This window comes from Xyrauchen texanus, chromosome 35, assembly GCF_025860055.1.
Source record: "Xyrauchen texanus isolate HMW12.3.18 chromosome 35, RBS_HiC_50CHRs, whole genome shotgun sequence".
Classification (NCBI taxonomy): domain Eukaryota; kingdom Metazoa; phylum Chordata; class Actinopteri; order Cypriniformes; family Catostomidae; genus Xyrauchen; species Xyrauchen texanus.
The window spans coordinates 29,071,105-29,314,897 of NC_068310.1; the positions used below are offsets into that span (position 1 = coordinate 29,071,105).

General features: G+C 37.4%; 11 protein-coding genes and 1 pseudogene across 19 annotated transcripts in view; 4 read left to right on the plus strand and 8 right to left on the minus strand.

Annotated features, from left to right (window-relative positions):
• Positions 1-3,361, minus strand: part of LOC127628936 (LETM1 domain-containing protein 1-like) — a 6,921-nt gene extending 3,560 nt beyond the window's left edge. The window contains exons 1-8 of the mRNA XM_052105919.1: positions 3,223-3,361; positions 2,075-2,229; positions 1,649-1,764; positions 1,453-1,535; positions 1,130-1,316; positions 884-985; positions 94-246; positions 1-6 (exon numbers count right to left, since the gene is read on the minus strand). The exon at positions 1-6 is cut by the window's left edge and continues 91 nt beyond it. Coding sequence (XP_051961879.1) covers positions 1-6; positions 94-246; positions 884-985; positions 1,130-1,316; positions 1,453-1,535; positions 1,649-1,764; positions 2,075-2,229; positions 3,223-3,341 — 921 coding nt within the window. The 5' untranslated portion in view covers positions 3,342-3,361. The remainder of the gene's footprint in view (positions 7-93; positions 247-883; positions 986-1,129; positions 1,317-1,452; positions 1,536-1,648; positions 1,765-2,074; positions 2,230-3,222) is intronic.
• An 834-nt stretch (positions 3,362-4,195) lies between these two features.
• On the plus strand, positions 4,196-9,576 carry LOC127629244 (gametocyte-specific factor 1-like). Its single transcript, XM_052106389.1, has 8 exons — positions 4,196-4,229; positions 4,533-4,626; positions 4,763-4,881; positions 6,515-6,641; positions 7,189-7,269; positions 7,478-7,538; positions 9,166-9,242; positions 9,421-9,576. The coding sequence occupies exons 2-7, from the start codon at positions 4,542-4,544 to the stop codon at positions 9,236-9,238; spliced, it is 546 nt and encodes a 181-aa protein (XP_051962349.1). The 5' UTR covers positions 4,196-4,229; positions 4,533-4,541; the 3' UTR covers positions 9,239-9,242; positions 9,421-9,576.
• Positions 9,577-24,284: 14,708 nt separating this feature from the next.
• LOC127629243 (protein reprimo A-like) lies at positions 24,285-25,296 on the minus strand. Its single transcript, XM_052106388.1, has one exon. It carries the CDS (start codon positions 25,055-25,057, stop codon positions 24,746-24,748), a length of 312 nt encoding a protein of 103 aa, XP_051962348.1. The 5' UTR covers positions 25,058-25,296; the 3' UTR covers positions 24,285-24,745.
• An 11,451-nt stretch (positions 25,297-36,747) lies between these two features.
• Positions 36,748-42,956, minus strand: LOC127628737 (nuclear receptor subfamily 4 group A member 1-like). The gene is made up of 7 exons (XM_052105581.1): positions 42,851-42,956; positions 40,186-40,982; positions 39,905-40,034; positions 39,484-39,641; positions 39,112-39,314; positions 38,765-38,943; positions 36,748-38,656 (listed from the first exon to the last, which is right to left on the minus strand). Exons 2-7 carry the CDS (start codon positions 40,978-40,980, stop codon positions 38,400-38,402), a joined length of 1,722 nt encoding a protein of 573 aa, XP_051961541.1. The 5' UTR covers positions 40,981-40,982; positions 42,851-42,956; the 3' UTR covers positions 36,748-38,399.
• A 29,758-nt stretch (positions 42,957-72,714) lies between these two features.
• On the minus strand, positions 72,715-94,139 carry LOC127628811 (general receptor for phosphoinositides 1-associated scaffold protein-like). Of its 2 annotated transcripts, none has more exons than XM_052105719.1 (8): positions 93,831-94,139; positions 88,715-88,767; positions 86,747-86,801; positions 81,112-81,214; positions 77,764-77,857; positions 77,094-77,160; positions 75,828-75,894; positions 72,715-74,440 (listed from the first exon to the last, which is right to left on the minus strand). In XM_052105719.1, the coding sequence occupies exons 1-8, from the start codon at positions 94,041-94,043 to the stop codon at positions 73,920-73,922; spliced, it is 1,173 nt and encodes a 390-aa protein (XP_051961679.1). In that variant the 5' UTR covers positions 94,044-94,139; the 3' UTR covers positions 72,715-73,919. The 2 variants fall into 2 exon arrangements, with proteins under 2 accessions (XP_051961679.1, XP_051961678.1); XM_052105718.1 differs by having other exon boundaries at positions 88,715-88,770.
• Positions 94,140-95,216: 1,077 nt separating this feature from the next.
• LOC127628961 (diacylglycerol kinase alpha-like) lies at positions 95,217-150,246 on the minus strand. 2 transcript variants are annotated; one of them, XM_052105959.1, is made up of 24 exons: positions 149,914-150,246; positions 129,290-129,388; positions 125,227-125,303; positions 123,284-123,413; positions 121,684-121,758; positions 120,980-121,029; positions 120,726-120,800; positions 120,210-120,326; positions 111,059-111,176; positions 110,637-110,725; positions 109,709-109,828; positions 109,141-109,239; positions 107,536-107,622; positions 107,202-107,275; positions 107,025-107,099; positions 104,853-104,938; positions 104,624-104,713; positions 104,120-104,280; positions 103,931-103,995; positions 102,912-103,002; positions 102,351-102,528; positions 101,933-102,050; positions 96,823-96,883; positions 95,217-96,436 (listed from the first exon to the last, which is right to left on the minus strand). In XM_052105959.1, the coding sequence occupies exons 2-24, from the start codon at positions 129,366-129,368 to the stop codon at positions 96,356-96,358; spliced, it is 2,196 nt and encodes a 731-aa protein (XP_051961919.1). In that variant the 5' UTR covers positions 129,369-129,388; positions 149,914-150,246; the 3' UTR covers positions 95,217-96,355. The 2 variants fall into 2 exon arrangements, with proteins under 2 accessions (XP_051961919.1, XP_051961918.1); XM_052105958.1 differs by lacking the exons at positions 129,290-129,388; positions 149,914-150,246 and adding an exon at positions 129,095-129,270.
• Positions 150,247-153,764: 3,518 nt separating this feature from the next.
• Positions 153,765-175,419, minus strand: LOC127628508 (E3 ubiquitin-protein ligase NRDP1). Its single transcript, XM_052105295.1, has 7 exons — positions 175,273-175,419; positions 165,565-165,663; positions 164,209-164,324; positions 157,844-158,115; positions 157,563-157,698; positions 157,299-157,402; positions 153,765-156,348 (listed from the first exon to the last, which is right to left on the minus strand). Exons 3-7 carry the CDS (start codon positions 164,296-164,298, stop codon positions 155,994-155,996), a joined length of 957 nt encoding a protein of 318 aa, XP_051961255.1. The 5' UTR covers positions 164,299-164,324; positions 165,565-165,663; positions 175,273-175,419; the 3' UTR covers positions 153,765-155,993.
• Positions 175,360-184,787, plus strand: slc39a5 (solute carrier family 39 member 5). Of its 2 annotated transcripts, none has more exons than XM_052105294.1 (12): positions 175,360-175,449; positions 177,994-178,171; positions 178,579-178,796; positions 179,565-179,694; positions 180,167-180,344; positions 180,441-180,610; positions 181,020-181,139; positions 182,251-182,308; positions 182,401-182,553; positions 182,778-182,858; positions 183,069-183,259; positions 183,429-184,787. In XM_052105294.1, the coding sequence occupies exons 2-12, from the start codon at positions 177,995-177,997 to the stop codon at positions 183,576-183,578; spliced, it is 1,626 nt and encodes a 541-aa protein (XP_051961254.1). In that variant the 5' UTR covers positions 175,360-175,449; position 177,994; the 3' UTR covers positions 183,579-184,787. The 2 variants fall into 2 exon arrangements, with proteins under 2 accessions (XP_051961254.1, XP_051961253.1); XM_052105293.1 differs by lacking the exon at positions 175,360-175,449 and adding an exon at positions 177,240-177,513.
• An 85-nt stretch (positions 184,788-184,872) lies between these two features.
• LOC127628504 (serine/threonine-protein phosphatase 6 regulatory ankyrin repeat subunit C) lies at positions 184,873-218,026 on the minus strand. Of its 2 annotated transcripts, none has more exons than XM_052105291.1 (28): positions 217,890-218,026; positions 217,139-217,222; positions 216,867-216,945; positions 215,794-215,864; positions 215,468-215,668; positions 214,382-214,469; positions 213,716-213,858; positions 212,215-212,427; positions 212,037-212,115; positions 210,669-210,783; positions 210,399-210,481; positions 209,850-209,967; positions 207,453-207,521; positions 207,187-207,327; positions 207,027-207,089; positions 204,277-204,388; positions 204,096-204,167; positions 203,485-203,686; positions 203,314-203,401; positions 202,248-202,365; positions 201,946-202,165; positions 201,769-201,856; positions 201,444-201,530; positions 201,052-201,197; positions 198,137-198,219; positions 197,953-198,035; positions 197,320-197,411; positions 184,873-194,485 (listed from the first exon to the last, which is right to left on the minus strand). In XM_052105291.1, exons 1-28 carry the CDS (start codon positions 217,914-217,916, stop codon positions 194,235-194,237), a joined length of 3,216 nt encoding a protein of 1,071 aa, XP_051961251.1. In that variant the 5' UTR covers positions 217,917-218,026; the 3' UTR covers positions 184,873-194,234. The 2 variants fall into 2 exon arrangements, with proteins under 2 accessions (XP_051961251.1, XP_051961252.1); XM_052105292.1 differs by lacking the exon at positions 184,873-194,485 and adding an exon at positions 197,005-197,237.
• Positions 218,027-219,507: 1,481 nt separating this feature from the next.
• Positions 219,508-224,440, plus strand: LOC127628894 (transcription initiation factor TFIID subunit 8-like). Its single transcript, XM_052105849.1, has 8 exons — positions 219,508-219,684; positions 220,079-220,238; positions 221,806-221,904; positions 222,049-222,111; positions 222,453-222,577; positions 223,115-223,262; positions 223,423-223,565; positions 223,695-224,440. Exons 1-8 carry the CDS (start codon positions 219,637-219,639, stop codon positions 223,833-223,835), a joined length of 927 nt encoding a protein of 308 aa, XP_051961809.1. The 5' UTR covers positions 219,508-219,636; the 3' UTR covers positions 223,836-224,440.
• A 3,064-nt stretch (positions 224,441-227,504) lies between these two features.
• LOC127629141 (protein pitchfork-like) lies at positions 227,505-231,353 on the minus strand. Of its 5 annotated transcripts, XM_052106225.1 has the most exons (6): positions 231,070-231,353; positions 230,781-230,949; positions 230,307-230,373; positions 230,052-230,185; positions 227,755-227,872; positions 227,505-227,668 (listed from the first exon to the last, which is right to left on the minus strand). In XM_052106225.1, the coding sequence occupies exons 1-6, from the start codon at positions 231,113-231,115 to the stop codon at positions 227,603-227,605; spliced, it is 600 nt and encodes a 199-aa protein (XP_051962185.1). In that variant the 5' UTR covers positions 231,116-231,353; the 3' UTR covers positions 227,505-227,602. The 5 variants fall into 5 exon arrangements, with proteins under 5 accessions (XP_051962185.1, XP_051962184.1, XP_051962182.1 ...); XM_052106224.1 differs by having other exon boundaries at positions 227,505-227,872; positions 230,781-230,917; XM_052106222.1 differs by having other exon boundaries at positions 227,505-227,872.
• An 8,907-nt stretch (positions 231,354-240,260) lies between these two features.
• On the plus strand, positions 240,261-243,416 carry LOC127628578 (L-rhamnose-binding lectin CSL1-like; annotated as a pseudogene).
• Positions 243,417-243,793: the final 377 nt, after the last annotated feature.

Sequence of the window (243,793 nt, forward strand, 5' to 3'; positions counted from 1 at the left end):
ACATAACTAGAAGACATATTACATATACAGTATGTGATATAAAACACAGAGGGTAATTGGCAAAAAAAGGGTGCTCTGTGAGTAACCACTGACCTCTCTGAGCTCTGCATCATTTAACTGGTGCAAGCCCAATCGAACAATGGCACGGTCAAGCTGCATGAGTTCTAAGGCGTGGCCATTCAAGCGTCGACCAACCCAGAAGGCTGGAAGGTGGGGCGTCAGGAAGAGCAACGGACAGAGTTGTCTCTGAAAACGAAAAATAATAAAACATAGATTGAGCTTCAAACTTTGAAAATGTAAAAGGAATAGTTCATCCAAAAATTCTGTCATTATTTACTCACCCTGCAGTGACAACAAAAACACAAAACAATGGAACACAAAAGGGGAAATGTATCACATGAGTCATTGCAAGACTTCTGAAGTCCTACAGCCGCTTTTTGTGAGGAACAGACCGAAATTGAGTTGCATGGACAACTTTTATGACACTTTTGTCCTCTTTGGATTTTGACAGCTGTGGTCACTATGTTCTGTTAATGTATGGAAAACAGGAGCATACACATTCTTTATAATTTCTCCTTTTGTATTCCACCGTGAAAATAGCATACATAAAATGTATAAAAAATAATAATATAAAGAAATAAAAATAAATGATAAATAAATAATAAAGACCATACATGTTTGGAGCAACATAAGGGTGAGTAGATAATTAAAGAATTTACCTTTAGGGTGAACTATTCCTGAAAAGTATAGTTAATAATTATGCAACTTGCTGGCCACTTGTACAAGTGCAACATAAAAACAAACTACAAATAAGAACATTAAAATCTGTACAATCTGTTATAGATATAAAGAATAGCAACAGAGCGGACAAATGGGAGCTCACCGTCTGGTCTGCATACATTCTCCTGATACCGAAGGGAGGTCCAGAGAACAACGTTCTCACTGCATGGACATCAGACACCACAGGATGAACACCACTTCGAACCTGCAGACACACATATACCTTGTCTTCATATGAGAGAACTGGCTAAAACATTGTGGCTTGGGCCTGGACACCGTCAAGCAAAGGTTATTCCACACATACATAACACTATAACAAATGTTGATGGTAAATTTGAGCGCAGACTACCTTACTGCAGAGCTCTGTAAGGCGGCTTTTAAGTCGGCTGTCTTGGACAGAAGTTGCTGTCCTCTCCAGTCCTTTGACTATAGCCCAGTGGTGTTGTGCCCTTTGAGTATGATATACTCCCTGAAATTCGACCAGCTGCTGTGGGGTCCAGAAATGCCGGATAAGGAGTTGGCGAGGATAGAGGAACCTGGTGACAGAGGAAGGTGAACTTACATTTCAAAGTTTAAAAAACAAAGAGGTACTGTACACTTCATTATAGTGCAAAAGGAACATGCTGTATAATCAGCAGAGGAACTTAGCAGTGGAAGACATTGAATACTCACATTAGGATAAAGACTAAATAGTTAGCAAAAGGAGGTACTGATATGATGACCAAGGGAATAGCTTTGATCATGTCCCTGCGGAACTGAAAGCCACACACATTGATTATAATGATTTACAACTTTTGCTACAGCAATCTAACATGTCTCATAAACGTATACCATCGGTTTGTCAGTTTTCCTAGAGAATGCAACCCACCTGCCTGAGTTTCTCCATCTCACGATAAGGCAACATCTGGTGGTCAATATTGTTGATGATCATTCGGGTCTTGATTCTTCTCACTTCTTGAGCATCTTGAAACAGGAGCCGAAAACCTTCATATAAAAATATCACATCAAAATCAGATAACATTTGCCCGAGGGATAGTTCACACAGAAATAAAATTGTCATCATGCTGTTCAAAACTAGTTTGAATTTCTTTCTCTCATGCAAAAGAAATTAGGCAGAATGTTAGCCTCAGTCACTTTTCACTTTCATTGTATGGAAAAACAATGCAATAAAAGTGAATGGTGAATGACACTAACAAACTGCCTAGCATCTCCTCTTGCATTCCACAAAATAATCTCTTTGCTTTAATGTTAAATAAACTTGAAACACTTTTTAAAACATATTCTTCATGCTCACCTCTCATTAAGGTGTGATAGAGAACATAAAAGCGAGGAAAGCGCCGCTGCAGCATTCGCTCATATTTCTCATTGACCCACTTGAGTCTGGACATGATGCTTCGACCAATCCCATGCCTTGCTTGTGAAGGTGAGTAGTGTCTAACAAACCACAAACTAATAGATAGATAGAGAGAGAGAGAGAGAGAGAGAGAGAGAGAGAGAGAGAGAGAGAGAGAGAGAGAGAGAGAGAGAGAGAAAGCATGTAAAATATGTATATGGCAAATAGAATAAGCATAAATAAAAATGTCAAGGTAGGGTAGTAATATTTCACCCAAAAATGTATTCTCTCATTGTTTACTCACCCTCATGCCATCCCAGATGTGAATGACTTTTAGAAGAATATCTCAGCTCTGTTGGTCTATACAATGCAAGTTAATGGGAACCAAAACTTTGAAGCTCCAAAAAGTGTATTAAAGCAGCATAAAAGTCATATTTTTATTATAAATTCCCCTCCCTGCCCTCTTGCGGCTATATGCACGAAGAATGTGAATTGCCACAAAGAACACAAAAAAAAAAAAAAAACACACAAAGATTGTGAAAGCGAAAGTGGAGAATGATAGTAAAAAACGTCATATTAATAAAGTAAAAAGATTAAAGATAAAAAGAGTAATACGATTTTTATCTGTTTTTCACCCACACCAATAATATTGCTTCAGAAGATGTGGATTAAAACACTGGAGTCATATGGATTACTTTTATGATGCCTTTACGTGATTTTTGGAGCTTCAAAGTTTTGGTACCAAGTCACTTTCATTGTGTGGACCAACAGAGCTGAGATATTCTTCTAGAAATCTTTATTTGTGTTAAGCAGAGGAAAAAAAGTCATCCACATCTGGGATGGCATGAGGGTGAGGAAATCATGAGAGCATTTTAATTTTTGGGTGAACTATACCTTTAAGTCCGATGCAAATTAAATCATATGTTATAATGCCAAAAACTATAAATAATATAATTTCATGCAGAATAACCAGAAGCTCAGTTATAAAACATAGACATTAGTCGATTATAATAACAACATGTCATCTTGGCTTTAGGACTATGGTATGAAGACAACTACAGCCACCGCCTATAACATCATCGCTCATTTGAGACTTTTATATATAGTACCTTAATTGTGTGGACGCCAATCTAGGTGTGCAGAGACCTACACTGACCCCGACAGGTCGTATTCCATACAGTACGACCACTGAAGCCCCGCGGCATATCCTTCTACAGGACAGCGCCATCTTGAACTGAACAATTGACAGTTCCACGTGGGCGTGTCTTCTGAAAAGGGAATGCGGGCACTGCGATGTGATTGGCTGCTCTAACAACTGCACATATTGTAGCCAATGCGCACCACATTTGCCAGAATACCGTAACATTCGAGTATTTATGTAAAACAGTAGGCCTACTTCTGTTTACTAGGTGTGGAAAATGTACAGCATATACTGTATACGGCTTACTATTGAAAAACACTGCATGAAACATAGCATTATGTGAAGATAAATGTTCCAAACAACAGTAGTATGCTACATTCATCACGCTCCATGACTAATTCGGCAAGAGGCAGCAGCGTCGAGTTTTTTTTTTTGTATCTAAAATGAATTTAAGTCAAATAACACTTCAAATATTAAGATATACTTCTGGAATCAATTCTGATTCATTCGTCACAACGGAAAAGGAAAATCAGATTGAGTGCATTGCATTTATGGAATACTTTGGAATAATTTACTTTGCTGTATACTGCTCATTTTTAGAAATGTAGTAGGTCAACCAGGTATTCTTTGTGTTCAGTAAAGATGCATAGTTTGGACATCTTTGCATACTCATAGAAAACTCATACATTTTTCATTCCATTTATATTTGTCAACAGATTTCCTGAAGCTAAGGTCACGCTGGTAAAGCCAAATGCATAAATGCGAAATGTCTATTTGCGTTATTTTGTGTTTAGTTATTTTTTTATATACTGCCTAAATATGAAAATATAGTGTTTACTACAGACATACAATTATGGTGATGATGCGCTATGCAAACCAAATCATCATTGCTTAAAGTGCATCACGTGATGAGCTCAATTGATTGCGTCCAAGGTGGAGGGAGCACGCGCCACACCTCGTGACTTCAAAAGAGTTGTAAGTATTGTTCTGGAGTTTATGCGAAACAGAACGGCGTAGAATTCGATAAAACTGGCAGGATCGTGTTGTGATGTTTTTAAGTCTCATGTGTTTTTAATCGAATTAGAACGCCTTTTGGCTCTGGTATACCCTTCTTTTTAGTGATCTGAACGTCTTGCACAGCACGAGTCGCTTTCCTACTGTTTAAAAATATTGCATTTATATAGTTTTTAATTTGGGGATATTTTATTTAGGGTGACATTTTTTACCTCATAGTCAGCAAAGCACGCACAACCACGCAAACAATCTTTACCGCTACAGGAGGGAGCTATGTCTACCTTTAGATTCGGGAGTAGTGTCGGCCCTTCTGGGGTCAACTCTGAAGATCCAGAGCACAACTGGAAGGAAGCACCAGGTAACGAGATGCCCTAATAGTAAAACAACTCTTGGGAGTTTTAAACTTAATCTGGTAGCACTAATGTAATATCAAATTTGGGCATGAATCAGATAAGCTTAATGTGTTGATGTGCCTCTTGTTTCTGTTCCCCCAGCAAATGCAGAAAACTCGGATGATGACTGTGACCCCAACAAGCTTGTGCAGTGCCCCTATGACAAAAATCACCAGATCAGGGCCTCTCGTTTCCCTTTTCATGTTCTCAAGTGCAGGAAGGTAGGCTAAAACTTGATTCATTTGTTAGATCGCATATTACTCTGAAATGATGAAAAATAACAGTATGAATCTTTAAAAAGGGATTAAAACTTATATAAAATAACAAGCCATCATAAGACAAAGACTCTGGGCATATCAGTAACTCTTTAAAAGCTGTTTTATTTTACATGGGGAGGGTCCCCACATGTGGGCTGCCATGTTAGAATCACATGACCAGTCAAATATTTCTCCTTTAAAATAATATTCTGGCGTCAATACAAGTTAACCCCAATTGACTGCATTTGTGGAGTTATGTTGATCACCAAAAATTGATTTTGACTCGTCCCTCGTTTTCTTAAAAAAAAAAAAAAAAAAGCTAAAATTGAGTTACATAAGTGCCTTCACAATGGAAATAAATGTGGTCAGTTTTTTGAGGGTTGAAAGGTAGATATTTAAAGCTTATAATTTTAAAAGAGTACTTGCATTAATTCCTCTGTTAAAGCTTATGTATTATTTGAGTTGCAAAGTTGTTTAAATTGTAGCTTTAGGGTTTTTGACACTGTCAGTTGGCTATAACTTTACACAGAAAAGGTTTGTATTTTTTAGCTTGTATTGAACTCAGAATATTCCTTTTAAGACCCGGTACCTTCAGAAATTCTGGTATCGTAAATTATTTTTTGTTTGAGTACCGACTTGGTACCGGGATACCAGTATTTTTGACAACACTACATTGGCATATATTCCTAGCGGGTAATGTGACGTTTAAAGTATTACTTTTGTAAATAAACATGGCTCTATAGTGCTGAGACTTCAGAGTCGCGTGTTTTGACCGTGCCTCGCCTGAATGGGTTGATGACTTGAAGCGATGGTCCGAGGTTAGTTGCGTTCATTGTCTTTGTGTTATGACGGCCAAACATTGTGCAAGTTGAGCCTGAAATTTTTACTTCAAATAACACATTGTGGTGGTCTCAGTCTGGATCACACAATTTGGTAGTTTTTACATTGTTTCTTGAGAACAGAATGCAGGCAATTAAAACCATGGCACTGCTCAGGAAGACTGTGGATACGTCGATCAGACGCGAACAATAAGTGTCTGCATACTGGACGCATGATGCAAATTTTGCCATCAAATTGCTTGAGCCCTGAATGCATGCAACATGTTTGTATTTTTTCTAACCAGGTGTACTCCGAACATGTAGAATGAGCATGCATCTGGAGTTAAGTGCACTGATTAGTGGGTCCACAATGTGACAGCATTCATAATTGGACCACTGCGGTCCCGAATAAGCACTAGGAGACATAATTGCTGCTAAACGTTTGCAGATGACGGTAGAAACCACAGCAGTGGTTGTGCACGTCAAGAGTATAGCTCTAGTCTGAAGGAATATAAAGTCATCTTTATTGGTCTAAACTCCTGAAGAGAAATGGTCTCATTGCATGTATGCACCAATTTCTACAATGGCATCAGTAACCGAAAACTATTGCATTTAATTTATGCTGCATCCAGGCCCCTAGGTGTCAGTGTAAGTCCAAGTCGACATGAACAATAACCCTTCAGTTTTAGTCATGTTTATGGATGAAGGTCAGTGTGGCACAAGCTTTCCTTAGAATTGGTGTTATGAGAACATGATCTGTTCACCCCCATCTGTTTTAGAACCACCCCAAACTTGCCAATGAACTGAAGACCTGCCCTTTCAATGCCAGGCACTTGTTTCCAAAGCACGAGTTGTCACATCACATAGCAAACTGTGAGGACAAGAGGTCACTGACTGCTGAAGATGGTTAGTGTTGCTAATGATCAGCTTTTCCATGTTTGTTTGTTTTTATAATGTGCTTTTTCTGCATACAGTGAAGCCAAAATGCAAGTCTGAATTATACAATGCAAGTCAATGGGGTTCAAAGTGTTCAAGCATGTATCGCTTCAGAAGGGATGGATTAAATCACTTGATTCATATAGATTATCTTTGTTGCCGTCATGTCCTTTTTGAAGCTTGAAGTTTTGAACACCATTGACGTCTATTGTATAGAGAAATGCACTTCTACAAAATATCATTGCTTATGCTCTGTGGAAGAAAGACACACGAGTGTTAGAGATCATAAGGGTTAGTCATTTTAAAAGAATTATCATATCTGGGTAAGTGACTCCTTTTGCAGTATTTCACTAGATGTACTGTGTGTGTGTGTGTGTCACTAGAATGATTACTTGTGGAAAAAAATCAATGTAACTTCATTGAACATTGACTTAATATTTCTGTTGCAGTCATGGGTAAAAAAAAATCACAATAATGCATGGCCTCTCATTGTTTAACGCTTGTTTTTTTTTTTCAGGAAATATAGAGGTGTTAAAGAAGTTCCAGGTGCCTGTAAATACCTGGACAAACCCTTCACCCAATGAGGACTGGGAAACAGGTATGTGACCTAATGAATGTTAGCTGTGCTTTTCTGAATGTATTGTCTTATGGTAGGCCTCTACTGTCATTCAGTTTGCCTCCATGCCTTTGTCACTTTTTAATCTTATTTATGGTTTGTAACCTTTTTTTTTTTTTTCATTCTGCATGATTGATTATATTAAATAAATCCCTTCTTGCATGTTTTCTTTTTGGCCATTTGATTGCAGAGTCTGATGATGCTGCTGTGTTTGTTTGGGGTCAATCCAACAATCAGCTTGCCCAAAACAAGTGAGTGTGTGTGTGTGTGTGTTATCGTGTTTCTCAAGTGGTGGGTCACAGGTATATTCGGACTGGGTTGCGGACAGCAGGGAAAGAGCAATGTCATGGTTCTCCCATTGAAGATATTTTGGCGGCCGCCCAAATTATAGCCTATTTAGGACTGCCGAAGCTGATTGCGAGATTATCATTAAATCTGCAAAGGCTTGTCATCTGCACATTCGCACGAGTGTAACGAGCTCGCGATCATGTTCTGCACTTCTCTCTGGCGCGCGTGTGCAACAACCGGGCTTCCCTAGATATTGCGCAGACCTCAACTGATGAGACCAATTTTAATTCTTGTGACTTTTGTAGCATTACGGAGGAAGTAAAGTCAAACCTCTCAAACTGTAGGCAGCCTTGACATGCCTAACAGCACTGAGGAGGAAAAGAGCAACACTGTGCTATGTGGTAAAAAAGAAACACAAATCATTATACATCACCTTTACAAAATTGTTTCAGGATTTTACTTAAGTAAAAGTAACATAGTTTCATATGACAATCTAAATGTAGAATCTATTAGACCTCATTTTATATCAAGTGGCAGTTGCAGTTAAAGTTTCAAGATGGCACTGTGCTTGGCTAGTACTTATTTTTCATAAATATAATAATTTGTTATTCTTACTATTATTCAAGACTAGCTACACAGACTTAACCGTGTTAATGAGGAGCCTTTCCTCTTGAGTAATATGTATGTTCTGTTTGAATTATGGTTGAAATTAGGAAACGAACTGAATAATAATGGCCTCATGTATGTAAATATGCTCTTCAATTTATAAACCGGGGAAGAGAGAACTTCCTGTTGCTTTTGTTGTTGACGTCAACAACAAAAGTCACTTGATGCATGTCCTTGTACTTGACAATCATGAACAAACTATGCAACATAAAGGAAATGCGACACAGTATACATTAAATACAGGTTACGTTTTTACTATGGTGGGTTGCCACTTGATTTCCAATGTAAAATCTGTCCTGAAGCAAAACCAGTTGAGAACCACTGAGTTAAAGGTACAGACAGGAGCAGTCTATACCTACAGTATATGTTCATTGTTAATAATCATTACTTTAAAAATAACATCAGCTGTGTGAGCTTTTAATTTAACATGCTATGCTAACATGTAAACTTGCATGCTTTAGTTATGTAACATGTTATAATTACATTAAGTTTTTTTTTTTTTTATCATGTTTATATTTGGTTTATTATAATTCTGTTAGTTTAATTATTTTCAAAAGGGAGAATTTTTTTTTTCCTTCCATTGAACACACGCTTTATTATAATTGAACTTTTATTTAATAATGAATATATATATCTCCATCCTTCAGTTTACACTGCTTTTAAGTGTCATTGTAACTGATAATCATAAGTGTTATACCGTGAAACCTTGATATTTTCCGAGACTGTTATTGTACCGTGAAAATATCATACCGTTGCAACCCTATGGTGTACTATGCCTGCAACTCCATGCATGACATTGATTTTGACCTACAACCTTTGAATAAATAGGGCTTTAGTGAAGCAGAATAGGGCTTTTATTCAAGAGCAAAAAAGGTTTGAATCATGATTTCACTTGTCAACAACTTGTGCTAATTTTTCTGTTAGGCCAGAGCCATCTACCACTGTCAGTTTATCCGATGGATTGCGGGCACCTCGAACTCTTCCATGGAAACTCTAACAAGGTACGATTAGCTTTTTGAACACTTTTCTCTCTTGCCAGATATCAAGCCTACCTGGAGATGGCAGCAGCACTCCTAGCTAACTTGATGTCCTCTTGAAAATGTTACTGGCATTTCTATGTTGTGTGTCTTTAAACCGAATTGTCAGTTTCTCCAATTATTTTCCCCTCTTTTTGTAAAGGATGTGTCATCACAGGACAAACGCCACAAGACAAGCTCTTGCGTTTTTTTTATATTTTGAACCCTGTGTGACTTCTAGCCCATCTTGTTTCAAATGTACCTGATTTTAAAGTTGTTTTTAATTTTGCAGTGCCTTCAGATTTTTGTAGTGTATTGCCCTTGTCTGTTTTCAAAAGCTTATTTTAATGTGTCTTTAAACGAATATGTTGCATATGCAAAGGTGCCATTTATTGAACTCCAGGATTAGTTACTTCTACCATCAGTATTATGCTTTTTGGGCCGCATGCTTAATCTATTGCATTTTGTGAAAACGATGACCTTAATCCTCTCCTGTACTGATTCAATAAAAGGTTCCTTCATTTGGCCCTTTGTCTGTGGTGTTTGTCTAACATGCAGTATTTTTCCAGTTACATTCACAAAGTGTTTCTTTAAAATGAAGCCTTTTCCTTAGAAATGTCCTGAGGGGGTGGGTGTGTGTGTGTGTGTGTGTGTGTGTGTGTGTGTGTGTGTGTGTGTGTGTGTGTGTGTGTGTGTGCACATGTGCTATCATTTGTACCTATTTTTCATGTAACCCCCCACCCCATTTACAAAGGCATTTTCTTTTGGTTGGGAAGAAATGTGACATGTTCTTGAGGGATTCACCCTCTACTTTTTTCTTTTTATTTTAACCCATTAATGTTTGGTACTTCCTTCCACCCCCTTAACCCCATCCCTTTTTGGGGGTGATGCCCACTCTTAATATTCCTCAACCTTTCTCTTCTGAAGTTTAAATGTATTATTATTAAAAAAATAATAATGGCGCAACCATAAATATTGACTAATCTATAGAATTTTACGGTCACAGAATATATACACTGTGACCACTTGATTAGGTACACCTGCCAAGTCATGTGACTTATCTAATCAGCCAATTGTGTGGTAGCAGTGCATAAAGTCATGCAGATATGGGTCAGGTGCTTCAGTTAAATGTTCACAACCATTAGGATGTAGAAAATGTTTATCTCCGTGATTACGACTGTGGCATGATTGTTATTAAATTATGTAAATTGGGTGTCTATTTAGACTCTTAATTGCCTGTGGAAATACGTAAGTGCTTTATGTTGTGAAGCTCAGTGTATTTGACAGCCAGTTGTGTCATAAAAGTTCAGTTAATTAATCCTTTTCTATATTTGTTGCATGATTTTTTTTATGCACCTGTAAAAAATGTTGCATAGTGAAAAATGTCTTCAAAAAACATGACAAATGTTTTATCACTAAATGTCATACAAAGTCCAGTAAACAAAACTAAATCTATATTCGGTGTGACCACCTTTTCCTTTAAAACAGCACCAATTCTCCTAGATACACCTGGACTCATTTTTTCTTGGTTGTTGGCTGATAGGATGTTCCAAGCTTCTTGGAGAATTCGTCACAGTTCTTCTGTCTATTTAGGTGGTTTCAATTGCTTCTGTCCCTTTATGAAATCTCAGACTGACACAATGATCAGTGGGGGGCACTGTGGGGACCTTTTACAACTGTTGCAGGGCACCCTGTTCTTCTATTCTAATCTTTATTTGCAAAAGTAATGTTTGAGAGTCTAACATTTATATTTCCTATTGACGCACTAAAGCTGAAGATATAAATAACTACCTTAAGACAAATGCTTTTGTGAAACGTCTTGTGAGCCTAAAACCTTTGCACAGTACTGTATGTGCTGGGTCGCTAAAGACCTGAGGTATGTAATGGTTAGTTAACCACCCAAAAAAAACTTAATTTACCCTCATGCATCTCAGATGTGTGATTTGCTTGCTTCAGCAGAACACAAATATTTTTAGAAGAATATCTCAGCTCTGTAGGGCCATTTAATTAAAGTCAGTGAATGGTGGCCAGCACTTAAAAGCTACAAAAGTAGCTTTTAAAGAAGTACAGACAATCAGAGTGAAAGTAATCCACTCATATCCAGTATTTAATGTCTTCTGAAGTGGTGCAATCACTTTGGATGAGGAACTAATCTATATTTACGTCCTTTTCAATATAATTATTTACTTCTGTTCACTCTCCAACGCACATCTATGAAAGGACCCAGTTCAAGCTGCCTCTCACGTGAGGTGACCCTGTTGGCATATTAACGCGAGAACTGACGCGATACAACCGGAAGTGCAGTTCACAAGCTTAATTGGTTTGGCTTTCATTTGAACATGCCAAGGCACTTGTGTTGTGCGAGATCTGATCTGATTCCCGTCTTGTGCATTGGAGAGTAACTGGGAGTAAACCATTATAGTGAAAAGGTCTTAAATATTTATGTTTCTCACACAAAGTGACTGTATTGCTTCAGAAGACATTCTTTTAAACATTAGTCGAATAATTACTTTTTCAATGATTTTGTGCATTTTTTGTTTAAAGTGCAGAGCACCATCCACTTGCATTATATGGACCTACAGAGCTATAATATTCTTCTCTTTGTGTTCTGCTGAAGAAAGTCATTCGCATCTGGGATGGGGTTGACTGTATTGATGAGAATTTTCATTTTTGTGAACTATCCCTTTAAGGGTTAAATGAGTGGCTGTGGAAATATATTGTTTTTTAACATAAGATTTATGATGTCCTTGCACAGTGTGACTGAAGCATTTAATTAGTTTGTGAATTTATTTTTTTCCCCATGACTGTGGATGGGCTAGTGTAACCCCATGTCAATATGAATCCAGCATGAGTTGGAATGGCAGGGCCACAGGTCTGCCCCTCTCTGCCTCATCTCCCATTCCTCATTTAACCCAAACAGACAGCTGGCCACACCAGCGCTCCCCTACAAGCTGCACTGACAACACAAATGACAGGGGCTCTGTGTGTGTGCGCTGGTGTTTTTGTCTGCAGGGATGATTGCCTGCCCCCTCTGGCATCTCTGAAACTGTGTGACTGTTCAACACAGCTGTGTGTAGCTTTTCCTTGAGTGCCTTGTTGCTCCAAGGAGCAGTTTACAATCTCGGTTTCATGTTAAACTTTGCACATTGGCATGTGAGCGTAAATTAGGTACAATGTAATTTAGGAATCCAGTGGAATGTATTAGAATTAGGTGGGAATTCTGTTTCCTTGTATTGTTGACATTGACACTGCTATTTCAAGCAGTGTAGTCCATTTTTCACTTTTTGTGTTTTAATTGTTTTTATGATACAGAAATAGGCTACAAGCTCAAAACAAAGTAGGCCAAATAGTAGGCAATTTAACTAGTTGGTTACATGACAAAATAAATACTGTAGATACAATGCCATTTCATAAATGCACATATACTTCTGACTTGAAATCTATCAAACTATATTGCATAATTTGTATTCAGATTGAAATGTAATTTTTTTTTGCTGTTTTTTTTAATTGAGAGACAGCATGGAATATTAATACCATTACAATTTGTCACACCTCATGACTTAAGTTCCAGTCTCTGGGAAATTGGTTAAATACTTATAAAAAAACAAAATCTATACAAGTACCCTCTCCAATTCATATGCTTTTCTATCTAACTAAAAAAAACATTTCCCTATATTTTGCATTGAGATTGTTTTCATGAAATGGCAATCAAAAAAATAAAAATGGGCTATTATGCCTTATGTTCAAACCAAATTAAAGTGTGTGTATATAGTTAAATTTATATAATGCATCCAGTATATCAATTCATAAATACTCATGTACTTTGAATACTCTCGCTTGCAAGTATGCATACTGAAGTGTATCTCTAGCTATGTTACATCATTTTGATGCATTCGCATGCCTAACATATCCATGCATACATTTAAAAAAATGTTTTATCTAATTCTTAAAGAATTGTAAGCAGTTTGAGTTCACACTGCCAGTGATTGCTGCTGCAGCTAAAAGCGACATGTTCTCGTTCATTTTCAATGAGCGCTGCTGAATTTTCTGGTGACACGAGCAACAGCTTTGGCAAGTGACACAAAGTTGAGAAGTTTCACCTAATGTAAATGCAGAATGATTTCTTGCAGCAACTACCAATAGGAGTGAAGAAAGTGTTTAAAGCTGGTTTAAAAAAATAAATAAAAAAAAATGGCCAGGTACAGCACACAGACCTACTGTACATACACAAAATTCCTTGTCCGTTTATATAAAATGCAACCTAAAATCTTGAGACTGTAGATTAGATTAAGTTTATTTTTCACCCGATTTGTATAATCTTTTATAATACATTGTTTTATGAATTTCTACAGGAGTCATGCCATATGTAAATATCTAAATGCTGGATCAGACAGCAGGTTTTCTCCCAGCTCATTAATGTAATATAGAATATTGCCCCCTTTCCCAATTCTTTAATCTTAAGCCATTACTAAACTAGATCTGATCTGAGAGGTAAATCCTAGATTACACACAAGACATGGTGCAACGTAACTGCCAGTAAAGGCCCCTGACCTGCTACTGGTTTTCTCCTGTACAACAGATGCTGCAATTACACAACATCATACTGGTAATCTCTCACACTCCCGTTTGCTCAGCGTTTTGTGCTTCGACACAAGCATGCCACAATTAATTATTAGCATGTGCCTTGCATCAATGACAGCAGAATAAGACAGTAGTGTTGAGCAGAGAGAAAATGGGTCACTCGAACCCTTTAGCTATTCTGTAAGAAAAATCATTCTTCTGGATTTTGATAGGAACTTAAATATCATATAACTGGATAGATGGGAACAAATCATTTTCAGCAGAAAATAGTATTAATATTGTATGAATGTAGTTATTTGCCCTTTCACTTGAATGTTATAGACTATTCATGAGGTGCAAATATATTTTTCCCCAGATAGCAATTCTCTAGGTGCTCTAGCCCCTGTCCTTTCACATAAGGTGGCCTTCAAATGGCACCCAAAATTAAGCTTGCACACCCAAACAAAACCCATTTTTATGCTTTATAATAGTATTTAGGGGTGTTAATGTGTCAACGTTATGCTGGAACATTGATGCTTCGATTACGGAATTGAATAATCAATTGTAATGACTATAATAATAATAATACCCAATGTGTTACAGAGGCTGTCTAAGATTACAAGCGCACTCTCGCAACAGATGCTAGGTGCATGACAGAGGAAACAAATGCACACTTTAAAATAGTTTTGTTCGGATTTCTGCCTCATCTACATACAGTATGCACAATATTAGATAATTGTTATTTTTTCAGTGTAATAGTGGAATATTTGGAGAGTACACTTAGAAAAGTAGGCAATACTGTACTACGCCTTGACTCCCCATCATTATTTGTCCTAAACGTGTTACACAACATTGCGTTTTCAATACTGCAAGCCTGCTTGGTTTAAACATCAGATATTTAAATAATTATGAATACAAAATGTAATCGAATTTTGACTTAAGTATAAACAGGCCTACCTACTAAATTATTACAGCAAAAAAAGAAATATAGTCTGTGCACACGCACCACTTAGTCTGATGGGGATTCTATTCCACCCCTCAACACCCCACATTTTTAAGTGACTGTCCCTCAAAAAGGTTTAGAGCCCCTGCCCCTCAAAATATCTATGCATTTCCCTGTCTGGGATGTCCAATATGACTACACACCTATCAGCCACAACATTAAAACCACCTGCCTAATATTGTGTAGGTCCCCTTCGTGCTACAAAAACAGCACCAACCAGCATCTCAGAATAGCATTCTGGGATATTTTTCTCACATTATTGTACAGAGTGGTTATTTGAGTTTCCATACACTTTGTCAGTTCGAACCAGTCTGGCCGTTCTCTGTTAATCGCTCTCATCAACAAGGCATTTCTGTCCACAGAACTGCTGCTTACTGGATGTTTTTTGTTTTTGGCACCATTCTGAGTAAATTCTAGAGACAGTTGTGTGTGTGTGTGTGTGTGTGTGTGTGTGTGTGAATATCCCAGGAGATCAGCAGTTACACAAATACTCAAACCAGCCCATCTTGCACCAACAATCATCCATGCAATTATCTAATCAGCCAATCGTGTGGCTGCAGTGCATAAAATCATGCAATTACAGGTCAGCAGCTTCAGTTAATGTTCACATCATCCATCAGAATAGGGACAATATTTGATCTCAATGTTTTGGACCGTGGCATGCTTGTTGGTGCCAGACAGGCTGGTTTGAGTATATCTGTAACTGCTGATCTCCTGGGATTTTCATGCACAACATACTCTATAATTTACTCATTGTGAGTAAAAATTGTGGACCTCCACAAGTCTGTTTTCCTTAGGAGCAATTTCCAAATGCCTGAAGGTACCACATCCATCTGTACAAACAATGGTACACAAGTATAAACACCATGGGACCACGCAGCCATCATACCGCTCAGGAAGGAGACAGTTCTGTCTCCGAGAGGTGAACCCACTGGGAACAAGATGAAAGAAAGAAATAATTATCTTCTATTATTCTGACATTTCACGTTCTTAAAATATAGTGATCCTAGCTGACCTAAGAAAGGGAATGTTTTCTATGATTAAATATCAGGAATTGTGTATGTAAACTTATGACTTCAACTGTAATTGAATGTATGCTGAGATAAAGGACGGTCCCGCTAGGCTTTGAGAATGCTAATTATTTTGGACACCACAGCGAACCAGGATGTGATGTTATGAGCAATGGCTTCTGGTTTTAAATAATAATAAATCACAAATAGGATGGACTGTTGATCTAACATGTTAATAATATGAAAAATATAAAGCTGAAAAATTAACACCATTAATAATGCCTCCGATTTATACGTAAATTCTGCAATAATGTTCCAACCATACATGCACATCATGTAATTCGACAAGAAATGTAAATGATTGACAGAAAAAAAAAAAACATTTTACAGTATTTTTACATTTAACAGAAAAAACACTACATTAAAGTAATGAGCATGTATTCTAGTGAGAATAATGGGAATTACACATAAAAAAAGGTATTAAAAAAAAAAGCTTAACAAAAAGGATTACTGTTATGAGAATTTGGGATGGAGAATGTAATTGAATTGAGAATGAAATTAATGTCACAGTTGAAAATAAATATCAGGCTTCAGAGATAAAATAGGGCACTCACAATTTGCTTGGGCTCCTTGAACACAGACAGTACAATCAGTGGAAAAGGAGGCTTTATAAAGGTGCATTATTTGCATGCTAATGCAGTACAATAATTGTAGCACTGATAGTTAAGTTGAGATCCCAGAGCTGTCTGGGTCACTGTATAAGTAAGCACGGTATAAAAGGGATACTCGGCAGGAATCGGCACACTGTGGTTTGAGATGGCATACTTGAAAATGTTCAGTGAGACATTTATGACAGAAACCCATTGGAAGCACAGTCATGCAGAGAAAGAGAGAGAGAGAGAAAAGGAGTGGGTGGACATCAAACATGAATTTGATTACATCACTGTTTTCTCGAGCCACAGAGAAATTGGCCAGGCAGTTAAACATTCATAATTCTGTATATAATATTTATATAATATAATAATTGTTATGCTTTATTATCTTATTTCATTTAGACTTTTATTTAGGTGTTGTTTTTTTTTACCTTTAAATGACTAATTAAGAAAAATAAGAACATTTTATGTTACCTTCACTTCAGTGAAAATGTTGATTTCTCAAGTTCAGTCATGAGGTATGTATGAAAATGAGTTATGCATTGGGGGAAGATTGCTGTCATATGCTGGAAAAACTAACATAATAATGACATGAAATGACAATTATAACCAGTAGATGGCTGCAGTGATCCCACAGTGGAAAATGTGAATCCTCTCAGCCATGGATGTGTGAGAGTCTCACCCCTTCATTTCTGTGTGTGTGTGTGTGTGTGTGTGTGTGTGTGTGTGTTTGCTGCATTGTGGCTGATTTATTGATTTTATTTGTTGCAATGATTTTACAAATGCAATGAAAAATGCACTGTGTTGTAGTCTCACTTATTCATTTCATAATTCAAAATATGCAGCCTGTAACTCAAACTGTCAATTCTTATCAACATCTGGTTATGTAATATTTGGTGTGCTGTACTAACACTAGAGCTTTACAGTGCTGTGGCTGGGCTTAAAATGCCTTTTGCTGTCAATCATATTAAGAACATTGTACTGAACAAAAAGGAAGGGATGGGGGAAAAACAGTCTGTCACTTCCTGTTCCTCACACACCACTGGAATGATGGGATGCTCCGTCCTGACTGTGATGGAAAGGTATTGTAGCTGTTACTCTCAAATGCAGAGCTAATGTCTTTGGCCCATGGGCAAAAAGGAGGGCATCAGAGCATGTGCAAATTTGCATTTGTGCATGTGAAACAGAGACAGACATTTGGAGAGAGAGAGAGAGATAGAACAATAGCAAATGTGATATCTCAACTGACTGCAAGTCACAAATAACTGAATTACAAGGATTCACTTAAAAAGATGAGAAAGTCTGGCCACGTCCACTGGCTGGACAGTGGGGTGCCTGATGTCAGTTATTGATGCATCTCTTGGTGTATGACAAATACTGTACTGAAGCGCAATTTGATTAAAGTCTATTTAAAGATCTTTAAATCTGTATTGTTTTACTATAATGCTTTCTGTGATGATGGATGTCTCTTTCAGACATCAGTTGGTTCAATCTTTTAGTCCTTATTAATGAAACATATGCAATACTTATACACTAATACCACTTGCCATGCATCACTTTTGTCATGCTGCTCAATGAAAATTAACCAGACAGCTAGATATTTTCTTTTGATACCCAAGGCACAAGCTGCCATTGGGAGCAACTTGGGTTTCAGTGTCTTGCCCAAGGATACTTCGGCATGTGGAGTTGTGTGGGCCGGGATTCGAACCACCAACCCTGCGGTTGGCAGCCGACCTGCTCTACCACCTGAGCCTGAGGTTGTCATTCCAAATGTGTTCATTCATATTCAAATGTTCACCAGTCTTAGTAAATCATTTCTTTATGGATCTCGCTTTATGCACTGTGACATAGTCATGCTGGAACAGAAGAGGACCCATTCTACTTTAAATATTTGTCTAAGGAGATTGCATGGTTGGATGCTTGATTTTATGCAGCTGTCATTAATGGGTGTAGCTGAAATAGACAAACATGTTAATTAGAAAGGGGTGATCTTATGCTTTTGCCATATTGCCACAGTGCATATACTTGGATGCGTATTTTCCTAAACTGAGATATTGTGGCATGATTAGTCGCTTTTGTTTTTCTTCTTTTTTGTTGCACAATTGCTATTAGTAGAGGTCTAAGCACCAAAGGTTAAAAGCACTTTGGAATTACAAGCCAATAAACTATTTGGAAGTGGCCCACATTCACTTATCGGCCTATATCTAAACACAAAGTCCAAACTAAACTAAATTTTGTACATTTCAAAACATTTTGAGAATGCATATCAAATGTTTGTATATCTGTCATAACTCTCAAACTGTTTTATCAAGTTGGAATGCATTGTCTTTGGTTCTTGTGCTAACATATCCTTAAAATAGCAATTGGACAAATCAACAAAAAAGGCCACCAGCAAAGAAATTTCAGCAGTTAACTTAATTAATGAATGGTTGATCTTAATGAAATTTCACATATACATAAATGGTGTCTAGATGAGCCTGTGTACCACATTTTGTGAGAATCAGTCATATGGTGTCATTGCAATAAGCTAATACGTTTTTGCTAAGAACTCCAAAAATGTAGGACTAGTATAACATTTCTTTTTACTCTGAATCTTTCTGTGCCCCCAAAACATTGATCAAATTGATTTCCTATTCCGCAAATTTCTTACCACTTTGATTGTACTGAAAAACCTTTTTGAACCTGTCCTAGGCTGTTTGTCTGTATGTATCATCTGCTTTTAAGAAAAAGTTATCAAGAGAAATTTGATTAACTGTTTATAAGACATGAGCCAATAAGATTTTGGTTGTGGCCCGTAATGACCAAATGGACTGTATCGTGTAAGCACAACATGGACAACACAACATTCTCAGAGCACACACTACATTTCATGAATTTCCTATACTAGAGAGAACTATAACTTTTAAAAAATATATATTTTTGCAATTGTTATCAAAGAAGCTGAAAGTTTACACCAAAAGCAACCGTTTCCATATTCCACAAGACCTATTCTTACAATTTTGGCTATTTTGGTCATGTTCTCTTTACATGTGCTTTGATTATTTTGTGCATAGTAAAATGGAATTGATTTGTGTATTGCCATGAACTGCATAGACCCGAAAATGTGTACAATTATTAACATGGCATGGCAGAGTAGAAGTGTGTTTTATCAGCCTACGACATGGATCTAAATATTGTATTAGTATTAATTTTACCAAGTGATTTATATTGGATACATTGCCTTTGATGTCAACAACAAAAGATATGGGAAGCATTTTCACCTCACTTAAAAAGTATGTTGGTTTGATGTATTTTATTATTTGCATTTAGTTTTTACCAGAAGATCTGCGACAATTTTTTAGGAAACGCCCACCAATTTAGAACCACTGTTCTAGAATGTTCAACTAAATGATCATTTCAGTATGTTGTGTTGAGTGTCGGGCAGGGAGTAACTGAGAAAGTGAGATGGTGTGATAAAAGGGAGTTTTTTTATTCCTGGAATCCCAGTTAGTCTCCAGAGAAGCTTTTTTTGGGCCATGTCCCCTATGGCTTCTTAACAGACCATTGATTTTGTATAACATCTGTCAACAATGAATAAAAATACTTATTACTTGTGGGAGTTGAAGCTGTCAGATACAGTTTTAAAAGAAGAGATTTCATAGATGGTGAAAGGCTTTGGATTCACCTCAGTAGTTTAGGGCCTACTGGTCTCCCAGCTGACTAGCATCCAAAACCCTTCTAAAACCAGCAAATGGACCAGCCTTACCATGCTGGGAGAGCAATTTAGACCAGTAAGCCAACTTAGAGTTAAGCTTCTTTTTTTTGCAGGAGGGTTAATGTTGTTTAGGATCATTTTAAGGGTCCTAAATACAATAATTTCCACTTCTTTGAATTTTGGACTTGGGTTCTTGGCTGTGCTGAATTTCCCATTATATCTCTGCAGGTTGCATAACAGTTGAAGATGGTAACATCTTACCTAGTTACTTTTTCCTTTTTTTTTCTATCATGCTAACATTTATTTTAAAGACCTACGTTTTTGTTTCTTTTTTCTTTTTTTACTCTGACATTTCCCCTGTTCTATAGCCTTTCTCTAGCTCTGTCAGTTCGTAATGCCACGTCACGTCTCAGGACCATACCGCTGTCTGACAGCCACTTCCACCGGGAGTGACCTTTTCTTCCGTTCTTTTCATCTATGCTACCACTCTCTTCCCCCCCCCTCTATCTTTAAAGAAGGTCTGAAGAAATCTAAAGCAATCACAGCATCAATCATTCAGTGCATATCTGGAGAAAATGCATGAGAACAAGTCTCTTTTTAGCCCCATCGTCATGTTTTTTTCTTGCAGAAAAATAAGATATGCATCTTCAAATTCACAAACTGAAATGTTTTTTTATTTTTCATTGTGCTACTGTGAAATAATAAGCAACAAAAACATGTATATCAAGATGTTCAAAAGTCGGAGAGCACTAGTGAAAAGTATTTCTCTTTCACATTTTTCTAATTTAATACACTTTAAACATTATTTTAGATATTTTTGTATTTCAGAATTTCTTGATATATATAACAGCATACACTTTAGCTGGCATGGACTCCACAAGTTGATGATCCATGTTATCCCAGCGTGATCTGAGGAAGTCCTGAAGAACGTCTTGTGATTTAACGGACGCAAGGAAATAAACGTTTTTGTACTAGGGAGTTAACATGGTCAGTCACAAATTTGTTTATATTTGATTAGTGACCTATAGTGCAAATTTTTGAATATTTCTTCTACATTTGTCATAACTTTTCTTTTAAAAAAAATGACAAATCATGTTTGTACAAAAATATTTTCAGGTTTAAATTAAAATAAAAATCCCAAATTGTCAGTGTGGTCTTTAACATTTGGACTCCACTGTGTGTTAATCCATCCAATAGCCTGTTTCTTTAATAAACATTGGAATACATTTTGATCACGTTGTTTATATTTGAAACCAGGATCTAAATGGTATCACAGTGTCACAATCTTGCTGAGATAATAGAGAGGCTCAGGACCAAAGCACAGAGTAAAAATGAAGGAATTTATTTAATCCCAAAAAACAAACTCAAACTCCCACAAGGGGAAAAAAAAACAATAAACATAAACGAAAAACACAAAGGAAATAATCCAGGCTGGAACAGGGGAAACTGGAGACAGGACTGACCGGACCGGTTAGGGATGGGGGAATAAACCGACTGACAAACTTGATAAATCAACACACGCGACCGACTAGAACAAACACAAGACAAACTGACACTGGACAGCAAACACGAGGATACTAAAACATTGAGAGAAATCAACAGGTTAACAAGACAGGGCAGATGTGACTAATAAACAAATTATGGGCAAACAAGAAGGTGGGGTATGACGTAAGACAGAGAGGCACGTGGCGATACAGAAACAGAACAAAGCCACGTGCTCTCACAAGACAACGAAACACCCGAATGGCATGGGCGCACATTGCTAAGGCAATAAGGCAATATACGCCCATGCCAACTGACAAACAAGGCGAGAGAATATGTAGCACTGCCAAACAAAACGATGCCACGCATTCTCATACTAAATGAAGCCTGAGTGTACATCTCGAGGCAAATGCCTCGTGATGCATGCAAAAGGCGACAAAAACAAGACAGGACACCTGTGCGAGAGTTCGGCCACATACACACCCGAAGCCTCAGAACAAAGTGACTGAATCAGCACAACATGAAGACAGCTCGTGTCCCGGGCGCACAGCGCAACGCGCACCAGTGTTTGCGAGAGACAGAAAAACTATTGACGAGAGTGGATGCTGCCAAGATGACATATGCGTGATGCACCAACGTCAATAACAGACAAACATAAAGCACGAGTGTCCGGATCCCGACAGACCGAAATTGAACCAGACAGGCCCGTGACACACAGGGCATTATAAGTGCATGACTTGCAAACTGAAAAGTGAGCCAAAAGCACAGAGATGCATAGAAACAACACTCAGTTACATGTGTCTGGGTGGGGTCTTATGAGCTGAATGCTCTGGATTGGGGTTAGTGATATAGCATTCAGCCTTAATCTCTAATTTGGATAAGGGTTTCTTGCCCTCCATTGCATATATTTCAGCACCATCTGTTTTAAAGCACTGATTATAGTAAAGTCTTTGGCACGTTTTCACGCGTCACATGTATTACACTGAATAGTCATCCATGTAATTCGATGCCATGCTTTATGGAGCAGTATGTGTACGAGTACAGAAAACAAGGTAATATCCAACAGATTTTGTGGAATTATGCAACAAGACGGTTATGTTATTCTCAGGTTACAGATTAACTACACCGATATGAAATACTGTTTATGTTTATGCAAACATTAATAAGCCTGCTATTTCAGAGTTATTCTTTGTTAATATAATGTCTTTTTAAATACTGTCTTTAAATAAACTATTTAAAAAAATAAATAGATATGTTTCCTTTTTATTTATTTATTTTTTCTCCCCAATTTGGAATGCCCAATTCCAAATTCCCGCTCTAAGTCCTGGTGGTGTATTGACTCAATCTCAGTTGCCTCCGTGTCTGAGACCATCAATCCGCACATCTTATCACGTGGCTTGTTGAGCATGTTACCACGGAGACGTAGCGTGTGTTGAGGGTTCATGCTATTATCCGCGGGGCGTCCACGTACATCTCACCACGAAAGCGAACCGCATTATAGCGACCATGAGGAGGTTACGCCATGTGACTCTACCCTCCCTAGCAACCAAGCTAATTTGGTTGCTTAGGAGACCTGGCTGGAGTCACTCAGCACGCCCTGGATTCAAACATGTGACACCAGGGGTAGTAGACAGCATAAATACTCGTTGAGTTACCCAGTCCCCCAAAATAAATACAATTAAAAGACACCTGTAATGAAGGTTAATGAGTCCGCACAATTTCAAGTTTTGGACCACGCACTTAAGCCGCTTTTTGATTGAAAACAAAAATACATGCAATTGTTGCAGTTAAAGTGTTAATATAAACCTTACAGTTTATAAAGGGTTTAAAGGATTTATTTATAAAGATAGAATCAGTCTTAATATACGATATAACAAGAAATGTACCTGTATGCATAATTTGGAGAGAAAAAAAACGAAACAAAAAACAGCCAGATTGAATTATGCCGTATTTCACAATGCTGAGAAGTTTTTGAGCTCACCGCTGGTTATGAAGTACAATTGAAAAAGCACAACTGGCCAAAATGTTTTAAAATCTTGGTTAGGTTTTCCTTTTACCTAGGAAGCCATATTATATATATTTTCATCATGTTGATGAAACCTTATGAGATGTTTTTAATTGCCACTAAAGCTGGTTTATGTGAGTGATCTGCACCTAAGGTGTAATGCATATATGCAAGATATTAGAAAAAGGAAAATATGAAATGTGATTCTAACCTGTATTACCCAACTCACTGTTTTGTCTTTTCACTTTCATATTTCATTTGTAAATAAAAAAAAAATTTAAAAATCAATTTACATTCTACTACAGTATTGCTCTGCTGAAGAGACTTTCTGTTTAGACCTTTGCGACATAGTACGGAGATTGATTAAATAATCATACCATTGTGTAATTGTTTATTCTCTTTTGTGTAAATGGGTACATTATGTTCATACTCTTATATGTATTGATAGACAGAAGAATTCCAGCTCTAATTGCAGGCTGGATTGTTTTATATTCATTCTTAGCCTAAGGTAGAATGAATGTTCTATTTGGAAATTTTTTAAAAAAGAAAGAAAACTCAGGATGAAATAAACTTTTAATTTCTTTTTAATCCATTTGCATGCAAGTTTACACAATGACCTTTCTAAAAACCATAAAATAATCAAATGGAATCACAAGATGCAAATTATACAACAAAGGAACCCATTTCAGTTCAGCCACTTCAGATACAAATTTAACCAAAATATACAATAAAATACAAATAAATTAAATTATTGACATTCTTCACAATTTCAAATTGCTCATGTCCATCTATTGTTTCAAGATGGATAAATACATTTATCTTATCTTTCTTCAGATTTCAGTGGCCTTTTTGAAGAAAGTCTTTCCCACAATTCTGAAAACTGTGGAAAGGGAAGACACAAGACATTTAACAGACTTGAAGCGGTCTAGAAACCACCCATTGTCTGCAACAGGACAACAGCATAGGTCAAAAGTATAAAAATGCCATCAGTTAGCAAGGACATCAAACCAACAGGCTCCGTCTGCTTCTGCTTTTCAAGTCACTTTAGTGAGATTTATGGAACACTCGGTGTCTGTTCCACTCACGCAGCAATCATGATAATTTCCGCATCTTTTGAAGGTCTGCGGTCCTCTACCAGCAGGTTTATCAAACTCTCGGACTTTATCAGCAGATTGCAGCCGAGGAAAAAGATTCCGAAAATGACAGTCAGTGAGAGCACACAGAGAACCGCTATTTGTACCAAACGCATGATGAACTGGTCGCGGTCCTCCAGCAGCGGCGCACCGAAGCCGTCGCTCGTGATCACCGAGAAGTTGCAGCATCCTCTCACGCTTTCCAATGGATGCTTGGCCGTAGAGATGGTCCGGTTCAGTAATACGTGTGAGACATTCATTTCGATTTTGTTTCAAATGCTTACTAGTTTTATTATCTGAAACTTCCAAATGGTCATGGGTTTGCCAATGTCACTTGTGCGCTACTAAACGGTTTAAAGTTCCTGTTAAGAGCCATAAAAAGTCTTTAAAGTGTAGGTACATGCATCGGTTTAGAGTACATCATTCAAGCACATCTCCTGCAGTAGTGGTGTCTGGGAAAGCGCACTCCGGTATTTGTGTGCGCCATTGAGCGCGCGATCAAAAGGACCTGCACGCGCGCACACTCTTCAATCTATACTCAGACCAGTGAATATATGGCCTAATATACAGCAGTCTAATCACTCATGTGATGAATATTTGAGGTGATTGGATTGTGTTGGGGAGGTTGACGTGGGCTAATATGGGCTAGGCTACTACCAGACAAAAGTTTGGACAGATTTGGCAATTGATCTAAAGGGTTATGCCTAAATACTTGCAATTGGTTTTGAAGGCCGATAGACAATAACTTCTTAAATCGTGTCTACATAAATGTCTTTACACAACTAATATTTTAAATTGATAAGTTGGACCGGATAGCGAAGCAAACACAACCAATAAGTGCCCAGCATACATTTCTCAACTAACTCTGTAATAAAACATACATTTTTTTTTTTTTTTAAATGGCCAAAGTGTGCAAAGCTGTAATTGCGGCTACTTTGAAGAAGCCCAAATATGAGATGGTTTATTTTTTTTACATTTTGAAGCATAGGAGAAGATGGGTAAGAAAAATATGCATTTAATTTTAAATTGCAACATGTATAGGCTACGTTTAGCATGTACAGGATGAATAGACATAATAGACACACAATTAGATCAATTGACTTCAATTAACTTCAAAACTTTTCGGATGGAATTCATCTCACAAATGTTGATATTCAGATGAAATATCAAGATTAAGAGGATCACAGCCATTAAAAGAAGGTGTTGAGATTAGATTGAGTGCCATCTATGGTCTAGAGAAAACGTCTTTACACAAAATCACATGAAGACATGAGAAACCCATGTATATTAGCCTACGGAAGCTCTGTACCGCAAGGTGGAAAAAAAATAACGGCGAAATATAAATAGTCTCAGTTCCTTATTTAAGTCTTAATTTAAAAAAAAAAAAATTCTCTCTTCAAATTTTTTTTTCTCTCTTCAAATTTAGTTTTTCTCTCTTCAAAAAAAAAAATACAAGGTTGTTTTACCAACCTTGGCCACCAGGTGCCACTATCAGTAAACATGTAATCTTATGCTTTTAATGCATAACTGTTGCTATATAGTAAACACGTATTTAGAAAGACCAACAATTTTAAACAAAAAATAACTGTTGTTACACGACAATGAATGCCATATCAAACATATTTTCAAACAAAATAGCAAAAAACATTTTGAAGAGAAAAAAAATTTTTTTTTGAAGAGAGAGAATTTTCTTTTTGGAAGAACCTTTTTTTCACCGTTATTTTTTTTTTCCACCTTGCGGTTCAGAGCTTCCGTAGTATATGTATTTAAACGAACAATGCAACCGTCCATCTCAAAGTTCCCATCCAAAAGAAAGAAAAGACACCCGACAACTGTGAATGACTCTGGACTAAAGAAAAATCAGCAAGAAATCAACAAGAAAAATCTTGTTGTAGAGACAGTCCTAGCAACCAAAGGAGGACAGATTGCAGAAAGAGATCTGCACTTCTTGAGTTATTCCGGGTTTAATACAAGTTAAGCTCAACAGACAGCATTTGTGGCATAATGTTGATTACCACAAAACATTATTTCGACTCATCCCTCCTTTCTTTAAAAAACTAAAAACTAAAGGAACTGGAAGTGAATGGGGCCAATTTTTTGAGGTTTTAAAGGCAATATTATAAAACATTATAATTTACAAAAATACTATTATTGTATATGTACGTCACTATGCTTCATCCAAGCTAATACATGACTGTGTAACTTTGTGTAGATGTATGGTGTATAACTGCCTTTGAACGTTAGATGGCAGTATTGCCTTGACCAGTGGAATGTGCTGTTTGCGTTTGTGCTGAGAAAGCGTGTTCATAAATCAAATGCAAACCATAAGATGGCCAATGACATCCATTACTCATCATCTTACAGAACAAAATATAAAAATCAATAAAAAGCTGGTCAATGATGACAATATAGCTACCATATGTAAGAAAAAATAAACAGTATTCAAAGATGTTTTATATAGTTCTTAACCACCTTGCAGCTTACTTTTCAGTGCTTTGATATTACCAACAAAGTGAAACCCCCTCATTTATCTTAAAAACATATCCATACCATAGCAAAACAATGGTGATGAGATATTTTAAGACCTTTCTAAAGTCAGCGAGCATCACAATGATAGCACATTAAACAGAGGCAACTTACACTGTTTGTGATGCATGTTACATTAGACGTTTTTAAACATGAGCTACTTAATGGCAAGATATTTCCCTTTATTCACCACGAACATAGCTGCATAGCATTAGCCGTTGCTGACTTCTGCCCTTAAATGTGTGCTTTGCTAATGTTAGCTATACACTTTCTCAACCCTGAGAGACTGACTATAATATAATGTGCGCCCAAAAAATATCGATATGCCATTTTTGTATTAAATTGCACATTATAATGCATTTACAAATGGTATTAGCATATGCATTTACTTATTGATTTTTTCCTTGCTATTTTGCATGGACAGCCCAGTGACATAAACTTACATAGACTAGCTGAAAAATGATAAAGTTGAGACTTGTAGTCTCAGTTCACCTAGAATCCAGGTTTTTGATAATAGAGAAAGAAGAGAAGTAGAGAGCCAAGGCTATTTTGCTAAGGAGAAACTTTAGGTGAATACTTGTTGTCCGTTATCCTTAGCGAGAAATATAAAAAATATAAGTGTACCTGTTCTCTTCACAGTACAATATGTCTTAAAATAACATTTTAAGGTAGTTCTGGCCCTGGATACTGATTGGTCAATAGCCAAAAATTCTCCTGTTTGTATTAGAGCACCACTAGATGAGAGTTATTCTTACTTGGGACTATATCTTTTAGTGGAAAGATGGCAGTTAATGATTTTAATTTATAAAAAAGTGTGTAATTGTAGTATATTGTAACAAAGACCTTTGCTCTGGGCCCATTTCCTATTTAAAAATACTGTTTAGAATTTGTTGTGGGGCCCCCTGGAACTGTGGGCCCCTAGAATCATTACCAACTTTCACCCCACTAGCTACGCCCCTGCAAAAGGGGTTCTATTTCCCACACTTTTCCGTCTCAAAATCACACTTCAGTGGACACACTCAAATAAGGCTTTTCAGCACAACACATATATCACACTCTGGAACACTCTGCTCCGTGCAGCTTTCTCCCCCTCACTGGCGTCTGGATTGCTCTTAAAAGCCCATCTTCACTCTCACAGCAATGACAAACAGCTGTTAGAGACCATCATTGCCAGGTGATGATTCTTACCATTCTCATCTCCTGATCTCACTCGCCATTCACAAACTGTCACTCAACCACGCCCCCACCACCACACACACACACACACACACATATATATATATATATATATATATATATATATATATATATATATACACACAGTTATATTCTCTATATACTGTTTATGTGTATATATAATATTCACAATACAGCACAGCATCTCATACTTTGTTTAAACACTGCATTTTTGCAAAATATTATGAATATTATGCACCTCCAACATATTGCTTCCTAGAGTGCATATTTAAATACCCCAAGAGGAAGGGCTACTTCTAATGTTTATACTGTACATGTATGTTTGAAACAGAGTATGACAGCTTCTTGACCTTATCTAAATGTTTCTCCTGACCTTTGAATCAACCTTTTGATCTCAAGGCTTATGCTTAAATATGTGGAATTAGACATATATAAAATATCTAAATATTACTCTAAATATAAGTATAAAATGTGGCTATGTATAAATGTCTTTACAAAACTACAATTCTAGTTAGCTAGATAGTCAGTCAGGTGGTTAGTTAGTGGATGAGTGGACCAGATCATTAACTACAAAATACAGTACAATGCAGGGAGCCCACATGTTAGCAACTTGTTTCCGTTTTACTATGGTGCAGGATTTTCCTCGGGTATTGATGAGAGAGACGGTGTCGCTTACAGTTGCAAAGTGGTGTGATAATTCCTGAGGGGCCCTACTTGGTCAATGCGTGCTCCGTCACATCTAAGTACCGTTATTGATTTCATGTGATGAGAAGGTATTTTAAACTCAAGGCTAATGCTAGGACTGGCAATCCTCATTTACGACACCCTTCTGTCAGCCTATATATAATTCCTCTGAGGAACAATGTGTACACTGAAAGGAATCTACGCCTGAAGTGTGTGGGTGAGTCTGTGAGAGAGAGAGTTAGAATGTGTTCACATGTTTGTGTTTATGTGTAAGATATAAATATAAAGTCATACACTAATGATTATTAAACAAACAATTATTATATTTGATTTCTCATATTGTCATTGCTGCACCACTTGCAAATTCAATCACTCCGTACTATATTTCATTGGTCGGATGGACAGCTAGTCCCGCCCCAAACTCATGCCATTGGTTGAGCCTGATGTTGTTTTAGACTGGTCAGGTATTTCTGCCTTTACACATTTTAGTGGAATCAAATAACAGATAGCTGAGGGGCTGTTCACACCTAATGCATTTTTGCATCCGTTTTCACAATTTTGATTTGCTATTCTATGTAAAAATGCTAGATTGACAGATTTGACCACTGCGCCAGGGCCGTTTCTGAGCATATGGGGGCCCTAAGCAAAATCTTTCTTGGAGGTCCCCTGTTGCCCATGGAACCCATGGATCCCGACTTGTTTGTGCGCTTCATGATGACGAAAAACTCTTTGAGCGTGCATGTCCCTGTGACATCTAGCTACAAGTCTCTCTTCTTGCACTTACATTCTCCCTTCCCTCTCAGGCCACTAGGGGGCCCCGTATAACTGTCAAATTGAGCCATAACAGCTGCCTTCTTTTAGTATATTTAAAAAAGAAAAATTTAAATAAAAAAACAACCTTGCTTTGCAGGCCCCCCAGTGGCCACTTATAACTACAAATGGCCCTGGCTACACCACACCTTGCTGTTTTTTCAGAACGTTTTTAAAAAACACTCTCGAGAAATCTGCTTTCTGTTCCTTTTGTCCATTAAACATTTTAACCAGGATATGAAAAACTTATTTAGTATCCAAAAAAAAATGACACATTTGATCTATCACACAACTTTTCATTATTTAGTCACATTCTGGATATAAATTACAAACATCGCCAGTTAACACGTTATTTCTTATAATCTGGAATTACTACTGAAAGTGCTTTTTCACTAGTTTTTTTTTATATCATTAATTAGGTTTGAAATAGTAGAAATGTTAATTCTTGATACAAAAAATACATAATTAATCGCAGAAATACATATTCTTGATACTATAAATGGAATTTCAACTAGTGAATTTTTTTTATTCATATAAAAAATTTCAACATGTAGAATTTCTCAATGATGTCATCGACTCCTATTCGAAATGCAATTACAGATATCTGTAATTAATATCTTAAATAAAATTCCACATGTCATAAATACATTTCACATGTCAGCAATACACTTCTTACTAGTAAAAAATATAATTTGTTAATATCAATAATTACATTGTTTGTTACGAGTGTAAATGAACTGAATTACAGTGAAAAAATAATGTATTTTTCTGTAAATGTATTTCAACATGTTAGATATGGTATTTCAGATATCTGGAAATTAATTTGAGATGTAAATAAACTGGAGGGTAAAAAGGTCAAAAGGTTTTCTCACTGGTTACAATCACATTACAGATATATCCAATTTTGAAAGCTATGATGGGCATTTCTGCAAATAATCACATTATTTCTGATTTCAAGAATATGTACTAGTGCAAACCTACTTACTGATAATAATAATTAACACTTTCCTTAGTAGTAATTCCATTTCAGATATCAGTAATTAACATGTTAGTAAAAGTTGAATTGTTGATATCTATAAGTCATATTCTGCACATGAATAAAAGTCAATTCCATTCAAATTCCATTCGGCTTGCTAATACTTCACCTTTATGTGGAAACAATGTAATTTAGGTCTATAACTGCTCTACAAGATAGGACAGTTGGTGTTGACGCTTTACTCATTCATTTGCATTTTGTGAAAGATTAAACCTGCTCAGCCAGTTTCATAGAATTTCTGAGACAAGATCCTGCTTATTGTGGTTGACAAAACATGTGAATAATGTGAAATGCCATGTTAATACAAAAAGAGAAATTTAACATTAAGCTTATTTGTAACATCTGTGTACTAACAATGCAGTTGCTCTGTGAACAGGCCTCACTGAACACACTGAAGCCTTCCCTGCGGGTCATGTCGCTCTAAGAGGGGGTGCCTACGTGATCAGCCGCATACAGTATATGAGTGTTATATTTTTTCAGTTTATTTTGCACATGTATTAAATGGGTCATATCATGTTGAATCGAATGTTCCTTGATCTTTTGAGATAAAAGAGTTTGATATACTTAGACCATTTTTAGAAATAAGGCCACATTCACACTGATACTTTTTTGCTTGAAAACGTATTGATTTTGCCGCAATGACCTTCCTCTCGTCCACACTAGAACAGTATTTTCCTCCACGAAAACAACCTTAACTTTCCAAACATGCTTTGGAAAACGATGGCATTATGTGAGACTGAAAATTAAAACAGATTATTCTGGACGTGGCCTATGCTGCTAAAACGACTCAATTTCCTTGAATGTTAGCATTCTCCCTGTCTGAGTTTTCAATTTTGGGTGAACTATCCCTTTCATTTTGAAGCATACAGTACATGCATTGATCTAACTTTATGTATTATCTTTCCTGTCTTACTCTTAATTCTGTCTCACTCTCCTCACTCTCATTTAAAGTACTAAAAAGCCATATTAACATGACACGTTTTCACACTGCAGCATGACATATCACATGATGCCCAATCTGGATTGGTTTAGCATGTTCAGCCTGTGTCATGAGTTCAGTGAGCACAGTACATTTTCCATTTGCTTTAATGTTGCGTTCACTATCGATCTTATGGTGACTGCACCTGTTTGTTGCATGGCAATGCATCAACAACACTCTGTCAACTCATTCACTGAAACATGGGTGCTAGGTTTATAAAAATAGCCTTGCTGTCTGTCTGTGAGTGAGAAAATGTTGCAAGCAGAATCACCTACAAAGACAGAATAAAAGCTACTGGAAATGTAAAGCAGATACAGGATTTAAAAGAATAGTTCACCCAAAAATTATAATTCTGGGTCACTGACTCACTCTAATACCGTCTCAAACTCTTTTGGGACAAACTATCTCTTTAACTACTCTGATAATAGATGCATTATGCTGAATTGCTATTTCTACACTGCAAAAAAATATATATATATATATATATATATATATATATATAATTTGTTTCATCATTGTTTTTGTCTTGTTTTCCAGTTAAAATCAGCCGCTGAAACAAGATCAATTTGCATGACAAATAGATTTGTGAAAGATCATATACAGTAACTTAATAAGGTATAATATACTGTAGCCTATAGTAGGATTATAAATCTTACCCCATTTGCAAATTTGTACTAGTTTTAGGCATAAACTTTTACCTATGCTTAAAATAAGACAAATTAATTTGCCAAGTGAGTATGAAAATATATTTTCTATTAAAGAACATGTCTTAATTGGAAATGTTGCCTTAATCTTCATGGATAGATGTTGACACTGCTCTCTCTCTCTCTCTCTCTCTCTCTCTCTCTCTCTCTATATATATAAATATAAATATACTCTCAACAACATAACCGAAGTTTTGATGAACTACTCCAGCATCCCCTGTTGTGTGATTAGTCTTTCATCCGGCTGTTTTAGAGCCTTGAGTCTGATCATTCTGTGCCTCCCTGTTCTTGGGCTGTGTGGCAGAACTCTGAACAACCTTTGGCTGCTTTTCCAAAACTTGCTGCTCTCAAAGGAAACTTAAGCCTCCCTGTCAGCCTTGTTTTATATCCCAGCACTCCCGTGTTCTCAAGCCTGCCAGTGACCAGTGCTCAGTTTGAGGTTTATATAATAACTTTAACCTTTTGAAGCAAATCCTGTTTGAATTTCCATTATGGTAATGCCTCTTCAACATCTTGTTTTAATGTTGCAACGAAAATCTGGACATGTAGGACATGGAAACTGTAGATATTTATGTATGATGTCCCCAGCCTGGCCCACATAACTGCTGTAATTGGAGTGATAGTGACTTTATCCAATTACTTCTTGAGGATGACTTGTGGCATGTTTTATTAGAGAGCTGCCATGTCCTTAAGATGTTCTGATAAGGTTTCCATACCAGACAATTTTATAACTAATATCCAGTCTGTCTTTCTGTGCATCCATCCATAATATTTTATTTAGTGTAATCTATCTAATAAATATCTGTCTGTCTGTCTATCTATCTATCTATCTATGTCCCTTATCGATGTCTCTTATCTCTGTCCATCTATATGTCTATCTTTGTATGATGTCCCCAGCCTGGCCCACATAACTGCTGTAATTGGAGTGATAGTGACTTTATCCAATTACTTCTTGAGGATGAGCTGTGGCATGTTGTATTAGAGAGCTGCCATGTCCTTCAGATGTTCAGATAAGGTTTCCATACAATTTTATAACTAATATCCAGTCTGCTGGCTCAGCATTTGGCTTTCCAGAAAATAAACAATTAGTATCTTTTTATTGTATAATAATTCTAAGTATTAATAATGCATCCAACCATCCATTCATCCATCTGTCTGTCTTTCTGTGCATCCATCCATAATATTTTATTTAGTGCAATCTATCTAATAAATATCTGTCTGTCTGTCTGTCTGTCTGTCTGTCTGTCTGTCTGTCTGTCTGTCTGTCTGTCAGTCAGTCAGTCAGTCAGTCAGTCAGTCAGTCAGTCAGTCTGTCTGTCTGTCTGTCTGTCTGTCTGTCTATCTAGTCTAGTCTGTCTGTCTGTCTGTCTGTCAGTCAGTCTGTCTGTCTGTCTGTCTGTCTGTCTGTCTATCTATCTGTCTATTCCTCCATGCTGTTTTATTAAATGTAATTTATCCAAATAATAGTGTAATTTATTTCAGGTCATCAGTTTGAATAAACTTATTTAATAATAACAACAACAACACACAAACAAAATTAAATTAAATGTTGCCAAATGCTGAAGTTTTTCCTTCCCTCATTTCTCATTGTCAAATTGACAAAAGAGCAGATCAGGTTACATAGCCACAAAGTAATGAGCGAAATTGTTTTACCAATGGGGTTTCCTCTTTCTTCTCAATGCCCATACGAGTAGTTCACAAAAGCTGTGTGTAATGTGTTCATTTAAATTGTAACAATTTATAAAGACATATAGAAGTGTCAATGAGAAAGCAACCTGTAACTGCAAACTATTCAAATGATTATATTGCAAAACGTTGCACCACTAAATCTTTTGTTTCTTGGAATATCCTTTTTTATAATGACATACTTTGACACTTACTGTAAGCCACTTTCAAGCCAATTTCATTGCCACCACCCAGATATCATGTAAAATTTCGAATGACCAAGGATATTGCATTACATATCACCCCAGGGTCACTGATGTCGAGGATCCTTTCAGTCCTGGCCACAAAATCCATCTGTTTGTCTGGGGAGCAGGCGAAAAGTATCACACAAAGTCCTTGGCACTATCTCTGTCTACTCAGATGAACTTTTCCTTGCCGATACTATTGGCCACAGAGCTTGGCAGGCACATGATGGGTCAGTGCAAATTACAGTGGTCCAAAATTAGGCCACAGAATTCTGTGTTCTCTACAGGGAAGGAGGGGATATGTGACACCCAGCAGCCCTTGTGGTGTGTAGCATGACTGGGTCAGCCATCAGAGAGGTTCAGTGTTTGAAGCTACTGCACAAAATTATTCATAAATACATCATATGAACAAAGGCGGTCCCCGTGTTCTAAAGAATCTAGCGTGGTATATCTTTGCAGAGGCAGTTTTGGCTTTAGGGACAGTCACATGATGTGATGTGATGAAATCTGATGAGAGGAGTTTTAATCCCTAAACTATAGGCTGCTGTGCAGGCCCCTTTGAGACAAACTGGCTGATACTCTACTGAAAGTTTTATAATTATGACTCAGAAATGACATTATTAAGCCATTTGTGAAAGAATGCAAATTAAGTATTGTCAATCATTTTCGGTAGAAAGTGGAAATATATTCAAAGCTAGATTTTTTTTTAGAAGAAAATGTGAGTAGTTCTTGCCCGTGAAAAACTTGACGCCACAAAGCTAGTTTTGTGGGTGGTTGCTAAGGTGTTTAGAGTGTTTTTTAACATGCTGCTATGCACTTGCTAAGGTGCTCTGGGTGGTTGTAATAGTGTTCAAAAGAACTTACCCAGAAGTCTTTATGATAATCGGGTCTCTAGATTGGTTTTAAGCCCCTCCTTCATTGTAAATCAATGGGATTTTTTTCAGAATTTTTTTTTCTCAACTAAGACACATGTCTATAGAACAAACATTGTAGGATGAGCATTTAAGTCAAAGTCTAATTCAGGTAAATTGGGACAATTTTTTAAAATTCATTTCATAGTCTTAAATTGCGGCTATAACTTGAATTCAACCTACATTAGCAACAGGGTTCCCACACTTTTTGACCAAGGAAATTCCATGATTTTTCATGATCTTTCCAGGCGTTTGTTGATACTGGATAGAGGTTTATAAAAATGTTGATTCAGACAAATAACCAATACTTGTGAGCTGTTTTGACCCATCATTGACTCAAAAGATCGATTCTCTCACGAATCGGACATCGTTACATTCTTTCGAGCACATTTTCAACAAACAGTTTTTCTTTGCAAACATGCACTAGAGAGACGTCTTTGATCGTAGACTCACTGTTTTTTCCAACATCTTGTGCAGGAGTGCTGTGTTGTTTAGAAGACATCAGGTTACTATAACAAAAATAGCAAATTTTATTTTTTTGTGTGTACTGACGAATAGTACCTTTTAGAGTAGAGGAACATTTGCATGATTTTTTCACTACTTTTGAGATTTTATCAATTTCCATGACTTTTCTAGGCCTGGAAATTACAATTTTTAAATTTCCTGATATTTACATGTTTTCCATGACCATGGGAACACTATAGAAACCTGCAGTAATGAGTGCGCTATAAACCAATATCATGATGAGTACCTTCAGATGTAGCTAGTTTAAAAAGAATAACCGCTCTAAACAAAGTTTGAGATGCACGTCAAATGAGTGACCTCAAAACTTTCAGGTTTGAATCATTCACATGATACAGATTCACCAACTCAATGTCCAAATCTGTCTAATATAAGCTGCCACAGCTCATCACAGTTAAGTAATCAAATTAAGTCATGACTACCGGTACTCAGATTACAACTGTTATGTAAGTGATCTGAAACCCTATATCGCAAAGAGCCATACATATTTGTAATTCATATCTGCTTTCTAATTTTGAGATTTTTTTTTAGTTTTTTTGCAGTGCTTAATATTTTGTCGATATGTAAGAAAAATGGAAGAATACTGGCAATAATTACAATTTTAACCATATTTTATAGCAGAAAACCAATCTGATCACATGATCACAAATGCTAACGTATGACAATTACGAGTATTTCCTAATGAATGAAAGCACCAAACATGATTTCTCATCAAAATATATTTTATAATGAGAGCTGCACAAACTCAATAAAAGATAAGCAATATCTTTAATTTTATATCATAAAAATCAGAATGCCCAAACTTGATTTTGTCATTGTGAGAAAAAGTTACAGTACGCAGAAGCTCTAGCCATATCTATACATTCATAAAATACATACATACAAATATAATTACTCTAAGGTTTGACCGGTACACTAAACTTCAGTAAGTCAGGCTTCAGTAACAATACTCAAGGTATTTTCACGTAAGTGGCTGTACGTGGTACAGGTACAGTAGCTGCACTGGATCTCTTGTGACCTTTCAAATATATTCATGAAAAATACTTAAAAAACTACTGAACTCAATGGTAAAGATGCTGACTACCTCTCCTGGAGTTCACTAGTTCGAATCCCAGGCCATGCTGAGTGACTCCAGCTGGGTCTCCTAAGCAACCAAATTGTCCCGGTTGCTAGGGAGGGTAGAGTCACACAGGGTAACCTCCTCGTGATTGCTATAATGTGGTTCGCTCTCAGTGGGGCGTGTGGCGAGTTGTTCGTGGATGCTGCGGTGGATGGTGTGAAGCCTCCACACACGCTATATCTCCACTCAACAAGCCACGTGATAAAATGCATGGGTTGACGGTCTCAGACGCCAAGGAAGCTGAGATTTGTCCTCCACAACCCGGCTTGAGGCGAGTCACTACGCCACCACAAGGACTTAGAGCACATTGGGAATTGGGCTTTCCAAATTTTGAGAAAAATGGGAAACAAAATACTCTCCCCTCCCTCCCCCCTCCCAAAATACACTTATATGCTAAAGTCTCTCGATCTGTATTGTCACCTACACAGGTCTGAAACATTAGCCATACCACAACAGTCTACCACATTCCTCGATTGCACTCAGTGCTTTTCAGTTTTTATTGTAAAGCCTATGGTTTAGACATTTCTGAGCATGTTTAAGGAGATAATGTTCTGGCACTTGCAAGAATTGTTTGGCTTTGACTTAATAATTTGTAATGTGTAATTTCTATGCAGGTTTCCTCAACAATTCCCATCTCTGGTGAAATTGGCCAACCAATGGCTTACATATAGATGTCTATTATTATGTGGAGAAAGTATTCTGGCATAGAAGAATTTGACACATTTCAGCTTCAAGCATCGAAGTAAATACAGTTTCTATTTTTCCGTTTCTGTTTTGGTCCATCGACTTTCTAACCTCTCATAAACCACAGGTAATGTTTTATGGGAAATTGGATGTTAAGTTAGATACTTGGATGCTTTTCAATTTGGAATATGACCTCTGATAATAGGTCATAGAGGTAATACTGATTGTATGGAAATATCTGCATGACTTTCTTTCATTTAGAAGCCACATACATTTTGCACCACTGACCTAAAATTCTACTAAGTGTCTTAATGATTTCACTGTTGAAGATTCTGTAATGTAGGTTCCAAATGCGGGTGTAAATAGAATGTCATCTTTCTCTGAATCCATTGCATGATAGCAGAGAAAAATCAAGCGATACAGTCCTTAAAGCTCCCCAAACATCAAACTGCTCATATCCAGCTTTTTCACCAGTTTAAGTCACTTAGGTTGTCCACATATATATTCTCATAGGCCCATTCAGAATGGCAATGTGTCCATGAAGATTTTATCCACAATGGGTGGAGGTGGGACCAAGTCTTCCAGTTTAAGGTAGAAGATTCGCTGGAGACCCTGAGTGCACAGTGTTCTCAGCTCAGGAAGCTTGCCAAGCAGTCGGGACAGGTAGTTGGGCCGGGTGGCTTCAGGGGCACTTGTGGAGACCTGTTCTCTGAGACATGTGATCAGGCGTGTTTGGAGGTCCTCAACCCGTTTGGGCTCTTTTAGGCCATGTCGATCTGTAGGTCACAGTCAGGGTTAGAGACTTCATTTTTAGGGTTCTTGCGAAGGGTAAAATGTCCTATTTTTACATCCTATGTACAAAAGATAAAAAGACAGTCATTTACCTGTGATTATAACCAGTGTGGCAAGGCAGCAGAAAGACGAAACATCCAAGTTCAAGCGATGTAAACTTTGAGAGAACTCCATGATTGAGTCAATCCAGTCGCCAAAGCTTCGTACGCACTGTGTCCGGTGGAGAACCACGCCATTACAGAAGATAATTTTTTCGATCTCAGGGTTTGACCTCGAGTAAATAGAAAGAGATAAATAAAGTTATTTTCCACCAAAGAACTACTTATTTTAAAGAACTACATACAATAGCAATAAGTTCTTAAAGGGATAGTTCAGCCAGAAAATAAAACAACCCTAGGTACTGTACAATTTACTGTCAATAAAATGAAATTCACTGTACCTGTAGGCTAGCCGAAGTATGAAGAGCTCAACAAATGCTGACTCCAGAAGAAGCTCTTGGTCCTCCTTACAGAAGTCACTGAATCCAGGGATGTTTCCAGCCCACTTTCTGATTACATCCATTGATCCTGTTAGCAGGTCATAAAACTGCTGTATGTCGTTGGCATCCTCCTTCTCAGACAATCCAGATACTGTTTCCTGATACTAAACAATGACCAAAAAACAAAACCCAATACATTAATTACCTTTATAAGTGCACAGAAGTATAATATACAGTATGTATATATATTATTTGTCGTATATATTGAACATTACATAGTTAAAATTTAAAAAGGCAAATTTAAACAGTCAGATTGTTGTGTTCTGTCATCACCTTTGAGTAGTCTAGATTTCCACTAGCAGGGTTTGAGTCAATATGGGCAGTGACGAGAGAGGCGATAATGTTTACAGGGGAGTAGACAGAGTCTTGGACAACTTTTGGCTTGGATGGCAGACGACCTCTTCTACCTTTCAGGTTGTCTGTTCTCACAACTATACAAATGTACAATATATACACTTATTAAAAATGCCTTGAGTATTTGGGCTTTTTAATACAGCACAATGGAAATTATAATGAATTGGAAACAGTAATGTCATAAAAATTGATAATAATAGCAATTATAAAACTGAAATTACAACAATGTTATGTTCCATTATCGTATAGATAATATGTAATTTGCTTATATTTTAAATAGACAGATAGAAAGAAACAGAAATCTGTCCATTAATTGTATGTTGGAGGTATTTGTTCTCACCTTCTTTTACCATTCCTACAGCTAGGCACTTTTGGAAGCGGCAGAACTGGCATCTGTTTCGTCGCCTTTTGTCCACTGGGCAGTCTTTGTTGGCAAGGCACACATACTTGGCATTTTTCTGTACTGTACGCTAAAATCAAAAAGGACCTTTCAGTTGAATCTAGACAAGCAAGTCTAATACCCCAGTACCAAATACTGAGATTAATGAGCATAACATTATTTGTTATTATATATTATATTATACGATAATATGCTTGTTATACTAATATGTCCTGTCTCACCTTGAAAAAGCCCTTGCATCCTTCACAGGTGCGCACCCCATAATGCTGACAGGAAGCGTTGTCTCCACACACTGCACAGCATCCCTCATTTCCAGTGGGACTTCTAACTTTAGGGGATAGGTGTCCATCCATCAGTGCTGACCCATCCCGACTGCTCTGCTCCAGGTCAAGCGGACTGAAGGAAAGAGGAGAACCGTGCTGCGGGGTATGAGAGAATGGGTCCTGATCTGGGAGCTGAGGCTGCAGCTGGCCCAAAGGGGAAAGCTTGTCGGCTGTGACATGCCCAAAAGTGAAGTAAGAGGGAGTCTGAGCCAGAGGTGTTGTCTCGGAAGCCCAGCATCCATCATCTGGGGAGCAGGGACCATAGGTGCTGTCCCAGGCCGACATGGGTTGGAACCCAGGGGTGGAGGGTGATGGAGCAGAGGCTGGACTTCCAAAGCAGTTTGACCCACCCGAGGAGGAAAATGTCTCATCCATGTAACTCAAAGCGAATGTGCCTGGGTAGCAGCCGTAAACATGGAGGTCATCCAGCTTGAATGAGGAGTCCTGTCCTGAGTTGACACCTGCAAAGTTAGACGCAGCACCTGTGGCAATCTGGCAGGTGTAGGTGTCAAACTCGCCCACGTAGCCTCCTACTAGAGAGGTAATGCTGGGTAGGGAGGGCGTAGAGAGCTGGTCCCGCTGGTCAGTTACATCCATGGCCAACCTGGAGGTGAAGTCAGGATTCAGAAACTCTGAGCTGAAGAGGGAGCTCTCATAGGTCTGGACTCCATGTTGACTTTGAACACAGGCCATTGCTGTGGATCAGAACCACAACATCTAATTTTCAATACTGTGATTATTGCCACAGAAACGTCTCAGACAAAAACAAGGTTGCACGTGCCCCCCTCAGAAATTTGGGCCTTATGGATTTTGAACGCTTCCAAAAATAATATCTATCTTTGATAATAAAGTTGAATGAATATTGTAGGTTAAAAAGCACTGTATCAGAAATCAGTCATTCACATTCACTAAATTTGGTCAGTCCAACTGAGTTGCTAGACTAACATGTCATTCAAACATGTACAAATACATTATATCTTCTCACCCTTAGCACAAGTGAGCCAGTACTGTCATTAATGCCCCCAATAAAAATTATGTGCAGGACACCCCTGTCTTCACTGCACCATCAAATAAATTGAGAGCTGAAAACCGTGTCCTGACCTCCCTAGACTGAACCCAAGATCGTAGTTACAGGACAAGGAATCTTTATTGGTACTTAGAGCCAGTTCTCTGAAGTCCCTTGAGATTTCTGAGAAAGCTTGGAGAGCTGTCTGGCTGGAAAGCGCAGCCATGTTTATTAAGTTACCGCATCCAGAGTGACTGAACAACGTTATGCAAACAGGACACGTGGGTTGGCCTTACTGAGAGGGTGTGTGTGTTTGTGTGGGCGGCAACACATGCGAGACTGAGTGGTATTTGTGGAACTTTTTAGATGAATCTGAATTTCCCCAACAAATATAGACAATGATTATTTGACTGCTATCTTCAGAATGTTCCATAACTGATAAGCTAAGTGAGGAAGAGGACTGCTTTGTAGAAAGACAGATTTGAATATACTGTAAACAGTAAGGACAATTGCATTCAAGTCACACTAAGCGCAAATCATTACTCTCCACATTAATAATCTAATTTCCACTACACTTATTTTTTTAGACTGGCAATGGAAATATTTGGAAAACATGAAAATGTCAGTTCTGCCACCGTAATTTGACTTGAGCTCACTTTGCAAATCGGAAAGGTAATTATGGTCGAACAGTTTGACAGACTGTCTTGACCTTGCTCCAGGAGCAAGGTGAGAACACAGCACCACCTGATTATCATCTGACCCCTGAACTCAAACCCACATGCAAGAGTCACCCTGCATATACAGTATAAACACACTGAATAAATGCACATTAACTGACTAATCTCAATTAACTGGTATTATTCAATTCATTAATATTAATTTAATATGACTGAACCAACCTGAGTACATTAGCTTACACCAGCGAAAGACATTTTAATTATAATTTCAGATAGAATTTGTCCCTTAAAATAACACTGGACAGTCTAAATTTTTATAACGCAGTCGAAGCATTTGCAATTCGTTTTAGAGTTATATCCATGTATAGTGCAATAGCATATATAAACTGAAATAACTATAATAAAATAAGTCCAGTCAGGTTTAAAGGGATGAAGTGTGCAAATACATTCTCGCCTGCTAGTACACAAGCACCTGTTGCAGCGTGACACCGCGCGTGCGGTTGCGCATCAGTTAAAAAGACACTGTAGCTTTAAGATTATTTCATTTTGTAGTTTTAAATAGCTTATGTTTAAGTTTGCTTATGTTTAAGTTATGTTTAAATAGCAAATGTTATATTTAAATAAGCCTACAAAGCATAGTTCCTAAAGCGTGTTGGAAGCGCACTTTGTTGTTTCGGAAAACCTCGCACGCTCCATAAAATGAATACATAACATACTAAATAGACCTCAACCGCATATGTTTTATTTTATCAATATAAAAGCCTATTTTGAAATAATACAAACACAGTTGCTGATCGTGTAGTGTTTTAAATGCGCATCAATTAGTGCATTAGAAACAGAACTGCAATAACAACATTTGAAAAGAAAAATAATGACTTACCTGATTATAAATTGCGGTGCGGGACTTGTAAGCGTCCGTATTCCAAGTGATTGATAACCATGTATAACGTCCCCGGCCACGACTAGACGGCTTTCTCAGATTTTTGTCAGCAAGCAGATATATACCGAGTACTTTATTGTGCCGTTACGTCAGAGGTTGCATCCTCTCGAGGCGTTCCGCTGGCAAATATGGCCATGCAGGGGCGGAGATCCTCGGCAAATCTTTCCGGATGCCGACCAATCAGAGCGCTCGAAGTCAAAAGACATGACGCACGCACGGGATTCCATTGACGCAAACAATCCGCACGTTTATTGTTCTAAATATAGCAGCGATCTGCAGCGCAACTCGTTGTATTTAGTTAAAAATAGTGGTGAAAGACACAAATAACTAGCACATAAGCCAAGTTGAGCAACATAATGAGTAAAACACACACGCACATAACTTTTATGAGTTTAAAACAGCAATAGGCCAAATGAAAACAAGCGTTCTACTTCAGTCTAGAATAGCATTTAACTGTTAAACATGTTAATTTTACCATATACAAATACAATTTTAAGCATGAAATGTTTAGGGTTAGGTGAGTTAGTATTATGTTAATATTACTGCATGAACTAACAATGAACAATTGTATTTTCAAAATAATAATAATAACATCAACCAAGATTAATAAATGCTGTAGAAAAATATTGTTCTTTGTAAGTTCTTGATACCTAATGCATTTTCATATAGTAACAAATAGAACCTTATTGCAATTTAGGCTATTGCATAATACATTTTCTTCACCTAGAAAACCACAAAGAACCCTACATGAGAGGGTAGGGCTACACCTGCATAACCTGAACGTGTCAAAACTTGAGATTGTCTGAGAAAAAAATTTAATACGTAAGTTAACGGGCACATTACTACAATGCAGGGTGTGTGAAGGATTAGTAATGCCAGTAAACGCCATATGTGCCATGATGTGAGTTTCATGCTTAAAATGTTTCCTTTTCACTGGGCACCAAAATCACAATACAGTTATAAATTGATGTCCCTAATAATATTAATTGATGTGTCAGAAACATTGATTACACTTTCTTCTGCAAATATAATCAGTCATTGATAAACCCATATTTTACTACTATTCAAAATAGTTGTGGGGATGCGTCCCCCTCGATGTCTATAGAGGTTATTTACAATTCATTTCTACAGATGTCCCCATCCAAGAGGTCAACAGTCTGATCTTCTGCATGCCATCCTCCATTCCATTCTCAACTTGCTAAAATAATCGATATGACAAACAACATTGATCAAATTAAGCTTTAATTGTTGTCCATTCTCTGAGTTAGACACACTTGAGTAAGTCTTGACACAATGTAAAAACAACTTGTGAAAACAAAATGAATTTTCAACTCGTAAACGATATGATCTTAATAGATGTTGCCACCATTTGAGTACAACGATTCAATGGCCTCCCATGCATTTCTGAAGGTGAGAAACTACTGGCACTATTAAAGGCATGTCCTCATCCAGACATGCTGTGCTTACTGAGTGGACTGGGTCTGTTAGGTGATGATAGAGAGTATCCCTATAATTATTTCTCACATAATACTTGCACCCCAAAAATGTGACAGTTTCCCTGTCATAATCTGTTACCTCTAGCTACATACTAAGTATTCCCTTACAATACCTGTTTGCATGACGGAAAGTCTTGCAGGATAGACAGTGCTAGTGGCCAAGTAGCATGCAAGGCAAGCCGTTGGCACACTATCCAACTTAACTATTTAAAAACAAGGATTGCAGGATGTGTAGGAAGAGAAGGCAAACAAGGACTGGGTGTCTAGTAAGTTGTCTCTGGTGATGGAACACAGATTTAATTATAAAATATTTGTTTTGCAACATATAGGACCTGTGCTTGACCTATACCAGTATACCAGTTCTTAGCTGGCATATTGTGGAGCATGTGAGGCATGCTACAAGCAATGCCTTAAAGTCACATAATATTAAAAGGAAAAGATAACCCAAAAATGAAAATTCTCTCATTATTCACTCACCCTCAAGCCATCTCAGATGTAAATGACTTAAATATTGATCTGTTTCGCACCCACACCTATCATGTCACTTCTGAAGATACTGAGTCTTATGGATAACTTTTATGCTGCTTTTATGTGCTTTTTTGGAGCGCCAAAATGTTGGTATCCATTTAATTGCATTGTGAGGACATACAGAGGTGAAACATTCTTTCAAAATGTAGTTTGTGTTCAGCAGAAGAAGAAAAAATTCACACACATATAGGATGGCTTGAGGGTGAGAAAATAAGAATTTCATTTTTTGGGTGAACTATCCCTTTAAAAGCATCTGCCAAGTGCATAAATGAAAATGCATTATGAGTGTAACTGTTTGTGATTTCTCCTATAAGAGAATATAGGACTAGGAGTTCAGATACCTCACAGAATATTAAAGAAGCATGATAAGAAACTCCTATTTTAGTTTATTCTCAGTTAAATACAGGATGCACCGTAAAGTGCCCATTACAAAGATGCCAACTTCTCTTGTCTTCCCTTTCTTTCCATCTTTTTAGCTAAAACACACTTAAACGAGCCTTCTTAAAATGGGGGTTCCTGACATTCGCGGAGTTATTTTCTCGTAGTCTGTATACCCGGAATTGGCTTTACCGCTTATTTCCGCCGTAATCACGAGCTGTCATCTGTTTTCGCTTTCTCGTGATCAAAGACTTTTGTTCAAGTGCCCGTCATAACTCAAGTGAGCCGCGGACTCTCCTGCGTTGTTCCACCTGTGATGCGCTGCCAGGACCGGGAGCCACACCACCAAACTCACAGAATAGCGCTTCCTCTTTTGGCCGTGCGGTTGGAGAAAAGAAAGGATGTCTTTCTCTCTGACTGCGACCAAAAAGAGGAAGCTGAAGCAATGGCGTCACAAAGGCTTCTGGCTGACGTAGCAGGAATCCCTCCCGCGCGCGCAGCCATGTGGGGAAGCCCAGCCGAATACAACATAAGGTCTCAAGCGACTGTCGTTGATAAATGACGTGACAGTTTCCATTACTGCATCCCCTTACATCGTTATCATAAGCCGGATCATGAGCTTAAATACTTTTAAAATAAACCTTTTACGAACAGGTGATAAGGGAAAAGAGCACCAAGGGACATTTTTAACTGTAGGCCGATTATCATACATCTGCTCGGTTGTTGACATACACGGGGTGAGCTGAACTTGCTTGTGAAGAGGGGTGGGAGAGGAAAAAGTCGGCGAGGAAGTGGTGAAAAAAGAGGGGGGAAACATTGCTGCAACGCGTTTAGCGATCAGGTCGGAAAGGTGTGTTTTGACGAGAAAAAAATATGAACCCATTTCAAATCGGCAAATGAGGAAACAGAGCTCGCAGCCTGGTATGTGTTTAAGGAGGCGTTTACCGTTCTTGCGATATGAAAGTAGACACAAAATGCAGGTCTTTTAAAAGTTAGCATTTTTTAAATGTAGCCTAATGTACGCAGATTTTTATTTTTTTAAATGACAAACAGAAAATGTCCCTATTCCCTGAAAGATATTATTAAAATAGGACTCATGGCCGTAGACAGCTATGAGGTAATCTAGTTCCGGACCTCGGTAATTTTTTCGAATCAAAAATAAATTTTGATGCTATAACTGAATAAATAATATAAAATAAGCGGCTGATAACTCCTTTGAGTGTCTGCATGCATGTATAATTTAGTTTGGACAGTTGGCTGGATTCTTTAGTGTCTGCAAATACTACAAGAGTGTGATGAAATGGCGCTACCTGAAGCAACGCATTTGCGGGGCAGAGCAGAGTAAAAGCGGGCCGGTCTCACTAATCTGACGAACCTGCTCTGCGCATGCGTGCTGTACCGAGATTAACACAGTGCGAGTCGCCTGCGACCCATTTGATTTTAACACAGAATTCTCTGTTATAAACCCATCTGATAGGGGCCTATGAGTCACTTAAAGGCTCTGTGCTGAAGCTAGTTGAAACAAGATTAAACAGCCCGTCATATTAAACTACAGCGACGAGGTTAACAGGAAAACATTGTTCCATTCACAACGGTAATTACAGGCTTTTCATAACACAAATAAGCACCCTTATAGAAATATACTGTTGTTACATTAACTGTAGTACTATAGTATTTAGCCAGAAATAGTGTATACATTTGTAATATTATTGTTAATATTATTAGCCTACAAAAATATGAAATATTGTATATTAGGGCAATACAATTTTATGGAGGATGTTTTTATTATTTCTACATGTGTTTAGGACATTGTTTTTCATTACAAATTCCATAGATTATTTATTTATTTATTTAAAAAAATTTATTACATACATCTAACCATGGTGATCTTTTTTTTTTTTTTACCTGTGATTAACATTATTTTACTAATACCACAGTTAAACTCTGAATACTATGCACAAACAATGGTAAATTGTCATAAAGGCAACTACAAAGCAGAAATGAACAAAAAGCCTTAAAGCCTGGACACTCTTGAATTAAGTATGAAGTTATGACTTTTTCTCCTTTGTAAATATCTTTAGTTCTAATGAACTTAAATTGAAAAAGGTGAATTAAAGGTAGCTACATTCAGTAACTCTTTGTTAGTGGTGTGGATGCAGCATCATTCAAAATCAATAGTTTTCAGTTACAGATGCCATTGTAGAAATTCACTATTCACAATCAACCATGATTAATTCAATCCAGGAGTGAAAGTGTCCAATAACATGACTGTTACGGAGATTAAGCGAATAGTATTTGGTTGGTCATGTGATTCTAAAATGTCAGCCTCCATGAAGGCGCCCCTGCCCCATGTAGAATAAAACAGCTTTTATAAGGTTACTGATATGACTACAGTCCTCATCTCATGTGAGTGCTCATGATTGTAGACATATGTTTCAAAATTATAATTCATTTCTTCAGGAGTAAAACTTTATTAAAGTTGGAAACAATTACTGAGTGCACCTTTAAATAATTAAGAGTCTGGCATAATATTCATATGTTAACATAGGCCTAGATAAAGTAGTTGTTTATTAACTTTTGCTGTTTTTCTGTAGTTAATATGAGTACATTTTGCTGCCCAACTCAAAATCAATGCTTTATTTTCAAATGTGCATTTCTATGTGACAAAAATTCTGTTTTAATATCGTTAACTGTATTTGCGATAAAACATTTATTTCAGTATTATTATTGGTTTCTGTCCTTTAATTTTTGTATTTTATTTGGATGTATATGTTGCGTTTGTAGGTGTAATTTTGATAAAAGTGTTGACACCTCACCGTGCACCTCACTAATTTTCAAACCCTGGTTACGGCCCTTAAATAAATAGGTGCAATGAAATATTACACCTGTCTCTGTAAAAATTCCAAGTGCGATCAAGACAATAATATGATACCTCTATTATATATATATATATAGAGGTAGAATATATATATATATATATATATATATATATATATATATATATATATATATATATATATATATATATATATATATATATAGCACATTAAAAAAGTGAGAAAGTGAGCAGTGTTTGGCTGTTGATGTGATCTCAATATGGTAGTCAAAATGAGGTGGGAATGTAGTCCACATATGCTGCACTAGCCTAAATAAAGTACATTGTTTAGTCCAATTAAAGATGAAAAAATAACAAAGAAAAACGTAGGATCCCATTGTTGTCAGATTGTATTGGTAATTTGCAATATGTTAATGAAATGTAATTGTGGCAAACAGTTTTGGACATTTCGGTCTCAGGAGATTTAAGCCGATTGGAGCTGACTTGAAAGATTAGAAAATAGCTGCCTGAGGCCATTAGTAAGATGGCTACTACTGAGTGAGCCATCTTACTCCAAAAAAGGACTTTGTCTATTACCTATAAGTGAAATATGGTTGATGTAGTGTTCTGTAGTCCACATTATATGCATCTACTTTTTAAGGCTTCTGCTAGGGACCCTTGTTTCTCACTACAGTGTCTGCCAGTCACAGAGTTATAGCATAGGGAGAAGGCCATAGGCTCATGTTACCATTTCTCGTGACCATGTATGCATTATAGAACATTATGCACTGGTCATTTAAAACGTAAACCACATACACACACCTGTTGCTGAATCAAAGTGATTTACATACAGCTCATGGTTTCAGGGTTGCTCAACAGTGTTATTGCAATCTGAAATGCAGCGTGACTTTTAAATCAAACCAAGTGCATATCATGCCTACTGCATGGCCATTTTGATGTCTGTTGTCTTAAATTAAGCTGTAGCCATGTATAGTGATTATGTAATGATATGCACATGGGCTAAGTTAACTTGAGGTTAATTGGCTGCATCTTGATCTTGACCTTGAGATGATATTATTGATTGTGAGCATAAACACCAAAAGGCTTAGCCACTGCCTGACAGCTGCGTTGTACCTCCGAGCTGTAGCTATCAAATTTAAGTTACCAAGTTGTTTGCTTTCATTTTGTTTCAACCTTATGCAAGGACATATTGACATTTGACTGTAACCCAGGATCAACAATATTTTTTTCCCCTGCTGGTTCCATCGAACCAGTAATTTAGATTTGTAATTATCCTGTGGATATTTTGCCCCCAGCACAAAAATATACTACATTTTCTTTAAGATTAATTACTGTGTTAATTAGAAATATATTTGAGATTTTTCGTCAAACCCCAAATTTAAAAAAAAGGTGTAAAGCGTATTAATTAATACAGTATTATGAAATGATATATATATATTTTGAACACAAAAAAGTATTTATATGAAATAATTTAAGGTTTTTAATTTGCAATAATAGCTGAAAATGATGCTGCTGCAATTAAACTTCATAAAAGTTATAAATACATCTGCTGAAAAAAAAATTGCATAACATTTTTTATGTATAGTTTTCAACCCATTCAAACTGATGCTTCCGAGAATATCACAAATCACTCTTACAATATCATCAAAACCTTATAGTCAGCTAGATAACTTTATAATTAGCAGAAATCTCAACAACAATGTTCTGTGTATAACAGAAAACCAACTATGCATGCATGTCTAATTCCACATATATGATCTACAACCTTAAAGGGATAGTTCACACAAAAAGGTTAATTCTCTCATCACTTACTCACCCTCATGCCATCCCAGATGTGTTTACAAACAAAGATTTTTAGAAGAATATCCTAGCTCTGTAGGTCTATATAATGCAACTGTTGTAGCTGCAAAAATCACATAATGGAAACATAGAAGTTATCTATAATACTGCAGTGGTTAAATCCATATCTCCCGTAGCAATATAATAGGTGTGGGTGAAAAACAGATCAAAAGTCCTTTTTTACTCAGTAAATCTTCACTTTCACTTTAACATCAGAAAATCACATGTGGTGCCTGTTTAGTTTCACTTTCACATCTGAAAGTGAAAGTTAAAGTGGAGATTTACAGTAAAAAATTACTTTTTTAATCTGTTTCTCACCCACACCTATTATAGCTTCTGAATATATTGATTTGAACACTGGAGTCATATGGATTACTTTTATGTTTCCTTTATGTGGTTTTTGGAGCTACAAAGGTCTGATCACCATTCACTTGTATTGTATGGACCTACAGAGCTGAGATATATTTCTAAAAATCATTGTTTTTGTTCTACTGAAGAAGAAAAAAATCATATATATCTGGGATGGCATGAGGGTGAGTAAATGTTAAGAGAATTTACATTTTTGGGTGAACTATTCCTTTAAGTAGTGACAATGCACATGGGCATGTGACAGTTCTGTCAACTGGCCTGAAACTCTCTCACACCGGTCCCAGACCGTCCATATTGTGGAGGTATGGTTGATGTTAAAAACATTCGTGTATACAACAAGCCTTTTTTCTAAATAAACAACCTGTGTTTATATTATATTGTGTTGTGATGATTGGTTAAAAATGAATCACTCTGTGGATAGACCGGACCACTGAGGATCATCATTTCGGAATCCCAAAGCCCAGGGGCGTCGGACTGGGGGGGTAAAGGGTACCGAGTACCCAGGGCCCGAGGCAGGGGGGGCCCCTTAGAAGTCAGTTTTCTATACATACATATTTGGTACGGGGGCCCAGCAAGATGGTTTGTACCCAGGGCCCAAAATTTGGTGCTACGCCCCTGCCAAAGCCACTAGTGCAATACTTTCTAGAGTTCAGGCATTCCTCCAGTAGTCTTAAGTCACCATTCACCTTATCCAGTTCCAATCCTGGAACTCCAGTAAATAGATAAGAGGACACATTTTAAAATAGACTACATAATTTACTGCACTGAGTGTGTTAAGAGACCACAAGATACATTCTTTTAGCTCTATAGTCCACTGTGAATTCCTGTTTTGTCTGAGGACACTATCTGAGGTACATGGCGTACCAAGATGACATAAGAGGCACAGAGAAGTTCGGGCAGGTTGAAGATGGAAACAATGTCTTGAAATTGTTTTAGAGTTTAAAGGGATAGTTAATAAATGTTTGTTAAAATGTACTCTATTATTCTTCCAACCCTGTATGACTGACTTTCTTCCATGGAACACACAAGCAGATCTTAGGCAGAATGTTAGCCTCTGTCACATTCACTTTTATTGTATTGACAAAGATGTAATGAAAGAAAAGGTGACTGAGGCAAATGTTTCCATCATGTGCTATTGGAATTATCGTAAATACGAGTTTCACACTTGGAAGATGCACATGAACGACCCCTCAAGTCGTAATTATGAAATAAACTTTCAACATGGCGGAGGAGAGAACAGTTTCTGTAGTGAATGACAGTTTTGTTCATTTTTCTAAATACATCTAATTGTTAGTGCTTGCCGTTTCGGTCATATTCGTTTATGTACATTAGCAATCATTCTATGCATGTTGTGCATTTTTGCGGTGGGGCATTCTGCCCGCCAGGGGCCGGAAGACTGCCTCCGATCCGCCCCGGGGAGGCATGGCTGTCGTCCATGAGAGGGTGGAGGAGTGGCCAAGGACCAAGCTGCGGCATATCGGAGAACCGGCGAGTAAGTGTTTTTTTTTCCGTTCTCTCTCCTCTCTCTCTCATTGCGCTCCGAGTTGGCCTTTTCCCTCTCTTTAATTTGGCACAATCGCTGGTACGTCATGCCAGGGGTTCCCCGGCCTGAGAAAATGAGCGAGGAATGTGGCAGGGCGGAGGAAGGGTCGGGTCAAGATGTTACACTATCAGGCCCGGCCCCTAATCAGGCTAATTAGCCCTCAAGAGGGATAAATGCCGACCGAAGATGGCAATGCGACACAGAGAGAGAGAGATTTATGGACAGCTGTCCGGCACCTTTGTGTGCTTGTCTTTATGTTTAAGTTGCTTATTAAAATATGATTTATATTGTCAAGCCGGTTCTCACCTCCTCCTTTCCATTAATCCCTTTACAACTTTATTTAAAATATAAAAGCTTTTATATTCATTTAAATTGAAAGCTTAATATCATTTTATATTATTACAAATTAACAGGCTACAATTGAATAATAAAAAAGTCAGCTCTCTGAATACTGTATGCAACAACTGACATGCAGTTCAAGACGTATTTGGTCTTTTTTTTTAAAGATGTATTTTGTGTACAATTGAACTTTATGTGAAATACTGTACATTAATCTCTAGTCAATGAATGAAGAGGGTTTTCTGAGGCATTCATCTTTCACGATCTTATGGTGTGATTCATATTTGAAAATCAATAACTATTAGCAGGTATTATATTAATCCATCTTACTAGCTGTTTTATAAATAGTTTAATATTATATTGTTTATATTTTCATAGATATTTGATATTTTATGGCTAAACTAGATAAATGAAAAACAATAATAGTGTATTTAAATAAAAAAAAAAAAAGATTCCATTTGCCGAAAATCTATATTTAATTTATTTTTCATTAAAGAGTCGATTTTGTGGATTTCTAAGATTTTTTCCTGTAAAGTGTGCTTTAAGAGACACAGGGGAGTGACTTCATTACATTAGAGATGTCACTTTACTCACAGCTGATGGTTAAATATCTGTTAGTGATCTGTTACCAGAACATAACCTGCCAAGGAACGGGTTAGCCATGTAGCTATGTGATAGCTATGAACCCCGGTAAAAACCCAGGGTTGACGCAAACTAAACTGAAACTTACCTGGCTAGCCACCGAAACTGGCTTCATGGTACAGGCCTCTGCAAAGGACTGTTCCAAAAACAGTCAGACAGTCCCGCCCCCAACTCATGCCATTGGTTGAGTAACATTGTTGGGGCAGGTCTCAGTGGGTCACTCAAAACAAACACGGGAATTTTTATAGTGCCACAGAGTTAACTGTTAACAGTTTTCGAGAAAATTAACCTATGAATGGCTGTCTATCCATTTTAAGCTGGGATAAAATAAAGTAAAACTACACCAAAAAAGTTACATATCAGTTTTAAATATTGATCTGTTTCTCACCCACACCAATCATATTGCTTCAGAAGATATAGATTAAACCACTGGAGTTTTATGGACTATTTTTATGCTGGCTTTATGTGATTTTTGGAGCTTCAAAGTTCTGGCCTCCATTCACTTGTATTGTACGGACCTACAGAGCTGAAATATTCATCTAAAAAAGAAATTCATACACATCAGGGATGGTGTGAGTGATTTCACTGATCTGTATGATTGGTCTGTAACCACATACATGGATATAATAAAAATGGTGTGTGGAAAATAAATGTTCTGCAGTCTGAGTGAGTTTAATTCGTACATCAATAGTTAATTCATTTTATGAATGTAATGATGCAGTTTTCATTGATGCAAAATCATAAAAGAATTCATCATATCTCCCCAGCAATCACATGGTATATACTAATTATTGCAAGACCACTAATAAGTTCCAGTGTCATGGTGTACTGTTTATCATGGTTATCTAATGTTTTGAACATCCATAATCCTAACCACATACAGCCTTTAAGGCTGAGTGAGTGAGTGAGCATGTCGGGGCACCTTTCTCCCATCACGATCTTGCGAGCTCTGTTAGTGGGCAGGGTGGCACAATTTGGGGCACCTTTCTCCCATCGCAATTTTGCGAGCTCTGTGTGTGTGCGGCCTGGCAGGTACCCTATCGTGCTGCCCCAGAGAGCATTGCTGCCCTAGGCGCCTGCCTATATCACCTATGCCAGGGACCGCTTCTGGGACAAGAAAACAGATTCAGAATCAGAATGAGCTTTATACCAAGTTTGCTTACACATACAAGGATTTGTCTTGTTACAGGAGCTTCCAGTGCACAAACAACACAACAATATGACAAAAAAATAAAAAGAGTAAAAATAAGAGGTGAGAAGTACATATAGAAATACACAATAAGACTAATATATATATATATATACAGAGAACATCATCAGCTCTTGTATGAAGATGGGGGCCAGTTGGTTTGCACAGGATTTTAGACAAGTGGGTGAAACACTGTTTGGTCCCTGTGCTTCCTTGTCTTTTATATCCGGAGGACACGGCACCCCTCCTCTTCACAGACCTTAAGTGAAGATTGAGTAGCCAGAGGAGGGGAGTTGCTGGAGGTGTTGATGTTTGTGTGAAGTGAAGGTCAGTGCAGGTGTGGGGTGTGAGACTGGGCCTTTCAATACAGTAAAACACATTCAAGTCGTCAGCCAGTTACTGGTTCCCTACAGTGTTGGGGGATGGTGTCTTCAAGTTAGTAAAGTCTTTCAGGCCTCTCCACACTGATGCAGGATCGTTAGCTGTATTTATTTTTCAGCTTACCAGAATAGCTTCTTTTAGCCACTCCATCTGATTCTGTGTTCCTGGCCTGATAGTGCAAGATTTTATCCACATTTCTATAAGCATCCTCTTTGGCCTGATGAAGCTGCCTGATTTTGCCGTTAATCATGGTTTGTCATTGTTGTATGTTAAATAAGTCTGAAGTAGGAATGCACATATCCTCACAGAAACTGATTTATGATGCCACAGTATCTGTGGGCTTATCCAGATTGGTGTCTGCAGCCTCAAATACACTCTAATGAGTGCAGTCAAAGCAGGCTTGCAGTTGATAAAGAGCGCTTCCAAATTAGGACAGCGCATCTTCTTTAACGTTGTTACATCTGTACACAAACTTTCATTGATGTAAATGCATGTTTCACTCTCGTTTTCCCCTTGTTAAATTAGAATGAAATCGTAGTTTTACTAACAAAATGACTAATCTGTGATCATATTTTCAAAACATGGCCAGACGTGCAGTCCACCAATAACGTTAGAGCGACAGCAGTAGGAACGCCCACAAGCGACTTTAACAGTACAGAGACTAGCGACATCAAGTGATAAAGTCGCTGCATGTGTGTATGGGGCTTCAGTTAGCCCCTGTTGGTAGATATTGTAATTACATATCTGTACCCAAAATATATATTTCTCCTCTAACAGGTATTTAAAAGTAGCAGTGTATTCTTACTGGAAATTATATCTTGAAGTGGTCCTACATTTTTCCTCATGCCTTTGAGGTCAAATATCAGGGTAGTCTCTAGAAGGGCTTTGGATGGTTCTTGAGGTGCCTTCATCCAATCAGCATTGTCAAGACAACATTCTCTTGAGGCTCAAGAGTGATTAGTCACATAGCATTTACAGCTCAGGTAAATTACATAGAAAAACCTATAGATCTCTTCAGGTATTACAGACTTTGATCTTACCCTGAAATGTCACATTTAGCTATTTTGGGACCATTGTAGAACTCACATGACCTCTCCTGGTGAATTGTGGTATAACCCCATTAAAGGAATGTTCGAGGTTCAACACAAGTGAAGCTCAATCGACAACATTTTTGGCATAATGTTGATTACAACAAAAATTAATTTCGTCAAGTCCCTCCATTTCTTAAAAAAAAGCAAATATCTGGGTAACAGTGAGGCAATTACAATGGTAGTGAATGGGCCGTTTTTTTAAGGTTTAAAGCATAAATGTGAAGCTTTTAATTTGATAAAATGCACTTACATGAATTATACTGTTAAAACGTATGTTTATTTGAGCTGTAAAGTTTTTAAATAGTAATTTTTACAGTCATTTTTGGGATTTAGGGTTTGCTGACATTACATTTACATTTATTAATTTATCAGACGCTTATATCCAAAGCAACTTACAAAAGAGGAATACATTGTAAGTGAATCATCTTAAGGAGACAGTGGTACAAAAAGTGCAGTATTACAAAGTTTCATTGCATAATTTCATCGTCATGGCAACAAAGTTGTAAAATTGGCTATAACTTTACACAGAAAAGGTTAGTAAGTGATTTTATCATACTAAAATCAAGTTAATACATATATTGTTTATGTCTTGTGGTGAGAATTTTAATGTTCAAAAATTGGCCCCATTCATTACCACTGTAGTGAGTGCCTCACTGTAACCTACATTTTCCCTTTTTATTTTTTTTAAAAAGCCACAACATTATGCCACAAATACTGTCAATTGAGCTTAACTTGTATTTAGCCCAGAATATTCCTTCAGTATCCCTTTTCGGACCAGACCAACAATGTAGAATTATATGATGTGATATGTCATTTATGATCAAGTAAAGGACACCTTATGCATTAAAGCCCAAACTCTATACTGATTCACATACAGCTCTCAAATGAGAGGGATCTGTTTCCAAAGCCTTTGACACTTGATTAGTGTGGACATTTAGCACATGGATTAGAAGCACTGGTGTGAATTCATAACCCATATGATTTTTTCTTCTGTGGATCGATCATCTATCTATCTATCTATCTATCTATCTATCTATCTATCTATCTATCTATCTATCTATCTATCTATCTATCTATCTATCTGTCTGTCTGTCTGTCTGTCTGTCTGTCTGTCTGTCTGTCTGTCTGTCTGTCTATCTGTCTGTCTGTCTGTCAGTCTATGGCCAATATTTTACACAAGGCTTCATGGCTTCTGTACACTTGGATTGCTGCTATAGAGTTAAGAGCTTGGCTCTTGTTTGAGTGGCATGCGACTGACTAAATTCCCCATAAACATAATTTTTTTTCCTATTTAGAGCTTCTGCTGAGGGCAGCACAGGGTCAAGTGTTGGAGTTGTGTGAAGCTGTGGGAGAAGAATTTACCAGTCCTCAAGTTACATCACAAGTGGTGCTAATACAGGGCTAGAGGTTCTTCAGCTAGGGTCTGAGTGGAAAGATAGAGTTGCAAAATGTACAAGCACTATAAACAGAACCTTATTCAACATCCCATAGAATTTAACTGTGTAAAATGCACCCCTAAATTAACTTTAACACACACATACATGCACGCACGCACGCACACACACACAAACACACACACACAGCAATTTTACATGGCTTTAGACACATTTGAGTGCAATGTGTACATTTTCCATTGTTTTCTGCCATGATTTGCCTTTAATCTTTGAAATTAAATCCTTTACAATCAGTACCTCCTTTGAATTAATATCATGGACCGTTTTGACAAAATTTTTGGCCAATTCAATTAATTTGCGAATCAGGAATCTAAACATCGGGTTGTAAACAGCCGATAGAAATATGGGACAAAAATGATTGCTGAAACATTCTCATTGGGAAAAAAAATTTCTCAGGTGAGCAGTGTTTACGTATATTATGCACAGCTGTACAGCTGCAAGCTCCAATGCACTTTTGGGTTTCTGCTTAGAGGGATAGTTCACCCAAAACTTCTCTCATATCAAATCATTTACTCACCCTCATGCCATTCTAAGTGTGTATGACTTTCTTTCTTCTGCTGAACACAAACAAAGATTTTTAGAAGAGTATTTCAGCTCTGTAGGTCTTCACAATTCAAGTGAATGTATACCAAAATTTGAAGCTCTAAAGAGCTAATAAAGTCAGCATAAAAGTAATTCATACAACTCCAGTGTTTAATTCTATATCTTTTTAAGTGATGAGATGTGGGTGAGAAACAGATCCATATTTAAGTCCTTTTTAATATAAGTTCTCCTCCCTGCCCAGTCGGTGGCGATAGCATGAAGAATGTGAATTGCCAAAAACAAAAGAAGAAGAATGTGAACGTGAAAGTGGAGATTGATAGTAAAAAATCGCTTATTTTAATCACTTGTTTCTCACCCGCACTTATTATATCGCTTCTGAAGATATGGATTTAATTACTGGAGTTGTATGGATTACTTTTATGCTGCCTTTAAGCTTCAAAATTTGGTACCCATTCACTTGCATGAATGGATCTACAGAGCTGAGATATTCTTCTAGAAATCTTTGTTTGTGTTCTGCAGAAGAAATAAAGCCATACACTTGGGATGGTATGATGGTTAAAACTATTCATTTAAAGGAATAGTTCAAACAAAAATGAAAATTCTGTCACCATTTAGGCCTACTCACCCTTATGCCATCCCAGACATGTATGACTTTCTTTCATCTGGTGAATTCAAGTTAAGATTTTTAGAAATATTTCTCAACTCTTTTGGTCCATACCATGCTAGTGAATGGGTGTCAAACTTTTGAAGCTCCAAAAATCACATAAGTCAGCATAAAAGTAAGCCATAAGAGTCAGGTGGTTGAATCAATGTCTTCAGAAGAGATATGATAGGTGTAGGTGAGAAACAGATCAATATTGAAATCCTTTTTACTATAAAGTATCCTCCCTGCTTGGTCAATCTCCATTTTAACTTCCACTTTAACATTCTTTTTGTGTTTTTGGTAATTCACATTCTTCATGCATATCACCACCTACTGGGCAGGGACAAGAATTTCAAGCACTTCAGTTTGGATCTGTTTCTCACCCACACCTATCATATCACTTCAGAAGATATGGATTAAAACACTAGAGTCTAATGGGTTACTTTTATGATGCCTTTATTTGCTTTTTGGAGTGTCAACATTTTGTCTCCCATTCACTTGCATTGTATGAACCTCATAATTTGTATTCTGCAGAAGAAAGAAAGCCTGGGATGACATTAGGGATGACAAGTAGATGATGAGAGAATTTAAATATTTGGGTGAACTATCCCTTTAAATTCTCCTTTTGAATTCCACAAATGTAAGACAGTCCTACTGGTTTGGAAAAACACCTGTGAGTAAACTTCTCAAGAAGGTTGACAGCCCCTGACAAGTGCTTTAGCTCAATAATAGATTTCATCCACAGGAGGGCAGTCCCTGATCATGTGTATGTTGTTCCTACCAAAAATGTATAGCTCTGATTTTATACTGTATGTTCTTAGTTTTTTATTACTGTTTCTTAGTATAGCCTATAACATTAAGTCCTTGTTGCCGAGACAATTGCAACTATGTAATTTGTTTTAACTACAATGGTATGGTAATATTTTGACTACTAGGGCATTAATATGACAAATTAAATCTCTGTGATATCCCAATGATTTCTCATAGACAGCAACAAGAATAAATGGAGAGCAAATGCTGACATTTGCTTAAATCTCCTATTTCTCAGATTTTTGTCATGAGAATAAACCCTGGAGATCTCACATGTGTCTGCTCTAGAGTTTCAGAATAGATCTCAGTGCAGGTCTCAAACTGTGCTCAGATATGCCAAGATACCAAATCTTTTAATCAAAAAATTCTTCCAAGACCAAATGATCTGAGCCATGCTATCCATAGTTTATATAACTTTATACTGTAGTTGGCTATTTCAACAAGTTTCAATTGTCTATTTATTTCTCCTAATTTTAGGTGAAAAATCTGAGACAAAGTTGAAACATTTCTTAAAACTCCAGTCCCCCTAGCTATGAAAAAACAACCTCTATGATGGATTTACGAATAAGATACTATTTCACACTTCTGGAATAATTTTACAGTAAGTTTAGTTGTTACTGTAGTGTAGGACACTGGGTGTCACTATTGACTTCCAAATTAGGGAAGGCAGTAAAGGGTGGTTGTGCACGTTGTTTGCATTCCCAGAGCAGAACAGGAAAACTGTCAGGAAGTTGTGCTGAGGCTCAAGCTGAGGGTTCTGTCAGGAAAAGGAGAGGTGGCAAGTGAGGGACACTGCCTTGGTCAACACCTCCACCATGCCATCTAATTTAGCTCCAAACCTGGAACTGATGCAATCGATGACTCGTTCATGTTGAACCAAACAGCCATTTTAATTCCTCTTTGTTGTCGTTTTTCATCGTCAAACCCTCTCTTATTCCTGCTTCAAGGTTCAGCTCATTTACACCACACCAGTAATACTGTTTAAAATTTTCCTTGTTCAAGAACATTTTCCTTGTTCAATATTCAGATATATACAAATACACAAGTAGTTTGAGAGTGTAAGCAGACCGACTTGATGGCATCATTCACAGTCCGTCATGGGAGTGGGTGATCGCTGCAGAACTCTTTTGGCACTTTACATCGATCCCGATTTCCTCGATGTTTCACTGAAAATTCCACTATGAAACACGATTTAAAATGTAAATAACGTGGACTAGTTGCTTCAAAAGAAGCATTTGCCATTGATTTACAAAAGGAACTCACAGTAGGTCTGTATATAAAGGTTTTCAAGTTATCATTAAAAATCAGTTTGTTTATTTAAAGCTTATTAGATCATTAGGTAATGTTCATTCACTTTAAAGGACCCCTGGTTGAACACCTTCATCCTAGCCATTTGACAGCTTTTAACACAAAAATATATTTTTAACCCTACTCTGAGATAAATTGAAAACCATGCGTGACATCAGACCCCAAGTAATCAAGATATCAAATGATTTGAAAGTGAACATCATGTAACTTTTGTTCCGAGGTAACTAACCGCTGCTGTCAGTGGTGACAGACTGCTCCATGTCTCAATGAGGTTGGTTGCAGAGATCATGGGGATCTTTGAAGAAACGGAAAAACTTGTGGCAGCCAGTCAGAAACCAAACCACATAACTTCCTCTTACTCCATAGAACCCAACGCCTACGCTATGACAGCATGGCGGCTACCACTTACATCCATCCATCTGTCGCTTTCACTGTCGTCATTGGCGCTTTTTAAATATATCGTTGTCATTAGTGCTTTTCATATCTCACACACTGACTAATATGTCATCAATATGTCACCAATGGTGAGAGTGGGGATTTCACCTTTCAGTATAAATGAATTCAGATTTGATAAGGATCTTTCCCTAATTTCTGTGATACTAGTAAAGATTTATTTGATGTCTTGTATGGCTTAAGGATCTGCTCTTGCTCTTTGTATACAGTAAATACATTGTCCTCAAATGTTATATAATTGGCTATAGTGTGCATATTTGTCTGTTTTCAAGCCATGTATGACACACTGACATACGGAAACCACTAAATGCCCCGAGATGCCAGGGGTGGGGGCTGGGTGCACCTATGGGGGCCCCCCTTATGGCATTATGAGCTAACAAAATTCAGATTTGATTTCTCTTGTTTGGTAGTATGTATGTGTAACCTCTGCTAGGTCAACTGCTTTCCTGTAATGCAACCACAAAACATCCTATCAAGTCTGTTGTATTTTTGATTGGCTGATTGAAGCATCTGTTCAGTAAGATAAAGCTGCAGCGATAGTTCAGTAAGAGAGAAAGAGTAGTGTGATTAGAGGCAGATGTCGCTGATCAGGATGACATACTTCAACTGGAATTTACACTACATTGTATCTCTATGCTCCATCCATGCAGTTCTCTTCCCCTTGGTCTTGGAACACAAGGATGGATTGGTTTCTTGGAAAACCCTGATGAGTCAACATCCCAGACCTCCCCTGATGACACTCACACTTGGACCAGCATTACAGGATGGACCTGCAGGGAACACACACAAACACACTTAATAACATTCAGTTAGCGAAACCTGGCTGGACAATTTGTTCCACTCGTGCTCTGTTGTTTTTGGACAGTAGTAGTAACAACAAAGGCAAAAAAGTTTCCTGTAGTCGCTGATACAATTCTAAAACTATAGACTGTAATGGAAGGCTACGCTAATCTAAGTAACCTCTTAGATTAGTGTTACAATGTGCTTTTAGCAAGGATGCTTTCTTTTGTTGAGGAGATGGAAAGCTTTTACTATTGCTGCATGCTTTCATTTCTTTTAATAACTAAGAGACTTTACTATTCCTTTATACACGTTTGCATGCAGACACACTTCCTCTCATCTCCATAATATAATATAATATATCTTTGATCTCTTGGAAATAAACAAAGGACAGGAGGATGATACAGAATCACCAAAATAACCACAGATTATGTACAAGGTCTTGCAGTGTGTGAATCAGTCAATGACTTTCAGTGGGATTCACTCTTCTTTATAGGGATTGTTCACACCAAAATTAAAATTCTCTCATCATATACTCACCCTCATGCCATCCCAGATGTATATGACTTTCTTTCTTCTGTAGAACACAAATTAAGATTTTTAGAAGAATAGTTCAGCTCTTTAGGTCCATACAATGCAAGTGAATGGGTGGGTGGTGGGGGTGAATGGATACCATGACACCCGGGAATGAGAGGTTTGGCGACCTTGGTGTGCGCACATGTTAAGTTTGTACATTTGAACAGAGATGATTTCACCTATAAAGAACTAAATTCTGCCAAAAAATGACCAAAAAAATTACTTAAACAGCAATTGCGAGTGGGGTGGCCAGGCTTCGCTCCATGGTATAACACATGAAATGAATGCTAGACAATGTTCAAGATAATGAAAAAATTATATCAAATGCCATTTGTGATGAAATCACATCAATACTGAATTGTGTCAATATATTTATAATATACTGTCTATTTTATGATGTCGGTGAATCGTGACTCGTCTCTTTGTACATTACGTCATTGTTTTAGCTGATGTTTTTTCCGTATTACATTGTATTATAATAAAATTCAACTGGGCTCAAAAAAGTGAGTGAACTTTTTGCACATTCTGTTCATTCAAAAAAATTATAATAATCATAATAATATTGCTTTTTATTACTGTATTGAATTGGTGCATCTAAATGAAAATGATTAAATAAAGGTTTTCCTCATGTTAATTTAGTGAAAAACCATGAATGCCTTTAAAGGACTAGTTCACCCAAAAATTATAATTCTCTCATTATTTACTCACTCTTATGATATCCCAGGTGTGTATGACTTTCTTTCATCACCAGAACACATTTGAAGAAAAACAGAAACTACCTTAGCTCAGTAGGTCCTTAAAATGCAAGCGGATGTTGATTCGACATTTGAAGCTCCAAAAATCACAGACAGCCAGCATAAACTTCATCCATATGACACCAGCGGTTAAATGAATGTTTTCTAATGTGATATGATCGATTTTGGTGTGATAAAAGATAAATATTTAAGAACGTTTTACTATAATTCAACGCTTACAGAACGCTTCACGAGAGGGTAGAATTTAAGCGGTCTCTCGTGTGACGTAATCGCATTGTCATGTTACGCATGTAATCTCACGTTCTCCTCTTGGTTGGGACATCGAGGTTAAGCACACAAACGCACCATGTTGAGTAAAGTAACAGATACAAATATAGATATAAACCAAAACCAATGAAGCTTCTTTACAGCGTTCCTCCTACTGCGCTCCTCTTCCGGCTGTGAAGCTCATGCGTCAGTTCTCGCGTGTTTCAAGTGCTGACGCGATTATGTCACACATGCAATAACTGATGATGGGAAGCGATGATTTAGAGTAAGAAAAGTACTTACATATTTATATTTTTCTCACCAAAAGCAATCGTGTTGCTTTAGAAGACATTCATTTAACCACTGAATTTGTTTCAATGACGTTTATGCTGACTATCTGTGATTTGTGGAGCTTCAAAAGTCAAATCAACATCCACTTGCATTTTAAGGATCTACTGAGCGAATATATATTTATATATATTCAAGGCTTCATTAGAGAAGTCAGATCCCCTTTCTCACCTTCTAAAGTTTGTCCTCGGTGTGATACATTGAAATTAATATAACAACAGCACTATTTGCAATGATCAGCAGTTCACAATTTGACCTTGGGCTTCAGATAGTGCAGCAAAACTGTTACAGGATGTAATTTTGTGCATTTAATGAGGGAATATAGTTATTTAATGCTGAATGTATCAGTGCTGGTTATGGCAAATTGCACATTTCTACAACAACGCTTCCTGCAGTTTCTTTTGAGACAATCTAAAAAAAAAACTTGAGAAATGACATTTTTCATTGGTTTAACCCAAGTATTGTCACATAAATTTGTCACATAATTGGACAGATAATTATTATGCAACTATTGGTCAGATAGGTTTCCTGTCTTAAAGGCTGTCATTGAAATAGACTTAGAAATTACATTGGTAATCAGTAAAATCATTAACAGAACCAAACAAACATTAGTGACAGGATGACAGGAAAAGGATGCTTATGGAGGGCATATGGCGTCCACTTGACAACTGACATCTGTGCTGATACCTGCTATCAGATAGGTTCTGTCAGTTAATCAGCGATCATAAAACCAATGAAAATAAGGAACTAACTCTGAGGCTGAAATACAGGATGGAGCACAATTCAAATTTTAGAAACAGCCTTCATATCTTGGTTTTAGGTCTTTGAGTGTTTAGCTGCACAAACAGACACACAGGGGTAAAGGGATACTTCACCTCAAAAAATAAATAAATAAATAAATAAAATCTGTCATAATTTACTCATCCTCATGTTATTTCAAACCTGTATGATTTCTTCTGTGGAACACAAAAGGAAATGCTAAGCAGAATGGTAGCCTCAGTCACCATTCACTTTCATTATATGAAAAAACAAAATTATACATAACAGATGCAATGAAAGTGAATTGTGACAGATGCTAACATTATGCATAACCTTTCCACGGATTAAAAAATATCACTTCAGCTTTAATGCTATAATTTAAGTGTTGCTCATGTTTGAGTCTTGCTCAAGTACAGCTGTCCATTCAACGCTTCCTCTTAATCTCTGTTATCAGCAGAAGCGTAAGTGTCTGACCAACTGTATTACACCACACAGAGTGACAGACTGCTGTCTGAGAGCTGGAGGGTGGGAGCAATGTTCACTAACAGACAATAACGCAGCTGTTATACCCTGGGACATAACATGTCTAACTTTTCTTTTATCAACAAGATTTTAGATCAAACGGATTGAAATGTGTAAGAGAAAGTGTTTATTTCAATTGTTGTGACTGGTCACCATATCTGTCATGTTTTTTACCATTTTATCTCCTTTTGCCCTCACTAGTTCATTTTAAATTGCCATGTGTTTTACAAGTGATTCTGTAAAAGCAGAGTAGTATGAAGTACCCAATCATCATACTGAAGGAAAGGTCAAGAGACCTTTAATGGAAATTGACTCAATTGACTTATAAACAGTTAATATTACACAGTTCTCAAGGAAGAGTTGAACAAATCAATTCAAATTTACCGATTCAAATTTACGTGAACATCCCTTTTTTAAGATTCTGAAGGAGAGACACTACACCAGTCCCTGGTTCCCCTCGTGACTGTGATTCAAATTTGTGAATCGATTGACTCAGAGAGTCACTTTTTGAACCGATTTGACTGATTCAAAAGAATCAAAAGAAAGACATGTTTTGGAGTTAAAGTAACAGAAATATTTATGCTTGAGTAAAGTAGAAATATTCAAAAACTGTACAGTAACAAAGTATTTGTTCTACTCTGTCATACACTTCCACTTAAAACTACCACTAGAAGAATATAGTAATGCCATTTTAAATTAGTACTATCGTACAAACAGCATGCACAATAATTTGTGTTTAAAATAGCCAGTTTTAGATTTGCAATGCACGACATGTGAACTTCCCAAACAATTTTCATTATAATTGTTAGTGTGAGTGAAGTGACTATAACAGCAGCTGTCGATAGTTTTTTGAATATAGCTTGCCAATGGATGAGAATTAATTGCAATTTTCCAATATTACATGAGAAGCCACATTAGCCTTTACAACATAGATGGTATATTTTCTATGAGCATAAAAAACAAAGTGGCATAGATGTTTTGAATATGTCAACTTGATATGAGGCCATTATTTACTCACCTGCTATGCCAGGCAAAGTCATATTAAGCCCTGTAGACAGAAGGAATATTGTCTCGACAGCGCAATATGCTGAAAGTACTACACTCAGTGTGTATATGGAAAGAGTGAGGCGCTGTAGACGTTGGGTAGCATTTAGAAAAGTGCTTTGTTTTGTTTTAGAGCCCTGAAGCATGGCAGAGGACCTCAACTCTATATGCAGGTTAATGGGATTAATGCATTTTACAGATGTATACATTCCCACTTTTACAAACTGATAATGTAGTGTTAGCAATGCACCATTTGCACTCACTTTTTCATTCACCAGTTATTCACTTGACACTGTCTGGGTTTCTCAGTTTTGTTACGAGTTTGTAGAGCTCAAAGAATATCTGTATTTTAGAAAGATACTATTCACCTTCATTAAATTCTAAATGCAAGATCTCAAGAACTCAACAAGACATCTTTGATTGGTTAACTGAAAAAAGAATATTACAATGCTGCATTCCTCTTACATACTATAAAATCATTAAAGGGAATTTTTCAAGAGGATTGGAAATCGCCTTTATTCTTCAATTTCATTTATCTAGAAACATTATGCAAATAACTTCCTGTGAATCCCCTTCACACAGGACAGATAAGACAAACACCTTTCTTACTATGGAAAGTACAGTTGGCACGTACAGTCTATTTTAACTAGGTAACACAGCATTGTGATGCGTTTCCTGCACAATCTCTCTGCCACATCCTGTGACTTGTGACTTGTGTATCTAAACTCACTCACACACATATACAGCATACACATGCACTGTGTGACAGCATACGAAGATGCCACATATATTATTTTAACTTCCTTTGCAACATACAACATAAAACTGCACTCATGGATCGTTCGGTAACACTTTACTATAAGATTGGATTCATTAACATTAGTCAATTACATTAGGTAACATGAACAATGACCTTTCTCAGCACTCATTAATCTTGGTTAATGGTAGTTTTAACATATGCTAATACATTTTTAGAATTAAAAGTTGTATATGTTAACATTCATTAATGCATTATGAACCAACGCAAACTAACAATGAACAATCACATTTTATATCAATTAGCATTAGCTAAGAATAATAAATGCTGTTAAAAACGTATTTTATTGTGCCTAATATATTGACTAATGTTAAAAAATAGAACATTATTATAAGTGTTACCAAATATTCGTACATTATTGTATATATTTATTTTAAATATAGGTTAAATAAAGAATGAAACGATCAAAAACAATCTATACTATATACTAGATCTTTTCATTTTATGAAATAAAAGTTAGTGGTACTCGTCTGTGCAAACCTCGCCGCTACAGTGCAGGAGTGTTTTGAATGGTTGCTTGGGCATTGCTATGTGGTTGTTAATTCTAAATGGATTTTAGCAGGTTGCTATAAGTTTGCTGAGGTGTTCTGAGTGGTTGCCATGGCAAAGTGTAGCTATACGATTGCTTAGTTTTCTAAGTGGATTTTTTTGCATGTTGCTCTGCATTTTCTGGGGTGTTTTTAGCAGGGCTCGAGTTGAGTGGGATGCAAGGGAATGCAATCCCTCTTGTAAAACCACCATCTCCCCCTTACCATCCCCTTTATATAAACTGTGTCATGTATTACTTAGAACTGTTCATGCAAGAAAAATATTGAATTATCTACATTTGATAAATTACAGACTTTCTTTAACTTTTTATTGAGGACTAGACAATCAGAATTAGATTTTGACACGTTTGACTTTGCCAGATTTCAGGGTTGGGGAGTAACAGAATACATGTAACGGGATTACGTATTTAAAATACAAAATATAAGTAACTGTTAGTACTTTAGCGATGATGGGTTGACTTGTCCTTGTTAGTATTCACATGAAACTTATGCCACTGAAGGTAATGCAATTTTTCAAATGTTTTGCGGACTTTCAAAAATGGCCAAGAAAACAATTAGAGGAAATATTTAGTCTCTCTTCAAAAAGAAGAGGACAGAAGTTAAGATATTGCTATGATAATTTTCAGGATTTCACCCATGTGTCACCTAAAACGCTTTTGTGTGTAGAACAACTTTTTACAACACTGTTTAAGCATCCTTTAACAGCTCAAACTTCTGTTATTAATTCTCGGTTACTGGAGCAGAAACAATGCGTGTGTGACTGAGGGAACGATCTAGAACAAACCTGTTTCATGATCATAATGAGGATCATTTTCACAAAATGCATCATAAAACACTATCTCAGAGGGTAACAGGTGCATGCATATTATGGCCATGTGTAAAAAATACATACAAATGCAATTCACACTAAACATTTACTTGATGCACCTTTTTTAAGATGAGCATATTTTCAATTTCTGAGTTTGAAGTAATATTGACATTTTTCTGGGGATTAAAATAAATATGTCATGTGGTGTCCAAAAAAAAGAAAAAAAAAAAAAAAGGTCAAAGTCTCATTAAAAGTTGAAATTCCCGAGGGAAAAAACGTTGGCATGACTACTGCAGAATAATCTTTTGTTTCAATTTCTTAAAGAAAAAAAAAAAGCAGTGAAACAATTGTTTTAAAATATGATTCATTTAAAACACTTTTATCCACCAAATCAAAGTCATGTGGTGTAACCAACACATATTTGTGTTTATGTTGACCATACAAACTATAAAACAGAGAGGACCCCTTGAGACCCTCAAGACTGAGCATGAAGTAAAAAAAATTAAAAAAATAAAAATTAATTTTAAAAGGCACATTTTGTTCAGGTCATGTGGTGTAACCCTGAGAAAAACTGTTTTCAAGGTGCAAAGAAAAAAAAAAGTTTGACAACACCATCCCCCTTGAATTTTTACAAATCGGCCACTGCTTGTTAGTTGCCAGGGCATAGCTATGCAGTTGCTAAGGCATTCTAAGTGGACTTAAAGGAATATTCTAACAGCATTTGTGGCATAATGTTGATTACCACAAAAACATTTTTGGAATCATCCCTCCTTTTCTTTAAAAAAAAAGAAGCAAAAATCAAGGTCACAGTGATGCACTTACAATGAAAGTGCACATGGCCAAATTTTGGAAGGTTTAAAGGCAGAAATGTGAAGCTTATAATAAAAAAAAAAACCACTTACGTTAATTCTTCAGTTATACCGTATGTATTTGAGCTGTAAAGTTGTTTAAATCGTCATTTTCACAGTCACTTTAGGGTTTATTGACACTGAATCGTCATGGCAACGAAGTGGTAAAATTGGGTATAGCAGAAAAGGATAATAAGCAATTATATCATGCTAAAATCATGTTAACATGCATATTGTTTACGTCTTGTGGCTGTACTTTTGAAACAGCTTTTTAGTCACATCTCAAAGACTGCAAGATCATGTAGATTTACACTCTACAATATCAGGAAGATAAGACCCTTCCTATCTGAACATGCCACACAACTTCTTGTTCAGTCACTTGTCATAACTAGACTGGACTACTGTAACACTCACATTGCAGGCCTCCCTGCATGTGCTATTAGACCCCTGCAAATAATCCAGAATGCAGCAGCACGTCTGGTCTTTAATGAACCAAAGAGAGCACATGTTACACCACTCTTTGTCTCTCTTCACTGGCTTCCAGTTGATGTACTTATCAAGTTCAAGGCTCTAGTGCTGGCATACAGAACAGTCACTGGGTCTGCTCCAGCATACCTAAAATCCTTTCTGCAGAGCTACATGCCCACTAGAAGCCTTGTTGTACCAACACAAAGAGGCACCAAAAGACTTTCCCGGACTTTCGGCTTCATCATACCACGTTGGTGGAATGACCTTACCAACTCCATCCGTGAAGCTGACTCACTTTCTGGGCCACATACTTGACTTAGTTCTGGCCCAGTATACACCTGGGTCCTCTGGCCCTGATCTGACCCACATATAGACAACAAACAGTTTAATTGTTTTAGTTTAATTTATTTTTGTTGAAGTTCATGAGTTCAAAACAGTTTAAAGGCCTAGTTCACCCCAAAATGAAAATTCTCTCATCATTTACTCACCTTCATGCCATCCCAGATGTGTATGACTTTCTTCTGCTGAACACAAACAATGATTTTTAGAAGAATATCTCAGCTCTATAGGTCCATACAATGCAAGTGAATGGTGATCAGGCCATTGTAGCTCCAAAAATCACATAAAGGAAACATAGAAGTAATCCAAAAGTCTCCAGAGTTTAAATCCATGTCTTTAGAAGCAATATAATAGGTATGGGTGAGAAACAGAACAATATTTAAGTCCTTTTTTACTCTAAGTATCCACTTTAACTTTCACTTTCAGATATAAAAGTAAACAGGCTTCACGTGTGATTTTCAGATGTGAAAGTTAAAGTGTAGATTTATTGTAAAAAGAAAAGGTGTTCACCGTCGGCTTTGAGTGTGTTGACAGTGCTGCACTTTGTGCCGGAATTTGTGCAAATGTGCTTGCTATCTGGGTTGTTATGCAATTGCTGGTGTGTTCTAAGTGGTTGCTAGGGCATAGCTCTGCTGCTGCTAAGGTGTTCCAAGTAAATTTTTCCATGTTGCAAAGCATTTGCTGAAGTGTTCTGAGTGGATGCCAGGGCGTATCTATGCAGTCGTTAAGGCATTCCAAGTGGATTTGTCCATGTTACTATGCATTTGCTTGGGCGTGGTTGCCAGGGCATAGCTATGAAGTTGCTAAGGCATTCTACATGCACTTTAACATGTTGCTATGTGTTTGCTGGGATGTTCCAGTGGTTCCCAGGACATAGCTATGTGGTTGCTAAGGGGTTCTAAGTTGATTTTAGCATCACCTGGACAGGAGAGGTGTCCAAGCCACACCAGCTGACCACTGGTGCTTGGACCCCCCTCTTCTCGATCCACACTACATCACTTGGACCGATCCTTAAGGCACATGGTTTTTCATACCACTGCTATGCAGATGACACGCAGCTATACCCGTAATTCCAGCCTGACGACCCCACCATCTCAGCTCATTTCTCTGCCTGCCTCTCTCAAATCTCGGCCTGAATGATGGACTGGTACCTTCAGCTCAACCTTGTCAAGACTGAACTCCTCGTGATCCCAGCCAACCTGTCTTGTTGACCACAACCTCTCTATTAATTTTGGTTCAACTACACTAATGCCAACCAGGACAGCCTGGAACATGAGAGCTGTGGTGGATGACCAACTTAACTTCAGTGCAAACATCTCATCAACCGCCCAGTCTTTACAACATCAAGACCTTTTCTGTCTGATTATGCTACAAAGCTCTTGGTCATTTCAAGACCGGACTACTGTAATGTTCTGATGGCCAGCTTCACAGCTAGCAAGATTAAGCCACTGCAAATAGTTCAGAATGCAGCAGCACATCTGGTCTTCAGTCAGCCAAAGAGGGCCTTCTTCACACCACTCTTGATTTCACTTCACTGGCTACCAGTAGCTGTCTGCATCAAATTCAAGGCTTTGACTCTGGCCTTCAGGACAGCCACTGGAACAGCACCCTTTTATGTCAATTCACTCCTCCAGGTCTACGTCCCAACTCACACTATGCGGCCATTGAACGAGCAGCAGCTGGTGGTCCTATCACCAAGAGGCACACATCATTACTTTCTCTGTTCCTCTGTGGTTGAATGACATTCAAATCTCCACACGATCTGCTGATACAATCTCAACATCAAAATCCAGCAGAAAACCCATTTGTTCTGTGAGCACTTAACCAATTCACACTAAATGCACTTAATATTTAACAATAAAAAAATGCTATCATCTATACTACTTCAGACACTTTGAGAAATTGGCAGAGCGATACTGAGGATATTGTTTACTTTTGCATGACAATTTGCTTATGTTCCTAATTTGTAAGTCACTCAAATCAAGCCCACCCCCAAGTCACCCCCTGTGATGTTCTGGTCCCTCTGTATAGCTCAGGTCCTTCCTTCAGTGTAAGTCTATGGACTTTTTTTCTCAAGGAAAAAAATCTCCAGTCAGATCCCTTAGGAAAGTAATAGAACACCTCTTAACAACAAGCTTCAAATTTTTAGGTATCGTTTATGTCCTTAGCACAAATGGTGCAGAAGTATAAAACCAAAAAAGCATTAGGGGTTTAGAACAAACCCCTATTAGCAATGTTTGAGCTACTAAGAACAACTAATAAGATAAATATGCATATGAACAAACGATAGTGTTTCCTTCTCTGCCAAGCTCCCATCTCTTCAACTGTGCTAATCACCTCATAGCCCACTGTCAGCCCATTGTTCTATCAAACCATTAAAAGGCCCATTCATGACTTTACTTTGGGTCTCCTAATTATGCATTCATACTTTATACGATCCTGAATTGAAATGGCTTTAGCATTTAAAATCTGTTTAAAAACCCAATTACATCTTCAGCTTAAATCTGACCACATACCCATCTTTGTCAATCAAGAGACAGGTGCAAAACAATAGCTAATCAAGACAGAGAGAGCAAAGCAGTACAGACACCAGTGGATTTCCAAAGAGGCTCTGACGTAACGGGCACCAACTGAAAAGGCAGACAAAAGGGAAATGACGTAAAGAGTCGGAAATAAAAGAGAAGGGGGAGTATTGTTTGACCTGAAAGGTCAGGCGCTACACAGAGGTCATGATGCTGTTTGGGTCTGGTCAGTGCGCCATGGGGGAATGTGTTTGTGCATGCGGGCAGAGGGCAAGGCTTCAGCTCTAACCTAAATGAAGAGAATCGAGGGTTGGGGGCTTGGAATCCTGGGGGTGTAAAAACAATGTAAAAACAAATGATCCAAGCATTACCTACAATGAATTCAATCGAAAACATTGAAGGTTTCTCATTCTCAGGAATGTAACAAACTCCTTCATACTACAAAACACCCACCCACCAACAGGAAGATGTTGTTTTTGAACAATGTTATGAAAGCACATCAGGGTGTAGCCTTTTGAGCAGTCTGTATAATAAGTGCGAAGAAAAATATTTTTGAAAGAAATCAAAATATTTATTTGCACAATAAGAGCACTTATGCTTCAATGTCAGGGAATTTAGTGTGAGGTGCCCTTCTGTACAGGCAACCTGAACGGCAGTAGTATAAAATTCAACAAAGAACAAAAACAAATGAGGAAAAACAAATAACATCCTTTTATTTTCAGTCTATATTTCCAAAAATAGAAAAGTAACTTATGCAGACATGCCAAATAGGCACTCATTAAATATCCTTCGGGACCAAATTATTTACTAATTTCACATATAAACGATCAAATAAAAAAATCCTTCATTTTGTACATCTTAACAAATAATGGAAAAATAAAAAACAGTACTTCACAAAAACAGAGAAAACAAATTAAATAAATAATTTAAACATGACTAAACACATTTACAAACATTAACTTGTTTTATGCAAACAGTGCACAAGGAAATACATTTGTTAGACAATGTTAACAAATGTTTGTGGAATGAAGATATTAAGACACATTGATTGTTGTTTTTTTTGTCCCCAGTGGCATTAAAGACAATTTGTTTGTCAATAATGGTTATATTATTTATAATATTTTAAACAATCTCTCATTATTTTAGACAAACTTGAAGCGTATACATAATATAAAATAATATTATACCAAATATTTCAGGACATCTTTTGATTGTGTGTTTTGTATTTGTATTTCAAAAGCAAGAACTTAAAATTCCAACCAAACTGAACGTTAGAACTGAATGACACAAGAAAACTTCAAAGCCATAGACACTTTTTTCAACATTTCTCCAAGCCAATTTCTAGAATTGAACACTCCTGCAAATTAACATTGATTCCAAGATGGACATGATCTAATCTGGGTTGAATGGGGAAAAAATGTAATAAAAATACAAAACACTACATTATTGACTTTAAACCGATTCATCTTGGGAGTATCACTTTGATATCACTGGATTCTTTCACAAAAAACTAAAACCCAGAAAAACACTATTATTGACTTAACGCCTGATTCATCTTTTGCAGAGTATTACTTTGATGTCACTGGATTCTTTTACAAAAACAAACTAACAAAAAAAAGAAAACAAACACTATTGTTGATTTAAAGCCTGATTTATCTTATGCGAGTCTCGCTTTGATGTCACTGGATTCTTTGGTTTATCTAGGCCTCCAATTTTGGTCTTAAATTTGTATGGTTTTGGATACATTTCTAGTCATTGGGTAAATGAGTCTCTGAATCTCCGTTCTCTCAGAGCTTGCTTTCCTCTTCCTCCAGGGGTCGATTTAGTCCAGGAATGTACTTCAACAGTTTTCGTCTAAAGCTCATCTGTTTGGGTTTACTTTGCAGTGTGCTAAATCCACCAGACTGCTGCTTCTCTCCGTTCGGCATTGAAGACGACGATGTCGCGGGGCCCCTCAGATAGCTGCGCGTACTGGAACTACGAGTCAGCGTGGTCTTAGCTGAAGCAAAAAGCTCACTGGCGGGACGGATGAGCTGTTGATGACCACCTTGACTCTTCTCTTGATCTGCTTCTAGCTCATCATTGCTGGCACTGTTGCTGCCGTTGTTGATGCGGTCACCCTGGAAGATGCAGGTCTGATAGAACGGGTCGTCTTCAGTCGTGGCGGCACTCAGATGGCTGATGCTGCTGCTTGTGCTGCCTGTGCCGCATAATGCACGCAGGGCCGCAGGACTCGGAGCGCCCAGACTGCCATACACACCGGCAGACTCCAGAGACTCGTACACTGCCACGTCACTCATGACGATGCCTGAAATAGAGAAAAGAACAGTGCCATTTAAATGAAGCAAAAACCTCTGAAATGTTTTAAAGAATATTATTTGGTTTATAAGTCCTTTATTAGGTACATTGAGTGTTTAAACACTTAACAAGAATTTTCTTTCCATTGTTGACGTATGTCCAATTGAAACAATGTTGGGGCAGGATATATGGTGCGTTCACTTAAAGGGATAGTTCACCCAAATATTTTAATTTTCTCATCATTTACTCACTTTTATGCCATCCCAGATGTGTGACTTTTTCCATCAGCTGAACCAAATTATTTTTTAGAAGAATTTGTCAGCTCTTTTGGTCCATACACTGCAAGTGAATGGGTGCCAAAGTTTTGAAGCTCCAAAAATCACATAAGGCAGCATAAAAGTAATCCACAAGATAATGATTTAACCACTGGAGTCTTCAGAAGCGATATGATAGGTGTGGGTGAGAAACACTTTTACATTCTTCTTCTTGTTTTTGGTGAGCTGACATTTTTTTCTTAAAATCGTAATTTGTGTTCTGCAGAAGAAAGTAAGTCATACACATCTGGGATGGCATGAGGGCCAGTAAATGAGAATTAAAAAGATTTTGCTGAACTTCCCCTTTAAAATGGTAATAAAATAGCATATATAGTATTAGACAGAAATGTTTGACTGTTGAGGCTGCTGCCATGTTGGCTCTTTACGTTACGACTGTCAAGTCAGCGCTTTCATAGAATTTCAAGTGTACAGTTTATAATTATGGTTTTATGAATGTGAACAGTTTTTACAAGTCAGAATCTTGTAATTACGGTAATTCCGACATGATGAATGCACAGATAACAAAAGGCCTGTTTTTTTACTTTCGTTTTACGTCACAGCCGTGAACCATGATTTGCTATTGCTAGTTATATTAAGGGGAGGAATATTCTCATTCTAGAGAGCATTTGATTGAACAAGGACCGTGAGTGCAACATGAGTCGTCAATTTTTGCATCTTTTTCCTGGAAGCAAAAGACTGTAAATTGAAAATTTCTTTTTAAACTTTGTTAACTTTTTGCTAACAGACATGGTCAAAAGGCCACAAAACTCCAATGTTGATTTCATGGGTTCATACAGGGTATTTAAAAGTATTTAATCTTGTGTTTGTAAGCTTAGGTTTTACTTTGAACTTTAAGCAAACCATCATCTGCTTCTAAACATGTTTCTCATTGCTCTCTTTTTATCACACTCTGTGTACAGTCTGTAACAACCCTCAACACACAGGAAGTGCTTTATTTGATACAGAAAGTGCTCAACGGTCAGGCTGCACATTTCATTTTCAACCTTTTAAACATTATTAAAAAACCTCATTGCGCATAGTGTAAATACTCACATGCCCCATAAAAGCAAACGACAGACTTACCATGTACAAGTCTCTGCTCTTGCACCATTAGAGATCTGTATTCATCCCATTTCTCATGAAGGGTTTGCTGAGGAAGGGAGAGAAATATACAAAAATATTATTTTTAAGTGTCAATCAGCTGGTGTTTTCACACTACTTTTTCCATTATCACACAGAACAGGGAAGTGTGCGGTCAAAGTAGTCAGACTCAACTCAGTTGAGTAAAAGGCTCAAAGCAAAGAGATCGACAATAATTCAAAAGAGAGAGAGAAAACAGAGAGAGAGAGAGAGAGAGAGAGAGAGAGAGAGACTGGTGGGTTTATTTCCGTTAGAATTTTTGACAGTTGGAGTTTGAATTGAACGAGCATTCCATTGGCCCATTTGAATATTCTGTTAATGTAATGATTGCCCGCTGTGTGAAAACTATAAATCCGATCAATTAGAAGACATAGCACACTATTCCAGTCTGTGCAAAGTTTGCTGGCTGTAGCTTGAAAGCTCTAGGAGGAGTTAGTGTTAGAAATGTTGTACTTGGTTTAGGGATTTTGAAAAAACCCTAACAAAGTTTGTAGAATATCAATATGTAATAAAGTTTAGATTTTTCAATTAAGCACTGCTGATTTACCCTCTGTACTTGCATAGTTAAATCATCAGCTCATTTAATATTTAAAACATTTATGAAGAGAGTGGTGCACGACTTGCATACAACGCCAAATTCAAAAGAGCGGACTGTCAAATGAGCATGAGCAAATTTGGATAACATGTACCCTAAATAAATGCATGCGCAATCATTAAAGGAATCTTTTTAGCAAGTGTTAAAAACCACAGCAGTGACTATCAAAAATGATACCGTTTTTCAAAGTTTAATTTAAAATAGACATCGGTCATGCACAAGCTGATGATGCATGTGCTTTGGCAATCATCACAAACCTGACTTCTCATTTTGCTGTCGCTCTAAAAGCAAGAATGACTTCAGGAATGTAAAAATGGGTCTTCTTTGACTGCGCTACATTAGCTGTATTGTGGTATATAAGAGATAAAGACTGGACTGCCATTGCAACAGGTGTGGAGAGAGAGAGAGAGAGAGAGAGAGAGAGAGATAGAGAGAGAGGAAACAGGTGTGGTCAGTGCTACAGTTCAGTGCTAGACTGGGGCAGATGGGTTAAATCTTGTCTTACATTACAACACTAGTAAACATCGCTATATACGAGACACTGTGCTGCTTGATGCGCATGTCAGTGTGTGTGTGTGTGTGTGTGTGTGTGTGTGTGATTTGCATACACTTACTTTTAGATACTGGAGTCGGGCTTCCAATTCCGCTTTTCTTATAGAGTCATTATACACAGTTTCTAACCTAGACACGAGAGCAAACACAGTGTTGCATGACAAAGTCACTTCCTACATTGTGTAGTATTATTGCACATCTTTAACAATTCAAACTACTCTACCAAGAGCATCAAAAGTGACAAACCTACAACAATTAAAAAAAAGCACTGTTTAAAACGTCAGACTTCAGACCACAAACATCTGAATTTGAGCTTGGTGGTGGTAAAACAAAACTCTCCTCACCCCCAGATGTATACGATTTCATGTGCAGCGTTAGTGATGTGGATAAGGGAACCTTTTTTTTTTTTTTGGACCATTGTAAACGCTCATTTACTAAATAAGCCCATGCTATGAAAGTGGAAATAATTGTGTTAAATGCTGTGGAGAGTGAAGGCATGAACTGCACGCCATTCATGTGGTTCACATTCAATTGTCTCCACACTTTATAAAATAGAGTTTAATTTAGGCAGGTCTTTTATCTTCTAATAAAACAGGAATTAAGGGGAAGGAGAGAGTGTGGTTCCAGTAAAGTAATAGCTGATCTAATTCTCTATGCTTTTTTAAAAAGATCAGAAAAGTCATTTTTATTTACCCAAGAAGGCTGCTTTGGGGATATGCGATGTCCACTTACTTAATATTGTTGCCTGATGATTTAATGAGTTCAACGAATTGTTTATGGCGAAACCCTTCCACTGGAGTGTCGTTTACACTGGAAATTGTGTCCCCTACAAAAGAAGTGCATCAAATTAAGAACAGATCACACATGGGGGGCTGGGTAGCTCATTGAGTACTGACACTGACTACCACCATTTAAACCTGAAAACAAACAGTCTTAAGACTTGCCTGTGTTATCAGTGGGGAAAAAAATGTCATGATGTAAAATGAAGAATAAATCATTCTAGATTCAGCAATATTTCTTGGTCAGTAATCAAATAACAGCTGAAAATCATTTGGAATAGTTTATCTACAATTCAAAAAAATTGTCTCCATTATGGGAATTTATATATATATATATATATATATATAAAACATATGTATATGTGGGTGTTATACAACATATCAGTATGTTTTGTTTTTCTATTGACAGTGTCTTTGACATGCAATGCCATATTTTTAGTTTTCCAGATTAACACTTGGTGGAAATTGAATGTGCAGAATCTGCATTCTTTTCAGCTAGCTCTTAGAGAACAAACAATTCTGCATCCAATACCCTGTTGCCCTGTCCTGGGATCAGTTGGTCCTCAACATAACAATTACCATTCATAGAAAAACTGAGGTCAGATCAGTAGTAAAAAGGAACTCCTACTCGGAGCTACTTTGCGTGTCTGCTGGTTTCACTGCATACATTCCTTGCATGCTTTGCACTATTGTCTTTGTTGGCCGGTCTCTCAAAGACAAGAAAACCCATAACTCTCTGAGGTGAAAAGGAATTGTTGCATTACATATTGATGAGTGTACAGTCTAACCCCCGCCCCTGCAAATGTGCTTCCAATACTCTTTGGTAAACAGAATCCTCCAAGTGTGTGTGTATATGTGTGTATATACATATACATATACATATATATATATATATATATATACACATACACACATACATACATACACACACACACACACACACACACACTCACCTAAAGGATTATTAGGAACACCATACTAATACTGTGTTTGACCCCCTTTCGCCTTCAGAACTGCCTTAATTCTACGTGGCATTGATTCAACAAGGTGCTGAAAGCATTCTTTAGAAATGTTGGCCCATATTGATAGGAGAGCATCTTGCAGTTGATGGAGATTTGTGGGATGCACATCCAGGGCACGAAGCTCCCGTTCCACCACATCCCAAAGATGCTCTATTGGGTTGAGATCTGGTGACTGTGGGGGCCATTTTAGTACAGTGAACTCATTGTCATGTTCAAGAAACCAATTTGAAATGATTTGAGCTTTGTGACATGGTGCATTATCCTGCTGGAAGTAGCCATCAGAGGATGGGTACATGGTGGCCATAAAGGGATGGACATGGTCAGAAACAATGCTCAGGTAGGCCGTGGCATTTAAACGATGCCCAATTGGCACTAAGGGGCCTAAAGTGTGCCAAGAAAACATCCCCCACACCATTACACCACCACCACCAGCCTGCACAGTGGTAACAAGGCATGATGGATCCATGTTCTCATTCTGTTTACGCCAAATTCTGACTCTACCATCTGAATGTCTCAACAGAAATCGAGATTCATCAGACCAGGCAACATTTTTCCAGTCTTCAACTGTCCAATTTTGGTGAGCTCTTGTAAATTGTAGCCTCTTTTTCCTATTTGTAGTGGAGATGAGTGGTACCCAGTGGGGTCTTCTGCTGTTGTAGCCCATCCGCCTCAAGGTTGTGCGTGTTGTGGCTTCACAAATGCTTTGCTGCATACCTCGGTTGTAACGAGTGGTTATTTCAGGCAAAGTTGCTCTTCTATCAGCTTGAATCAGTCGGCCCATTCTCCTCTGACCTCTAGCATCAACAAGGCATTTTCAGCCCACAGGACTGCCGCATACTGGATGTTTTTTCCTTTTCACACCATTCTTTGTAAACCCTAGAAATGGTTGTGCGTGAAAATCCCAGTAACTGAGCAGATTGTGAAATACTCAGACCGGCCCGTCTGGCACCAACAACCATGCCACGCTCAAAATTGCTTAAATCACCTTTCTTTCCCATTCTGACATTCAGTTTGGAGTTCAGGAGATTGTCTTGACCAGCACCACACCCCTAAATGCATTGAAGCAACTGCCATGTGATTGGTTGATTAGATAATTGCATTAATGAGAAATTGAACAGGTGTTCCTAATAATCCTTTAGGTGAGTGTGTGTGTATATATATATATATATATATATATATATGTATGTATAACACACACGTGTGTGTGTGTGTGTGTGTATATATAATATGTTCTATTGTTATAGATATGTTGTATAACACACACATGTGTGTATGTGTATATAATATGTTCTATTGTTATAGATATGTTGTATAACACACACGTGTGTGTATGTGTATATAATATGTTCTATTGTTATAGATATGTTGTATAACACACACGTGTATATCGGAGCCCCGAGTGACCTGTGCAAAAAAAAAATCTAAGAGACTTTCGGCGTGCTTGCGCTGAGAAACTTTCAGCGTCTTGTGCCATGAGAAACCATCAGCGTGCGTACGAGAAACTTCGAGCTAAGAGAAAGTCTCTTAGATTTTTTTTTTTGCACAGGTCACTTCGGGGGCTCCGTATGTATGTGTGTATAATATGTTCTATTATTATAGATATGTTTTATAACACACGTGTGTGTATGTGTATATAATATGTTCTATTGTAATAGATATGTTGTATAACACACACGTGTGTGTGTGTGTGTGTAATATATATATATATATATATATATATATAAAAAGAGAAAAAGTTTGAGGAAAAAAACAAAACAAAAAACAGTATGTTTTACAGTAAGAGTGAAATCGTATCTACAGTGTTCCTGGGTTGAAAAACAGGTAGGCACACGGTCATATTTGCTCTTCCTTAAACAAGAGGTTGCCACTCAACTGTTCTGGTGTTGACAGATAAGATATCCAAATGAGAATGACAGTTGGTCTCCTGAAATATTACTCCCGTGAAGGCAACATATTTTACAACAAAACAGGATATTCAAGAGGTGGATGAAGGAATTTGATCTGCTCAGTTCCTGTTGCTCAAATGGTAGGTCAAGTGTTGTGACCAAAAGGACAAGCGTTCGATTCCCAGGAAACACACAGATAAAATGTACACATTGAATTCACTGTACACCGCTTTGGATAAAAGCATCTGACAAATGCATAAATGTAAATGCAAACATATTCGCTGTGTGACCTTAAGGACCACTCTAAATATTTTTGCCTCCATGTCAAATGCCAATTTAGAGTAGGACTGAAAAAAGCGAACATAACTGTGGTGTTAATGTGAGCACACTTACCAACTTTTAGGCCTGCGAGCTGGGCAGGACTGTCTTTGTGGACTTTGCAAACAAAGGTGCACATCTCCACTGAGTTCTCACTCTGGTTATGCAGCCCGTATGTCTGTAGATACAAAAGCAGATGGTAAACAGGGCTGTCTCGTGCAGAGAGTAAAGATATTTTTAGATATGCAATCAGAATCAAACAAAATTAGTCACACAAACAAAGGTGTCTTTTTGCCATCTCTCACAGAAAGCTGAGGCTTATTGTTCAACAGAGCATTGCTAAATCAGGTTTGATAGTGTTTCTACAGTGGCCGGTGTACTGTGCGGTCTTGACGCTACAATGTGCTCAATGACATGAATGTTGACATGCTCCGTTCACAAAGACTGACTGACAGACCAAATGGCTTGAAAGAAGCCAAACATGATCGATAGCTCCAGGTGGTTTGGTCACATGCAAAACTTCCTTGATCAACAAGCCAAAACGAAACTGGGCCATTTGGAACTCCGGGGTTTTGTTGTTATTGAACTGTCTACAAGGTTCACTTGACCAAAAAAATGTAATTAAAATAATCTCTGGAAAAAGGCTACTAAAACAATATAATACATGAGGAAGAGGGGAGAAGGAAAAAAAAAAAGGAAAAAAAAATATGGGAGAGTGGGCATTAATTTATTCAGTTGGAATTGATTGGATAGTGAAAAGTGATTTCTATATGACAGGTGACTGGAGGGAGGGCAAAATAAGAGGGTTTGTTGACATCAACTGAAAAGGAAAGTTATGATAGAGCTGGAGCAAGTAATTACAATTTGATGACAGATAACAAAAACAAACTTTCTTTTTTTATTTATTTTTATTAAATAGTGCACCGTTGAGTAGTTCACAATAAGACTAGAGACCTGGATTAAGAAAATAAATAAAGACTCCTTTAGATCATTTGATGGTAATTTTCCTGTGTTGACGATGTATTCCCGATTGAAACAGGAATTTTGGATTATATAAGTCAATAAGCCTTTAGTTGGATGAATCATAATTTGCTATTTGCACATTGGTTGCAGTTAATATTAGTGTGAGGGAAATTGCCATTTTAGAGAGCATTCGAATGGTCCACACTGTGTAATTAAAGTCATCAATATGCCATTTTTGGTCAGTTTTCCCAAAAGAGAGTGACTGTAGATTTTAAATGTGTATATCTGCTAAAGGTTCATTTTATACATTTTTATAAATATAATAGATGGCTAGTAGATGGCTTCAAAAGTTAATACACATGGACTAAAAGCCACAAGACTCCAATTCTGACATTCGTCACTTTATGCGTATTAAATATGCTCCTCATCTGCTGCGTAACATTTGTGTGACTAAAGCCTTGTTTCACGAGTAAGTGAACCACCACGGAACACGGAACCATCAATGATCTGCTCCAATCTAATGTCTGGGGCACACACATAAACTAGGCTTTCCTTGATATCGCGGTGCACACGACAAAACTGATGCAACCCATTTGAATTCTAGTCAGAACTGTCTAGTTTAGAGCACTATGGAGGAAGTCAAACCTTGCAAACAGCTAGACAGCCCCAACATGTTAACAGCACTGCAGAGCAACATGAAGTTATGCAGCAAAATAAAGGGTTTTTCAAAAGTAGTAGTTAACTTTTCAAAATGTGTTTAAGAGATTATTTTTAATAAAATATTAAAAAGTATTTTTATAATGCCTATTTTTTTTTTTTTTTTTTAAATTATGCACTACATTGACCTAATATATGGCATTGCACTGTAAATATAAGGGCAAGTACATGAAGGGCTTTGAAGTCTGGACCTCCAAAACGTATGGACAAATTATGGACAAAGTTTTATTCCCAGTTAATATATGGGTTGCTACTTGAGGTCCAATAGAAAATCTGGGTCCTGAAGCAAAACCAGTTAAGAACCACTGCTGTACTGTTTAGCCACTCTGCGATAAAATGCCTCAAGTCTACTGCAAATGACTTGCAGTCTGATATCCATGTGAACTGTGTGAATGAGTTTGAGCGGTGTTGTCTCATAGTAGTGTGAGATATTTCAGAGCAAATACTCAAGCCCGAGAAAGTGATGCACCACCACAGAGCAAGAGAAAGAAGTAAAACAAAGCAGTAAAAAGGACTCCATCAGATTATCAGTGACACTTAAATATGGAAAACACAGGCTTTAGTTTCCGGCTTTAGTTTCCGCCTTAATTGTGATCAGTAGCTCATGTTGCGTCGGACACATTGTACAAAGATCAACTGATATACTGGAGCCTTTATTCTATGGGAAATCATTTGGTAGGGTTGTTTGCATTTTGGTGCCTATGGTATCAGTGGTACTTTGATTCAGCAACATGTGCATATTCAAATAAGCATCACTACTCTTTGCGTAGTTTACTGATGTGCATTGGAGCATAAACAATGTTTGCTGGCACTCAATGTTTTATCACCATGGAGATTCGCTATGGCATGTTGCTCTCAGACTCATGATGTTCAAACACTTTCACAATGAATTAAATTATCTTTGGTGTGAGATATGCGTAGGAATGCCTTATCACGACAGCACTGAGGATGACAGATGCTGATACTTGTTTCCTGTACTGAAACTCAAAACTATTGTTGAGGTTAACAGCCGTGTCAGCTGAGGACACCCCTAAACCTCAGTCTGTCATACAGAAAGGTGAATTTGACTCAACTCAAGCTGACATTCTTCACTGGGACAGTCGCAAGAAAACACATCATTCTGCACATACATAATGGAATTTTTTTAGGTTTTTCGAAATCTCTATGAGGGATTACGAAGAAGGCATCCCCTATTAGAGATATGAAAAACTCAACCTGGTTGGATAGAATTACATTACAACACATATATTTTTGCTAAATTAATTTTATGCGGTTTTGGTATGAATCATAGGAGTTTCCTGGTGAAATGAACACTAGAGGCTCTACAACAACAATAGCTTTTATTCACTTTCACACAATCACATGTAAAATGCTAGATTATTAGTTCATTAGACACTTTTTACCATGTTCCTCTCACAATGCTAAATTATATATTTATTTATGAAAAAAAAAAAACGCTTAATATAGTGCATTACTTGTAAGGAGATACATTTTAAGGTTTGCAGTACATAACACACTACATTTACAAGCTTGTTCGTACGCAAAAAAATTATGCAGTAGCTCAAATGATAGAGTGTTGCTCTTGTGATGGAAGGAACCGGGGTACAAGTCCTGAAGTACTCGCAATTGACAAGTGACTCAAAATTAGGGCTGCAACTAACGATTATTTTGCTAATTATCTTTGATTATTTCTACGATTAATAAAGCGGATAAATAAAAATGTTATTTTCTGTATTTTCTTAGAAGTTAGAAACCGATATCCATGAAAACTGCACAATTATTTGCATTAAAACAGAAATTGTGGTATGATGTTGGACAGTGTCAAAATGATTGTGTTCCCCTTCTCAATTGCGATCGGTTTGATTGACACAGGTGCACGTGTTCCCATGGTCATTAGAGTTTAACCGAGACACGCTTGTTGAAAGAACAAACAGTTTTGTGAAATATGTGGCCGATTTTGAATTCATAACATGTTTACATTATACAACATAGAAAATAGCAGCAAAATGTAAGGGATGTGCTGGAGACAATTTTGTTTTTCAAACAAGTTTCATAATGCAACACATTTTTCACTTGGCTGTGAAGTGACGTCACTGATGGAGCTTCTTCGTGCTTACCACAAATATCCAACTTATTTATATGAAATTCATTGTCGATTATGGATAATTACCAATTTGATCGATTAGTTGTTGCAGCCCTAGTCGAAAGTGTCAGAACTACCACGAATTAACATGGTTGATTCAGCAATTCTGTTTTTCATTTCACATTTGCTTTTTATGACACTTTCAGTTAGGTTTAGGATTAAGGTAGGGAGGTTGGTTTTGTTGACTTAAATACGCAGATTATTTTTTTACAATTTATTTACTTTTTTTCCTCCAATGTTCTCTGTAATTTGGAATGTGCAATTCGTCGTGGCGGAGGACGAATCTCAGTTGCCTCCGCCTCTGAGACAGTCAATCCACGCATCTTATCACGTGACTTATTGAGTGCATTACCACGGAGATGTAGTGCGTGTGGAGGCTTCATGCTATTTATGCGTGGATGCCACGGAGACTCACCACACACCCCACTGAGAGCGAGAACCACATTATAGCGACCACGAGGAGGTTACCACATGCGACCCTACCCTACAGCATATAAACGTATAAGAAGCAGCATATAAGATATTTAGACTTGTTTTTAGAGAATAGATCTTGAATATAAGTATATATTACTGCACTCGCAGAAGTATAATCAAGTGAAAAAATACACTTCTATACAAAATAAACATATTTTAAGATAAATTCTCTTAAAGCAAGTCTAAATATAATAACTTATATAATATATGTTGCTTCAAGTAAATGTATCTTGTTTTAAGTTGTTTTAAGACAAAAACACTTGATAACAATAGGATTTTTTGGAGTGAATTTCTTTACGGAATTAAACTTAAAAGTATTTTTTAATTCAGTGAATGTCTTTGAAGTATTTTTTGTTGTTGTCCTCTTTATTGTTAGTAAGCATGTTTAATACAAATTTTAAGTTGGGCACAAGCTGAACAATCAGTTAAGAGCTAATGATTAATTGTTGCATTAAACACTAAAACAATCGTTCAATAATCCTCATATTCCTGCAATTTTTTGTTTTACTTTTCAGACATTTTAACCATTTCAAACGTGTTTTAAAATGTTTGGAATCATCTGCTTCCTTCCTCTTCCCATGCAGTTAAAACATTTACATTAAGTAACTAGCACCTGAGGAGATGCAAAGAAAATACATATTTACATAGCGGCCAGCCAGCCATATCCTCTCTGCCAGGGGACTCTGAAAACATTTTTGACTAAAGCACGCTATCACATAAATTAATTTCTGGATGTGTTGCCTCTCTTATGACAGAAACTTGATATCATATCCTGTACTAGAGGACAAGGCAGGAAAGGAGGGGTCCCCATCCTGAATTCAAACTCTTATACATTACTAAATATAAACTAGCTATCTGGTACATTCATAACGAATGACACACTGCTGTGAAGTGGGTTGAATAACTATTAATGTTTGTAATCAGTTCCACGTTCAGGAACCAGGCTTTGATGAGAGCATTGTGAAGGACAAACAGACAAAAAAAATAAAATAAAAAAAAAATAAAAGATTTGTGTTTCTGCCAAAACTACTGAGGGATCTGAAAAGACATGCTGAAACCGTGCCCACTTGTGTGGAGGCCTTCACAATGGATACACTTTTGCTAATAGTTATTTTAACCAGTTTCTGTTCAAACAAGGTCAAATAAACACAGGTGCCATCACTATACAGTGAGACCTTCTACATAGTCTTGTTAATAAAGAAACAATTAACAATGAAAAGATCCTTCAGCCAAGGTCTTTGCTTTTATTTAATCCTAGACAGCCCACACGCATCTACATGCTAAATCCCTTTTATTAACTTTTGCATCAGTCATTCATCACTTTTTTTAGACATAAGTCCACATTCATCACCTTTCATCAATTGAAATAAAACAGGCCCATGTATGGTGACTGAGTTTTTGAATTCCTCTTACCTGGATCTCAAAGCCAAAAGCCTCTTCCTCTTTTTTCTCCAGAATCACGATTTTCCTGAAAGGAAAATTCAGGGAAAAATTCTTCTGTTAATATGAACAGGAGAAAGGACTGAAATGGTCTTATTAAATCGAGGGACTGAGCTCTTGATTAATGGTGATGGTTTAAGTGAATATGATGATGAAAGAACACATTTCACAGGAAACACGTAATCCACCAATGATATTGCATTATTTTAGAGATCCGTCTGCATGGCGTAAACAGAAACGTGTTTGCAAAAGAAGGTTTATAAAAAAATTAAAAAAAAATACAAATAAAAAAAACACATTTCTCATGACTGTTTTGACAAACTCTGACAGAAAAAAAATATTTGGTTCTCAGTAGCAGCGCTGGCCGATATATTGATTATTCATTATATAGTAGCGATAATTTTGATGGCAATAAAAAAAAACTTAAGCAACATAGTAAATGTCTAAAATGTCTGATTTTAATGTGTTCTTTGTTTGGCCAAAATATAATAATATATGTAGGTAAATATTACAGATTTTTACTGTATTTTACTTATTATATTAAACATTCTGAATCAATTTGACAGCAACGGCATTTTAAAACAGTCACGTCACAACTTGTATTATTGTGTACGAGACGGTGAAATCTTAAGATATTGTATGACTTGGATCGGACCAACCAATCAATAAACAGAATTTTAAATTGATATATTACATGTATCAAATTTCAACTAACCTCCTATCCAACACTTTCTTATAAGATAGGAAACGTCTGAGAACAAATCTGATTACCATACTTATTTATTTATGACTGATGTCAATAACCTGTACGCTTCCCTCGATCCAAACACAATGTTTTCTTTCTTCTGTGAAACACCAAAGTTTATTTCCAATTAAAATCATGGTTAGGGTTTGGGTAAGGGGTTAAGGCCCAGGTATACTTCGTTTTTGCATGACCTTGTTGCCTTTGCGAGTATACTCTTCTAACGAACACGTTTGATGCATGCCCACTACAACTTCTTTGTTACACTCTTTTAGTAGAATCAATGGCCGGTGCACGCACAGACAATGACCGCATCTGCGAGTCAAGAAAATCTGGCTGGCACGTGGTCCGGACTGGATTATGATGAAATTGACATCACGCATAATGTGTGCGGAGAGCTCCACAACGCTGATGTGCGAAGTATACTTTGGGCTTTAGACTGGATAGTTAGGTTTTGGGTTTCTGGTCAAACTAATAACATCGTTGGTAGGTTTGATTATTTTTTCTATGGGAGAATAAGTAGTCCATTTCGGTGCAAGCCAACTCATTTCAACTTTCAGCCCCCCCCCCACCAAGTTCAATAACAAGTGCCTGAAGACATGAACTTCTGCCATATAGATGCAATTTAAACTATTAGTGCAATACCTTCACATGACTTCTGGTAAGAGGGCTAATATCAGACATGTCTAGTCATGTCTAGACAGTTAAGCAATGAGCCAATCTCTGGATTCAGACATGTCAGTCATTAATATAACCCTAACATGACAAGTGCCCTGTGTTTCCAAAAGCACTCATGCATCATTAGGCTGTCATGAATTATGGATAAGTACATACTAAATTATAACAATAGATGCATATTGTGAAGAAAAACCATACCTGACCATCTGTCCAATCCAAAACACACACTTTTCATTCATTGATTCATTCAACCCATCTTCAATCTTTTAGTCTTCTGAAAAGAGGCCTAAAGCAATCATTGTAAAGACTATAGATATATGTTGATAACTATACTGAATGAGGGCTTGTTCCAGGGTGTTCATTTTTATTCCATGACACCTGGCAGAAAGGTGTGAATGACTATCATCTGACGTTTTCTTAACAGTTGCAATAAACAGTGTATTTTAAGAAAATAACCATGACGCATTCACCAACCAATCAAATATGAGTGGGCAGAAGAAAAAATATAGTAGCAATCTTACCTTTGCAGTTCTGGTGACTGAGTGAGGGGCTTCCATTTCTGCAGCCCTCCGTTCTGCTTAGAGAGAGAGAGAGAAGATGGACATATTAGAATCTGTATCAGAATTGAGGTTTGAAATATATGCCCTGGTTTTGTACTTGGAATGCCCCCAGATAAACAGGTTAAATAGAATGCATGAATGCGTATGCTGGTAAACAGATCAGATATCACCACAGACATAACCTGAAATGCATGTCTGTCAGCTCTCATGTCACATTACAGTTTTTGTCATTTACATAAGTCTACATTTTATTTGTTTGTGAGCTCCATAGGAGCTGAACCGATGACCTTTACCAACTGAGCTGCAGGAACCTCATTAGTTCTCAAAGTTTTTCTGTTTCATCCTTGAATTGCCTAAATCTGCATACTTTTAAGTTTCTGGCTATGAAATTATTGCATCTCCAGACAACTGATACACTTATCGGTTTGTGTCTCAAAGATGCGGGCAGCTCTGCACAGGTTACGCTCTCTTGATCGAACACAACTCCTGTCATGTGCTAAAAATAACTGCAGTGATGTAGGCCGATAAGTTTGAAAACTCAACTCAAACTGCACAACAGACATAAGAATTCATTCATTTTATGCCTGTTCTGACAGACACCCATTCACCCAGGCTCTACCTCAAAGCATTAACAACTTCTGCTCCCCACAAAGCGCACTTTGTTTCCGAATCCTCCTAAGCTAGTAAAACATTGCCTTTTTTTATTTTCTTACACTTTGCGAATTGTCGCGGGGTCCCTCAATGACTTCATTTATTTCCAACCAACTAAGAGGGTCCCTTAGGGGCAGTTGGATTGGGCGCCAAAGCTCTTAGCAGCACAATACCCTGTTGTGGGCCAGCGTTCACACGGAGTGTAGGAGTTTCCATACAGAGAGCCGTTCATAAGCCTGCCCTGCTCTACAATCCAAAAGCATGTAGTGTAGTACTCTGCTCTGAGCAAGCTTTGTTTATGCCTAATTTCTGTATGTAAAAACAACAATTATATGCTATTGGCTTGTTTCTATGTGTCAAGCAGGAAAGATGGAAAATGCTGCATTTGGAGGAGGTAGGATGGAACTTTCCTGGACCTTAAATGGTCCATTCATACAAAAACACTGTTGTATAAGCCATTAACTGATAAAGCAGCAAGGCACCAAGTAAGCTGCCTTAGTTTTCGGATGCAGCCTATATTTTCGTCTTGTTCATTGCCATATGCAATTTAAACGCTTAGCACCACACGTTTCTTCCTTACAATGACTTATTAGGAGGGCATACCCACTTAAGCGGTCACAGAAACAAAAGTTTGGCACATATGAACTAGTGATAGACCGATATATACTGTAGACCAGGGCTAAAATTTCCAAAAAGCATTGTAAGATATGAGAATGCTGGATATGATCTCAGACCATCTCAGGATGCAACTACATAGGAACTGCAGATCAATTGTCATAATTTAGCACAACCTCAGAAATGGTTCTTGAACAAGATGATTCTCTTCAGTGCTTGTCTACTCTTTAGCCTATATTTGAATGATACAAAATTAGCATTATGATAATAATAATAGCCTGGTGTTATATGCTTTATTCTAAAATAATATTATTGAAATATATATATATATATATAAAATCTAAGCAGTTGGTAAAATTGCCATTTACCACTACTGTGGCTGGTGGGCAAAAAAGTAAATTTCATTTATCAGAATTGATTTTTTTTTTTTACTTATTAAAAAACCCATTTGGGTTAGCCACTAATATAAACACAATTCTGGTTTTAGATTTTTACATAATACTACTTTAGAAACGTGTAAAACAAATAACATACTTAAATGAAAGTCAGTAACTGTAATTGGATTAGCCTACTAGAATTAAAAATGTAAGGAGTTTCATTACTTTACTACAAATTAAGTATTTACTTTGTAATCAGGTTACACCCAAATCTGTTCACTACAATGACCAAACAAGCATATTCAATTCTGCCACCAATTCAAACATTTAATTTTATTCATCCAAAATAAATTAATCAGCAACACTGCCTTAAGATCACCAACACATCCTTAATCAAATATGTTTGATGTAGTTTTGGTTGCATCACCAGGCAGCTACCCAGTTCTGCAAAGAGGAAGATCATATCAGACCTATTTAAACTTCAAGAGCCTGGAACAAACTAATTTGACCCCAGGTCACTACAATGACCAAACAAGCTTCTTCAATTCTGCAGTAAATTCAGTTCCACAGAGAACTGCCATTTTCAGGCTCAATTTCTGAGTAAAAAAAAAGAAGACATTTCTATTGACTGCTCGTCATGAAAATGGGCCCCACCTAGAGGTCTGCAACCCGACCCGGGCCTGACGGGACCAGAGAACCCGATGAGCCAGGTTTGGGTACATTTTTCAAGTAGGACTTCTGGTTTCGTGCATGCGCTCTCACTCACAGACAAATGCAAATGAACGAGTTAGGTGGTGTTCACACAGAATGTATTTTTGTGAGCATCTGTTGTGTTTTCCCATTGTTTAAACACATGCTGGATGAATCGCGTCTCGCTTTTTCTTCAGCGTCTCGTATAGGACCGGCACATTTTAAACGCAGAACATAAAATTGTCAAAACCTCATGTTGAAACACCTGCTTCATTCTTTATGCTGCATCTAGATTGTTTTTAGCACAGTTGTTACAAAGATTCAACAATCTGAACAAGTTCAGGCTGCATAGAAGGGACTTTTGCATTGTTTCATATTATTGCAGATAGTGCTGCACCAAGTGAAGTTTCAGACAAGAAATTACCCACATAACTGTTTAAATGTTTATTTAAAAAATTAAAATTAAAACAAAGTTGGCCATAAAATTTACAAATATTTATATATGTACAAGTAATTATAAATGTACCTCTTAAAAACTAGAACTTTGCCTATTTTGCTCATATTTTCACATCCGTAGTGTTTTAATTCCTTCCCAAGATTATTCTTGAGAAAAAGTGAAAAGTCCTATGCTTTGACAAGTGTGGTTTTTGCTATCCTTTAAAAAAAAAGTAAGCCTTAAAGACTCAGCCACAAAGTAATATTTTTCATTATTTATTTTTTACATTTTTATCAGCAATGAACATTTTTTAGCAAGCCACACTTCAACTTCCTGCGGTATTAATAAATTATGCAAATGACTATGTACTGCTCATTGCTTTACTGTTTGCAGATTGTATTTATTATGCCGTTATTGTATTTGTTGTAACTCGCAGTTATTTGTCATTTTGTGATTATTCAGAGCTCATCTAATACTTAATATGTTGTCTTTGGTTGTCACCATTGTGATTTGTAAGTCAAATAAGGAGGTCTATGCGAGGTAAGGAATTCATGCACACGTACGGAATGCGCCATGATGTGTAAATAATTCCAAAATAAAAGTAATTACAATTTTTCAAAATAAAAGCCATTGTGTTGACTTTACCTTAGTGTTTTATTGAATACTCCCTCTTTAATGGGGTCCGCACGAAGCACGTTGGAGTCCAGAGCGGACATCTATATAGCCTGTAGAACGGGTCGTACTTGCAGCAAAATTACCCAGCGGCCCACTGGGAAAATGCCCGGAGCTCCCGACGGCCAGTTCGCCCCTACCCTGAACCTTTGGTCAGGCTCCATAAAATGCCCCCACAGGAGCAGGGACAGATATAACCTGCTTTACAGTGTCTCAAGAGAGTTAGGGGGGTCAAACCTGTGTGTGGGTGGTCCAAGACCGGTAAACACTTTACACCATGAATGACCATGAAACACACTTCATTGTGTGTGAACTCTAGAGTCAGACACAATCAAGGCTCACATCTTTATGGGCAAAGCCCTGGAGAGGGCTTTTGCTAAACTACTTTTGCTAAAGCTGTGTACAGTGTAGAGTTGTCCAGCAGATGAATGACTCCCTTTGGATTTGGAGGAAAGAATGACTTTACATCATAACATAAGTAACCTAATGTGTATAGTGATGACTAAAACTCATGCAGAAGTGAAAAACTGAAGTCAGACCTCAAGTTTCGCATGACTGCTCACACGTATACATGTTAATGAGGTTTATCAGAGGAAGAGCCACGTGCTGCGCGTCACACATGCTAAATGCCAGGCAGGTGTGAACCAGCGCAGGTGAAAACATTCCTTGTATTCCAAGTAAAGTGTGACAACTGCTTGCAAGCCATTCTGTCCAATCGGACCACACAATAAGATGGTTTAGGAAGTCTCTTGACTACCTAATTGAGTCCAACTAGTCCACTGATTGTATATAAAGTGACTTGGTGAGGAACTCCACTTATCAGCCTCGAGTGGTGCACGCGCACAGCTGCTGTTTTTAATTAAAGCAAACGTATCACAGCACTGTTGTTGAAGTGCTTTAAAGAATATTCAATACAAGTTAAGCTCAATCGACTGCATTGATGGCATAATGTTGATCACCACAAATGTATTTCTATTCGTGCCTCATTTTCTTTAAACAATGCATAAATCTGGGTTCCAGTGAGCACTTACAATGGAAGCAAATGAGACCAAGCAGAATATGTTAAAATACAACAGCAATATAAGACATAAACAATATGAGTTCACATCATTTTTGTGTGATAAAAATCGCTCAAAAACAGTTTCTGTCTAAAGATAAATTCAATTTACAACAGTGTTGCCATGGCAACGCATTGCTGTAAACCCTAAAACCGCAAATATAAAGCCTACAAATACGTTAAACAAACGTTACAGCTCATAAATCCTCAAGTTTTAACAGAGGAATTATTGTAAGTGCCTTTATAACATTATAAACGTCATATTTCTGCTTTTACGCCCACCAAATATTGGGCCCCGTTCACTTCCATAGGAAATACCTCAGTAACCTTGATATTAAAATGTGTTCAACTGTAGAGAGCAGATTTAAAAGACAGCAAACGACATTTCCAAGTGTTATTGAACTGACAATAGGGAGTAAATGATGACATATGGGTTCAGTGTTAACAAAATAAACGGCTTAAACTGCAGCTATACTTAATAAGCATCTGCTCTCCATACATTTGAAGGTATGCAACATGCGCGTTTATTAATGTGGACGCTTTCGTCAACGTTTCTTGAACAAAAATTAAGACTCCAACCTTCTTAAAGTTCCTCGGTAAGGTCCCTCCAGAGTAAGCGAGGGTTTTATAATTGTAAACCTCAGACTTTGAGGGTCCACGATCCACAGTCCCACAGCTGTCCGATTTGGAGGACAGAAAGTAGATATCTCCACTGTCATGACACAAGGATCCGCTGTCCGGTTCGTTTGAGTTCAGCTTCATTACACGTCGTCGGAAAGTCATATTTTTCATAGTTCGGTATCGCTAAATAAAACGAGAGTCACGCTGGAAGGAATAACAACGATTGCGTTTGGGAGAAAAGCCTTACTCCCTCAGTTCAAGCAACATCAACGAAGTGTTCAGAAAGACGCGCTTAAGTGAAGGAAATACTTCAGTCCCTCAATGGGGGCGGGACCAAACAATTGGGCTGATACGATTGGACGCGATACACAAAAAAGGTGTTTTTGGGCGCGATCATACATTAGAATTATTTTGCAAACTCAAGTAGTGGTACTATTTACTTACATGTTCATTTAAAGCATTTAGCAGATAGCGAGTGACTGAAATGTTGCTTTAGCTTCACGGTTTTGACTGCAATGGCCTTGAGTCCTGAGTCTATTAAAGGGATAGTTCACCCAAAAATGAAAATTGTCACCCTCAAGTAATCCCGGACGTGTACGACCTTCCTCCTTCTGCAGAATACAATCAAAGATTTAAAAGAATATCTCAGCTCTGTAGGTCCATACAATGAAAATGAATTGTGGCCAGAACTTTTAAGCTCAAAAAAAAGCACATAAATGCAGCCTTAAAATAACCCATGCTACTCCAGTGGCTAAATCTATATCTTCAGAAGAAATGTGATAGGTGTGGGTGAGAAACAGATAAATATTAAGTCCCTTTTTATTATAAATCTCCACTTCCACTTCCACGTTCATCTTCTTTAGTTTTTTTGGTGATTCGCATTATTTGTACATATTGCTACCTATGAGACAGGGCTGGCCAAAGGTTGAGATTTATTGTGACCTTGTTGACTAGCATTGTGAGGACCTAAAGCGCTGAAATATTCTTCTATAAATCTTTATTTGTGTTCTGCAGAAATAAGAAATTCATACACACAACTGGGGTGGCATAAAAATATTTGAAAACGAGTGAAAATAGAATGAGCAAAGGTTAGCTGTTTTAATAAATTACTTTAAGTACTTTTAGCCTAATGAAAATTTTAGGTCATATGCAAACGTATTAATATAGTTCAATGAACGTACAATAACACAACGAGACAATAAAAGCCACTTAAACTAATTTAATCCATATTGCTACATGAACACGACTGATCTGCTGGTGCAAAATTATTTCAATCTAATGGCGCCCCCTAGTGCTTGTATGCGGTACACATCAAAACAAAGACACGAGGTGATTCAGTAAACATTGACATGTTTATTCAGACAAATTCACAAAATTAAAAGATCCTTTACATTCTCAGGAGCGGCGTAAATTAAAAAGCCTGCCAGAGTGCCGTAGATGCTATTTACAAGCAAACTTAATAAATGATAGAAAGAGATGTGCCAATGTGTTTTATGATTTTGTTCATTTAATTATCAGAAATGGAGCAATAGCATACTAAATACAATAGAATGGCATTTCTATAAACTACAACTATCATACTTTGTCAATATCTGAAATGGTGCAAAATCAGTTCCAAAAAGTCAGTCACCGAACTGACTCAATACATTCTGGATATAATAAAAAAAAAAAGAATGAGTTAAAATTATACTGTTGATTTTGTTTCAATATATAATCTAAACATTTCACAGGCTACTTCAGGTGTAAACAATTTAACAGCAATTAAATTAGATGTGTCGAAAAGCTCTTCGGAATTTGGATTCCTAACGCTATTCGTTATTCAGGCAAAGAGCACATTGGCACCTTGTTTGGCTTGGTTTAATCTGGATTAAACATACATAATGATCAGTAACTGCAGTGGCCACAGAAGATTTACAATAAAGCCAGAAAACATCTGAATTAGATACAAACAAAGCAGTGTTCTGCTGTGTTCGCTCAGATCAGTTTAGATCACCTACAGCATACTACAAAGTTGCTGAGCAAATTCTACATCAAACCTAAGCAACACAACCCATACAATGGACACTTTGGAGCGATGCAGATTTTTTAATGCATATCTACATAACCTTAAAACATATAACCATCATATTCACTTGGAATAAACTGTGAACATACTAATATCACATCAAAAATGTATGTAAAAATTGCACAACCTACTGTTTAAGACAAATATATTTCTTTCAAGAAAACACATTTAATGCACAGTTGATGTTAATGTGGGCTAGTGAAGAGATTTGTTTAAATAAAAACACAAACTAATGTAAGGACAATCCCCTAATCGTTTAAAAAAACAAGACAAAACAAAACTGAAACCTTATTCAGCATTCCCTACAGAAATACAAACTGGCTGCAAACAGGCGTTGGCTTCAGTGTCCGTGTTAATGTGCACAAAGTTTTGAAGCAAACCGGATAATTCATAGCATTGGTCAGGCAATCGGAAAACTCTATTTCAGGTTGAAAAAGCCAGAGGATTTCACTGGAGGGCCCACTAGCATACTGGCTTGGTTCTTATGTGTGATGTGAATCTAAGGAAAAAGAATGAAAAATGGATAAAACAAGATTATGAAGTTAAATCTTTATTCAAATCTCACTTTATGCTGACATTTCTTCTATTTACCTTATGCTCAAAAAAACATTTTAGCCTATATTAAAGATTTACACATTTAAATTGCATAAATGTAATGGTGTAATTTAACAAATCTGAATTAATAAATGTTTTTTTATGTTAAAGATTACTCAATTATTCAATTTGATAAATCTAAAATGCATAAATCTTAAAAAAACAATTATTAGAGTGTAGGAGAATTGATCAGAAGGCAGTTTTGTGTGTACAACTGAAAACTAAATAGTCAAAAGGATGATTTATGGTTAATGTTTAAAGTGGATATTTTTGAAAGTGGTGTACACTTACGGTACAAGGTGGCTGCATCCACGGCTCTCCATCAATCTGCATGGGGAGCGGCTTTTTTGTCCTACAAACCAATGTGCATTTTTAAATACCAACAATTAGCAATTATTTATTTTAATGTTTTTTTTGTTTGTTTGCTTTTTTAGTCTTATTGGGAATTATTTATTGCTGCATATTATTTCCAATTTCTAAAATTTCCTCCAACCACCTGGCTTCATTCTGATATGCCACACCCACTTTCCTCAGTTTTTCCTCTAGTGGAATATCCTGTTACACTGAAATATGTCACATTACTAAAGTAAAATACTGTAGGTTGTGAATGGTGTTTCACATTGCTTTTGAAGGATGCCCAGAGCTGAATGTTGCTCTTGATAGAATCAGAATAACTTTTATTTGCCAGTACTTGTGAGATACCAGAATGTACCTTGGTCCCATTTGACAGTTACCCAAAATGCAACAATGAATACAGTTACAAATCTGTGTTTAGATCCAACATGTCTTTTAGACATGAGTACCCAGCTTGCGTTTCTCTTGTGCTGATTTATCTGACCAGGCTGCTTCAAAGGAATAGTTCAATCCAAAATGAAAACTTTCTCATCATTCACTCATCCTCATGCCATCCCAGACTGTCTGACTTTTTCTTCTGCTGAACACAAATTAAGATTTTTAGAGGAATATTTCAGCTTTGTTGGTCCATACAATGCAAGTCAACAGGGTCCAAGGGGCTCAATAAAGCACATAAAGGCAGCATTAAAGTAGTCAATATGACTCCAGTGTTTAAATTCATATCTTCAGAAGCAATCTGATAGGTGTGGGTAAGAAACAGATCAAAAGTCCTTTTATCATATAAATTGTCCTCCCTGCCCTGTAAGGGGTGATATGCATAAAGAATGTGAATTGCCAAAAACAAAAGAGGAAGAACATCTTAGGAGAGAAGAGTGCTGAGGACAGTACAAAAAGGACTTAAATATTGATCTATTTATCACCCATACCTATCATTTTGCTTCTGATAATGTAAGGTATAATTCATGGCTAGGTGTGCATTAAACCATTTTAATGCACGATGTGGAGGCGAAGAGACTCTGTGAAGTCCATTCAAATAGTATAACACACACCTTGCCGTGGATTGTCCCACTTATACAATTAGTCACAGCTGTCATAGATATTTACAGTGCAAATTTGGACTGGAAGAACAATAATGGTTAACTTCCATCCAGAGGTGGGGACAAGTCACACATGGTCAAGTCCAAGCAAGTCTCAAGTCTTAACCATCAAGTCTCGAGTCAAGTCTCAAGTCGCAGTTCAGATAAATCAAGCAAGTCAAGTCAAGGGTTCACCCTAAGCAAGTCAAGTCAAGTCCTGATAAGTTTCAAGTAAAGTCAAGTCACACTACTAAAATAAATAGAGGTAAATTTTTTCGATACATATTTATTTTTGCACAGAAAAGATGAACTTGTATACATATATTATGTATCTTATTTATTATACATTTGCTACATATTAATCATATGCATATCTGTGCTACATTAATATCTGAAAATAAAATAAAATTGTGTTGTTTACACAAAACATTCAGACATTAACATTACCTGTAAACATTAAAACAAATTTATTTTCGTATGCACAAACATTCTTTAAATTTTTAAAAATTATGTAATTTAAGGAAAATCAATTTGCAAAACCACATTTATCAATCAAATCAAATCAAATCACTTTATTGTCACACTACCATGTACACAAGTGCAACAGTAGGTGAAATTCTTGTGTGCAGTTCCGAGCAACATAGCAGTCATGACAGTGACGAGACATATACCAATTACAATAAACAACATACTTACACAAAACAATTTACATATCAAATGTACACATACTTACACAACACAATAATGATATACAATGTACAGTAAACAATACACACAATATACAATACACAATATACAATAAGTGGGAGTATGTGAAATATATATATATATATATATATATATATATATATATATATATATATATATATATGAAGTAGTATATTGAGGAGAATATGTTGACAGTCCAGTGTGAAATTATAGATGAATAAAGTGCAGTGCTAATTATTGATCGTGATAGATCAAGTGTTCAACAGTCTGACTGCTTGGGGAAAGAAGCTGTCATGTAGTTGGCTGGTGTGGGTCCTTTATGTGACCAAGTGTAAATGGAATCGTTTTGATAAATCAGAATCAGCTATCCGATCTGAGAAAACGCATGAAGTGGCCAGGTGTAACGTTAAACATAGGGTTGCCAACCACGACAGTTTTCTGTAGCCTTGTGCGAACTTATTCAATATAATTAGACTTCTAGAATGTTCTTTCAAGTGCAAAAAAAAATATTTTTTTAATTTAGTAGTTTTTCTTATCATAGCCAACAAATGTCTTCGGAAACTCCTTTTCCTCGATTTAATGAAGCCTATATGTAAAACGCATTTGCAGCTGCACAGCCGTGTATATATGCTGCATATATCTATGCCGTCTGGCTCGCTCATAGGATGTGCTGCGGCAACTGCACAGCCAATGGCGCGAGCGCGGGTCAGAGCCCGCCCAGGGGGCGCCAAGTCCCTGAATTTTGCATTAAAGCAGGTCTTCGTTCATTCATAGTCTGTCTGACATATATATTAGAATAGAAGCTATGTGTCTCTCAATTCATTGCACTGAATTGATACTAAAAAATACGGAACAAAGTGCGTTCCGTATCAGTTCAATACGGAACAAGACTTTATATTATACTATATATTATAAGTATTATACGGAACGGTTGGCAACCCTAGTTAAACAGCCCCTTAGAAATGTTTAGGTGCGTGCTAGTGATCACATCGGCGCCTCCATGTTAGCCTGTCATGCAGCAACGTTATGTGCAATGCTTTATAGTTTCCACACGCAGTCCACAAACTTGAAAATGCGCACATTTAATACATACATTATAACCTACATGTAATATTGAGCTGCCCGCTCATTTTAAGATGCCAATCAACATTAAAAAATTCAGGCTACGCCACTGTTATAATCAAATTCCCCAATAAGTTACATCTATTTACGAGACGTAACAGTATAATGATAATGCCATGGTCACATTTCTAATAAGAAAAAACATAATATGCCATCAAGGCCAAATTATGACAAACAGAAAAGATTAATTAATTACATTAGTAATCGTTATAACGTAGATCTTAGTGAAACTGACTATAAAGAGATTACTTTCTTACCTTTCCTTGTGGTTCTTCTTGATATGTCGAACGAAATTTGACGTTGTGGTTGTCGTGTCGGATGTTCGTGCCTTGCATATTTTGCAACTGGCAAATCTTTTTTTATAGGCACAGGCACGGTCCAGTTCAAAGTCTGTATAGCCAAACGAGACAATTTGTGGAGCTCGACTACTGTCTGCCATGTTTGGCGCGGTTTGAATTGAGCAGCGTTAAAGGCACAGATGCCAATAGTGATGCTGACGTCACAATATATATATTTTTTAATTAATTGTATTGCTGTTTGTTTATTATAAGTTCAAGTCATTGTCGAGTCTTCCACTTCAAGTCAAGTCAAGTCTCAAGTAACTTGTTCTCAAGTCAAAGTCAAGTCAAGTCATTTTCGTACTTTAATCAAGCAAGTCACAAGTCCTGAAAATTGTGACTCGAGTCAGACTCGAGTCAAGTCACGTGACTCGAGTCCCCCACCTCTGCTTCCATCTACAGATCATTAGATCTAGAGTTCTGCCCATTCTAAATCAGACGCAGAGATAAAGTAGTGCGATAATATCACATTTGTTTTAATTAATTAAATAAAAAGCTGTACGAATAATAATAGCCACATAATGTAGAAGGGTCTCCATTCTGAGCTTCATTTAGCGTGTGATCACGGGGCGCCCTCTAGTGGGTATATGCGCACATGTTGAGCAGAGCAGCAATATTAATGATTTTTATCATATTACAATCCAAATCGTCGTACCTCGTCTTGCAGGACAGTGAAAGACGCATTCAATATGTCCCGCTAACCTTTCCCCCCCGCTCTGTGCAAAACAGCTGAATGTCAACCCACATTTTCCTTACAAGCACTTTGGATGAGTAAATACAGGGCTGATGAACACTGGTGTCTTATTCATGTTTCCTGTAGCGCTTCACAGTTCGTTTAAAGATGGCACTGCATGATTTTATGAAGTTGTTTTCTGATGTGATGGGTAATCCTGGCTCCAAGAATATATTTGTGTCCGGAGGTCGTTTGAACTGTGGCATTAAACTCTCGCAATGTCTCGTTACGGAGGACAGCAGAGTAGGTGCATTAATACAGAATGGCATTAATTTAAACTGACTGGAACTACTTGTGCATTAAATGGCTTTAACAGCATTCTAGCCAATCAGAATGGAGTATTCCAACAGACCATGGTATAACTGGATTTATAGCTCAGTAGGTCCTTAATATGCAAGTGAATGGCGATTTCTCTTTTGACGCTCCAAAAACCACAGACTGTCTGCATAAACGTTATCCATATGACACCAGCTGTTAATGTCTTCTAAAGCGACACGATTGCTTTTGGTGCAAAAAACACCGCTTGGACTCCATCTCGTGAAGCATTGGATTATAGTTAAAAACTACTTAAATATTTATATTTTTCGCACCAAAAGCAACTATGTCGCTTTAAAAGACATTCATTTATCAGCTGGTGTAGTATGGATAACATTTATGCTGACTGTCTGTGATTTTTGGAGCATCAAAAGAGAAATCTCCATTCACTTGAATTTTAAGGACCTACAGAGCTAAGATATTTTTCTGTTTTTCTGGTGAAGAAAGTCATATCATGAGGGTGAATAAATAATGAGTGTATTTTCATTTTTGGGTGAACTATCCCTTTAACCATCATATGGATTACTTTTATGCTGCCTTCATATGCTTTTTGAACTTCTAAGTTTTGGACCCTGTTGACTTGCATAGTATGAACCTACAGAGCTGAGATATTCTTCTAAAACTCTTTGTTTGTATTCTGCAGAAGAAAGAAAGTTATACACATCTGGGATGGCATGAGGGTGAGTAAATAAGAGAATTGATTTGTGGGTGAACTATCCCTTTAACTACCAGCACCCTTAAGATATTTGTCTCACCTGATGGTAATCTGAGATGTTTTGGCAAGTCGGACAGCACTTTTAAGCCCTGTGTATATCTGTCCCATCTCCATGGCTCCTTCCAAACCCACCACCTCCACTCGCTTATCACTCATGTCTGTTTGGAAGGAGACAATTGTTTGGATAACTTTAATATTAAAAGGGTCATATATCATCAATTATGTACCCCCCCCCCCCCCCATTCAATTTGTATTTATTTTTTTACCATCATCCACCCTGTCTCTTACCCTTAGAATTAAACAGATTGGTTTTTGCTTCTGTGCCTTTAAAACATAACAACGTAAATGCCTTTTTTGCATGTCCCTGCCCTTTTTCCTTTTTCCATTACACTATGAACTCATGATTCTTCATGATATGACCCTTTTAACAGTTTCTTCCTGTATAAAAGCCAACCTACCTTGTGGGCTCACTTTTAAGATTTCAGGGTCAACTATGACCTCAGGTAAGTCCTGGTCAGCTTTGTCTGTCTTTTTGGCTTCACCCCACAAGTTGGACCCGCCGTGCATGCTGGGAATGTTTAGAACCGCAATGCCCTCCAGGGAAAGATTACTGAGATCCAACTGGGTCCCACAACACTAGATAAGGCCAGACAGAAAGGTTGAGCTCACTTCCGTTTCATGATTAATATTTAAATTTCCAATTACTTCAAGCCAAATACTTGTAACATGCGTAAGCAGATTTTTAAGTAATGAATTGCATTTACTTCATATACTGAATTAATGCCCTTGATCTGGTAGATTGAAATGGGATTGGCTTGAGCCCCGCCAGAAAAATAATACCAGAAGCAGGTTAATAAAAGGTGTTTATCACTCTAATGGACTGACAACATGCTTTTAGTTGATGATTTTTGAGGAGCTGTTGGAGCCCTTTTCAACACCAGAGAAGATGGAGCAAAGAGAGCTAGAAATATTATTGACTTCCTTTCACTCACATTGGAGTATGATTCTTTTTCTCTTACCTCAATGGTGAGACACTCCTTGAGTTTTTTACAAGATCCTGAGATTGTCTCGGATGTAGCAAATTCAAAATACCATAGTTTGTTCTTCATTCTGAAAGAAAGAAATATATTTATAAAATAGAAACCACAAACTCATCCTAAAAAATAAAGACCAAGGACGAACCTTATTTATAAGCACTACATAATTCACAAAGGCCAAGACTGAGGTATTCTCTTATATTATAACTACTAAAACATGTGATGAATCTCATACACAGTGGGGTAAAAATGCTTCTTTTCTTTTTTAAATTTCTAATTATACTGTAAACAGCATAACAATTTGAGTAAAAAGACTGACACCAAATTCAAAAATGAACATGACTTTCAAACTTTCTTAGAATTTGGAATGTCCCCCTTTTGCTTTAATGACAGCATGCACTCGAGCTGGCATAGACTCTGTACGTTTTTGAATAAACCTGATGATCCATGTTATCCCAGCAAGATCTGAGAATGTTCAGAAGAGCATATTGTGTGCTTCAATGGAATTTGCTTATTTGAGTAGTGATTGAGAAATAGTGCACAATGTTAAACATTTCTTATTTATTTTACATCATACACATTTTTCGAAATTATTTCCAGTTAAAATTTTATTTAAAAATCTAATATAGAACCCCAGTTTTTCAATGTGGACTCAAGAGTTTTGAACCCCATTGCATATTATTATTACTATTGGTATTTTTCAGCAATACATTTTTCAAAAAATATGTGTCACATTTTTCCTAAAGAAAATAAAAAAATTAATAATATTTATTATTTAAAAAAAAAAAATATATATATATATATATATATATATATATATATATACAAAATGATTAAATCTATATTTAGATTTAATTTAAAGGTATAATTGTATTATTTATAATATAAATAATATATTATAATAACACCATATTCATTATAAATATATTGTTTATAATTATATATTTGAATTATTTTATATTTAATTATTTTTAGATCTGCTTAGTGTGCAACATGCCCACCTGCTGTTAAACTTCTGTGGATGTTTCTCCCTCATGGTGTGGAAGCGGTGAGCAATGGAAGCATCCTGTTAGACAGAATCAATAGAGTGAGAATGATATAAAATATAGAAAAAACAGAGGTTATAAAAGGTTATTCAAGCTATATGGAAACATCCACTTCAAATGGAAGGTGTACTGTATGTGTCTTACCACTCCAATGGAGAAGTAATTGTTGATGATTTCGTAGGGAACTGGGTCACCTCTCTCCTGACTGTCCTCTAGAATCACCTGTATGCTCCAGCGATCCATCCGAACTACAGAACTGCCCTCTATGTCCTTCAGGATCCGGCCCAGATCCATCCCGTCATAACCTACAAAATCATAAACATCAAACAGGGCACATTGTTATGCTTCATATGTCTTAAAGTTTAAAGTTTACACAGAAAAAAACAATCAAATTATCGTAGTGCAAAACATTGTTTTTATTACTTTAATGTGAAATCAAATATATATTAATTAAATGTTTTAATATTTATATATCTTGGGTGTATTTGCTGTACTGCCTTTAATTTAAGCTGATTTAAATAAAAATATTTTTTACTGTAATACCACAAAAATGCATTACACTTAGGAGAATCACAGTAAACTTAAACATTCTGGTTGAATTAATGGATTTCATAAAGGGCGATTTATATGCACTGCAACTCTTCTCACCTCCTCCCCATCGAAGGCAGCGAGCAAGATCATTGCCTGTCCCAAGAGGAAGTACGGCCACAGGGGGGCACACTGGCAGGTTAGATTTATCTTTGCGGAATTTAAAATGATGGTTAGTTGAAAGTGAAGAGAAACCAAGACAAAACACATTCACTATCACCACAAAATCTCATATGCTTTCCTGTGGTGCTGAGGTGTAACAAAATGTATCTTTTTTAAAGTTACCCACCTATGGCGTCAAGTATCCAGCCCACTGTGCCGTCACCTCCACACACTAATATTCTATAGTCTGGCAGATCTCTGAAGAAACACAACCTGGGTTGGAGAACGTAATATAAGCTTTTGTTAAGGTTTAACAACAATATTTCTATAGTGGGGTGCAACAGTCTGAGACCACCTAATGTAAAACTGTACGACGGAAGTTTGTGCTCTCTAGCGACATCTGTGGTTGAAACTTAAAATTGCAAGCAATTTGCGGAAGAACACACGTGAGCTGTGTACCGGCACGGCTCTTCTGCGCGGATAGATCATATGATTTGAGCTTAAAAGGACATCGCCTGGACATGTGCAGGTTCGGAGCCTGGATTTTTGCATAGGGGTGGACGGGCAGGGGCCAGTAATCAGTCTGTTTGTGTGTGTGTGTGTGTGTGAGCGTGTATTTATCACTTTGTGGGGACCAAATGTCCCCATAAGGATAGTAAAACCCTACATTTTTGACCTTGTGGGGACATTTTGTCGGTCCCCTTGAGGAAAACAGCTTATAAATCATACTAAATTATGTTTTTTGAAAATGTAAAAATGCAGAACGTTTTCTGTGAGGGTTAGGTTTAGGGTAGGGTTAGGTTTAGGGATAGAATATAAAGTTTGTACAGTATAAAAACCATTATGTCTATGGAAAGTCCCCATAAAACATGGAAACACTACGTGTGTGTGTGTGTGTGTGTGTGTGTGTGTGTGTGTGTGTGTTTGTTGTCGGATACAAATCAGAGAGGAGTGGAATCAGGACGCCCGGATGGAGAGGTGGGGTGGACAATGGGGTGGCCAGGCTTCTGTCCGGGGTGACCACCCACCAGCTCCGCCCCTGTCTGTGTGTGTGATCATGACTGGGAGATATTCAGAGCCGGAGTAATTTGTTCTATTTTCATGTTCATATTATGTTATTCTATAAAACATTTAAAACAGAAATATTACTTGCTTTGATAAAGAAACAACAACCGTATTTACTGTACATATATTGAATGAACGAATTATAGCGCTGATATCACTTTTCTGACACTACACCTAAAGCATTTTTATGTTGATAAAAAAATTTTAGATTATATTATACAGCATCAGTTGATAATGCAAATAAAACTGTAACACTACAATAGTATGTCTATGCACCACACACAATCAAACTGTAAACTAAAAACATAAAATTCAATAATGATGGGGCTGAAATACACTTTATTAACCATGAAAATAATATGTAGAAATATGCCTTTGAAACATTACAGTAATACGTTTAATTAATAATTTCTTTAGCAGTAAAGTTATAATAGATAGTTACACACTAAACAAATGAAAATGTACATTACTGTGCTATGAAATTGAAATTGGGACATAACAACTTGAGATGATTATACATTGTAAACAGACAGACTATGTGCTGAAAGGACAATAAGTGATTGCTTGTGCATTTCTGTGACCGGGGCAAAATAAATCATAGTCTTACGGTACCTGTAAAATACAGTAACGCTATAAAATACTCAGAAGTCATGAATATTAATAAACATTACAGTAACTTCAGCGGTAGATAGATCGCGATCAGTTAACACACAAGTATTGTATATGTTCGATTCAGATGATGAACAATTTTAGCTACAACAACCCTACCAGATAACATATCCAAGCATTAAAACAAGTAAAGAACTTCGGCAGACAGTTAATAGATAAACATCCATCCAGACTGCAGTGATGCTGTCCTGAACTGTGTGACAGTGACTGACAGTACTGAACAGCATAGTTTCCCCAGCCAGAACACGCGACAACTGGTGCTTATTTTCTGTGTTTACGGACATGAGGTAATGATGTATGGATGAACATCATAAGCCAGTGATTTCAGGCCAAATAGAAATATATTTTTTAGGCTTACCGTAGTGAGGGTAAGGTAAGGACATTGATTGAAGACATCATTTAATTACTCAATCAATAATGGCATTTTGTTTATGTTTTTTTAACCAAATAATCTTCTGTAGTGCAGCTTTAATACAAAATTTGTCATTACAGTGTGAGTGAGACGTTTGACAAGCTACATTTAAAATGAGACAAAAGCACCAACCGTGCAAGGATTGTTGACATTTTTAGATAAAGACCTCACATTTCTTAACAAAATATGCTGAGATGGTAGAGAAATTCTTACCCTGGTGTTGGTCCACCATTGGAAAGGTTATAAACTTGCTGAGGATTCAACAAGTATTGGAATTTTCGAAGGACTCTGTAAAAGCATAGACATTTTGACTGAATCAAACTTGTGGTCAAAATTTACATTTCCAACGCATTTGATGAAACAAAATCTGGCAGCAGGAAATGTTCGCACCTTTCTCCCTGTTTGCCGCCACTTTTAGGGTTCACAAACACCAGAAGAGGATGAGTGTTAGGAATTGGGTTTATCTGTTTGGGGAGATGATTTGTTAGTGTCACTCTAATCATACAGAATCTATATATCGTGCTAATGGAACTTGCTAAGGAACAGCTTGTACCTAATATACAGACAGCATAAATATCAACAAACAACACTATGCATTGACTAAAATATGTATACAGTATATAGGTTCATTGTTATATAGTTTTCTTTTTCTTGCCCTGAAATCAGTAAATGTGTTCAGGCTTCATTGCAAGGGTAGATTGGCAGTAAAGGCAGAGCTCTTTACCTGTAGTACCTGACCATCAGGTGTATTGTTGTGGTCAATGTCATCACCTGCACCTGAGCAGCCGTTCTTTGCAAAGTTTGGCCTCTCCTAAGTGGTAATACAATGGGGACACAAAGAGCACAAGGATAATGGAACAATACTGTCAATAAAATAATAATTAGTTAGCACTGTACACCCTTTCCTCTCTATATGACTCTGTATACACCAAAACATAACAACACACCCTGCTTGATTTTATGATGTAATTATTTTGCTGGCTCACTCTATTATGTTATCTACAGTTGAAGTCAGAAGTTTAAGCCCCCTGAAACTTAAGAAACTGTGAAGCCATTTTCAGACATCTCGGCCTGGATGAAGGAACACCACTTGCAACTCAATCCAGCCAAAACCGAACTCCTGGTCTTTCCAGCCAACCCTGCTGTTGAACATAACATCACAGTGCAGCAGGGTTCGACTACAGTAACACCTTCAAAATGGTCAGAAATCTACGGGTAAAAATTGATAACAAACTACATTTCACAGACCACATCTCAAAGACCGCAAGATCATGTAGATTTACACTCTACAATATCAGGAAGATAAGACCCTTCCTATCTGAACATGCCACACAACTTCTTGTTCCGTCACTTGTCATAACTAGACTGGACTACTGTAACGCTCTCATTGCAGGCCTCCCTGCATGTTCAATTAGACCCCTGCAAATGATCCAGAATGCAGCAGCACATCTTTAATGAACCAAAGAGAGCACATGTTACACCACATGTTGTCTCTCTCCATTGGCTTCCAGTTGATGCATGTATCAAATTCAAAGCTCTGATGCTGGCATATAGAACAGTCACTGGGTCTGCTCCAGCATACCTAAAATCATTTACTGTATGTAGAGCTACACACCCACTAGAAGCCTGCGGTCGGCTAAGGAACGTTGCCTTGTTGTACCAACACAAAGAGGCACCAAAAGACTTTCCTGGACTTTCAGCTTCATCATACCACATTGGTGGAATGATCTTCCCAACTCCGTGAAGCTGACTCACTTTCTGTCTTAAAAAAATTACTTAAAATGCATCTTTTCCAAGAGCACTTCACTAGTCACTAACAAAAAAATAGATAAAAAATGTGCAATTGTATCTGTTTTGAATACTATTCTGATGCTAGTGAAACTTTGTAATATGCCACTTTTGTACCACTGTCTCCTTAAGATGATTCGCTTATGTTTCCTCTTTTGTAAGTCGCTTTGGTTAGTCGCATCTGCCAAATGAATAAATGTAAATGTAAATTTAAATTTGTAATGTAATGTAAATTATCTGATAAAGCAGGTACATTAGGACCATTGCCATTATGGCTTGCTTATTTATTTCTTATTTATTGGAATTCGCTTAGGTAAGAAATGGCCTACTATTAATTAATATAATAAAAAGTGTAAATGCAAGCATGCAGTATATTTTAGTGTATATTGCTGTTGCAAATTAAGCAAACTGAATCAACAGAATTTGTTTTGGCGTGACTTCCAGTAGTGCTAGAGTGAGACTTTGTTTAGGTCCATTTTTTATGGCAGTAATACATGCAGCTGGGTAGATATAGGAATTACAGATTGCATTTCTGTGTTACCTTGATGACTGGATATATGGCCCATGGTGGCAAAATATGATCCTTGAAAGAGCCACAATCGCATTCTAAGGGTTCCTGGACTGCACACTCATCATGCCTCTAAAATATAAGAGTAAAAAGGACAATTGTAATGGATACCTATAAACCACCTGGGTGCATAAAAAGAACAAATTCAGTGATTTTGTATCAACAGTGATTTCAGTGAAACAGTGATCATACAGTAATTTCATAATTTACTTTCATCATGTCTTTCTTTTTTCCATGGAACACAACTGGAGATGTCCATCAGTATGTTAGTCTCAGTCCTCATTCACCGTACAATGGAAGTGAATGGTGACTTAGGTTGCCTTTCTGCCTAAAATCTACTTTTGTGTTACATGGACAAAATAAATTAATGCGGGTTTGGAACAACATGAGGGTGACTAAAGACAGAATTTTTTTTTTTTTTTAGGTGAACTATCCCTTTAAGTACATTATAACCTCTTGTTTAAGTCATTATTATCAACTTTATTATACAACTGTATTTTGTTGAAGTATCCAAATGACAGAACAAAAGTCTCAATCTCACCATGGTGTGACACCAGACACAGCGTTTCCCAGTAAGGCCATGCAAACTCTTAATCTTCTTCTGACATCTGTCACATTTCCCAGAATCACAGTTTCCACTCACCCAGTCATGGGATGCAATCTATAGACAAACACAAGTTTCGATTTCAGGTGTACACTTGGCAGCGCAAACGAAAGATGGTAAACACTTTACAATAAGGTTCCATTTGTTAACACTAGTTAATGCATTAAGAATCATGAACAAACAATAAACAATATATGTTATACAGCATTTATTAATCATTGTTTACGTTTGTTAATAAAAGTACAATTGTTAATTGTTAGTTCATGGTAATTTATGTTTGTTAACAAATACAATTTTTGATTTGTAAAAAATTATTAGCATATGTTGCAATTAACATGAACAAAGATTAATAAATGCTGTAAAAGTATTGTTCATTGTTAGTTCATGTTAAGTAATGTTGATAACTAATGATAACTAATGGAACCTTATTGTAAAGTGTTACCAAAAGACGTTTGTTGTATCACAATCTTGATGTTTAATGACTTTTATAGTGTCATTAAGATTACTTGCATATTGTACTGCCTACCGCATATACAGTACACTGAATACTGCCATCAGTGAGTTTCACTGATGTGAAACAGCATTCAGTATGCAAAGATAAGCATTACAAATTATTCTACATTGTTATCACATGACCTTGTTACGTGCATCTTTAATTTAGCAAATGCATTCCTGTTATCATCTCGCAAATAAAAATGCTTATTTTTTCATTCTGTATACTGCAGAAATATACAGTATGTAGTATGTTCATTTATAATTTTAGACTTATTTCTGAAATGTACATACAGTTGTAAATTGTTAATGCATTGTACAATACGGTGAATACTGCATTAAACAGTATCCACAAAAATAAAGGTGTGCTTACCTTGGTCTCTTTCTTTGACATCACATATGTGCGGGTGCATGGAGCAGGATTCCTATTGGCACATCGGCCATGGACTGTGTATTTGCAGCCTGTATATGATAGCAAAATGTTGTGATACCAAACTTATCTGAGATCCAGAATTCAGAACTTAACATATTGGTTCACAAGGTTTCTAAAACTTCATCAGTGCTTTAAGTAGATAACCACAGTACACTTTGGCACATTGCATTTCTGGACTATGTCTATTTTAGCATTTTTTTAATATTTGTTTAGCTTTTTAATACTCTACCAAATAAAAGTGGATAAAGTACTGGAAATAATGTGGAGAAATTAGATGTGATGTAGAACAGATTCAAACATTGAGCCACATGAGCACTAGAGTTGTTTAACCTTTCTTGTAAATTATGTAAAATTCCACTCACAGGTGCACCAGAGACCCTGTTTGCGTAGACCAAGCAGCATATTCTGACAGACGTTGCAGTACACACGCTTGTTAAAATGCTTCATCCTCCACAGATGTTGGCCGTCTCTTTGGGTAATCTTAAGAAAGGCACAAAAATAAAATAATAATAAATAAATATATATATATATATACAATAAATACAGTGTACAATTTAGAAGGAAACGTGAAATGTTATGTTCTCTGTGATGATTTATATCTGGCAGTCTTTTTCAGATTATCATTTTTATTGGTTGCTCCTCAATCATGACACATAACAAAACATTCATGAACAGAGTCAACCATTATTCCCCTTAAACCTCATTATTTCCCTTCTCCCTTCCCAATCCCCGACCTTAAAAAAATTATAAGAATAAACACACACATTTATAACTATAAGTCCCTCTCCACTGTCCCTCCCTGAGAGCTCTCCATAAATGCCAAATAGATGCCCCACTTTTTTTCAAACAACTCCCGGTTTCCTAGTCTTTTATACACCACCTTCTCAAATGCTGCCACCCTGCCCATCCCTATGTACCACTCCTGAAACGAGGGTGCTCCAGCCAACCTCCATCCTGTAAGGATGACCTGTCCATTGATCACAACACCGGCCTGGACCCATCCATTTATGTACCTATCCACCAATCACGGCTCCATTGTCCAAAACAAAGAGCAAAATGAAACCTGAGTGCCCAATACGCAACACACAAAACCCTGAACCCTCAAGTAAAACTCCTGGATCTCAACCCTCCACCAAAAAAAAAAAAATGGGCCGTTTCCCAATCCTCCGACCGGCACCGCCAGCAGGTGGGTGCGTCCCCAAGACCAAGATCACACAATCCAGATGGGGGTCCAACAGAATCAACACAAAATCTTAAATTGCATAAGGTGCACCCATACATTTCCAGATGCAGACCCAACATTCCCCAAAATCCTAGCCCACACTATCTCCTCCAAAACCAAATTCAAATCCCTCTCCCACAATCTCCCAAGAGAAGTCGAAGCTCCGACCCTCAGACTCAGAACCGGCAGGGAGCAACACACCGATGCCCCACGACCCCCTCCAAAAGCAGAAATCACCACCCCCAGAGTATCTGCCATTTTAGGGGGGTGTATGCTACTCCCAAAAATAGTACAGAGGAGGTGGCGCAGCTGTAAATACCTATAGAACTGAGATCTGGGAATCCCAAAATGTTGAACCATATTTTCAAAGGATCTCAGCACTCTACTCTCATATTGCTCACTTAGCGTATTATCCTCCATCACAATCGACTCTCTCCAGCAGAGACTTATTAATACATAATTTGGGGTTCAGCCATATGCTTGAGGCAACATTTAAATAAATGTCTGAATTAAACACTCTAGACACATTTGTCCATACCGCGAGCAAATGCGAGATAACACGGTGTAACTTCTCCAGTTAGTTTGATAGAAAGGCTTTGCAAGGGCGAAATATGGGCAATAACTTACTGTTCAATACAAAACCAGAGAGGGGCTTTCTAAAGTGGAAGCAAACAATGAGCCAAATATCTGAGACTGAATGCATAATAATAAAACAAAATCTTGGGTAGGCCTAGCCCACTTTTGTCAATCGGCCTATGTAACTTACTGAAATGTAATCTGGGAAGTTTACCATTCCAAATGAAGGACGCTATGTTGTCAAATTGCTTGAAATATGAAAGGGGGACATCTATAGGGAGAGATTGTAGAAGGTAGTTGAATTTTGGAAAACAGTTCATTTTAATAGCATTAACCTTCCCAATCACATATAAATGTAATGAAGCCCACTTTGTCCACATTGCTTGAAAACCTTTTTTATTAAGGGACAAAATTATCTCTAAATCACACAAATTTGCTGTGAATAAAATACCCAAATACTTAATGACCTGTTGGGACCACCGGAAGGCGCTCGGCTGAAAAGCTGTTACCGGGCAGTACGCTGTCAGAGCCAAAGCTTCGGATTGAGACAAATTAACCCTGTATCCTGAGAATTTAGAAAAAGGCAAGGCAAGGCATAGATCTAGTATGGTCAGAGACTAATAATAAAATATCTGCGTAAAGCAAAAGCTTATGCGCCACACCTCCCGCCACCACTCCTTTCTTATCGGGGCTATCCAGACTCAAATAATCGGAAATTAATCAATTTGTTTGTACCGCCGCTACCGGGTGTCTATAAAGTAACTTAATCCATCCAAAAAAAAAAGGATTCCCGAACTTGTACATTTCCAAAATCTTAAAAAGATAATCCCATTCTACCATATCAAATGCCTTTTCGGAATCAAGTGAGATGGCCGCGACCGGAGTCTGATCATTCACCACTGCCCACATGACATTAATGAAATGCCTAATGTTATCAGAAGAGTTACGGCCCGAATAAACCCCAACTGATCTGTATGTATAAGAGATGTCATAACTTTACTTAATCGGTTAGCCAAATGTTTAGCAAAATGTAATGTCGCTTTTAAGAATCAGACTGATCCGGGCTTGCATAATGGTTGCCGAAGGTTTTCTATTCTTTAAGGATTCCATATAAACTTCTAGCAAAACTGGACCCAGTTCTGTAGCATAAGATTACATAATTACCTTGCCAAACTCCTCCAAGGTTATCTCAGAATCAAGAGGATTTATTTTGCTCAGTTGTCAATTTAGGAAGTTCTAATGCTTCTACAAAGTTTCTAATATCCTAGACATTGATTTCAGCCTTTAACATTTGTTGGAATTCAGGATTTTGCAAAAGCGAAACATTAAAGTGCCAACTATATGATTTCCTTTTCTCCATATATGGCAACACCTCTAAACACACCAGGGCGTTATCTGAGACTAAAATGTTTCCAATTGAGCAATAAGCAACTGATTAAATGAGGGACTTGGATAAAAAAACTAAATCTATTCTAGAGTAAATCTTATGGACTAATGAAAGAAATGTATAGTCCCTCCCAGATGGGTTCAAAAGTCTACAAAAATCTGTAAAACCAAGATTTGTACACATCCTGTGAAGCATCAGTGTTGCTCTAGAGGGCTTGCACACTTTTGCTTCACTGTGGTCAAGGACTGAGTCCATCAAAAAATCAAAGTCTCCTCCCAATATTATATCATGAGGGGTGCCAGCGGCTTGCAACATCCTTTCAAGATCTATAAAAAGCTCTGATCATCAATGTTAGGTGCATAAATATTAGCCAAAATAAAACTTTGTCCCTGAATTACAGCTAAATCAATAATGACTCTTCCTAATTTATCTTTAATCTGTTAATCTGACTTAATCACTCCAATGTCTTGCAAGAAATACTCCACATATCAAACTCCAGCCAATAGGAGGAATAAGTACAAAGCATGTGTAGATTCATCCTTAAAACTGTCCTGAATTTGTGGTACTTTACAAAATAAACTCCTAGACCCGCTCCAAATCCACCTTGGTCGCTAGTGGATTAGCAGATAATTCCCTCTCCGATGACTCCAGATAATCTATCCTTTCTCGACATCCTCCACTCTTGTAACCACATCAGTGAACTTCGCTTCCATGGCAGTGATCAAACGACGTATCACAGCAAGATCCTTCAAGTCAGCAATGACCTTCCTCAGCACTGCCAACATGTTCAGCATCTCTCGTCGCATATCCCGCACCTCTCAATCTAATCTGACTCCAAGGCTCACGGCCTGCTCAGGGGCATCAGCTTGAGCATGTAAGTGTATATTATTGTCTCCAGAGCCTGAGGATTTTGAATTCTTTGACATATTGTCCTCCTAGAACAGTTATGGAACAGAGTGTATTGAATCTCACCGGTTTATGTCATTAAAAGTGTTAAAACTAGCAAAGTGCGCAGAGCTCGCCATTAACACATCCGATCCTCGCATGGCGTCACGTGACTCCGCTTTATCTTGCGGTCTTTATTGAAATGCACCATTGTTCCAAGAAAGCTGGTATGAGAATTTTTACTAGAAAAATAATTATAATTAACACTTTACGTAATTACAAAAATATTAGAATCCATTAGATTCTGAAAAGTAACCATAAAAATTGTTTACAATAATAGAAAACTGGCCATTCTATAAAAAATGTGTGTGCTATGCATATTTAAGCTCATTACTGTATTGTGTCCCTCCTCTCGTGTCATTTGTTTGAGATTAATTCTGAGTTTTAGTTTCTAATGTGAACCACGGGAATGTTTGTGTTCCAAATTGGTTACTTATGACGTTCCATGTCGGTTAGAATGCTGCCATAGAAGGCAGCTCACTGGGTTTTGGAACAGGCCCTATCCTATGATTCACAACCAGTGGTTAAGAATGTAAGATTCAAAGTAAACAAGGTTAAGAGACAGCAATAACATATGTACTCTCATAGCAAAAGTACATTACTTCTAATCACTTTATTAATAGATGAGATAAAGTTGTAGTATGTAACAATTTTCATGTAATATTCTGCTATTTTTGCCAAAGTATGAACAGCTTGTAACGCAACTTAAAAAAATGAGCCCTTCCCAGACTTCCTACGTTGCTTATTAAAGCCTGTAGACTGATTTTCATGCAAAGGGAGTGGTTGGTTTTGCCGGGAAAATCCAAAGGATATGACATTTATGCACACTCCCGAAGGCCTTCTACTGAATCCCATCTGGCTAAGCAGGAATGTGATAGTGGTTGAGTGAAATTTTGAATGAACATAGGCAGGGCATTTGATTCCTGGAGGGAACTTTTGGGGATTAAAATCTACTAGGTTTCTTGATCCAAGTACAACATATGACATACAAAACATACAATAGTGCAACATAACAGTGTGGTGCAACAGTAAATGTTTTATAAAACAGTCATAACTGTGTAATTTTAATTATATCTCATATGTCAGCATGATGCCGGTGGATCAAATTCTCTTTGTATGTTACATCATAGTTTTGGCTGATGCTTGATCGTTTGCGTCCCTATGGAGTGTGTGCACGAGCGCAAGCATGAGCTACAGGTAGATGGCTGCAGTTCAATTAATGGCCACAAGTGTCATTAATAGCAAGGGTTTCTGAATCTTACATACTACACCTTTTACATTTACATTTACATTTATGCATTTGGCAGACGCTTTTATCCAACGCGACTTACAGTGCACTTATTACAGGGACAATCCCCCCGGAGTAACCTGGAGTTAAGTGACTTGCTCAAGGACACAATGGTGGTGGCCGTGGGGCTCGAACCAGTGACCTTCTGATTAACAGATATGTGCTTTAGCCCACTACACCACCACCACTCCTTTTAGTGTCATTTACTTGTTTATTACACAATGTATCCTTATCTTATCTCACCCATTAGGTATTTGTTGTAAATTCAATGGCCAACTGAATGTGGTGTGGGACGACTCGAGACATTATGACTCACGCAGTCACATCAGTTCTTTATTAATAGAGCTTTGGTTTGAGTGACTCAGGCGGGAACCACAGGCGACTGGGCAGGAGATCTGAAACTCAACCCGCACAAACATGCCGTAACTGGGCTTGATGATTCAGAATACCCCCCTCCGCCCACGGCACCCGTGCCTCAATTCTGGACAGGTGAAAATAAGTCCCTAGAATTGATTTGTGGCAGAGCATGACCATGCTACAAAGGCCTGGATTGCACGTGCAACTTTTTCAGGAATAAGTCGGAATTTCCATTTCAAGATACATAGCGTGTACGTGACAGTACAAATTGCATTTACTGAAAATGACAGTGACCGCTGAAGATGACTGGTGTTAATAACAAATGTCTTTAATAATTGTTACTTCCCTATACTGTGTAATTTTAATTATGCTACCTGATCTGTCAGCATGATGCCAGTGGATCAAATTCTCTTTGAATGTTAAAGTGAAAACAAGAAACAGGTGAAAACCTGGATAGCAGGAGCCATCTCTACTCTTTAGGACTGTTGTGAGTGTACTGACTGGCACATGTTCAGGGAGGCTGCAACATATGGCGACTCTACCAACTTGGAGGAATACACAGCATTGGTGACCAGCTACATCAGCAAGTGCATTGATGATGTCACCTTCTCCAAGACCATCACCGCATGCTCCAACCAGAAGCCGTGGATGACTGCGGAGGTGCGTGCGTTGCTGAGGACCCGAGACTCCGACTTCAATGCAGGCGACAAGGCCAAACTGTCCCAGGCCATCAGAGGCAAATCGCGCACATGCCCAGAGAATCCACAGTCACTTCCAGGACAGCGGCAACATGCGGCGCATGTTGCAGGGCATCCAGGCCATCACCAACTACAGGACAACATCAGCTGCCTGTGACAAAGATGCCTTCCTTCCAGATGCGCTGAACGACTTCTATGCTAGGTTTGAGTGATCTAACAGAATATGTTACAAATTACATTTTACAGCATGTAATCTGTAGTGGAATAAATAAAAAAAGTACTCTCCCAACCCTGTACATTGGTACAGTATAAACAGACAGAGCACTGTTGTTGTTAGCTTAAGTTAGCTTTAGCTCACTGGAGAGTGTGAAGCCAGCTAGTGGTCTAGTGTTACGCAGGACATCCACCGTGATCAATAAATCTGCATAAAATTGAATGGCATGTACACTAATATTTTTCTATTTGTTTCCATGTCTCAACCTCAGGATTCACATCTTGAGGTTACCAGAGCCGGCCAGATCCAGCTCCGTTCCTGCTTGGTGTCGGACTCCACTATACGTGTCGCTGAGAGAAACTACATCCAGTGCTAGCCAGACATCACTTCAGTCTTTTGACTTCAGAGGATGAACTGATGCCAGCTACAACTGTAAGACATCAGATCATATGCAACTGCCTGAACCTTGGATTTAGGATAGACCTCACCGAACCGCAACGAAATTACCTGCCGGTTGAACTGTGATGCACCTCATCATTGATCTCTGCCTGCATCACCTTTGTCTATTATTGATGGACAACACTCTTAAAATGGAATACATAGACTATCAATTAATTGCCAACAAAAGCCTTCATCAGCCAATTCACAAAGAATGCATCTATGTGAACTTCTGCAGTTAATCCAGGATGGACTTCAAAGACATTAGTCGTTAATCTTACAGTTCATATTTTTAAAACAATGGACCTAAACGCATACAAATTTAAAACCATGATTGCACTGCACACAAATAACTAATATTGACATTATAGGTATTGTTTGGCCAGAGGGGAACTGGCCCCCACAGTGAGTCTGGTTTCTCCCAAGGTTATTTTTCTCCATTAAACAACATCTTATGGAGTTTTGTGTTCCTTGCCACAGTCACCTTCAGCTTACTTACTGGGGTTCTAAATACAATTATTATTTAATTATTTAATTTCTATACACAATTTACAATCATATTTAATCAAACTACACAATGATCACTGTAAGACTGTAAGTTATTTGACTTATTTTGTAATTTGTTTTTGTTAATGCACGATTTCCTGTAAAGCTGCTTTGAAACGATGTGTGTCGTGAAAAGTGTTATACAAATATAAACGACTTGCCTTGACTTGACTTGAATGTTAACTTGGGAACCAGCCAACAGTCCCCATGAGAAAAACAGCTTAAAAAAACATACTAAATTATACCTTCATGAAAAAAGTTAAAATGCAAAAAGCTTTCTATGTGGGTTAGGTTTAGAGTCAGAAGATAGAAAAAATCATTTGCTAAGTCTATAAACAATAGAAGTCAATTGAAAACCCCACTATGCTAGAAACATAAAATTGTGTTTGTATGCAAACCGAGACAGTAACTAAGCCATGTGTGATGCAAATGGTTGTGAATATCAATGCATGCTTGCGAGGGTGTAATAGAACTGTTATTTGCACCAGTGTGAAGTCATCATCGCTTTGCCTTGCTATGGTGAAGCTGAGCCACTGTTACAAAAGAACCTGATCTGTTCTATGCTGAACAGTGTAATGTTAGACACAATGAATAAATTGTAAAGAGAACAAGCCAAGCTTTCTGGGTGTTAAACTTGACACAAGTCTTGACACAGAGGAAAAAATTGTCTTGAACCCTCCAAAAATAGCCCCCCAGTCCTCCAAATCTGCATCTGGAACCAGAGCATGTGAGTGAAGCGATAGCAATTTCCTCTCCCCACTCCTCTCTAACTCCACTCCGGGTTTTAGATTTCCCACTCCTTGCTCACTCCCTGCTCACAGATGAAAGAAACCTGACTTCGAATTTGTTCCAAAGCTAAATTTAGAGTTGGGTCAAAGTAGACGCAAACTTGCCTCATATTTGCCATTCATTATTTTCACATGCAAATGAGCTTGTGATTTGCAGCATATGTTTGCCAGAAGTTTGCTGCTCTTCACTGGTAGTGGTTAACCTGCAGAAAACCGTTGGCAACAATGGACAATTTGCGGCAAATCTCATTTGCATGTGAAAATGATCAGTGGTGGATTTGTGGCAAGTTTACTGCCTCTCTGAGGCTGAACTCTCTAACAATTAGCATTTTATTAGCATTTCCATGAATATTTCACAAATGTAATCTTTTTTTTTTATTTCTGACCGTCTATTATCATCTATTGTTAATTGTATATTCATGTTTAATACTTGGCAAATTCATGCTGACATGCAATAGCACTGTTCAGCTGTGACTTCAATTTATAGGCGAACCCAGAAGGCCGATTCGCAATGGGATCCCTCAGGAATCTTCTATTCGTTTTAATAATGTTTTTTTTTTAATTTATGAGTAAAATAAGGTCTGTAGTAAACATTTCTTGAATTTACATGGACATTTTGTTTTACAAAATAAATTACACACATTCAAACCTCAAACGTGAATTATGAAGCTGCCGTGTTTTAAAAAATATATATGTTGCAAGCAAGTTCCTAAATTAGGACTACAACTACCTCAAGCATGTGAGTGTACAGGCCTGATAAAATGGAAAACTGTTGTAGTCCTTCTCTAGCAACATACTTATTAAAAAAAAATGGCAACTTTATAATTCACGTTTGAGGTATAACGTGAGTAATTTATGTGGAAGAACAATACATCCAAGGATCTTCAAGTAATGTTTACCACAGACCTTATTTTACTCATAAATCCAAAACTGCAATTATAAAAACCCATAGGAAAATCCAGAGAAAACCCATTGCTATGAAACGCAAATTCTCTTCTGAGTTTTTGGACCACAACCGGAACAGCTCTGTTGCATTGTGTTTGTGCTTTCCCACCTTCAGTCCCAACAACACCAGCAGGGGGACGTTATTCATGCCCCCCTCCACCCATTCCTCCAAAGACACCGTTCCACTGCTGTCTGAATCAATTGCTGTCATCATATCCTTCAGTACCTGAGAACACAGTGAAAAGCAGATGAGAATGTGCGTGGGTCGCAAACAAAAACCATCTAATTTCTGTTGTAACCTGTACATTATATAACCAAATTACCGCCTAAGGCAATGTGCATGATAAATAATCTTATGCAAACCGTGAGACCCTTTCAAAAATGGGAACATTAGGCAAATATCTTGTGAGATTCATTTTTTTCCTTTCTTATTTGCTCCATGACAAGCTGATGCATGAGGAATTTCTCTCTAATAGGGTGTAGTTAAAGCTGTAAATGTCTTGCAGAGTGAACAGACATTTCAATGCTTCTTGGCAGCTATCACACACACGCGCGCACACACGCGCACACACACACACACACATGCACACACACACACACACACTCAAACATAAAAGAAACTCACAGGCCTCAGTTCAGACACATCCCAACCAAGATAGTCTGCTGCATGCATCATCTGGGCAATAATGCGGTCCACTTCCTGTTTCACAGAAACATGATAGGTTAAAAGCTTACTAAAAGACATAATTGAAATAAGATGATTCAGTTTTGTTACATAATGAGGAAATGGAAATAAGTTTATGTATGCCACATTTTATAGCCATAATGAGTCTAAACAATTTGTCCATTGTTTTACAAAGATTGGCTATGACCACCCACCGAACTGTCCAGAACTCCGTTCCCATCTCTGTCATAAAGTCTAAAGGCAACTGCAAGTGAGAAACATGGGGACATGAGGATCAAATAGGGGAAATGCAGCAATGACAGGGCATTTTGTCACACTTTATGGTGTAAGTTGTCACAGTGGCACCTGCCACTAAACAGCCCATTATATACTGTAGGTAGGCTTTCCATCCAAATGTACACAGTGTAAGGTAGCACAGAAAAATATCAAGCTTTTGTTTTGGCTAACGAACATTGTAATTAAAACACATGTAACAACATGCCCCCAAACTTTCCAGACTTGAAATTCTTTTGAAAAATTCCCCATTTTTAGAACAAGGTTTAACTTCTGATTAAAAACTACCTTCATTATATACTGTAGGTGAGCCTTGCCTTGGTAGTATTGTTTCATTGTATTCACTTGTTTAGCCAACATCTATAGCAAATGATATTGGAATTAGTTTAGAGGGTAGAATTCACAAAACTGATTCTAACTTAACAGGGTTTTGATCTAGGTGTTTGAAACCAACATACAGAACCACTGCTAGAGAAAACACACCCTTGCGTAATTTGACTATTGACTCTAAACCTTATAGTTAATGAGATATAGCCCTCGTGACAACTTCCTAGTGTGACTACTAGTCAAGTTCTTCCATATTGCACAGTTTTCAAAACATTTTAGATATTTGAAAGAGATTTACATTCAAGCTTGTCCCTTGGCTGTCCATCTTCCAGAAGAGAGAAATAACAGGACACGTCCTTCAGGAACACTTCCCCTAACACAGAAAGCAAAGACAATGAAGCACGTTATGCAAAATAAATCAATTCAATTAAATACAAATAAAAAATGACCAAGTGACAATTTACAGTCATTAAATGCCTAATTAAAGGAATGTTCTGGGTCCAAAACAAGTTAAGCTCTATAGACAGCATCTATGACATGCTGCTGAATACCACAAAAAACTATTTTGGCTCGTCCAACACAGTGATGCACTTACAATGGAGGTCTGTTGGGCAGAGCATCACAAAGAAGTTCCGAAGCAGAATGTGAAGCTCATATTTTTGTTAAACAGTTACTATTAATCCTTAAATGTCATATTTGAGCTGTAATGTTATCTAAATGATCTTTTTAGTGATGGGTCCACTGTTCTAGGTAGATTAATTCCTTTTGGTTGAGTTTGCTTCATGTAAGCAATACTTTGCAGATACAGTATTTACTTCATATCCCTTTCTTCTCTCCTTGAGTGTATCCTGTAAAGGTTCCTGTGTTTAAGGCTTTACATAGTCATGACAGGAGTTGAAAGATTGAATATGTCTTTGCAGGGTTAGTTAGCAATTTTATTATGCTAGTCTCATTCTAACACATATACAGTTTAATGAAAGGAATGTTTTGGGTTCAGTACAAGTTAAGCTCAATCAATGGCATTTGTAGCATAAAAGTGATTACCACATAAAACAATTTCAACCTGTCCCTCGATTATTAAAAACCAGTTGTGGTTACAGTAAGGCACTTACAATGGAAGTGAATGGGACCAGTCCATTATCATTTGTTTACATGATTTTAATGTGATCAAATCTCTGTTTTACATGATTTTAGTATGATAAAATCGCTTAAAGGTTTTAACAGTGTTAGCTCACTATGGCAACAAAGTTGTAATATTAGATATAACTTTACACAGAAAAGATTAGTAAGCGATTTTATCTTGTGGCTATACTTTTAAAACTTTAAAACTGCTTTTTTATATAAACAAGGGTACATTTTAATTTGTTTTTGGTAATCAATATCATGCTGCTGATTGAACTTAACTTGCATTGGACCTCTGTCTTGTGGCTATATTTTCATTAATGCAAAATGCAGTTTTGATTGTTTCACAAACTGACAGTCAATTCAAATGTATTTTATGCGGTTATCAACAGTGTCACAAACTTTTACTAGTGTTGAACCCACTAGATGAGATAATTTCTCAGGCAAACTTTGGCTGAAATAAAATCAAATAATGATAAGGGGTTTAAATAGTTAAACGTGACTGGCAGAGATGTACTTATACTGTATGTAGGTCTCACTAATCCCCTCACAAATGTCCTTGTAAAGGGAACAACGGAAAGGAGGAGGCGAGAACCGTCTTGACAATATAAATAATAGTTTAATGAGCGCACACGCACGCGCGCGCCCACACGCACACAGATTGTGTTTGATTAGTCTGATAAGGGGCCGGGTGTGTAAAATCACGACCCGGCCCCGCCCTCCGCCCTGTCACAGTCCTCACTAAACTTAATGACAGTTTTAAACAGTTGACTCACTGTTCTCATCTGATTTAGCCGACTCTGAGTTCTGGAATGAGCTGAACAAGCGCTTGCACAGATCTGCAGGGAAGTCCTCCACTTCCAAATACGTCTTCAGGAAGAGACGGAACCCTCGCTCATCAATGCACTAATGTGGAGAACAAAAATTATGCAGTTTTGATCAATACAAAATGGGTGAGGAACATTAAAATCTTTAATGCAGTTTAACTTTAAAACACAGCACTTACACGAACACACTAATACACACGAATAATACTAGCACATGGCCAATAGTATGTTGACACCCCCTTCTAATAAATGGGTTTGCCTATTCTAGTAAATCAAATGAAGACAAATGTAGACCAAATATTTATATATATATATATATATATATATATATATATATATATATATATATATATATATATATATAGAATTACATTTTTGGGGGTTTTAAAAATATAATTGGGCTTTTTAATAACTTCTATTTTGATAATCAGAAGGTACACATTATGGAAACTAATATAGACTTAAAAATATCTGGAACCTTCTCAAGGGAATGTAAGGGAGATCCAATTACATTTTGCACTACAAACCTAATCCTAGTTCTACTAACAGTGTGTGCTGTTCCTGTCCTACTTCTTAATGGAGTTAAAAGAGAACAAAAGGAAAGAGTATTCAAACTTCAAACGCCAGAGGATACAGGCATTCATTTTGGAGTTTAAAAGGAAAATCATGCTATACGGTGCATTCTGTCATATTAGATTTCCACTAAATAATTCTTTGCTTATTTTGTTTTTGTTGCAACACTTGCAACACAAGTGAAATATAAAGTTCAGAATAAGACAATGGAAAATTAACCAAAACAAAACTCCATAGAAAAAGATATTCAAATGATTTATAATGTTTTAGAGCCATGTCAGCACACAGTCAGCTCAAAAAACATCCACCTATCAGGTACTATAAAAAGACCTTTGCAACATGAGAATATCTGAAAAGAAAATCTTCAGGAGCAACATTCCCATGATTTTGAAATACTATTTGCAGTGTAGTGTGTGCATAAAGTCATTTTGTATGCTCGGTGTGACCGTGACATTACAAATTCAATTATATTCAAAATTCTTTGAGCTTTGTTTGTGTTTCGGACAGGAATAATCCCTCAAATCATGCGGCTTGTTGAGAAGTAATTTATTTTTCTATTTATGAAAAGTCATAAATCTATTTGCGATTAAACTATATGATACAATTATATAAATGTGACACAATCCTTTAGACTTCTAATGAATGAGGGACCTGCACCATATCTGAGAACCATAATAACCAAATAAGAAAAAATCAAGTTTTGATTTTAGCCAGTAAGTGACCTAGCAACCATCCAGAACACCCTAAAAACACCCTTGCAAACACTCACACTGTAAAAACCAAAATGATGTTGTTTCAACTAAAAAAAAGTAAGTGTTCGCGCTGCCATCATAAGTTGTTTAAACAGAACATTATATAAATAAATATAACTTGAGCTTAATATCTGTCCATTGATGGTGATAATCATCAAACACACGAGTAAAAAATAAGCTTTGAATTATTGCTACATGACAATTTAAATGACAAACACAGTAACCAACAGCACAACTAAATTATGATAACTCAAAGGCAAAACCATATTTTAAAGTAAAGTACTCTAGCAAATGTATATGCAATAATCTAAAACCACTCAGAACACCTTAAAAACAGCATAGCAATGCATATTAAACTCATTGTTCCTAAACCAGTATTGAGGTAAACACAGCTCCCATCTACCAAGCAGGTACACGTTTCTTGAACAGTCCATCAGATGAGCTCTGATATGCTAAACCAGACGAAAAGTGATTCACATTACAGAGATGGATGGATCTGTTCATGGGTAATTGGACTAAAGCAGAGTGCTGGCAGAAAGGTTTGCTCCTGGCAGCCTGTTCACTCACCTCTCCATGTCTGTATTTGGCTAACTTGCCATCTGCATTAAATTCCTTTAACACATCTTTTACTTTCAGACTGCAATCTGCAAAGCAAGCGAGAGAGAGAGAGAGAGAGAGAGAGAGAGAGAGAGAGAGAGAGAGAGAGAGAGAGAGAGAGAGAGAGAGAGAGAGACCAGGAAAGAGAACAAAATTAAATTTTGTCAAAAGAACTAGTGACATCACACCTTATAATGAACTATATCTTGACCAACTTTGTCTGCATGGAAAAAAACATTGAAGAAACTCAGTACATACATAGAAAAATACTTAAAACACTTGAATCTATTTCAATAACGCATGGACCCTGTAATGTGTTTGATTATTCAAAATGACTGCATTAGTTAATACTGATAATACTACATTACAATGGAAAAGTACAAAAATAACTTTCCCATGCAAACATTAATCCAACTATACTGAGTTCAAATTTGGTTTACACTGATTGAGCCAGTGTTGAGCTGGTGGGGATGATCCAACAAACAGAGAAATGTTTTGATAGCACCACAGTCTTTAGTGACCAAATTAAGCATTAAGTTGGGACAGGAGAAAGTATTTTAGCATTGAAAAACAAATTACTCAGCAGCTTTGAGAGTACCTGTACATGTAAACTTAAACTATCTTAAACCAACCACAAGCATCTTAACCAAAAATTACAATTCTCTCATTATTTATTCACCCTCATGATATCCCAGGTGTGTAGGACTTTCTTTCTTCACCAGAACGTTTTGAAGAAAAATAGAAAAATAGCTCAATAGGTCCTTAAAATGCAAGTGAATGGAGATTTATCTTTTGACTCTAGTGGTTAAATTAATGTCTTCTAAAGCAATATGATCACTTTTTTAAGTATCAATATTTAAGTACTTTTTAACTATAATCCAACGCGAGGGTGTCAAAACTGTAAGATTATATTTGCAGAAGAATTCCAGCAACATGATTTGAATCTATGAAAAAAACTAAATGTGTCAACATCGTAAATAACAGGCCTTCACAAGAACCCCCACACAGTTACACCAGGCTGTTCTGTGTAAGGTTACAAGGTCCATCAGATTTGCACAACTCTAAGACATTTCATCTTAATCTAGCCTTGCTAGATAATGCTGAAAATCACTTTGAACTGTGGTAACAGTTGTACCTGATAAATTAATGATTATAGACTGATGGAACTCTTTAAAATATGTGTAGCGATGTGCAATCACCTATAATTGCTAAATATAATCTCTAATTTTGTATGATTCATCTCATTCTACTAAGAATGGTAACTATAAGGCTTAACTTGATAAAATGCAATGATGTGTAAAACCAATATGATTTTGTAGCCAGAGATTTTCATGTTTTGTTACCTACACGTATAACATCCATAACAATTTTTATGTTTAGTTTGTAAGCATTCGCTGGTATATGAAGAGAAAGGTGATGAAAACGAATATCATGTCTCTTGTACCATTCTCAAGATATAAAGCTCATGATTAAATATGCACTCATATTGAGCGGGACATTTTTAAGAATCTGAAACAAAGGACCATGACTTAACTGTCGGAAAAGACCCAGTTAACCATGTGACTCTGAAAAGTCACTTCTGATTGGCACAGGACACCTTTGGGGGATGCAGCCAATTTCAGTTCAAATAGTTCCAAACAGGAAGAACACGCTCTCTTCACTCTTCTCTGGTCTCTTCTCTTCTGCTTCATTTTCTGCTCCGCTGACTGCTCAGACTTTGCACTGACTCTTCCCCATGTGAGATCCAAGGGAGCTCGGGACTCGACGTCCCGAGAAGGAGTGAGAAGGCCTCGCTCCACAGCTAATCTAATTAATACAGACAATGAAATTCGACGGAACGAACTTTCGACCAAGAACCAAGCCACACAAAGAACGCAAGAAAACACCACAAAGACAAGCAAGTACATCTCCAATATTGTGCTCAAAGTGCTGGTGTATTAATTTAATAATTTGGGTAATCCGATCGCAAATCGATGCAGACTCAAAGAAGGATAAATGGTTCTTAAGGTATTGTCAACAGACTCCATAAAGTTCATTTTCACTGTACTGATCACTCTTTTCACCAACCTGTTTTATCTATATATGTGTTAGATTAGATTTATGTTTAGAATAGTAATAAAGTTTGTCTGTGTTCAAAGACGACTGTGGTATATTCTGATAAATAATCTCATCCCTGTTTCTGAATGATTTTGCTTCAAAGCTGTACCTAAATACATGTGATATTATTTTCAATAAGCCATGAGAATAATATCACTCCAATAAGTTAATTAATCATATTTCACTTATTAAAGCTAATTCCTTACAGTAGAAATTGTGAGCTGATACAACTAGAGGTTGTATTACGATTTCAATGGTGGAGAATCGATTAAAGACAAATAATCTAGTTATTTATCTAATTTATAATGGTTGTCGAACTCGACTAATTACATTATACATTTCCTTACCTAATAAGGACAGTTTAATTTAGTTCATAGCTAGCATATTTCAAGACTCTAAATTCCCTTCTAAATTTAGCATACCAAATATCCTTACATGTTGGTAGAATGTGTGGAAATTACCCTATATAACTGATCTCGTCCACATCTCTAAATTATTTATGTAATACCTTACGAAGCGGTCTCTCATGTGATGTACTCGCATTGCCATGATACCGAAGTAATCTCACGTTCTCCACTCCATTGAGACATTAAGGATAAGCACACAAACACACCACTGAGTAAAGAAACAGATATATACAGATCTAAACCAAAACCAACCAAGCTACTTGACTACTGTACAGTGTTCCTCCGTCTCACTTGTAAACAACGCTGCTCTTCCGGCTGTGACACTCGTGCATCAGTTCTCGCATTTTTCTAATGCCGATGCGATTACGTCACATGTGCGTACCGCTGCAGAACGGAAACATGATTTAGAGTTAAAAAAGTACTTAAATGTTAATATTAGAGTCGTATTGATGATGTTTATGCTGACTGTCTGTGATTTTTGGAGCTTCAAATGAGAAATCTCCATTCACTTGAATTTTTAAGGACCTACTGATCCAAGATATTTTTCTATTTTTCTTCAAATGTGTTCTGGTAAATAAAGAAAATCATACACACCTGAGATATCATGAGGGTAAATAAAAGATGAGACAATTTAATGCTTTAATCTGCAACATGTTCATATGGGAAGTCGGCATGTTGTTTCCAAGAGTTCCGGTACCCTAGGATCAGCTACATTATGCCACTCACTGACAAGCGGAATCTCCTATCAGAAGTTTTTGCATCGGCTCCAGCATGTTTTCCTTCCCAGGAAGTGCATTGCATCAGCAACATGGGAGACCCGAGTTCGCATAATTAGCGACAAATGTGGTTGTATTCTTCCCTGTAACATAACTTTTTTACTCCATTGAAGGTTAGGTTTAGATTTGGAGTTTGGGTTGGGGGGTACAGTTTATAAAATATGCATTTCTCTTCAATGTATTACAGCCTGTACAGCTGAAAACAAATCACTTAACGACTCGCTTTTGGCGCTCCTCTGTGGACATTTCACCTGGAAAATGGAGCTCACACATGCCCATACGCCCAACAACTTTTACTGCTTTGGCCACTGGGGCAGTGTTTCGAATTTTGACCGATTTTAGCTGAGTAAAAGTCAACCTACTGTTTCCAATTTCACTGTGAGAATAGTCTGTAATCTAGCCTAAGATGGCCTCCCAGATGGTCTTAGATGGTCTAAACTTGTTTAAGCTATACTACTCACCAGGCCTAGCTGGTCTCCCAACCTAACCCAGCTGAAAAGTGGCATAAACCCGTTAAAAACAGCCAAAAGACCAGCCTAACAAGGCCTGATGACTAACCTGATGTTTTCCAGTAGGGTTGTAAGTAAATTTGGCCCATAAACTTCTTAGATGAACATTGTTTTTTGGGGCATGTTTTTTGACCCTGAGAATAAAGTGTCATTTCACACTTAAGGATTGAGAGTGAGTCATAGTTCATAATGAGGCAGAGCATTTAGTGTGAGTAGGAGGGATGTGTGGGCACCACAATCTCACAGTCAATGTACTGCTGAAGCTGGATGAAGTCGACTGGCCTCAGCTTTCTGTCATCTGTCCCGACTGGGTCTGTCATCATGCCAGAGCCTTTCAATAAACCTGAGTGAAAGAAAGAGATAGAAACGTGAGTGTGTGTGTGTGTGTGAGAGAGAGAGAGAGAGAGGAAAACAGATGAACATATGAAAGTCAAAACTATCTTAATGTGACAGGGCGGAGGGTCCCTTATCAGGCTAATCAAGCCCCGAGAGGGATAAAGGGACCGGGTGTGTAAAATCATGGCCCGGCCCCGCCCTCGCCCTCCGCCCTGTCACACTTTCATACATTTAAGTTTGCATGCACGTGAAGCAAGTAGAAAACTCAAATGCATCAATTAAGTCAACGAAGCAGCCGAGGCCGTCTTCTGGGGGACGGAGGAGCAGAGGAATGGCCGCCCTCCGCGAGGGGAGAAGGGGGTCCTAGCCAACCGCCTGGAGCATTCAGGGCCGCTGCCAGGGGCGGAGGAGACCCCTACAAGCCGCTGAAATGTGGCGGGGTCTGAGACCGCCGACCGGGAGTGGGGAGGTGCTCACTGCCGCTGCCAGGGGAGGAGGAGACCCCTTCTGTTCCCCGAGAATACTGCAGGGCATTCTGTCCCCCAGGGTCTGAAGGACTGCCTCTGATCCGCCCGGGGATGCGAGGTAGTCGTCCATTAGAGGGTGGGGGAGTGGCCGAGGACCAAGCTACGGCATATCGGAGAACCGGCGAGTAAGTGTTTTTTTTTTCTCTCACTCGCACTGCCTTGGCCTTTTCCCTCTCTTATAAATTTTACTGTTTTATTTTTTTTGTTGGTCGGTACTGCACTGTTATAGGGTGTACCCCCCTATTTTTCATTATTGTTTCCCTCCCCGTCCCCTCCTAGATTCAGGAAGGCGGGAATGACCTGCCGGCAGACGGGGTGTAAGGCACGACCTCACCCAGGGAAAGGGGGGGGGGGGGGTGTACGTCATGGCGGGGGCTCCCAGGCCTGAGAGAACGAGGGAGGAATGTGACAGGGTGGTGGGCGGGTCTGCGTCGTGATTTTACACACCCAATGTCTTATCAGGCTTATCAAGCCTCCGAGAGGGACTGGGTGTGTAAAATCACGACCTGGCCCCGCCCTCCGCCCTGTCACACTTTCGTACATTTAAGTTTGCATGCACATGAAGCAAGTAGAAAACTCAAATGCATCAAGTAAGTCACTCTGCCAAGTTGTCTGGCAATCAGATTGAACAGGAGAGGATTTTTGTGGCCAATCACTGTGGCCGTAATGGGATCAGATATGGTCCTTTGATACATTATAGAACTACCATGGGACAATGTCCGACTGAACATGGAAGCGCCATGGTGCTTTTTTTTTTTTAAGTGTTAATATGGTCTATTTGGGAAAATTATATTTAAGCATGACATTTTAAGACAATTAATTAAATACTTTTTATTATTAAAAAAAACTGTATCTAATAAGTACATGAGCTAATACATTTTAATAACATATAAAAATATAACATCCAATATTTGAAAACTTCAACTATTTAAAAAAAGATATTAATAATGACAGAAAAAGTAGGCTATTTTACATTATGCAAATGCATCTCTAGCATTCTCATAACATAACGACTGGCACATGCTAAAATGCTTTGACAACAATATGCCAGTAAATGTAGAGCTATGTTGAACGGCATTTTGTAAAAAGTAAATTACAGTTAAAATTTCAGCTCTTGACCTTCTGATTTCAACAATAATGTTCTTTCAGGCTGCACAAAGACTATAAATGTGTCCAAATAATTTCCCATTCTAATCTTACAATAAAGTGCCACACATCAGATACATTACATTTGCTATTTCTTTGACTAACTATATAAGAGATGAACAGCTATAACTCAATTGATTTCAGAAAAGATAATGCTGCTAGAAAAAAAAAACTTTCATTTATATATCTTGATTTTACTCAAGCGTAAATAGACACAAACATGTCATGTACCATATATTCAAATCTATTATAGTATAGTATAGTACTGTATTGTATTGCATTACATTATATTATATTAAATAATAATATAAACTTTGTTTTAGACAGTATATTACTTTTTAAGTATGTGTGAAACCCAGGCTATGTAAAAAGCCAGGCTATGTTTTGTCAATCATCTATTTGCATATTTATGTCACTGTGACATGCTTGAGAGACCAAGACGGTTTAAACAGAAAGGGTTATGAAAGGCATTTAACCCAAATTTGAGGCTAACAAATTAAAGACCTTATTATCTCATTTTAATTTCATCATCTATTTTTTTGTGCATATGTGACCAGTGGAAAGCTGACAAATATAAACATAACCCCATATTAATCTTTAGTAATAAACTCTATATATCAACAGGCTTATATTATTATTTTATTTGTTGGAAAGTAATGCAGCGTACAATTTAGAAACTATGCACAGGGCTGACTTCATGCATTGGTTAAAAAACCTGAGGCTAAATGAGACTCACGCCATCTCCCTCAGAACAACATGTTTCTGGGTCTATCATCTGTGATGGAAAATAGATCAGCCTTCTCATTATGGAAAAAAGGCAGTCCGGGGAGTTTAGCATGCTAAAGTTTTTCTTCCTGAACACATTCATTAAAATTCATGTCTTAAAACTTTGTTACAGAAGCCAAACAGTTTTGATGGAGAATAAATGGGTGACCTATTTAAAGCACATCTTCAGTCTAGTGGGCCATATTTTTGAAACTATTAATAGTAGTAGAATTAGTAGTAATAGTTTTTATAAGAATACTGTATTTTTGTTTGTTTCTGTGAACACAGACTGAAAGCTGGAAATTTAAACTGAACAAACAAACATGCAAAGCTTAAGACGTAAAAGTGAGAGGACAACCATAGTGTCACCTCTTACACAAGTTTGTTAGCATGAAAACAACACAACGTCTCTTTGACAGAAGGATACAGTCAAGGAAAGCATTTTAAGTTGAATCCATTAGTAAGGATGTTTATTTTGGTCCTATAATTAAAGGGCTTACTAATGTGTTGTTTACGGTCTCAGAGACAGCAATATGACAAAAAAGGCAGAGAAAGTAAGGCTCGTACACCCACTCACACATGTGATGTGAACTAACAAAGGGTCAATCCGTTCTCAGTTAATTCCTTTAAAAGGTTAGTGTCGTTGCCTAGGAACTTTGCTTGTGTAACCAATTCCATGTCTATGTGGGTGTGTATGTGCGTATGTGTGTGTGTGTGTGTGTGTGTGTGTGTGATGGTTAGGCAGAAACTTGGGAAAACAGAACCAAGACATTTCTGTCACCAGCAAGGGAACAAGCATGTGCATGACAGACTACTTTGCATGCTATAGTCTTATTAATAATATTTTTGAAAGATAAAGGAAACAAATTTTCTGAGATTCTAAAGAAGTCATCCCAGTAGTACTGTTAAATAATTATAATAAAAAAATATTCTTCACTTTGTTTATAGAAATTAACTTCTAGTTTCTTTATAGATACAGTAGTGTTTCTCTAGTTAACATTCTGAAATTGCATCCTCTCCATCCAATCATGGCAATATATATGTGATAATAAAGTACTTTATGTAAAAAAAAAAAGGTCTGCTACATTTATTTGGATAAAACTTCCAATAATTATTTTTTTGTATTGAATAATTATTCATTTAATTTCAAATGAAAACCTTTTGCATTATAAGAATGAAACCTGTTTTGAAGACTATTATGATTCATTTGTTTGTTTGTTTTTTTGCATTGTGACATTATTTTAATGGCAATAAGTACATTTCTGCCTCAAATTCTTATTACTGTAATGCGGGAGGGAATCGCATTCTCATTACTGTAATCTAGTAAAGAAAATCATTCCCCTCTGTCTAATCATGAATATAATGCCAATGATAGTTATTTTTGTGCAGTGCAATCATGGTCTAAAATTTGTAAACTAAGTTAAGATCCAGTGTTTAAAAAAATAAAGATTTTTTTTATGAACTGTTAGATTCATGACTAATGTCTTTGAAGTCCATCCTGGATTAACTGCAGACGTTCACATAGGTGCATTCTTTGTTAGTTGGCTGATGAAGGCTTTTGTTGGCAATTAAATGATAGTCTATGTATTCCATTTCAAGAGTATAGTACATCAATGGACAAAGGTGATGCAGGCAGAGATCAATGAGGTGCATTGCAGTTCAACAGGTAGGTTGATGGGATCCATCCTAAATCCAAGGTTCATGCAGTGGCATATGAAGAATCCGATGTCTTACAGTTGGAGTTGGCATCAGTTCATACTCTGAAGTCCATCATAAAATACTGAAGTGATGCTTGGTTAGGACCTGGCTAGCATATGAATCCCGAGGTTAAGACATGGAAACAAACATAATAATATTAGCATAGATGCCATTCAATTTTATGCAGATTTATAGATTATGATACATGTTTCTGGTTCCGACAGACCTAACAAAAGCAACCTGATTGTGAGTTGATGGATAAATTCTAGTCAGCACTCTTGCAGCTGCTTTTTGAACCAATTGAAGTTTATTTATTGAATTTGCTGGACATCCTCCCAGTAATGCATTACAATAATCTAGTCTTGAGGTCATGAACACATGCATTCGTTTTTCGGCATCAGCAACAGAGAGGATGTGTCGTAATTTAGCAATATTTCTGAGGTGGAAGAATGCTGTTCTACAAACATTGGAAATGCGATTTTCAAAGGAAAGATGGGTATCAAATATAACACCAATGTTCTTCGCTGTAGAAGAAGACATAGCAGTACATCCATCGAGAGTCAAATTATATTTTGAAAAATGGCTTGTTTTTTAGAGATTTTTAGTCCAATAATTAGTACCTCTGTTTTGTCAGAAATGATTACAAGGACATTTCTTGCCATCCAATATTTGATTTTATTGATGCACTCTGCTGGGAATTGTCAGCATAACAGTGGAAACTTATTCCATGATTCCTGATAATATCTCCTAGGGAAAGCATGTATAAGGAGAAAAGCAGAGACCCTAAAACTGATCCCTGTGGCACTCCATATTTAAATTTTGTTTGATTTGACAATTCCTTATTTACACATACAAAGCGTCAGTGGTCTGATAAATAGGACCTAAACCATACTAAAGCAAGTCCACCAATGCAACATAATTCTCCAGCCTATTTAAGAGAATGTTGTGATCTATTGTGTCAAAAGCAGCGCTAAGATCTAAAAGCACTAGAAGAGAAATGCAGCCATGATACGATGATAAGAGCAAGTAATTTGTATCTCTGATAAGTGTAGTGTCTGTACTATAATGGAGCCTAAATCCTGACTGAAATTGTGCATATATACCATTTCTCTATAGAAATGAACATAGTTTGGAGGACACTACCTCTTCTAGTATTTCGACATAAGTGGTAGATTTGAAATCGGTCTGTAACTAGCCAATTCTCCAGGCTCAAGCTGTGGTTTCTTTGTAAGTGGTTGATAACTGCCATTTTAAAGTTTCCTGGGATATATCATAAAGATATAATAATATTAATAATATTAAGAAGAGGTTCTGAGATTACAGTGAATGCCTCTTTTAAGAGCTTAGTTGGTATTGGATCTAACATACATGTTGTGAATTTAGATTTTTCAATACTTTGTTTAGCTCTTCATGTATTATGACAGCAAAGGATTGAAGTATTATGACAGCAAAGGATTGCATGGGTCCAATTTTATTTCTGATTGTTTACATTTTATCAATAAATAAATTCATGAAGTTATTACTATTGTGCGGCAATGGAATATCTGGTTCGATGCTTTATTCCTTACCAATTTAGCCACAGTAATGAATAAACACCTAGGATTGTTGTGGTTATTTTCTATAATTTTGCAAAAATATGCTGACCTGGCAGCTTTTAGTGCCTGTCTGTAGCTACAGACACTATACTTCCTTGCACTGCAAAATACACCTCTAATTTTGTATTCTCCCACTTGCATTCCATTTTCCAAGCTGCTCTCTTGAGGGCATGAGTGTGACCATTGTACCATTGTGCGGGGCTTTTTTCTTTAATATTCTTTAATCGAAGGGGGTGACACAATCAAGTGTGCTAGAGAAGACTGTATTTATATTTTCTGATCTTACATCAAGTTCTTCTAGACCGGCCCGGGTGATCAAAATACACAATTACATACTTGCTACTGTAGCAAGGGTAAATTAATACAGAGATTTTTTTATTGACACATTAAGCAATATCAGTTCAAAAGACTTAAACTTACATCCTGTCCTCTGAGTAACACCAAACACATTACTGTAAATTGTAGCAACACCTCCTCCTCGACCCTTCAGACGAGGCTCATGTTTATAACAATAACCTGGGGGAGCAGATTCATTTAAACTAATATATTCATCCGGTTTAAGGCAGGCTTCAGTCAAACAGAGCACATCCAAACTATTTTAATTTACAATTAGTGTTTTGTTAGAAAGAGATCCAATGTTTAGTAGCCCTACCTTTTATATGATGTTTATTTTTCCAAGTTTGACCTTAATAAAAAAATGTCTAAATGATTTATTGAGGGGTTTGTCTTTGGTAGTTCGGGGTAACATACACAGTCTCTATATGATATCTAGGTGAAACAGTCTCTATGTGTTGTAGTTTCTGTGTGGCGTCTCAAGGAAGCTAGAAGACGTTTGGATTAACCAGTTTATCTGCTTCCTGACCTGGGCCCAATTAGTCAAATACTATCACTATTAAGACTATGAGCCAAATTACTAGAGAGGAGATCGGCAGCTTTCCTGGAGGGATGGAGTCAGTCTCTATTTAGCAGGTCAGGTCTACCCCAAAAACTCTTCCAATTGCTTATAAACCTTATGTTATTCTCCAGACACCACTCAGACATCCAGCCGTTCAGTGACACTAATCTACTATAAACCTCGTCACCACAATGAGCGGGGGGGGGGGGGCATATTGCAGTGTATGACATAGCTTTTGCAAGTTCACACACCTCTTTAACAATATATTTAGTGATCTACGACTGGCAAAGCCGGACATCGTTAATGCCGGCATGAATATTTTTTTTTGAAAATCTACGTTTAGAATTATCCAGCACTTGTAAATTTTATCTGATGTCATATGCTCGAGCCCCGGAAATGCATTTAACAATGGTGGCTGGAGTCTCTATTTCCTTACAATAGAATCACCAATAACAAGGGCTCTTTCAACATGATCCTCAGTGGGTGCATCACTGAGTGGGGAGAACCGATTGAAACCATAACAGGAATGGAAGAGTGGTGTTGCTTTGCCCTACTAGCTGATGAGATGCCACCCAAATGCCCTGCAATGGGGGCTCTACATCCGGAAACAAAGTGTGTGTGTGTGTTTTTCACTGTACTACCCACATCTGAAACAGTATCTACCGGATTATCTTTCTCACTGACCTCCACTAACGTTCAGATGTGTGTCTCTAGCTCATTAACCTTCTCCATCAGTCTGACAAATTCCTTATATTTATCACATGTGAATCCCTCACTGCTGACGGAAGAAGCTATAGTAAACATGTGACATGCAATGCAGGAAGAAATTGCATGAGCGGATGCCATGACTTACAGCAACTGTTTGTTGTTGTTATGGTTGTTCTTGAGCGGAGAGGGTTTGAGATCGACGTGATTTGATGTGGTTCCTGATCAGCAGATATTTGAGATTAATGTAATAATCCATTATTACAAGAGGTTAATGAGTTTAAATCAACTAAACCTATATCCATATGATTTAAATGAGCTTAATTGTCATTTGAATGTAATTAAATAATTGAAAGTAATGTAAAAATGCAAAAAAATTAATTAATAAATGTTGTAGAAAATATGTTTCATTTCGTTTTAAATAAATATGATTTATTTTAATAATAATATAATTTATTAATATAATTTTAATACAATCAGCTGTCCATCATGTCCGATGAAGACATCCTGTGAATCTGTTTCCTCCACAAATTTCTGTCTTTGGCGAGTGTTTGCCAGCTGTTGAGAGGAATCTGCTTTGCTTTTAGGTTTCGTTTGATAATGTCTTTGTAACGAGGTTTAGGTCTGCCTCTGCTGTAAAACCCTTCTTGAAGTTGTGAGTACAGGATTAGTTTGGGTAGTCAGTGGACATCTAGCCGGTTGACATTACCTGTCCATTGCAGATTTCGCTGGGCAATGAGTTCATACATGCTTGGTAAAGTTGCACGCTCAAGGATGGAGTTGTTTGGCATGTGTTGCCACCATTTGATGTTCATTATCTGCCAAAGCTGCCTCATCATAAAACATTTAGCTTGTGAGCAGCAGCCCTGTATACAGTCCTGGATTTGGCCCCATAGAGAAATGTTGGAAGCACAATGGCCCAATATACTGTACATTTTGTTCTCAGGGTGAGGTGTCTGTTCTGCCAGACCCTGTCCTTTAGTCTTCCAATGGCTGCTGAAGCTTTTGATTTACGGAATTCCAGCTCTGCGTCCATTTTGTTGTCACAGCTTACAGTGGAGCCGAGGTACCTAAATTGGTGCACCTGCACGAGGGCTTCTCCATCTATCTGAATTTGGCTGCTGCTTATAACTGCTAATGGCTGCAGGTCTTGATTTCTCTCGCTGTGTCTCTGTGTCGGTTTGTCTCTCTAATTGTTTGACTCGAGTAATCTGATTCTGGCCTTCCTGATCACTTATTTGCATGCATAGCTCTCTCTTTTATGGAGGGAGAAAAAATCACAGCTTTATCAAACACTGTGTTCAGGGAAACATAGTGCAAGGGGTTCCTGGTGGCTTGACTCCAAACATCCATGGCTTTTTAGACCACCCACACAAATCCTAACATTTCTGTTTTTGGCAGTAAATTGTTTTCATTTATTTAGAAACAGTTGCCAGTCAGCTATACAATACAGATTCCTTCACGCCAATGCTTTCCCATTTTTGTAGAAGGACTAGAAAGGGATTTCATCTGATATCACTATGCATATTATGCATCTTTGAACTGGTTTTGCACTTTTTCTTCTGTTCTGTCAGAGATTATAAAATGAAAATTAGCAACCCCCACAAGTGCATGTGAGTCATGTATTTCTTTATGCCATCCCAAACCAAGCAGGTTAAAAAGTCAATAGAATTACAGAAATGTCAGTAGCATTAAGGAAGTAGTGGGCGACTGTATTAGTTGTTAGTTTCAACTTGCTAGTGAGTTTGAGATTCCCCTGTATTGTGAATTGTGGCATGGCACTTCCTGTATTTGTAAATGAGAAGTTGACAATCATAGACACGATTTCTTCTTCTTCTTCTTATAATCATTACTTAAGGTTTCAAGTCAAGCTCAATCGACAGCATTTGTGGCATAATGTTGATTCCCACAAAAATGTATTTTGATTCATCTCTCCTTTTCTTTAAAAGAAGAAAAATCGAGGTTACAGTGAGGCACTTACAATGGAAGTGAATGGGGAAAATATTTGGAGGGTTTAAAGGCAGAAATGTGAAGCTTCTAATTTTATAAAAGCAATTACATAAATTCTTATGTTAAAACTGGTGTATTTATTGAGCTATAAAGTTGTTTAAATTGACATTTTAAAAGTAATTTTAGGATTTTCGATGTCATGTCAACAAAGTTGTAAAATATGCTATAACTTTACACAGAAATAGTTAAGTGATTTTATCACTCTAAAATCATGTTTACATGCATATTGTTTATGTCTTGTGACTAACATTCCATAATGTGACCTCATTCACTTCTATTGTAAGTGCCTCACTGTAACCAAGATTTTAGCTTTTTTTTAAGAAAGGGAGGGGCAAGTCAAAAATTGTATTGTCATTTGTTTCATTTAATATTTAGTCCTTTCAAATGGAAAACATTTATACATATAAATGATGTGATCCAAAGTGCATTTAAACAGCGGTGAAACAATTTCTTATGATGTGTTACATTCATATGAGCAGACAGAGAAGTACATTTGAAGTAAGTTTGGAGCAGAAGAAATAGAAATAAACCTTGTGTAAATTGTCATCTTTACGCTAAGCTAAAATGCTATTTATAGCCATTTTACATACACATGTTACCAGACATAATCATATTTTATTATCAAGAAAATTCACGTTGGATCATAATTTCTTTTTTTCTAGTAAGATCTTTGATATTAGGGCAAAAATCATATTCTTGATAATAATTTTTGTATTTTATTCCTGTAAAAATATCTAAAAATCCTTAAAACAAGATAAATTTGATTGATCTTGTTTTAGAAACAACACATTTTTTCTGAGAATGTATTTTTAACGTGTATTTTGTCTTACTGTACTGGCAGAGTTTTAAAAGTCAAAACAAGTGAACAAATCTACCAGTGCTGAATAAGTTATCCGAAGTATTTAGGATACGTAACTGACCTTGAGTAATCTAACAGAACATGTAACAAATTACATTTTACAGCATGTATTCTGTAATCTGTAGTGGAATACATTTCAAAAGTACCTTCCCAACCCTGGTTCCAAAGCAGTATTACGCTCTTTCTTCTATGGAATACAAAAGCATATTAGATAGAATGTGAAAGTCTCAGTCACCATTCAATTTCATTGCATCTTTTGCCTTTAGTTACAATGAAAGTGAATGGTGACTGAAGCTGTCTGCTAACATCCTGCCTAGCATCATCTTTTGTGTTCCACGGCAGAAAGAATGTCACATGCGTTTGGAACAGAATTAGGGTGAGTGAATGATGACAGATTTTTCATTATTAGGTGAACTATCTTTTTAAATGATTCTGCAAAGTATGAAACATATAAATATTCCATGTAGTCTCTCAATTAAAACTATATAAAACTGCATGTATAATAATTACACAAAGATCTATAAAACTGCACACACTGTAGTACACTGCTGTCACCGCTTGAAGTGTCATGTAAAATATGTAAGTAAATTGTAAAAAAGAAAACAAATTATTTAAATGACCCCTGTTGCATAAGGCTTAAAAGTTCAAGTTCACTGGTGCCTAAAAGGAGTCAATTTCTCTATCTCGCCCATTAAATTACATTATCAACCCACTTTAACAGAAATGCTGGACTTGGAACGCAATTTAGAGCACATAGAGGGTAGGGTTTGTGGTTCTCACAAGAGATAGAAATAGTGAGATTACAACACTGTTCTAGTCTGATGTTAGCTGTACACTTATTAGTTGACAATGCCTTTTAAATCTATATTTAAAGACAATATAAAGCTAAGTGGTGCTTTACAAACTGCGTCATGGAAACCTGATGTTTTGTATCAGCAATAGTTAATACAGTATACTCAAATGTTAGTTCATTCCTATTCTAGAGGAAGGTATATTGTTAAGAGGTTGCACTTTAAAAGCTCAGAGCACTTAACGGAGATCTGTTATGTTTCGTTGATATATCTACTTTGTCTAAGATGTTTCTCAGGAGGAATTCTCATAGAATCATGTTGCTACCTTAATTTTTGCAAAAGGATATTTACATGGCTTGTTGATGTATCACAGCAGTTTCCTGATGAAATGAACACTAGAGGTGCTACAACGACAACTTTTTTTCCCTTTCACACAAATCACAAGTAAAACTATCAGTTCTGTAAATAAGTTCATAAACACATACTTTTTGCCATGTTCTTCACACAATGCTATTTTATCTAAAAATATATACTATGGCGTATGACTTGGAAGGCGATTCATTTTAACATTTGCGTTACATAACCAAATACAGTACATTGACAAACTAGTTCAAGCACAATGAAATTGTGCATTGATAGATCAGCTGATAGAGCATTGCACTAATGATGCAAAGGACTGGAGGTCAAATCCTAAAAAACATGCAAGTCGACATGTGAGCTGAAAGTGTCATTGAAGCACCACAAAATGATTCTTCAGCAATTGTGCTTTTCATCTCACATTTGCTTGTTATGACACTATCAGTTAGGTTTAGGTTTAGGTTTAGGTTTAGGGGTTTGTTGATTTAAATCTTGATGGTGCATTCATCTTAAAAACCTCATCTGTTTGGGAAAAAATGTAACTCACTTTTAGCACCACACAGTGCACATTACACCTCGGAACTTTGACATTGGAACACAGACATTGTTTAGACCTCCTCAGAAACTCAAAGTAGACACATGCAAGACTTCTAGGGTCTTTTCACAGAAGAGAAATCTGAGAAGTGGAAGACTCAAGCACAATTTTCCATTTAATTTTTTTTCCAGGAGAATCAAGATCTCAATTATATATTTTCTGTGGCTTCTTTATCCAATTAAGCCAAACCAAATCAAATCAGTTCCGCTTTTGCAAGAAAACAGTGATTGCATCTGGTCATTAAGAAGGACGGACAATCCTGGTCTCAATGGAAAGAGTTCCCCAATCAGCTGTGGTGCGTCACAGCGTTGCTAAGGGTGACTGACAGGACCGTAATGAAACAGGGAGGGGGAAGGGAAGAATGAGGGGGAGGAAAGCCCGGTCAGCAGTCACGGGTCTTCCCCTGCCCTCCTCTGCTCCACCTACGCAAACACTGTTCAAACACATGCCTCAGACTGCTTTACATTCCACCTGATGATGTGAATCATTCATCTAAACAGATGCAGATTATTTTTGTCAATAATTTTCACCCTCTGGGGTGGTGAAACGTATTTGCACAAAGCTCATGAAGTTTATTCAGCTCCTACACATGTGCAGCGAACAAATGAAGACATACTCTGATTTGCAAAGGCAAAACACAGTAGCTACACTGAACCATTATGATAGGATTTTATATTTTGAAATATTCAATTCTAGTTTGTTAATTTAGTTTTGGATTTAGTGCCTCTGCATTCAGTGGAGTGGCCTATATTGCTGTGCAAAGGCAAAATACAGAAACATATTTGGTCAAAACTGAGCTATGATCGGAATCAGGTATCTTAGACAATGATGTGTCCTGTGACAGATGGGTTTGGCTCAACAATGCTCTGATTCTGAGTAAATGGAATGTGAAAATTACAGTAACGACAATAAACAAAATCCATATTAAAACCTTGCACATGCGAGCTACCACGCATACATATACAGTATATATATATATATATATATATATTACACACACACACACAGTGCATCCGGGAAGTTTTCACAGCGCTTCACTTTTTCCACATTTTGTTATGTTACAGCCTTATTCCAAAATGGATTAAATAAATTATTTTCCTCAAAATTCTACAAACAATACCCCATAATGACAAAGTGAAAGAAAGTATCCTCAGCCTTTGCTCAATACTTTGTTGAAGCACCTTTGTCACCAATAACAGCTTCAAGTCTTTTTGTGTATGATGCTACAAACTCGGCACATCTATTTTTGGGCAGTTTCTCCCATTCTTCTTTGCAGGACCTCTAAAGCACCATCAGGTTGGATGGGGAGCGTCAGTGCACAGCCATTTTCAGATCTCTCCAGAGATGTTCAATCGGGTTCAAGTCTAGGCTCTGACTGGGCCACTCAATGACATTCACAGAGTTGTCCCGTAGCCACTCCTTTGTTATCTTGGCTGTGTGCTTGGGGTCATTGTCCTGTTGGGAGATGAACCTTCGCACCAGTCTGAGGTCCAGAGTGCTCTGGAGCAGGTTTTCATCAACGATGTCTCTGTACATTGCCGCATTCATCTTTCCCTCAGTCCTGACTAGTCTCCCAGTTCCTGCCGCTGAAAAACATCCCCACAGCATGATGCTGCCACCACCATGCTTCACTGTAGGGATGGTATTGGCCAAGTGATGAAGCTTCCTCCAGACATGACACTTGCCATTCAGGCCAAAGAGTTCAATCTCTGTCAGAGAATTTTGTTTCTTGTGGTCTGAGAGTCCTTCAGGTGCCTTTTGGCAAACTCCAGGCAGGCTGTCATGTGTCTTTTTCTGAGGAGTGGCTTCCGTCTGGCCACTCTACCATACAGGCCTGATTGGTGGAGTGCTGCAGAGATGGTTGTTCTTCTGGAAGGTTCTCCTCTCTCCACAAAGAAACGCTGGAGCTCCGTCAGAGTGACCATCGGGTTCTTGGCCACCTCCCTGTCTAAGGCCCTTCTCTCCTGATCGCTCAGTTTGGCTGGGCGGCCAGCTCTAGGAGGAGTCCAGGTGGTTCCAAACTTCTTCCATTTACAGATGATGGAGGCCACTGTGCTCATTGGGACCTTCAATGCTGCAGAAATGTTTCTGTACCCTTCCCCAGATCTGTGCCTTGATACAATCCTGTCTCAGAGGTCTACAGACAATTCCTTGGACTTCATGGCTTGGTTTGTGCTCTGACATGCACTGATAACTGTGGGACCTTATATAGACAGGTGTGTACCTTTCCAAATCATGTCCAATCAACTGAATTTACCACAGGTGGACTCCAATCAAGTTGTAGAAACATCTCAAGGATGATCAGTGGAAACAGGAGGCACCTGAGCTCAATTTTGAGTGTCATGGCAAAGGCTGTGAAAACTAATGTACATGTGATTTTTTTTTTTAGTTTTTGATTTTTAATACATTTGAAAAGATTTCAAACAAACTTTTTTCACATTGTCAATATGGGTTATTGTTTGTATACTTGTGCATTTTTGTTTGGAAAATAATGAAGTTAATCAATTTTGGAATAAGGCTGTAACAACAAAAAGTGCTCTGAATACTTTCCGGATGCACTGTATGTATAATATATATATATATATATATATATATATATATATATATATATATATATATATATATATATATTAGTACAAATATTCTAGGTAGACTCTCCTGAGGTTGTTGTAGTTGCATGCATAATAATTATAAAAGATCTGGCAAAAGACTGTTTAAAATAATATGAGATGGAGTATAGCATGTCACTGCAGGACACCAGGTCAACTACCCCTATACGAGTCACACTTTGACTGAGAAAAGCAGCTGTGTTTGTCTCCCTATGTTCCTTTACTGTGAACTTCATGTTGCATTTCAATGGAAAAAGCAGCACTGACTATGTAAGCTGCAGCAGGGCAAATTTTTCGTTAAAACAGAGAGCCCTCAGCGGTGTACAGGAAACCCTTTCAAAGTCACAGGCTACCCACAGACTCGTCTGAGCTTGCAAAGCACCCTGCATGACGTCCTCCTGTTGCGCGGTCTGTGCAAAGACGCATGCTTGAGGAGACACATGCTAGAAGCGTACTTACACCCACACAGAGAGAGCACTACAGAGAGCAGACGTGCAGCAACTGTTGCGCTAGACTCCTTCCTACACAGAGCAATTCAAGAGGCATTGGCAAAGTGGTTCAATTTTCATTATTAATGCGTGCATAGAGAGGGCACGATAAATCATAGATTGATGACAGTTGAATTGACTCAATTGAATGTCTGAGTAATTAGAGGACAAGAGACATAATAATGTCAATTATGTTTTTACACTGGCAGTTTATTTCAAAACAAAGCACGGTTCGCATGAAAAGTAGGTAATGTGAAAGCAGTTTTGGGGACCGGGAAGCTACCTGTAGTAGGTGGTCTGAGTTTGGTTGCAGTGGATCTGTGGTGTGGTTCACATTAGTGAGAAAGAAACCTGTGGATCCAAAAGAAACCCTTGGGTCCGCAATTGTTCAAGAAGTGAAATGACTTGCACATGAGCGATTTTAAGTATGATGACATCATCAGTTGCACAAAAACAAACACACATGTGAATCATGAGTGTCAGAGAAACGTTTTGGAACACAGAAGAGGTGATGTGCCTTTTATATATGTGCGTGAGTGAGCATGCAAAAAAACACTGGGGTTCCTGAGAGTTCATGAGTAGTCTGAAACCAGACCAATGCTGCGGAGGGTGCCGGGAACAATCATGCTCAGATTTGGTCAACAGCAAATGTGCCCAGTGTGAAAGGCACCTCAGTGTGGGCAACTGCTTGTCCCTTCATCTGAGGGTGTAGGTCTTAATCATGATTTCACTGTTGGACCAGTAGGTGTGGTTGGGCCCCCCCCCCCTTTGCTTTAGTTCTATGGGTTACTAAATAGAAACATTTCTCAAGCCTGTGGTAATAGACAAGCTCTTTGGAATAGCAATCTATTATTCATTTACCCACTTTATAAAACGTAATAAGTATGTGCCACCCTCCATGGCAAAAGCAAGGAAATCTGCAGAGCAATGATTATATTGAACCACATTCCAATGACAAAGCTAGACTTGCCTTGGTCTCTGCTGCGTAAATGTGGTTAGAGGTTTAGGAAAGACAGTTCATTCTTCAGAACTGTTTGCACTGCTTGGATCACAGGTTATAAAAACTGGAGATTCCATGGAAGAAAAAAAACCCTGTGATTTTCTAGCCAAGCACAAAAGGGTACAGATTCCTCAGAGTCTGACTTACAATCATGAAGTATGTTATGCCAAGAACTCCTGACAGATTAAATTAATTCCTTTAAGACTATCTACAAGGTTTTCTAAATAGGATAGAGATACAAAACCGCACAGAAAACATGTTACACTGTACACCCTCTCTTTGGAAATAAAATAAATGTTGTTTTGGTCATGCCAGCAACACCAAGAGTGGAAGAACAAGAATGACAGACCTTGTTTGCTCAAATTTCTGCTAGCACTTTTACATGTACTGTTGATCTGTCATGATTCACTGACGCTTTGCTGCTTGTTCAAACTAAACCTGGAAAAAAAATGACAAAGTGCTTCTAGTCTGTGATAAATAGGATGCATTTCTTGATGGTGTTGAAATGAGATCAATTTAACAGTGACTTAACTGGTCCACAGTTACTGGAAACCATTAAATACAAGAAGGCTCAAAAGAGGAAAATGTTACATTTGTATTATTCTGGTAGCAAACAATGCAACATTGTAGATATTCATCAGCCAAGTGGAGAGATAAAATACACAAATACAGTAAAATACAAAATGCATGGAAAAAATCCAGAGAATGCAACAGTAATTTAACAGTTCATATACATTGATCAGCCAAAACATTAAAACCACCTGTCTATGGGCTTCATTACATTTATCTATGACTGGGAAGGTTCATGTTATTAAAATTAGTTGTATTCCAAAATTCAATTACCTGTTACAATCTCTCCCTATAGATGTCCCCCTCTCTTATTTCAAGCAATTTGACAGCATAGCAAAGTCCTTCATTTGGAATGGTAAACGTCCCAGATTACATTTCAGTAAGCTCCATAGGCTGGTTGACAAAGATGGGCTAGGCCTACCCAAGATTTTGTTTTATTATTATGCATTCAGTCTCAGATATTTGGCTCATTGGTCACTCCAGCCTGAGAGAGGCCCCCTGGTTTTGTATTGAACAGGATGTTATTGCCCCTATTTCAATATTGCAGAGCCTTTCTATCAAACTACCTGGAGAAGTGAAGTTACACTCCGTTATCTCGCAATTGCACATGGTATGGACAAAAGTGTCCAGAGTGTTTAATTCAGACATATATTTAAATGTTGCCTCAAGCATATGGCTGATCTCAAAATGATGTATTGTATTAATAAGTCCCCTTTCTGCTGGGCAGAGTAGATTGTGATGGAGGATAATACGCTAAGTGAGCAATATGAGAGTGGAGTGTTGAGATCCTTTGAAAATATGGTTAAACATTTTGGGATTCCCAGATCTCAGTTTTTTAGGTATTTACAGCGGCACCGCCTGCTCTGTTCTATTTTTGGGAGTAGCATACACCCCCCTAAAGCGGCAGATACTACTCTTGATTACTGCTTCAGGAAAAGGTCACGAGGCATCAGTGTATTACTCCCTGCTAATTCAGAGTCTGGGGGATGGAGCTTTAAGTTCTATCAAGAGACTGGAATGTTCGGGGGAAGGGTTTCGTTTTATATAATTTGATTCCGCATTTTCTATTATGTTTATTTCAATTGTTGAATGGAATAAAAATCATATTCTTCTCACCACAATTGTACAGAGGGGTTATCTGAGTTACCGTAGACTTTGTCAGTTTGAACCAGTCTGGCCATTCTCTGTTGACCTCTCTCATCAACAAGGCATTTCCATACACAGAACTGCCACTCACTGGATGTTTTTATTGTTTTTGGCACCCTTTGGAGTAAATTCTAGATACTGTTGTGCGAGAAAATCCAGGAAATCAGCAGTTACAGAAATACTCAAACCAGCCCATCTGGCACAACCATAACCCAATTCTCAATTCTGCAAAAGAACATTTATATGTATTTAAATTGTGAAGTATATACATCAAAGTCGTTCTCTCTTTATACTACTAGGCAACATGGTCGTTAAAACTCATTGTACACCAGCATATTTTGTACAATAATAAATGACTGTGTTATAATAACTTTCACTGAAAACAATGGGAATATTAAAAAATAAATAAAAAAATAAACGTTGGTTATATGCGTTACGTTACACGTTAAAGTCCCCGTGAACCGGAAGTTGCAAACGACTTTTCTCCATTGTTGTGACGTATTTCCGAGAGAAACGGAATACTAAATGAGGCAAAATAGTGGGCGTGGCTTTTTTTTCCAACTAGCACCTGATTGGATCTAAAAAAGTAGGTGTTTCATTCAGAAATGGAGGCAGATCTTAACGCAAGTTTACAATCGGTTGTTGAGGATTACTCGCCGCCTGAAACACCGCCAGCAGTCCCCTTCCTGCAGCAGGAGGAGGAAGATGAAGAAGAACAGGAACACACGGAGGATAATTTCGATCACGGGGGAATCAGACCTTACATGTTTGAGCCGTTACATGCGGAGGGTTCGAATGGTAAAACGTGTTCGTGAGTGTCACAACCAAAAATGCACCTCCTCGCCATCTCTCCTTTCACACGCTGTCAATGCTCGCAAACACACAGGCAGCCTGTCTACTGTCAGTTGGAGGGGCGTGGTTACGGATGTTAAGGAGACACCTAAACCGTCAAACCTACGTCATCAGGCAAGGTCCTCCAATGCAGAGGGGCGGGGAATTTTCAGATTTTGATTAAAGATTAGGAAGCCAAATTTTTTTTTTGTGTGGATTGACTTGCATGGATGAATTGTTCACCACAAAACGATCAATTTAGGCAAACAAAGTAAGAATGGTCAATTTTGAATTCATGGGGACTTTAATAAGAATTGGGAGGCAAAATAAAATGCGCTGCATTGTCCTAAAAATAATGCCACATTGCCAAACATCTAAGTAATCCTAATTATAGCCTTAATTTTCTTTGTGCAAAATATAATTTCATATTCTCATTTTCTTTTTGTGAGAATCCCCCTTTAGACATCAGCCGTGTTCGCACACAAAGTTTTGAGACGCAACCTGCGATTCTTAGTAGACGTTCACTTCTTGTGATCACGAGCCTGTTTTTAATTTGTAGCGGTTAAACACCTCCGTGAAGTTGGCACCCCATATAATTAAATAATCACCAAAACTACTATATTCATTTGTGCTGTGTTTGTGCTGTTTGGTGTTCGTCACTCTCCACCCCATCTCGCTAAAATCGATACAAATGAGACCTGTTTGGAATGATTCGGACGACATGGGGTGGAAAGTGACGTCACAGTCCTGAATCATATTTGTTATTTCTAAGGAATGGAAATAGATAACGTGTTCATTTTAACGGCACAAACAGGCACAAATCGAGCACAAACGACAACATGGGGTGGAGAATGACGTCACCACTCCCGAAAACCTTTTTGCTATATCTAATGAAGGGAAATATTTACCGCGTTTGTTTTAACGGCACAAACCTGCACAAACCGAGCACAAAGGACCAGCACCGGTTTGGATCGATTTGAATGAGATAGGGTGGAGAGTGACGTCACACAGCCCAAAAAAGCCTCAAACACCAAACCAGCACAAACGTTCATTTTTGCGGCACAAACGAATGAAATAGTTTTGGTGATTATTTAATTATATGGGGATGCCAACTTCACGGAGTTGCAGTGCCTAACTGCATTCATGTTATATTCCTCTAGGAACGGGTTGTTCTGCCAGGCACTTGATTCATTGTTATGCTATTCTTTCATTATAATTTTGCGTAGACTAAACACAGTGAGTCATACTTTTTTGACAAGTGCGTGGAAACTTCAAATGCACATCAAAAGATCTTTTTGATTTTTTGCAAGGTGCTCGTGGGAAGTATTTTAACTATTTGAAAATGCAAAAACAGAGAGAAATAAATGGAAATCTGCCATCCCACTCTAAAGTGCAGTTTGCGTTATCATGGTACAGTGATGGTATCAGATGGTTTTACCATGATTGTGCATCTTTTGAATCAACAAGTTATTTGAAACATTTTACACCGATTAGCCACAACATTAAAACCACCTGCCTAATATTGTGTGAGTCCCCCTCGTGCCGCCAAAACAGCGCCAACCCACATCTCCGAATAGATGTTATTCTTCTCACAACAATACAGTTAGGGGGGAAATTTGCATAACACTCATGAAAATCACATAACAGTGTAAAAAAAAGTCTAAATGGTCCTAAAAAGAGGCTTAATTTTTTATATGTCAAAATATAATTTCCTATTTGTCTCTTTTAATTTCAGAGTAAAATAAGACCAGGACATTTTCTTGACAGGTTTCGTGGGAATCACCCCAAAAGTGCTGTCTACACTCCTAGAGTCTCTTCTGTCCAAATAAACCAGATTATTAAACTACATGCACAACGATACACAATCACTGCTACTGGTTTAGTCCCGTTCTCTCTCTAAAGCACGCTGAACTCCGCATAAGCATTGAATAAGCACAAGTGTTACCTGTCTGGACAACTGCAGTCCCCGGTGAGTGATTCTGTCTTGTCCTTAAAACAGAGCAAAATCAAGGCGTCCAGTTAATTGAATAAAACTGCTTCAGTGCCGACAAATGAACAAAGGAGCCAAAATAAGCTTCGTCTGTGAGAAAGCGTTTAGCTGTGTTTGTTCGCGAGAGAGAATTGACAGTGAACACGCCTAACTGTGAGTGACACTCCCATAGAGGCATCAGGGCACCGCCCGCACTCGTGTTCGAGCTGAGCGCTGCACTTTGAACACTTTTGTCTGTGTGTGTTCTCCACCAGATATCTCAGACTGGTCCAATTAGAGCCATGGTAGAGAATGCAAACAAAACTTTCCAGGGTGCATCTCTCTCTATCTCTAGATGAGCTGATTGATTGATGGACAGAGAGACAGGATGGATGGATGGATCAAGGGCGTAGCAGCTACTTAAAAAAAAGGTGATTCGGTCCTCCACACTTTACCAAGCTAAACCCTTACTGAGTCTAAATGGTGGATTTGTACACAGTATTCTTTTCGTTTTGTTACTTTGGGCTGATTGAGCAACCATCCAACCAATCACTGGTGAGTTCCATGTGCCGAAACAACCCTTATGTAACGGCTCTGTTAATTTCTACAAAGTTGTGTTCAACAATGCTCACTTATCCAAGTTTTATATCCGCATTGATGTTGATCTCTAAATGAATAATGTAGAGATGAGAAACACACAAATGAGAGTTATTTATCAGCACATCGTTCTTGATTGGCAGCATTATGTGAAATCCACTGCAGAAAAAAACAAAAACGAAGTACAATTCTTATTTTAAGCACACATTGTAAGTGGGGTTTATATCAGTGCCTGAGTCTTCGTTAAGTTATGCTTTTTACATTATGTTTCTGAGGTAATAGTTTGATCGCTACTTTTGGCCACTTTTAAGTGGATTACCTGATCTGTGTTAAATATGTTAAGCTATTTTTAATTTTAGCTCTAAAAGAGATAGTTAGAAAGTCAATAGCAGACATGCTTTTATACAGGTGAAACTCGAAAAATTTGAATATCGTGCAAAAGTTCATTAATTTCAGTAATTTAACTTAAAAGGTGAAACTAATATATTATATAGACTCATTACAAGCAAAGTAAGATATTTCAAGCCTTTATTTGATATAATTTTTATGATTATGGCTTACAGCTTATGAAAACCCCAAATTCAGAATCTCAGAAAATTAGAATATTACATGAAATCAATAAAAATACAGAAATGTCGGCCCTCTGAAAATTATAATCATGCATATGTACTCAGTACTTGGTTTGGGCCTCTTTTGCATTAATTACTGCCTCAATGCGGCATGGCATGGATGCTATCAGCCTGTGGCACTGCTGAGGTGTTATGGAAGACCAAGATGCTTCAATAGCGGCCTTCAGCTCTTCTGCATTGTTTGGTCTCATGTCTCTCATCTTTCTCTTGGCAATGCCCCATAGATTATCTATGGGGTTCAGGTCAGGCGAGTTTGCTGGCCAATCAAGCACAGTAATACCATGGTCATTGAACCAGGTTTTGGTACTTTTGGCAGTGTGGGCAGGTGCCAAGTCCTGCTGGAAAATGAAGTCAGCATCTCCATAAAGCTTGTCTGCTGAAGGAAGCATGAAGTGCTCTAAAATGTCCCGGTAGACGGCTGCGTTGACTCTGGACTTAATAAAGCACAGTGGACCAACACCAGCCGATGACATGGCTCCCCAAACCAACACAGACTGTGGAAACTTCACACTGGACTTCAAGCATCTTGGATTGTGTGCCTCTCCATTCTTCCTCCAGACTCTGGGACCTTGGTTTCCAAATGAGATGCAAAATTTGCTCTCATCAGAAAAGAGGACTTTGGACCACTGAGCAACAGACTTACCTTTAGCCCAGGTAAGACGCTTCTGACGTTGTTTGTTGTTCAGGAGCGGCTTGACAAGAGGAATACGACATTTGAAGCCTCAGTCCACTCCTTGTGAAGCTCCCCCACACATTTGAATGGCCTTTTCCTGACAATCCTCTCCAGGCTATGGTCATCCCTGCTGCTTGTGCACCTTTTTCTTCCACACTTTTCCCTTCCACTTAACTTTCTATTAATGTGCTTTGATACAGCACTTTGAGAACATCCAACTTCTTTTGCAATTACCTTTTGAGGCTTTCCCTCCTTGTGGAGGGTGTCAATGATGGTTTTCTGCACAACTGTCAGGTCAGCAGTCTTCCCCATGATTGTGAATTCAATTGAACCAGACTGAGAGACCATTTAAAGGCTCAGGAACCCTTTGCAGGTGTTTTGGATTAATTAGCTGATTAGAGTGTGACACTTTGAGCCTACAATACTGAACCTTTTCACAATATTCTAATTTTCTGAGATTCTGAATTTGGGGTTTTCATAAGCTGTAAGCCATAATCATAAAAATTATATCAACCAAAGGCTTGAAATATCTTACTTTGCTTGTAATGAGTCTATATAATATATTAGTTTCACCTTTTAAGTTGAATTACTGAAATTAATGAACTTTTGCACGATATTCTAATTTTTCGAGTTTCACCTGTATACTGTACATGAAAACATACAGACTAATATTGTTGTCTTTTGATAAAGCTCACAAACGATCAGCAGCTCACAAACGGTAGGAAACTTATAGATTTACTTTGTTCTTATATTTCATAAAACCTCTACTAATCTCTTTGTAGGTCTGTAGATGTACACATTTTAAAGGATAAACATTTATTATGATCGTTGATTCAGTGACTTACTCATTTCACACAAGACATCACCAGGTGGAATCGCCAGAAATGGTCACTGAACGAATCATTAAATGGATCTGAATTAATTTTGGTGAACGTAGTCAAAACATCAAGCAACTTGGATACATTTAAATCCCACAATAAACAAGATAGGTCTTTGAAATATCATGTGTAGCAAACCACACATTTATGGTTACATATTCACAACCGACAGGGTAGAGCAACATTTAAACAATTAATGGTATCCATCATCAAATATTATCTCATATGCTGTGTGAGGCTGATGTTGAACACAAGTAATCTGAGTGATTGTTTTAATACTTGCACTGTTAGATTGTGCGATAGCTTTAACAGCTGTCAAAAAATTAAGCTTTATTTGATTGCCAAATACTTGATTAACTGATGCAGGAACTTGCGGTACCAGCTCCAATCAAATCCTTGTTTTTGTTTTTTTAATGACCATTTCCTTTATTAGGTAGACATAAACAAAATTGTTTGACAAGTCAGCCTTTTGTGAGTGTTCTGGACATTTCCATCAAAATCTGAATCACAGTGTTGTAAAGATGTTCTCGGTCCATTAAGGAGTAGAATATTATTTCTGGGAGAGAACAGCCAATGTGGTTTCTGGTTAGAGCTGAGTAGTAATGAGAGCTGTCAGGAATACAATGTGACATTCCATTCCTCACTGGTACAGTAATGGGCTGGATTAAAATGACCTGCTGCATTAGTGGCTATGGGCTGTTCAAAGAAAATACCAACAACGTGAGGATTTCTTGTTTAGGTTCAACAGAGAACTACAGCATTGAAAGTGACCCATGGAATATAGAGTAATACGTAAATGGTCCTTTTGTGTTCCCTATCCCTTTAAAATTGATAGTTCCATTTGTTAAATTGCACATCAGTGACATTGTGTGGTAAAAACAGGTAAAAACAACAAAAACAGGTAAAATCAGGACACATCTCAAAACTGGCTTACACCTACATTAATCACACACTACAGAGTATTGCATCAGTCATTTTCAAAATGGAACAAACCACAAGTTGACATCAACAACACAACCAACAAGAATTTCCTGCTACCAGGTAAACAATAATGACACTGACACACGGGTGTCATATTGCAAAATCAATAATGATATTTATTCATATTCTGTCAGTAACCCACAGCAAAATAGCAAGGATAAAGACAAAAAAAAAACAGAAGAATGCCACATCCATTGACAATGCCGCAGTGGGAAACATGAGCTCTTTGAACGCTTCGTCCCTGACATCAGATGATAAAATCCTGAGCGTCTAGAGCTAGAGAGGTCTTGCGTCCAATAAGAGATGATGTTTCAGCCTCATTCAACAGAACGCTAATAGTAGTGAACCTTCTTTTCACGAATAGCGAGTAGCTTTGAATTCAGTTAACATTAGTGAACAATTTTCCCCTTTTCACCACAAGCTGAAGTTTGTAAAAGGTGAGCAGACTGATGTGAAGTTATCAAAGCAGAGATAGAGTGAATTCTACATTGGATCATATGTTATTGCGTCATTTTGAGGGTGTAATTGTAAGATGATTTGCAAAGGTGCCTTGTGAGATTATAAAGCGATCATGCAGTGAAATGTCAAATGAAGTGTGATAAGGCAAAGTTCACAGACATTTCTCCCCTTAATTCACATAGGCCTGGTTGTATATTGCAGAATAAAAACATTCTGGGTCTTAGTTTTCTGCTTATATTTAACAACATTTGCAAAAAGCTACTGTAAACAATGCACTGAGCATTCAGGTCTATGTAACACTGCAGCAGATGACATAAAATTGCTCGAATAATACATTTCAGAATCGCTGAATTTACATTTTCGGTATGTTCGCGCAGCAAAAAACAAAACAAAAAAACAAACAAGAACAATAGCATAATGTGCATACAACAAAACACTTTGGTTGCAGAGACAACTGTCGTACAACACCAATTAAACTGACCCAACTCTTTATTCAACTATGTACAACAAAGGTACTCATAACATAAAGCATAAAACTATGCTAAATTAATTCTCAAACCACTTCTCCAGTCGATTGCACAATATAAACAAACATACAACCATCCGTGGTGGCAAACTGATGGATTAGAAAACCATTCAGCTATGAGCCACAGTAAACTGGTCCACATAAGTTGAGTCTGAGATAATAAGTTTGCAGGAGATCAAGCTATATACATCAAATGTTTTTTACATTATCTGCAAGTTGGTCTTTAGAAATTGTCATAAACATTTCCATGATTCGTAATCTATTAATAAACTTTCCATCCATTTATGGTTTGGAAGAGACCATTTGACAGTCAACTCAAAAACATTATTCATGTTCTAACCTGTCTTATACAAGCTGAGCATGAAACATACCCAGTAATCCCATTAGAAATTTAGATTTGTTTGATCTTCATAAAAAAAAAAAGCACCAGAGTAGATGGAAAGGCGGTGCCTGATTTGCACACACAAATTTAGTATTTAAGCAATTCTGATGAAAAATAAAATAAATCACAATCAAGAGTTTCTCATTGCACAAAGAACAGTGGGGGAAAGTTATTAAATCGCCCACCTTGTGCGCCTTTACTTTTTGTCTTGCCTCTGAAGAGGAACAAACCTCTTCACAAAATTAGATTCAGGCCAACAGCTTGTTTTCCCAGTTGCCACACAGTGCAGACACAGAGCAGAGAGATCTTTATCTAGCATACTTTAATCATAGCTCTTAAAAAAATAAAAGACATTGAGATCCATGGTAGCTTAAACACAATACTCTAAATATCAAACTGAGATGAAGACAGCAAAAATGTCCACTATATTATAACATGAACAGATAGTATATATCTTTATCTATATTTCTTTATCATCTGTATTTACAAGACATTGCTGAATGCTATAAGGGACATGTATTCACTCTCAATTTACGGACGGAGGGAAATTAATGTTAAAGGGGAAATTAGATAAGACAACACTTCAAATCCTTCTGTCCATCTTAATGCTAAAACGTATGTGTACCATCATCCCTGATAATGATTCAAGTTAGGTTTTTTCTATTTGGGTCCACTTATTTAAAATGTCATTTTAAGGCAAAGAGAATGGGAATGCTGGAGGTACTCTTCGTCAGATTTTTCAAAAGAGCAGAGTCTTCATAGAGGTCATCTCTCTGCCTGTGTCCATCCTTAAAATTTGAGGTAAAGACTGCCATAGAAGTCTTGATATTGAATTTCAGTGGGATGAATTTCGAATTTTTTAGAGGGGAAACTCAATTCAGTCTCTAATCCCATTTCATTATTGGCACCCTATAACCCTTCTAAATGCACACTATAAAATTTCCTCAACGCCGTGAGCAAAGATCATAACCAAGCCTGGCTCCAGAATCATATCTTCCCCCATGTGTTGGTTCTCGCAGGCCATGACAACCACCGCCTGCTTTCCCGGAATGCGTTTGGCCACATAGTTTTCATAATATCGCCGGTTCATCTGCCGTGTCTCCAGAGTGGCCAATCCTTGGGGCCAGTTGCGCTCATGGGCATTTTCAATGAGGTCATTAACAATTGACAATGGACATCCACTGTCTATTAGTGAGCGTTTGATGACGGCCTGGAGGACAGCATCGGGTGTGGAGATCATTCCTCCCCAACGGGTCACGCGAGCAGGTTGGAGTGAGTTCACCCACCTGTTGGTGGCCAAACCAGTGCAGTTAGTTTGACAGTCATCTGATTGTTAATTATGGGAAGTAATTATGACTGATTCAGAATTTGTAGCCAAACCAGTGCATTTTAGTTTGATAGTCATCCGATTATCAATTATGGGAAGTAATTATGAATGATTCAGAATTTGCAACCCATTATACTTCCATAATCTGATACATTTTAGAGTGAAACAGAAAATTCACACAAATTAATAAATAAATGCATCCATTAAGAAGTGATTGGCGTTTCATACCAGAGTGGAGCCAGATTTTAATGGAAGTATGCAGTCAATGATGGAGAGGATGAAATGCTTGTCATAAGATTCAGGCATATTTATTTGAACCTTAACCTGCTGGAAACTCAGACTTCAAGGCTTAGTTCACCCAAAATACAGAGCTTGGCAGAAGCAACGATTTCAAGTTAAAAACGTTTTAATTATAGATTTGTTTCTTACACCAACCTATCGGCTTCCTACAGAAGACTTTAAGTGATTGACTGGAGTTTGGATTACTTTTATGCTGCCTAAATATGCCTTTTGGTCCAAAAGCAAACAGCCAGGAGACTGATGGCATCAATTTAACAGAGCTGAAATCTGCTTGTAAAAATTGTCACTTCGGTTGTGTTGAAGAAGGAAAGTCATACACATCAGGAATGGCTTAAAGGTAAGTAAATCATGAGAATTTAAATTTTTGGGTGAACTAACCATTTAAGATCAACCACAAGAGCATTTCAACATCTCCCAATGGTAACGCTTTTTACTCAAATCTATAGCGTAACCTTTATTACATTAACTGCCATTAAATTACTGTCTTGACTATTGGCATAATTTTAGAGAGGCTGCACTACCTACAGCCTAGTAACCTTAACCCAAGTCTAAACAGGTCCATTTTGATTAAATGCAGACTTAAAAGACAAGAGATAAAAGACCACTCACTCCAGGATTTCATTGTACTCAATGCTCTCCTCCAGGTTTTGTAGGTTAGGGTTAGCACTGCGAATTGCTCGCATGTAAGCTTTCAGGAGCTGGATATCACGTTTCTGTAATGAGAAATCATACACATGTAGATTAAAATTGTTGTGCATGTGTGACAGAACAGAGACTCCAAGTTGCAATAGGAAGTCCTAATGTCATTACAACAAATCTTTTCTTTCACATTTAAGCAGACTCCTAATAAAATAAAAAATATACAGGCCTGACCTGCTCTGCAAGTTGGTGCTTATGCTCAGCTGAAGTCTTCTCCAGATCTGCAATCTTGGTCTGCTGTTGTTGCACTACACTACGTAGGTGCTTGATACAGTTGTGGTTGGGCATCTCATCCTTGGGCATTTCAAGCCTGCAAGAGAAAATAAAGCAGATTAGTCAAGTTGGTTTATCCCTCCAAATATTGTTGTGCATTCAATCTTATTGGGAAAAAACCAGAAGGTGAAGGAGGCCTCCAAGTGCATTAATATGTACATCACTCATCCTCAGTCACTTACCCACAGCCTTCCTCACAAGTGACAGGTCGTTTGGGGTTGTGCTCGCAGTCCTTGAGGTGCGACTGCAGCTGGTCTAGACGCAGGGTTGCAGTGCAGCCGAAGCCGGCGTTGTCACAGGAGATCTGCAGTTTGGAAAGCATGTTACGCATGATGCGGGGAACGGGTCGAAGGTGGGCAAGAGTCACTACAGTGCGGTCCACAGGGCAGATCTGCTGCTGTGCAAACCACTGTGTGATGCAGGCGTTGCAGAAAGCATGCTCACAGTGTGGGGCCTGAGAGGACAGACAGATTGATTAGGATGTAACTGAAACTCACTGCAACTACTGCAATGACTTCTTGCTGACTTTCAAGGTAGCACTTTTCAAAATATTGATGATTATGAGGGCTTTCACATTTTAGTGAACATTTTAAAATGTTAAAATACTAGTGTCTGAAAAATTACATTCTGTTTTAATCACTATTATTTAAAAATAGTAGGCAGTGGGGGTCGCGTGGCACCATGTGAGGGTAAGAATTCAATATACTCAGGCTCTGGAGACATTAAAAGACACTTATGTGCTCAAGCTGATTCCCCTGACAGGGCCGCAGACCAGAGACTCAGTTTGGATGGTACAGTGGGAGAAATTCAGCATCAACTGTCCAGCATGTCGGTGATGCTGACGAAGGTCGTAGCGGACTTGGAGGATCTTGCTGTAATACATCGATCAATTACAGCCATGGAGGCGAAACTCTCTGAGTTGGTTACAAAAAATGGGGACGTCGAGAAACGTTGTTTATCTGGAGTCATCGGAGAGGGAATTAGCTGCTAATCCGCTAGCGACCAAGGCAGATTTGCAGTGCATCTGGGAAAAGCTGGAAGACCTTGAAAATCATAATCGGCAAAACAATGTCCAAATTGTTGGAATTTCTGAGAACGAAGATGGCAGAAATATGGTAAAATTCCTAGACGAGCTCTTCCCGAGTATGCCCGACATAACAGGCCATAAGATGGAAATCGAGCGAGCTCACATGGTCCCGGCTCAGAGAACCGCTGAGGGAGACAGGCCCCGATCAATTCTGGCCTAATTTCTGAGATCATCCGATAAAGATCTTGATTTACATGAGGCGAGCATTATCCTTCATAAACTCATTGGAATGAGTAAGCCATGGTGTAATTCTCAAGTTGCTCCCAAGTGAGCTTGACTCACTGAACATTCACTTGACTGTCCGAGGAAGCTGGGCGCCTTTTTTGTTTCTTTTTGTGATGGTTCCACCTAGCGGCTGGAGTTTTGTGGAATACAATCCTTCAAGAAACTTTTGCATCAACGGAGGGTCACTTTTACACTGAAGATCCCAGCCAGTTTGAGAAGAGTTGCTAAGGATGGCCACAAAGTATTTACTTGTCCCCAACAAGCATTGTCCTTATAATGTCAAGGGAATGAGTAAGTCATTGTGTGGCGCTCGCTTTGCAGCCAAGTGGACCTGACTCACTGAACATTAACTTGACTTTCTGAGGAAAAACCTTATTTGTTTCTTTTTGTGCTGGATCCACCTAGCGGCTGGAGTTCGTTTTGTGGAATAACATTCCTTCGGGACAGTTGAATGAATCTGCTCATTCCTTGAGCTAATGTCTAGTATTGAATGGAGTTTGTTTTGTGGAATATTTTTTTGCAGGACATTGAAAGGATTAGGTCATCTGCTGCACTTATGAATCAGCCGGCTCACTGAACATTCGTTTGACTGCCCGAGGAAACGAAAGTTTTTTATTTATTGATTGATTGTTTTATTAATTATTATTTGTGTGTTTATTCTGCCTATTGGTTGGAGATTGTTTTATAGATTTTATTATGTAATGTAATTCTGTCTCACAAAAGTTGTATAGAAGTACCAGACTTGAGGAATCTGATGGCAAAGTTGTAGCTGGGGCTCCCGTAGGCGTACATGGACTGTTTGAGTTTAGATGGATGGACGGAGGTTGGCGCTGTCGTACGCGGGGTTAATGCACACATTTTTCTTTTTTTCTGTTTGCTTGGTTCGGGGGGGAAGTTTGGGGTTTGATTGTTGCATTAATGTTGGAATGTTGTCTTTTTATAATCTTGTTTTTGACAAACAATATATTTTTTCTAATATGTCAAAATTTAAAATGTTAATATGAGTGGATTTTCTCTCTCCACGTGGAATGTGAATGGGTTGGGGCACCACATAAAAAGAAGGAAAGTTATTTCTCTTCTTAAACGTAAGAAATATGATATGGGCGCCTGGGTAACTCAGTGGTAGATGCTGCCTACCTTCCCTGGGGTTTGCTAGTTTGAATCCCAGGGTGTGCTGAGTGACTCTAGAGTACATTGGGAATTGAGCATTCCAAATTGAGAGAAAAAGAGGAAAAAATAAATAAAATGTATATAGTGTTTCTTCAAGAAATGTCTCAAACAGATTAAAGATAAATTAAGAAGAGTGATTATAGTTTTAGCAGAAATGCAGGGGCAAAGGTTGATTTTGGCTAATATTTCTGCACCTAACGTTGATGATCAGGGCTTTTTTTATAGATCTTGAAAGGATGTTACAAGCAGCTTGCACCCCCATATTGTATTGGGAGGAGATTTGAATCTTTTGATGGACTGAGTCCTTGATCATATTGAAGCAGATGTGTGCAAGCCCCCTAGAGCAACATTGACACTTCAAAGGATGAGTAAAAATCTTGGTCTTACAGATATTTGTAGACTTTTGAGCTCATCTGTTAAGGACTATACATTTTTTTCTTCCATCCATAAGATTTATTCTAGAATAGATTTTTTTAATATACCCAAGTCCGTCATTTTATCTGTTGTGGATTGCTCAATTGGAAACATCTTAGTCTAAGATAATGCCCTGGTGAGTTTAGAGGTGTTGCGCTAAATTTATAAAATGTATTTTATAAAAATAAATCATATAGTTGCTGCTTTAATGTATCCCTTTTGCAAAATCCTGAATTTCAACTTATGTTAAAGGCTGAAATCAGAATCAGCTTTAATGCTAAGTATGCTGACACATATGTAGTAATGGCAGAAGTAGATATGTTGGATAATATAAATAGACTTAACTGTGTATTGCACATAATTATTGCACAATGGGGCAATTTAACTGTTCATGAGATGGATAGCCTGAGGGAAAAAACTGTTCCTGTATCTGACGGTTCTGGTACTCAAGAGCCAGAAGGCAACAGTTAAGAAAGGTAGTGGGCTGGGTTAGTGGGGTCAAGAGTGATTTTTACAGCCTTTTTCCTCACTCTGGAAGTGTATAGTTCTTGAAGGGGGTGCAGGGGGCAACCAATAATCCTCTCAGCAGTCCGAACTGTCCTCTGTAGTCTTCTGATGTCCGATTTCGTAGCTGCACCAAACCAGACAGTTATTGAAGTGCAGAGGACAGACTCAGTGACTGCTGAGTATAACTGTATCAACAGCGCCTGTGGCAGGTTGAACTTCCTCAGCTGGCAAAGGAAATACAACCTCTGCTGGGCCTTTTTCACAATGGAGTCAATGTGTGTCTCCCACTTCAGGTCCTGTGAGATGGTAGTGCCAAGGAACCTGAATGACTCCACTGTTGCCACAGTGCTGTTTAGAATGGTGAGGGGTGACAATATTGGAGTGTTCCTCCTAAAGTCCACAATGATCTCCAGGTTGTTTTGACTGCACCAGTGAGCCAGCCATTTAACCTCTTTTCTATATAAAGACTCATCATCTCGGATGAGGCTGATGACAGTGGTGTCGTCTGCAAACTTCGGGAGCTTGACAGAGGGATCAATGTGTAAATCAATGTGTATATGGAGACCAACTTGTCCTCAGTATCCTCTGTGGGCATGGCTTTGGAGGCACTTAAGGCAGTTCTTAGGGGTCGGATCATACAGCATGCCTCATTCATAAAAAGTCCAAAGCATGAGAACTCGTGGAATTGGAAGGGAATATTAAAAGTGCCGAAGTAAGGCTCCGGGGCCAGATGGATTTGCTGCTGAATTTTTTAGATCTGACGCCCATTCACACATTCTCCGTTTGCAGTGTGTATGCGGTGCGTATGCGATGCGTATTTTTTCCGTACCCATGTTAACAGGTTAGAGCTTTTACACTGCACGCGGATGCAGTCCGTCGATCCGTTCCAGTTGCGGTGCGTATACAGCAGTGCAGCGATCGTTTACCGGCCGAGTCTATTTTTGCTGTGCTGCACAGCACTGAATTAAAGTGGCAGCGCATTGTTCACATTAAAACAGACATAGATTGTCAAGAAACTGTAATAATTTCATCATATACGCATAATTACAGTTAATGTGTTCTACAGTTACTAAATTACAGAGTCAAGAAAAACAAAAAAGTATGATTATAGTCCAAAAGTTGCAAAATGCCATCATATATGATTTTTTTACTCTAAAAAAAGACAGAGTGAACGCAAATGCATCTCATTCTTCTCCTTCTTAGCAACATATTTAGCGCGATAGCTTTTCTTCAACTCGAACTACATGTAAAACAAAGAATCACAATGATTAAAATAAATTTTCATACTGTTTCAATGTCTTAAACCATGTCAAAGTTAACGTTTGGATTTAAAATCAAAATTCCTTACACATTTTTGATTTTGTGGCACACAGAAACTGCAGATCAGTAGCGCACTGCAAACGCAGCATATGTGAAAGCACTATAGTGCGTGCTGCTCCTGTACCGTATACGCACCGCATATGCACTGCACACGGAGTATGTGTGAAACGGGCGTTATGCTACAGAATTGGCTCCACTTTTGCTAGATGTTTATACAGAACCATTAAAGAATGTAAAGCTTCCTCCAACCATGACACAAGCCTGGATTAGTCTGATTCTTAGAAAGGACAAAGATCCAAGCGAGGGTAAGAGTTACCATCCAATTTACCTGATCCAGCTAGATTCAGAAGAATTCTGGCTAACCGACTGAGTGAAGTTATGACATCTTTTATACATATAGATCAGGTGGGGTTTATTCAGGGCCTCAGTTCTTCTGATAACATTAGGCATTTCATCAATAACATGTGGTCAGTTGCAAACGATCAGACTCCCGGTCGCTGCCATCTCACGTGATGCCGAAAAGGCATTTGCTATGGTAAAATGGGATTATCTTTTTAAGACTTTGGAAATATATGGGTTCGGGAATAATTTTACTGGATGAATTAAGTTACTTTATAGACACCCGGTAGCAGCGGGTGCCCATTTTCTGATTATTTTACTCTGGATAGGGGAAACCGGCAGGTTTGCCCTCTTTCCCCACTATTGTTCTGTCTTGCCCTGGAAACATTTGCAGCCGCGATAAGTAGGGAAGATGATTTTCCAGGGGTGGTGGCAGGAGGTATGCTTTACGCAGATGATATTTTATTATTTGTCTGACACCACTAGAATTATTAATTCCTTTTCTAAGTTCTCAGGATACATGGTTAATTGGTCTAAATCCGAAGCTTTGGCTCTGACAGCGTACTGCCCAGTAACAACTTTTCAGCCAGGCACCTTTCAGTGGCCCAGACAGGGCATTAAGTATTTGGGCATTTTATTCACAGCAAATTTGTTTGAGTTCATTTTGACCCATTAATAAAATGTTTTTCGAGCGATGTGGGCTTCATTACATTTATCTATAATTGGGAAAGTTACTGTTATTAAAATGAATTGTAAAAAGTGTCCAGAGTGCGGACATTTATTTAAATGTTGCCCTGAGCATATGGCTCCCCAAATTATGTATTAACAAGCCTCCTTTTTGCAGGAACGATCCACTGACCAGCAAAACGGTGGCTTGTTAATACATAATTTGGGGAGCCATATGCTTCCCAAATTATGGGGGTTACTACACTCGGTGACCTATATGAGAGTTGAGTGCTGAGATCCTTTGAAAATATGGTTCAACATTTTGGGATTCCCAGATCGCAGTTCTATAGGTATTTACAGCTGCGCCACCTGCTCTCTACGGTTTTGGGAGTAGTGAAGGTTAAATATTGATTCTGTTTGTATATGTTTTGCTTTTCTTTGTTTATTAGATGAATCAATAAAAATAAAATGTTAAATCACAAAAAATTCAAAAATAGTAGGCAGTATTCAGCGTATACTGCGCAGAAGACCGTAGACTTGTATTTCATACTAAACAGGCATTCATTATTTTCGTGATTCCATTTGGGGCCACTTATGGTGTAGTATTAACACATTCACCTTTAAGAAAGACTGACTTTAACATCCTCAAATCCACACATCAGTAAAACTCATTAACACTATATTCTCAGAGCAATGATATCTGATAACCACAAAATCCCTTGCTGGCTAAAGGTTGAAAGCAGAGCACTCCCCTTCTGTCACTTTCTCGAGGTGTTCTCTGTTCTAGGGTGCTCCGTTTGAATGAAAATAAATATGGACCTGCACTGGCTCCTCCAACACCCCGCTGCAGATGGGACACAACAGATCCTCGTCCACCTCTCCTTGGAACCTGGTGATGTCGTACCCCATGGCACATTACCAGAACCCTTTGATATCTGAAAGGGAACGGGAAGAGTGGGTGATATGAACTCTGGCAGTACACTCAGCTGTATATCCTTTTATTGCCTTTGTTGGTTAAAAAAAAAAGAAAAAAAAAAAAAAAAGAGAGCATCAAAACCAGTCACAGCACAGGAATAATTGGTAAAGCAGGCATCAATAAGAAAATGTGAAATTGTGATTTCAAAAGTAGTTTCAAAAGATGTATCCATTAACATGTTTCTAAGCTGATGACGTGATACTCTAATAAACAAAGAATACATAGCACACACAAATACTGGGTAAACATTTTTTTTATCAATCCATTTTGGTATTGAATGAAATATAAGTATTACTTATAGATTTCTTTTGCTTACTCATTTATCTCAAAACAATAAATATTTTTGAACAGACTTGTGCTTGGAGCACACCTATGACATCTAATGCTACCTAACAGGCAGCTCACTAGGTTTCAGAATAGAGTCCATACAACAATTGTTCTTAGAAAACACTTCACTTGTAAAATGATCGCATTTCCTGTACAAAGGTGACCTTCTATTTTTTTATTTTTAGAGACACTAGCACTGCAAGGCGAAAGACACAATGTCTGTGTGTGACTGTGTGTGGGCATTTCACCACTATGAGATTACTGTATTAGATTACTGTATTAAAAAAATGGGGGCACTGTTATATGCTATTTTAAAAAGGTTATATACTGTATATAAAAAAATGTAATATTACAAGTCTTTCTGCAGTAAATATTAAGTACAGTATATATATATATATATATATATATTTTATTTTTTTCAAATGTATTACTGTTTTACTGTTTACTTGAATAATAACTTTTTACTTATTTGACAATTATGTAATTGTTTAAATGAATTTTGAAATATGAACTGTATATGAATATTTACATTTTTAAATAAAATTATAGTAAAAATACAGTATTAGTTATCGCATATTAGTTCAATCACCTACTAGTTATTGCAGAATCGAAATTGGTATTGAGAATGGTGAAATATTAGTGGTATTGTATGGTCTTCTGGTATTGACAACCCTGCTAACTCGACACCAATGTGGGATTACATTAGTGCTATTGAGAGCTAAGGGCAAGCAGACCTTTCACAGAGTACAAGTGATAATCATTGTTAAAATGCATGATTAAATATTCATGACTTGATCAATTAGACAATGCACAGTCGCATGAATGTTGTATCAGTCATTTATATGCTAATACATCAGATGAAACTCACATACCTCACTAAAGCACCGTCCTCATGATTCTTCTACAGTGTGTCGTCCTCATGTGCCAGGTGGACAAGGCAATTTTCCTTATGATGCAAGACCGATCATCCCCTTAAGATAAAGCAAAACAGGATGCATCAATTATGAGTCAATCAATGCAATGCTACTAATTTGAAGCACTTTAATTAAGATGCAAAAAGCCTCTTCAAAACATATTCTGATAAAGACCCATGGATTTCCTGGAAGCTTCAGCCAAATCTGAGGCATGTATACGGTCACTTAGTTCATTCCCTATTTAAAGAGGTTTTGTATACTGGATCTAATCATTATCATTTAAGCTTATTAAGATGCTTGCTTTATCCGCCCATTTTCTCTCTTGAGTAGCAATCTAAACCCATTAATGCCTTCATGCACCACAATCAAATTAAAATGCCAGTTCATTTACGAAGCAGATGACATGGAAAAAAAGTCACGCGCAACAGGCACACCCAACCATAGGACTGAGCGGTGTGATGGTATAAAATATTGTGAGATGGTACAAATGTGTAAACCCATTAACATTTTGTTTTACAGTATTATTTGTGCACCTATCAGTTGTCAGTACTGCTTTGTTATTTACATGACAAAGCGATGAAGAAACATAGAATAAAGTGAAAATTCAGCGTGTGATGCTAACCTTGTCAAGACAAGGAGGAAATTGTTTTTTTTAAGCCACAGCGTGAAGCAGAAGTATTTACTTTGTCTACAATTTGATGCATTAACATAAAATTCAACTAATGTGTGGTCAATGGTGCATGTACAGTCAGGTCCATAAATATTGGGACATCGACACAATTCTAATCTTTTTGGCACTATACACAACCACAATGGATTTGAAATGAAACAAACAAGATGTGCTTTAACTGCAGATTTTCAGCTTTAATTTGAGGGTATTTACATCCAAATCAGGTGAACGGTGTAGGAATTACAACAGTTTGTATATGTGCCTCCCACTTTTTAAGGGACCAAAAGTAATGGGACAGATTAACAATCAGAAATCAAACTTTCACTTTTTAATACTTGGTTGCAAATCCTTTGCAGTCAATTACAGCCTGAAGTCTGGAACGCATAGACATCACCAGACGCTGGGTTTCATCCCTGGTGATGCTCTGCCAGGTCTCTACTACAACTGTCTTCAGTTCCTGCTTGTTCTTGGGGCATTTTCCCTTCAGTTTTGTCTTCAGCAAGTGAAATGCATGCCCAATTGGATTCAGGTCAGGTGATTGACTTGGCCATTGCATAACATTCCACTTCATTCCCTTAAAAAAGTATTTGGTTGCTTTAGCAGTATGCTTCGGGTCATTGTCCATCTGTACTGTGAAGCGCCGTCCAATGAGTTCTGAAGCATTTGGCTGAATATGAGCAGATAATATTGCCCAAAACACTTCAGAATTCATCCTGCTGCTTTTGTCAGCAGTCACATCATCAATAAATACAACAGAACCAGTTCCATTGGCAGCCATACATGCTCACGCCGTGACACTACCACCAACATGCTTCACTGATGAGGTGGTATGCTTTGGATCATGAGCAGTTCCTTTCCTTCTCCATACTCTTCTCTTCCCATCACTCTGGTACAAGTTGATCTGTCCATAGGATATTGTTCCAGAACTGTGAAGGCTTTTTTAGATGTTGTTTGGCAAACTCTAATCCAGCCAATGGTTTACATCTTGTGGTGAACCCTCTGTATTTACTCTGGTGAAGTCTTCTCTTGACTGTTGACTTTGACACACATACACCTTCCTGCTGGAGAGTGTTCTTGATCTGGCCAACTGTTGTGAAGGGTGTTTTCTTCACCAGGGAAAGAATTCTTCGGTCATCCACCACAGTTGTTTTCCGTGGTCTTCCGGGTCTTTTGGTGTTGCTGAGCTCACCGGTGCGTTCTTTCCTTTTTAAGAATGTTCCAAACAGTTGATTTGGCCACACCTAATGTTTTTGCTATCTCTCTGATGGGTTTGTTTTGATTTTTCAGCCTAATGATGGCTTGCTTCACTGATAGTGACAGCTCTTTGGATCTCATATTGAGAGTTGACAGCAACAGATTCCAAATGCAAATAGCACACTTGAAATGAACTCTGGACCTTTTATCTGCTCCTTATAAATGGGATAATGAGGGAATAACACACACCTGGCCATGGAACAGCTGAGCAGCCAATTGTCCCATTACTTTTGGTCCCTTAAAAAGTGGGAGGCACATATACAAACTGTTGTAATTCCTACACCGTTCACCTGATTTGGATATAAATACCCTCAAATTAAAGCTGAAAGTCTGCAGTTAAAGCACATCTTGTTTGTTTCATTTCAAATCCATTGTGGTGGTGTATAGAGCCAAAAATATTAGAATTGTGTCGATGTCCCAATATTTATGGACCTGACTTTTAACGGTAAAAGACTGTAAAAATGCTGCAGAGAAAAACTGAAAAAAAAAAAAAAAAATAATATATATATATATATATATATAAACTGTGAAATATACATAACATTTTTAAATATATTTTGAAAGACAATTTATTTTTACAATATTTTACTAATTAAAATTTTTTAGATGTAAAAAGTAAGATTTTCCTGTATAATTAATTATAAAAAATGACATTGTTTAACAAAAGTACAACCAGTACAACCATAAGTACTGTAATATTAACAATAATTTACTGTAAAAAGTACAACAAGCCATTCCCACAATTCCCTGCATGACCCATCATATTTCATTATATTTTATGTGAAATAGTTACGTTTCATCTTATTTTAAAATCAGTTAAATACATTGGGGTGTTTCTTATATGTAATGTAGTTTAGTTAATGTTTACAGCATTATTTAAATTTCACGTGTTACCCTGATGGTGTTCAGTGTTTGTGTGAGTGACACTGAGCACTGTCTCTACATTTTTATTGTGCATTGCTCCTGGAAGAGCCACAATTGGTGAACTTGGTGTCATCATGTGGTCTTCTGTAATTCTTATGGTAATTAACAATACCTTATAAAGTAAAAAGCAGATTTTTACAGTTTCAGAAGGTTAATATCAAGTTTATGATGTTTTTACTGTAAATTAAAACTTTTTTTTTTTTACAGAGCCATCGTATTTATGTTTTTGTAAAAATAACAGGATTTTTTTTTACAGTGCAGAGATTACACATATTTGATGTAAGAGCACTTTACTCCCAATAGCACTAAATGTATCTTTGGAATGGCAAGATATAAAACATTAGGCAGGAAATACTTTGGTTAGTACATAGATCAATTCTCCCGATAGTGCCAAATACAGATACTGGGGCTGCACGATATGGATGAAAAATGGCATATGTGATAAATAGGATTGCAACGGTATGAGATTTTCACGGTATGATAACAGTCTCAGAAATTATCACGGTTTCACGGTATTACACAATTAGTATTATCAGTGAAAACGGAAGGGTTAATTTATTTATTTTTGAGAAAAAACTTCATTATAATTGAATCTTGAAACCATTTATTTTATTGAAGTATGTGTAAAAAAAGTCTCCCTTTTGAAAATAACATAAATTGAAAAAATAAGAAAGCTAAAAATCGAATTTAAAACATGATAAAAAAATAGCATGTAACTATAACATGTTATATAACTAAAGCATGTTAGTTTACATGTTAAATTTACTACTAAATGAAAAATATCATCAGCTGTGTGAGCTTTTGAAGTCCTATAATTATTAACAGTTAACATATACTGTAGGTGCGTGACAGCACAGCCAGACTGCTCTAGTCTGTCCCTTTATCTCTTATGTATTTAATGTATCATATGTAAACTCTGATATTACACCGCCTAATTTTTCTTTAAAAGCTGTGCACACAGCATATACACTTTGATGGATGGTCATTATACGAAGTCCAAAAGTTTCCCCCACTCCTTGGTGCAGGTTGCCAGCTTGAACAGGGCCATGACAATTCGCTTTTGTGCCGAAACCGGTGCAACCTGCGATAGGTGCAACATCAGGACCAATATTACAGTCCTATCAGAAGGGCAATTGCTCCCTTTTGACTGCAATTCCTCCTCTTCTGATTGCATTTATTTGTGAAATTAAAACGACAGTAAGCCAGTAAGGGGGGGGGATAGGGACATCTGTGAGCCGAAAGCTACACAATCAGCGATAAACACACATTTCTTTTACAATAAACCAAAACTTATGAGACAAAGTGTTTTTTTAAGCATGACATTACGCACACCATTTTTATCAATAAAAGGCCATTCGAATGGAAAGAGACAGAAGACAGAAAATGTCCCTAACTTTTTTATACGCATTTTCACTTTGTCGATAACAAAATAGTGTGAAAAGTAGAGATGCACCGATCGACCGGCCAGGGACCGGAATTAGCCGATTTTCTGCATGCACGGCCCGGAAACCGGCCGGTCAGCCTCACGTCTTTCCGATTCCAAGCCGGTCCGTTTTGTTGCCAGCTGCGCAGGCAATAACATCAGTTGCACGTAAACATGTCATTGGCGTGGGAGATCTTCACTGTGAGTGAAGAAATAATAAAATTCGAAATGTGTCAAAGTAAAACGTGGGGGAACCACCACAATAACTTTCGGATCAACAAACCTTATTATACATTTATAACACCATCACCTAGCTGAAAATGCCCATTTTAAAAAAGAAGCTAAAAAGTGAAAGCAGCTAAAGCTAGCCAGAGCTCAGAGCCAGTCACAAGTCAGTAGCCTCTCCTATCATTCCTTGGTATGAGCAACGAAAATACCAAAGCTATTACGAGGAAAATTATGGAATTTATGGCCCTGGATGACCAGCTGTTCTCCATAGCTGAGGACAGAGGCTTCAGAAATCTGATAAATTTCCTCAATACAGAGTAGGAGGTACTTTCTGACGTCGCGTTGCCCGAGTTGTTTAATCTCATGTCATGTAACACACGCAGCCTGTTATCTGTCAACATTTGAGTACACAAATCCGGGAGAGGAGAAGGGGGGTGCTGGATGGCAGAGGCAGGCTAAATACATACAAATTATGCCTTTGTGATTTAACGTAATTTTTCCCACCATGCCCGATATAAAAATCAGTGCGACACACATTGCAAAAGGCGTGGGCATTGTCGATATGGCTTCGGGATATGAAATTAAATTCTTCCATCCAGCTGTTGTTAAATTTACATGTATATTTTGTTTTTTTTACCGGAGCACCAGCTGAGTCTTCTCCCATCTACCAGTGATGCTTGATTTAATATCCTGCGTCTACTGCCTGCGCAGATATCAACAGTGCAAAAGGGTTGTGGGTTGCCAGATTGAGGTCACAAATTATTAGAAATTTGTATGATGTGTCGATTGTGCGAGTAGGATGCGTTTCATTCGAGATCTGGCAACTGGACACCTTGGAAAAATATATTGATGTGATTATTCATATAATGTGGTTTGGGCCATACAAATTACGGGAGTTTTTTTGGGAGAAATAACAAAACGGGAGACTCCCGGGAAAAACGGGAGTGTTGACAGTTATGCAAACCGTTCCCGAAGCAGTGCTCAGTTTTACAACTGATATTTGTACATCTAACGTAAGTTGAGCGTATTGGACACTTCAGTTTTTCAGATCTTTGGAATTGTTTTGTTAGACGAGTAATAAAGAGAAAAAGGTCCATTTATAAAAATAGTGGAAAATGACATCTGTTATATAAAGCATCTCATTTGCAGTTAATTGTTATTTCTACCTCTTTCTAGTCACAGAGCACTTTATTTTGAGAGTTGTTTAAGTGAGAGAAGATCCTGTAACTTAGTGTAGTTTGGGGGAAATTGTAATGTTTAATAATTTATTTTATTATGAAAATAAAATTTAGCATTGAAGAAAGGTAGATTTTGTTTGTATATGTGGTCAATAATAGTTCTTAGAAAGAAAATCGGAATCAGAAAAAATCGGTATCGGCAGGTCACACTTTCAAAAAATCGGAAATCGGCCAAGAAAATTACAATCGGTGCATCTCTAGTGAAAAGTGGATGGAAACTAGGCTACTGTGGCTTGAAGGCCTCTCCAGGCCTCCGTTTAATCATTAGATGACCAGGTGGAGGATCGCGATGATCCGAGCCGAGCGTCTTATGAGTAGCTCACGAACACAAAATTATTTTCTTAAATGTCAAAAATATTTAGGCCGATTTGGCGATCTGCCCGAAGTTAACCAATCAATCTTTATTTCTGGATTGTGCATTTCAATTCACAGAGTTTTAACAAAGTGTGTTGATAATTAATTATAAATAAAGCATTGGTTTTTCATATTGGCGCTTTGATGCTTATAATCGATATGCCGATTGTATTAATTTGGTCAATAATTGGCCGATTAATATCGGTGACCGATAATCCCTAACTGATACTAATGCAAAAGCAAAGAGCAGGCTGCATTGTGTATCCACAGCATCTACCCGCATCTCTTCCAATTCATAACATTTCTGGGAGGGGTGCTGTTGTGTCCCAATAGGCTGGTGGTGACCTAATTTTAGCTTGTCTAAGCAGACAGAGGGAGAGTGTGGGTGGTTCAAAATGTTCTCCCCTCACCCCTCATTTCAGCTATGGTACCAATATTTTCAATATTAAAATACAAAACTATATCCTTTCTCGGCTTAATATGCAGAGACAACAAAATACAAGTCATTGGTAGGTACACTTCCCCTAAAAGTATAAACACATTGGCTCTGTTGCTTTCAAGCAGTGCCAACATTGTGCTAAACGTATGCAAAAAGAGAGAAATATGTTTTAGTTTCATCAACCCAGTGTAAACTCAGTTGATCTGCCTGATATTTAGACCACTTCCATACATAACAGGTCTGAAAAACATCTATACTATAGTGTAAGGCCTAAGTCTTTCTAGCCAAGTCAGTCCACTGACAGCCCTCTCTGGAATGCTCTTGGGAAGCTATTTCCAGTAATGTCAGTGCAGCTCCTATCTACTTGAATGGAGAAAGACCAAAATCTCAAAAACGGTTGGTCAAAATTACGATCAAAGAACATATTTTAAATCAGCAATAAAATACTGGAATCATAAATTGTGATTTTGTACCTCATAAGACGGAACTTCCTTTCTACATCTATTGCCCGTTGGGCGCTCAGAGCTCCTTGGTTGAGCGTTTCAATTTCTCCCATTCATTTTAATAGAAGTGGCCCATCTCTGCTAAATTATCCCTAGTAAAACCTTTGGATGTCATCAAGAAGGTCCTAAAGAGCCATCATCAGGGAGCATAGGTAGTTCAGCGAGTATTGACACGAACTGGAGTCGCGAGTGCTGAATGACTCCAGCCAGGTCTCCTAAGCAAACAAATTGGCCCGGTTGCTAGGGAGGGTAGATTCACATGGGGTACTGCCTCATGGTCACGATTAGTGGTTTTCACTCTCAATGGGGTGTGTGGTAAGTTGTGTGTGGATCACCGAGAGTAGCATGAGCCTCCACATTCTGGGAGTCTCTACTGTGTCATGCACTATGAGCTACGTGATAAAATGCACAGATTGACGGTCTCAGAAGTGGAGGCACCCGGATTGAGGTGAGTAACCGTTAGGGCTGCACGATTTGGACAAAAAGTCATATTGCGATTATTTTGAAAAATATTGCGATTGCAATTTGAACTGCGATTATGATGGTAATGTTTTCCACATGTTCAACTGCAAAAAGGCTACTGCGGTTTTCACACTTGAACCCTCTTAAAAAGAACCAAACTTGAGACCTTTTTTCAGTTCAACCACAAACAAATAAAAATATAAACAGTGAAAAAAAGTCTTCTTCATATCCAAATGTTACAATCACTGTGTACCTGTTTTTGCCCATTTTGTCAAAATTTTATTTTTTTTCATCTCATCAATTAATGTTGATCATTTAACTTTTGATCTCCAATTTTCTTTTCATCTCATCAATTAATGTTGATCATTTAACTTTTATCAAAAGCTCTGTCAAAACTGGTTAAATGTAAGCTTTCTGCTCAATGCCACTGTTAACTGAATTTCCCTGTTGGTAAAACCATATTTGCTGCCTAGTAATTGCTGTCAAAAATAATGTTGGTTGATTGAATAATTCAGTATACACAAAATATAATAAAAAAATATAAATGTTACTCTTTATTCTAGGCCTTCAAAACTAGTAGGCTTATACAAACTATTCTTTACTGTATATAACATAGTCCTAAAGAATGAGGCTTAATGTCAAACTTTTAATTATTTTTATTAATTGTTTTATTATATTTAATTTAGTAATGCATTATATTATAGTAACTAAATATTTTATATGTATGTTCCTTTTCATTTTATTGGATGTTGGTAATATTAGTTCCGCTATCACTTGTTTCCGCGGGGAGTGTAATGATGGCGACACGCTCTCTCGTGGGGTCAACAAATGAAGGAGAATGAAGAGATGTTTCTGGCTTCTACAGGTGTAAGCATGAGAGGGAGTTGTGGAGCACAGAACCGCTCTGAAAACACTGTAACAATGCTATAATTTAATATAGACTGCAGCGCAAATAAACTTGAAGGGAGCAGACTATTTATTTGATTAAATCGCAGCCTGTTGCAATTTAATAAATCGCACAAGGTCATATCGCGGTTTCGATTTTATTTTGATTAATTGTGCAGCCCTAGTAACCGTGCAACCACCAGGACCTACTAAGTAGTGGGAATTGGGCATTCCGAATTGGGTTGAAAAGGGGATAAAAAAAAGAGAAAAAAGAGCCATCATCACTGAAGCCACTGTCCAGTTTCATCACATTTAAAAAGAAATCTGGTGTATTATTCCTGCAAAATGGTGGCTATAGTGTTTAGCAAACTGTCTGGAGACAGGTCTCTGGATCAAATATAAGTATGCAAACATGGCAGGATCCTTTTCTCGGAAAACAAAAAAGGGGGGATTAAGGGGTTAATGTTAAATGGACTGACATGGGCATTTAAACAGAGCCATTAACACAAAGCAAAATGGAAATGATCGAAAACATCAGTAATGCCGACGGAACACGCGTAAATATTTCATCCAGGCTTCAGAGAGAGTCTGTGATCCATTTCCAGTCAACTTCTGACAACGCACATACAGTAATGAGCCAAACGGACAGGGCAGCGCAGCAGAGAACACCTTTTGGATATGTTTTGGGGTCTGTTAAGTCCCCTGACCATAAAACACATAAAATATCTTGGAAAAATATAACATTCACGCTTGCCAACCTGAAACACACGTCTGTTGACTTGATCGAGCAAGTGAATGCAGCGTCCAGCATTAGCCAGCTCGCTAACGAAGATTTACAAAAACAATCCACAGGATCATAACAACAACGGGTTTCTGCGCACTATTCGCGTTTTTCTCCATTACAACGACCAGAAAGTGCCCCAAGCGTCTTGTATTAAATGTAAACCCACCCGAACGACAACATGTAAAGAGATTGCGTGAATACTAATGAGCTAGCATGGCTAACTAGCATGAAATCTGACTAGCTGACGCAAGCTGAGCAGCTTCATTATGTGGTCTAAAATATATATATATATATATACACATACATACGCATCTTTAAATATCACATTTCAAATTCTATATTTTCGATGCATTTAAATAGAATTTAAACGGTGTTCTGGTCAAATAACACCATGTCTACATGAAACAGTGTCATGTCTGTCTGCCGCCACCTCCAGTGCTACTCTCCGGCAGTTTTGATTTATAAAAGCGTTGAAAGGCATTTCTCAATAAGACTTAAATACCTGTGTCCGGTGGAGAGCTGTAGTGCTCCAACGTTTGATTTGAAAACCTGGATTTACAGAATGTGACTTCTGCGACGATCTGAGAACTGACTGATTTGTCTTCCTGACCGAGGAGCGGACCCAGTCTGTCTGAAGTCTGAGTCTGTGATCTGCTTCTGCGCTTACAGGAAAGTGAAAGTGTGTGACATTTATTTTATTCCAAAAACTCTTCTGTAGAAAAATACAAATTATGATTTCGTTTTTCCAATGGTAAAATGCCTAAGATTATCTTAGACAGACAGACAGACAGATAGAGAGGCAGACAGACAGATAGATAGATAGACATGATAGACAGATAGATAGATAGATACATAGACAGACAGACAGACAGACATGATAGATAGATAGACAGATTATAGATAGATTGAAAGATAGACAGACAAACAGATGATAGATAGACAGACAGGTGATAGATAGATTGAAAGATAGACAGACAGATTATAGATAGATAGATTGAAAGACAGACAGACAGATTATAGATAGATAGATAGACAGGTGATAGATAGATAGATAGATTGAAAGATAGACAGACAGATTATAGATAGATAGATTGAAAGACAGACAGACAGATTATATATAGATAGACTGAAAGACAGACAGATTATAGATAGATAGACAGATTATAGATAGATAGATAGACAGACAGTTGATAGACAGATTATAAATAGATAGATAGATAGATAGATAGATAGACAGACATATTATAGATAGACAGACAGACAGGTGATAGATAGACTGAAAGACAGACAGATTATAGATAGATAGATAGACAATTGATAGATAGACAGATTATAGATAGATTATAGATAGATTGAAAGACAGATAGACAGACAGATGATAGATAGACAGACAGGTGATAGATAGATTGAAAGATAGACAGACAGATTATAGATAGATAGATAGACAGACAGTTGATAGACAGATTATAGATAGATAGATAGATAGATAGATAGATAGACAGACAGATCAGATGATAGATAGACTGAAGACAGACAGATTATAGATAGATTGATAGACAGACAGATTGATGATAGATAGATTGATAGATAGACAGACAGATTATAGATAGATAGACAGACAGACAGGTGATAGATAGATTGAAAGATAGACAGACAGATTATAGATAGATAGATAGATTGAAAGACAGACAGACAGATTATAGATAGATAGATTGAAAGACAGACAGATTATAGATAGATAGACAGACAGACAGGTGATAGATTGAAAGATAGACAGACAGATTATAGATAGATAGATAGATAGATTGAAAGACAGACAGACAGATTATAGATAGATAGATTGAAAGACAGACAGATTATAGATAGATAGACAGATTATAGATAGATTGATAGACAGACAGACAGTTGATAGATAGATTGATAGATAGACAGACAGATTATAGATATATAGATAGATAGATAGATAGATAGATAGATAGACAGACAGATTATAGATAGATAGCACAGATTATAGATAGATAGATAGATAGATAGATAGATAGATAGATAGATAGATAGATAGATTATAGATAGATATATAGATAGACAGACAGATTATAGATAGATAGACAGACAGACAGATAGATAATAGATAGATAGACAGACAGATTATAGATATATGATGGAAGGATAATAGATGGAAGGACAGACAGATATCAATATTGTACTGTTTTGTAGATATGTACATCCATCCATCATCTAATCACATGTAGCCTACATATCTGCGCATGTGCACGCGGCTTTTGGACGTTTATAGATAGATAGATAGACAGACAGACAGATTATAGATAGACAGATGATAGATAGATGGAAGGACAGACAGATATCAATATTGTACTGTTTTGTAGATATGTACATCCATCCATCATCTAATCACATGTAGCCTACATAACTACGCATGTGCACGCGGCTTTTGGACGTAGTTCGCAGTTTGTCCCTTGATTGAGATGACGCTTGTCTTGGAGTGAGATTGTGTTGTATTTACGTCACGTAGTCATGAGACAAACCAAGCTGATCAATGCTTTCCCGCCGTGTAATCACCCATTGGCTTACAGCTGTCTAATAGTGAAACATTAACCTCTGCTTGTCTAAAACACTGCGCGATTTCTCATGCTTCAACATTAGCAGCGGAGAGGATACGATACCGGAGATTATGTATCGGGTGTAAAAGACTGCAAGAAATCATGGCTGGACAGACAGTCTGGTAAAGATATGATCACAGAATTTGTTTAAGTGTCACACTTTCTTAAGTGTTCATTTTAGAGACTTTGCATGGTATAGATAAATGTATTGCACTGTTTCCTGCAAGCTTGTTAAATAAGAGTCCATATCTAAACGTTTACATATATTTTATTATTATTTGTGCTAAACCATCTGTAAGAAGGTTAAGAAGAATTGCATTTTGTATTGCATTAAAATAATTGGATTATATATATATATATATATATATATATATATATATATATATATATATATATTACACATTGGTATATGTTTAAATTAACTTAATTAGGGTTACAGTGTCCAGAAGGATTTTAACATGGCCTGCATAAAATGCTAAAGTAATATTTATGCACAAGTTTGAATTATTTCCCTCAGCTGTATAATTGTGACTGCTTCATTCATAAATGTCTGTTCAATTCTACTTCATTAACTAAAGATACACATTGTTATTTTCCTCAAGGATGAATCTGAGCTTCAAGCTTGTGCTCTACCACTATATGAGTTATGTGATAATATTACCAAACCTCACACTGGCATATCATGCCCAACAAGCACTGGCCGGCAGTCTCAGTATGTTTAATGGAAGTTCACAAGTCAAATCTACACAGGAACACTTAGAAGAAGCTTTTGAAGAGCAGGTAATGTTTCTAACTTAATTTAAATGATGATTGATTTATATGTTGATAGAGGCCTTTTATCCATAGAAACTTGCTTGATTATGTAGGTATGTAGGTCAACCCCATTAACATTCCAAAAGGGATTCTTTAAAACATGAAGAGATCAAGGAGGGGGAAAAACCCTCATTGCTTGGGAGTAACACTGTGTGCAAAATGTTATCAAGCAATGACTCAATCATTCAAAACCAAATTGGTAAGGGCTGCAGTTATGGCACCTATGTTGAAATTTGTAGGTCAGGGTTAGGATGGCCAGCTGAGTTTATGACCCTGATGTGCCATCATAAAGACACTGATGTGTTGACCTTGAGAATTATGTCTGATGTCCAAATGATCATTTATGAAGCTCTCTCAAACTCTCTCACCTCAAGGGTTATTACTTGCAACGCCTGTTCCTTCAGTATGGGGACAATGGGACTTTGACCTATGAGGGTTTGCAAAAGTTACTGGGAAGTTTAGGTCTGGGGGAGGTCAGTGTCCTGGAGATCCGACAAGGAGGGTTGAAGTATTCTTCTCAACCCTTATCCCATTCAGACGAAGACCATCGTGATCCTCATGGGTCCACAACCCCACCCCCACTCACAGAAAGGTCTGTTATCACACTTGCCTTTAGCACTATTTTGGTTTTGTGTAGCATTTACACTGTCAATCTTTCACTTTGAATTTCCAATGTGTGATCAAGTTCCGAGTATGCGTTTTGTCAATTAACTGTCTAAAATTATTTTTCAAAAACGAGTTACCACAGATGCGATGAGGTTTCTAATACAGCTGCTGAGAGAGTGACAATAAATTTGCCATCTACTTTATTCTGAATTCATCAGCTCTTTATATTTTTCTTCATTTGTAAAGTTGTTGAAACATAAAAGTGCAGTTTTTTCTTTTGCTGTTGGAACAAATGGTAAGCAAAAATCATTTTTGCCGTGATCTCCCAGTCGCTCCCATTCACCGCTATCAAAGTTTTCCCTGTAATCTTTTAATTCCACATTCCGAAACCCGGAAGGGTGAAAAAGGTCCATTCCGCACTTTTATTACGCCGTTCTCTAGAAACCTTGATCCTGATTGGTTAGTCACAGCAGGTCAAATATTTTTGTAAAATTACTACTAAACTGTATATTTGACCGGTGACCATTGCAACCATTCTACTGCATTGTGCCAGTTTCATGTCTCTTGGATCTCTCTCTGCTGCCAGTTTTTTTTTCTTCCATGTTATTTATTGGTTAAGTAGTTGTGCAATAAGTGGGATAATATTTCGCATTAAAACCCTCTTATCTTTGGGTCCTGATCACACCGTTGGGCTTTATTTTATTCTTAAATCATATTTATACCAAAACCAATAATAAATCGTTTAACCATTCAGTCCTAGACCTCACATTAAACCAGTGCTCAGTGGATCATCCTCAGAATCACATACCGGCCTAAGACACAAACTTGAGGAAAGTGTGTCACTGCTTTTAGATCACCCGACAGACAAACACCTTCATGGGAATGTGAGTATTAATTCATGAACTTCCTATCAGAGTGTTGTAAATGTACAAAGTCTACTACCGAATCCTCTACATTATCACATGACCAAAGATCTATTGCTTGTGCAGTCTGTAAGATTCAGTTCAAATGCTCTTGAATGTTCTTTTCGAGATTCAGTGGGGTCAACATATTTCTGTGGTCAGTCTATGTTAAGCATAAGAGGAGATGAAACCAAAGGGTCTATATATGTGAGTGTGTGTGTTACATATGATATATTATACATTTTATATATATACAATTAGTTTGAATTGGAATGGAGAAAAATGCTTTTTGGGTGCAGAATAAAAAACTCTGACACCTTAGATGAAATAATTAAGACAAAATGTACCTATAAGAAAACCATAATACAATGTGATTGTATGTCACCCATCTGTATATTGTATTGTCTTCCCCACATCTGAATCTTTTCCCACATTTTTCATTTCCTTATTGCAGTGTCTGAATGTTACCCAGCTCCTGTGGAACTTTGGGCTGGGACAAGCATCCCATATCACGCCTGCCCACTTCACCTTCCTGTGCCCTGCCCTTCTCTACCAGATTGACAGCGGAGTTTGTCTACGACACATAGAGGTGGATGGACAGGGGAGCAAAGCCAGTGAGGGTTTCCTCAGAGGTGTGTTTTAACTGTTTACGACAAACATGTTTGATATCAGAATCGGCTTGTGTTTGTTTTCATGATAGTAAAGGTTACAATGTGATTTGATCTCAGCACTAGGTTGGGCCTCCTTGGCTCTCTTTGTAATCAGTCTGCCCTCCCTGCTTGTCTTGGCATTGGCACCCCTGCTTCGACCGTCTAGCCTCCAAATATTCCTCTGCCCGATGGCTGGAATGGCAGTGGGCACACTCTGTGGAGATGCCTTGCTGCACCTCTTGCCCCATGTAAGTGATACATCTTACAGTTTTAGTTACAAAATGCAATAAATATATCTTCTTAGTTATGTATTATTATTTATTTTGAGTAATTCTTAAAAAAAAAACAAAAAAAACAATTTAAATTGTGCAAAATATACTTCAAAAAAATACAATAAAATAATATACACATCTGAGTGATTTATTCTAATAAATTATTAATTCTTTGAAAATAAAATGCAATACATTATTTTAAATAATGTAAGTAATATACTTAAGATGGCAAAACATGACAATAATTTAAACAATCATAACTTTTTGTATACATATTTACAGTATGGAACAAGTACAATCTGGTTAAGAAGAATATGACAAATAAAATTAATACATGTAAATGTATTGAAGTGCTATTGTACTAGCTGGTTGCTTGTGATTTCAGGCCATCTTTAGTCAACATGGTGAACATCATGATGCTGTGTTAAAGGGTCTGAGTGTGCTGGGAGGAGTTTACTTTCTGTTTGTGTTTGAGAGTCTTCTGGGAATTAAGCAACACTTCAAGGTGAGATTTATCCAGAAAGTCTAATATTAGCCTACCTTGGATGTTTATTTTAACCAGCAGATCTAAAGATGCACTCAGTCATGTTTTATGTACGCTGTCTTGGACTCACATTGACACCTAGCGGCCTGGATGCAGCATCATTCAAATGCAAACGTTTTCAGTTACCAATACCATTGTAGAACTGTACTATTCTCAGTCAGCCATGATAACCATTTAATAAATGAGTGAAAGAGTCCCATGACAGGGCAGGTACTGAGATTAAGAGTTCTGCTTGGGGCAGTGGTGGCTCAGTGGTTGAGGCTCAGGGTTACTGACCAGAAGGTCAGGGGTTCAAGCCCAAGCACCACTGTTGGGCCCTTGAGCAAGGCACTTAACTCCAGCACATAAAGCCAGCATAAAAGTATTCCATAAGACTCCAGTGGTTTAATCCATGCCTTCTGAAGTGATCTAATTGGTTTCACTATAAATCTTGTCAGCAGTCTCCTTAGCAATCATGATTTCAAGTTAGATGACAGTTCCTAGTGCCAAAATGTAAATCAATACAATGCATTAAAAAAAAAATCAATAACAAAATACTGTATATGCATAGAAATATATTTTATATAAAGAAATGAAGGGTTCAGGACACTTAAGCACATTTTACCCCTTGATTCTCATTACTGTAATGCATCCAAAGTTTTTACTGTTCCCATTGTTTACAGTGATGATTCTCATTACCATTACACAGTCTTTTTTCGTTTACTGTATTTCAGTAAAAAAGATGCTGTTGTACATTGCTTTAAAAAAAATTTTATCTGATTTTTTTTTTTAATCAGATAAAATTAAAGTATCAAGGTAGTACGACTATGCTGTATTACTTTAAAATGTAAATATTTTGTATTTTTTCACATTGTGGATATGAGAATTTAGGGGTAAAATATGCATAACTTTAATGATTTTATGATTTTGGAATTACTCATTTATACTGCTTATTTACAGTACATGGACCAGGAAGGACATTTTTCGGTTTTTAAACAGACTGTTTACATGGTACACTTCAATGTACTGTGTAAACAAATTTCAAAAGATATGAGGAGAGGTATTTGTTGTTTTATGTTTTCTTATTTTACAGAATTTAAAGAAAAGAAGGCATGATACAGAGTCTGGAAGGGAGTTGGATGCACTGCAGGGTGCGTTTAATTTCAGACACATGAAAAATAGCAAACCAGAAGAAAACATTGGTGGTTATGAAACGGCTTATTTGATCTGGACTCTGTCTTAGGTTCCTCATCACCCAATCAGAATGAGAATTCAGAATCTGGGCACGGGCATTCTCATGGGCAGCTCGGGTCAGAGAAGTCTGGCATCAAAAGCATGGCATGGATGGTGGTCATGGGAGATGGAATACATAATCTTACAGATGGACTAGCCATTGGTAAGGGGTTATACATAAAATTATCACTCATTAAAAGTGCATTAAGACTAAGTAATAATACAAAATTAAACTTTACACCTAAATAATAGTGCTTTTAAATTTTATGTACATTAAGTGCACCTGTACATTATGAATACAATTATTGTATACATTTTTTTACATTGAGTCTGTTTTCATCTCAAATTATAATATGTGAAGTTATATATTTTCTCCCCCCCCTCTAGGTGTTGCATTTTCTCAGAGTCTGACGGGTGGACTTAGCACAGCAATCGCTGTATTCTGCCACGAGCTTCCTCATGAATTAGGTACAAAAGACACATCAACCACAAGCTTCTAGTTATTCCTAGTATTAGTAATCAAAATGTAAACAGAACCCGTTAATTGATTTATAGACCCTTTCACATAATTCCATCTTATTCAGGAACCGTAATACTAAATAAACTGCACCTGTAGATGTTCTGCATGTGAATCATCAATATCACATAAACACCCTTGTTCTTTCCTCTTCTCTGTAGGCGATTTGGCGGTGCTGTTGGCTGCAGGCTGGCCTATACGCAGGCTGGCTGTGTTTAATGCCGTGTCAGCTCTGCTGGGCTTTGTTGGTGTTTTAACTGGCACAGCACTGGGGAACCAGTGGGCGGCACACTCTCCCTGGATTCTCACCATCACTGCTGGAGTTTTCCTCTATGTTGCTCTGGCTGACATGGTAATAATCACCAGATTATCTTGCTTGCTAAAATTCCCCTCATCCCTCTGTTCTTTAGGCGTTATGACATGCAAGAGTCTGTGCCAGGTCCTTTTGTTGAATCTGCATAGCATTCATAACGAATACAATATCTTTACATAACTTATAAGATGTGACACTGTTTTCTTAGTTGCCTGAAATGCTGCATGGAGATGCTGGATCTCCGAGCCCTCTGAAGCGCTTCTTCCTGCAGAGTCTGGGCCTGCTGATAGGCGGCGCCATTATGCTTTGCATCGCCCTCTTTGAAGACCACATTGCTGTTAACCTGGGAGATGGCTGAAGATATGACTGTACAACTGGAATGGCATTCTCAATGTCATGACTGTGTGAGAATTACGGTCTAACCCTGCAGTATTGTGTACATACCATGTCGGTCTTTGAGCTACTGACCGATGGTCTCTTCCTGTTTGGATATTCTATACGGCCATCTTGGTTCAATTAGATGTTTTCTTTAGATCAACTTAACCCCCTGTAAAATAAAATGTGATTTTCTGAATGATATATTGAACTTACATATTACTAACTGCAATAGATGACGTGTAAATAATTGGTATACTACTGTATGTTTTAAGCTTTTTTTTTGCACATTAATGTGTACCCATTGGTCATTCAAAATCAAGGGGTTATGATACAACAGATTATGATTGTGGGGTCCACATGTGAAAATGCTTCTACTTTGCACTTTTCTAATTTAATATAGTTTTATTACAAATTAAATTGAAAAAAATTGTGTGAAAATTTGAATTGAAAAAATGTACTTGATATGTCCCCCTTTTGTTTTAATGACAGCATGCACTCGAGCTGAAAACTTGATTTATCATCTCGGCATGACTTAAAATCTTTCAATTTAAAGAGCATCTTTTGTGCTTCAATGGATGCAAGAAAACCGTACCTTTCGTACAAAAGGTTTTAAGATAATTAAGACATGCAGTAAGGCACTTGCAGTACAATGGAAGTGAATAGCACATAAACATAAATTATAGCCACAAGACATACATGTTAATCTTAGTTTGATAAAATCACTGTAAAGTTATTTCTAATACTGGGATTAGAGGGTTTAGTTGTAATGACAGTAATGAAGTTGCAATATAACATATAACTTTCCACAAGGTTAGTAAGTGATTTTACCACACTGTTAATATGTGAAATGTCTATCTCTTTATGGCTATACTTTTGAAATGTGCGTTGTAGCGTTTATGGACTGGCTCCCTTCCATTGTAATTGCCTTTTTTTTTTTTTTTTAAATCAAGGACAAGTCAATTATTTTCATGAAAATCAACATAATGCCACAAATGCTGTTAGTTGAGTTTAGCTTAAATTGAACTCAGAAAAAAATATTTTATTATAGTAAATGTCACATCTGCTTGTATTAGAAATAGAAATAGGGCAGAATCAAATATTTCTTATTCATTTTACATCATTACTTTTTTTTTTCTTCAAATCCTAAAACTTCATTTCCAGATTTTCAAATGTGGGCTTCTAGTTATATTTAATAAAAATATGCCGTTAAAACATGTCAACATCATATTATTTAGTGTCAAGAGGAACATGAAGCATAGTCACACAACAACCACTTGAATGTAGCAATAGCATTTTATTTCAACATTACCAATTCTAAGCCACGATACTGAATGACAAGACCTACTGGCTGCAGCAGTTCATGAATCTGACTAACAAAACCATATGGGAGTTTTTTTTTTTTTTTCTTTATTTTGTCTTTAAAGTCAGAGAGATCAATTCATTTTTAATAAGCTCAAATTAAAAATTACTATGTTCTTTCTTACTTAAATACATGTACAGAGTTTCACATCTGTTAGTAACAAGTAACCATTTACAAGCTCATACTATGAATTAACAAGGCAAAGTGCTTTCAGGATTGCATTATCACATAAGGAAATGAATGGCTTGAGGTCTTTTTTTTGTGGGGTTGAAAGGGTGAGGGTTCTCCTTCCTCAGGTCTAGGAGGGGTCACATGACCGACCCCGTCAGATTCGGACAGAATCCACCAAATTTGCCACTTGCACCAAGGTCCAAAATGGATACACAGGTGCAAAGTTGACAGGGAGGCTGATATAACTAAAGCCAGTGACCGGCGTAGTGTTTTGGAAGGGAGTAAGGCTAGGGAACTCCATATACCCCCTTTTTTTCCTTTCGAATAAAACTAAAGTGAATAACTCAAACTAACCAACCCCCTTTCAAACCCCCACCTCCAGTAGAAAATTGAGTTGTTGCTTCAGTACCAAAGTCACACAACCATCCACACACTCTACTGAACTCAACCAGATACACTTACACACCACGAAGAGCTGTAAACTTGAGTTGAGCGCTCACAGTGAACATTTAGAAGTGAGTGTAAATGTAAAGAGAGACCAAAACCAGGAAAAAAAATTGGTACTAATGTAACTGCCAGCTTGTACAAGCTATTTTTTCCCATTTTGTCAAAACAAGCAAAATAAAATGTGTGGAGCGATAGAGGCGAGACACATATGACATCATTTGAAATATAATGGGGAGAAAGTTACAAAGAAAAATACACACAAAAATCATAATACAGTCTGGCTTCACATTCCAGTGGTACTCTGTTGTGTATACTTATAAATATATGTTACACACAGACAGACACAGTCGAGCACACTAACTGTTGTCTTAATCACCGATTGTTGGTTATAAGTTCTATATCTGTTCCATATACATATATATATATATATTTCCATTTTTCAACAACTGGTGGAGATTTTGATGCATCAAGCTGTAACACAGAGGTAGGAATAATGCTACTTAAAATGCCTCATGTTTTGCTAAATCTAAACCATAGTCTTGGTAACCACATGGATATGTGAGGCTTAAAGCAGAGTGGTAGGTGTTTTATGCAAGCAAGCTAGTTACGATCTTGTTCACTGATACAGAATTGGTGTGATGTAGTAGACCCTGCAATGGTCCCAGGCTTTTGCTGGTGATGGTATCTCCTACACGTTCAACTTAAAAACAGGATAAGTATATTTGCAGATATGTCGATGAGGTATACAGGGTTTGATATGACCCCAGTTAATTTCACACTCGCATACGGAGACACATACACACTGGGTGCTGCCCTACAAGATCGGTCGCTACGTTTACAATGTCGAAACTCCAAACACAATCTGGGATCGGACAAATGCCACCTACAAGTCCAGGACTGTTTCACATTTCTACCTAACAGCTCAAAGTTCAAATACTCAGGTAACTAGTGCATCATTTTGTGACTTTTGTTTTTATTGAACATTGAATCAGTCACTTTGTCTGATGCCAGTGCAAATGTTACGACGCAAATTACAAATTTTAACTGGTAGCGAAATACTTGGCATGTCAAGCAGAGCTTGGAAGCAGTGATCGTAACCCTGTTTTATTAGAAAGTGTTTCCATCCAAGCCGTTTGGGTTTTGAAAATGGAAACGTAGCCACGGTGTAGTATTTTTGCTTGTGTAACAGCAAAATTTGGATAGTCTTATAGACGGTGGGTCCAAGTGAAACTGGATTCAAACATGGGACGTAGATAAGTCCACTTTATTGAAGCCAGTCCTTTCAAAATGGCCAAATCCTGCACTCATCCAATTCACATTCAGTTTGACTGAAATAAGGCTCTCTTAGCACTGAAATCTTTTATGTTAAGTTTCAGTTACAAGAAGAGGGTGTTAACCTAAGGTGCCACAGATTAATAGCAAGGCCAATAGTAGCCAGAGTCAACAAATCTTAAGAAATATACAATTGACTCTTGATGCTTGTATTGCTTGTTCTTGAATGAAATCAAGTGGCCATCTCTAAAGACACATACATTGGTCCTACTTTGTGAAATACTAGAGTACGTATTCAGTGTGCTCCCTGTAATTCAGGTTCAAATGTAAAATCATTGATTGCTTCAGGCCAAAACAATGGACCTTAAAAGTTACAACTGAAGTTATTCTGGACTAAACTACTGAAGATGTCTCCCAGTATTGGTTGCCAACTATTAAACGTTACATCTATGAAATTAAAAAAGGAATGTTGCAATATGATACAAGTACAATTGTTTTGAAGTTTTGAGAATTTACAAACACATTAAATGGCAAAGGTTGAGATCTTGATGGGTCAGACATTGAAAAATTAAAAAAGAAAAATCACCCAGCAATTAAAGGTTCTTTGGTACCGCATAACATATGGCCCAAAGTTCAAATATTGTATGTAGGGTAAATAAAACTGCATATTTCACAGGTTAATGGTGACAATGGATGACCAACACAGTTTAACAACATTCAAGATACCATTTCCAAACTCTAATCCGATTAGAAGGAATTGTAATCCTAGACAATGCGCTTTGCTTTTGGTATTAAATCAAATGATCAGAGGTAAATTAGTAGGTCTAAACACCCCCACACACACATACACAAATTATGCTTTCAAGCCACAAAAGCTCACACAGACTTTCAGTGGCGCTGGAGAGGGTACATGGAAAATGGCACTCTGACCAATCAGCCAATGAACAAACAGAAATGCCATCTTTCCAGTGAACAAGAAGTATCGATAAGGCTGACACCCATCACAGTTTCCAACAAGTCCATCGTACATTCCACAAGAAAGTGCCACTTATGGAGGCAAAGCAGGAAGGAGTTTTCTACAATACGAAAAAATAAATACAAAAATAAAATACCCTGCTCGAAGAAAAAGAAATATGATGGATGATGTACAAGGGCATTTTTCCTCCATTAAGGATACTATGGCGCACAAAGTTATTGCACTTCAGTCCATTTCAGGTGGATACATTTGACGTCAATAAAACAGAGTAAAGGAGTCATGCCAATATTCTACAAGACACTGGGTTACAACTAATCTCAGATGCATTACCACACAAACACGACACAGCAAACATCTACTTCGCTAAAGAATTCACACATTGTAAAACTAAACACGTTTCTCCATAGAGTTTTAACCGGTCACTAGCTAGAACCGGACAAGTGTTTTTTTTTTTGTCATTACTGTTGAATTAAATGTACAAATATTATTTATTCATCTGCGGTGTAGTGACGAATTCAATCGAGTGTTTTGATGACTCAAAACACAACCACGTGGATGGTGGCTATTTTTGAATCTTACAACAGTTGTTCATTCATAAGGCTCACTAAAGGTGTTAATGGAAGACCATACCCTGTGGCATGTACTTGTTAACAAAAGGCACAATCCCACATACTTCACAAAAAGTGTATTATACTTTTAAGATATGATGAAGATGCTCACAGACTCCAAAGAAATAGCAGCATGCCATGCAACGCAGTCATTTTCTCAATCAAAGCCTACAAGCAAATGAGGACAGCGTTTTGGATTTGAAGATGAAGTTTTGTGATCGCGAACGAAGTGCTAGGGCTATCTCTTGTGGCACTATGCAAATTTGTGAGATCAAATGAAAGTATTCCTGCATAGCTTTCATCAAATACAAAACAATGAATTTTAAAGGGATCCCTACGTGCCCTGTCAGATAAGCCATTCAGTTAGGCTTTGGTGGTCTTCTAACTAGCCTTATGAAAACAAGCTGCTGGTGAGAGCAACAAAAAGCAGCTATTTTTTCAGATATATCATTTCATTCACTAGCAGATTTACAATTTGTAATATTAGCGCTTATAGAGTAATAACTCAATGAATAAGAGGTATGAAGCAAAATGCTAAGCCCGGATGAAGGACATCATCTTAGTTCAAGAGCACCTCCTGAAAACTCCAATGTTCTCCATTCACAAGGCCTCAGGAACACGACCTCAGGATTCCAGTTTCACGGAGCATGCGTAGCTAAAAGCCTACTTAAAAATAATGTTTCAGTATATATAGCACGATAGATTTTAAGGACAACTAGTTTATGAGGTAAGATTGCCACATCAAGGCAATTCTGACCACACTTCTTGAGAAATTACATATAGCACAATTCAGTATTGTGCTCTTGTTATTTACCTTGTTAGAAAGATTTGCTTTTATAGGACCGCACAAGTTTTTACTACCTAAATGTTGCAATCAAGAAAACGAAATAAAAACGGGGACAAAATTTATTAACCTTGGCTTGTAAAGAATGTCATTGGGCAATTTAGTTTTTTGCTTGATCCATTTATTTTTTTACCTTGCACTTCCTTTGTTCATTGTACCGTTATTATTTTTTCCATCTTTACATATTTTTAGTGCTGTATTTCTCATAGATTCATGTTAAATTTTTAAGAGTATAAATCAGTACCTGACACTTCATTTAAGAGAAAACAAATCTGATATTTTATTGTGAGTTTTAAAGATTCAAGGTCAAATTTTTTTATTTTAAAAGGTCAAAATGAGCTGTTCCATTTAATGTGCTACGGTAAATACTTTTTACACATATATATTAAACAAAAGGAAGTAAAATATGTATAACTTCTAGTGCAAAAATTCCTAATTATTGAAAATTATGATTTTGAGGCCAGAAGCCATTATAATGCATCTTTCAGCAAGACAACCTATAGAAATGTGTGCTTCTAATGAATCTCACTGCTAGAGGAATGAGATCCAAGGTTTACGGCAAAATCTCTCAAGTGCTGCGACAGCTGAACTATACAGTTTCCTCTTAAGGCAAAAAGTTGGGAGATAGACATAAGTTAAATGAAACGGGTGTTTTGAGTATTGCCTTAAATGGATGCGTCTTCAAGTAGAAGGGACACTGAGGTCCACTGAGGTAAATCAGACATTCTATCATCCATTAATACCTTTGTGAGAAACAAAATAATGATATCAATACAAATGTAAGAATGGATACACACAATAAGGACACTGAGATAGCTACAATTAATCTGCTTTCCAACACAATGATTACAATTATTAGACAACTCTAGTTTTCCAAGTGTCAGGTTTAAACTGCCTGCAAGTAACTGAACCCATTATAGCTTGGTCAACAGGAAATGAAATCTGGCCCTTCATAGCAAAGAAAAAAAAAAAGGTCCATAAAGCGCACAATTGCCCATTTGTTGATTCAGAATAAAATTAGAAAACCTAGGTAAATGCTCAAATCTGCCCTTCAGTTTTTAATAAAATTAAGGCGTTTTATAATTCCATTGAGCAGAAATAAACATCTCCCCAAATTATCAAATCAATGGGTACAACTAATCACAATGGAATACATTTTTTTTTTTTTTTTTTTTGGAAGGAGCTGTTGACTGGATGACTCAAATCCGGCCTTTTTAATTGATAAGGGCAAATGCTAAGTTATGGCTTAGCAAGGAACTCTTCGACTTCTCAACAACTTCAATGGGTGGAGGGGAGCTCCACCAAGGGCAAACCAACCCATCAGTATAGCTTAATTACAAATGTACTGGCATTTTGAGACAGTCCGATTGTGAATGTACTGGCATTTTTAATTATTTAGCATACTATGTAAATTTCCAAAAGGGGAAAAAAATATATACAATGGGCACAGTAGCTTATGTTAGCTTGGACTTCTTATTTTGGTAATGGTCTTGCGCACACAAAAATCGAACCATAGGAATCATTCATTCACATTTTACAAACGTATTAAAATGAGAAAGGAAACAAAAAGTTATGGCACTAAATGATTTTGAGGAGAAAACTCCCCACATCAGTTATATTCTACTCGTATTTTCTCTCAAAATTGCCTCTTTGTGACTGGTTCCCTTATTGTTCATTTACATAACATCAAATGCAACAACTCTGTTTATTAAACATTCTGAAAGGGTTAAATTTCAAAGTTCCGAATCGTTCGATAACCAACTACTGCATGCAAGATCCGCACCAACAACAAAGCAAGCTGCTACCATCACACCATACATTCGACAAAACATGAACAATTTTAGTGCAATGCCGATAAGACGATTACAAATTTGAGGATTTAAAGCAAGTACGTTTTAGTTTGTTTTGGCTAAATAAGACAAATAATAGACAAAGATCGCCTCCATAAAAATTCGCTCCGAGATACAATCAAAAGCAGCACTTTTTCTTGCCCCAAATGAAATGCAGAACTACTCACAGGCTCCACGGGCACTAGTTCATTCCAACTCAACAACATGTGGTATGACTATCCTACGTAATTTATTTAGAAATAATCTTTTTTTTTTTTTTTTTTTTTGTACATCTACAAGCAGTATAACTGGCAGTGCAAATAACTTCAAGCTCACCATATCTTGCACTTTATTATTGTACCCTGTGCAGTCTACACATACAATCCTTCCATCCACCAAACTGTACGCTACTGTAAGTGATAAAATCAAGCTTAAATGTACAAGGTAAATATACGCCAAAATTAATCTAACTTCATCCACATGGAAATTCCTCTTAGTCATGTAGCCCATTAGAATTAATTTCTCTGAGAAAATGTTAAAACACAGCATTGCCTTGACTCAATCTGATTTGTACACATGCATATTTGTACTCGGAGGTCATATATTTGACCAGTTACTGCTTGTAAACAGATGCTGATATATGCAAAAATGTTTTTTATTAACAAGTGCTTTGTATCAGGCCTATATAGAGTCTTTTGGTAGCAGCCAAAACCTGTCATTAAAATGACAGAAGTCATTTCAGAAATCCGTGTAAATATGTTCTCCACAAGGCCTTTAAAATGTCTCACATTAGTTGATCTTGTTTGTCTAATGCACCTTCATTCCCCAATAAAATATCACTTACTATAACAAGACTTCAAAGCTACTTTATCTACACCATTAAAATTATAATGAACTAATGAAAGTAACAGTATTAGTATACTTGAGAACAAGTCCGCATTTCATGGCAAACGTACATATTAGTTTGTAAATGTTTTGAATCAGTTAGGGTGAAATATAGATTTTTTACTTTGTATAACTCGTCCTAATTGTGAAAAACATGCAAGTGCTTTTGCTCGTTAACAAAAAAAAAATTAAATTACAAATATTCTATGGTAAAATTAAAAGCCCTTTCAACTGATTGTCTCATTTCCGACTGAGCAAATATTGCCTGTTTGTGATACACACACTCACACACACAAAAAAAAGAGATGCTTCAAACACTCATTCACATGTCCTTATTTCATGGTTTAGGTGCAAAAAAAAAACTATTGGAAGCACAATCTTAACTTTAATTAATCTACCTTTGGCAATAAGGAAGCATTTTATAAAAGCAGGGGTGAATAGATATTTTCCTGTATATCACTTCATTTAAAAGTTGATGCTTTTTTTTTTTAAATTGTATTTTTTTTAGATATATTTCAGTACTTAATAAAATTTGATTTAGAAATTGATCAGCTTTGGTCATACCCATGACTGCTCCCCAACACCATAAACGAATATAAAACAGTCTAATCAGTAATTCACAAGATGGTGAATTTATGCATTTATATTTTGACCATATACACTCCTCCAAGTCAGAAAAAACCCAACTGGGTTCTGATATAGGAATCAATCAGATCTTCCTGAATGAACTGAACTATGTCAATCATTCCATAATGGATTATAGAGAAAGTCAACCCATGTTTCACTGGTGGAAGCACCATTTTAATGACTTTGAAAGAGCGCAAATGGCATGTTTAGCAGATTGGACCATTTATAGACCGAAAATAAATACAAACAAATTTATAATTCAGTAGGCACTGTGAAAGCAACTCCACACGAAATATTATAGCAATATCACCTAGCAAAGCAGTAGACTTAGTTGAAGTTCCAACCCAACCCAACCCAAAAAGTGAAAATAAAATAAATAAAACTGGGAGGCCCTAAGGAGCAAGTACTGTGTATGACACTTGCAGTTTTAATAGTCTGTAATTACATTTTTGTGCTTTCTGTACTTCCTTAGTGTAGTATCTTGGTAATGTTTTCTATGCCCGATATCATGACACTTAAAAGACGACTCTTCTTCTGCCCATCTACAAACAGTGATCTGGACTAGCAAATACCTCCAATGTAAACCTAATACGAAATTTCCAAAAAACTCATCAAAACACCATTCCTTTTCTCTCTGAGAGTAAACATGCATTATATATTAGACACCTCAATTAGAAGGTCATTGGTCTTTAGGCTTAAGGTAGTATGGTTTTCCCTTCTGTCAAAATGATTCTGTTAGGTTGTTTTTGTTTTTTCCTGATCTGTGCTAAATCAGATTGCACCTCACATAAAAACCTCAAAACGTAAGAGTCAAGTATGGGATGAAAAACTGTTGCGCAAAAGTGGACGCCACACACACACACGCACACACACTCGCACACAAACACACACACACACACAAGACCACTATCAAATACATGGTCCCACAAATTCATGCAATTCTAGTGTAACCCGTTTAAATTGTTCCTCAGGGCAGGCTGTAAATTCCTATGCAAGGCCACAGCGTCACGTGAATAGGAGGCATGATATGGAAACCGATCCATTATCACTGTTACCATGGAGACACACAGCTGCATAATTCTAACATTAACCATGTCAAATTGACCGAAATTAAGAAAACAATGACTGACTCACCAGTGATGGATACTGGTTCAAATAAATGGCTTAGATTCAGATTTTAGACATATTACACTCATATTAAATGGACAGGATTTAAAGGGACAGTTCACCCAAATATTAAAATTCTGTCATGCTTTAACCTTTTGTTGTAACAAAGTCATACAACTTTCAGATTGATATCCCAGTCACCTGGGTGACAATACGATCAGTAAATGATAACAGAATTTTCATATTTGGATGAACTATCCTTTTAAGATCAGACAGGGGAAGGAAATTCTTGGAAATAAAAATAAATAAATAGCTAAATTCATCCTCTTGTGTTCTCTCTCTACTGAGACGTAAAGATAATCTTTGACACTGGCACAAGAGGGAATGTGTGGCTGTAATTGCATATAGATTTATCTAAGTGTGTAGAGAGGACCAAACTAAGCGAACATGCGCAAGACCCCTTTGCGATTTTGCACGTGGTGTGGTTTTTTTTAAACGAGTAAGAATGCCTCACTCAGTCAAGCAGCCATCCAAGCCAATGGTAGCACCATGGCGATCTTTGCCGTAACCATGGCGAAGGCCTCCATTGGGCAGAGGGGGGCAGGCGGCGGTGATGCCACAGTGCTTGAGCAGGTTGAGGCTGGGAGAAGAGGGCGACGAGGAAGAGGGTGAGGAGGAGGAAGGCTTCATGGTTGAGAGAATGAGAGCTAGGCAGTCGGCAACAGCTTTGTTGGATGCGCAAGCCAGGGCTGGAGTATGACCTGCAAGATCACACACAACAAACAGAGATATTAGCTTAGGAAAACCTTGTCATTTAAGCAGATAATATTTCCATGATCAATAGCCATATTTGGTCATAATAAAATTGATGATAATATGATATCACATATTGACAATGTCTTGCTCTCCATTTATCTTAAAGGGGTCATGACACGAGGAATCAAACTTTCCTTGATCTTTTGACATATAGGAGTTCATTGAACTTTAAAACCATACTGCAAGTTTCAGAAAGGAACTTTCTTAATAAAACTGCCTTCTTAATAGAAAAAGACCATTTATTTAAACAAGGCTGTTCAAATGGCCCATTTGAAATTTGTGGAACTTGTGACATCACAAGGACCAAATACATCTACATATGACCACCTCTTCAGCAAGACATCGATGCCTATATTTCATCATTGCACACTTGGCCCCGCCAACTGGTGCCAAGTTACACAGGTGAAGAGGAGAGAGGGCCTGACATGCGAGATTCATCAACAGCAGTGTTTCCCAAACTGGGGTACGCATACCCCTGGGGGTACGTGAGGTGACAATGGGGGGTTACGTGAATAACATTCTGAGATTACTCGTTCTTTTAATTTCATCAGTCTAAAACAACATTCAAACCCAGTTCATGTATTTCTCACTGGCAACAATTATTTTGGGTGCCCTCTATTGTAGATAGTTTTGATTCTGATGGTATAAAGTTCAAAAGCTTTGATGAAAGACATGCAGCACCACCAAAACATTTTCCACATTCACACGCAGTAATTTTCACTCACATTTGCTCGCATGCTAGAGACCTGTTTTTACATTATTGCATGATGTTTTTTCAGCAAATGATCACAACCTTGCTAACAGTGTCAAATGTGACATAAAAAAAGCCCCTTGAGCTGACTGCGCAATTGCACAGATACTTACCCACAATGCTCAAATTTGGCCAGCAATGCCATACCTGCAATGATGCGCAAATCTAGGCACAGAACCGAACTCTATTCTTGCATAACGCAACACAATGAGGGGGGAGTTTTCAAGTTATGCAGTTATATTATATTTAGCATTCCCATCTCAATCGGTAAGCCATTTATTCAGTATGTATATGATTTAAATAAGATGTACAAAACATGTAAAATATAACATGTTTAATATAAGGGAGTTATTTTACAAAGATAATTGTGTTAAACAGACATTTTCAAATTACATTGTGTGAATTTTATCTATGCATTAGAGAGGGGGTATGCGAAAGGATGTTGAATGTGTGAAGGGGTACACCACTGTAAAAAGTTTGGGAACCACTGATCAACAGCAATGGGGACATACACAGGCCACTTATGTGCCCATCTGGATTTAAATGTTTTTCTACATAAACCTGCACTAGATGAATGGCTTTGACTGTTATCACACATCGCGCCTCTTAAAAGACGCAATGTCAAGTTATAACTCTACACTAGACGAATGGCTTTGACCGTTATCATGCATCTAGCGCCTCTTTTAAAAGATGCAATGTCAAGATATAACTCTAAAAATTAGTCCTCCATTCTATTTTATTCCGCTGCGCTGTTTCTTGCTGTTTGAAAGCATCCTGAACTGTTTTTGCACCCATCTGTGTGTATATATTCAATTGTTGGTCTTTTGTAAACATTCACTTGAAGGACATTTTTGATAGTTTTGATGCATTTCCGGCGAAGTATGCTGCCTTTTATCAGCAAGCACAACATTTAAAAATGCGCCTCTCTTCTGCTGCCACTGTCTGGAAGAAACACAGGCTGTTCTGTGAGTAAACAAACAGCGGAGATGTGAAGACCAGCATCTCTTCTTTGACCTGTTGAAGCACCCAACATCATAGATTGTATTGCATTTGCATATTCAGTGTAGATTGTATGTGCTTTTAGGCTCATATCAGTGTGGACTGCGCAGATTGTATTTCAGTGTGGACTGAATGTGTTTTTGGGCTCATATCAGCATGAACTGCTCAGATTGTATTTCAGTGTGGATTGTAAGTGCTTTTGCACTCATATCAGCATGGATTGCGCAGATTGTATTTCAGTGTGGATTGTGTGCTTTTGGGCTCATATCAGCACGGATTGTTTGTGAACCAGTCACAGTATGATTCAAGCTTTTCAGAGGAACTTTTATTGAAAGATGAGGCAGTTAAACTCTACCGGACCCATGAGTAAATTGGTTTCACTCACAAACGTTTCAAATGTCATGACTGTTTGATAGTTGCTGTGCTTGAGTGAATATTTTGATACATTAAGATGAATTGTGTTGGCTGTATGATACATGTTAACCCTGAAATGTAGTTTTACAAATTATAATGTGAAGCTTGTTCATTTTCTTCCAACTGAGTTTCAAATATGGCTGAATTTGAGGGGCTGCAAAAAGTAAGCCAATCAAAACAGTGAGCGTTTACATTTAAATCTTAAAGGGCCAGATAGCTTAAAACTGAGCATTTCAGACAGAGGGCCAGAGACAAGGTGAAAATGTATAATATTTTATTAAATTATGACTGTTTTGGTGCCAAACATTCTTTACTGACATTATAAGTGGACCTCAGTGAAGATAATAAAATTATTTAAAAAAAGAAAAGAAAAGAATGTAACATGCGTCTCAGAGGTAACACTACAATATAGATGTATTGGGCCATATTCCAAATGATGATTTGTTTCCCTGATGAAATCGTTGCCCTTGTGGCCCAACAACAAGTCAAGACTTTGGTGACACAATACTGCATGCACAGACTTAACATTGGGTCTGGAAAAAGAGCAGCACACCTGTAAAATTTCTGTAATGGTAATTTGTCTAATTCACTCTACAATAGTAAAGCCTGTCCTACCTTCCTCATCAACAGCCAGCACTGTGGCTCCACGACTCAGCAAGGCCTGAACCACTGCAGCCAAACCATTTCTGGCCGCAATGTGGAGAGGCCTGTAAAGACAGAAAGAGAGAAAAAGAATTATAATGACAACCCTTTTTAAATAATTGCCAAGCTTAAATGAGATGGTTGGGTTCAATTCAGTTAAATGTATTTAAATAAATTGGCCATATTGACTGTGGAAGGTTGTTGTGATGACATCACAACCAGCCCAGTTTGCTGCCCCCCACTTCAAAACTCGTTCCGACACCAGTGGTTCAATTTATGTTTGTTAGTGGTCGTTCACACAAAGTGCATCTTTGAATTATTCTGAGATGTTTATTTAATGGTTTTTTCTATATGTACATGTGCTCAAACTGTTTGACTGCAAGGCCACTCACTGACCAAGACATCATTCATAGGCCCCTTGCATTCCCAAAAAAAACCAAACAAATAAATTAATAGTCTGAGTGAGAGCTCAGTGGTGCATTTTATCCAGAGCAAGAAACACAAGGTCAGTTTATGTGGTAATCATGATTAGTTTAGCATTTTTTAAGAAAAATATATATTTATTATTATTATTATTATTATTATTATTATGAGGAGAAAACTCACATTTGAAGCATACTGTTGGTTGCATTGATAAGGATAGGGTTGTGGATCTCCTTCAAGATCAGCATGGCACACATTTCATGGGCCTTCAAGCACAGACAAAGTTACCAATAAAGCATCATTTGTTTTTTTAATCAGATACAAAAAATAAAGTTATTGTTAGGTTTCCATAAAGAACTATGTTTACCTTGCTGCAGGCAAGATGCAGGGCAGTGTTCTTGTTCACATCCAGGAGAGACAGGTCAGCTTTGGCTCTGTGCAGCAGCAGGGCTGTACAGAACAATAACAGAAAATCTGCATTACAACTAGAATCAGTAATAGATGTCACACATTGACACTACTTAATTTAGCATGGCAAAAAAAAAATCATACATTTAATTGTTTATAAATTAATTTATTTCACTTTATTATTAGATTCAAATAAATCAAAAAAACATGATGCACTGCCTACGAGGAATAAACAGGGTTCCCTCACATTTTGACCAATCAATTTCCATGACTTTTCCTGTTGTTTCCGTTTACCGGATAAGGATTTGTAAAAAAAATTTGTTCAGACTGATTTGCTAATGAATAATTTTAAGACCAATTTGTGAACCAACTGATACGTCATTGCCCTAAAAATATATACACACACACACAAAGGATTATTAGGAACACCATACTAATACTTTGTTTGACCCCCTTTCGCCTACAGAACTGCCTTAATTCTACGTGGCATTGATTCAACAAGGTGCTGAAAGCATTCTTTAGAAATGTTGGCCCATATTGATAGGATAGCATCTTGCAGTTGATGGAGATTTGTGGGATGCATATCCAGGGCACGAAGCTCCCATTCCACCACATCCCAAAGATGCTCTATTGGGTTGAGATCTGGTGACTGTGGGGGCCATTTTAGTACAGTGAACTCATTGTCATGTTCAAGAAACCAATTTGAAATGATTCGAGCTTTGTGACATGGTGCATTATCCTGCTGGAAGTAGCCATCAGAGGATGGGTACATGGTGGCCATAAAGGGATGGACATGGTCAGAAACAATGCTCAGGTAGGCCGTGGCATTTAAACGATGCCCAATTGGCACTAAGGGGCCTAAAGTGTGCCAAGAAAACATCCCCCACACCATTGCACCACCACCACCAGCCTGCACAGTGGTAACAAGGCATGATAGATCCATGTTCTCATTCTGTTTACGCCAAATTCTGACTCTACCATCTGAATGTCTCAACAGAAATCAAGACTCATCAGACCAGGCAACATTTTTCCAGTCTTCAACTATCCAATTTTGGTGAGCTCATGCAAATTGTAGCCTCTTTTTCCTATTTGTAGTGGAGATGAGTGGTACCCGGTGGGGTCTTCTGCTGTTGTAGCCCATCCGCCTCAAGGTTGTGCGTGTTGTGGCTTCACAAATGCTTTGCTGCATACCTCGGTTGTAACGAGTGGTTATTTCAGGCAAAGTTGCTCTTCTATCAGCTTGAATCAGTCGGCCCATTCTCCTCTGACCTCTAGCATCAACAAGGCATTTTCAGCCCACAGGACTGCCGCATACTGGATGTTTTTCCTTTTCACACCATTCTTTGTAAACCCTAGAAATGGTTGTGCGTGAAAATCCCATTAACTGAGCAGATTGTGAAATACTCAGACCGGCCCGTCTGGCACCAACAACCATGCCACGCTCAAAATTGCTTAAATCACCTTTCTTTCCCATTCTGACATTCAGTTTGGAGTTCAGGAGATTGTCTTGACCAGGACCACACCCCTAAATGCATTGAAGCAACTGCCATGTGATTGGTTGATTAGATAATTGCATTAATGAGAAATTGAACAGGTGTTCCTAATAATCCTTTCGGTGAGTGTATATGCCCGGCTCTCTCCAAGCTCTCAAACGTCACTCATTCATGTGCACAAGCTTCAGGAAGCCCTTTTCCACCAACATGGTTCGGGTGTGGGTTCCTGGGCTGGTGCGAATTCACGAAACTTTCAAGCATTTCCACCACAGAAAAGGCCATTCCAAAGCCGAAAACCTGGTTCCACACAGGCCCCAAAAGCTTGCTGGTCTCTACGCAGGAACCAATTACATCAGAAGGCAGAGGGTGGGATAATGTTTCATCACCATGGTAAAGTTTCCCCAAACAACAACAGAAGCTATCATTTGCAGTAAGGAGAACTTTTTGCTCTATCACAATGATAAAAAACACACAAAATTATCAGACAGTAAAAGTGTTCAGGTAATACGATGAAACAAATGCTCTACTTGCGATATGGTATTTACGAAGATTCATGATAAAACAGAGATCGCAAAGGGAAAATATACTCTACAAGAATAAAAATACAGCACGAAATGATGCACAAGTTGTCAGACCGATGCTTAAATCAGTCTGACAATTGACCAAATCATAAACCAATTGAAAAACACTTAAGGGAGAACAGGGACCATAAGGAGGACATAAGCAGAGCGACAGTGGATGGAGCAACCATACTTTGACTCAGACACCGACCAGCCTGCTAACTAACTGGGGCATTGAATTCAGCAAGTAATGCTCGTGATAAACAGTGAATCGCCGGTATCGTCCACAGCTGATCTTAGTAAGTGGTTATATTTGCCAACTTTTCTTACACCGTTATCTTATTTTGTAAGGGGATTTTTGACCAGCTACTCACCAAGTTTGAAAGATCTTGGCTATCTGTTAAAACGGTGGGATTCTCAATCAATAATATTATATGCTATGGCAAAAATCCAAAATACAACCATCTGCTAGTCATGCATCACACCAGTCTTGCAATCGCTCAACCAGATCTAAACCGGTTTGGCTCTATCTGGTTTTGTCAACCTGAAACTTACTCCGAAACTCAACTATTAAGAGTTTTTTCAACTAGCTTCGAGCAATGGTGTGGTGGTGGCGGCGTAGTGGGCTAATGCACACAACTGTTAATCAGAAGGTCATTGGTTCGATTACCACAGCCACCACCATTGTGTCCTTGAGCAAGGCACTTAACTCCAGGTTGCACCAGGGGGATTGTCCCTGTAATAACTGCACTGAAATTTGCTTTGGATAAAAGCGTCAGCCAAATGCATAAATGTAAATAGGCCACTGGACGTGCACTTACCCACGGCACCGCTTTGGCCATTATCGGCGGCCACCATCAGTGCAGAACGCCCAGAATGGTCCACGGCGTTGATGTCAGCTCCATGCCGCAGAACCAGCTGCAGCCCAGCCACGTCCTCAACGACTGCAGCCGCGTGGAGCGGGGTTCTAGCAGCAAAACACAGGAGAGAGCCATTTATGTATGCAATCCATAACTGCCAAGGCTGGCTGCCCATAACCATTCATGTCCTCAAACATATGGAGAGCTGTATACTCAATCATATATGCTACTATTAAGGTATCTTATATCCAAAATATTATATATCTTGTAAAGCCAATAGACCTCTTAAGTCTTAGCTAATAGTTAACTGGTGTAATGTTTTTCCAAGTCAGAATTATTAAACCTTCACCAACCTTCCTTTGGCATCCCTGATGTTTACCAGCAAATTACAAACACTGGATTCCAACAGCAGCTCTGCAGAACCACTATGGCCATTAATGCTGCAATGGAATAACAAACAGATAGAGCACCATTACACAGACATTATATGGAGTTACAAAATGATAACCCAAACAATACACTCCTGCACATACAGTTTTGGATTAGGCAATATCAGGGACTAACACATTTAAATAGAGGTGAATATTAGTGCCGCTGCAAGCACCACTAATGAGCATTATTTGCATTATGTATGCTTTGGAGAAGGAAATACTTCACATAAACTAGAAGAATACTCACAGAGCACAGTGCAGTGGGGTGAAGGGGTTTCCCTCCTGGATACTACATGGTTTAAGTTCAAGTAAAACATCCAAACAGTCTTCATGACCTGTTGTTTCACAAGCAAAAGGATGTCACTTATGTCAAATTTCTTCAATGCACTTTAAGTAAGGTGAAAGAGCCACTGAGACATCATACCATGATAGGCTGCCCAGTGTGCGGGTGTGTAGCCATGGCGGTCTGTGAGTGGGTCTTGGGGATGGGAGTGGTCAGCAGCAGAAAGCAGATTGGAGAGAATGTCAACATGGCCACAGGAAGCAGCCAGATGGAGCGCAGTTCGCCCCTGAAAATCTCTGCTCAGGACTGAGACATTGTGGGACAGCAGTGCGGTTACACAGTCCTCTCGACCCATCACAACCTACAAAGACCGGCCTGGTTAGAAACTCCATTCGAATGGAGGACAATAATACATTAATTCAATTATGTTTCCATGATCTCACCCCTCTGTGTAAGGCTGTTCTTCCTCTCCTGTCTCCCATATCAGGGCAAGCTCCTCTCTCCAGCAGCAGATGAACGCAGTCAGTGTGTCCCCCCAGCACTGCCAGCATCAACGGAGTTCTGAGAAGAGAACAATTTTAAGTGATTTAAGTGTTTGGGAATGTTATGTCTAAAAGTAGCACATTGCATTATACCTGCATTATGTTTTATGGACATTAACACATAGTTTCTAATTTTTCCTTCGCCTTCAAAAGGAATAGTTCAACCAAAATGTTTTTCTTTCTTCTGCAGAACACAAATTAAGATTTCTAGAGGAATATCTCAGCTCTGTATAATGCAAGTGAATGGTGACCAAATCTTTGAAAAGCAAAAAGCACAAAGGCAGCATAAAAGTAATCCATAAGTCTCCAGTGGTTTAATCCATGTCTTCTGAAGCAATGGTCTAACTCTACTAGAGACTGCAATGCCAAGATTACATATTGGTCGGTTCTCTATTATGCTCCCTTTGTGGTTTTTGGAGCTTCAAACTTTTGGTCACCATTCACTTGTATTGTATGAACCTACAATACCAAAATATTTTTCTAAAAGTCTTTGTTTGTATTCTGCAGAAGAAGAAAGTCATACACATCTGGGATGGCACGAGGGTAAATGATGAGAATTTTCATTTTTGAGTGAATTTTTACTTAAAATCTGAACAACCAGCATAGTTTGCATTATAATAACGACTACACTATATTGTTGCACCACTTGCAGTATAGACAGCTTAGCTGGCAGTTTACTTGCAGTGTGCACAGTTGGCCTACATGACTATGTTGTAGGGAAAGGAGAGGTTTTCTTTAGTATTTTTCAGTAAATACATAGACAAGTAATGCAAGTTACTTAAAAGTAATTCAGGTATTTTTTTATTACAAAAAAAACAAATGTGTAAACTCGCTTGTTACTTCCAAATTGAATCTGCATTACTTGCAATGGGTTACCAAACACTGTTTAATAATATGGAATGCAGATGTGTAAAACAGGAGTAAAAATGTGTGGTAAAATGTAATGAATTAATCAGCTCATACGTACTGTCCCTCCGTGTCTGTAACATTAACAAGGTCGGCTCCCCCCTCACTACAGAGCAGCATTCGCAGACATTCTGAATGGCCATTGGCAGCTATCCAACAAACAAAAAAGTAATTTGTCAAACACACACACACAAAGCTCATTTTCATAAACTAATTAATAAACTCTGTGTACCTGCAACATGAAGAGGGCCCCATTTGCTGCGGTGCTCGGTGAGCAGGCAAGATGCTGATTGGCTGAGCAGGAGCTCCAAGCAGCGGACATGTCCTCTTTGAGAGGCGATGAACAGCACAGAGCGCCCCACTGGGTCACACGAATCTACACATGCTCCAGACTCAAGTAGCACGGCAACACATTCCCAGTGACCAGATTCCGCCTGACAGGTCAAGTAAAAGTAAAATGGTGATTTTAGTGACTGTCAATTGGTTGTTCAATTATCAACTCTACTTATATGTTTGTGAGACACATATAGTTAAAGATAAACATTTACATTTAAGCAAATTCTATACAGTGTAAATTACTGTAAATAAGCTTTTCTAATAATAATTTCACAAAAATGACAATTTATCCTCTGTAATTTAATTTACCGAGTTTGATGATAATCAAAGACTTTCAAAGCAAATGCTAGCATAGCAATATCATTTTTAATATGTCATCTTCAAATATCTGGCAATGGCATGGTTTATGGTCAGAACAAGGAGATATCAAGTAGCAATATCCCACATCTGACTTTGGAATGGAACACAGCAACACAGCATAAACACAAGCAGACTTTTTGTTCGCACCGCCAAGTGTAGTGGGCTGACGAGCTCGTTATTGTCCTTGTCTCCCAGCGTATTGAAGCACATCTCCAAAAGCTACAGAATCAGAAAAAAAAATATGCATAAAGCACTTTTACTGTGCTGAAACTTATGCTAAAAAAACTCAGTGGACATGGACGATTTTAGAGGGGAAAGTTAATCTCACCAGCTCCAGGTTTTGTTTGTTGCCGTGGGCAGCGGCGTAATGCACAGCACTGTATCCTTTAGTGTTGCACAGAGATGGATCGGCACCATTATCCAACAAATGCTCCACACACCTACAGAAACAATCGATTGATTACATCAACATTTATATAACAAATAAATGTAAAGTGTGCAACGGTATTAGTCAGTTCTGTACCCAAATAGAGCTTATAAAACAACTAAAAGAACAACGTGTACCCATGATTCCACCCCAGAGTGTCACATATACCGAGCGGGTCGGCCACTAATCACAGGGTTGGTGGTTCGAATCCCAGCCCACATTTAAAGCCCACACGACTCCACATGCCGAAGTGTCCTTGGGCAAGACACTGAAACCCCAGTTGCTCCCAATGGTAGGCTAGCACCTGGCATGGCAACTCTACCGCCATTGGTGTATGAATGTGTGTGTGAATGGGTGAATGAGTCACAGTGTAAAGCGCTTTGAATACCGTTAAGGTTAAAAAGGCGCTATATAAGTGCAGACCATTTACCATTTATAAACAACCTGCCTAATATCATGTAGGTTCCACTCATGCTGCCAAAACCCGCTCTGACCCGTCGAGGCATGGACACCACAAGACCTCTGAATGTGTTCTGTGGTATCTGGCAGTTGCGAGGTGTGACCTCCATAGATCAGACTTGTTTGTCCAGTACATCCCATAGATGCACTGCCATCAGAGAATACCGTTGCCTTGAAGGGGTGTATGTGGTCTGCAACAATCTTTAGGTATGTGGAACGTTTTAAAGTAACATCCACATGAATGCCAGGAACCAAGGTTTCTCAGCAGAACATTGCCCAGTGCATCACACTGCCTCCTCCGGCCTGCCTTCTTCCCATTGTGCATACTGCTACCATTTCTTCCCCAGGTAAACGAGCACCTGGCCGTCCACATGATCTAAAAGAAAATGTGATTCATCAGACCAGGCCACCTTCCATTACTCCATGGTCCAGTTCTGACACTCACACGCTCATTGTAGGCGCTTTCGGTGGACAAGGGTCAGCATGGGCACTCTGACCAGTATGTGGCTACACAGCACCATACACAGCAAGCTGCAAAGCACTGTGTGTTCTGACACCTTTCTGTCATGTCCTAGCATTTTGTGCTACAGTAGCTCTTCTGTGGGATCTGACCAGACCGCTAGCCATCGCTTCCCATGCGCATCAAGCTTTGGGCGCCAGTTCATCGGTTGTCCTTCTTTGGACCACTTTGTATTATCCAGTTAAATAATAATTTACTGATGAAATCAATCAGACATGACATTTGGATTATATTCCCCCATAGCATTATTCTACATATTATTCAGCATTATATATAGTAGATTAATATAACACTATCACTAAACCTTTTTTTAACTTTACACACACACACAAGTTTGGAATATTGTACAGATTTTGCTGTTTTGGAAGGAAATTGGTACTTTAATTCACCAAAGTGGCATTCAACTGAACACAAAATACAGTCAGGACATTACTGATGTAAAAAAAACAGCACATCACTATATGAAAAAAGTCGTTTTTGATCAAATCTAGACAGACCCCATTTCCAGCAGGCATCACTCCAACACATTATCCTTGATTAATCATGTTAATTGCTAATTTAGAAAATAACTTGCCATTATATAAAACACAGTTGAAAGCTGTTCAGTTCATTAAAAGAAGCTTAACATTGTCTGTGTTAGTTTTTGAGTTGCCACAGTATGCAATAGACTGGCATGTCTTAAGGTCAATATTGGGTCAAAAATGGCAGAAAAGAAACAACTTTCTCTAGAAACTCAGTCAATCATTCTTTTGAGGAATGAAGGCTATACAATTCTTGAAATTGCCAAAAGAACTGCAGATTTCATACAAAGGTGTACAATACAGTATTCAAAGACAAAGGACAACTGGCCCTAACAAGGACAGAAAGAGATGTGGAAGGTCCAGATGTACAACTAAACATGAGGATAAGTACATCAGAGTCTCTAGTTTGAGAAACAGACTAGGGATGCACCGATCCGATATCGGCTCCGATACTGAAGTTTTTAGATGGATTAGGTATCGGTTCGAAGAGCCTGAGCCAAATCCAATACTGTTAGTTAGTCACGTTCATTATGGTCAAGCTCCAAAAATGACATTAAAAGAACCATAATAGTACCATTAAAGTAGTTCATATGACTTGTGCGTTTTATTCAAAGCCACATGAAGATGTGCGACAGCTCTGTGAATCACAAAAGGCTGTTTATTAAGTAAATATGTAATATGCACCTGCAGCGCTCTGTTTACACACACTTGTGGCTATTTTTAGCCTTCAGGCGTTGTGCAACATTTGAGCGCTACCCATGAACAACATGTCAGATGTAGATGCTCAATAGTTCAGTTCACGATCAGGTGCATTTGACCAGAATTTGAATAAGTCAATAATAATAATAATCTATTAATATATTATCATTAATTCTTTATAAATTATAATAATATTCAAGTTTAATGGGTTCCAAAAAAATTACTGAACGAAGTGAACTGATATCTTCACATAAAATACCATAAAAAGGCCAGATAAAAGTTGAATTATTTTTGCCAAAAAATTAAATGTTGCAAGCCAGTTTCAAACTCATGATGCCACGCAAGCACCAATGCACAATGGGTTTGAACATTTGCTAACAGCTAAACCACGGCTCGTACATGTCATTATTTTCAGGAAGCAATAGAATTTGTCCTAACAGTAGTAGACTTACAGGAACGATTCCTTCTCCCCGTCCTCTTGGTTCTGATGAGTGCTGGCGTGGGGTCGGTCCGTTCTGAGAAAGACAGCGGGCATCAGTAATGCGGTGTACACCATACTAACAAAGCATGGTAATATTTAAAACATGACAACACACTGCGAAAATATTTCACCTGCAGAACGCAGTAGATGCTGCCGAGTAGTGTAGAGGTGTACAGCCAGAGCGATCACGCTCGTTGACCTCTGCCCCCGCTCCCACCAGCACGACCACACACTGATACCTCCCGTTAGCAGCCGCATAGTGCAAAGGAGTCCTAACAAAGATAATCAGAAATCATCATAAGCATGACATATAGACAAAAAAAATAAATATACACGTACACTGCTTCTGATCTGACTAAAACAACCTGATTAAAAGATAAAAAAAAAACATTTGTACCTTCCAAACTTGTCCTTCTTATTCATGTCAGCTCCACTGCTTAAGAGCAGGTTTAGACATTCAATATTTCTGAGAGAGAGAGAGAGAAAAGGAGAGGAAAAAAATATATATATTTTTATTTCATATTATATCATCTATTCACTATGAGACAGATCCTAAATAGTTTAGCTATGCTGTTAATGTTTCATATATTTTTCCACTTACTTGGTGTGTAATTTCTAAACCACAAATGTCACCAAATGATTTTGAAAAAATAATTACGGTTTTCAAACAGGTTTCCCCAAACAGCAGTCTGCGATTGGTTGGACAAAAAGACAGTCCTGCCCCAAAGTGTTTAAACCTTTCAGTTAAATCAACCTACAAATAACTGAACATTTTCACACTCAAATTTAAAAGCTTCCTGTTCACACATACAGTGGACCAATTTCATAAATTTATAATTTTACAGATAACCCCCTATATTTTAAGAGATTGCAATAATTAATAAATAACATATAAAAAAAAACACTTAATATAATTGTGAACATATATGTCTAAAGTTTAAAAGCATACCATTTCAGTTCTGTATCCTCTGTTTTCAAGCAAAAGGTCTTATTGAATTCCATTGGATGGTAGAAAATACAAAAGTATTTTTTCATGTATCCATTTTATAATACTGATCTGAAATGTAGGTGGTGCTCGAATGCATTTTAATCTCATCCTTCCTGAGAATGAGTGCTTTCATTTGATATATGACTTGTGTAAGTGCTATACGAAGGACTGTTATATTCATTTTTAAATTTCTATAACGCAACCTCTAGGTGGAGCCAATTTGCAATATAAATATTTTCAGGCCATATTTTGTTACTTTATGTAACTAAATGCAAAAGAGATGGGATTCGCTGAAAAGTTGACCCCCATCAATTTTGGCACCATCTGGCACCATCAATCATGCCACGCCCCAAATCACTGTGATCACATTTTTCCCCATTCTGATGGTTGACATTAGGGCTGAAATGATTAGTCAACATTATCGACAACGTCGAAAATAAAAAATTGTCGACAAGAATTTTCATTGTCGAATAGTCGTTTGATCTCATTTAACGTAACATGAAATCACATTAAACTGTAATGATGACGTGCGAGAGCAGCGCTGCAATTCACGGCTGACGGAAGAGAGGAAGAATTATACAGATCACAGTCCAGATGCACCCTAAACTTTCACAGCTTCAGCTTATGTAGATCCCAAAGTATTCGGGAATTATAAAAAAAAAGTAAATTCAGAAGCACTCTCGTTGTGGTATAAGCGGAGCTCTTCAAAGGAAACATCCCAGCGTTGCATCTTAAATGCAGTTATTGCTTTATTAAAGTTCAAATAATACAGAAGCAGATAATGTAAATAACTAAACTCAGAAACTGGCATTTCTCTGTGTGGTCGGGCCTCTTCTATGAGTTGCGCGAATGTCCCGATCTAAGGGGGAGAGATTGATATTGCACCCGGTTGAGAGAGACTCTGCATCGGGGAAGCTCATCCCTCGAGTGCGGACGCTTAATGCAGCTAGATTATAACGTGATGACTCGTGACTAATTTAATCATAATATCACTGCATTTCTTATCGTGAAGAAAATTGGCAATATGCAGCTTTATTAATACGAGAGCACTTTGCACATTACCGGTAGTTTGGAATTAGTTTTTTTATTCATTCACTTATTCTTGTTTATTTGGTTTATGTTTTTTAGTACTTTGTAAAAACTTAAAAAGTAAAAGTTGCAAAAATTGAAGCAAATCTTATATAACTATTCAAAAATACTTTAAGTAAAATATATTATTTTTGAATTATAACAAAACTGTACAATGAATGCTTAAAATGTTGCTCAATAGCATATTTTTGTTCTTAGTTCTGCTGCTAATATTTTGTAGACTTCGTTAATAAAAGAGTGTTTTACAGTAACCTGTTTTTGTGTTTTTCTATGGTACCGAAAATGGTATAGAGCACCTTGAAATTTAATTGTGACAACACTACTGGTCAGTAGTGAACTTCTGAAGAGAGCATGATTGGTCAGTTGAGTTTGTGATTTGGCGGTGTCTTATTATAGACACAACCTATAATAAAAATGAGTAACAATTTGAAACTTTACCTGGCTGATCATTTCTGTTTGCTTGCTCACTATTAAATTGCAGTTGGTTAATTTGAATTCAACGTGAGTCAAAAACCGTGATCAAAGTACGATTAATCGTGCATCCCTATACAACGTGCTTGTTTTCCCCAAGTTTTTGTCTGAAATTTTCTGCGGACCCCCTGGCACCCTGGGGGTCCACAGACACCAGTTTGAAATCCCCCACACTAAAGAACACCTGATGTAAAGTGGGACAGTGGATTTTTAAATAGCCCATTCTAAGTAGAGATGCTATCTCACCCTCCAGAGGCAGCAGCGTGTAGACAGGTCCTCCCAAAGTTGTCTGGGGTGTTGATGTCAAATCCGGCCGAGAGCACGTGCTCTTTGCTCATTGACAACACAATGCTGTAGAGCTGACCTATAAAAGAGACAGTCATTGCGATGTTTAGGTAGAGGGGTCTGCAAAGTCATCTATCAAAGCAGTGAAATTTTCCAGTTGCACTTAATCAGGTAGTACTAAATCAACAATCTAGAGTTTAACCTGTCTCTAAAAAAAATAAATAAATGTGTTAATAAAGTACCATGGCATTACAATGTTTTGTTTTTTTTCCTGACATGGCAATAGTATTTGTAGTATTCTTTAAAGTAACCTGTACATGAATATGGTATTCATTCAGTGCCTTGGCATATATCAAAATTACCATAGTACAACTATCAGTTACAATCACCGTGGTTCCACTGCATAAAATAAACAGACACTATAATGGCCACTTAAACAAAAAGGACTTTGCTGGCCTATTTTTGGCCCTTGTTGCAGTTGGTCTCTTGGAAGGTAGGAACAGCGTGTACCTGAGGAAAGTAGCTTACGACAACAGTCAGAGGACCCATAGAGCACAGCTAAGTGTAGAGGGAACATTCCATGAATTCCTTGTCTGTTGTAAAAGAGGAAAGTTAAGTATTATTTCATTACAACAAGAGTAAGGACAGATAAAATACAAACTGACAACATGTAAGGTCCACCTTTATTGTAAATGCAAATTCCTGGTCCCTCATATACATGTGCTGACATGTAAAGTACAAGTCAATGCAAAGCTAAAGAACAAATAATCAGTTCTATACCTGGCTGTGTCAGCACCGTTTGTCATCAAGGTGCTGATAAGCAGCTCGTGGCCGTACTTAGCAGCAACATGGAGAGGTGTATTGCCATATCTGTCCACACAATCTATCTCTCCACCTGAGGAAAGAGCAAGAATAGTAAAACAAATAAACATCAAAATAAAAATTTGTTATCGACCGATATTGGCCAAGGTTGAATAAAGAGCTTATTTTTTGCAATTTTGGAATAACGGCTACTGGACGATAACTTTAAACACTTTGGAAACGATATAAAAATATTGTCAAATCAATTTAAACACACACATATATATACATTTACACCAGTGGCCAAAAGTTTGGAATAATATACAGAATTTGCTCTTATGGAAAGAAATTGGTATTTTTATTTACCAAAGTGGTATTCAACTGATCACAATGTATAGTCGTGAAAAATTACTCAAATTTGAAATTTTTTAATTCTTAAACTACTTCAAAGAGTTCTCATCAAATAATCCTCCATGTGCAGCAATGACGGCTTTGCAGATCCTTGTTATTCTAGCTGTCAGTTTGTCCAGATACTCGGGTGACATTTCTCCCCACACTTCCTGTAGCACGTGCAATAGATGTGGCTGTCTTGTTGGGCACTTCTCACACACACCTTACAGTCTAGCTGATCCCACAGAAGCTCAATGGGGTTAAGATCCATAACACTCTTTTCCAATTATCTGTCGTCCAATGTGTTTCTCTACCCACTCTATCTTTTCTTTTTGTCTTTCTGTGTTAAGTGTTTTTTTCTTTGCAATTCTTCCCATAATGCCTGCACCCCTGAGTCTTCTCTTTACTGTTGTACATGAAACTGGTGTTGAGCAGGTAGAATTCAATGAAGCTGTCAGCTGAGGATATGGGAGGCAAATATTTCTCAAACTAGAGACTCTGATGTACTTATCCTCATGTTTAGTTGTACATCTGGACCTTCCACACCTCTTTCTATCCTTATTAGAGCCAACTGTCCTTTGTCTTTGAAGACTGTAGTGTACAGCTTTGTATGAAATCTGCAGTTTTGTGGCAATTTCAAGCATTGTATAGCCTTCATTCCTCAAAATTAATAATAATAATTTTAAATGGTGATGGTGCGTTTTTTATTTTTTTACATCAGTAATGTCCTGACTACACTTTGTGATCAGATGAATGCTGGTTTGGTGAAGTACCAATTTCCTTCTAAAACAGAAATATCTGTACAATATTCCAAAATTTTGGCCGCCAGTATATATATATATATTTTTCACTGTAAGCATCAGCCACTAAAAAACTATTTCAGTCAACCACTATTAAAAAGATTTAAAAAAAGATCCTTGAAATTAAATTAAAAAAGGAAGGGTCAGTGGAACAAACCATTTTGAATGAGAATCTGAGAGCGAGTGAATCGCCCATGAATGGCTGCCATGTGCAAAGGGCTTTTCCCTTCTTTGCTCTGGATAAAACAGAAAGTAAATTTAGAAACACAAGCAACACTACCAATATAGAAACACCAGCAAAGTCTTGAGTTGTTGTTTTTCTAAAAATTATAGACCTGCATGTTGACATCAGCACCGTTGTTGACCAGCAGCTCAAGGCAGAGAGCCCCGTTAGTGGACACAGCAGCCAGATGCAGGGGCGTGTAGCCGCGGTGATTGGGCTGGTTGACATTGGCCCCGCGATTGACCAGCTCATTGGCTACGGCCTCCTGTCCCGTGTAGCAGGCCACATGGAGAGCAGTGTTTCCAAAGGCATTAGGCTCATCAATCTGAGACAGAGAGAAACACATGGTACAAAATAACTGATCAACTCAGGAAAACAATTTCCTTAATTCTTTTAAATTGACCACCACTTTCAAGATTCATCATTGAACCTTATCCAAAAGAATAATCCATCATAATGTAATAATCTTCTTTGCCTCTGAAACAACATTTATTTTCTGAAGGCAAGGAAAAATTAAATAATTGCCCAATACGTTTCCACCCAATCAAACACTAGCCCTGGATTATTTTGCACAGATTATTGTGTTTCAATCAGAAACACATCATGGTGCAAGTCAAATGTGTTGTAAAAAACATTGTATGCGGTTTTTAATATAGGGATGTGCACAAGAAATCCAATAATCGAGTCCTCGTTCTGCACCAGCTGGTCAACTATTAAAAACACGACTCGAATATCGCAAAAGTATTTTCCTTTGCACATTCTCCTGCCATAGGAAACACTGAATTAAACTGTACTTTCCTCCTACCAAATCTCACAGTTACAGTTGTGTCCACTAGGGGCTGCTGTGTATGAGTTTGAATGAGGTGTTTAATGGGAGAAGATTATTTGAATGCATCTGTGCTTCTGAAAGGAAAGCCAAGTGTGGCAATGCTTGTAAAATCCTATTTCTTAATGAATTCTACTCTTATTATAATTTTTTTTGTTTGGAATCATGCAAACCAATGGACAGGGAACTGCTTTTATAATGGAAAGAAAATGTGAAGCAGTACACAGTATGTGTGTATGCAAGTGTAAAAATATGTGTTAAATCTCTGTACATGGGCAGTGCGCATTTTTTTAAAAGCCAACTTTCACTACTTGTTCTTCTGAATAATTAGAAATGCTAAAAATGTGAGAGCCTTTATGTATACTCAGAGTTTACACTGTATATGCACATTACCCTACGGCCATAAGTACTGGTTTCTATGCAAGCTCCAGGTGAGTGCAAAAGTTTTTGTTTTTTTATGCATATTCATTAAATTTTTTCCCAAAAAGAAAGGCAGAGTTGGTTAAAGTTATCTAATTTTGAAACCATTTTTGGTAACGTTTGTGCATTAAATGAAAAAGTTTCACATATGTGTCATACTTGATTACTTGTAAATTAAAAAAAAGTACTCGACTACAAAATTACTGGAAAATGCCCATCCTTCCATTAACATGCCTCATGCTCGGACGTGACATTCAATTCTAAAATAGCCAACATAAAGGAGGCTCTAAAAAGGTATGGATATGTGAACCGAAGGCCCGAACAGTGTGTCGCATAGTTGTGCGACTGAACCCTAAAGCGTACTCACCTCGGCTCCATTGCGTAACAGATACTTGACCACATCGACATGGCCACTGGCAGCAGCAGCGTGGAGAGGGGTGTATCCCCGTTTATCCTTACAGCTCTTATCAGAGCCCTGAGACACCAGCAGCTTAACCACCTCCATATGTCCTGAGAGAGACACAAACACACTTAAAACAACTACCAGGAATCACCAATCAGTAGTTCAAGTATAGAGGTCCCACCCTTTTTGACCAATGAATTTCCATACATTTACCAGTCATTTGTGATATCCAGAAATCAATTGCAAAACATAATTTTGTTTCAGACTTATTCACTAATGAAACATTCACACCAATTGGTAAACCATTTCAACAGAATGACCGACTCAAAAGAAGAATTTGCATACAAATCGTCCAAACAAATTCCACTCTCCTTAAACTCTTAACAAGAACAATATTAAGGTGATGAAAAATTCCAAAGCACAGGGTAAATAGAGAAATGTATATATACTATAGTAGAAATGTACAAGACAATTTCTGTGATTTTTCTATTTCTCTAATATTTTACCAGATTGTTCTTGAAGTGGGAACCCCGACAAATAGTAAATACAGACAATACAGTATTAGGAATATGACTGAGACACACTACACTGTAAAACATCTACTTCAGAAAGACCAGAGCATGGACTCACCAAGGTAAGCGGCCCAGTGAATAGGCTGCCTGTCCTTCTTGTCGCTGGCACTGAGATTGGCTCCCTTGTTCAGCAGCAATTTAACCATCTAGTGGGCAGCAGTGGCACAAAGCAAGATTGTGTCCATTTATTAAAACCATCCGGGCATTAGAGGCACCATGAGAATCCCATAAGAAAAGCATACCCTACCTAAACCTATATACTTTGCAGGACATGAAACTTATGAAAATTATTCAAAAATGAAATTTCCCTTATTTACTTACCCTCATGCCATCCCAGATGTGCATGACTTTCTTTTTTCCGCAGACCACAAACAACTATTTTTAGAAGAATATCTCAGCACTTTAGGTCCATACAATGAAAGTGAATGGTTGCCATTACTTTGAAGCTCCATAAGCACATAAAGGCAGAATAAAAGAAATCCATAAGACTTGAGTGTCTTCTGAAGCAATCCAAGTGGTTTTGGGTGAAAACAGACCAAAATATAACTCCTTTTTTACTCTAAATCTTGACATCAGCAGTCTCCTTAGGGATCATAATTTCACTTCCTAGTGCTTGACACAAGCAGAGTGCTAAGAAGTGTAAGCGAGCTTGAAATCATGATTGTACATTATGGACTGTTTTCACCCAAAAACGATTAGATTGCTTCAGACATGGATTAAACCACTGACGTTTTATGGATTACTTTTATACTGCCTTTGTGTGCTTTTTGGAGCTTCAAAGTTCTGGCTACCATTCATGTGCATTATATGGACCCACAGAGCTGAAATATTCTTCTAAAAAATTTAATTTGTGTTCTGCAGAAGAAAGAAAATCAAACACATCTGGGGCAGCATGAGTAATTGATGAGAATTTTCATTTGTGGGTGACTTACTCCTTTAAAAGGACAGGTGACAACAAGGCCAAGATGCAGTGAAGTTTGCAACTGGAAGTATCAATATTAGCTCTCCCAATAACTTGCACTTTTGCAGTATTGTGGAGTATTAAAAAGATGTTAAGAGCTAAAGTGGCCCACCCTCACTATTAAACAGGACCATTAATACACCAGAGTGCATTAGATGACTAATTTCCACCCCACAGTCATACCTCCTGGTATCCGCTCTGAGCGGCGTGATGCAGGGGTGCTCTGCCCGTGCGGTCAGCCATGTTCAGGCTGGTCACATGGGGCAGAAGGGCCTCGATGCAACGCGTGGCCCGGTTGGCTGCCGCAATGTGCAGTGGCGTCTGCCAGAACTTGTCCCGTGCGGTCACGTCAGCTCCCTTCCTCAGCAGCAGCCCCACAGCCCTCTGGACAAACAAAAGCAATGCTTGAATCACTGTATAAAATTATTCGAACGGTAAACAATGGTATGAGTAAGCCGTTACTCAGACTGAGCCTCCATTCGAGCATATAAATCACATGCTCTGTTTACCTCGTTTCTGGAAGCAGCTGCTCTGTGCAACGGTGTCAGCCACACGTGGTCCTTTGCATTGACATTCGCACCTTTATGAAAATAGAAAATTGTACAGAAGCATATTTTGTAATGTCACAAGTTTCCATTAAAACATCATTTTATTTAAGGAATAATTCAAACAAAAATTCTCTCATTATTTACTTTCATCTGCAGAACTCTCCTGAAGAATTTCTCATCTCTGTAGGTTCATTCAATGCAAGAGAAAGGTGGATAAAAGTATGAAGCTCAAAAAAAGCACATAAAGGCAGCATAAAAGTAACCCATACGACTCCAGTGGTTAAATACATGTTTTCAGACACTATATGACAGGTTTGGGGTGAAAAACGAATAAATATTTTAGTCCCTTTTTACTATAAATGCCCACTTTCACATCTTTCGTTATTGGTGATTCGCATTCTTCATACATTTCGCCATCTACTGGGCAGGGAGGACAGTTAATAGTAAAAAGGACTTAAATAGCTATAATATTGCTTCTGAAGATGTAGATTTAACTACTGGAGACACATGGATTACTTTTATGCTGCCTTGATGTGATTTTTGGAGTTACAACGTTCTGGTCACTGTTCACTTGCATTGAATGGACCAACAGAGCTGAGATGTTTTTCTAAAAATCTTAATTTGTATTTGGCAGAAGAATGAAAGTCATGCACATCTGAGATGGCATGAGGGTGAGTGAATGATGAGATAATTTTCATTTTTTGTCCCTGACATGTAATCCTACAGTTCTAAGGCTTATATCTTGCCTTTTTAGGTGCTAATATACACAGAAGCTAGGTAAATCTGTGTTATAGCTGACAAATATATAATGTATATAATACATGTATCTTATAAACAAAATGACCTTTTGATTACAGACAAATTATGAATGTTCAGTACAAATGTGCTCTTGCTTGTGCAATACTGTTTAACTGTAGCATGGCCTGAACTCTACTGACCTATCAGCATACAGAAGCAGAACTATCCATCTTATAAATAGAAATATAACTGCATGTGACAGCATTGGAGAGCAGCTTGGTTGTTTATCATTATACCTGCATTGATGAGAAGGTCCATTATTTGAACATCCCCCAGCCACGCAGCAGCATGAAGAGGTGTGCGGCGCTCCTGGTCCTGACACGACAGAGAGAACAAAATTCGATTAAACAGGTTTTTCAACACTAGTGATTTCTGAGAGGCCCACACAGCCCATACGAACAGTCAACCGTGGGACCTGCCCGTTTGTACTGTACGGTGATGACGTCATTTAAGCAGATGATACACACAATTCAAGCTCACACATATGAGATGCCATACAAAACCATACCAGTGCATTGACTTCGTCTTTCTTGTGCAAAAATAACTTCACTTCATCTGCATTCCGGTTTAAAATGGCCTGGACCAGAGGCGGCTAAAAGAAGGGGGGGGGGAGAAAGGGTGGATGTTACGACACTGAAACAAACATGACAACATTACAACAACCCTTTGTTCGAACAACATTTCATTATAGCGCGTGGCTAAAATATCGTGCGAAAGTCAAATGTGATGTTCTTGATGTTTAATTGGACGTCGTACAATGAAATATACTGGCTTGTATATTTATACTTATTAAAAATCGAAAGTGTCATTAACCAGCTGCAACGAAAATCCACATTATTAGATATTGGTACACAAAGTCAATTCTCAACTAAAGCAAGGGCGTTTGCTTTTAAATATGATGATGATAAGGGTGTGCATTTGAAAACAAACACAGAAAAAGAATATATATTTTCGTATGTGGTTGGCTGACACCCAGCTCTTTAGGCTAGCTGGCTGGCTAACGTCTGCGGGTTATAAAAAAAATACTTTTAGCATTTTTAAACGCTTTTTAGCAACCCGATCCTAATTACATAGCAAAAGAATAAGGTTAGCAGAAAAATGCATGCTCAAAATGCACGTTTTGAGACCAGAGATACTGAGTAAAATGGTTAATCCATCGTCAGGGTGCTAGCTAACATATCAGGATCTGCACACAAGCGCAGTGAACGTACAACAAACTGCTTGATCTACACAACACATGTGGATTTAAAAACGCTCACCTGGTCTGAAATATTGAGTACCCCCATCTCCCCGTGTCAGTCGGGCCTAAAGTCCCTCATCAGTAAGGAATCGAGGCAGGGAAACCAAGACAACAATCTAGTGTTGCGATTACAGACGTGATGAGTGTCTTTAGCTTGGTGAGGCAGTTGAAAATAGCGACACCAGCGTAATGGCCGCCTGCGGCACTAACATTCAAAATACAAGCCCGGGCAGCATTCACGTATGCGGTTGTGACAAGAGATCATTGGTAAACTTTCTCGGTGTTAGTTTGTGTTTTGAACAATGAGGCAGATGTCATGAATCTTATCAGTATATTAGTTACATTTATCATATGTTTAACTTGACCAACCCGAACCTCCTATTTCTGTTGTTCTACAATCAAAATCAGTAAGGCCTACTAACACAAAAGCTATTAAAACTGTGAGTTGGTGGACTATTTAAAATATTTTTGTGCACTAATAAGGCCTTATGTGTTTTGTTTTGTATAAATAATCTTTTATTTATTTTTTTACACCATGCTACTGTTTGTTATAAAGGCAAAACAAACAAACTCACTGAAAAGACCTTTGGGGAAATTTTGTGTCTTTACATTTTTATCATTATTCATTAGATTTGTTTTTTCGCATGTAGTGGACATGATGATGAATAAAGAGACTGCTGTGCATTAAAGTCCCAGGAGATCAGCAGATACAGAAATACTCAAACCAGCCTGTCTGGCACCAACAGTCATGCCATGGCTGAAGTCAATGAGATTTCCCATCCTGATGGGTGATGTGAATAATAACTGAAGCTCCTGACCTGTATGCTGGTGAACTGGTGTTCCTAATAAAGTGCTCAGTGAGTGTATATTAAAGCCCAAATACAATATAACACCTTTTTTGAAAATCTGTTTCATTTAAGAGTTATAGAACCATCCTCATTTAAGGGGACACTGGATGATAATGCCTTTGTATAAATTCTGTCTTCTTTTTTTTTGTGTGTGCATGCATCTATCCATCTGTCTTTCTGTCTGTACATATATATACAGGGTTGGTTACTTTTGAAATGTATTCCACTACAGATTACAGAATACATGCTGTAAAGTGTAATTTGTAACGTATTCCGTTAGATTACTCAAGGTCAGTAACATATTGTAAATACTTTGGATTACTTCTTCAGCACTGGTAGATTTTTTTCACTTGTTTTGAGTATAAAAATACAAATTAATCAAAATACTTTTTGAATGCAACTGTAATCTAATTACCAATGATTTAAATTGAAACTGTAGTGGATTACAGTTACTTATAATTTGTATTTTAAATATGTAATCCAGTTACATGTATTCCGTTACTCCCCAACCATGTGTATATATATATATATATATATATATATATATATATATGTATATATAAAATTCTCAAAATTATTTCAGATGTGTTTGCAGTGAATTTTTAGGCACTGTTGTGACATATCCCATAAGAAAGTGTCCAACATGCTGATTAGGCTTTGCACATTGGAATAAATAAGGAACTTCGTCATTTTATGCAAATATATGACAATATGTGTTTTGTCATTTTTTACTAAAGACTTTTAATTTGGAAACAAACACACACAAAAAACACTTCCGGTTATGGCCCCGTTAGACGTTTGAGTAAGGTTGCCATTTTCACCCAACATTAAAAGACAAAATACATTAATTATGGTACATGGATAACACACGATGAGTCTTTTTGCGAGTGCTAAACACAAGAGTAAGAATCACTGAAAATGGCAGATCCTACAATGATGGGGAGCGGATATTTAAACTCCGGAAACGTAAATATCACTTTTCATTTGTCTTGCAGACTGATAGCTTAGCCACGTTAGCTAAACAACAATGAAATGAATTAGTTTATTTGATTGTAGGACACGCTGAGAGCTACATTTGTCACATTTTTAAATTTGTCAATGATTCGTATGCAGACACAATGCTGTAATTATGTTATCTTAAAAAGCATGGTAGAGGCTTAGTAAGCTGCCTATTTAGACAACATGTATCCAAAGGTTCGAAAGCGTCTACGATGCCCCAGAAATTCCTTTTAAGGATGCAGCTAGGTTCTGAGGTCTAGTCAAACAAATATCTTTTAGGTTTAACTGAGACGTGCAGATACATCTAAATCACAGTAGATTTAATAATGTTTAATAACCATCTGATTATTAATAATTGTAGCGCTCGGGGGGCAGTAAGGCCAGCACGAGTCCTTCGGAGAACTATCAGCTGGCTCGGCGGCGAACGCTGCAGGTGGTGGTCAGCTCGCTGCTGACTGAGTGCGGCTTTGAGAGCGCTGAGAAAGCCGCGGTGGAGACGCTCACTGAGATGATCCAGAGCTGTGAGTCAACCCACACTCATTCATTTATCTTATGCAGGTCATGTGCCACGAATGACATGATGAAATGTAAAATATGCTTTGTTATGAATGGAACCTTTACATCCAATATCTAAAAAGTACATTGGTATTACCATGTTTTTTTTGTGTGTGACGCATAAAATACCACGTAGCCTGTATCATAATCAGGGTTCCCACGTGTCCTGGAAAACCTGGAATTTTGGAATGCAGTTTTCCAGTCATGGAAACTGAGAAAAAAAACCTAAATGTCCTGGAAAATAATGATTTGTCCTGGAAAATATTTTAGTATAATAAAACTGATTCTGACAAGGTTTTTGTAACATTTTCAAGTACTGATATAGTGCAGAATGTTTTCCTTCCAACACTGCTGAGGGTTAACAACAAACACATTTGAGTTGTAAACTTTAGATAACGATGGCGGTCAGACGCAGATTTAAATTTTTTTGATAATGAATTTACACCCGAGGTGGTAGCAGCGTAGGGATGATGCGGCCTTTACACCTCAGTGTGTAGATTAAGAGTCCGCTTACATGTTGGGCCCTACGATTCCGCAATGTGGAAAACACGGATTGCTGAATTCAAAAGTTGCATTAGCTATAAAATGTGAAATGTCAATAAATATGACATATTTGTGACAAAAGTGTATTTTTGAATGCATGATTAAATTAAGAAATGTTAATCTCGATATGTCCAGGTGTGATTATTAAACCACAAAGGCTGCGATTTAATTAAATAAATATATAATCTGCATGTGCTGCATGCTTCAAAATGAATGTGTGAAGTGGCTGCTTGTACGCTGAAAACCCCTCATCATGAGCGTCATGTGCTGTGTGTGTGTGCGTGTTTGTAGCAGAGTGCTCTGAAGCGTGCAGCACATACAGACTATGTGTTTATTGTAATGAAATCAAAGCTTATTGGGGTTTAATAATCACACTTAGTCATGTAGCCAACGCACAGAAACACCAAAATAATTGCTCGTTTTAAATGAACACATGAAATGGGGAAAAAAAGATAATGTTTAATGTTATTAAATAATAATAATAAACATGTATTAAGGCAATATCTCACATCTGTGATGTTCTGTTGTGCTGCACTTTATTTGATATAAATATCTTCAGTGTTGTTTCCGATTATGCTGTGAGGATTTTGTAGAAAAGAAATTAATTTGATAAAAATAATAAAAATTGTATTAATTATTAAAATAATTGTATTTTCATTTGATTATAGTTTTATTTAAATTTGATTAGACACCATTTTGTGGATGAAATTGAATGAAACTGTCGAATATGGAATTTTGTTAAAACAACTCTCTAATAACCACAATTTGAATGACCTCTTGTGTGTTTTTGTTTAAATATTGCAACTGTGTGGCACATAAAATGTCCTGGAAAAATGTGCTTTGAAAAGAGTGGGAACCCTGATAATGGAGACGTCTTTTTTGCAAAGGATCCCTGTGTTTTTCTTAATTTATTTTTCTCTAAAAGTGTGTGCCAATATGTAGTAGTAATGTGCTTTTGCTATCCTAAAACATAAAATTTTTCTCTGATAGATATAACTGAGGTCGGACGTTGTGCGAAGGCAAACTGTGAGCACACCGCAAGGAGTACCCCTACCCTCTCTGATGTGGTCATCACACTTGTTGAAATGGGTTGGTTGCTCTTTGTCAATATATAGTTAATCTATCTTAGTTAGGAAGTATAAAAGTTATTTTCCCTGTGGTTGAATTGTGTGCCATTCATTTGCTGTAGAGACTGTTACTAATTCTGAGGTTTACTTTTTCCCACAATTCTAGGTTTTAATGTGGATACTCTTCCGGTGTATGCCAAAAGATCACAGAGGATGGTCATAACTGCACGTAGGGAGCTTGATGAGATATTTCAGAGCCGTAGGGGCCATTCACACAGAGCGTGACCTGCCCGCACTGTAAACGTGCGCTACGTTTTTTTGACTGCTGTCACACCTCATTTTATTTTTTTCCAGTGTCTTGCGTAAGAGTGCCACATTTATTTGAGGCGAGTCATGTAAAAAAATTTAAACTCTATCCATGGCACTGTGTCTTTTTTAGCACAAGAACGCATTTTGTGTGAACAGCCCCTTATGCCTTTAGCTTTAAGGTTTTGAGTCTCACATCAGTTATTGCACACTGTAACTGTTTCTTTTAAATGTGTAACACTTCTGTCTGTCTGCATTTGACAGCTCCAGTAACAAATGCTCCTGTTGTCCCAAAATCCCTCATGGCCGGACAGAAGCGTACTCATCCCTCACACATTCCCAGCCACTTCCCTGAGTTTCCAGATCCACACACTTACATCAAAACACCAGTGAGTCCTTCTATTGCTCATTTTGTCCAGTGCTCTTTTGGGGCTTTTGGCCCCATTTACACCTGTTAATTAACCAATTAATATTCGTCTTGGTGATCCGTTTACAAGTGACCAGTGCAACCAAAAATAGATTTTTGTATTAAATATAGGCTTTAATTATTAATAGATAAATAATTATATTATTTTGCAATATGCTTAGTATTAAAATTATATAACTTCTTTCATTCATAGAACACAAAATTAGATGGCTGGTAGAAGGTTAGGGGCTGACAGCCTCAGTCACTATTCATTTTCTTTGTATGGAAAAAAATACATTATGAAAATGAATGGTGACTGAGGCTGTCCGTCCCTAAAATTCTGCCTAACATCTCTCCTGTTGTGTTCTAAAGAAAGTAAGTAATCCAGGTTTGGAATAACACGAGGGTGAGTAAATGATAACAGAATTAAAATTTTTAGGATAACTGTCCCTTTAAATAATAATTATATTTAAAAAAACATGAGCAGTTCAAAGCATATCTCTCCATTTTTGCTTTCTAGACCTTTCGGGAGCCGGTGTCAGATTACCAGGTGGTGAGAGAGAAGGCAGCATCACAGAGGAGAGATGTAGAGCGGGCTCTCACACGCTTCATGGCCAAGACTGGAGAGACACAGAGCCTTTTTAAGGATGACATCAGTGCATTCCCTTGTAATTTCCTATCCATATGTCCTAAATTAGAGATTTTCTGGACCTCAACTTTGGTGTCATGATAGTTCCATTTCAAGTGACCACTAGTTTACAAATACAATTTCATTGTCTCGTCTTGTTTCATTATGGAATTTTTAGTTACTCATCTTTCTGTAATCAGTGATCGCTGCACAGCCAAGCTCCATCCCATACCTGAGTGCCCTGCTGCCCTCTGAACTAGAGCTACAGTCACTGGAGGAGACTGATTCATCTGAGCAAGATGACCAGACGGACACTGAGAACAATGCCAGCAATATCATTCAGGCAAGCTTAAACCATTTGTCATCTTTCTTTTTGTAAATTTGTTGCAAAAGAACATCTCTGATTTTCGGCACACATTTATTCCATACAATGTTGTGTTATAATGTGATGTTAAATTCCATCCCTTTTCAGGATGACCCAGGGGCAGATAAGGAGAACGCAGTGCTTCCACCTGGTGGCGGTATGCCTTCAGGGAAGGCCAATGAGGAAAATATGATTGACAATCCATATCTACGGCCAGTCAAAAAGCCCAAAGTGAGAAGGAAAAAATGAGAACAGACCTGTTGACTCATCTGTCTTTGAATCAGCCGGTTATGATGAATAAGGACTTCTTAGAACTTGCTAATCACATTGTGCCCTTGTACGTTTTAAGGAACATTCGAGGATCCAGAAACCACTGTAATTTGGAAAGTGTCTCCAAAAAGTGATCTAGTTTTTGGTCCACAAGTTACTGGTATTTGAGTCTTATGGAAAGACAGTACTGTATTTGCAAAAATATTAGAAGAAATGTATTTGGGCAAGTTTTATAAAGAGGAACACCGCTAGTTTTGGCTGTTTTGGTATATTCCACACTTGAAATAATGTTAGTTTCCAAAACATCCGGCATGTGACCTTCTTTTACTGTTTTGGTTTTTATGTGTAGTTGTTACTCATTTATGAATGATGATTATGTCTTTTTTATTGTTTGGTTTTAAGGTATTGTCACAAAAGTGCAAGTTGAAAATTAAATTAGCACACATGGATAAAATGTGACCATATATCCTTATGTAATAATGTGTGCCCTGAAGTCTTGTTAAGTTATTATTAGGCTTATATTGATGCTCTTTAAAACTTATTAAACTATATACTTGGAAGACCTCTGGGGGATATTCCAGAAAGCAAGGTTAATGTTTTTGTGTGGATTTTTTTTCTCTTTTCTCCCCAATTCCCAATGTGCTTTTAATTCCTCATGGTGGTGCAGTGACTCCTCAATTCAGGTGGCAGAGGACGAATCTCAACTGCCTCCATGTCTGAGACTGTCAACCCACGCATCTTGTCATGTGGCTTGCTGAGCCCCTTGCCGACGGAGATATAGCCCGTGTGGAGGCTTCACACTATTCTCTGCGGCATCCATGCACAACTCGCCACGCGCCCCATCGAGAGCGAATTACATTATAGCGTTCACGAGTAGGTTACCCCGTGTGACTACCCTCCCTAGCAACCGGGCCAATTTTGTTGCTTGGGAGACCCAGCAAGCAAGTTTAACTTACTGTGACATAAACTCTAAAATCTTGGTTGATTCATGCAGTGGTTCTCAACCTTTTGAACTCCAAGGCCCCTCATGTAGGCTATTAGATATTTATATTATAATATATACAGTTGATGTCAGAAGTTTACATACACTTTAGCCAAGTACATTTAAACTCAATTTCACAATTTCTGACTTTTAATCATAGAAAACATTACCTGTCTTAGGTCAGTTAGTATCACTACTTTTATTTAAGAATGTGAAATGTCAGAATAATAGTCGATAGAATGATTTATTTCAGCTTTTATTTCTTTCATCATATTCCCATTGGGTCAGAAGTTTGCATACACTTGGTTTGTATTTGGTAGCATTGTTTTAAATTGTTTAACTTGGGTCAAATGTTTTGGGTTGCCTTCCATAAGCTTCTCACAATAAGTTGTTGGAATTTTGGCCCATTCTTCCTGACAGAACTGGTGTAACTGAGTCAGGTTTGTAGGCCTCCTTGCTCGCACATGCTTTTTCAGTTTTGTGGCTTTGTGATGGCCACTCAAATACCTTGACTTTGTTGTCCATAAGCCATTATGCCACAACTTTGCAGGTATACTTGTGGTTATTGTCCATTTGGAAGACCCATTTGCGACTGAGCTTTAACTTCCTGGCTGATGTCTTGAGATGTTGCTTCAATATATCCACATAAATTTCCTTCCTCATAATGCCATCTATTTTGTGAAGTGCATCAGTCCTTCCTGCAGCAAATCACCCCCACAACAAGGTGCTGCCACCCCCATGCTTCATGGTTGGGATGGTATTCTTCGGCTTGCAAGCCTTTTTTTCCTCCAAACATAACGATGGTCATTATGGCCAAACAGTTCAATTTTTGTTTCATTAGACCAGAGATCTTTGTCCCCATGTGCACTTGCAAACTAGTCTGGTTTTTCTATGGCAGGTTATGTCGATATAGGACTCGTCTTCCTGTTTCCTACAGCATCTTCACAAGGTCCTTTGCTATACCCATGATGTCAAGCAAAGAGGCACTGAGATGAAGGTAGGCCTTAAAATACATCCACATGTACCCCCAATTCAGTACACCGCCTATCAGAAGCTAATTGGTTAATTGTCTAAAGGTTTGATGTCATTTCTGGAATTTTCCAAGCTGCTTAAATGCACAGTTAAATAGTGTATGTAAACTTTTGACCCACTGGAATTGTGATATCAATTAAACGTGAATCAATCTGTCTGTAAGCAATTGTTGGAAAAATGACTCATCTCAACAAAGTAGATGTCCTAAGAGACTTGCCAAAACTATAGTTTGCTAATATTAAATCTGTGGTGTGGTTAAAGTGACTTTTAATTATTTCAACCTAAGTTTATGTACAATTCTGACTTCAACTGTATCTATTATAAGATATTTCCTTAAAATGTGTTATTCTAGAAATGTCTAGAACTGTATATTCTTCATAAAGAGGGAGTTTGAACATTTTTAGCATTTTCAGTAAATTAAATTATAATAATTATATAGAAATTATAATAATCTTAATCATTTAAATAATTTTATGAGATCTTGAGGCCCCCCGGAAGCCTCCCCTATAGTGGGCCCTGTCCCCCTGGTTGAGAACCGCTGGATTAACCCAAGCATTGCTTATTCTTGGCTATTGGTTCAAGAATACCAATTCTGGGGTTAGTTCACTCAACCAGTTTAACACTGGGATTTCTGAAAACTTGCTTTGAATTTTCATCATCTTCCTTTTTCCATGATTGCTGATCATTGTGTTAATGGAACTTCTTTCAATTGTAGGATCTCCCACAGTTGTCATCATTTTACACAGATATAATGTAAATCTTTTCAGTAGGCAACACATGATTATTCATGTGCGTTTTAAGATGAAGATCTGCTGTAACAGAGGTAGAGAATTATGGGAGGCCCACAGAGTTGCATGTCCATTATGTCTTTTTCTTGGTGTGGCATTAAAACTAGCTTGCTGTCTTGTGCCATAAATCATGGCTGGTCATTCTCATGTACAGTTGGGTCCATCTGCCTCCAGCAACTTGGTACTAAATTAAATGATCTTGTTTTAATTGAAGATCATGTGTCATTATATATGTTCAGGATCTCAACATTAGGGAAATGTATCTTTTTCCTAGTTGTAAAGGAGGCTGTAAAAGGTCCATATTGAAAGGCAGATTGAAAATATTACAGAATTAAAAACTTCCCATTACATTTTTTTTAATTTATTTTTTTAATGCAAATCTGCAGTGTGTGAGACTGGAAATACTGAGAACTTCTGTAGAACACTGTAACATAACCTACTCCGGAGCAGGTTATGTTCACAGTTAAGTTGCTTTGGCTACTTACCCTGAAAGTTACCTTAGTTTTTGGAACCGAAAGTTACAGTTATCCGCTTACTTTGAGTGAACTTACCCGTGTAAGTCGCTAAACCTGCTTCTTGAATACCCTCCAGTAGAAAGCCTCAAAATATGGTTTTAAACAGGTTATACTTCATCTATGAACACATACTAAAGACAGCACATTGTCACTCCCAAATCAAGTTAACAAGCTGTCCCATGTTGAGCTTATTAAACTGATTCAGTGTGTTTTCATAGATATACTTTTTAGTCAGGCACCTGTATCAACATTTTTATAATACATGTTTACCAACAAGTTTACCATAATTTTTTATACTTCACTTTATGAAATGAAACCAGGAAAACGTGTGTAAATTGCAGTTTAAAGCAACTTTAATTATTGTATACCTTGACATGCTTAGATGGTTTTGTAGCAATGCAGGGTTTTTGTGATAACAATTTATTCTTATCAGTAGAACAAGCGTAGATATGCCACCCTATTCCTCTGTTTCTTAAACTCTTTGTCACACACGAGCTGCATGGACACAAAACATACATAGTTAAAAAAAATTTGTGCATGCTTGGTATATTGTTGAACTGAAATGTCAGACATATCTGTACCTCTGTCCGCAGTGCCCTCCGTTCCAGCATTGGCACTCTTGACCAGTCTGGAGAGCCAAATTTCATTGGCCAAGACACTTTATGGCCTTGGATGGTGTCATGAACATATGCCCCTGGACTAAAAATGGACATACAACTCTTATGCTTTACCTCTGCTTTGCCCCAACTCAGCATCTTAACCACTAGATGAAATAATAGCAAATTCATTATAAAGTGGGAAAATGCAGCATACAATCCATAAGACTCCAGTGGTTTAATCCATCTTCTAAAGCAATCCAAGGTTTTGTGTGAGAACAGAACAAAATGTAACTCCTCTTTCACTGTGCACCTTGTCATTGCAGACTCTAGGCATGGTCATGATTTCAAGCTTGATTATACTTCTTATTGCTTGATGCATGCACAGTAGGGCTGGGCTATATGTGAAAAATATATACTGAAGATAATTGCCTTAAAAATTATAAAATATAACCACTTCCCCAAACCCAAACATTTACGGTCTCCAACAGCCCCATTTGCCATCACGCAGGCATCCATCAATGACAACAGGTGGAAAATGACTGATAGCCCACAAATTAAGAACTGAAGACAATTATACATTTAATAATAATAATCATTGTGGAGGGGGGGCGGGGCCGGGCTAGAATGTCGCACGCCCGGTCCCCAATCGGCCTGATGGGGCGCACGAGGGATAAAGGCGCACGGTGACGACGGTTCAAGGGAAAGAGAATTGTGTGTGTGTGTGTGTGTGTGTGTGTGTCTGTCTGTCTGTGTGTGTTTTGTCTTTTGTTTGAGTTTGAAATTAAATTATTATTTATATTGACAAGCCGGTTCTCGCCTCCTCCTTGCCCATCTTAACCCCCTTACAATCATAAATAAGCCTAATAAATTCCCTTGTGTTCCCAAATTAATGCAGCCAAATATGTGTTATTATCAAATGTGTTTGACTTCCAATATCAATGGCTTTGCCATTTCCTGATATTGTCGATCATCATCTTTCAATGAGTGTTGCAATCGACATTGGGATGTTTGTAAGATATCGTCAATATCCAATTATTTCGTCCTATCGTCCAGCCCTATAATAGTTTGAAATCATGATAGCCAAGGAGACCGTTGATGTTGTAATAGATTCCTTTGATTTTTTAGAGTAGGAACTAAATGTCCAGTCTTTGAGTTGCAAATTTAATCTTTACTGAAAGTCTGGGTGAACTGCATAACAAACTGTCTAACCAAAAAGGTAGAACACCAGATATGTCTCACACTCTATACGTCATGCGTCTGTGGTACGTCATATGTGTGATGCTGTCATAACCAGTCCTCATTTTGTCACAGATGTCAAAATTTATAGTAAAAAAGGAGTTCTATTTTGGTCTGTTATCACCCTCAACTGATTGAATCGCTTCAGAAGACACTAAAACACTTGAGTCGTTACTTTTATGCTGCCTTTATGTGTTTTCGGAGATTTAAAATTTCACTTGCACCGTGTGGACCTACAGAGCTGAGATATTCTTCTAAAGATCTTAATTTGTGTTCAGCAGAAGAAAGTCATACACATCTGGGATGGCATGAGGGTGAGTAAATGATGAATGGTTTAATGGTTTTACAAATGGTGAAATATTCCTTAAAGACTAGTTAAAGGAATGTTCCAAGTTCAATACAAGTTAAGATCAATCTACAGCATTTGTGGCTTAATGTTGATTACCACAAAAATCTATTTTGACTCGTCCCTCCTTTTCTTTAAAAAAAAAGCTCAAATCTGGGTTATAATTGGGTATTTATAATGGTAGTGAATGGGGGCTAATTTTTGAACAATAAAATACTCACAGTTTCAAACATATAACCACAAGATTTAAACAATATGTGTGTTAACATGATTTGTGTGTGATAATCACTTACTATGCTTTCCTGTGTAAAGTTAAAGCTAATTTTACAACTTCGTTACCATGACGATGTAATGTCAACAAACCCTAAAATGACTGTGAAAATGACAATTTAAACAACTTTACAGCGCAAATAACACATGAGTTTTAACTGAAGAATTAATGCAAGCACTTTTATAAAATTATAAGCTTCACATTTCTGCCTTTTAAACCCTCCAAAAAGTGTCTCCTTTCACTTACATTATAAGTGCCTAACTGTAACCTTAATTTTATTTAGTTTTTTTAAAAGGCAGGAATTTTCAAAATGTATTTGTGTGGTAATCAACGTTATTCCTCAAATGCTGTCGATTGAGCTTCACATGTTTTAAACCCGGAATATTCCTTTAAAATTAGGTAAATGGGTACTAGGCTACGATTTACCCAGGACTGATATCTGCCATCGAGAGTTTGTCCCTGAACCTTAGAGTGGTACTACTGAAGGGTGCTTTTCCAGGAGGGCACAATTTTGACTGAGTCCAGTCCTGCTGGTATTTTTGTGGTGAAGGGGTGATCGTCTAAACAAACAAGAGATGCCATTTTAATTTGTTATGGTTCAGTGTGTGATCAAAAACTGTAAAATGAAAACGAAAGAAATTACTGTGATTATATTCCTTCAAATAAAAATGTAGGCCATACCTTAAATGGAGGCAGAAAGCGTGGTGTGGTGCGAGCTGATAAGACATATCCTCTCTTACACTCCGGTCTGTGTTGAAGATCATAAACAAGAGTGCTCAACTGTGAGGGTAATGAAATGCAGTGTGAGATAATATTGAAGTTATTTCACAATGTATGAAAAATAATTGAGCTCTGTTTGCAACTTAAAGTTAATTGCCCTATTTTGGTTACACTTTTTTTTTTTACTTTAGCGAATATTTCTGAAGGTAGGTTTATTTTTGAAAGTACATTTATGTACAGACACATAATTTGTAGTCTTGACTACAAAAAAATAAAAAGCAAAAAAAGCTTTTGAACATTGACACCGTTTTGCCGGTACAGTTCAATAAACATGTGTAGACCTTTTGTGTACCGGGGCAAGTTCTCACATAAATGTAAGCTGGAAAGGCAAATGAAAACTCATATTCCTACGGCTATACCTTCATTCACGCTAACCTTGTGATTGTCGTAACATCCGGGTCCTCTCCCTGTCGAGTCTTGCCGCGCGTGAAGTTCATTGCCCATGCGATTAGGTGCAAAGTGCGTGGGAAACATGAGACGGTCCTGGCAACTGCCAAACGCGACCCTCGGAGCTTGAAAGTTGGTAAACGGTGTACACACAATGCTTTTTTAATTGCAAACGAAGTTTATGAGGGAAAAAAAACATGGAAATATCACTTGAGCTTTTTTTGAATATGCAGTTATGGTAAGTGAACACTAAGTTACACTAGGCTAGAGGGTTTACCTGAGCTACGTGTCGCCATAGCTTTCTGCTGTTTACCAGTTGACATGGTAACCAAGTGCGATCTAATGTGAAGTGTTCCACTATTAACTCTTTCCCCGCCAGCGTTTTTTAAAAAAAGTTGCCAGCCACCGCCAGGGTTTTTGACGATTTTCGCTAAACTTTAATGGCCCGCAGAATATTTTCTTCCATGAATATATGAAGATGCTATATATCAAAATAAAGATCTGGGCCTCTGCTTTTAGGCAAAAAAAAAAAAAAACGATTTTATTTTATCTTCATTTGTTCTTTTTTTATTGCGACTTGAACAGAGGTAGGTTTTGTCAAAAAAACAACATTTCAGACAAAAAGCTGATAAAAAGGCATGTTTATGTCTGATATTTTGAGCTTCTCAATACTCCACTTCTTCATGTTTGAGACGATCGCAGTCTGTTTCTTTGATCAGAGAGTTGCGTACTCTTTCAAAACATGTGGAGGGGTCTTCCTTACCGTATAACACCTAAAACACGGAAACCCGGAAAATTCCGTGTTTGGCGGGGAAGCGTTTTTTCATAAAACACGGAAAATTCCGTGTTTGGCGGGGAAAGGGTTAAACTGTTTTCAATGTCCGGCCTCCAGTGTTTTCACTTGTATCGCGTATGTTATTAGCGGGTAATATAATGTTTAAGGTAGCCTATTATATTATTTGTAAAAATAAATAAATAAATACCGAAACATAAAAAAAACATGCCGATACTTAACAGAGTAGCCTATAGATGACCGTTTTTTATAGACAGTGCCTCAGTGACGTGCACGGAACTTAGCAGGAACAGGGGCGGAAGGATTAAAAAAGGGAACAAATTGTGTGTGTGTGTGTGTGTGTGTGTGTGTGTGTGTGTGTGTTGTGTATATATAATATATATATATATTAGGGCTGTCAATCGATTAACATTTTTAATCAAATTAATTACATGGTGTCCCGATTAATTAATTGCGATTAATCGCATTTACAAATATTTGCTGAGAAAGCCCCTCATATAAAAATAATTCAATATATAATGATACATAGTTATCTTTAAACATTTACAAATTATATATATATATAAAATACAAAAATATTCAGATAGATAAAATGCTTTACATTCTTGTGGCAGAAGAGTTAATCATTAATAAGACAAAACAAAAAGCATCTTTAGAATACAATGTATTGTTTACTACCATATTATTGATCACAAGAGTGTTCATTGGCATACAGTTCACAAATATGAATTTCACAAGTGAATTTGTCAATCAGTTGGAGATTTATTATGAGGGCTTGTTTAAGGTTCCGTCAATGTACACATGCGTCAGACATGCTTGTGTAGCGTCTCGTGTGCGTTGCGTCATAAACATAAAATGTTTAGGTCACTGTGTCAAGTTAAATATAGTTTAATATTTAGAACACCCTTAGATCCCTTAGTTCGGATTTGCGCTCCATCAAATGTTTTGAATGCAAGAACGTAACATGTTTGTGTTCTGTCTGCTGATGGGTTGATTTCTTCACTGTATAAACTGTGTTTTGCTCACACAGCTGAAGTTTCACTTACTGCCCTCTGGAGTAAACAGGTGGTACTACTAGCTTTCATTTCTCAGGAAGTAATCTTCCTTATTACGGTCCATAGATATATATATATATATATATATATATATATATATATATATATATATATATATATATATATATAACACACAAAAACACACACATGTTGTGTTTCCATGTTTTATGGGGACTTTCCATAGACATAATGGTTTTATACTGTACCAATTATATATTCTATCCCCTAACCCAACCCCTAAACCTAACCCTCACAGGAAACGTTAGTATGATTTATTAGCTGTTTATAAGCCTCATGGGGACTGACAAAATGTCCCACAAGGTCACAAATTTCGGATTTTACTATCCTTATTGGGACATTTGGTCCCCACAAAGTGATAAATACATGCGCACGCGTGCACACACACACACAAACACACACAATATGTGCCCTTTTTATCCTTATATATGCAACGTCTTCTGTTCTTCCTCAAGGCTGTGAGACAAAATAAGTGTTCACTGCTGGTAAAAATCCACAAGACTAAAGGTATAGACCTACACTGTAATGAAATGGGCTCACTTATTTACTTGGTGTGAGCGACTTTCTCATCATATAAAGTTCATGAATGCTCGACTCTCAAAAGCTCGACCAGTGAATTTAAAATAAGCATTTACACACAGCCTTCAGATTCATAATAAGGCACACAATACTCTTGTGTAGTAGCCTCCTATGTCTACCCATATTTCCATTTGATGGTCGGAATGATTTGAGTTTGTCTCCTTAAATCATAGTCCTATTCACTGTTATGTAAATACTTAGTCTTATATTACATTTATTATTATCTTCCAATGTATTATTAGTAATTTACTGTTGTAGTGTAGCTGTTATAATTCACTGCCAAGAGTGCATTCCATGATTTGACTTTGTGCTGAAAGGAAAATTCTGAGTTCAACACAATTTAAGCATTTGTCGCATAATGCTCATTACCACAAAAATTAATTTTTATTCATTCCTATTATTTTATCCAAGAAAATAAAAAAATCTGGGTTACAGTGAGGCTCTTACAATGAATATGAATGGGGCCAATACATAAGTTAAATACTCACTGTTTCAAAGTTATAGCCACAAAAATCTCATACTAACCTTATCTGTGTGAAGTTACATCCAATTTTACAACTTTGTTGCCATGATGAATTAATGCTAGGAAAACCCTATAATCCCAGTAATTTGCTAGTCTGCCAGTTTGTTTCCACATTTGACCGTTAGAAGTTGCCAAACTCTATTTAACTCAAAGTTCCTCTTTTGTTTTCTACATCCTGCCACATTAAATCTTGAAATACAAAAAAAAGTTATTTTAAAGAGCTACTTTAAAATAACTTTTTTTTTATTTCAAGTAATTTTACTTTGCTACATCTCAGCATGTTGCCTCCCTCCAAAAACTAAAGAAATTATCTGTGAGGGACAATATTCTTTCCTCAACTGTGGCGAGTAGTCCAGACTTGCTATGTCATTACATGCAATGTAAGCTTTGATTCTGTAAGCCTTGATGATGTTTTCCACATCTCTAGACACTGGATTCATAAAGGTCCTTGAAGCCAACTATGGGTTGAAAACAGATAATGAGATCTCAAAATTTCGCTGCTTCCAAGAAACATCCCTCCATATAATGTCCACTCCATGATAAATAGAAGAGATTGTGGAAGATTGCAATTTTATGATTGTTTTTGTTTTGTTTTGTTTTGCAAGAGCAAGAAAAACATTAACACGGATTTAAACATCAGAGACAAACACTAATTATTTTGTCTATTGTATAGCTATTTTAAGTTTGTTTTTTATTGCTGGTCATGTATCATGGGTGTATCATGCTGTTTTCTCTGACCCTTGTTCTGGCATTTCTAAATACCTATATTTTTCCTACCAGTGTCTCCCATTTAGTAAGTCACACACGCACAATTTCCATCCTAAACTTTTAAGGTTTATTTCAAAGCATACAATTGACAAATCTTCCAACTTTTTGGTAAATATCGAGCCTATCGTATAGTTACTGTCCAATGTTTCTATTTTCTCACCGTTAATATTCTAGAAATAAGTATAATACTTGAATCTAGCCAAAATGTTTGCCAAAATATGTATTTTCTTTCTCCCAACTTCTGTAGATGTATGTGGCCATCATAGCATAAAATATATTTTTATGAAGTACTTTTCCTTTCAAGTACTTTTTCTGGTTTTTGATCATGGAAAATTTTCTGAGTGCACCTTTTAGGGTCTGTTCCCCATGCACACACTGTTTTCAATAAATCAAAATAGCGATAGCAGTAGTACGCCATATATCAGTTAAAGGCACAAATGGACACAAATGAAAAGTCACCAGAATTGAACACTTTTATTTTTATCATGTGGTAGTTTAGGAATAAAATCAAGTTTTTTATTTTTATTTTTATTGAATATGCTAATTATGGACTGCGAAACCTCTCAATCTGCACCCATGCATCAGGAATCACAGATATCTGTTGCTCTCCTCAGACCAAAAGCGTGCATTCCAGGTACTACAGCAACAATACTTTATCTGAATTCACATCACAAACACACACAAACAAACTTGAAAAGCTTGAAAAACATGTATTGGTGTAAAAAAATACTTGGAGGTGACTTAAATTTTGTGCTTCGCAAATTTTTCTGCTTCAGTTGTGGTGTTGATTCACATTGTTTCTACATTACTGTGCAGAGTGATCAGATGCATTTTAAATAATTGCAAAAAGCTACATTGGCCAAAAAAAATGAACTTTTATCACAAAAACCCAAATTATCACAGTTTTTTTTTTGGCCCTGGCACAAAATGACTATCTAACATAATTTCACTAATCATATCTGCAGCACCTGGGAAAGTGTGAATGAGAACTAGTCAGGTGAAATCACTATCATTCTGATTGTATTATAAGAGCAGACTGTTTGCTATAAAAGGAGGGAATAAGTGCTTCCAATCATTGTGTTCTTGTTCACAATGGTTACCTCTAAAGAAAGATGTGCAGCCATCATTACTTTGCATCAAAATGGCCTCACATGCAATGAAATTGCTGCAAAGAATATTGCACCTAAAATAACCATTTACCGGATCATCAAGAACTTCAAGGAGAGAGGTTCAACTGCAGTGAAGGCTTCAGGATGTCCCGGAGTGTCCAGAAAGCCCCAGAACCATCTCCTCCTGAGGAGTCAGCTACCGAATCGTGTCACCACCAGTGCAGAGCTTGCTCAATATTAGCAACAGGTTGGTATGAGTGCATCTGCACGCACAGTGAGGCGAAGACTTTTGGACTGTGGCCTGATGTCAAAAAGGCCACTTCTCCCCAAGAAAAACATCAAGGACAGACTGAAATTCTGCATGAATTACAAGGATTGGACAGCAGAAGACTGGTGCAAAGATATTTTCTCTGAAACCCCCTTCCGACTGTTTGGGACATCTGGAAAGTCGAAGGCGAACTCTACCATGAGTCCTGTGTCGTGCCAACAGTGAAGCATCCTGACACCATCCATGTGTGGGGTTGCTTTTCATCCAAGGGAGTGGGCTCTCTCGCAATTCTGCCCCAAAACACTGCCATGAATAAAGAATGGTATCAAAACGTCCTGCAAGAGCAACTTCTCCCAATGATCCAGGAGCAATTTGGTGATGATCTGTGCGTTTTCCAGCATGATGGAGCACCATGTCACAATGCCAGAGTGAAAATGAAGTGGCTCAGAGATCATTACATTGAAATTTTGGATCTGTGGCCAGGCAACTCCCCGGATCTTAATCCCATCGAGAACCTGTGTTCAATCCTCAAAAGGTGAGTTGACAAACAGAAGCCCACAAATTGTGATCAACTCATAAGTCAAGAATGGATCGCCATCAGTCAGGATTTGGCCCAGAAGCTGAAATCCAGCATGCCAGAGTGAATTACAGATGTTATGAAGAACAAGGGTCAACACTGTAAATACTGACCACTGTAAATATTTGCATAAATTGAATTTTTGTTAATAAAAGCCTTTTAAAACTCATGAAATGCTTATTATTGTTTTCCAGTATACCATGGAAACGTGAAAAAATAATCTACAAATACTGAAGCAGTAAACTTTGCAAAACACAAAATGTATGTCACTGCCAATACTTTTGGCCACGGCTGCAGTTTTGTTAAGGTGAGTATGAAAAGTTTTTAATTATTGATTTCTTTTTATGATTTTTACTAACAGTTAAAATTGATCGAACAAACAGAAGTCACAGTCAAATGTCACACCATTGTTCTCAGTCGGAGAGAAGTCCAATATGATTTATATAATTCTAACTGTTGTTTATACTCTATAAAAATGAGATAAAAAAACAGAAAATGAAAAAGTAATAATATAAACTTTAGGATCAAATTGTATCATTTAATATACAATGGTACCATCACAATTTGGATTAGATTTGGAAAGCTTTTGTGATCATATAGCAATGCAACTTCTTTAGAGCTGTAAAAATGTGCTGTCATGAAAATACAGCACAGTCAATATACTCTCAACAAACAGATCAATATTTTTATAGTGCCACATAGTGTTTAGTTTTGAGATCAACATACAAATGGCTTACTTTTTAAGCATATTAAGCTGGAATAGGAGAAAATAATTGTAACATCTGAAAAGTTACACAATTCAGTTTTAATCTACTGGCACACAGCAAACCATCTGTTTACATAGAAGAATCTGACACAACTAGGAAAAGCAGAGGCAGCATATTTGCTTTTCCACACACACTGATGTCCTTTGACCAAAGATTTATTACACAAGTATTAAAATATGTTTCAGCAAATGTTACAAGATTATTTTGAGGAATATTTTTGGAAGAAATATTGATTTTAAGAATGAGAGATACAAGTTGCTCAAATAACATTTTGGAATACTAAGTGTATTAATGAAGAGGAAACATACTATTTAAAGCTGTGGTTCTGTTGATTTGTAGATCATAGGCAGATTTGTTATATTCATGTTAAGTGAAATTTTGTTACAGTTAAATCCTGTCAGTTCTGTGAAACAAAATGATTAGTAAATGCATTAAATATTAAATGTAAACCATTTTCAGGTATTTCTATATTTTATTGCGAAGTTGCTTCCTTTCCAGCAGATGGAGCACAGGAACAGCTTAAATTAGTTTAATGAGATTTAAACTAATTTAACCCCCCATTGTGTGATGTTAAATTCTTTCTTGTATCCCATCGTCTTATCTCATTTGCTCTGACCCACTATTTGTTTCGTATCATGAACATATTATGAATAGACATAAAATAAGTGGTCAGACCATCTAAAAGAGAAATTGCAGATATCTGATCTTTCTATTTTACTAACCAGTACTAAAAACACTGCCTTTTTATGGTCCACAGTTGTGGGTTTGGATCGGAACCTGAGGTATAACACAAGAATATAATTACATTAATTATTTATTACATGTTTTATTGTTTCATTGTATTTTTGTTGTTGAAAAGACATACATAAAGCCAAAACCGTAAGACCATATGTATAATATTGCAAGGAAATTTTGTAAAAACTTCTACAAAAAAAATATTAAAGAATGCTCAATTTAAAAGGGATAGTTCACCCAAAAATGTAAATGATCTCATCATTTACTCTCACCCTCATGCCTTCACAGATGTGTGACTTTCTTTCTTCTGCAGAACACAAACACATTTTTTTAAGAGTATTTCAGCTCTGTTGGTCCTCACAATGCAAGTGAATGGTGTATAGAACTCAGAAGATCCAAAAACCACATAAAGGCAGCATAAAAGGAATCCATATGACTCCAGATGTTAAATTCATATCTTCTGAAGTAATATGATAGGTGTGGTTGGGAATCAGAACAATATTTAAGTGCGTTTTACTCTCAACTTCTACTTTTGACCAACCCCAACCAGTAGAATATGGAAGTGAAAGTAAAAGTGTAGATTTTCAGTAAAAAAAGGACTTGAATTTTTATTTGTTTCTCACCCACTCCTGCATGTGCTTCAGAAGATATAGATTTTACCACTGGAGTTATATGGATCATTTTTATATTGCTTTTATGTTCTTTTGGAACTTATTAGTTCTGGTCACCATTCACTTGCATTGTGAGGACCTACAGAGCTGAAATATATATTTAAAAAAATCTTCGTATGTACTTGCAGAAGAAAGAAATTCATACAAATTTGGCATGGCATGAGTGTGAGTAAATAATGAGAGAATTTTCATTTTTTGGTGAACTGTTCCTTTAAAAGTGCACTCAGTGATTTTTCCTCATGAAAAAAGTTTTACTTCTAAAGAAATTAATAAAAATTTTGAAACATATGTTAAAAACCATGACCACACATAAAAGATGAACACTTCTGTCATATCAGTCCCCTTACGAAAGCTGTTTAATTGTACATGGGGGCTGCCAGGTTGGGATCACATTACCAGGCGAATACTACTCGCTTAATCTCAGTAACTGCCCTTTTATTAGAAACTTTCACTCATGGATTTAAATGAACCATGGGTGACCATGAGTAATGAATTTCAAATGGCTGACTGAAAATAATGCTGCATCTACGCCACAAGGTGTCAGTGTAAATCCAATAAGACGTTAAAAAATAAAATAAATACTGAGTGCACCTTTAAGTAAGCCTATAATGTGAAGGAAATATGACATTTATGAAAATGTAATGTTTATGACAAAGCAAAGATCAACAATACTACATGTGCTGGACATGTTCATATTGCAGTAAAAGGAAATAGTTTGCATTGCATTATTTACATATAAATAACACATTTCATAACTGTGGCTTTGTGAAGGCTCACACATTTTACAGCTAATCTAAATTGGCTCATTTACTGTCATTGTAAACATGAATATTCTTTACTGAAATTAAACTTGTACAGACTTAGTACTTTCAGCCTCCAGATGATAAAACTGGTAAAAATAAAAAAATAAACATGATCACACAGGAAATCGACATGTTGCTACCGAATGTTGCAGTACCCTGACATCATTGGCCCTATTTTGCCAAGTTACTGACAAGTGCTATCTTTCATTAGACATCTTTGCATCAGTTCAAGTGTGTTTACCTTTATTTGTGGCGTAATTTATAACACATTGCGCCAACAATCCCGTCCACATTATTAATGACGAGTGCAATTTGGAGGTTCCATTTACACTCTAAGATCTACATTTTTACTCCACTGATGGTTAGGTTTAGAGTTGAGGGTAGAGTTAATAAAATATACATTTCTCTTCACTTTAATACATAATTTACAACTAAAAACAACTAGCTTTACAAATTCCTTTTGGTGCCCCTCTATGGACATTTTCCCCAGAAAACTGGAACTCACACTTGCCCATATGCTCAAAAAACCCTTCTCTAACATTGATGGCAGTAGTTACAATTTCAGTAAGCACTGACTTTCAACTTACTGTCTGTCGCCAGACATCAGAATACCGTAGAGCCTTTGGAAATCATGGAAAAATTATCAGGCCAACTCCTACATAATTGCTACAGGTTTTGCAAGGGCAAACACCATTTAGACAATACGAAATCTAGGTCTCTTCGCTAATGTGGAGATTAAAGGCTCACAAAGTACTGCAAGTTTTGATGTATTAGACATTGCTAGTGACACACCCATGACAACATGCTGTTAATTTCTATAGAACTGGATGTGTAAGATAAAGGTCTATATATTACTACAGGTTTCTTCCTTGTGTTCAAACTAGGTCTGTCGATTTAACGCGTTAATTCAGTGCGATTAATTTTATTCAAAATAATGCGTTAAAAAAATGTACGCAATTAATCGCAATGCCCCCGGATTGTAATAAGGAAGATTCCTGAGAAATACAAGCTTGTAGTACCACCTGTTTACTCCAGAGGGCAGTAATTGAATTTTCAGCTGTGTGGTAACGCACAATTTATACAGTGAAGAAAACAACCAGGTAGAACAAAACAGACATTCGTTGCGTTCTTGCATTTAAAACATTTGTTGGAGCGCAAATCCGAACTAATGGATCTCAATATGTGCTCTAAGTATTAAACTATATTTAACTTGACACAGTGACCTAAAAATGTTATGTTTATTACGCAACGCACCCAAGATGCTACACAAGCATGTCTGACTCTTGTTGAAATTGATGGGTCCTTAAACAAGCCCTCATAATAAATCTCCAACTGATTGACAGATTCACTTGTGAAATGGATTGCTGTGAACTGTATGCCAATGATTGACTTATGATCAATAATAAGGTAGTAAACAATACATTGTATTCTAAAGCCGTTTTTTTGTTTTGTCTTTTCAATGATTAACTCTTCTGCCACAAGAATGTAATGCATTTTAATTATCTGAATATATATATATATATATATATATATATATATATATATATATATATATATATATATATATATATTATTATTTGAATTATTGTTATATGAGGGGCTTTCTCAGCAAATATTTGTATATGCAATTAATCGCGATTAATAAATCGGGACATCATGTAATTAATTTGATTACAAATTTTTATCAATTGACAGCCCTAGTTCAAACATATAAACATGCTGGTACAAAAGCTGTTTATTCAATATTAAATGGGAACATAATTATTTAGAGTAAATATAATTTAAATTCAACTTGTATTGTACTCTTACTATGTTATGTTGAAAATTTGACACCTTTGAAAATGCCATATACAGATGTTTCCAGTGAAGAAAAAGGGCGCTGATTAATTTTTTTATTTTGAATGAGAAGCAAGTATATATACTTAACTAATTTCTTTGCTTTTTGAGCATTTTTCTTGTATTATATATACTGTACACAATTTTATCACAAGTTTATCACCATTTTCTGTTATATTTCTCACAAAATGCACCATGGTATTGCACTTGTTTATTTATTTATTTTCAGACATAGTCTGTGATAACCCCATGTTTATGACACATTTCACATTTTCAAGTAACTGCATTTTTCTGCATCCTCACTTAAAACAGCTTTTCCTCTCTTCAGGTGTAGAACCAAAATGATATTTCACCTGTTAAGGAGGCTCTGTTTACCTCAGCTTTAGTGAGCATTTCTGATTCACTGTGTCATCATGACAATGTAGTGTGTGTTTTAGATTGCAATTAATAAATTGTCTAATTTCTCAGACTGGGGATACATCCAGTAAGTGTTCTTAAAGCCAATTATGGTTGGACTGATAGCATAATATGCTCCGCTGGAAGACCAACTCATCAAGCCTCAAATGATGACTGCTTTCAAGAAACATCCCTCCGTACCATGTCCAACCGGTACCCATTTCTCTCTTTTAGGAAAAATAAGCAAAGAAATAAAAACATAAATACACTGTTAGTATAACCCAGATTAGAAAAGTGTACTAAAGCAGGCTATGCAATCTATCACAAGTACTATAAGATAGGTGTGGTTTAGTGTGGGCAAAACCCAAATCCTGTTTACATACTTATTTTTTTAGGCATATATATATATATATATATATATATATATATATATATATATATATATATATATATATATATCTGAATTTCAAATGAAGGCCAAAAATCTAAACCTGTATTTTTTCCACTAACCAATTAAATAAAATAAGTTGTAAGATTGCAGGGGATACATATGAGAGTCTTTAGAGAGAGGAGCTTGAAATTGTGCTGGCTTACAATGTAATTACTAAGAAGCAGAAGGGGGTTTTGCATCATCTTTCTTGGGCTGACGTACAGTGTGATTATTGTGTCTCAATCCATTTTTAAATATATATATTTTTAAATATGCATTATAGGTGTGATGGAAGAAAGAGCTGCTCCGTTCCGGCAGTGAACTCAATTTTCTCTGACTCTCGTGTTGGCACATTTAAATATCTCGATTTGTCCTACCTGTGTCTTCCACTTAGTAAGTCAATAGTTTGACACACATACTCACCATCCTAAATTTCCATTGTCAATTTTCAGGTTGATTACTGGTCATCTTAATATTACAGACCAATGTTCTTTTGTTTGCCCAAAATTATTCTAGAAAGAAGTGTAACCTGTGAAGGTAGCCAAAGTGTCATCGATTGTGTTTTTTTTTCTTATTATTCCTCCACGTTATTTTCTACTTGACAGTTAAAGTTCAGTAATGGCAACTCTCTGGAAAAAATGTAAGGTGTTATAATGGAAATTAAAAGTTGATAGGATTTGATCTTAGCGTACTAGATTTGTTACGCTGTTGCTGCTGCTGCTGCAGAGCGAGTACGAAGACTTGTTACTGCTAGAACATACACAGACATGCTGTGTTGAGCATATAGGACATTGCTGCACAATTAAACATGCATACAATCCCTGTGAAGCAGATCTAGACAGGTGGTGCAGGGGAGGAGGCATGCAGCTATAGCTGCACAAATTGCAGTTGTGAAACCTAGAACAATTCATTTACTTGCTATCACAAATGAAAACAATCATAACAAAAAGGTAATGGTGTGATTTTCATTCATCATGCCAATTGTGGACGGCGAGACCTTGTAACCTGCCAACATACATTAGCAACCACAGCACACTGTTACTCTCCTCAGACTTGACTTGAACTTTCAGTCAAGCTTTATAGGTCTATATTTGTTTTTGTAAACAATATGAGTTATGTTAAAGAATCATATGCTATAGAATAACCAAAAACAGGATTAAAATCTTTGTTTTTCTTTTTTCTCTCATAAGGTGCAATGGGAATAAATCTTGTCAAGTAGGTGCTTCTAATTTGGTCTTTTTCAATCCATGATTGGGTGTCCATATATATTTGGAGGTGACATACAGTTGTATTTAGTTTTGTGAGTATCTTGCCACATTTATGTGTTTTATAAATAGTAAAATGTAGAGTTCAGAATAATTAGAACCCATAATTTCCCACCTTAAAATCACTAATTGGATGAAAAATTTATTTGGATGGCTTTAGTGATGCTGTACAGTACAAAAAAATTTTGTCAGGTAAACCTGTGAATCAATGTGCTTCATGCAGGGCCGTAGAAGGGAATTCTTGTCCCCTTTCCTATTAAAATAAAACAGTTTCAAATTTGTTGGCGGCCCCCCCCCCCCTGGACATTTGGGCCCCTAGAATCGTTACCATCTTTCCCCCCACTAGCTAGTTTTATTCAAATCTTTCGAATTGATATTGATCTGTTACAATCGCCCTCGTAACACTCG

Bases quoted from the DNA above. Each gene is read 5' to 3' on its own strand.
- LOC127628961 (XM_052105958.1), bottom strand. From the start codon at position 129,248: ATGCTCTGCCTCATTATGAACTATGACTCACTCTCAATCCTTAAGTGT. The intron at 103,003-103,930 runs GTGGGCATGTTG...TCTTTCTTTCAG, and splicing joins CCACAGAAGTTTAACAGCAG to AATGAAGAACAAACTATGGT. The intron at 102,529-102,911 runs GTAAGAGAAAAA...GGCCTTATCTAG, and splicing joins AGGAGTGTCTCACCATTGAG to TGTTGTGGGACCCAGTTGGA.
- LOC127628811 (XM_052105718.1), bottom strand. From the start codon at position 94,043: ATGAAAAATATGACTTTCCGACGACGTGTAATGAAGCTGAACTCAAAC. The intron at 88,771-93,830 runs GTTGGAGTCTTA...TCTCTCTCTAAG, and splicing joins TACCGAGGAACTTTAAGAAG to CAGAACGGAGGGCTGCAGAA. The intron at 75,895-77,093 runs GTAAGTGTATGC...TCCCTTCCTCAG, and splicing joins CCCGACTCCAGTATCTAAAA to CAAACCCTTCATGAGAAATG.
- LOC127629141 (XM_052106222.1), bottom strand. From the start codon at position 231,115: ATGTCAACTGGTAAACAGCAGAAAGCTATGGCGACACGTAGCTCAG. The intron at 230,950-231,069 runs GTAAACCCTCTA...CAATTAAAAAAG, and splicing joins TATGGCGACACGTAGCTCAG to CATTGTGTGTACACCGTTTA. The intron at 227,873-230,051 runs GTAAATCGTAGC...GTCCATTTTTAG, and splicing joins ATGGCAGATATCAGTCCTGG to TCCAGGGGCATATGTTCATG.
- LOC127628894 (XM_052105849.1), top strand. From the start codon at position 219,637: ATGGCAGATCCTACAATGATGGGGAGCGGATATTTAAACTCCGGAAAC. The intron at 219,685-220,078 runs GTAAATATCACT...TAATAATTGTAG, and splicing joins GATATTTAAACTCCGGAAAC to CGCTCGGGGGGCAGTAAGGC. The intron at 220,239-221,805 runs GTGAGTCAACCC...TTTCTCTGATAG, and splicing joins CACTGAGATGATCCAGAGCT to ATATAACTGAGGTCGGACGT.
- LOC127629244 (XM_052106389.1), top strand. From the start codon at position 4,542: ATGTCTACCTTTAGATTCGGGAGTAGTGTCGGCCCTTCTGGGGTCAAC. The intron at 6,642-7,188 runs GTTAGTGTTGCT...TTTTTTTTTCAG, and splicing joins GTCACTGACTGCTGAAGATG to GAAATATAGAGGTGTTAAAG. The intron at 7,270-7,477 runs GTATGTGACCTA...ATTTGATTGCAG, and splicing joins CAATGAGGACTGGGAAACAG to AGTCTGATGATGCTGCTGTG.
- slc39a5 (XM_052105293.1), top strand. From the start codon at position 177,494: ATGGCTGGACAGACAGTCTG. The intron at 180,611-181,019 runs GTAAGTGATACA...TTGTGATTTCAG, and splicing joins TGCTGCACCTCTTGCCCCAT to GCCATCTTTAGTCAACATGG. The intron at 181,140-182,250 runs GTGAGATTTATC...CTTATTTTACAG, and splicing joins GAATTAAGCAACACTTCAAG to AATTTAAAGAAAAGAAGGCA.
- LOC127628508 (XM_052105295.1), bottom strand. From the start codon at position 164,298: ATGGGGTACGACATCACCAGGTTCCAAGGAGAGGTGGACGAGGATCTG. The intron at 158,116-164,208 runs GTCCATATTTAT...CTGTCCTCTCAG, and splicing joins TGTTGGAGGAGCCAGTGCAG to GCCCCACACTGTGAGCATGC. The intron at 156,349-157,298 runs GTGAGTGGTCTT...GGCCACCAACAG, and splicing joins GAGTACAATGAAATCCTGGA to GTGGGTGAACTCACTCCAAC.
- LOC127629243 (XM_052106388.1), bottom strand. From the start codon at position 25,057: ATGAATGTCTCACACGTATTACTGAACCGGACCATCTCTACGGCCAAG.
- LOC127628504 (XM_052105291.1), bottom strand. From the start codon at position 217,916: ATGGGGGTACTCAATATTTCAGACCAG. The intron at 215,669-215,793 runs GTAAACAGAGCA...TTGTTTGTCCAG, and splicing joins CAGCTGCTTCCAGAAACGAG to AGGGCTGTGGGGCTGCTGCT. The intron at 202,366-203,313 runs GTACGTATGAGC...TTCTCTTCTCAG, and splicing joins GTTACAGACACGGAGGGACA to AACTCCGTTGATGCTGGCAG.
- LOC127628737 (XM_052105581.1), bottom strand. From the start codon at position 40,980: ATGGCCTGTGTTCAAAGTCAACATGGAGTCCAGACCTATGAGAGCTCC. The intron at 39,315-39,483 runs GTGATGACAGAA...GTCATTGTTTAG, and splicing joins GAAATCTAGACTACTCAAAG to TATCAGGAAACAGTATCTGG. The intron at 38,657-38,764 runs GTAAATGACTGT...TGTGACCTACAG, and splicing joins CACACTGGTTATAATCACAG to ATCGACATGGCCTAAAAGAG.